Here is a 288,358-nt window from a genome sequence, read left to right as displayed (position 1 = left end):
TGGTTACCCGACTGACTGACCATATTTCAAACTGTATTCTGTACGAAAAGTGTGGTTCAATCCTGCTTGCTCTGGAGCTATAATGAGAGAAAGTTTGAGATGGCTAGGGCACGTTCTGTGGACGAAGGAGACAGATTGCCAAAGATTGTTATTTTCGGCCCACCGTCTAGGGCTAATGGGAAAGCAAGTCGACCGCGGTTGGAGTGGGAGGATGTCGTGAAGAAAGATTTAAAGGAAATGGGAACTTCTCGAGAGGGTATGAAGAGGGAGGCTTTGAATAGATTGGAATAGAGAAGGAGCGTACGTAGCTGTGTTGATCTCAGGCAGCTTGGTACTGCAGGGAGATATTAGTAGTAGTAATAGTAGTATTTGACCAGAGATTGGGCTGTTTTGATTGAAATATGGATTTGTAGGATGAAGCATCGTCATAAAATATCAGCACAAAATGTCACAACTTTACAAAATAGTGTGAATATTGAGACTCATGTGTCTAAACTTGGCAAATACAGATGCCTCTCTTAGAAATGGTCTGTCATTGGTGTCTGGAGATTAATATGTTATGCCCTTCTGGTCTTAATCAAACAACTTCAATTAAATCAAATATTTAACAATTTAATTAAAACACGTTTTAACAAACTTAATCGAAGTACCTGTAACCATTACAACTAACCGTAGTTTCAACTAACCCAATAATTTCCCTGTTAGTTACTGAATATTTTATCTCAATAGATTAGATAATATATATTGATATGATATTAGTAAACATTTGCTTAAAACATATTATTCACTTTTGTCAGAAAATACAATTTTAGGAGGCACGAATACAAAAATTGTTTGCAACTACTTTCAGCAGCTTATTTGTGAACATATTAAACATTGTCAATAATAGTTATTTTTTAATTCTAAATGCTGTTTTAATATTGTGTTTACAACTAAGAGCTCCATTTGAAATTTCTTGGCAAGTTCCGCATAAATTTTTTTTAATTATTGTTGAGAACATTTTTTGTTTTGTCATTTATATTGCCAACAATAATGATGACAATTGTTGCCCACATGATTTTTTTGGGTATCTACAAATAATTGTTGGTTATAATATTTTGCAAACAACGGTTACGGTGGAAAATACGCCTTAAGTTTTGTCCTTTTTTAAAAAATCATGTGAAATAGGCAACTGCAGTGGAAAACTTTTAAAATTATCTATACTTATGAAAAGTAGCCTTGTTTCTTGTCCTCCAACAAGAAGCTTTTGTTCTGTTTTCGAAAGTTTCATTTGAGACAATGAAATGGAAAATGGGTGATTAATTTTAAAGGGCAAAAAGTGAAGCTTAGACAAACCAGAAGTCGTTTTACGAGGAATTGCTTGACAACAGGACTGTTTCAAAAACGGATTTATTCTCAAAAGGAAAACGGAACATAAATATTGAAAGTACTATATTTGGAACTTTCATAAATCTAATTAAAAACAAAAATGGTATTTGGTAATTCCACGATAGGTTATATTTATTTCGGGAAATGTATTTTTCTAAGCAGATAGATTAGAAAGGAAAGGGTATATTGATTATTATAAAATTTTAAACTACGCTATATTTGAATCATTTAATTTATAACACTTACTATATCACATCATAATGTATTTATATATTTATATAGTATTATTTTAATTTTTATATTGTCGTGTTCTGTTAACATTTAGCGATTATTATATAATTAACCATTATCATACAGTTAACAGAGATTAAATATCAGTGTATCTACAATTTGTGTGCCATAATTGCTGTTGTTACAATCTGAATTATGTTATCAGGAGTCTATATCGAGGGGGGGGGGGAGGATTGCCTCTAAGTTTTTGGTTGGATGGTTTTCTAGACATACCATTGAAGTCCAGTGACGCTTACACCTATTATTGAGGACGTCGTTGGCACACATTTCACTCCTGGCATATATTTTAGAACAAACTTTCATTATTAGTATCTAATCTTTTAGCAGTTGCAATGGAAGCAGTTCAGTCGCACATTTCTGATACTAGTCTGCTCGGTGAACCGCCGGCTGAAGGGCTATGAAACGAAGGCCAGTGCCGCTGGTTTCGACTGTGAAGTCTGGTGTCGCGTCCTTTAATTTTTTTTTTTGCGTTCTGTCCGGGGAGTGGGATAAGCCCTGTGTTGAACTGCCCACTACTGCTCAAAGTTTGGTTAGCAAGTATTTATTTCCTTGCATTTACTACCAGTTCATAACCTTTTAGCTGAAGTTCCAGTAACAGCAGTTAAGTCACGAGGATATGATGCCAGTACTGCTCCAAGTAGCGGGATTCCCAAGGTCATAGTAATAGCAATCACTATAGTTGGAACTGCCTTACTCGTATTAAACGTAGTACTGATTGCCTGTTTTGTAAAGCGACGGAATAGACGAAGGCTTTTGAAAGGTATTCGCATAAAACGCATGAAATGTTTGTACTCTTGTGTTATTTTTCGTAGTGCATGTTGTGTTTGTTCTGGCTACACAAAGGGCATGAAATGCACGAACAATTTTATGCAATCGGGCACCCAAGCCTTCTGGAATCATATACCTTAGTTTTTTCCATTATTCAGTTTGGAAAAAACTGGCTAATCTTGTTTTACGGTTCTAAACTTTTTATATTATAGTTCCGCACAGGTCTAACACAAGGGGGATATGAGGGGGGGGGGGGGGGTTGAAGTGTTTTCATCTGTGAGGGATCCTTCGGGCCATTCTCAGGTAAGATATTGTGATCTGGTTTTGAGTGTTTGTACCCTTATGCATACTTCTTAGTGCGAGTTGTGTTTCTTCTGCCAAGTCAGAGGCAGTAAAATACATTAAAAATTATAAGTAATCAGAAACCCAAGCTGTTTGTTCCTATAGATCATGTATGTACAATTAGCTGTGTTCATAGGTACACATATGTCTGATCCTTATGGGGCGAGGAGGGGTGAGGACGGAAGAAAATCATGTCTGGGTAACACATTTTCATTTTTTCTTGTGAGTTTCTATTGGACCGTTATTAAGGGACCGTAATGACAATTTATTTGTCTTATATAAACATTCAAAAGAGGTTTAGTGGCCTTAAAGAATTGGTTATGACAATTTACTTGTCTTTATATAAAAAGGGGTTTAGGGGCCTATAAGACACTCTTAAATCTTTGAAAAATGAAAATTTTATGTATTTGCCATACTACAATGGCCCTAATCAAAATTATAAATAATATATTGACTTCTAAACGCCAAAAGATCTGGTAATTTTTTTTTATCATAATAAAATCCAACAAAAGGGGGCTAAGCACCTCAAATCTCTACTTAAGTTTTGAATAATAAAAATTAGGTATTTGCCATTTTTAATAGATTCTCATTGGACTCTTTTTTTTCATAAAGTTGTCATAGATCCATAGGATGACTTTTTCGTTCGGAACAAATTTATTTCACTATCAGGTTGGACTATCAAACCCTCTCTCTTCTCAAAGCTTAAAACATCCCCAGTCAAATTCATATACTCTGTATTGACTTATAACGGTCAGTCAGACAAGTTTTTAATTGAAATAACATTTGCACAAACTCTGATGGTAAATTTTGATAACGAACTTAAGATTGAAAAATCACCAATATTTCAGATTTCTTTTTTCAAAAAGTTTCACAGATGTATAGGATAGCTTTCCCGTCTTGAGCAAATTCATTTCACTAATCAAAGAACAAACTTTCTTAATAGACATATTTCGAAACAAAGTTACCCTACTCCCAAATATTCATGAAGAGTAGTAGATATTCATGAGGTCAAGGATAATCAGAATTAGTTTTCCCATACTTCAACGACTAGAAAGCCAGTGATTGCTTTGGGATTTCCTGACATAAACAGCTCTCGATTCAGCTGGATGGCTTTCTAAGCACAAACAATATCATAAGTTAAAGACCTTATTTATATGTATAGTTTTTGAAAGACCATCATTTCTTCCACAAATGGATCCTCATAGAAATTAATGCAAAACTTTCAATAATACCGGTTAACCTTCAATCTTTTGTCATGAAATGATATAAGACATCACGCATATATCTCATGGGCTATAAATGCGTGACCCTGTGACCTGTGGTGAATCTCCAGCATTTTTTTTTGGGGGGGGAGGGGTCCACATCTGGATAGTCAAAGGGCATATGATGTATAATATTTTTTTTCTCCACATTATTGGGGGGACAACTGCCCCCCCCCCTTGCCACCCCCAAAACGACGCCCCTGCCTGTGACCCTGTAGGCTTCCGGACCCTGCTTTTTCGACGTCTCCGTGATTTTTTAAGTAATTTTAAAGCGCCTTTCATTAACTTTTTTCATGAACGTGGCCTCTTCTCCCGAAATATGCCCCCACTAAAAAAAAATCTGCATATTGGCGTCGTTGGCATCTTGAATTCATGATTGATATTGGAACACTAAAATTGCAATAAAAACGAATTTATACCCAATTTAAAGAATTGAAATTCCTGTAGTTACTTATCGTTTTGAGTTTAAGTAGTATGAGGGTTAAAGATGAACCCCATACCAATGATGGTCAAACCATTTGGGAAATTTATAATTTTAGCAACACCTTAAGCAGGACTGTATCCAGTTTTTTCGGGGGGAAGGGGGCTACAAAAAGTATTTTCCCGTTTTTTACCAAAAAAACTTAAAAAAAACACCAAAAATATGCTAATATTCATTTTTGTTCCGTTAAGTAGAAAAGGCTGACTATTCACACACAACCTTACACATTCAAAACAGAAACACGATTCATTCAATAATGCACAGAACCTCGGGGGTAAATTCTCGCGCCGAGGTTAGTGCCTAGTTCTGACCCTCTGGCTATGAATATCCGAATCAAATCGAAATTACCCAGTATCCTTTGCGGATTTTGGACTCTGCCTGTGTGAGTCAACGCTTGTCTGTATTTTCAAGCTTAGGTTAAATAACAAATTCTTTTAAGACGTCTCGTGGTAGCAGCTAGGTCCAGGGTTTAAACATTATAATTCGAAATAAATGAAGTTAAATTTACAAAAAGGGTATTTTTCTCATAAAAGGGCCATTGGTCCCAACACTATTGTTTGAACCGCCAGAGACAGTAAAAATGTAATCTGATCAATTGAATTGGTTAACGTCTATACCACTTATACATCTATACCACTGTATATAAATTACATACAGGATAATTACGGCTCAGTAATATTTGGCTACTACAGTCTTGGCACGTATTAAAGCTCCGCCCATATCCTTGTCCATCAACAATTCAGTGTATATTACCCTGAAACACCTACTTTGGCAGAAAATTTCTCAAAATGCCTTTGAAATCAACTCGAGACTTTGAAACCTAATTTTAGTTTCTATAAACATCTAATAATAACATTACACTGCTAATTACCGATTTTTATACATGTATTGGAATAAATTAATTTAAAATTAGATTCTTTAAAATTTAGTGTTACAAAGGTGAAGCCAAGTTTCGTATTCAAGAGAAATCTGACTTGTCTACCCGTGAAAAAAAAAATCTATGGTTGATTATGTTTCTACTTTCTCCGGAGCACTTGCATCTCGGTCCGGCTTAGTATAATGGTTGAGATAGGGAATGATTGTACTGTATAAATGTATATACAGTGATCTATACATATCTTGAACAGTTAGGAAAAATTGAGGGTCCAATTTTTAATGAAAAAAAAAACTGAATACGCAGCTGTTGATAGCAGTGGGCACCAAAAAAAAAAAAAAAAAAAAAAAAAAAAAAAAAAATCTGAATGGAAAATCAACAATAAAATGATCTAAAAAGAGAGGGCATCAAACAGCTTAAAAAAAGTAGTTTCCTTTTGAAGGTTTTGGAGTCAACACATTGCTAACGTTTGAAATTTTAAGGACGAAAAGTGCTGTTAAATTTAACTAACCAGTTTCGCCCATTTATTTTCACGTTTTGACGTGGCAACACTGGCGAAAATAAGACACTGCTCTAAAATTACAATTTGAAACAATCTAAAGACAAACCTTAAAAAATAGCAATTTTCAGGCATTTGTATAGGAGGATTGTAATGTCCTTTGTGCTTCAACTAAAAAGAGCTACTACTCAAGAGAAAAAGATAATTTCAAGAGAAAAGAGAAAGAGAGAAAAGATAATCTATTTCAAATTTCTTAGGAACACACTGTGCTGTAATAGTCCTCTCCTATTTTTCCTTAGTTTAAAATATGTTTACTGTTTTAAAAATATTAATCAAAAGATTAAATTTTTTTCAATAATGATGCTATTAATAATAATGCCATTAATAATAATAGCAAATAATGATTTCTCCTTAATTTGTATATATTTCCTGTTTTAAAAATACTGTATAATTTAAATAAATTTATGGCTATTTTCATCCTAAAAGTATATATATTTACATAAAAAAGCAAATGCTGGTATGCAATAGTGTAATATGGAAACACGGAATTTTACCTGAATCTGAAACAGAATTATGCTTGTAAGGAAAATATGGTATCAGGCTGTGGCATATGGCCTTTTGTTGAGTCGCCCGTAAATGTGGGAGGTATTACGAAAATAACTAAGAATAGAATAGAACACAAAAAATCAAACTTTAAGGCCCATAAAGGAATACTATTTTATTTCATTTTTTTACTTTTTATAAAGGAATATCGTGTATTTTGCATAGCATGTTCCGTTAAAACAGAAAAAAAACTAAACAAGTTAAAACAAAAATAAAAAAAGAGTATTGCTTGTTATTAGTGTACAAGAAGTTTTTAATTCATTTACTCACCTTTTTTTTCTTACTTACAAATAATATCTTACTTACACATTAGAATTGTCTGTAAAAATGGGAGGTATTACGAAAAAAAACAAATACAATAACAAAAAGATAAAACAAAAACTTAATTGGCTCAATTTCATTATTTTTACTAACAAATTATTTAAAACAAACATTCAAAAGAAAAACGAGCAATTTGTATAAAACACTATTATAATAAAAAATATTATATGATATACCACGATTTTCTAGGGGGATAGTAGTGTATATCAGACTTGTTTCAGAGGGACCCCTCCTTCAACGTGTAGGTGCCCCATCGATCAGAATAGGAGTATGCTTATGCTAACTGAGCGTACGAAGTCACTGGCTCATACATGTCCGATCCTTGTGCCTGGGAGGGGTAGCGAATCAAAGATTTTTTTTTCATGAGGGAAGGGGTCAGAAAACAGAATAAATTTACTTTTATACCAACTTTTTGAGAGGGGGGGGGGTTGTCTATTGGACCTGTTTTGGGAGGAGGGTGATCCGCTTGTGGTGGTGGATATGGTTTTCTTTAGATTTCAATGCAACTTTTTCGTTTCAAATCAAAAATCATGGAGTAGCTACGGAAGTTTTCTTGTATATGTTGGGAAAATTGGAAACGTGTGAAAATTAGATGAAGAAACTTCATCTAAGCCTGTAACGAATACAGGGGTTGAGGGAGGCTCTTCTTTATGTTGGCACAGTGCTGTTGTGCCGTTTTTGCTTGCATGTGCCGTTTTTTACATACTTTTGTGCCGTTTTGTTTTTACAAATCTGTCAAGTAAAAAAAAAAAAAAAAAAAAAAAAAGAGGCGTTTTATAATTCAAGTCGCAGTTAATCAAATAAGATAATGGGACATTAAAAATAAGACATTCTCTTCTCTTCTTAGTTTAACCTCAGGGGAAGAATTGTAAATAATTCTAGTAATTATTGTTTAGTAAAATTCTTGTGACTTTTAGTTGAAATTTTGTTGAAACACTCTCTTGTCACCAAAATCCGCTGAATATGACTGTAAAATGGCCCAAGATAAATTACCTGTTGTTTTTCAGATTCAAGTCTTCATTGTATTTACTTTTAAAATATTTAAGCCATATATTTGAAAGGCACAATAATAATTCCTACAAAACATTATTATTTAATCTCCTGAGATTTTCATATACGCTTTTCACTTCTTTTGCAATGATTTCTCTACAAGAATCTTATATTTTCTATCATGGAGCAACAGGGAAAGTCTTTCTTGAATATGTTGGGGCAAGATTGGAAGAGACATATGAAAATTAGATTCAGGAGTTTAGTGCTTTCAGTTTATTGACACTTTTTGAATTATGCAAATGTATTAAAAGGAGCTAGTAATTTTCTTGGAAAGGTTGAACTTTTTCTGGAAAGTAGGAGATATAAAAAGTTTCGACTATGATGGATGTAACAGGAGAAAGCTTTCGTAATTATAATGCTTTCAAAAGTAAATGAATAACAAAAATAGAAGCACTAAAAATTGTCAACAATATTAACGATTTATAACATTTTGTATTGATAATATGATTTTCAGTTCAATTTAATATTTTATTTACAAACAAAAACATAACAACTAAATTACTCCTAACCGCCCCAAAAAAGATACTAAAAAGTACTTGCGAAGGGGCATGATTGGAATTTTTTTGGCAAGTGAAGTTTTGTATATATAATTGGTTGTAAGGTCTGAAAGAGCTATCATTAAGTTTCCCTGATGGTTGTTGAAAAACGTTATAAATACTTTTTTTTTTAAAAATTTAGGTTAGCTTTTTAAAATATTCCCTCATTATATGGTCTGTAATAGAATGAATATATGGGTGGTAATAAATGCTGGATCAAGGCTTAAAAAATGTATAATCGGCGTTTATTATAATTTGTATTATATATTTAATAACGAAAGAAATGAAATAAATGTATTAATTAATATTGAAAGAAAGGTTGAGGTAGTTAGGTCACGTTGTACAGCATCAATGGTGATATGCTGCAAAAAATGACGCTTTTCAGGATGCCAGGTGCAGGGCCTTACGAAATGGAGTGGGGCGGCAATTTTCGTGGGTGCAGTGGTTTATCGATTGGCGTGGAAAGGGGTCACGAGAAAAGGTTTACAGGAAATAGGAACTTCATAGGAGAGGCTAAATAGAGAACCTCTGAGTAGAGTTTGAGGAAGGTGGGGTGTGTGCAGCCGTGCTGGGCCTAGGTGGTTGGGTGGTACGACGGGTCATCAGCACTAGTGGTAATACGGGGAAATCGGCGATCGAGGATTTAATATTCATAATGGGTTGAAATTTTGGTCCCTGATAAAGCCTACTTTTCGTTGATGTTTTTAAGACCACACTCGACTGAAAGTAGTCATGGCAGCGTGACTGCAGAAATATTTTCCCGGGAGGGTAAATAAGGAAAAGATAATGAATAAAAGTTGAAATGTTGATAAATCCTTTTATTAGAGAGTGATAATTCACAAAAATACTGGGTATTTCGGTCACTGTACATGTAACCGGCATATCCAGTATTTTTTGTAAATTGTCACTGTCTAATAAAAGGATTTATCATTATTCGAACTTTTATTTATCGTCACAGAAAAGCAGTGTGGTCTTTGAAATTACCTACAACAAATACAAAAGTTGTATGATACTATGAGTAGAAAGGGGTCATGAGGTCCCACGATTACACCACCCCTTCGAATCCCGATCCGGACACTTTTTTTAAAACTCCCACGATCACCACGTGGTTTATGGTCCTAATAAGGGCATAGCCTCCCTAGGGAGAATGATTGCGTAATGGGTCAATGACCTCTTCCTTCAAGGTCGATTTATTTGATGTTTCTATGTGTAATAACTCCGGGACGAAGGTTGCACATGCGCATTGAATTCTAACGGGACCAATGTTATTGATCTAGGACTCGAGGGGGAAGTGAATTTCCGAGAACTTGATTGCGTAATCGCTAGGGGAAATTATTGATTCACGAAGGGTGAATTAAGAAACATTAAGGCTTCTTTAATCTGTGATTTACATAATCGCTAGGGGAAATTATTGATTCACGATGGGGGAATTATCAAACAAACATGGCTTCATTGTTGTTTGGTTAGCTTAACCTGAGAAATTGATTTACATAATCGGCGGGGAAATTGTTGATTCACGAAGAGGGAATTAAGAAATATTAAGGCTTCTTTAATCTTAGGTCTGTGGGATAAACGTTCATTAGGTCAGAGAGAAAAATTAATATTCTATTTTTATATAGGGCTTCGCGAAGGGGGAATTAAGAAACATTAAGGCTTCTTTAATCTTAGGTCTGAGGGATAAACGTTCTTTAGGTCAGAAAGAAAAATTAATATTCTATTTTTAAATAGGGCTTCATTGATCTATAGTGTTATGAATTATAAATGACATCACTTGTTATCTTGGAATTATGTGGGAGTCTAAAGAGATAGAAATTCTGTTTTTAAATACGGCTTCACGGAGCTTTAAGTCAGAGAGATAAATTGATATTCTAACGAAACCATAATAGTTTAGCTAGGAAAATTTATGAGATGAAGAGATTAACGTAGGAAAGGGTTTCCTAGAAATTTGAAATGTGAAAGCACTGAGATGCCAAAAACAAAAGGAACACGCTGAATTACGTTTGGGGATTATTTGGGCGAAACTGTTTTAGACAGGTTATGGAATTATTTCGGCGAAACAGATAGAGACATTTTAAAAGAAGATTTTAGGAAAGGTTTTAGAAGAGAATTTGAGGGTCAAACTCTGTGGTCGTTATAATGCACAAGTTCCATTTGAACAGTGTTGTGAGGTCCTCTACCCCAACCCAAAGGGTTGCGATCCCTCTACCTCAACCCCGAAGGAAGCCCCTGTCCTCAAAGGTCCCCCAAGCTTCCAAAGGGCCACCGGTGCCCCCAAAGGCCCACCCAGACTCCCAAAGGCCCTCCCCGGGCCCCCCAAAGGCCCATCGAGCTCCCTAAAGACCAACGGGGTCCCAAAGGCCCTCCACCAGTCCCCAATTGTCCCCCAGGCACCCAAAGGCCCACCCAGACCCCCAAAGGCCCTCCCCGGGCCCCCCAAAGGCCCATCGAGCTCCCAAAAGACCAACGGGGTCCCAAAGGCCCTCCACCAGTCCCCAAATGTCCCCCAGGCGCCCAAAGGCCCACCCAGGCCCCCAAAGGCCCTCCCCAGGCCCCCCAAAGGCCCATCGAGCTCCCAAAAGACCAACGGGGTCCCAAAGGTCCTCCACCAGTCCCCAAATGTCCCCCCAGGCTCCCAACTGCCCTCCCTGTGCCCCAAATGCCCTCCCTGTACCCCAAAGGCCCTCCCTGTGCCCCGAAGGAAGCCCACCGGTCCTCAAAGGCCCCCCCAGCTCACAAAGGGCCACCGGAGCCCCCCAAGGCCCACCCAGACCCCCAAGGCCATCCCCGGGCCCCCCAAAGGCCCATCGAGCTCCCGAAGGACCAACGGGATCCCAAAGGCCCTCCACCGGTCCCCAAATGTCCCACGGGGTCCCAAAGGCCCTCCACCAGTCCCCAAATGTCCCCCAGGCTCCCAAAGGTCCACCCAGACCCCCAAAGGCCCTCCCCGGGCCCCCCAAAGCCCCATCGAGCTCCCAAAAGACCAACGGGGTCCCAAAGGCCCTCCACCAGTCCCCAAATGTCCCCCAGGCTCCCAAAGGCCCACCCAGACCCCCAAAGGCCCTCCCCAGGCCCCCCAAAGGCCCATCGAGCTCCCAAACGACCAACGGGGTCCCAAAGGTCCTCCACCAGTCCCCAAATGTCCCCCCAGGCTCCCAACTGCCCTCCCTGTGCCCCAAAGGCCCTCCCGGTGCCCCGAAGGAAGCCCCCCGGTCCTCAAAGGCCCCCCAAGCTCTCAAAGGGCCACCGGAGCCCCCAAAGGCCCACCCAGACCCCAAAGGCCCTCCCCGGGCCCCCCAAAGGCCCATCGAGCGCCCCAAGGACCAACGGGTTCCCCAAGGCCCTCCACCGGTCCCCAAATGGCCCCCAAGCCCTCAACGGCCCTTCCCTGTGCCCCAAAGGCCCTCCCCCGGCCCCCCAAAGAGCCCCCTCTCCATTTTTTAATACTTTTTATGGCTTTATTATATCTTTTCAGAGCAAGTTCCTTTCTTAATGTCCCTCCTAAACCCATTTTGCAACTTGAAGTACTTATCTTTTTCACTCACAACAATACTTTACAGCTTTTTGGTTACCTCAACACCAAGAAATACATTTCAAAGACCATTTCAGAACAAGTTACTTTCTTAATGTCACTCCTAAACCCATTTTCTAGCTTAAAGTACTTATCTTTTTCACCCGAAACTATACTTTACAGATTTTTGGTTACCTCAACACAAAGAAACACTTTTCAAAAATCATTTCAGAGCAAGTTACTTTCTTAATGTCACTCCTAAACCCATTTTGTAACTTGAAGTACTTATATTTTTCACTCACAACAATACTTTACAGCTTTTTGGTTACCTCAACACCAAGAAATACATTTCAAAGACCATTTCAGATCAAGTTACTTTCTTAATGTCTCTCCTAAACCCATTTTCCAACTTGAAGTACTTATCTTTTTCACTCACAACGTTACTTTACAGCTTTTTGGATACCTCAACATCAAGAAATTCTTTTCAAAGACCATTTCAGAGCAAGTTACTTTCTTAATGTCACTCCTAAACCCAGTTCCAGCTTGAGGTACTTATATTTTTCACAACAACTAGACATTACAGCTTTTTGGATACTTCAACAACAAGAAATACTTGTCAAAGACCATTTCAGAGCAAGTTACTTTCTTAATGTCCATCCTAAACCCATTTTCCCACTTGAAGTACTTATTTTTTTCATCCACAACTAGACCATACAGCTTTTTGGATACCTCAAGATCAAGAAATTCTTTTCAAAGACCATTTCAGAGCAAGTTACTTTCTTATTGTCACTCCTAAACCCAGTTCCAGCTTGAAGTACTTATCTTTTTCACCACAACTAGACCATACAGCTTTTTGAATACCTCAACACCAAGAAATACTTTTCAAAGACCATTTCAGAGCAAGTTACTTTCTTAATGTCTCTCCTAAACCCATTTTCCAACTTGAAGTACTTATCTTTTTCACCACAACTAGACCATACAGCTTTTTGGATACATCAACACCAAGAAATTCTTTTCAAAGACCATTTCAGAGCAAGTTACTTTCTTAATGTCCCTCCTAAACCCATTTTCCGACTTGAAGTACTTATTTTTCATCCACAACTTTACTTTACAGCATTTTGGATACCTCAACACCAAGAAATACTTTTCAAAGACCATTTCAGAGCAAGTTACTTTCTTAATGTCCCTCCTAACCACATTTTGAAACTTGAAGTACTTATCTTTTTCACCCACATTCGCAATGAAAAAGAAATTAGTTTTTAATCAATTATATTTTTCCAAATAATATAAAAATTTTCCACTTCGGTTCAGATTTTTCTCAAAGGGATGAAAAAATTTAAAATAATGCTCCAAATTTTCTCAACAAAGTGAAGAAAAGTTTATGATCTCTTCTAAATTTTACCAAAGAACAAGCTCCAATTCTAATTTCTCCAGAGAAAACAAAAATCTTCCACTTCAGTTCTTTATGTCACAAAGACATAAAGAAATTTAAAGTTCAATTCTAATTTTTCGGTGTAAGATAGAAAAAGTAACACCATACTTGTGAATATTTTCACGGAAGATGAAAAGTTCTTGTTCAATTTTAAATTTTCCCAACGAAGTGAAGAAAAGTTCAAGTTCTCTTCTGAACTTTACCAAAGAACACACTTCAATGCTAATTTCTTCAGAGAAAACAAAAATCTTCCACTTAAGTTCTTTATTTCACAAAGACATAAAGAAATTTAAAGTTCAATTCTAATTTTTCGATGGAAGATGGAAAAAGTAATACCATACTTGTGAATATTTTCACGGAAAATAAAAAGTTCTAGTTCAATTTTAAATTTTCTCAATGAAGTGAAGAAAAATTCAAGTTCTCTACTGAATTTTACCAAAGAACACAATACAATTCTAATTTTTCCAGAGAAAATAAAAATCTTCCACTTAAGTTCTTTATTTCACATTGACATAAAGAAATCTAAAGTTCAATTCAAAATTTTTCGGAGGAAGATAGAAAAAGTAATACCATACTTGTGAATATTTTCCCGGAAGGTAAAAAGTTCTAGTTCAATTTACAATTTCCTCAACGAAGTGAAGAAAAGTTCAAGTTCTCTACTGAATTTTACCAAAGAACACAATACAATTCTAATTTTTCCAGAGAAAATTAAAATCTTCCACTTAAGTTCTTTATTTCACAATGACATAAAGAAAGTTAAAGTTCAATTCTAAATTTTTCGGTGGAAGATAAGAAAAAGTAATACCATTCTTGTGAATATTTTAATGGAAGATGAAAAGTTCTAGTTCAATTTAAAATTTTCTTAAATTCAGTTCCGACTTTTCACATAGAGATGAAAAAAATTTAAAGTTCTGTTCCAAATTTTTCTTAGAAGATAGAAAAGATCAAGTTCTCTTCTGAATTTTACCAAAGAACAAGCTTCAATTCTAATTTCTCCAGGGAAAATAAAAATCTTCCAATTAAGTTCTTTATTTCAGAATGACATAAAGAAATTTAAAGTTCAATTCTAAATTTTCCAGTGAAAGATAGAAAAAGTAAGACCATACTTTTGAATATTTTCACGGACGATAAAAATTTCTAGTTCAATTTACAAATTCCTCAAAGAAGTGAAGAAAAGTTCAAGTTCTCTTCTGAATTTTAGTAAGGAAAACAATTCAATTCTAATTTCACCAGAGAAAATAAAAATCTTCCACTTAAGTTCTTTATTTCACAATGACATAAAGAAAGTTAAAGTTCATTTCTAAATTTTTCGGTGGAAGATAGGAAAAAGTAATACCATTCTTGTGAATATTTTAATGGAAGATGAAAAGTTCTAGTTCAATTTAAAATTTTCTTAAATTCAGTTCCGACTTTTCATATAGAGATGAAAAAAATTTAAAGTTCTGTTCCAAATTTTTCTTAGAAGATAGAAAAGATCGAGTTCTTTTCTGAATTTTACCAAAGAACATAATACATATCTAATTTTTCCAGAGAAAATAAAAATCTTCCACTTAAGTTATTTATTTCACAATGACATAAATAAATTTAAAGTTCAATTCTAAATTTTGCGGTGGAAGTTAGAAAAAGTAATACAATACTTGTGAATATTTTCACGGAAGATAAAAAGTTCTAGTTCAATTTACAATTTCCTCAATGAACTGAAGAAAAGTTCAAGTTCTCTACTGAATTTTACCAAAGAACACAATACAATTCTAATTTTTCCAGAGAAAATAAAAATCTTCCACTTAAGTTCTTTATTTCACAATGACATAAAGAAAGCTAAAGTTCATTTCTAAATTTTTCGGTGGAAGATAAGAAAAAGTAATACCATTCTTGTGAATATTTTAATGGAAGATGAAAAGTTCTAGTTCAATTTAAAATTTTCTTAAATTCAGTTCCGACTTTTCACATAGAGATGAAAAAAATTTAAAGTTCTGTTCCAAATTTTTCTTAGAAGATAGAAAAGTTCAAGTTCTCTTCTGAATTTTACTAAAGAACAAACTTCAATTCTAATTTCTCCAGAGAAAATAAAAATCTTCCACTTCAATTCTCTATTTCACAAAGACATAAAGAAATTCAAAGTTCAATTCTAATTTTTCAGTGAGAGATTGAAAAAGCAATACCATACCTGTGAATATTTTCATGGAAAATAAAAAGTTCTAGTTCAATTTGCAGCTTCCTCAACGAAGTGAAGAAAGGTTCAAGTTCTCTTCTGAATTTTAGTAAAGAACACAATTCAATTCTAATTTCACCAGAGAAAATAAAAATCTTCAACTTAAGTTCTTTATTTCACAAAGACATAAAGAAATTTAAAGTTCATTTCTAAATTTTTCGGTGGAAGATAGGAAAAAGTAATACCATTCTTGTGAATATTTTAATGGAAGATGAAAAGTTCTAGTTCAATTTAAAATTTTCTTAAATTCAGTTCCGACTTTTCACATAGAGATGAAAAAAATTTAAAGTTCTGTTCCAAATTTTTCTTAGAAGATAGAAAAGATCGAGTTCTCTTCTGAATTTTACCAAAGAACAAACTTCAATTCTAATTTCTCCAGAGAAAATAAAAATCTTCCACTTAAATTCTTTATTTCACAAAAGACATAAAGACATTTAAAGTTCAATTCTAAATTTTCAGATGAAAGATAGAAAAAGTAATACCATACTTGTGAATATTTTCAAGGAAGATAAAAAGTTCTAGTTCAATTTAAAATTTTTTCAACGAAGTGAAGGACAGTTCAAGCTCTCTTCTGAATTTTCTCAATGAACAAACTTCAATTCTAATTTCTCCAGAGAAAATAAAAATCTTCCACTTCAGTTCTTTATTTCACAAAGACATAAAGAAATTTAAAGTTCAATTCTAAATTTTTCGGTGGAAGATAGAAAAAGTAATGCCATACTTGTGAATATTTTCACGGAAGATAAAAATTTCTAGTTCAATTTTAAATTTTCTCAACGAAGTCAAGAAAAGTTCAAGTTCTCTTCTGAACTTTACCAAAGAACACACTCCAATTCTAATTTCTCCAGAGAAAACAAAAATCTTCCACTTCAGTTCTTTATTTCAGAAAGACATAAAGAAATTTAAAGTTCAATTCTAATTTTTCGGTGGGAGATAGAAAAATTAATACCATACTTGTGATTATTTTCACGGCAGATAAAAAGTTCTAGTTCAATTTTAAATTTTCCCAGAAGATAAAAAGTTCTAGTTCAACTTGCTATTATCTTTGCGAAAACACACAAACTCAGAAAAAATGTTCAATGTTCCTTTAGCACCTACGCAATTAGACTAAAATTGAAGATATTTATGCAGAGTTTCAACTAGCTATGGCTAAGTTTGCTAAAAACAAGCTATTTTCGTGCGAAAACACACAAAATCAGAAAAAATGTTCAATTTTCCTTTAGTACCTACACAATTAGGCTTAAATGAAGATATTTATGCAGAGTTTCAACTCGCTATGGATAAGTTTACTAAAAACAAGCTATTTTCTTGCGAAAACACACACAATCAGAAAAAATATTGTTAGGTTAGGTTAAGTTAGATTAGGTCAGGTTAGCCTACGTACGCGCGCATATAGGTTAGGTAAGGTTGGATTAAGTTAGGTTAGGTTAAGTTAGGTTAGGTTAGATTAAGTTAGATTAGGTTAAGTTAGGCTAGGTTAGGTTAGATTAAGTTAGGTTAGGCTAGGTTAGCCTACGTACGCGCGCGTACGTAGGCTAACCTAGCCTAACCTAACTTAATCTAACCTAACCTAACCTAGCTTAACCTAATCTAACTTAATCTAACCTAGCCTAACTTAACCTAACCTAACTTATCTTCCGGGAAAATTTAAAATTGAACTAGAACTTTTTATCTTCCGTGAAAATAATCACAGGTATGGTATTAATTTTTCTATCTCCCACCGAAAAATTAGAATTGAACTTTAAATTTCTTTATGTCTTTCTGAAATAAAGAACTGAAGAGGAAGATTTTTTTTTTCACTGGAGAAATTAGAATTGAAGTGTGTTCTTTGGTAAAGCTCAGAAGAGAACTTGAACTTCCCTTGACTTCGTTGAGAAAATTTAAAATTGAACTAGAACTTTTTATCTTCCGTGAAAATATTCACAAGTATGGCATTACTTTTTCTATCTTCCACCGAAAAATTTAGAATTGAACTTTAAATTTCTTTATGTCTTTGTGAAATAAGGAACTGAAGTGGAAGATTTTTATTTTCTCTGGTGAAATTAGAATTGAAGTTTGTTCATTGAGAAAATTCAGAAGAGAACTTGAACTTTCCTTGACTTCGTTGAAAAAATTTTAAATTGAACTAGAACTTTTTATCTTCCGGGAAAATATTCACAAGCATGGCATTACTTTTTCTATCTTCCATCGAAAAATTTCGAATTGAACTCTAAATTTCTTTATGTCTTTGTGAAATAAAGAACTGAAGTGGAAGATTTTTATTTTCTCTGGAGAAATTAGAATTGAAGTGTGTTCTTTGGTAAAATTCAGAAGAGAACTCGATCTTTTCTATCTTCTAAGAAAAATTTGGAACAGAAATTTAAATTTTTTTCATCTCTATGTGAAAAGTCGGAACTGAATTTAAGAAAATTTTAAATTGAACTAGAACTTTTCATCTTCCATTAAAATATTCACAAGAATGGTATTACTTTTTCCTATCTTCCACCGAAAAATTTAGAAATGAACTTTAACTTTCTTTATGTCATTGTGAAATAAAGAACTTAAGTGGAAGATTTTTATTTTCTCTGGTGAATTTAGAATTGAATTGTGTTCTTTAGTAAAATTCAGAAGAGAACTTGAACTTTTCTTCACTTCGTTGAGGAAGTTGTAAATTGAACTAGAACTTTTTATCTTCCGTGAAAATATTCACAAGTATGGTATTACTTTTTCTATCTTCCACCTGAAAAATTTAGAATTGAACTTTAAATTTCTTTATGTCTTTGTGAAATAAAGAACTGAAGTGGAAGATTTTTATTTTCTCTGGAGAAATTAGAATTGAAGTGTGTTCTTTGGTAAAATTCAGAAGAGAACTTGAACTTTTCTATCTTCTATGAAAAATTTGGAACAGAACTTTAAATTTTTTTCATCTCTATGTGAAAAGTCGGAACTGAATTTAAGAAAATTTTAAATTGAACTAGAACTTTTCATCTTCCATTAAAATATTCACAGGAATGGTATTACTTTTCCTTATCTTCCACCGAAAAATTTAGAAATGAACTTTAACTTTCTTTATGTCATTGTGAAATAAAGAACTTAAGTGGAAGATTTTTATTTTCTCTGGAAAAATTAGAATTGTATTGTGTTCTTTGGTAAAATTCAGTAGAGAACTTGAACTTTTCTTCAGTTCGTTGAGGAAGTTGTAAATTGAACTAGAACTTTTTACCTTCCTGGAAAATATTCACAAGTATGTTATTAATTTTTCTATCTTCCACCGCAAAATTTAGAATTGAACCTTAGATTTCTTTATGTTATTGTGAAATAAAGAACTTAAGTGAAAGATTTTTATTTTCTCTGGAAAAATTAGATTTGTATTGTGTTCTTTGGTAAAATTCAGAAGAGAACTTGATCTTTTCTATCTTCCAAGAAAAATTTGGAACAGAACTTTAAATTTTTTTCATCTCTATGTGAAAAGTCGGAACTGAATTTAAGAAAATTTTAAATTGAACTAGAACTTTTCATCTTCCATTAAAATATTCACAAGAATGGTATTACTTTTTCCTATCTTCCACCGAAAAATTTAGAAATGAACTTTAACTTTCTTTATGTCATTGTGAAATAAAGAACTTAAGTGGAAGATTTTTATTTTCTCTGGTGAAATTAGAATTGAATTGTGTTCTTTACTAAAATTCAGAAGAGAACTTGAACTTTTCTTCACTTCGTTGAGGACGTTGTAAATTGAACTAGAACTTTTTATCTTCCATGAAAATATTCACAAGTATTGTATTACTTTTTCTATCTTCCACCTGAAAAATTTAGAATTGAACTTTAAATTTCTTTATGTCTTTGTGAAATAAAGAACTGAAGTGGAAGATTTTTATTTTCTCTGGAGAAATTAGAATTGAAGTGTGTTCTTTGGTAAAATTCAGAAGAGAACTTGATCTTTTCTATCTTCTAAGAAAAATTTGGAACAGAACTTTAAATTTTTTTCATCTCTATGTGAAAAGTCGGAACTGAATTTAAGAAAATTTTAAATTGAACTAGAACTTTTCATCTTCCATTAAAATATTCACAAGAATGGTATTACTTTTTCTTATCTTCCACCGAAAAATTTAGAAATGAACTTTAACTTTATTTATGTCATTGTGAAATAAAGAACTTAAGTGGAAGATTTTTATTTTCTCTGGAAAAATTAGAATTGTATTGTGTTCTTTGGTAAAATTCAGTAGAGAACTTGAACTTTTCTTCACTTCGTTGAGGAAATTGTAAATTGAACTAGAACTTTTTACCTTCCGGGAAAATATTCACAAGTATGGTATTACTTTTTCTATCTTCCACCGCAAAATTTTGAATTGAACTTTAAATTTCTTTATGTCATTGTGAAATAAAGAACTTAAGTGGAAGATTTTTATTTTCTCTGGAAAAATTAGAATTGTATTGTGTTCTTTGGTAAAATTCAGTAGAGAACTTGAATTTTTCTTCACTTTTTTGTGAAAATTAAAAATTGAACTAGAACTTTTTATTATCCGTGAAAATATTCACAAGTATGGTATTACTTTTTCCATCTTCCTTCGAAAAATTAGAATTGAACTTTAAATTTCTTTATGTCTTTGTGAAATAAGGAACTCAAGTGAAAGATTTTTGTTTTCTCTGAAGAAATTAGCATTGAAGTGTGTTCTTTGGTAAAGTTCAGAAGAGAACTTGAACTTTTCTTCACTTCGTTGGGAAAATTTAAAATTGAACAAGAACTTTTCATCTTCCGTGAAAATATTCACAAGTATGGTGTTACTTTTTCTATCTTCCACCGAAAAATTAGAATTGAACTTTAAATTTATTTATGTCTTTGTGACATAACGAACTGAAGTGGAAGATTTTTGTTTTCTCTGGAGAAATTAGAATTGGAGCGTGTTCTTTGGTAAAATTTAGAAGAGATCATAAACTTTTCTTCACTTCGTTGAGAAAATTTGGAACATTATTTTAAATTTTTTCATCCCTTTGAGAAAAATCTGAACCGAAGTGGAAAATTTTTATATTATTTGGAAAAATAGAATTGATTAAAAACTAATTTCTTTTTCATTGCGAAAGTGGGTGAAAAAGATAAGTACTTCAAGTTGCAAAATGGGGTTAGAAGGGACATTAAGAAAGTAACTTGCTCTGAAATGGTCTTTGAAAAGTATTTCTTAGTGTTGAGGTAGCCAAAATGCTGTAAAGTACAGTTGTGGATGAAAAATAAGTACTTCAAGTCGGAAAATGGGTTTAGGAGGGACATTAAGAAAGTAACTTGCTCTGAAATGGTCTTTGAAAAGTATTTCTTGGTGTTGAGGTATCCAAAAAGCTGTATGGTCTAGTTTTGGTGAAAAAGATAAGTACTTCAAGTTGGAAAATGGGTTTAGGAGAGACATTAAGAAAGTACCTTGCTCTGAAATGGTCTTTGAAAAGTATTTCTTGGTGTTGAGGTATTCAAAAAGCTGTATGGTCTAGTTGTGGTGAAAAAGATAAGTACTTCAAGCTGGAACTGGGTTTAGGAGTGACATTAAGAAAGTAACTTGCTCTGAAATGGTCTTTGAAAAGAATTTCTTGATGTTGAGGTATCCAAAAAGCTGTATGGTCTAGTTGTGGATGAAAAAAATAAGTACTTCAAGTCGGAAAATGGGTTTAGGATTGACATTAAGAAAGTAACTTGCTCTGAAATGGTCTTTGAAAAGTATTTCTTGGTGTTGAGGTATCCAAAAAGCTGTAAGGTCTAGTTGTGGTGAAAAAGATACCTCAAGCTGGAACTGGGTTTAGGAGTGACATTAAGAAAGTAACTTGCTCTGAAATGGTCTTTGAAAAGTATTTCTTGATGTTGAGGAATCCTAAAAGCTGTAAAGTAACGTTGTGAGTTAAAAAGACAAGTACTTCAAGATGGAAAATGGGTTTAGGAGTGACATTAAGAAAGTAACTTGCTCTGAAATGGTCTTTGAAAAGTATTTCTTTGTGTTGAGGTATCCAAAAAGCTGTAAAGTATTGTTGTGAGTGAAAAAGATAAGTACTTCAAGCTGGAAAATGGGTTTAGGAGAGACATTAAGAAAGTAACTTACTCTGAAATGGTCTTTGAAAAGTATTTCTTGATGTTGAGGTAACCAAAAATCTGTAAAGTATAGTTTCGGGTGAAAAAGATAAGTACTTTAAGTTAGAAAATGGGTTTAGGAGAGACATTAAGAAAGTAACTTGCTCTGATATGGTCCTTGAAAAGTATTTCTTGGTGTTGAGGTAACCAAAAAGCTGTAAAGTATTGTTGTGAGTGAAAAAGATAAGTACTTCAAGTTGCAAAATGGGTTTAGGAGGGACATTAAGAAAGGAACTTGCTCTGAAAAGATATAATAAAGCCATAAAAAGTATTAAAAAATGGAGAGGGGGCTCTTGGGGGGGCCGGGGGAGGGCCTGTGGGGCACCGGGAAGGGCAGTTGAGGGCTTGGGGGACATTTGGGGACCGGTGGAGGGCCTTTGGGAGCCCGTTGGGCCTTCGGGAGCGCGATGGGCCTTGGGGGGGCCCGGGGATGGCCTTTGGGGTCGGGGTGGGCCTTTGGGGGCTCCGGTGGCCCTTTGAGAGCTTGGGGGGCCTTTGAGGACCGGTGGGCTTCCTTCGGGGCACAGGGAGGGCCTTTGGGGCACAGGGAGGGCAGTTGGGAGCCTGGGGGGACATTTGGGGACTGGTGGAGGACCTTTGGGACCCCGTTGGTCTTTTGGGAGCTCGATGGGCCTTTGGGGGGCCTGGGGAGGGCCTTGGGGGGTCTGGGGGGGCCTTTGGGAGCCTGGGGGACATTTGGGGACTGGTGGAGGGCCTTTGGGACCCCGTTGGTCTTTTGGGAGCTCGATGGGCCTTTGGGGGGCCCGGGGCGGGCCTTGGGGGGGCGGGGTGGTCCTTTGGGAGCCTGGGGGACATTTGGGGACTGGTGGAGGGCCTTTGGGACCCCGTGGGACATTTGGGGACCGGTGGAGGGCCTTTGGGATCCCGTTGGTCCTTCGGGAGCTCGATGGGCCTTGGGGGGGCCCGGGGTTGGCCTGGGGGGTCAGGGTGGGCCTTGGGGGGCTCCGGTGGCCCTTTGTGAGCTGGGGGGGCCTTTGAGGACCGGTGGGCTTCCTTCGGGGCACAGGGAGGGCCTTTGGGGTACAGGGAGGGCATTTGGGGCACAGGGAGGGCAGTTGGGAGCCTGGGGGGACATTTGGGGACTGGTGGAGGACCTTTGGGACCCCGTTGGTCTTTTGGGAGCTCGATGGGCCTTTGGGGGGCCGGGGGAGGGCCTTTGGGGGTCTGGGTGGGCCTTTGGGAGCCTGGGGGACATTTGGGGACTGGTGGAGGGCCTTTGGGACCCCGTTGGTCCTTTGGGAGCTCGATGGGTCTTTGGGGGGCCCGGGGAGGGCCTTTGGGGGTCTGGGTGGACCTTTGGGAGCCTGGGGGACATTTGGGGACTGGTGGAGGGCCTTTGGGACCCCGTTGGTCTTTTGGGAGCTCGATGGGCCTTTGGGGGCCCGGGGAGGGCCTTTGGGAGTCGGGGTGGGCCTTTGGGGGCACCGGTGGCCCTTTGGAAGCTTGGGGGACCTTTGAGGACAGGGGGCTTCCTTCGGGGTTGAGGTAGAGGGATCGCAACCCTTTGGGTTGGGGTAGAGGACCTCACAACACTGTTCAAATGGAACTTGTGTATTATAACGACCACAGAGTTTGACCCTCAAATTCTCTTCTAAAACCTTTCCTAAAATCTTCTTTTAAAATGTCTCTATCTGTTTCGCCGAAATAATTCCATAACCTGTCTAAAACAGTTTCGCCCAAATAATCCCCAAACGTAATTCAGCGTGTTCCTTTTGTTTTTGGCATCTCAGTGCTTTCACATTTCAAATATCTAGGAAACCCTTTCCTACGTTAATCTCTTCATCTCATAAATTTTCCTAGCTAAACTATTATGGTCTCGTTAGAATATCAATTTATCTCTCCGACTTAAAGCTCCGTGAAGCCGTATTTAAAAACAGAATTTCTATCTCTTTAGACTCCCACATAATTCCAAGATAACAAGTGATGTCATTTATAATTCATGACACTATAGATCAATGAAGCCCTATTTAAAAATAGAATATTAATTTTTCTTTCTGACCTAAAGAACGTTTATCCCTCAGACCTAAGATTAAAGAAGCCTTAATGTTTCTTAATTCCCCCATCGCGAAGCACTTTATAAAAATATTATGTTAAGTTTTCTCTCTGACCTAATGAACGTTTATCCCAAAGACCTAAGATTAAAGAAGCCTTAATATTTCTGAATTCACTCTTCTTGAATCATGAAACTACCCGCTGATTATTTAAATCAAGTTCACAGGTTAGGCTAACCAAACAACAATGAAGCCATGTTTGTTTGATAATTCCCCCATCGTGAATCAATAATTTCCCCTAGCGATTATGTAAATCACAGATTAAAGAAGCCTTAATGTTTCTTAATTCACTCTTCGTGAATCAATAATTTCCCCTAGCGATTATGCAATCAAGTTCTCGGAAATTCACTTCCCCCTCGAGTCCTAGATCAATAAAAATGTTCCCGTTAGAATTCAATGCGCATGTGCAACCTTCGTCCCGGAGTTATTACACATAGAAACAGCAAATAAATCGACCTTGAAGGAAGAGGTCATTGACCCATTACGTAATCATTCTCCCTAGGGAGGCTATGCCCTTATTAGGACCATAAACCACGTGGTGATCGTGGGAGTTTTAAAAAAAAGTGTCCGGATCGGGATTCGAAGGGGTGGTGTAATCGTGGGACCTCATGACCCCTTTCTACTACTATGAAACAAAACTTGGAAATTTTCGAAATTTTGGGGGGACTTTGGTTGAGAATCCTCTCTGAGTTTGTGCCTATTTTATTTATACAAATCTTTATTGTTGTCTCTAATAATTTTTTCGAGTAAAATATATGTTAATTTTGTACTAAATATATGTTAATTTTTTACTCTTTCAATTTGTTTATATAGAATCACAAATGCTCGAAGTAATTTTAATTCATTCAGTTGTTATGATTTTTGTATGAAGTGTTGGTTGTTGACAATTTGAATTCTTTAAAATTTAGGGGGAAAAGGCAGTTGGTTTATTGACCTTCTCCAAGGAGAACCAAGAATCATTTCTAGTTATTGCTTTTGGTAGGGAGGAGGGGGCTGATGAAAATTCCTCAGAATATTTTGAATATACTAGTGAAAGTAACCTTTTAATAGCTAGGATGGTAAGTATTCATAATGCACAAAATATATGTGATTACGTTTTCTTTTCTGTTTTGGGCCAACTTTTGTTTGTTCGTTGCACTTTTATGTTTCATACACTAATTGAGTTTGTTCACTTTGTGCTTGTTTTGTGATTGCACTGCATGTTTTGTCTTCTGTTAGATTTATTTGATGAGAATATGACTGAACGTGAGCGCATGATGGCGGAAATATTGAAAGATCGAGCCGATGTATCAAAAATCGTAATTGTTGGTGTATCGATAGCTGTATCGTTACTGCTGATTTTGAACCTTGTTATTGCATTGGTTTGCTGTTTTCGTAGAAAAAAGAAATTGCTTGAAGAAGGTTTGTATATGCTTTTTTTTATTATGTCTAATATCAAATCAGTACGTACCACATACCTTTTTAAGACTGTGTTTTCGATTGTAACATGAAAACCGATGCTAAATTGAGTCGTGACCCATTTCAACAGGATATGAGCGTAATTTTTCGATCTCAAAGTCGGATCGTACCGCTACTCGGGGGGGGGGGGGGGCTTTTTTACCCACACCTGGCATTTTAAATTCTAGCAACCAATAGAAACCGAATTAGGTTAATGTGGGCTCCACCTTACTCTGGGGGAAGATGTAATGAATTGGCAGATGAAGCGATTATTGCGGGGGCATTCCCGATATACTACAGATCGGAACCTTTGCTCTCTCACAGCTGCTTGGAAAGCTGAAGTAAGGAGACGGGGCTATGAGAGAACGGAGCAAAGTTGGCATAGAAAGGTGAGATGCAAATTTTAAGGCGAAATATGTGGTGAAAAATGGGGAAACTAAATATTAGTCTTCCCTACACTAATAAGATTTTTTGGGGTCTCTAACCAATGCGCGTTTATTACCTGAGCCTCGACTCAATTTATTGAGTTGCCCATAATAATAACTATCATAATAAAGACAATTCCAAACTGATTTCCTCATACTCAAGACGAAATGACATGTACCCTATTAATTTTCTATTCCTAAACCTATATTTCTATTTTTATAATTCTAAATTTTTCACTATTTGTGATTACTAAGTTTTTCGAAGGAATAGTTTTTTTGTTGGATAATTTAAATGATTCTTTTTTTTTAATTCGTTAGTGTCGTTAAATAATATTGGGCTCGTTTTGTTATCGTATGCATGAAATTGTCATTAATTGCGTTGCGCAAGAAAAGGTTTCCTTTTCTTCTCTTCTCGTGAAAGGTTTTATTTTTTAGTTTTTTTTTACTAATTTTTAGGTTGAAATATTTTATTTTATTTTTCTTAATAAAGTTTAGTATTTTATAACATAATATACATATATATATATATATATATATATATATATATATATATATATATATATATATATATATATATATATATATATATATATATATATATATATATATATATATATATATATATATATATATATATATATATATATATATATATATATATATATATATATATATATATTGAAATAAAATGAAAGGTTAGTAATTGTAGTTTACTTTCATTGAAAGATATGCGGTTCTATTACTCGTCTCAAAATTAAATTTGAGATCACAATTTTTGTAAATTTGAAGTAAAAATCCGACGCAAACAAGTATTTTTATCGCAATCGTTTCTTTTTTTGTGAGAAGATAAATTTTGTGCCTGATGGAATTTCGCCTCGTCTCTCATACAATAAGTTTTGTAATTTTCATGTTCTCTTGGCTTTCTTTTCTCTCTAGCTCCTTTAATCCTGTTTCAAGAAATTATGTTTAATTTATTCATAATTCTTGTTTTCTTCGTTGATAAGTCTTTCGTATTTTATAAATATGGTCTCGGCGCTGTAAAATGACCGATCCTGAAGGAAGTCATATAAATGAAATTACCATGCCATTCTAGAAACTTTCTGCTGTCCCAATTTTACTATCTTGGTGGGAAAAAATTAGTTGTTTAAGAATGAAAACTTCTTTCAATTTTTCTTTTGTTTAGCAGATAAGATTAGATTTATGTCGTAAATTGTGACTGTCACAAGCTCTGACGGCCCAAATTTGCGCTTTTGAGTCAACGGACACAAAAAGGAGCATTTAAAAAATAGGCCTCGGACCTCTATAAGGCAACTTTAAGAGGTAGCAACGAAAATTTATGGGAAATATAAATAGGAAAATAATTCAGAACCTGGTAAAAAAAGGAAATCATATTAAAAAAGAATGGAAATAATATAAGTGAGCTTCTTTCTGTATAATTTTAAGTTGAAATTTTCGAATTCTGAATCATGGTTAAAGAAACTGAAAAAAATGCCCGGGTGAAATATCACTTTTTTGGTGACTTATTTTATTATCTTTTGTCAAAAAAAGAAGATTTGTGTCGTAATTTGTGGCTGGCGTGGCGGTCCAAATTTGCATTATTGAGTCAACAGACACAAAATGAAACATCTTAAAAATGGGCCTCAAACCCAAACCTAAAGAATAGAAATAAAATAAATGATATTCTATCTTTATGATTTAAGGGTGGCTTTTTATTAAATTTGACTCGTGGTTAAAGGAAAGGAAACGTTTGGCTGGGTCGAATACCATTTTGAGATTGTTTTTGGTACTGATAAAATTTGATTATCTTTTTTTTCTTTAGGAGATAAAATAAAAAGAATTTTCTCATGTTTAGGAGATAAAATAAGATTTGTGTTATAAAATGAATTTAATTCTTAATTTACATGTAGTCTGAATCAAGCCCGTATCCAGGGGGTAGGGGGTTTGAGCCTTCCTTCGAAATGTTTTTCTGACTCGTAAAAACATAACAAAAAATGCATATAAACAAATTTTTGATGCGTTTTTGAATTTTTGATGCTTATTTGAATTTTTTTAACACCACCCCCTCCTCTCCCCCCGAAAAATAACACCCCCCCCCAAAAAAAAAGAAAAGAAAAAAGAATTATGGATATGGCCCTCTTCCGAATATAGGGTAGAATGTAAAGCTGAATGAAATCATTCGGCTCATTGCTTATTCATCACTCGGTGTTCATTTAGCTCACTATATTTCTCTGTTTCCTTTAATCCTCTCTTTTATGTTTCTCTCTTTCCCATACTCAGTCATCCCTTCACAAACTCCTTCACTTAGTTCATCATTTGCTCATTCACTCGTTCATTGCCCATCATCTCACTCACATTTCTCTATTTCCTGTAACCCTCTTTCTCTCTTTTTTATTTTTTCTCTCTCTGTTTCTCTCATTTCTCTCTCTGTTTCTCACTCACTCCTCCAAACCTCGCTCTCAATTCCTCATTCGTTCTTGCCGTGGTTTAGCTTCAAAATATTCCATGGCAGTTTCCTCAACAGACAGTTAAGATTTCAAATTGGGTCCATTACTTACCAAAATTAATTTTTCCAGCAGCCTCAAGCGACGGCTGTAGTTCCAGTAAATCCGGTACAATTGAAATGTATGCCCCTAGCAGTTACAACGGCACTGTTACTGGAGAAACTTTGAGTTCAATCTCAGAGAAAAGTGAAACATATAGTCATAATGGAAGCCATGAAGATTATCAGGTAAGACTCCCATCTTGGTTATAATCCCTTCTTACGTAGGAATCATCTTAATGAAAGGATCTTGGCTTTAGAAACTTCTGACTCTTGACTACTAATGAAGTTCCGTGGCAATGCCGTAGATTCTTCTTCATGAATAATGGAAAATATAGGGCAAGATAGACTAGATTCCGCTGGGTCAGATGAAAAAACAAAGGATTGAAGTGATGTTAATAATATATTTTGGAATTTGAGCAAATAAGTATGGAATCTAGTCATAATTTACTCATATACAACTTAATTATCTGTTAAAACCTGAAAATACTGTGAGATGAGGAATACATAGTTAATTCATTTAATAGTTTAAATCATAAAAACTAAGTAATATTAATTGAAATATCAATTTAAAAACTTACTTAATTAAGAAATTTACTAAGATGAAGTTTCAAATTATTAGTGAATTTTAAACAATATTAATAAAAATAATATTATTCAAAAGTATTAAAACAATATTCTTATAATTATAATGCCAAATATTAAAATCATGACGCTTTAAACTACTGTAAATTCATTTAACACGTTTTTCGATTTAATGCAACATTGAATACATTTAATGCTTTAGACTCATACACAATGGAAGGGAATAATAATTAAAAAAAAAACTAAAGAGGCTATTCTATTATTAATCGTTACGAAAAAAGACACAACACCAAAAACCTAACCAATTTATAAAAATGAGACGACAAAGAAGGAAAAACTGTGTCGAAGATGGACAAATGCTAAAAATCAAAATAGGATTACGCGAAACCCTCATCAGCGGAATCATAGCTCAGGTAAATTTACTAAGCCCCTCAGACCTCTACTTCAAGTATCTATGGGTATCTGAAGTGTAGACGAATTAAGAGTTATCACCCGAGCGACTCGGTTCTTGGTTTCAGATCGAGATCGGTAGTTTCCTCTTACGCTGTCTTTCGAAATTTTCTGGTGACCTAGGTCATTGCCAAACAGTAAGACCCTTATCCTAATTTCAATAATTACTATTGCGATACAATTCATCCCCTCCCTGTTGCCAGGCGTTAAGGAGGGATTATTTTATTGATGATATTCTCTCTTTTTAGGTATTATCATACCATGGTTAAGTAAATGACAACATTTTACTCAATTCTGTTTTGCGTATTTTATTTAAGGAAAACGATAGTGAATGCAACAAAAGCAATAATTAATACCTGAGACACCATCAAATCCCCCCTTCCACGCCAATGTGGCTTAATATTCCAATTATGAACTATGAATGATTCAAGCTAGAAGATGCTTCGTTCTAGTTTTGCTTTGGGTGTTAACGTCGTTCTTCTGATGACGCTCGTTGGAAGTACAGCAACCTGGATAATCAAATGTCTATAATTCAATGGGACGGAATCTAGGACAATCAATATCAAATTCAGTGTGAATAACTGAATATACGAAATCCAATTGAAGAAATTTGTGTCCAAACACCTGAACCATCCAACGCGACAAGATGAATCCGAACAGCTAAAGCAAAAGGCATAAAAAAAAATGCCTGAGTTAATGATCATTCTTAATGAATCTCAATCCCAAGAATTGAAAACATGCGACAACGAGCATCACAACAAATTGCAAACGAAAATGAAATTGCGAAATTTATGATTAAAAGACATGTGCAACAAGCATTACAACGAATTACAAAGGAAAATGAAGCACAATGAAATCTGTGGTTAGAAAACATGCAACAACGAGCATCAAAACGAATCACTATCGTAAATGATCCACTATGAAATCTATGGTTAGAAGACAAGCCATAGTGAGAATTATGTTTACAAGCCAGCCACGTACCAGTGCCAAGGACCAAGCGAAGCACAGCATCCTGGTACTATATATATACTATTAAGTAAACATATATTAATATATATGCATTAAAATATATTCAATAAAACATGAATACCTAATACGAAATTTTGTATATTGGCAACTTCTAAAATGCACAATATTTTGAAAAACTTGCTAAATCATAAACTGAGACGATAATACTGATGTCAGCCTGTTGAAAAGTAGATTAGGACAATGAAAGCTTAATGTAATTTTAAATGAAAGCTTAATCAACCCGAGATGAAAGCTCGATGAAAGGATTTTCTTTAGAGGGAGGGAGAAAACGTCGATGATAGTCAGAACTAAGGCACTTGTGACCAAAGTTCATGGTAAGGATGCGACGTCGTGATTCCAGTGTAGTAAGTTCAAGTCTAGCCAAACCTTCATCGTATTTAGCATAGGACGTCCCCAGAATAATTTTTATTGCTCTTTTTTGAATACTTTCAATTTTAGAACATTGGTCTTTGGTCAACCCAGGGTGCTAGAAAGGGCAAGCATATTCCAGATAGGGTCATATATAAGAACAAAAAATTATTTTAAGGTTTTGGATTGATATGGAGAACCGTTTGAGAAGGGAGAAAGATTTAAGGAAGAACTACCAGATTTAAATAAGTGGGAAATGTGGGAGTTCCATTTAAGGTCATTGTCCAACTGCAAACCAAGCAGTTTAACAGTATTTAAATTTGGTATGCAAAGGTAATTATTGATAGGGGTATATTTTTTAAAAAGAAGAATAGCATGAAACTGCTTTTGGGTATGCTTAAATTGAGTTTGACATTGTCAAGATCATTCTTTAAATTGTTAATGAGTGAATCGAGTGTAACGTCCAAAATATTAGATGTTTACAAAGTTCAGTAATGTCAAACCATCCGCAAATTTAAAAAAGTTGACAAAACTTGATAAAGAACTATTAAAAACAATTAAAAATGCTAAAGGACCTAATTTAGTCCCTGGAGGTGCTCCACAGGAAATCAAGGAAGCACCTGATGAATCCCCGTTAGGGAGGACTACACATTGCTCACGGCCTGACAAAAACTAGCTACCATACTTGAAACAAAATCTCTTGCACCTACAGCCCTTGCATTACCTGTAACTGTCTGATGATCCAAATTGTTGAAGGCTTTGCTAATATCAACAAAAACAGCCTCAACGTAGGAACTATTCAACTCAACATGTTCGAAAATAGTGTCAAGTATATAAATTAAGCAATGCGTGGTGCTATGATTCGGCCTAAAGCTAAACTGATTTGGGTTGATTTTATCGTGAGTAATGTCAAAAAGGAAATTGTAAATAAAACTTTCAAAGATTTTAGAGAAAAATTGAGATTTTTGATATCGGTTTTAAGTCAGAGGGAAGTTTTGGGGTCTTTGTTTTCGGTATAGGAGATATAATAGCTCGTTTAAAACACACTGGAAAAATACTATCTGCAAAACATTGGCTAAAAATAGCAGTTAGAGGTGCACTTAAATACTGGGCACATTCCACAATCAATTTGGTAGGGATATCACCTAGGTATACTGACTTATTCGCGTCAAGAGTTTCGAGTTTAAGTTGGGTCTGACGAATTTCAATCCCAGGGATATCACACTCACTGCACTGTTGGCCGGCACATGTTAGAGTGGCGGGTGTTTTACAAATTGACGCAAAATGATCATTTGTGACATCCGCACCCACTGGGTCACCATTACTGTCCAGTAAGAAAAACTTTGAAGATACCTTTCCTATGAGATCTTGGACACTTTTGTGAACCTTCTTAGGGTCAGAATGCAATAACTTATTGCGCACGTTAGCACCATGCCCCTTTCTTGCTTTACGGATTTCGCTAACAACGATGTTTCGAAGTTTTCGAGATTCTTGGAAAAATCCTTCCTTAAAGAGTTTATCTCGTTCATTTACTACGCACAAACTTTTTTTTATTTATCCACGGTTTGCAGTTAGATTTTCGAGTGACTTTTTTCACTGGAAAGGTGTCACAACATAACTGGAAAAGTTCTGCTGAAAACTTAGAAGCCATTTCATTTCCGTTGGTTAGACATATGATATTAGCCCAAAATTTGGAACTGGGTTTTAATTTGAAATGGGCGACCTTCTCGTCAGTAATGGGTCTAATAGAATAACTGATCAATCATTTTGGGGGAAAGGATGATAAAGGGGTCCAAAACATGCATAGATGGTCACTTGCCCCTAATGGAGGGGCTATTTTGAGAGTACTGTAGTAATCTTCAATGTTGATAAAAATTAAGTGTAGGGTTTTATCACCGCGTGTAAGCGACTTGACCACTTCATCAAGGCTAAGAGCAGAGCTAAGCCATTTTTGGTCTAGCTCATTAAAATCACAACATAATGTAATTGCAGCTTAAGGATAGTTGCAGCGAATTCTGTCAGTATGAAGTTGCAGATATGCCGCCAGCTCCTTCTTGAATCCACTACGAGGAGGGTAATAAATAATACAAAAAATCATGCAAGATACTTCTTTTGGGAGGTTTTTGGGTCTGGTCGAGAGCCATAGAACTTCGGTTTTGGAGTTGTTCTTTATTCCAGAAAATGAAAAAATTCGATTAGGGAGGGTATACCGACAAAAAAGCTACTCCTCCGCCATGAGATAGAGGGATACCATCCTTGTGCAATCCGGGATTAAAATGGGAGTCATATTTTAGAATCAAGCAAAAATCTTTAGTGGAAGACTATGTTTCTGTAAGGCAAGCAATATCAATCTGGTTTTTGTCAAGACTAATTTGTAGTTCATCCATTTTATTTAGTGACCTTACATTCGCAAGACGGATTCTGGGAAATGAGTAGGAGGGGGAGCGATGTATCATACCAGGGTTTCTTGATTTGCTATTGGATACTTGTTGTATATTCTTGGGTTCATTTGATGCAAATAACGGGACTGAGGAGAAGGACTGATTCGGCAATTGCAATGAGAGGGAGCTGGAACGTAACAAGGAGTTCTTCTGAATGTGTTTGTTCTGAGGGGGGCTGGTATGAAGGAGGAGGGATGTACGCTGGCTGATTTAAGACAAGCGGCATGGGATTCAAACTCATAAGATGGGCTGGATATGGCTGTCTTTGGCCGCCCTGCATCAACAGAGGTGCATTTTTTCGCTCCCCGGTTTTTTGACTTCGCAATCCAGTCTTGGCACCTATCTTTCTCCTTCTACGGAAAGTGAGATGCACATTAGTACAACAATTCATGAAACAAAAGCCATGAGCAAACTTTTTACACTGAGATTTGTGAGGAAGAAGACAACACTCACCATGGCAGCTGCCTTTAAAAAAACCCGCGCAAACATGAAGAAAAGTGCAATTCTCATTATTATTATAGTTATTTCATTGCAAAGAACTTCAATTTTCAATTATGCTTATTTTTTTAACAACTTTGTACAGTAATAAAAAAAGAGTTAGAAATTATGTTTTGTTTTCGGTCACTTGGAGTAAATACACCACGAGCAAGTTCATTTTTCACTTTCAGATCATTAATACATCCGAAGAGACAACAAAGTTGAGGAAAAAAAAGTGACTAGGAGATTAATGAATCCAGTAAAACAGCAGACTTTCTAATTGTACTTTTTCCTCTTGTTTTATTGGCAAGACTTACAAGGCTTTCTCTTCTAATTTCTATTGCTCAATTGTCCGGATGAAGCTCAAGGAGACAGTAAAGAAATTTCTTTTTGTGGAACCTACTTTCCATTGTAGATAGAAAACGCTACTATTTTAAGTAATGGCCGGGGCGTCAGTTCATAAAAATGTAGGGATAGGGGTAAACATATTTGTCAAAATATGGAGGACGGGCAATTTATTGTTATTTCAATTTGTTCAATGGAAATACAGAAAAAAAATCAATGAGAATTTCAAAATTGGAGTTTTCAAAATCAATGGGGGGGCGGGTAGGGGCAAAAAATCTACAACTGTTTTTATAGCTTTAGCTTTTAGACTAGCTATTGGTGGCTATATCTCATCAACATTGTCAATTATATATAGTAGATATTAAAAGCATTTAATTCTCTTTAGATCTTTCCACTAATTTGTTATTAAGATAGTCGGGAAACTTCAAGAGGAAACAGAAACTACCTCTTAAATAGTTTTTAGTTAAGTGACGTAATTCTCTCCCTTATTATTTATTCCTCAGCCAGTGCTGTACGAAAATTATTAATATTCTACATTAAATGCATTTAATTCTCAGTTGATGCTTAAATCAATTTATAATTGAAGCTGACTGAAACCTTCAAAAAGAAGCAAAAAATGACCTTAAATCCCTTTTAGAAAAGCGATGTAATTTCTTCTCTTCTTCCTTAGTCCTTAAGAGATGGCTTGGTGCTGCAGTGAGTCATTAGTAGTAGTAATATTAAATATACTCAATTCTGGATTCCTGTTTTCACTAATTTGTAATTAAAAGTGACAGGAACCTTTAGGAAGAAGCAAAGAAGGTCTCTTAAATTGTTATAATGAAGTGACGCAATTCTTTTCCTTTTTCTTTTAGTCCTTGAACAGGGTTGGTTGCTCGTAATATTCATGAGATTTTATATTAAATGCATTTAATTCTCAGTTGACATTTAAATTAATTTATAATTGAAACTGTCTTAAGCCTTCAAAAAGAAGCAGAAAATGGGTTTAAATCCCGTTTAGAAAAGCGATGTAATTTTTTATCTTCTTCCTTAGTCCTTAAGAGACAGCTTGGTGCTGCAGTGAGTTGTTAGTAGTAGTTAGTTGTAGCAAAATTAAATCCACTCAATTCTAGATACAGGTTTTCGCTAATTTGTAATTGGAAGTGACAGAAACCTTCAGGAAGAAGGAGAAAAGACCTTTTAAATTGTTTATAAGGAAGCGACGCAACTATTTTGCTTCTTCTTTTAATCCTCGAGCGGGGTTGTACGTAATTTTCATGTGGTCAATACATTCTGTTGACCTTTGCCTCAATTTATAATGAGCAAAAAACAGAGACCTTCAAAAAGAAGCTGAAAATGACCTTAAATCGCTTACAGAACAATGACGTAATTTTTTCTCGTTTTCTCTAAGTACTTAAGCAGGGTTGCACTGAATATCAATGCCATCTTACATCAAGTACATTCAATTCTTAATAGAACTTTCCACTATTTTGTAATTAGACGCAGAATATTAAAGAAGCAGAAAAAACAAAAAGAAGCAGAAAATTATAAGTTCCTTATTAAATTTAGAATTTGAAACTGGAAAATTAGGTTAAAGAGAAAAATAATGTGAACCAGAACTTCTACAAAGATAAAAATTGAGGCTGAGAGTAGAGTTTTTCTAGATTTTTATAGCCACTCTGAATGGGGTTGTTTTTGTGCGATTTTCGGAGTTGCCTAATTTGTATTTTTTATAAATCTAGTGGGAAGGGAGCAAAACTAACATCGCCCCTGCACCCTGAAAAACCTATCTACCCCTCTGCTTATGTTGTTTATCTTCCAAAAATTTGTAGTAGATAAATATACGATCGGCTTTTCCCCTCTGCGTGTAATGGCGACTGAGCTAGCAGCTTCACACCATTGATTCCCATCCCAAACAAAAAATTACAACACCGGGACTCGAACCCTCGTCCCAGAGCACATAAGATTACAATTACAGCGTTTCACCCACCTGGTTGGGGTGGCATATTTCCTAAATGTTTGCCGTGAAACTGAATTTAAGACGTTGGTATTCAAGTGGTTAAATTTGGACAACATCTATAATGACGTCACACTTTTGGCAGCAATTTTGGGATTTCAAATTTGGCTGTTTTTTGGCTTTTTACTGCAGTTAAAGATAATTTTTTAAAATATTACAGGCCAAATTGTAAAAGATGAAAAAAACTGAAACCAAAGGTACAAGTTGTTTTATGTACCCTAAGCATCTTTGTTACTGGCAGGATTGAACTACGCTGAACTTTGAGTGCATAAAACATTGCTGTCCGGGTTTTCGGGTATTCTTTTTTTTCGGGTTTAGCCAAATCTCCTTTTCCGCATCAAAATTTATTTGTATACAGTTTTGTCACTTTTCTAAGAGTCGTACAAGAATTTCGAGTGGAGGAGGGGTTAAACTTAGTATCCCCCCTTTAGTTTCGACCTTGGACCTAGGTGTTGAAGTTAATACTTATTTTCCTATTTTAGAATGATGTTCATCATGGCAAACCAGCCCTTAGTACTTACTTGGTCGACCCCATTGAGCCGCCGAAAGAATACAATCACAGAAATCTTAATCTGGGCACGGGTGGTACATTACCCAGAATTAATAAGCTATCAAATTACATTGATCAAGATAATGAAGATAATTATATTGATACAATGCGAAGGAACGCATATAATCAATCTATTGGTAAGTCAATTTAATATGAATTTATATTCATGATGAGCTCAAAAGCGTTGCTAAATTTAGCTAATTAGGTTTTTTTTAGCTTATTTATTTTCACAGTTGGTAACACTGACAAAAATTTGTAATGGCCAAATTATAGCTGATCTTTCTTTCCCCAGGTTTTTATCCATTTGCAGTGTTTTTTTCTCGAAAAAAAAATTTTGATTATAAAAATAAAGAACAAATATATGGCATTTTTGTTGTAAACTATCAAAGGGCATTAAAAATCACTCCTGGAATGCAGGGTGATTCTTCTATTAGAAAAACCATTCTTATTTCTCAGGCTGAGTAACCGTTTACCATTGTGTGTTAACTTTACCATTAACCTCATCATCTAATAATTTACTGTATAGCTTAGTATCAACTTACCATTCTTGTATTGGAACAGTCCTTATTATTCCCAGTAAGAAATTTGTCTTTGACAGCTTTTATTTATAGCTAATTTGTGACTGAAATTGTATACTATGCTCGATATCCTTAGCAAAATTGGATTTTGGGGTCATCTTTTAAGTTTTTTTTTTTATCATAAATCCCTTTACTGTTCTAGTCAAAATTCAAGAGGGTATGTGTTCCCTAAAATTTTTTGGAAAAGATTCTCGAAAAGTTAAAATGTGGAATGTTTAAAAGATAAACTAAATTTGTCCATCTGGAAATTGATTAATGGGTGGTATAACCATAATTTTACTGTAAATCTAATTATGAATTGGTCCTTTTGTATGTATCTGATAGAAAACAAATGCTGAATTTTTATATTTTGCGATTATTACAGTAACTTAAAATTGTATTTCATATATTTTACAATTAAATATTACAATTTTTTATATTTTAGGGGAAAGCCTGAATTAGTTCTTTATTTTTATTCTGGAAAATTATTAGATACCATAAAGAAGTCTCTCCCAGCTTACACGTCACATATTTAACATGCGCTCCTAAAAAACACATTACAATTTCACAAATTAACAACCCTGTTAATTTGAATTAAAAGTTGATTTGAGCTCTGAAAGTTTACTAGCATTTATACCTTTCTGATTTTAAGCGTGAAATTGATGGCGTTAAGCTAAGTAAATGTAAATTCTATGGTAAAGTTTGATGATGATGAAGTATTTTGGGACAGCAATCAAGTATAAGTCTCCCTATACCCAAGGGAGGACACCTTACTGATTTTAAGTGTGAAATTGATGGCATTAAGCTAAGTAAATGTAAATTCTATGGTATAATTTGATGATGATGAAGCATTTTGGGACAGCAATCAAGTATAAGCCTCCCTACACCCAAGGGAGGATACGAGAAAATCCTCCTTCTGATTTTCGTTCGAAAGATCTCTTTAGAAATCGGACAATTTTGGCCTAAGAAAACCACTCTGTGTTTTAACCCGGGGAGAGTAACACCACTCTCTCCTCCATCCCCTCTCACCTAAGGGCCGAATTCACATACTCCTATGCCGTCATCATGCGTCCATGGGGACAGCAATCAGGTATCAACGTTCCTACACACATGGGTGGATACGGGGAATTCCGCCTTTTCAGAGATTCGTCCGAAAGATCTCTTTAGAAACTGAAAAATGCCCTAAGAAAACAACTCCTCGGGTTTTAACCCGGGAAGAGTAACACCCCATCCCCCCACCTAAGGGAAGAATTTAAATACACCAATGGCGTCATTCTTTTTTATCCCTCCGATGTATTTTTTCATCATCCTACTGTCTTTTTATAAGAATTTTTTCCCAAATTTCCCCCAATAAAAAAAAAAAATTGAATTTATTCAAATTATTGTCCTTTAATCCTTTCTGTAGTTTTTGTTTTTTTCATTAAGCAATAACAGTTTCTGCAAAGACGGGTAAATAAGTCTATATTCCTCTGAATGAGATTTATTACATATTTCTGATATTGAGTGCCATTGAACATCTGAAATTTCATATTTTACTTTTGGCTTAAAGTGTATTTTTTCATCCACTTCATAAATCACAAATAATTTCATGCGACGATTATGTTTATCAAAACATTCAACGTATTCATTTGTGTTAATATATTCCTTACATTTGTATCCCACCTCTTCGTAGACTTCGCGGGCTGCACAATCAACTTCACTTTCATTTTCTTCAATTTTTCCTTTTGGAAAACTCCATATTAACCCTGATCCAAAGGGTTTTACAAGAAGTATTTTTTCGAAGCTACCATTAATCAAAGCACATCCATACCTGGGTATTTTCCTACAATGCCTTTTCCATTGATTATAAATACGATTTACTTGTTGGATTTCCGTATTTAAAAATTTAACGCGATAAAATATGCATTTCATAAACTCCTTAATTCTTAGTCTTTCAAATAGCCCTCTATTGCATTCATACAGAGACCAGTGCGCGGCTTGGATATTGTTACAAACCTTAAACATATTTTTTCTATCTTGGGTGGACATACTTTGAATATATTTGCCACATAAATAGCGTAAGAGCGCGTCATATCTGTAATTCGTTTGCCATTGGCTATAGCTTGACCACATTTCATAGTGATTATACCCGTTATTGAAGTTGTTATAGAAAGGCCAATTTGTTATGTGATATTGATTAGTGGCGTCAAACCTATTCTTTTTGTTTTGGGTTAAAAGATAACCTTTGTTGTATGTGTAGTCTATTGACCACTCTTCGTATTTCAGGTCTCTTGACCACCTTGCATGTACATCACCGTTGTAATAGTAATTATAAAGAGGCCAACCGGTCTTCGTTGGTTGAAATTTGTTTCTGGCTTTAGGATTATTCCTTCTATTTCCAGTGGCCACACTTGATGTATTCCCCCCGCGTATATTATTTGAGACTTTGTTAATTAACATTTTGTGACGCTTGTTCTATATCACAATGTCGTTACCAAAGCATTGCCTTTATTTGAAAATGAAAATATAATTTACCCAAATTTGTTCTTTATTTTTTTTTTTAGTTTTGCCTAAAATATTTTAGTTTCAACATCAACTGTTTTCAGTAAGTTTTAAAAATTTTATGCAATTTTTAGTATTTAGTCAAAATTTAATAATTTAATTTATAAATGATAAAATCTTCGATGCTAAATAATCTAATGGTTATTAGATCTTAATGATTCTTATTAATTGTTCAAAAAACAGAGCAATTTCGTGAACAAATTACGTCGCAAAGCTATGGCCGAATATTATGATAGAAAGTTTTCAAATAGTAAAGGAAATATGAAAGAAACATGGAAAGTGATAAATGAAGTGACCGATGGGAATGCTGAAATTGGAGGGGATGAAGTGCAACTTGAAGGGTTCTCCCGTAATGATAAGTCTGGAATTGTAAATAAGTTTGACAGTTTTTTCTCTAATATTGGTATTAAAGTGTAAAATGGTGCAAAAAATACTTGTCAACAGGTTCAAAAGAACACGACATATGTGATAATAGAGGTGAGAGTTTTGAATTAGCCTTTGATCCGTGTACAAGTGATGAACTTGTACATTAAAATAGTACTTAAAATACTTAACTGTACTTAACTATATACTTAACTGTACTTAAAATAGTAAAATCTCTGAAGTCAAATTCTGCGGAGTGGACGGCTTATCTCTTTGAGCGTTTAAGACAATAATGTATTATATTCTACCGTGTCTGCTTTTAATTTCCCTGATCAGCTAAAAGTTGTGAAAGTGATACCACTTCATAAGGGGGGCCCTAAAAAAAAAAAATCGAGAATTGGAGACCGATTTCGACCCCGACCCCTCTATTATTTTGAAATTATTAAAAAAGTTGTTCATAAGCGTCCATATAGTTTCATACAGGCTAATGGTTTGTTGAGTGAGACCCAATTCGGATTTTGCAAAGGACATTCGAAGACAATTGCTTTCCAACAACTTATAGTTGATTTTCAAACGATACTAAGTTGGATGGAGTCGTTAGGTGGCCACGGAAAATGCATAAAGTGGTTGTAAACTTATCTCACAGTGAGGTCCCTCAAAGTAGTGTTGAATGATGTGAGTTCAGCAGCATTTCCAGTGACGTGTGGAGTACCACAAGGGTCAGTGTTAGGTCTGCTGCTTTACCTCATCTGTGTCGATCTCATGCGTCATTATTTGGAAGATGTGTGCCTTACCTCGTTTTCTGATCATCCCGTTTTTACTGTGTTTGCCTCATCTGTGAAATAGCTAGTGAGAAAAGCGAGTCACGCAATGCAAATGCTGGATATTTTAACTTCATTAAGTCTATTGTGTGTAAATATTCGCAAGACATCTTTAATGACGTTCTGTAAAGTTGGTACACCACTGAATGTGTCTTGCCAGGGAACTTTGTGTGGTAATCCAGTTCAACAAGTTGATCATCTCCGCTACCTTGGTTTGATCTTGATTGCCATCTTGCAAGGAAATGCCACAGTGACGCAATTTCATCAAAATTGCCCGTGAGGTTGACCTACTTCGAAGTCTGCAGCACTTTCTCCCTCAAAGAATTTTTCTAACTATATATTATTCGTTGGTTTATCCATACATCTCCTACGGTTGCCTCCTATGGAGCAGTAACTTCTTATGCAACTATAGAACAGTGCAAGTTCTACAAAATAAAGCTGTTAGAACAATCGGTAGGTATGTCGAGGATGTACATGGCACCTGTGCTTGTTTTAGATCCCTGAAGCTCCTTGATGTCGGTCAGATAAGAGATTACCAAGCTGCAGTACTTGTTTTTCAGTGTAGGAATGGTTTAACCCCTGATGTTTTTAAGAGTTTTTGCAAAATTACTAGTGACCTGCATAATTATGGAACGAGGCAAAGTGATAACAAAGTTTTTGATTTGCGTCGTGGAACCAGTTCTTCATTTTCAATGAAACACCTGGGTCCAACTCTTAGAAATGACCTGCCATTGAACATTGGGGCTGCGGAACACGTACCTCAGTTTAAAAAGAATTTAAGGAAGTATTTTTGGGGGGACATTTTTTTAATTTTAATATGGCTGGTAGGGTCGTTAGGGGAGGAAGAGGAGCTGGAGAGGTGAGGGTGGGCTGGGAAGGTAAGGGTGGGCCGGGCTAAGGTTGGGCTGGGAGGGCAGTTTGGGGGAGGGGGAGTTGAGGATTGAAGGATGATTGAGACTGGATTTGTTACTGTTATTTTTCTTTTATATTTTTATTTATCTATTATTATTTCTAACTCAGTTATTTATTTATTTAGCTATTTTTTTCATATATAGGCTATAGGTTATAGTTTATTAATTTTTGGTTTATTTATAATAGATTTAATTGAATAGTTGAGGCTTAATTAAATAGTCGAGTTAATAGGTAAGTAGTTACGTGGATTTTCGCGTGACCGCAAACCATCATAGGTTTTCTCCAGCGTGAAAGTGCTGTTTAATGTATTTTGTGGATATGAAATAATAAAACTAAAGAAATAAACTAATAAAGATGATAAAGGACATTCATTGGGGATGGGAGTTGGATCAAACATTGAAGAAATTTTTGACGGATCATCCTTTTTAGTGAAAATTGTCATTTTCATCCTGGATGACATCATTTATGACTTGTGTTATCGTCAAAACAATGCAATGTTCTCAATTATTAACAAAATATCAATATAAAAAATATTAATACAAATCTTAGTGCCATCGACTATTATAAACCAGCCAAATAGGCTGTAGGACGACTGAAAAACCATAGCGCATCTTTCGGGAGGATCGGAGAAAAAATTGTTTGCCCCCTTCCCCCAACCACAGAATTCTATGTCATAAAATAAACGAGGGAAATAACTTCAACCGACATTTGTTATGTCGGCTGTAGCAATCAAAGTCAATGTCACTTTGTCACTAGGGTTCAGTGTCACTCGGATTCACTATCTACTGAAAACACTAAAAAATAAAAATAAAAAAGAAATAACGAATAAATTACGAAATTTTGAGACACTCACACTGCTTTCCTGCTTACCACATCAGTCTTTTTTAAAAAGAGGAAGCGAGTTTTAAAGTTTTAACAAGGCATACAAATTATTTTGTAGACTAGTAACAATGTGAAACTTGTAAATACATGAAAAAACAAAAGTAAAAAAAAAGAAAAAAACGTATACATCATAATAAAATATGAAATATACTTTGTGTGGAGTCTATCTATGATGTCCTATATCCCTCATGTATTTTCACCTTTTGGTTCTAGGTAATAAATATACATAGAATAAAACTTTCCAGGAAATAATTTGCATGGGCGGGGGGCAATTCATCAAATTTGATGAAAGAGATGATTGGTTAGATATTTTGTAAAAAGGGGCTTGCTCAAAAGAAACTGTCAAAATCTTTGCCTATATTTCACGTTTTTCATTTACTGTTAAAATCAATATGGAATGCTACCAATTTTTCTCCATCAATATTGAATTGGAAGTATATAAGTGATAAACTAATAAGAGCTTAAGGAGCTGCGTCGATTTGAATTTTTTAGAGGAGGGGAAATGAGGGGTGCATTATTCTCTTTTTTTCATGTTTTGGTATGGGCGTCATTCTTTCATTTTTGATTTTTATACATTTTAAAATACGTCTATATACATTCTATACATCATTAACGTTCTATTCATATTTTTCTACATCGTAAAATAGTATAATCAAGCCATCTGGTACTGTAAATTCTAAGTTGAAATGAATTGAAAATTAAATAATAGGTATTTTTGGGATAGGGGGAGGGGAATTCATAATAACCCCAATTTTTTCTTTAATATTTCTGTCGTTATCTTTATTCTTCGTATTTTTTTGGCATGGGAGCTATTCTTTCATGATTTTGGTTTTTATGCATCGTAAAAATAGTATCAATTAGTATCAAATATTAGTAGCAATTAGCATTCTTTATATACGTACACACAGTGTAAAGGGTAAAAAAAAGTAAAAATATGGCAATTGAACTTTACAGTCCCTACCGACGGTGCCGATCTCCGTTTCATGGCACTTCAGATAGGAAGTGTAATAGGGAGGGGTGAGGCAGCCATCCTGTGTTTTCGCACTCCCGTCCTATTTACATTTTCTAGATTTTTCCATGTATCCATTTGGAGCTGGATCGATTTTGGCTGAGCTTACAGAGTCAAGCCACTAACCCCTGTTCCAAAAGAAACTACCAGCGACAACCTGACTCAAACTCAATGACCTGTTGCCGTATTACGTATACGACAACAGGTCATATACGTAATACGTGTAATTTTACATATTTGATACATTTTAAAATAGTAATCTACCATTAAGGCAGCTGGTACGCTCAGTTTTACGATGGAATGAATTGAAAATTAAATAATAAGTAAATTTTTTCATTGAAAATTGTCCCTGTTCTAAATGGAAATTTTGCTTTTACTGTTTCCATTCTGAATGTAAATGAAAAGGGAGTGGTTTCAAAAATTATTTGCTAAATTTACTTGTAAGTTTAAAAAAAATCTGCAATGGAAGATTCAATTAATTAATAATTGATAAATAAAGATATGTGGTTGGTTAATATGGAATATAAAAACAGACCTAGAAAATGTTAAGAAAAAGAAGTCATCCAATGAAAGCAACAATGATTTACCAAATACATAAGGAATAGGTTCATGCAACAAATATATGAATAATTTTTTTTTTTAATGTTTCTTTTGAATAAGCTAAATGAGTGGCACCCTTGAAAAAATTCAGACATTATACTACACGCAGTATGACTTGTCGTTACAGCATTAGATGCTGACCTTACGAATGGAGTATATATGTTACCGTAAAAGTCTGAAACTGGTGAATGTCGATATTCACCGGTTAATATCCGAAAAACCTTTTTTTCTCCTTAGATTTAGTCAGCGTTGCCAGTCAACTTTTTTAGTTTTATGCAAGGTTTGATGGTGACAGATTAGGTTGGGTTAGGTTAGGTTTTAACCCGTTTCTGCGATTTATAACGCAATTTAATCTAATCTAAGCTAACTTTAACTTTTATCGTCAAAGCTTTCATAAGACTGAAAAAGCTGATTCGCAAAGCTAAATGAAAGCATACAGAGAAAAAGGAATTTCGGATAATCGCTGGTGAATGTCGACATTAACTAGATTTTGGACATTCACAGTAACATATAGACTTCGAATATTATTTATGTTACGAATTATTTTTTGTTATTTTATTAAGAAACTATTAAAATTATTTTTTGAATTGTTCTTTTAAAGCTAAAAGAGTGCGGAATACTTTTGACGACAGAAAGTGTTGACGACATCTCCAGTTGATGACAAAAACTGTTGACCATTTTGTCCTTCCGATTGGCTGCTTTTGTTTCCTAGAACTTTATTGACCTAGAATTTCTAACTTTTTTGCTTCAACTAACCCATTGTCATCACAAATACAAGTCTTGAGTTGAAACAATTCAAAAGTTGCCATTAACCTGTTTGTGAGAAAGCTTCGAATTTTCGAAAAAAAGAAAGCCCTGAAAACATTGCTCGTGATCTTTCTTCTGTTTTTTCACTTTCTTTTATATTCCTTGAAATTGAACCCACTTTGTAAACTCCTTGTCGGGAAATATTTTTTATTCTGCTGATTCCAAATAGTTATAAATATAAGTAAAATAATTATCTTTTTGTTCAAAATTTGTTGGTTTATAGCCGTGATTCCCAACGTGGGGCTATGTTATGTTCACCGTGGAAAAGTGGGGCAAGGGCCTCGCCACTGGGGCATAGCGGTATTTTGGTGGGTCATGTGCAGGACGTGCAGCTTTCGGCTGACCATACTCTAGAGCCCTAATTTTGAAAAAAAAAATCATGTGAATGACGTCATAATCATAATGATGTTATACATTGTATAAAAGGTGTTGTATACAGACAAAATTTAGTATAATTAGTATATTATCATACTAAAAAAATTAGTATAAAATATACCTAGAGCAAGGGCGAATCCAGGTTTTTTTTTCGGGGGGGGGGGGTAGTAATTTTTGACTCAGTTTTCGACTAATTTTACTGATTTTTACCTAGGGTTTACTAATTTTCGACTTGGTCAAAAATTTCGGGGGGGGGGAGGGGGTTCAAAACCGGTACCCCCCCCCCCCTGGATACGGCCTTGACCTAGAGGACCAATCGATAAAAGATAGTTAATGGTGTAAGTTAATGGCGATTTAAGCTTCCTTCAGGTTAATACGCGTCAAATTTTGAGTAGTAAAATTTAAATTTCACGAGGGGCATCGGGGTCTTAGACATGCCTAGATGGAGCATGGCCCAAGCACTGGTTTATAGTCTCTCTCAGCCCCAAATCATATTTGGGGTTGAGCCTGGAATATACATCTTGAATGTTTTGTGTGTGTGTGTGTGTGTGTTCCTCAATGTAAAAGCCGCACTTCATTCTAAAACGTCTAAAACCAATAAGGAAATTTAAAGTTTTCCTGGAATATGCTGTGTAGCTTCTTCTTATTTGGTTAGAAAGCCGGTTATTCCACTTGTATTTTTTGTTCCATATTTAATTTTGTTAGTATTTCAATTTCTAGAGATTTAAATTTCTAGAGAGTCACAGAAGATTACCCTTTAAAACGACTTTCGTTTAAATAATGTTTTCCTTTTTTAGCAACCCTTAGGCCAAGTCGTTCAAGGTAAGAAATAGATGTTTTCATTATGATAACAATAATTCGATGCGTACGTTGTAATTTGTTTCAGGGGCGGGGATAAAATTAAAAATGAGCTATAACCCTTCCTAACAAAAATGTGAGGTCCCCTTTGCCCAAAGAACAATTTCTGATGAAAGTTTTAAGTTGGTTTGAAAATGATAGTTTTTGGCCGATTTGGCCCCTTTTGAGCTACTCGGAGGAGAGGGGTTTTCGGTCCTTTTCTGGACCCCATCTTCAAGCGAACTAGTTTTCGTTTTGTATTGGGGTAAAAAAAAAACAAATTAGATGCAAAATAATATTGGCAAATATCTACATGAATGTTAGATTTTCCTAGGTTGGCCATTCTCTTTGTGTACATCCCTAATAAAAATAATAATAAAGCAACCCATTTAAAAAACATTTAGCTTTTATTTAACGAAATTATTTAATTCTGTCCAGTCTTTCAAATTCAATGTATCAGTAATTGTGATTTTTCGCTTTTCGCGTCAGCTTAGTAGGAATTTCTGACAGTGTAGATGTAGGAATGCTTGAGACAATGGGCCTTTGTGGCCTGAGCCTTCACTCAGTTTGGCGAGTCCAGGCAATAATCAGGAATGTAAATTGTATATCTGGTGTGTTTGAGAAACTATATTGGGCGAATGTTTCCATTTTGGTGTCCTTAACTTTCAGTCGTAGAAATCACTATACGTCTCCTTGTCTATGCGTCTTCATTTGGATAAAAAACTGTACGTCTTCGTCTATACGTCTTCATTTGATAAAAAACTAGGTCATACGTCAACCCACTATACCTCTTCATTTGGATAAAAAAAACTTGGATTGTACCATCCATTTCCATATTACCTTGAATTTCAATCTACGATATTTTGTGTGTGTGTGTGTGTTTAAGCTTCGTTCATTCATTACCATGAATTTCAAACTATGGTTGTTTCTTTTTTTGCAATAAATATATTTTAGTTCTGAGAAATTACCACAGTAACATTATTTTATGATTTCTAAAAACCGATGGTCCAATATAATATAAGCAATATAAGCTTTGATGTTTTGTTACCCCTTTTTAAGCTTACCGCAGTTAAATCGCCTGATTAACTAAAAATGTCTTATTGTCTGAGACATTGGTAATGTCGTTGGATATTCATAAAGGAAATATTAACCCCTCAATATTAACTATAAATATTAAATAAAATATTAACCATATTATATATATATATATATATATATATATATATATATATATATATATATATATATATATATATATATATATATATATATATATATATATATATATATATATATATATATATATATATATATATATATATATATATATATATATATATATATATGAATGAGTAGGGGTTGAGGGGGGAGGGGTTTAAGTGGTACAAAACTCGCTTAAGTTCCGATAGAAGTCGAATTCCGCATTTGTAGTGTAGCCAGATTTCACGTCGTCATCGTTTGTGAAACCATAGACGTATTAAATATACTAAAGCCTCTATGGTTATCATAAAACATTTTGAATCATGTATAATAACCGTATATGGTTAAAAGTAAGCCGATATTGTAGTTCAAATTTAATAACAGATAAAATATTGAAGTCTGCTATGTCTTATTGCAAAAATTTTCGGTCTTTAACTGAATTTCTTGTTTTTGATTGGAAATGTCTAAGTTTCGCCACTAAGTCTTCGATTGTAGATTCAGCGTTACTTTGCAGATTTTTTTTACATTGCAATATTATACCGACAATTTTATTTTTATTTTGAAAATATTTAGAAAATTAAAATGACTAACACTGATTTGGCTTGAATGACTGTAATTTCCCGTATCTAGTATACTTTTCTAGCATTGACCTCTTCCCTTCTTTATCTGGTAGATTATTGTGTTTTATCATATTATTTTACTAAGCTCTAATAGCTCTCATGTTTGTAGTTCAGGAAGAAACTATCTTTTTGTCGCTTGATTGTATTTTGTTATTTATTTTTATACCATTTATTGTTTTTTTTTGTTGTATTCAGGGCGGATCGGGGGAGGGGGGAGGGGGATGTCAACGTAGAACGCGCCTCTCTCAAAGCTTGAAAGTTTCACTAGCTACAGGGCATTAAATACCAGTGATAGAGCCTAAGTTTTGTTGCCCCACCAACGTAATCCTATCTATTTTATTTAACTATATTTTTGTTATTTATTTTGTACTATTTTTTTTTCTCGGGTCTAATAGCTCTCATGTTTGTAGTTATTAAACAAGTTACATTTTTCAGGCGACAATGTCAATTATACCACGTCGGCCGGACGTCCACCTAGTCGGAATCAAATCATGCCATCTAGTGATGCCTATTTTAATATCGCTATGGGTGACAGATATCCACCCTATCCAACACCTTCGCCAAGTATCTCAGGGGTACCTCCTCCAATGCCAAATATTAGCACTGGATCTTTAAGATTCAATTCATTAGACTCAGATAGAAATGTATATACACCCATGGGTAGCCTGAATATACCCTCAAAAAATGGATGGATACCCCCGATAACAGTACCATCTAATGGGCTTTATGACCATGAGAGGTCACCAACGATGCTCGAGCCACCTATAACCGTTCAATATCCAGCCACAGCCACTGTAAGAAACATTGAAACAGAAGGACATTTAGTTTAGAAGGAAAGTTCAGCTTGTCTACTGATCTCGAGTTGTGGTGCCTTTTTTGTATTAGTAGATGGCATTTGTGCAGATTAAGGGAACTGGAAAGGACTTGAACCTCAAAAGTGGTTTTAATACTATGTAAAACTATGAGAACCGCAATTCAAAAAGTGTGGTAGTGTTGCTTTGGTGTAATGTTACGGTACTTAGAAATGACACTACAAAACTCTAGATCTACAATCATCGATTCGATGTGACGATCCATGAGGGTCAAAACGCGTCCTTGACCAACCTCCGTAATGGCTACCAGAAGGCCACAATTGAAAAAGTATGGTAAACTATGCTGTAATGTTGTCTCTTGTAGTATGGTGCCTGGAAAAGACGCCACAAAACTTTAAATTTAAGGCCACCGATTTGATGACCCGCGAGAAAAAGTAAAAATAAAACCCATCCTTAACCAAAGTCAATAGTCGCTGAACAGAACTTAAAGTCTACAGCCATCGATTCGATGGCTGTAGACCTAACCTTTCAAAACCGGGTACCCGTTTGAGGTTCAAGTTATCTTAGTTTCTTTATAATATCTGTATAAGTTCTCAAATGAAAGTAAATTTCTGAGACTTCACAATTGTCTGTTAAAAGGCTTTTTGACAATCATAAATGATCTGAAGTATGTACTTTTGTCCGTGTGTATCGTGCCTTGTTGACTAGTGTACATTAATGTGTATAAATGCTATAGCCTGATTAGATATATATTAAATAGCCTTTATCTTACATGTGGTTTTTCAAAAAATCGAGGAGAAGCATAGTCATGATTTTGCCTCTGTTTATTAGTCAAAGGTTATCCGGAGGGAAATATATGCAAGGAGGCGCACGTCTGAGGGCAAGGGAGTTTCAGCCCTTGGAAAGATTAAAATCAAAAATAGACGATACGTGTAAAACATGGTCATATTTTGGAAAATGTGAAGCTTTTCTGGGTAAAAAAGCAAACTTTTTTTCAAATTTAGCTCCCTCTGAAAAGTCTGTTCAAAAACTTTCCCCCTCCTCCTTTCTGGAAAATTTTTCCAAGGGCACTTTTTGCGAATACTGGAAAAATTTTTGAATACGGTCCCTACGTTGAGATGACAAACATATTGAAGACTAAAATCCTTCAAAGTAAAAAGGTCAAAGAGTTCAAGGTTCAACAAACATAAAGTTTTGCAAAATTGCTTTAACAGTAAAGAAAGAAATGATAAAATTTATTGCAGTTTTATTACCTAAAGAAGGGACATCAATCTGGGGGGCGAGGGAGGGAAAAAATGGCACGGACCTCCTATTGTTTTCCAGAATTGAGAGTAATCTTGAGAAGAGGTTAATGCCATCTTCCTAGATATCTTTCAAAAAAGGTTTATCAGCGAAAGGTAGCAGTACATATACAGATAAATCTGAACAAACATATTTCATTGCGTTGATGACTAAATTTAAGTTTTTACATGGTATTGGCCAAATAAAAAGTTGATGCTGTTTTTATCCGAACACATTTCTCGTATCTAAGATACAAATCTAGAACACGTGTCTGTACAGTGTTCAAATCATATTCAAGTATCTGAGATATTATCTATTTAGATAATCGGAAATAATCTGCTGAAATAAAATTCGATAATAAATATTGTAGTTTGACTAGGGATTGGGTAAATTTGCTTGTAAATTACTTTTTGTTATTCAAAAACTTGACTATCTTTAATTTTATAATTATTTTTGTGAGATAAATACCAATTTGTTTTTTTATGATCAAAGCTAAAATTCAAAGACTCACGTGCTAAAATAAAATAAGATTGTCTATATGCATAAAACATAATCTTAATTATAAAGCTTAGTAATAATAAGCTTAACAATAAAAAATAAGCTTCGATGAGTAAATAAAAAAGATAAAAAAATAACAAATTAGGAATCGTATTCAATCCGATTCACATCTGAACTACTTAAATATTCTCTCAGACTTTTTGCTCGTTTTGATGTTTGCCCGACGACATCTGGCGTCTTTCGCGTTTTGTCAGATATTTTGAGCCTTTTGCTTACACCTTCACCCAGGTCTAGGTCTCAGCCATGTTTCCAGAGATTATTTGAATAGCCAATAGAAACGTAACAGGGTGTAAACATGGATTTCAGAGAAAATCGCAAACGTAACAATTGTCCTAAAGAAAAGCGATTTGAAATATCGGAAGCAAACAGAAAACTATAAGACAAAAATGGTGTGCGAAAATAAAAAATTGTAGGAAACATTTAAGTAAATGTAAATATTAGCGAATATAAAATTTTTATAAACCTATGTATTTCCAGAGATTATATCTCTATTCCAAAAAGTCTAATCATAAATTTGTTGTAATCATATCATAAAAAAATAGTCATAAGAGTTATTTAAATGTAGGGAGTTGTGGGGGTTGAGCCGATCCTAAGCAAAATTTTTTCATATTTTTTAAATCAATCTATTCGTGGGCTGCCGCTCTAAGCATTATACAGACTATCAGCGGCGTTGTTTGGGGGTGGCAAGGGGGGGGGGGGGGCAACTGCCTTGTTTGCCCCCTCAATAAAAACGCTGGAGGTACGCCCCTGCAGACTATGCTTTTACTTCTTAGTTGCTCATGACCTTGAACAGTGTTAATAATAATTAAGAAGCTATATAAGAATGATGTTGATAATAATGATGATTTATAAAGCTCGTTAGTGGTGGATTGAAAGAGTTGTGACTGTCCTTGTGTTTTTTTTTTTTTTTGTCCAATATATAATAGCTACATTTCACTTCTACTAATTTGAATGACGAATGTTTGCTTACTCAGAACTCGCAGTGTAATTCCTGTAGTATGAACGTTTGAACTAGTATTGGGTTATAATTTGAAACTTACTGCGTATGTCAATGCATCATCCTTCTTCCATCCTTCCTCCTTCCATCATCCTCCTACCACTTCTTCATCAATTTCACTATTAATGGTGCTATGTGACTACTTGCTATTATTTGAAGTTACAATCAATGGGTTTATCAACTTATGTATTAGTTGTAATAAGTTTTTTTTTCTTAAAATGTTATTTAAAGGGAGAGGGGGGCTTAAAACAAAAAGAATCTCATTTTTAGGCCTCTTTTCAATTTTCAAAGGGGAGGAGGCTTTGGGACAATATTAAGGAGAATTTTTCGAATGGGTTAGACCAATATTTAGCGGACTGAACTTGGGTATATGTGAACAACTACATAAATCAAACAAGGTGAAAGTTCAAACGAACCCCCCAAAAATTGTGTTTTATGAAAAGTATTAGAATTTTCACTGTAGCATTGTCAGTTCAAACTGCTGTTACCAAAGGCTTAGAGATAGAAAAGATGATTGAGATCGGATTCCCCCTAACTTCCCTACTTATTCCACTCTTCGAATTTAGCCAATATTTTCGAATTTTCCATTCTCAGAATTTGGCATAGCTCCAACTTAACAGCGAAATTTGACTACAAAAGTTTACAAACTTTGACCGCTATTCTTATTTTTACTTCGATGCATGGTCTTATCCAGGATTTTCACTAGGCAGGGGGGTTTATAAAAAAAAATTACAAAAAACCCATCAAAAATTTGCCTAGGTGCTTTTTTTATTACGTTTTTACGAGTAGGACAAACATTTCGGGGGATGTGGGGTCCAAACCCCCTAGACCCCCCCCCTGCATACGGCCTTCCTTCTGTGACTAAAGGCTTGTTTTCGGTGCTCAGTTTGAGTGATTCTTAGTGATGAAGCCAGTTCTAATTCTCTCATATTAATTTCTTACTTTGATAGGAACTAAACTAATCGTCTTTCATTGTACACTTTTGTATACAATGTATACTTTGTATACATTGTATACTTTGTCTAACTGCCACTAGGACTATTATACTTAAGTTGCATAAATTGTATTTATTTTTAATTTATATTTGTGATCTAATCAAATCCAGTACAGATATAAAAAGAGGGGGAGTGTCTGGTTCCTTGTAATAAATGAACATTGTTACGAATCTTATCATAATTAGCATCTTTTACGTTTTGACCTATCTCCTTTACCTCTGAAATAAGATTTTAATACGTGCTTTGATTAGCAATTTTTAGACTCCGTAAATATTACAAGGTCAATAGGATAGGACAAGGACAAGTTACAAGGTCAGAAAAATTTATTGTACGAGAATGACAAGCTGTGCTGCATTTTATCCCAGGAAGAATTCGATCTAAAAATAAAAATCTATTGAGCAAGATATATTCATGTGTGTCATGCTTATAAGTAAGGTAAAAGATAAAAAAAGGTAAAGAATATGGCATTGGACTTTACAGTTCCTACCGGCGGTACTAATCTCCGTTTCTTGGCCCTTCAGTCGGGGAGTGCAATGGGGGGTTGGGGGCCAACCTTCTTGTGCTTTCGCACACCCTTCCCATTTACCTTGCCCAGGTTTCTCCAGGTACCCATTTAAAGCTGAGTCGACTTTGGCTGAGCTTACAGGGTCACGCCACTGATCCCCGCCCCAAACCAAATAATTGAATATTGCTAAAAAGTAAGGCTGAAATTTTCTCCTAGGTCCGTCCAATGACCTCGCGATACGAATTTACAGGAAAAATGTTTAGATTCATTTATATCTGAATGTTAGAACTTAAAAACTTTCTTCCTTTTTCTACTTCTTTTTTTCTTTTTCTTCCTTTTTCTTTTTTCCTTTTTCTTCTATTTTTTCTTCCTTTTTCTAAACATCTTGGATACCATGAAAAACAATTCAAAACTCCTTCGAAATTCGTAAAGACGAATTTCGAATTTACCAAGAATTTACCAAGGAATTTAGTTTTTAATTTAAGTTGATAAGCTGATAAGAGGGGATATTTGTGTAATTGATGCGTCATTTGTAGTTATAATTAATTTATAATTGATTTAAGGAATTTTACAAGTGATAGGCTTTTATAACGCTATTAAGCTATACTCTACATAACTAAACATTTTCAAAATAAGCTTGTTTTTAATTTAAAAAATATAATTTTAATTAAATAACCCACCTTTTTTTGGATCCTGAAACTCCTGAAAATAAGAAAATTCTTTTATTTGTAAACTATTTTTCCTGGATTGTAAAATTATTAGTAACGGCTTTGTATACAGATTATACGAAAATGTCAACAAATATACGTCCTTTCGGCAAAATTGGTTCTTATACTACCTCGTGTAGTGAACAAAAAAAAGAAAAAAATACTATTAAAATAAAAACTACTCATGTATTATTTGGATTTTATAATTAAAGTGCCAAGGACTAATTAAGTCTTAATTTCGCTGGTTATTTAGTTTGTGACGGGGGTCAAAGGTGTGGTGTGACTGTAAGCTCAGTCAGAGTTGACCCAGCTCTAAATGGGTACTTGGAGAAATCCGGGGGAAAAACACGGGAAGCGTCATATGATTTGACCCCAACCACGCATTGCATCCCTGACCGAGGGCAGTGAATCAGGAGATCAGTACCTGCGCAAATTAGACCATTGCTCAGAATGCCAAATAGTTTTTTTTAAGTTTTCAAGACTATGGTTAACTGTGAATTTACACAAACATGTATATCTTAAAACTAATAAAAATTCAAGAATTCAATTTTAATTAAAAAGATCTCCATCTGGATCTATGCGGTCTTTTGTAGCAGTGATAGCCAAACTGAAGTTAAAGAAACGTGCGTTAAAACCAGCAAAAAACAAGCTAAAAATATTTTGTCCAATTTTGAAACAGCCGAAAGAAGAATTTTGTCAAATCGTAATTTTCAGGTATGAATTAAGCGAAGATGGGTCCAGGAGAGGGGTAAAAAGATTAGTGTTCATTTCCTTGGTATTTTACCTTTGTGATTTGGGAGGTGATGGCAGTTTTCTCTCAGAGACGATCTTCAGCTTCCTGATTTATCTTCTTTTGCCTCTTTCCTCTTCAGTTTTCTTTTGTTCTCCTTAACCTTTGGATTAACTTTATTTTTTCAATTTATAACATTCTTAACTCAATTTTATCAATTAAACAAATCAAAATATTGAAAAAAAGGGTATTGAAAATCTCCATTTACGGGAATTTGTAAATGAAAAAGTAGTGCGGTCTAAGAAATTATTTATTAAATTGTATCACTTTAATCAAATGAACATAACTACAACTTAATATTTAATTATAATTCAATTATTTATTAAAGATTTATTAATTATAAGGTAAAAAGTTAAACAATTGAAAGTTTTGGGAAGGGCTTAAAATGGTATACAGCAAATCGTAACACTTACGATATTATTGTAGTTGCTAAATTTGTGATTCATTTAGTGTAGATAGGTTGCAAACTCCATTCAATAATAATTTGGATTCCATTAAATTATTCGCCCTTCATTAGCGCTCTTAATTAGCTTCTTTAATTAGCGCCCCTTTTGGGTGTTTACATTGTATACAACAAATTGTAACGCTTACGATGTTTTCATAGTTGCTAAATTTGTGATTCATTTAGCATAGATAGGTTGCAAACTCCATTCGATAATAATTTGGATTCCTTTAAATTATACGCCCTTCATTAGCGCTCTTAATTAGCTTCTTTAATTAGAGCCCCTTTTAGGTGTATACATTGTATACAACAAATTGTAACACTTACAATGTTTTCATAGTTGCTAAAATTGTAATTCACTAAGCGTAGATAGGTTGCAAACTCCATTCGATAATAATTTGGATTCCTTTAAATTATTCGCCCTTCATTAGCGCTCTTAATTAGCTTCTTTAATTAGCGCCCCTTTTGGGTGTATACATTGTATACAACAAATTGTAACACTTACAATGTTTTCATAGTTGCTAAAATTGTAATTCACTAAGCGTAGATAGGTTGCAAACTCCATTCGATAATAATTTGGATTCCTTTAAATTATTCGCCCTTCATTAGCGCTCTTAATTAGCTTCTTTAATTAGCGCCCCTTTTAGGTGTTTACATTGTATACAACAAATTGTAACGCTTACAATGTTTTCATAGTTGCTAAATTTGTGATTCATTTAGCATAGATAGGTTGCAAACTCCATTCGATAATAATTTGGATTCCATTAAATTATCCGCCCTTCATTAGCGCTCTTAATTAGCGCCCCTTTTAGGTGTATACATTGTATACAACAAATTGTAACACTTACAATGTTTTTATAGTTGCTAAAATTGTAATTCACAAAACGTAGATAGGTTGCAAACTCCATTTGATTATAAATAGGCTTCCACTAAATTATTCGCCCTTCATTAGCGCCCTTATTTAAAGTATGGTTTGTTAGGAGAACTGTGCTATTATATTAATGTCGTTAACAAGATCCGACGTCTAAATCTTTGTGTATCAACTTCTAAAAATATACAGTGTAACATAAGACAATGATTATTTAGAAAAATACATTCGATTTTAAATAATTGGGAAAGGATTTGTCCAACAAATCTAGCTATAATTGGCGTTTATGACAATTATTCAAATCATTGTCGCATTGGGATCATTAATTTAAAACTATCGAAAATTTACCATTATTAACGTTGAACTGTTACAACCGTGTAATGAAAAAAAGTATATAAACGAAATTGATTTTATTTTTCTTTTTCGTATTGTTTTATGATCGAAAAATATATTGAGCAGAATTGATTTGCATTAAACCAATTACAATTTAAATAAATTTAACTAAATAAAATTGGATGTTAAATTATAGCGTGCTCATTAGTTTACTATTAGTAAAACTTGATATTACTACCGCTAACCATAAGCTTACCATCATTAACCATGCAAAGAAAAAAAGTAGATAGATGATATTAATTTTATTTTCTTGTCGTATTTGCTTATGATCCAAAAAAATATGCTACAGCATAATTGATTTACATTAAAATTAAATTACTTGAAACTGAAGGTTAAAATTAAAGCGGATAAAAAAAGTGGATAAAAAAACTGTATAAAAAATTGCGTAAAAAGGGGACAAAGAAAATCGACTTTACCTTTCTTGTCGTGTTGTCGCACAACAAAAAAAAAAAAGTATTTTAGCAGTATTGAACTATATTACATAACTGAATTGAATTTGATTCAATCGAATTAAACTGAACTCGATTTCAATTGCTATCAGGTAACAATAATCAAGACTTTTCTAAATAAAAGACTTTCACCACATTAAAGAAGATCAGTTAAAATTGATGTTTTGCTATTTGGAAGACAAATTGTGTGGATCAATGAAATGTAGTAGAAAGAGTATTGGTATTCTAAGAGTAGAAACTGGCACGAGTGTCGAGAAAAAACTCAACGCCATCTAATTAGTGTTAACATTTGGCGTTTTTGAGCTTTGTAATTTTTTTCTGTCATGAACTGAGATAAGACACTTGCTGTTCCCCTACTTTTACAAATTACAGTAATTAAATTGATTCTTCCTATTACAACATATAAAAATGTAGTGTTGCCAAACGCTAGATGGTGTTGATATTTTTTGTGTCGACACTAATGCCAACTCCCACTCTCATAAGCTACCCATACTCATGGATGTAGTATCTAGATGGATACATTAGTTGTATTGTATAAGGTACAATTTGTTTGTTAAACCTTTGTATTGAAATGTCTGGTTATTTTTAGTATTTGATTTTGTAAATATATATATTTATCTCTAGTCATGCCATGATAGTTCATTTTCCTTTTCTTTCTTTTATAATGCCAGTATGTAATGGTTCAGTTTTGATAAACCACCGCTGAAAGTACTTGTTCCATTTTAGTGTCTGTATAAAGGTATCTGAAAATAATGTTTATATTGTGAAAACCGTTATTATTCGAATAAATTCAAAATGATTCTGTAATTAAAAGTTTTATATATGTGAAATAAGTGTAGGGAAGTCAACCTTTTAAGGCTAATAAAATGGGGGAAATTCTATGCACAAGGCTTCTGCTTTAAGTAGTGCTGTCTTAAAAGAACTTGTTGATTTGTAGAATTTTGCATTCCAATCAACTGAGCCAAGGGGTGAGCCAAGTTCATTTGGTGTTTTTACGTTCTGTTTTGTATGTAGTCTTTTGTTCGCCTTTTTTTTAATCTACTGGGTTTCTCAGCATCATCCCCTAATTGAAATTCAGCCATATCCATCAACCGAATTAGGTTTTCTTAAAATTCGAAATTTTTTGTCTCTGTGAACTCCTTTTTCCTCTGGCTACTTTGTTTAGAAGAGTTGGTCTCGGAAACTTGGAAGTAAGATCATTTGATTAAAAATTGGAATTCCTGAGGTCCTTTTTGTACGCGCCAGGGCGCTGCTTTAACCAGAGCAGCTTCAAAGAAATTGTAGATTGGTAGAATTTGAAAATCAAATGAGCTCATGTTATTTTCGTCGACCCAAGCTAGTGAGGGGTAAACTAGGATAGTTTAAATTAGTTGAAGATTCTGCTGTCTCTTGAACGAGAAAAATATAGGTTAGCTCTTGATTACATATATTGCTCCAAGAGTACAATAAGAACATGGCTCTAATAAGATTGGTAGACTATCACTCAAATAAATAACACTTACAACCGAAGCAAATTGATCCGTCCTGAAAGTACCGTGTGATAGCGAGCTTGAAAAAAGTAAAGCACAACTTCTCTATTTTCTCAATCTTGTATAATGTATTAAAGGTAATTATTCGGAGAGAAAAAAAAACCGTTTTCCTACTAGAGCAATTAAGACAGATAAGCACTTGAACGAGGCCCTGACCTTACTGACCTATATAGATTTAGGTATATTAATTCCCTACCCAGGCAAATTGGCGCGCCTACTATAAGCTCTTTTTGGTATTAAATAAAACAAAAAATCACAAAATAAGTTCGCAAAGAAAAGTAGAGGTCCATTAAGCCAAAAATGGGCAGAAATAAAGTCAAATAATTTTCCAAGCGTAAACTACAACAAATCACCATCAATAAATAAATGAAACCCAAAACGAACAGAAATTACAATTGATAACTGAGTTAAACTAAAAACGGACAGAAGTTAACATGAGTAGAGCTGCCAGTCCCCATACCTTCTCAAAATCAGAGCATAATTTGCGCTTTACTTGAAAGAAATACATTTTAAATGTTTTACTTTTTTAACTTTAAAAAATAAAAATATTGAGACTGTAAGGAATAAATACCAAGATATGTATATTAAACTGTCAATCCACATTCATTTGTTTATTTTTGTTTTTTTTTTCTCAGTAAATTACAAATTATGTTCTGTTCTTGAGAAGGCGTCGTGGCTGTCAGCCCTAACCATGCTAATTTCAACTCGTTTTGAGTTTAACTCGGTTGTTTGTTGTAATTTCTGTTTATTTCAGGTTTCATTTATTTCTTGATGACGATTTGTGTCGTTTTACGTCTGGAAGATTATTAGACTTTTTTTCTGTTAATTTTTGGTTTAATGGAGCTCTACTTTTCTTTGAAAAGCTCTTTTTGTGGAAATTTTGTTTTTAGATTAATTTGAAATAATACATTAGAAGATAGGCAATGTACTATTAAAATAATGGGAAAAGGGAGCTCTTGGACCCACTTTCTTTCTGAAATCCTAAGCTAAAAATACACTCTTAAATTCAAAGATGTTATTGTCAATATGTATACAGGATACCGTTGTTTGTTTTGTTGAAGAATATTTCACAATCTATTTGAAAATTGTTTGGCCAAATAGGTCTGTTAAAATTACTACTGCGCTGTTTTCAGCAAGTGTTTTTCTCAACATTTGACTTTTACCAGGTTTTTCTAGTCTCTTCAAGTCTAAGCGTTTAGCTCTCCCCCCCCCCCCTGTCCTAACTTAATGCTTGGATATAGTTGAAGGTCATAAGTAAAAGTAAACAGCAAGGGACGAGGAAGGAGAAGCCTCCCGCAAATGCAGAATAACCTCAGTTAGTTTTAAGATTTTACGTTGAGACGTTAAGCTTTACGTTAAGTTTAGCGTCAAGCTTTTAATTTTCGTTTTAAGTTCTTACTTTCGGTTGAGAAAACTAGTTTTTTATTTCATTTGCGACATATTTTTAAATAAAGCCAGGAAATCCTTCCCTTGAATGTAACACTTCCTCTTAAAAAACCTCCCCTAAAATTCTCTCCGTGGAAAATCCCCCCTCTCTAAAAATTCCCTAAAAAATTATCGAATGATTCTCAATAACAAATCCTATACGTAAACAATCGGCAAATTGCATAACTTACAGTTATTTTTCCTGTGGCTATGGACAAAATTTGTGGTCACTTAAAGAGGGCACTAGAACTTTTAATCTGCTTTTGAATGAATCCTCTTCTCATATCCTAGGAATATTGGTTCAATGCGAATATCCATTGCAAGAAAAAAAAACACAACAACAAAAACAAACAAATACGCATTCGTGATTTTTCTTCTTGTAAAAATTCAGAATTCCACATTTTAGTAGATGGAAACTTGAAAATTTCTATCTGATGGCGTGATTTTTATTGAGATCACATGATTTTTTTCTGGTTTTACCCCTTTATAGAAAATCACGCAAATTTTAACACGCTTGTAGCGTTTGATAGGTATGATTATTTTCATCAATGAAGTTTGTATATTTTGAATCAGCATCAAAAACCGATTTTGGGGAAATATTAAGTATCAGTAAAATTCCTTTTTTTTAGAGATTTGGGAGCTATTGGGCCGCTTCAATCATGACGTGCACTTCGTTGCCATGAACTGTTTGGCTTCATTGAATCAGTTAATCTGTGGGGAAATTAAAGTAAAGTGGGTAATTAAATTCTTAAGAGGTGAAATATATTAGGAATCGGTTAAACCACAACAACATTACGGTGCTTTGCTACGAGAATTTGTTCGATGTCAATTTTCTTGTGACTCGCAAAACCGTTGGTTAGGGTGCCTCAATATATAGTATCTTTTCCTACCCTAAATTTAAATAAAGAAAGTCTATGATTAAAAAAAAACAAAAAACCCTGTAAGCATCAAAATGGGACCTGAAATTACGAACTTGTCTTAGTGGGCAAAGATGTGCATCTGATCGTACAGGGGATCATGCCAAAAAAAAATATTAATATAACTCCTATCAGACATGTATATACAAATTTTTTCAGGGAAAAGGGAGGGGGGTGATAATAAAAAAATCTTGAAAAATTGATTTAGAAGTTGCCCAGATTCAGAAAAACTATGATTTTTGGGAGAGCCTGGGATAGACCTTCAACCTCCCTGCGCACTTCCCTTATTATTATTATGATAGATTTGCATGTGTTTTCCAATATTTATGGCACTGGTCATAATGTCGTTAGAAACAATCAGAATTTTTTCAACAGCTACAGTTTTGCTGATTATTTTTAAAAAATTGGCGGTTCGACTTTTTCAAAATGTAAAAACTATTGTTCAGAGAAGTTTTATTAGCGTGACTGGTCATACTTTGTTCAAAAATGTAGCACTATCGTTTTTCACGTAATAGTTTGCTAAAAATTTCTGGTGAGTTTTGATATTTTAAGGCAAATCTATTGTGCAGAAATCTAGATTATGGACAAATATTCTTTTAGTTTGGGATTTAGTGTAAAAATTTGGATTAAGGAACTTTCGCTAAATAATGACGTCTTGTTTTCTGAAAAAAAAATGTTTTTTTAACTGAAAGTAAGGAGCAACATTAAAACTTAAAACGAACAGAAATTATTACGTATATGAAGGGCATTGCCCCTCCACTACACCTCGCTCCTTACGCTAAAGTATTTTTAGTACTTTGAAAAGACCTTCTTATTGTTCTAATTAAACGATTCTTGCGTTTCAGGAGTCGCTCTTAAAGAATTGGGACAAAATTCGAACTTTAGCGTAAAGAGCGAGGTGTTGAGGAGGGGCAATGCCCTTCATATATGTAATAATTTCTGTACTTTTTAAGTTTTGGTGTTGCTCCTTACTTTCAGTTGAAAGGAATACTTTTTTTTTATTTCTGATCGTTTTTTTAAATAACACCAGGAAATATGGCTCAACATCCACAGAAAAAATCCCCACCCCCACGGAAATATCCTCTGGACAATTCAATTCTGGTGAAAATTTACCCAGGACAATTACCCTTAACACCTCCACGAGTAAAATTGAGTCAGTGAAGAGAAAGTAAGACATATTAAGAAATTTCGTATAGGATTCTGGCAAATTCCCCCAGTTTACATTTTCCCCTGAAAATTTCACCCACTGGCATTTTCCCTCTCCATGAAAAATTATCCCCGTGCAAAGTCCCCCAGAAAAAAATTTGTCCTCCCCACTCGAAAATGTATGCATACTTCCAACAGTGGGCTAATTTTATAACTTAAGGACCTATCCCAAGGGAATCTGGGGGTGGGAGGGGTCAAGTTATCTCCAGAAACATAGTTATTAGGCTTTTCAACTTTGCTGAACAAAATAGCAAGCTCTGAATTTTGTTCGGACGTTTTTGGGAAAAAAGTGGCACTGGAGGGGGCCTAGTTGCCCTCCAATTTTTTGGTCACTTAAAAAGGGTGCTAGAACTTTTAATTTCTGTTAGAATGAGCCCTCTCCCGATGTTCTAGGCAAACTGGATCGATATGACCACCACTGTAAAAATAAAGAACAAAAACATACATCCGTGATTTTTCTTCGAGCAAAAAGTGCAAAATTCAACATTTTTGCAGATAGGAAGTTGAAAACTCTACAGTTAGGTTTTCTAGTACACTGACTCTGATGGTGTGATTTTCATTAAGATTGTATGATTTTTATGGGGTCTTTCCCCCTTTCTTCGAAAATCAGGCAAATTTTCTCAGGCTTGTAACCTTTGATTGGTACAACTAAACTTAATAAAATATATATATTTAAAATCAGCTTAAAAGTCTAATTCTTTTGACATACCTATTGGTATCAATTTTTTTTAGGGTTTCGGTTACCATTGAGCCGGGTCGCTCCTTACCTACCGTTCGTTACCACGAACTGTTTGAAAATACTGAAATATTTAGTTGTTATTAAAATTTCAAAATTACTGCCCGAGTTCTATTAGTAATTGGAAAGTGACAGTGTTTCATAGAAATGACGACTTTAATTACGCCACTTATGCAGTGCTTTTAGCTGCAAAATGTGTCCAGATGGGTGCAGTTGCTCCATTTGGGTACTTTCTTGAGGTGACTGCTAAATGCATTTTTCATAATTATTTTGCAGTAAAGCCAAACACTTTAATTGAGAGGAAAAATACATTGAGGGAACATTAAAGATACATTTTAATAAAAAAAATAGCTTTTTCAGTTTAAAGGAAGGGGATCTCTTAACAAGTTTATTGAAGTTTCAACTCCATATAAATGGTATACAGCAATAACCAGAGGTAGACCGCGTGGTCCACTTTCTTGGACCGCGTGTTCAGTGTCAAGAATTGTGTCAAAACAAAAGCTAAAAACACAATAGGTTTTCGTTCTTCTTAGTTATATTTAAATAAAAAAAAACAAGTTTTTTAAACTGAAATAAGGAGCGACATTAAAACTTAAAACGAACAGAAATTATTCCGTATATGAAAGGGGCTGTCCCCTCCTCAACACCTCGCTCTTTACGCTAAAGTTTTTTATTGTTTTAAAAAATAAAGTTTTGAGACAGAGTCAAACTTTAGCGTAAAGAGCGAGGCGTTGAGGAGGGGACAGCCCCTTTCATATACAGAATAATTTCTTTTCGTTTTAAGTTTTAATGTAGCTCCTTATTTTCAGTTTAAAAAACTTGTTTTTTTTTATTTAATTTCTGATCGTTTTTTAGTTAATGCAGCTTTTATTTGCATAAAAATTTTACTTTTCTTTTGCTAAATGGATGTCTTTACAAATTAACTTACGTAACTAACTTCTATATTCGTATATTTTTCTTCTGGCAAAAAATACAAAGTTGCAGATTTTTGCATATATGAGCTTGAAACCTATATAATAGGGTTTTCTGATACGCTGAATCTGACGGTGTGATTTTCATTAAAATTCTTTAACTTGTAGGGGATATTTCCCCCCTCTTTAAAAAATCGAGTAAATTTTCTCAGGTTCGTAGCCTTTGATGAGTAATACTAAACTTAATAAAATTTATATATTTAGAATCAGCATTATAAACACATTCTTTTGATACATTTATTGACATCAAAATTCCGTTTTTAAAAGTTTCGATTACTATTGAGCCGTATCGCTTGTTTTTTATTGTTTTTTTTTTTGTTACGTATATGTTATTACGTATATGAGGGGGTTCTCCCCTTAGTCAATACCAAGCTCTTTACGTTAAAAGTTAAAAAAAAGTTTTGATTCACAAACCCCTGAATCACAAAAGCCGTTTAATTAGAATAGATAGCTCTTTTGAAAGCACTAAAAAAAACTGTAGCGTAAAGAGCGAGGTATTGACTTGGGGGAGAACCCCCTCACTTACGTTATAATTTCTGTTCGTTTTAAGTTCTAATATTCCTTCTTACATTTTAGTTGAAAAAACTAGATTTTTTTATTTAATTTCTGATCGTTTTTTAAATAATGCTTGGAAATCCGGCGCCCCCTTCATAGAAATGTCCCTTACCCCAAAGAAACATCCTCCACGGAAATATTCTTCAGAGTAACCCCTCCTCTAGCCCCCCCCTCCAGAAAAAATCCTTCCTGAAAATGGTTGTATACTTCCCAATAACCAATAAATAATGCTGGCAAGTCTGGCGCCCCCTTCATGGCAATTTCCCTTCCCCCATGAAAACTTCCTTCATGAACAGATCCTCCAACATAACCACCGACCCCCCCATACCTACCCCAACCACAAAAAAAAACAACAGAAAACATATTTATAAATACCAAAAAACAAAAAGAAATTTTAACAATTGGTAAAGTTAATAACATTTATCCCACCCTCTGGGAACTTCGGGGGATTAAGTTATCCTAAAAGACATTTTTATCATATTTTCGACCATGCTGAACAAAATGGCTATCTCAAAATTTTGATCGGGTGACTTTGGGAAAAAAAATAAGCGTGGGAGGGGGACTAGATGCCCTCCATTTTTTTTGGTCACTTAAAAAGGGCACTAGAACTTTTAATTTCTGTTCCAATGAGCCCTCCCACGATATTCTAGGACCACTGGGTCGATACGATTACCCCTGGGGAAAAAAAAACAACAAAAAAACAAATAAACACGCATCCGTGATCTTTCTTCTGGCAACAAATGTAAAATTCCATATTTTTGTAGATAGGAGCTTGAAACCTCTACAGTGGGGTTCTCTTATACGTTGAATACCATAGTGTTATTTTTATCAAGGCTCTATAGTTTTTTGGGGGTATTACCCCTATTTTTCGAAAATCAGCCAAATTTTCTTAGGCGCTTAACTTTTGATGAGTAGGACTAAACTCGATGAAACTCATATATTTGAAATCAGCATTGAAATCTGATTCTTTTGATATATCTATTGGTATCAAAAACCCGTTTTCTAGAGTTTCGGTTACCATTGAGCCGGGTCGCTCCTTACTTACAGTTCGTTACCACGAACTGTTTGATAAGAGGATTTTTTTTCTGGGGACAGAATATGTTGTCAAATCCTTGTCCCATCAAAATCAATGTTTAAGAGGCTTAACTGTTCGATCTATAGGTTTGAGGAAAGAAGCAAATCAAGTTACGTCGAAGAAACGGGAGTTTCTGAGGTAGAACTTGCCAGAATCCCTGTAGGAAATTCTTTGTATTTGTCTTACTTTCTCTCTACATTTGTTCTACATTTGGAGGACTCAGTTCTACATTTGGAGATATTAGGAGGAATTTTCCAGAGGAAATTTAGAATTGTCTAGAGTATCTTTCCGTATGGGGAGGGATTTTTCAAAGGAGAAATTCTCCATGGTGGAATTTTCCACGGGATAATTCTTCAAAGGTAATTTTTTTCCTTGAGCAACATTCTACTAGCGGACGGTGGTATTTGCGGGAATATTTTTCAACAGAGGGGAGGGGTATTTCCTGCGGTATTTTTAAAACAATAAGAAATAAAAGTATAATTTTCAAGCGAAAGCGTTCAAAGAAAAATGATACACATGTATTATAGTGACCCCACTTAAGAAGTGAAATTAGGTTAACAGTAATAAAATATACCTAAACATAATGAAAATATAATACTTTAGTAAAATAATTATGCAAACTACAAGAAAGAATTGTGGAAAGCAGGCCATCCAGAACGCGTTACATTAAATACCTAATCTATATAAAATAGAAACTCTATATATTAAATGTTTAATTAAAACATCCCTATATAGTAGTTTAATTTCTTAAACCACATTGGCCTGACATAACATAAAGAAAGAAAAACGAGCAAAAATGGGGTTTTTATAGGCCAAATGAAAATATTGAAAAAACACAACAAAGCGAATATTTCGAGAGAACAAACGCCTTTCTTCTTCAGTGCCAAACAAAATAATGTATCCAAGGAAAGTGCCAAAGAAAAAAAAAAAAAAAAAAAAACGCGGAAAGTCAATGTGAAAGGAACCAAAAAAAAAAAAAAAACCTAAAAGAAGAATAAAATTCAATAAAAGTCAAAAATTATAAGAATTAAAACCAAATACCTAACAACCATAAAAGCGAGTTATTCGCCAATATGTGCGATTTGCACAAAATCCAAAAAATTCTGAACTGCCATACTAGCGAACAACTGAGAAATAAAAGAAAACAATTCATTCACTCAAAAACAAAAACGAACCAGCAACTAAATAAGTTGGAGAACTATGTCATCTGATTTCGGATTTTAATTATTGTATTTCTTGCAGACACCCTTTGAGACCTAAGGGGTTGCTCACGTATTTCATTACGTAACTGGGAAAGTGGTTCAAGGGTTATTTCAAGGATTACTAAAGTATCGGCTTCTCTTTTGAGAAAACCGAAATATGACTCGTTTATTCTTAAATCAACGGAATCTCTGTTTAAAGCTAGACCTAAATGCTGGTATTTATAAATTTCAACAGCTTCTCAGTAGTGCTGGACAATACTTTTGTCATGCGAAATTAGGCTAGCTTGATTAAACAAAATAGCATGGTCTGGTTTTTCAAAAATATGCTCTGCAAGGGCAGAGTCCAAATTTTCAGTTTTTTTCCGTTTTTTAAGTGTATTATTAACTGAACTAGAGTGCTGAGTTAATCTCTCCGTTAGTCGCTGATCAGTTCTTCCGGTATACCAAAGACCACACGAGCAAGGAATTCTGTAGACACCGGAGTTTTCACCTATTGAGATAGGGTCTTTACCTTGATAAATTTGGGACCTGATAGCTTTTCTGGGTTTATAATAAGCGTAAATGTTGTTTTTTCTTAGATTTTTTTAGATGTGGTCTGAAACCCCTTTAACGTGTGGGAGACCAAGATAAACTAAATTTTCCCTTTGATTTGTGTTTTCTGTGTAACTATCTGATAATCTTTTAATGCGTTTTGCAATTTAGAGCTCGACCACCTTAGAGATATTTTATTTGGGAATGGTTATCCAATTAGTTTAATAAACTCTGTATTATTATCTATATATGTATATATATATATATATATATATATATATATATATATATATATATATATATATATATATATATATATATATATATATATATATATATATATATATATATATATATATATATATATATATATATATATATATATATATATATATATATATATATATATATATATATATATATATATATATATATATATATATATATATATATATATATATATATATATATATATATATATATATATATATATATATATATATATATATATATATATAGATGATGTGATGTTTTATTTCTAAGATGAGTTTGAAAAAAGAAAAAATAGAGTTATTAATTGAAATGAATGCAGATAGTTTGTCACTGTGCCAAAGACTCTTAGAAAGGACCCTAAAACTTTTAATTTTGTTTTAACAGTTTTATCTTTTAATTGGAACGCTCCCTAAACGTTTCCTAGAAAACTAAAGTGGCGCAAACCAGGACACATTTTTCAGCAAAAATATCAAAACACGCAAAGGAAGGGAAATTCTATTTCAAGAAATTCTTGCCCCCCCACCCCACCCCACGTGATGTGGGGGAGTTTGGTCAGGGTTGTCTCATTCCACGGACGTAATTCGAACATCCCAACGTGACTCAGGGGGGTTTGCTCAATTTTGAATAGTTCTGAGGAGATGTAATCCGAGCTTCGGCTAGGTGATAAAAGAGGCTAAAAACGGTCACGCTCGAGATAATTTAAAGGTAGTAATACTAAGAAAATTATCTTTGAGTTTCTACAGCAACCCTCTAACGTCAGAACATCCCTCTGCGAGAAGAGTAGATGTCCAAACCGATAAAAAAGTATACATATGGTCCAGAGCGAAATGGTGCTACGACACAGTTTTCACAATAAAACCAGCTCTCCACACGGACACCCCCACCCCCCTTTGAAAACAGAGAAGCCCCCATATTTTTCTTTACTATTGTTAGATACTCTAAGAATTTCACCTCACAATGTTACACTATAAATACTCTAAGACATCCCCTTCTCATCACCCCTTCTCCCCAAAAACACTTTTCCAACATTTCTCGCTAAAAATTTTATTTTCAAGTCATTCACTCGGGCTTTGGCAATTAATTCAGCCCACAGTATAGCACTATAACTACACAAAGACACCCCTCTGCCATCACCACATCCCCCCAACCACAGACACTTTATTAGAAGTAGCTTTTTTCGTTATGATGACAACTAATCTGTTAGAAGTAACAAACTTTCTATCATGCATATACAATTTTCCTTAAAAGTAACAATTTTTTTGATATTATAACAAGTTTTCGGACAGAAGTAACAAGTTTTCTTTAACACTAACAAATTGTCTCTTCGATGTAACAACATTCTTCCTTAATACTAACATACTTTTACTTAACACGCCCAAATGTCTCTTAGAAATAATATTTTTCGTCAGTGATAACACGTTTTCTGTTCGAACTAGCAAGTTTTCTGTCAAAGATACTAAATTTTTCTTAGAAGTCGCTTTTCTTTGATTATGATAACAACTTTTCTGTCAGAAGTAGCAAGTTCTGCTTAACACTAACAAATCTTCTCTTCAAAGTAACAACATTCTTCCTTAATACTACCAAACGTTTACTTAACACTAACAGATTTTCTCTTCAAAGCATCAACTTTTTACCTTAATACTAACATACTTTTACTTAACACACTCAAATTTCTCTTAGAAATGTCACTTTTCGTCAGTGATAACACGTTTTCTGCTTGAAGTAGCAAGTTTGCTGTCAAAGATAACCAATTTTTCTTAGAAGTAACAATTTATTCGTTATGAGAACAACTTATCAGCTAGAAGTAACAAACTATCTGTCAAAGATACCAAATTTTTCTTAGAAGTAACAATTTTCTTCGTTATGATAACATCTTCTTTGCCAGAAGTAGCAAGTATTGCTTAACAAAAACGAATCTTTTCATCAAAGTAACAACATTTTTCCATAAAACTAACATACTTTTCCTTAACACACGCAAATTTCTCTGAGAAACAATATTTTTCGTGAATGATAACACGATTTTTGATCGAACTAGAAGTTTTCTACCAAAGATACCAAATTATTTCTTAGAAGTAACAATTTTTGATTGTGATAACAACTTTTCTGTCAGAAGTAGCAAGTTTTCCTTAATACTAATAAATTGTCGAAACGAAGTAACAACATTTTTCCTTAATACTAACACAATTTTATTTAACATTAAATTTCTCCCAGAAATAGCAAGTATTTTCTCAAGAAAAGAAAATTTTTTTAATAGCTCCAATTTATACGTTAAAGACAACAGTTTTTCTTAAAAATCAAAATTTTTCGCCACTTATGACAAGATTTCCGCTAGAACTAGTAATTTGTCTACCGAAGATAACAAATTTTTCATAGAAGCGACAATTTGTTGTTTGTGATAATATCTTTTCTGTCATAAGTAGCAAGTTTTCATTTGCACTAACAATTTGTCTCATCGAAGTAACAGTATTTTTCCTTAATACTAACAAACTTTTACCTAACACTATCAAATTATGTTAGAAGTAACAGTTTTTTTTCTTAACAGTAACAAATTTTTCTAATAGCACCAACTTTTCCATCAAAGATAAAAAGAATTTCTTAAAAGTAACAATTTTTCGTCACTGATAACACGATTTCTGCTAGAACTAGCAAGTTTTCCAGCAAAGATAGCAAATTTTTCTTAGAAGTAACAATATTTTGTTTGTGATAACATCTTTTCTGCCAGAAGTAGCAAGTTTTCCTTAGCACTAACAAATTTTCTCATCAAAGTAACAGCACTCTTCCTTAATATTATTACCAAACTTTTACTTAACACTAACAGATTTTCTCTTCAAAGTATCAACTTTTTTCCTTAACACTAGCAAACTTTAATGTAACACAAACACATTGCTCTTATAAGTAACACTTTTCGATACTAATAACATGATTTAAGTTTGAACTAGCAAGTTTTCTGTGAAGGATACCAAATTTTTTCTGAGAAGTAACAATTTTTAGCTTGCGATAACAACTTTTCTGACATAAGTAGCAAGTTTTCCGAAATATGACTCGTTTATTCCGAAATATGACTCGTTTATTCTTAAATCACCGGAATCTCTGTTTAAAGCTAGACCTAAATGCTGGTATTTATAAATTTCAACAGCTTCTCAGTAGTGCTGGACAATACTTTTGTCATGCTAAATTAGGCTAGCTTGATTAAACAAAATAGTATGGTCTGGTTTTTCAAAAATGTGCTCTTCAAGGGCAGATTCTAAATTTTCTGTTTTTTTCCGCTTTTTAAGTGTATTATTAATTGAACTAGAGTGCTGAGTTAATCTATTTGTTAGTCGCTGATCAGTTCTTCCGGTATACCAAAGACCACACGAACAAGGAATTCTGTAGACACCGGAGTTTTCACCTATTGGGATAGGGTCTTTACCTTGACAAATTTGGGACCTGATAGCTTTTCTGGGTTTATATTAAGTTTAAATATTGTTTTTTCTTAGTTTTTTTTTAGATGTGGTCTGAAACCCCTTTAACGTATGGGAGACCAAGATAAACTAAATTTTCCCTTTGATTTGTGTTTTCTATGTAACTATCTGATAATATTTTAATGCGTTTTGCAATTTAGAGCTCGACCATCTTAGAGATATTTTATTTGGGAATGGTTATCCAATTAGTTTAATAAATTCTGTAATTGCAAAACGCATTAAAAGATTATCAGATAGTTACACAGAAAACACAAATCAAAGGGAAAATTAAGTTTATCTTGATCTCCCATACGTTAAAGGGGTTTCAGACATAGGGGTTAAAGGGGTTTAAACATAGATTCCGGTGATTCAAGAATAAACGAGTCATATTTCGGTTTTCTCAAAAGAGAAGCCGTTACTTTAGTAATCACTGAAATAAACCTTGAACCATCTTCCCAGTCATATAATCAAACACGTGAACAACCCCTTAGGTCTCAAAGGGTTTCTGCAAGAAATGTATTAATTAAAATCCGAAATCAGATGGCATAGTTCTCCAGCTTATTTAATTGCTGATTCGTTTTGTTTTTGAGTAAATGAATTATTTTCTTTTCTTTCTCAGTTGTTCGCTAGTATCCGTCGATGACAGTTCACAATTTATTGGATTTTGTGCAAATCGTGGATATTGGCGAATAACTCGCTTTTATGGTTGTTAGGTATTTGGTTTTAATTCTTATAACTTTTGGCTTTTATTGAATTTTATTCTTCTTTTAAGTTTTTTGGTTTTTTCTTTGGTTTTTTGGTTCCTTTCACATTGAGTTTCCGCGTTTGTTTTTTGTTGTTTTTTTTTTTCTTTGGCACTTTCCTTGGATACATTATTTCGTTTCGCGCTGAAAAAGAGAGGCGTTTGTCCTCTCGAAATATTCGCTTTGTTGTGTTTTTTCACTGTTTTCATTTGGCCTATAAAAATCCCATTTTTGCTCGTTTTCCTTTCTTTATGTAATATAGTAGTTTATCTCTCTTTTCCTAAGCTAATCGTCTCCGCATGCAGACAGACAAAGTGGTTTACGCAGACAGATCAGCTCAAACTTCTTGAGTGGGGTCGCCATAATACATAAGTACCAGAAACACTTTTAACGCCTTTTTATGTGAGCGGCCTGGGCTAAGAAATAATAGTAGCTCTCCAGACTATACTGCTGCCACCACAGTCAGTCCCTAAAGTGCTAAAATTGCCCAAATTTGCATAGTTTTCAACAATTTTCGGTACCAGAGTCAAACAATATTTTATATTTTTATGCCTGGTTATTTCAAACTTAGCACCAATCTTTCGAAGCGAACACGGCAAAAAGACGGTCGTCATATTAACTTTGCGCCAATCTTTTGAAACAAATAAGGGGAAATGGTGCTCAGCGCTTTTGTTACTTCCTCTGCCATTTTTTTAAATCTTTATTATTTCGTCAAACACAAGAAGAAAAAATAGTTGTACGAAAGTTGTACTATTTGATCGTTCAATGCAGAAGGCACTACAATGCTACTCATGACGGAATAGTGTTAAAATAGCACTTTCGTGCTAGACGAGTAGGGATGCATTAATTACCAGGGTACGTACAAGATCAATGACCCCCAACGAGGTTGAATCCGAACAGGAGTTTAAATCATTGCTAAATAAGAGCGAGTCTAACAGGGCAGTATCAAGTGTCTTTTTCTAGGTCAATCAGAGGCTCAGAAGGTACAAACGGGAGTTTACATCATTGCCAGATAAGAGCGAGTCTAACGGGACAGGATCACATGTCTCTTTCTAGGTCAATGGATTTACGTAAGGTTTCTTCTACATCGCAATTCAGCCTTGGGATTTTGTTTATAATGATAACGCTAACAAAGGAATATTCAGAAATCACTTCTAGGGGATTATTTGGGCGAAACAATTCAATCGACATTTTAGGGATTTTTTGGGTGAAACAGTTTGAGGCATTTTAGAGGATGATTTGGGGTGAAACTCTGTGGTCTCTATAATAGACAAGTACACAATATTGAATTAGTGAGAGAATTATGAGTATAAACCATCAATGACTCTAACCATAATGGACCTCAACCTCCAAAGACTACGTCTTCTCAATCCCACAAACCCATTCCCACCATTCCAACTTTTTTTGAGGCCACCTCCCAATTCTTAAAATAAAAGCTCAAGATAATAGTCACTAATCTGCGAGAAAAAATTTATCATAGCGATAACATTGACCTTATTTTTCAAGATTTAGACAAGCGAATACTTTGAACATCCAATTCTGTTATTTTTTACCTAACATTTTCAAATATGGCATTTAGAATGTTACCCCTTTTTTTTAAGTCCCCCAATGACCTAAAATTTTTCCTCATTATGACTTTTGTATTTACAAACCTTAGCGCATCAGCTATTCATGCAAACATCCACCAACAAAATCGCTTTTAAAAGAAATTACCAGCACTTTTACACAAATTATACACTTCAAAACCTATATTTTCAAAGCACATTTTGACCGACTAATTTAAACGGTTAGAAATGCGATATATATATATATATATATATATATATATATATATATATATATATATATATATATATATATATATATATATATATATATATATATATATATATGTGTGTGTTTTTTTTTTTTTGTGTTTGTGTGTGTGTGTATATATATATATATATATATATATATATATATATATATATATATATATATATATATATATATATATATATATATATATATATATATATATATATATATATATATATATATATATATATATATATATATATATATATATATATATATATATATATATATATATATATATATATATATATATATATATATATATATATATATATATATATATATATATATATATATATATATATATATATATATATATATATATATATATATATATATATATATATATATATATATATATATATATATATATATATATATATATATATATATATATATATATATATATATATATATATATATATATATATATATATATATATATATATATATATATATATATATATATATATATAGATTGTATATGTACATAGGAAGGGAAATTCTATTTCAAGAAATTCTTGCCCCCCGCCCACCCCGCGCGATGTGGGGGAGTTTGGTCAGCGCTGTCTCATTCCAGGGACGGAATCCGATCTTCCCAACGCGACTCAGGGGGGTTTGCTTACTGTTGAATCTTATGGTCCAGAGCGAAATGGCTCTACGACACAGTTTTCACAATAGAACCAGCTCTCCACACGGAAACCCCACACCCGCCCTTTGAAAACATAGAAGCCTCCATTTTCCTTTACTATTGTTAGATAATCTAAGCATTTCCCCTCACAATGTTACACTATAATTACTCTAAGACATCGCCTTTCATCACCCCGTCTCTCCAAAAACATATTTCCAACATTTCTCGCTAAAAATTTTATTTTCAAGTCATTCGCTCGGGCTTTCGCAAGCAATTCAGCCCACAGTGCAGCATTAAAACTACCCTAAGACACCCCTATGCCATCATCACATCCCTCCAACCCCAGACACTTTCTTAGAAGTAACATTTTTTCCTTATAATGACAACTAATATGTTGGAAGTAACAAAGTTTCTATCAAACATATACAATTTTCCTTAGAAATAACAATTTTCTCGATATGATGACAAGTTTTCTGTCGGAAGTAACAAGTTTTCATTAGCACTAACAAATTGTCTCTTCGATGCAATAACATTCTTCCTTAATACTAACATACTTTTACTTAACACGCCCAAATTTCTCTTAGAAATAATGTTTTTCGTCAGTGATGACACGTTTTCTGTTCGAACTAGCAAGTTTTCTGTCAAAGATACCAAATTTTTCTTAGAAGTAACTTTTCTTTAATTGTGATAACAATTTTTCTGTCAGAAGTAGCAAGTTTTCCTTAACACTAAGAAATCTTCTCTATTAAATAACAACATTCTTCATTTATAATAAAGAACTTTTACTTACCAGTAAAAGTTTCTTACTTCAAAGCATTAACTTTTTCTCCTTAAGATTAACTCACTTTTTCTTAAGACACTCTAAATTCTCTTAGAAAAAATATTTTTCGTCCATGGAACCATTTTTTCTTTTTGAAGTAGCAAGTTTGCTGTCAAAGATAACCAATTTTTCTTAGAAGTAACAATTTATTCGTTATGAGAACAACTTATCAGCTAGAAGTAACAAACTATCTGTCAAAGATACCAAATTTTTCTTAGAAGTAACAATTTTCTTCGTTATGATAACATCTTCTCTGCCAGAAGTAGCAAGTTTTTCTTAACACTAACAAATGTTTTCATCAAAGTAACAACATTTTACCTTAAAACTAACATACTTTTACTTAACACACTCAAATTTCTCTTAGAAATAATATTTTTCGTCAGTGATAACACGTTTTCTGTTTGAACTATCTATTTGTCTGCCAAAGATACAAAATTTTTTCTTAGAAGTAATAATTATTTGATTTTGATAACAACTTTTCTTTCAGAAGTAGCAAATTTTTCTTAATACTAATAAATTTTCTCATCGAAGTAAAAAGATTCTTCCTTAATACTAACCCACTTTTACTTAACACCAAATTGCTCCCTGAAATGACAAGTATTTTCTTAACAGTAACAAATTTTTTTTAATAGCTCCAACTTATCTCTCGAAGATAAAAATTTTTTCTTAAAATTAACAATATTTCGTCACTGATAGCACGATTTTCGCTAGAACTAGCAAGTTATCCACCAAGGATAACACATTTTTCTTAGAAGTAACAATTTTTGTTTGTGATAACATCTTTTCTGTCATAAGTAGTAATTTTTCCTTAGCACTAAAAAATTTTCTCGTCGAAGTAACATCATTTTTACTTAATACTAACAAACTTTTACCTAACACTATCAAATTATGTTAGAAGTAATGTGGTTTTTCTTAACAGTAACAAATTGTTCTGATAGCACGAACTTTTCCATTAAAGATAACAAGAATTTTACTTAAAAGCAACAATTTTTCAACACTGATATCACGATTTCTGCTGGAACTAACAAGCTTTCCAGCAAACATACCAAATTATTTCTAGGAGTAACAATTTTTCTTTTGTGATAACATCTTTTCTGCCAGAAGTAGCGAGTTTTCCTTAACACTAGCAAAGTTTCCCATCAAAGTAACAACATTCTTCCTTAGTATTGTTATCAAACTTTTACTTAACACTAAGAGATTTTCCCTTCGAAGCATCAACTTTTTTCCTTAATACTAACATACTTTTATTTAACACACTCAAATTTCGCTTAGAAATAATACTTTTCGTCAGTGATAACACGTTTTCTGCTTGAACTAGCAAGTTTTCTGTCAAAGATGCCAAATTTTTTTGTTAGAAGCAAAAATTTTTAGATTGTGATAACATCTTTTCTGTCATAAGTAGCAAGTTTTCCTTAGCACTAGCAAATTTTCTCATCGAAGTAACAGCATATTTCCTTAATACTAACAAAATTTTACTTAACACTATCAGATTATCTTAGAAGTAACAGGTTTTTCTTTAACAGTAACAAATTTTTCCAATAGCACCGACTTTTCCATCAAAGATAAAAAAAATTTCTTAAAAGAAGCAATTTTTTGTCACTGATAAAACGATTTCTTCTAGAACTAGGAAGTTGTCGAGCAAAGATAGCAAATTTTTCTTAGAAGTAAAAATTTTTTCGTTTGTGATAACATATTTTCTGTCAGAAGTAGCAAGTTTTCCTAAACAGTAACAAATTCCCTCATCAAAGTAACAACATTCTTCGTTAATTCTACCAAACTTTTATTTAACACTAACAGATTTGCTCTTCAAAGCATCAAATTTTTTCCTTAATACCAGAACACTTTTACTTGACAAACTCAAATTTCTATTTGAAATGACACTTTTACGTTAGTGCTAACACGTTTACAGCTTTAAGTAACAGGTTTTCTGTCAAAGATATCAAATTTTTCCTTAGAACTAACAGTTTTTAGTTGTGATGACAACTTATCCGCTAGAAGTAAAAAGCTTTCTTAGAAGTAAAAATTTTTTTTTCGTTATGATAACACGTTTTCTGCCCAAAGTAGCAAGTTTTCCTTAACACTAGCAAATTTTTCCTTCGAAGTATCAACTGTCTCCTTTAAAATTAACACATTTTTACCTAACACGCTCAAATTTCTCTTAGAAATAATATTTTCGTCAGTGATAACACGTTTTCTCTTCAAACTAGCAAGTTTTCTGCCAGAGATACCAAATTTTTCTTAGAAGTAAAAATTTTGTGATTGTGATAACAACTTTTCTGACAAAAGTAGCAAGTTTTCCTTAACACTAAAAAATACTTTCATCAAAGTAACAACATTCTTCCTTAATACTAACAAACTTTTACTTAACATTAAATTTCTCCTAGAAATAACAAGTATTTTCTTAACAGTAACAAATTTTTCTAATAACTCCAACTTATCCGTCAAAGATAACAAATTTTATCTTAAAAGTAACAATTTATAGTCACGGATAACATGATTTCTGCTAAAAACTAGCAAGTTTTCCAGCAAAGATAACAAATTTTTCTTATAAACAACGAATTTTTTCCAACAGCACCAAGTTTTCCGTCTAAGATAACAAATCTTCTCTTCGAAGTAACAACTTTTTTCCTTAATACTGACAAACTTTTACTTAACACACCCAAATTTCTCTTGGAAGTCACACTTTTGCGTCAGTTCTAACACGTTTTTTGCTTGAACTAGCCAGTTTTCTTTCAAAGATACCAAATTTTTTCTTAAAAGTAACAAATTTCGTTTATGAACAGTTATCTGTCAGAAATAACATCTTTTCAGTCAAAGATGCAAAATTTTTCTTGGAGTTAACAATTTTTTCATTGATGATAGCAGTTTTTCTGTCAGAAGTAGCAAGCTATCCCTAACACTAACAAATCTTCTCATTGAAGTAATAACTTTTTCTTAATACTAACAAACTTAATAGTACTGAATCAAACTCATGGCTGATTATTGATGATTTAGCTGAATCAATTGAACAGTTCTCCCAGGAAATGCTACAACTCTTTATCGTTCGCTCTCATTATGAACATATTTCCATTACCCTAGTTCTAAACAATCTGTAACCTAGCCTAAATTAACCTTAAAAATGAATAAAACCCAACTTTATTAGAAAAATATATAAAAAACACTTCTCACAGGAAATGCTACAACTGTTTACCGTTCGCTCTCATCATGAACACATTTCCATAACCCTAGTTCTACACAATCTGTTTCTTCAGAGCAAGTATGGTAATTGCCCGGGGTAACTTTTTGACAGCATTGAATTGCACAGAGGTTATTACTATGGGAAGAGGTATTTTTTCGTGGAGGAGGAGCCAGGTATCCTGGTGTTATTTCAAAAACGAGCAGAAGTTCAGCCATTTTTGCATATGTTTTAATAAAGTTGGATTTTATTCATTTTTAAGGTGAATTTTTTAAATATTTTTCTAATAAAGTTGGGTTTTATTCATTTTTAAGGTTAATTTAGTCTAGGTTACAGATTGTGTAGAACTAGGGTTATGGAAACGTGTTCATGAGAGCGAACGATAAAGAGTTGTAGCATTTCCTTTGAGAAGTGTTTTTTATATATTTTTCTAATAAAGTTGGGTTTTATTCATTTTTAAGGTTAATTTAGGCTAGGTTACAGATTGTGTAGAACTAGGGTTATGGAAACGTGTTCATAATGAGAGCGAACGATAAAGAGTTGTAGTATTTCCTGGGAGAACTGTTCAATTGATTCAGCTAAATCATAAATAATCAGCCATGAGTTTGATTCAGTACTATTAAGTTTGTTAGTATTAAGAAAAAGTTATTACTTCAATGAGAAGATTTGTTAGTGTTAGGGATAGCTTGCTTCTTCTGACAGAAAAACTGCTATCATCAATGAAAAAATTGTTAATTCCAAGAAAAATTTGGTATGTTTGACTGAAAACTTGTTACTTCTAATAGATAACTTGTCATCATAACGAAAATTGCTACTTTTAAGAAAAATTTGGTATCTTTGAGAGAAAACTTGCAAGCTTAAGCAGAAAACGTGTTACTCAAAAAGTTTGATCTGTTTGGTCAGTTTAAAACCGGTTTTTCTCTGTGCACTCCCAGATAATCAATTTAGCCTTAGGGAGATAAACAACTATGCAGGTATATTTTAATTAAATATTTAATATATACAGTTGGTTAGGTTAGGTTATAATAGGTAGTTAATATAATACGTTCTAGGCGGCCTGCTTTGAATAATTCTCTGTCGTAGTTTCCATAATTTTGTTACTGAAGTAATATTTTTTGATCATATTTAGGTATATTTCATAACGATTAACCTAACTTTACTTCTCGAGTGCGGTCGGGATAATACTTAAGTACCATAATATCAACTAAAACACAAAAAAAAGATCATTTAACAAGTCTATTCAAGGTTTGCAAGCATGAGTCGTGCTACACACAACTCCTCCCTCTCAATCCTTTTGCAGCGTGTATGTCATCAATAATTTATTTGTCTGATTGATTTGTTTTCTATTATAATTGGTACGAGTCGTTTATCTGAGCTACAAAGAGAATTCCTAATACTATGGGGTCTACATTAGAAAAAAAATAATAGCCGCAACAAGGTTTTGGGTAAGGATAAAATAACGTTTTATTGTAGCCTTTGCCTCCTTGAGAAGTTCAGCCCCAGGTCAAGTATTTAGTCCACATAATTATTTCAATACACAATTCATTAAATTTACGAAGTTATAAAGATTGAGCGTGGTTCCTTTTTACAGGAGACACTCTGGTCTTGTTACAACTATTGCTACTACAACAACTCACAATAACACAAAGCCACCTGAAGTCAACAGCTAAAAATGCTTCCTTTCCATCCCAATCTATTCAATCTCCCTTTTTAACCGTCTCAGGGAGTTCTAATTTCCCTTAAATCTTTCCTTATAACTTATTCCAAGCCTATTTGGGGAGGACCAGCTTTTCTTTTGGCCCTAGGTGGTTGGCATTCTCTGAAAGTTCCAACTTAATATCCAAATCAATTCTTGAGATACCCTTTTTTTACAATATATATGTACACAACATCTTTTGATCTAGTTCAAGTTTTCCCTTAATATTGTAAACGGAGCAGTGTGGTAGTAGTTGTAGTAGTATTGGTAGCATGCAAATATTGTCTTTTTGATCGTCTCCCGTATTATTTTCTGAAAGTTCCGAATTTCTATACTCAGTTAATCCTGAGTTACGCCTTTTTGACAATCTGTAAGCACATAACATTTATTGATTTAGTTCAGAACTTCCCCCAACACTCTCTGAAAGGCTCACCTGAAACTCTTCGTCTTTTTTGAAAGTAAAGTTCAAACATGCATACCATTCTCAATAACATATAATATATGTAGACAATGAACGAATTGCCTAACTTACATCCCTTGTCCTGAAGACTGTGAAAAGATGAGATCCCCAAAGACATAATCACTGGACCTTTCAGCAATTCTAAGCAAAATAGCTCTCATAAAATTATGATCAGATGTGTTTTGGGGAGTGATAGATTTGGGGGGTGGGGCTGGTTGCCCTCAATTCACTTTTAACTCCTAAAAAGGGCACTAGAACTTCCAAATTTCATTCCTCCCACCCAATCTAAAGTCTATACTACCACCAATTCCATAAAAACCTTTCATACCTCAGAGTACAACTTACAACCCTTGCCCCTGGGCTCTGGACGCCTCTGCCCACCCCAAAGACATTGTTATATACTCTTTGGAATATTGTCAATAAAATGGTTGTCTTATAATTTCGACCGGATGCGTTTGGGGTACAGATTGTATCATTGAGGGAGGGGTAGTTTCCCTCCATCACTTTTGACTCTTAAAAACTAGAACTTAAAGTTTTCAATCAAATGAGCCTCCTCCTAAGTGCACACGACCGCTCCTTGCTTAAGAGCCTTATATGGCTCCGGGACATAACTTACAACCCTTTCTCGCAGGACCTAGGGGTTGTGTCAACTCCGAAGGCCTTTTTATTTGATCTTTGAACAAATGGCAGTCTCAAAATTTCAAGCGGATGCATTTGGAGAAAATAGAACGTGATCGGGGGGGGGGGTAATTGCCCTCCAATCACTTTGACTCTTAGAAGGGGCACTAAAATTTCTGATTTCTGATCAACTGAGCCCACTCCAAAGTCTATAGATAACCCATAAAAACCTTAAAAGACCCCGCAGCATAACTTACTATCCTTGTTCCAAGGGCTATGGGGGGAGGGTGTTATCATCAAAGATATAGTTACCAGACCTTTCAACTACACTGAACAAAATGGTTATCTCAAAATTTTGATTGGATGTATTTGGGGAAATGTTGGACAAGGAGGGGGTGGTTGCCCTCCAATCACTTTTGACAGTTAAAAAGGGCAATAGAAATTTCAATTTTCAATCGAATGAGCCCGTTTCGTTTTCGTTTCTACGGCAACTCCTTCTATACGAAGTGCCCTGGTCTAAAAAAAAAAGGAAAAAAAAAAAATCGTTTTGCCCACATCAGTCTTTACTTAGGCAGCATTATTGCACTGCTTATGATCCCTGTGATCCACAATTCTGGGCTCTTTCGTCAATTTCTTATCCCACATACCATAAGATGTCTGGCAAGTTTCAAAATACCTGAGCTTCTGGTATTTTTGGCTATCTGATCTACATGCTCTGTTTAATCAAATTTCTAGATTAAATTATTTTTACTTTATTATACTATTTAATTTAGTTGATCCTACTTATTACACTTACCCAAAGAGTACGAGTAACTTTTAAGAGTGGAAACTGGCGCTAGCGTCGACAAAAAAAAAACTATCAATACCATCTAGTTGCTGGCGATACTTGACTTTTTTTTCAGTGCAATAATAAGAGTGATTAATTTAATTAGTATAATTGGTTAAACCAGGGTAGTAACAAGTGTATGACCTCAGCTCCTGATAGGAAAATGATTAAGAAGCTTGAAAAAATGTCATGTGTCACCATACGTTAGATTGTGTTGATAGATTCAATTGTTGACGATAGAGCCAGTTACCACGCTTATGAGTTACTCATAATTTTTTCACTTACCCAAAACACATATCTATTGTTTATGTTCCGTGTGCAATTTTTGGTATTTCTGGTGGCCAATTAACGTATAACCGAAAGACGAATATTTTGTTATAATTCCACAACTGAGATTCAGCTTTATCCATCTACCATATTAAGTTTTTGGAATTTGGTGCACAGGGTTCTTAGATGAAAAATACGTTGAAGAAGGGTACTTGTTTACTTTTTTTGTAATTAAGTTTAAATTCTTTTCTAAGAGAATGTTAAGTAATATTGTAGTTCTGGCTCTGTAAATGGAAAAAACTTAAATAAAAACTTAAAAACAAATAAAAGCTTAAATTAAGAATCTTGTCATTAAAAAAACAACAAAAAACGTAGTTGCAGGCTTGTTGCAAAATCGTTTGTTTCAGAGGGAATATATACCTTAGGTTCCCCCAAATTAGCATTTGATAGAGGTTGTAGTTTAGATAGGTCGTAAGAACTTGGGTTGTGGCTCATTCGATTGGAAATTGAAAACTCTAGAGCCCTTTAAGAGTAAAACTGATCGGCATGCAACCAGCCCTCCTCCCATGCTTTTTTTCTTAGCTAACATCTCCCAAAGACATATAATCAAAATTTACAACCATTCTGTTGAAAATAGTCTAAAGGTCAAATAGCTATATCTCCAGGGACTCCTGGCCCCCAAAGTCACTGGGGCAAAGACAATAAGATTTGTAAATTGCCCTTTGTGTACATAAAGGGTTTGTATTTGGGAAATGAAGGCACTTTTGATCTTGGGTCTTCTTAAAGGCTAAGACAACCGTCCCGATCCTTCTTAACCGTTTTTTGATGTCCCCCTCCCTAAAAACTAATGAAGACTGGTCGAGACTGGTGATAGTTCATCCGTCTAAAAACAACATATTTTATAGCTTTGGGACAATAAATGAAAATTTTGAAAAATTTGGGACGAAGATTTGAAAAAGACTGAAGCAAGTTAAAACACATTTGGACTCCTATTGACGTCCTACTGTGATTAAAGAGACTATATGCATCCAGTTTGTCAAAACGGTATACATTCAATATGGCAAGAACAGTGAAGGAATATATTAAGTTTAAAAAACTCAGAGAATGTTAGAGGGTTTTGTTGAATTTAAAGACATTATGCGTATCGTGGTTGTAAAAAAGTGTAAATACAATATCCCAGGGAGCTTAAGGTTATTAAGTTGATAAATTTAAAAAAATTAGATTGGGATACTGAACTAAACCGGAAGACATCATATGTATTGATGTTGTCTTCATAGTGTGTCTCCAATGTCTCAGGAACAGCTAAGATTGTTAAGTTAAAACTTGCAGTGTTAAAAGGGATGTTAAATTTAATCAAAAGATACTGTGAACATAACGGTTGTCAAAAAGGTCCGCAATATATCAGGAACATCTTATGGTATTTTGTTGAAACTTTCAAGGAATGTTGAGGGCCATATTAAACCAAATCAAACGATACTAGGCTATATGCATCCAGGTTGTAAAAATGAGGTTTTTTATATCTCAGAAACAGCAAAAGCATTAAGTCAAAATTCCCAGATAATGTTGAGGGGATGTTGAAATAAATCGAAAGACACTGTTTGTATCAACGTTGTCAAAAGGGTGTATTGGAGGTACCTCTGTTTTAAACGTTCCATAAGACTGTCAAAAGCATTAAAATAATCGGTTTCCAGCGTTTACCCCCCCCCCCGGCGAATACCCCATCCCTTGAAAAATACCACCCGAAAAATACCCCCCCACGGAAAATACCCCCTTCCCCCGCGGAAAATATCTCCCTGGAGAATACCCCCTGAAAAATACCCCCCGCTTAAAATAGCCCCCTGCGTAAAATAGCCCCACCCCTGGAAAATACCCCCCCGTAAAATATCCCCGCGGGAAATACCCCCCCCCCCCAAAAAAAAAAAAAATACCCCCCATGGAAAATAAGGCTTTCCAAGTTTGACAATTTTATTTGAGTTTTATTTTTTTAATTTCCGTAGGGGGGTGGAATTTTGGTGCTTGTGTATTATGCGCCACTGACTCAAGTTTACGCTGTGTAAAATTCGAGAAAACACCTGTTTTTGTTAGTTTCTTCATTACTTTAGAAATAAATTTGGGCTATAGATTTGAATATTAGAGGGGGGGGGGGTAAGCAGAGCGGGTCTGTATGCAATATGTGTTTGGTACAATTATTCTGCATATTAGATAGATAGACAAATAAGTGTAATTTCAAGCCAAATATACGGCCATGAACAAAGTAAAATAACATAAATGAATATACTGAATGGGTGAGGGGGGGGGGTTATTCACCCAAAAAAGGTCCTCCCCCACGAAAAATCCCCCCTCCTCCGGTAATACGCGTGGGGATGTTAAGGATAATTGTCCGGGGTAAATCTTCGCCAAGATTGAATTGCCCAGAGGATATTTCTGTGGGGAGGGGTATTTTTCGTGGGGGAGGGCATTTCTTGGGAGGTTAAACATACCCCCCCCCCCCATTCCCTACATTCATTTATTTCATTTTACTGTGTTCATTGCTATATATTTGGCATTAAAATACACTTATTTATCTATCTATCTACCACGCAGAATAATTGTACCAAACCAATTTTGCAATCAGACCCGTTATGCTTACCCCCCCCCCCTAATGTGCGAATCTATAGCAAAAATTTATTTCTAAAGTAACGAATAAACTAACAAAAAAAAAAAAAAACCGGTGGGATATCAAATTTTACACAGCGTAAACTTGAGTGAGTGGCGCATAATACACAAGTACCTAAATTCCACCCCCTACGGGAATTAAAAAAATAAAACTCAAATAAAATTCTCAAATTTTGAAAGCCTTATTTTCCAAGGGGGTTATTTTTTTTTGGGGGGGGGGGTATTTTACGGGGGGCATTTTCCGGTGGGGGGGTATTTTCCACGGGTGGGTATTTTTCGTGGGGGGGGGGGTATTTTTCTTCTTATGTACTTCATTAGAAGTACAAATTTCAACTTCCTCCACACCTGTGCAAAGCTTTGTCACTACCCTTACATTGAAGGTAAATTATTTTAACAAACTTTACTTTGTAATAGGAAGTTTTTTAGAAACTTCAAAAAGGACTCATTCGATTGGAAATTGAAATGGCTAGTGCCCTTTTTAATAGTCAAAAGTGAGTGGATATATGTGAGTCGATATATAAATGAAACCCAAAACGAACAGAAATTACAATAAGTAACCGAGTCAAACTCAAAACGAGCAGAAATTAACATGAGTAGGGTTCAAAACCCCTATGCCTTCCCAGGGCCAGAACATAATTTGCACTTTACTGAAAAAAATACAAATGAATGTGTATTGTCAGTTTAATATACATATACTGATATTTAGTAATCAAAATCTTAATATTATTGTATTTATAAAAGGTATAAAAGTAAAAACATTTACATTTTATTCAGTTAAGTGCAAATTATGTTCTGGCCTTGGGAAGGCATAGGGGTTTTGAGCCCAACTTATGTTGATTTCTGCTCGTTTTGAGTTTGACTCGGTTACTTATTGTAATTTCTGTTCGTTTTGGGTTTCATTTACTTATCGATGCTGATTTGTGGTAGTTTCACGCTTGGTAGATAATTTGATTTTATTTTTGCTCATTTTTTTGTTTAATAGAGTTCTTTACTTTTCTTTGAAAAACTTATTTTGTGGAAAAATTATTTTTAATTAATATATTTAAACACTGTGTTAAGTTCATAACTTTCAGCCCTCCCCCTGGGGACTTGGGGGATTAAGTTATCCTAAAAGACATAGTTATTATATTTTCGACCATGCTGAACAAAATGGCTATCCCAAAATTTTGATCGGGTTATTTTGGGAAAAAATGAGCATAGGAGGGGGCTTTGTTGCCCTCCAATTTTTGGGCACTTAAAAGGGGAATTATACATTTTAATTTCCGTTCAAATAGGCCCTCCCACGATATTCTAGGACCACTGGGTTGATATGATCACCCCTGGAAAAAAAGACAAATAAACACGCATCCGTGATCTTTCTTCTGGCAAAAAATACAATTCCATATTTTTGCAGATAGGAGCTTGAAACCTCAATAGTAAGGTTCTCTTATACATTGAATCTAATGGTGTGATTTTCATTACGGTTCTATAACTTTTAAGGGGTGTTTTCTCCATTTTTCGAAAATCAGGCAAATTTTCTCAGGCGCATCACTTTTGATGGGTAGCAAAAAACTTGATGAAACTTGTATATTTGAAATCAGCAATAAAATCTGATTCTTTTGATGCATCTACTGGTGTCAAAATTCCGTTTTTTAGAGTTTAGGTTACTATTGAGCCGAGTCGCTCCTTACTTACAGTTCGTTACCACGAACTGTTTGATATAAGCTAAAGGTGAACATCTTTAAGGGACACATAGTGGCAAGTTAACGAGAACACAATCTCAGCTATGTTGAACACAATTAATGATTATTTTGGAATAAAAAAAAACAGCAGAAATTACCCTTACGTAAATTGATAAGAATTAATAAAACAAGCAGACCATTAATGATAAGAAAAAATACAGAGCCCTCACAGTTGAAGAAGTAAATAAAATTAAAAGAGGAATTCTTACGATTAGACAATAGGATGACTACGCTTAGTATTCTTAATATTCTTAGTATGTTTAGTATGTTTAGGATTCTGTCCGCATCTTCCGCAATATCTTTTCATTGTAAGACAATTTAAGAAAATCTATTTCACGCAAAGTTCTAATCTGGAAAATTGCAAACTTAATTATTTCAATCACAAACCATATCATTTATTGAAACCATTTCTTCCATTGAGTTATTTAGAAGAAATGGAGTTTAGGAAGAAAAGATAACAGGTTAAAATTCCAAGGGGCTGACAACCCTTCTAATCCTCCAGATTGCATAGGTGTAACGCAAAAGGCTACCTAATTTTTAATATAGCTTCAAATTATAGGCAGGTACCAATAGTTTCACTGATTGGAATACTGGTACCAGTACCTGCATTACCAGAGACACTGCAAATATTTCGTATTGGAGGCAGGGGTGTAGGTAAGAAGAGAGGTGAGAGGTGACTCCCCCAAATAAAGTTCAGAGATGTTGGTGCGCAGCACCGACACCTTGGAATATAGCTTACGTTTTTAGTTCAATTTAGCTTATTTGTCAGCATTTGTCGGCACACTAGACAACTTTGTATTCATAGTCTTTATACCCCCCCCCCCCCTAAAATCAAAACCAAGCTGCGCGCCGGATTGCAGGTATTGGTGTACTAGTGGCCACATTATCAATATTGGTATCAATGGTGTCAAATCACCAAAAGTTAAGAGTGGAAAAATGCATTTTTACAAGATCCACGGGGGGGGGGGTATTTTTTTTCAGGAAATACAAAAATCAGACATTTTAGAGGCAAAAAGTAGCAGATGTGTATTAATAAATTTGTTTTTCGAAAGATTTTGCACCCAGGACTCCTGGAAATGTTTTTGGAACAACTACTACCGCTGTGCAATTTTGGAGCTGCTGTGGTTTTCCAAGCTATTAAATTTAATTCGGTAGAAGGTGAGATGACTGTGTACCCAAATGCCAATACAACCATGGATGCACAGTTTGATCCATATTTCTGAATCAAGCAAAAAGATAAACAAGTGATCGTTGTTCCATTGATAACTCTACTAACAAAAAATGGCAGTCATCGAAAGATAAAATAATATTAACCTTTACTCACTCCAATATCATTCCAGTAATTTATACAATGGCAGAAACAATAGCTGCAACCTAGTAGAGTGTGAGTTAGCGCCCATAGTAACCGAAAGTCTAAAAAGTTGTTCTAAGAAAACTGTGTAGTGGGGATAAATTATCATTTAGAGTTAATTCAGGTATGGTAGCTATTCTTTGGCCTATCTTAATGATTAGCGCCCTATTCTTTTGGTTTATCCTAGTTGTGGTGGATCGAAATGTGAAGGGTTGTTGAAACCCTGGTTGGTCATCTTAACCAGATGATTTCAGTACCCGATTTTTAAAATCCAAGAAAATAAATTCTATTCCAGGAACAAGAACTTCGGGGGGAAGTGGGTAATTGGATGTATATTTTTCCTTCTTAAAGAAAAAAAAAAAATGCTGGGATTTTAAAATAAAGCGCAGATCTGAAAATACGGACATTCTTACTCACATTCATAGATTAACAAGTTAAAGACCCTGTCAGATGAAAGACAAAAACAGGAAAAGATCCCAGTAAAAATAGCTAAAAAAAAGGCCCAACCTCAAACAAATTGCAACAAAAATGATTTTTACACAAAAAAATGCAGAAAAATCAGAGAATAACATACTAAAAGCCCACCAAAATCCACCCATGGGAAATATTCGTGGCAGGGAAAAAACGGGAGAACCAGGGGAAATTTCGCGAAATGCAGAAATATTCTGATTCATTCTAGTCAAGGGGATTTACGATGTACCTTTTAATGTAGAAGTCAAACCTTGCATCGGAATTTCGATTACTCTATCCTCTGGACATTTATGAGGGGGAAAAGAGGGGAAGAAGGGGAGATTTTGGTTTTCAGGTCATTGTGATGTTAAGATGCGACCTTCCTGCTAGCAGGATATAGGCCTGGCATCAACAAGTTAGCCTTCGGCATGACACCTAGTGACGAGTTCTCTGGACTGACATCTAGTGTCTCTTCAGTGACTGAATTACCCAAAAATGTAACGTGCTGAATATACAAAATAGGTAAGTTTTCTTGTGAATATTTGGTCATTTTTGTTCTGAATCTTCAAAAATGTTAGTCATTTTTTGTTTATCTTCTACCATTGAGAATTATTTCGCTTTTAAGTGACTACTATGCTCAGTTTCGTGACATTTTATCTCTATTTTTACCAACGCCATCTTGTAGCTCCTGGAACCGAATCTTAGTGCTTGGAATTACCAATCCGTGAAAACTGTGTTAGGTCCGTCACTGACAACAGTTCAATGTGTACGTTCAGTTTTTGCTTCAATTTCAGTTTTCTACAAGAAGATGATAAATCTCGTGAATTTCTTTGCTCCATATCTCCCTAAATATCCAACTAAAAAATTTCACAAACAGGGAGTGCTGACAACATCGTATCAGTCGTGTAAAGTGTTCAGTTTTGTTCTTGCGTCGGGGATTGGTACTTTTAATTGGTTTTACCGTTTTCTTGTCATATTTATTCTAGTTGATATGATTATCTACTGTATATCTTTTTTTATTCACTGATGATTATTTGGGTTATTTTTTTTTACCAATTGCGGCTTGATGCACTGATGTTCATATTATTTGTGTTTGTTCAGTATTTAGGAGCCTAAAAAAAAAGAAACATGTTGCATCTACAGAGCAGTGTATAATTGAGTTTTTCTTTCTCGTTTTGTGTAATTTGTTCTAAGAGCTGATTTAGATCTTAGCTCCAGCGTTCGTCACTAAAACCCACATGTATAACTCCTAAGTTTATGTGTATTGCTTTTTTTTGCTTATTGCTCCGTCTTTTACTTTTATGTATGACGGGTTTTCCAATAAATAATAATATTAATAATTATAATAAAGGAGATTCACAGCTTCAGTCCTCTTTCCAGATCAAGTTCTCTGTTACTGAATTAAGTTTTCTGTTATTCTAATATTATTCTAATATTCTAATTAAGTTATATTCTAATATTAAATTATAATATCCTATTATTATATTCTAATTATATAAATATTCTAATTATATAATATTCTAATATTAATATTAATATTCTAATTAAGTTATTCATCACGTTCTCTGTTAGCCTACTGAATCTTTCGTATCTTCATTTCAGACGAGTATGGCTTCACAATATGCAATCTGTCTTCAGAGCGAAGGAGATGATAACAGTCTCTCTACGCTTGGAAGCAAAGGTGCTGTGACAATTAATACTGCCAGTAAAGAAAGAGGTGATTCTGTCGAAGTTAACCCCTGTGACAAGGTTCATGCTCACTGCCGAAGAGACTTCAGTAACCAGAAAAGAATTTCTAGTCTTAAACGTTGCAATGAAAGTGATTCAGCAAGTAATCAAGAAAGTAACAGTAGATCCTTACGTTCTGCAAGTTCTTTATTCTCATTCGACAAAGACTGTCGGTTTTGTGCGACCCCTGTCATTGCTGATCCGCGTCATTCAGGCTATTCGCCATCCCAGACTGTTAGAACAGACACATTTCAAGCCAGTGTTAGACTTCAGTGTTCACAAAGACAAGACGAATGGTCGACCAGCATTTTGGGAATGTTAAATGCAGCTACTGCTGATCTCCACGCAGCTGATGCTATCTATCACACAGTTTGTTCAGTGAACTTCTGGACTGGAAAAAACTTGCCTCAGCGCTATTCGAAATTAAGTGGTGAACCTGAAGCAAAGAAGTGTAAAAATGGCAGACCTTCCAACGAGGTTCGAAAAGAAGCGTTTTACAAAGCTGCGAACTTCTTTGTCGGTCTGGACGATGTGCAGGTTACACTGATCGATATTTCGAAAAAAAGGAGGATTTTTTAGCCGAAACGGATCTGAAGCTATACAGCAACGTTTACCTGAAGAAAGTGCTAGTTGATTACTTCGGTAACAAGGTGATCATTTCTGATGTTCCTGGGAAGCAAAGTATAGTGACGCTTAGGGAGACGACTGCAAGTGTTCTTCGGGATTATTACCAATTGCCAGAAGACGTAAATCTGGAGAAAGAAAAAGTCAAGATTGTGAAAGCTTTCGCAAGAATAGTGGAGAGTGAAATAAAGACTGTGATATTGTTCATAGAAGAATATGACCAAGTACATACCTTAGTTTCGGCAGAGGTCAATCTAGAGTTCCTTGGTCCATCCCTACGGCTTTTTCTGTCAATTTTGATCAGACATAACAACTCGAAATAAGTAATCAGAGTATTAGGATCAGCAATAATGCGAAGCACCAGGACTTGAAGTATTATTATAACTACGCAGCTGGGGTTCGCTGTTTCTATGTGATATTAGCACGGCTCACGCGACGCTATTAATACATTCAGCAGCCTAGGCTTTTTTGTTTTCTATGCAGAAGCCCTCCGATTTGAAAGATGTGCGGCAATGGCTGAAAGCCCCAACCAAGAACTCAAAATACCAGGAGGCACTCTTGCACAGTACATTGCAGACAATTACGATCATAGCGCTAACATTCTGGATGGGCACGGTACTTGATATGGTATGGCTATTCTTGAGGTTAAGTCGCCGGGCGGCAAAGAAGAGTTACGCGTATTTCCCAGAAAAGATTTTGACTTGAAAGAAATTATAGAAAAAGCTGCTGTACCGATCTACCCTTACGTGAAGCATACTGCCTGGAAGTTGGTACTTCCAGAGTTCAGAGACAATGGCAGACATCTCGAGATTATGTGGATAAATTCTCAGCTAGCTCTGCGAGGTTCTCCAGTCGGCTGGTCAGGTGCAATGCAGTCAGCTCATGCTGGACAAACCCAGAAGTGATCATCGATAGTTTTCCAGCCTAAGATTGATTTAAACCCAACCAATCTCACGTGCATCAACACAACGTTGATGTTTTTTGCAGAGAAGGCAAAGAAACTGAACCAGATTCCTGTCGTAACCTTCGACCAACCACTGTATTGGAAAACAAGAATGATGGTTGAATCGTCACCTTTCAGTAGCCCCTTGAAAGAGATCGTAGTGATGATTGGGTCCTTTCATGGAAGAATGAGTTTTCTTGGGTGTATGGGCTATTTTATGGAAGAAGCAGGTTTGGTCGAAGTCCTTGAACAGATCTACGCACCGAACATTGTAGAACACATCATCTCTGGCAAAGCAGTTTCTAGAGCAATGAGGGCACATTCTCTTCTTGACTTAGCTCTGCATATCTTACTTTTTGCCTGTGCTTTTGAAGATACTGCCGACGGTCTACGAAGTGAAACCGCACCCCAATCGTGAGAGCAGCCAGTGTCTATACAGAGCTGACATCCGAAAATATTTCAATTGAAGACCTTTCTACGTCTCCAGCGGCGGTTTCACTTTTAGAAGAAATTGAGCAGGCAAAGAAGGAGCTAGTTAGCGAATCTAGGACTGCGAAGCTGTGGCTTGAACAGTATTCTGAAATGAATAGAATTCTTAGGATGTCAGTTCGCTCTGAACAGACTGGAGATTTCGACCTGTTACTTCAGAGCTGGTTTAGTATGCTTCCTTATTTCGTTGTATTTGGTCAAACTACATATGCTAGATCAACCCGTATTCATTTACAAACCCTTGTCGGCTTGAAAGAACCGCAGCTAGAACTATACGAGAAGTACCAAAGGTCACTCTTCTGTTAACAGAACCGAACATTCGTGGTCAGGACTGGAAGCAGACCTTGTTATAGAACAAGTCTTCATGAAAACTCTGAAGACCGCAGGCGGTCTCAATAGAGGGAGAGGTATGAATGAAGCGCAGCGGTAGATCTGAACACTATCTATGCCAGTGCGAGCTCAAATAAATGCAATCATGCAAGACCTAACCGGATCTGTTTACCACACAAGCGACCAGCATGTTGATACATCGGGGTCCAGGATATTGAGACACAGCGAAGATTTGCAGAAGTTGCTCAAGTTCCTTGAGCCTTTGCAGCCGTTCAACAGGGGTCAGGAGCTAATGAATATTGTTACTGGAGTGAATGCTTCGCCAGAAGTCAACTTCGACGAAGCAAAAGACGTTGGGTTGCACATACTGCAAGGGATGGTTGGAAAGCCAGTAGAGACTTTTGTACTCAAAAGGAAAGATAAAGTCGTAACTATGGCTGCAAAGTCAGCTCTGAAGCTTGATGGTGAGCCGGTCGAGATTGACCAAACGTTATTCTTCCAGCGGCTAGCGGCTGGAGCCACTGCCGACGGTCAGAATCTCTCGGATACTCTTGGTTATGAACTTTGCTCTTTTCCTCCTGCAATTTTCGGGTCATACCAACTACTACGCACAGCTGACAAGGCTTCCCTCTCAAATGCCCCCTGGAAAATGATCAAAGGCTCTTCTGTGAATCTTTCAACGAGTTGCAAATATGTTGTAGATGGAGGATGGCTCCAACATAAATTGCCTTGGACAACCGGCGCTACTTTTGGACAAATACGTCTGGCTTACGCTAGCTATGTCAAAGCTCCTTTTTAAGATTCTACGGTTGTGTTCGACGGATACGAAGATTCACCGTCAACAAAAGACCAGACTCACTTGAAAAGATCGAAAGGCATAAGATCTCCTGATATCGACTTTACTGGGACAACAACGGTAACCCTCAAAAAAGACTTTTTCCTGAACAACCTGAAGAACAAGGGAAAATTCCTTCCCCTGCTGGCTGGCGTGCTAAGCTCATCAGGATGTCACGTCGTGTATGCCTCAGGTGGTTCATATTTCATGATTGTGACATCCGCAGTAACCAGTTGTTCTTAAGTAGAAACCTGTCTTGTTGGCAATGACACAGACCTGCTCGTCTTGCTTCTTCACCATTGCCAGCCAGGAAGATACCCACTTTTCTTTCGAGCGGAGACCAAGCCAGGAACATTGAAACTTTACAACATAAGAGAACTAAAAAGCAAGCTTGGGGAAGTCGCAGAGGTCATACTGCCCATCCATGCTTTCCTGGGATGCAATACGACCTCTAGGTTCTACGGCGTAGGAAAGCCAGTGTCACTTTTATTGGCTAAGGTCAATGAAGAATTTCGAAAAAAATGCGGCGGTTTTTTGCCGGAAGAACTCGGAAAAACATCAGATCATCAGCGCAGGCGAAAAGCTCACGCTGCTTGTTTATCGGGCTAAAGCTGATGCCAACCTTCAGGATTTATGTCACACCATGTTTGTCATAAAAGTGGCTTCTTCGACCTCGTTCGTCCGCCCAGAAAGCTTGCCTCCGACATTATCAGCTGCGAAGTTTCACTTCTTCAGAGTTTTCCTACAGGTCATGGAATGGATGGGTTGCTCAGCTGATCTGGACCCATGTGACTGGGGCTGGTGGCTAGACAGAACCAAGTACGTACCAGTAACGATGGACTCGAAGCCATCACCCGAAGCACTACTGAGAATGGTACGATTTGCTTGCAAGTCAGGTTGTGAAACAAAGCGTTGCAGGTGCAAAAGAAACGGACTTCACTGCACAAAAGCATATGCCGAGTGTCATGGTACCGACTGCCAAAATTCAGAAAGCATTGACCTTGATGATGATTTTAACAACTAAATTCCTGTTTTAAGTTTTTTATTATTTGATTTGTTTTAAGTCTGTGATTTGCCGAAGTACAATCAATCTGTACGAATGTTATACACCGTGATGATTTTTAATATACTGTGATCGAATCCTTGTTGAAATAGGCTCCGCAGCCAAAAAAAAAGAAGAAAGAGAATTCAATTTCCCTACTTTTCACCCTCTGCCAGTTTTTTCTGATGAGTTAAAACTAGTATTCTGAAGGAAGATTTGGATTCTGCGTCTCAAATAATATCAGAAATAGTCTTTACAGCGATGAAATCGAGCGAATCTGAGTCTTCCTCATTTTCCCCTGTTTCCCCGCTAACCCTATCAGATACCCCCGGTGGTGTGATATAATAATTCTGATGCAGAATTCGAGTTCTGCGACTTGAACTACGTAGGACTGGGTATTTAGTCGGCTAATATTAGAGGTCCTGGCATTTTTTCAGAATTTTCTCTCTTTCCCCTCTTTTTTCCCCTGTCAAACTTTTTCCCATCAGTGGATTTTGGTGGGCTTTTAGTATGTTGTTCTCCTGATTTTTCTGCATTTTTTGGTGCAAAAATCATTTTTGTTGCAATTTGTTTGATTTCAAACGCTATTTTTACTGGGCTAAATACTGTTTTGTGAGAATCGGAGAGAAAGGTAACCTTTCTCTCCAAAAACCTTTACCCAAACAACAAGAAATCTCCCTCCCCCTCTACTATAGAGTAAAGTTTTCCTGAAAGTTTCAAGACTATCCTCCAGTTATGGGACAAAACAAAGTATATTTACCGAGCCACATACAAAATTTATCGCCTATTAACGAAAATAAATGACTATACGCAAACTCTTTGTTGAGATATTCTCGCTTGCCTTTAGGTTTCTGACATAAAAAAAGAGAAGAAAAAACCTCCACTCTCTCGTGAGGATTCAAAAACCAGTATACTTTTAAAACCACTCTAGATAAAAATTAACCCGTTGCATAGTATCCTGTAAAATTTTTAAGATTAGTGACTTGCTGGGTTTACACATAGCCGCAAATTATATAAAGTAAGACTTAGAACAAATTTTTTGATCAAAAATATTTGGACTGTAGTCTTTGGACAAAACACTATCCCCACCCTGACATGTGACCCTAGTCTTAGCTTAACCTAAAGCAAATTGCAGTAATTTAAGTGGTATCTATTATTATTTCTATTTTTCATGTGACAGAATAATGAAACAACCTTATTGGGATTGTTGTGTTGCATCACTAAAAAGTTGTTTGCCCTTAGATGTTAGAAAGGCGATGCTTTTTCCTTTCGTTTTCAAGCTGAGTCGTAACTGAAGTCAGTCTTCTGGCGAGTTCGCCAATTTTTGTGGCCAAATAAAAGTTTTCGTCGATTGCTTTCCTGGATTTTTCTGTTAAGCGATTTAACGCTTGTTGTTCCATTGTGACTGCAAGTTCCTTCAGCTTTTCCTTATATTCTGTCTTCGCCCTGGAAAAGTTGATAATGATGAGGAAGATCTCATATGTGGAAGTCATTGGTACACTCTATTTAGGCACTTAGAAAACGGTGGAGGGGTAAGCATAAAAATATTATATTTTTAGGCCATTTTCTTCAACAGGGAAAGATAAAATTAAAATTCCAGATTTGACAGCACACCCATTTTTCAGTAAAATTTTTGTAAATAATCTGCAAATTTCCAGTAATATTTTATTTTACGCGTTACTGCTTTCTTTAGACATTGATTAAAAAATCTTTTTCCATAAAATAAGTTTTTCAAAGAAAAGTAAAGAACTCCATTAAACAAAAAATGAGCAAAATAAAATCAAATAATCTACCAAGCGTGAAACTAAATGTTTTTATTTTTATAACTTTAATAATTCAAATAATATTATCATTTTCATTACTAAATATCGGTATATATATATATATATATATATATATATATATATATATATATATATATATATATATATATATATATATATATATATATATATATATATATATATATATATATATATATATATATATATATATATATATATATATATATATATATATATATATATATATATATATATATATATATATATATATATATATATATATATATATATATATATATATATATATATATATATATATATATATATATATATATATATATATATATATATATATATATATATATATATTAAACTGACAAGGTACATTCATTTGTATTTTTCAGTAAAGTGCAAATGTCGTTCTGGCCTTGGGAAGGCAGAGGGGTTTTGCGCCCAACTTATGTTAATTTCTGCTCGTTTTGAGTTTGACTTTGTTATTTATTGTAATTTCTGTTCGTTTTGGGTTTCATTTATTTATCGATGCTGATTTGTGGTAGTTTCACGCTTAGTAGATTATTTGATTTTATTTTTGCTCATTTTTTGTTTAATGGAATTCTTTACTTTTCTTTGGAAAACTTATTTTGTGGAAAAAGTTTTTTTAATTAATTTTTATTCGTTTTATATTGACATAGTCTTTTCAGGGAAAAAGAAAATAATACTTTAAATCTTTTTGTTTTTTAAGACTTTATAGTTTGGCCTGCTATTTGTATGCTGAAGAAAAATTTTCAGCTATTTTTAACAACATACACCCTTTTAAAAATCTTGACACAAATAGTACTGTTTAATTTAGTTTCATACCTCCTCTAGTTGACCTGAAATGGAAAACTTGATACCATTCGCAAAAAAATCTGTTTACTTTCTTTGATAGCTTGGATACACTTACGCTATTTTGATTTGGTTAAATGTTAAGAGCAGAAGAAGCCTTGTAAGTTTGAGCATAATACCCCCACTTGTTTTTGGTAAACTGCCGAGATACGTTATCAGAGATTAGCGTTAAACACAGTATAATTTGATTTGATCTTAAGGCAACATATAGTTTTTAAACAAAATGGAAAAATGGGAGGGTGGGAGTGGAAGGGGGGTTAATTGCCCTCCAATCACTTTCGACTATTAAAAAGGGCATCAGCCCTTTCTATGTTCAATCGAATGAGCCTTTTCGAAGTTCTCACGACATCTCCTTCGATAAAAAGTGTCCTGGTCTAAACAACAACAACAACAAAAAGTATCAATAATCACTTTCAACTATTAAAAAGGGTACTAGCCCTTTGAATTTCAAATCAAATGAGCCCTTTTTCAAGTTTCTGTGACAAAGATTTCAATAAAAACCTTATATGTCCCCAGGGAATAACTTATAACCCTTGCCTTGGGGGCTGTGGGGGAGTGCCCTCCTCAAAAACATATTTTCTGTATGGAAATCAAATACACTGAACAAAATGGCTATATCAACATTTTTATTGCATGTTTTTGGGGGAATGATGGGCGGGGGGGGGGGCTAGTTGCCCTCCAATCCCTTTAGACTATTAAAAAGGGCAATAGCCCTTTAAATTTCCAATCAAATGAGACTTTTTTGAAGCTTCTACGACAACGCTTTCTATAAAAACCTTATATGCCCCCAGGGCATAACTTAAACCCCTGTCCTGAGGGCCGTGGGGGAGTATCCTCTTCAAAAACATATTTTCTATCTGGAAATCAGCTTCTCTGAACAAAATGGCTATCTCAAAATTTTGATTGGATGTGTTTGGGGGAATGATTGGCGTGGGGGGGGGGCTGGTGGCCCTCCAATTCCTTTCGACTATAAAAAACGACGCTAGATTTTTGAATTTCTAATCGAATGAGCCTGTTTTGGAAACGAGAACGCTTTCTATAAGCACCTTATATGCCCCCAGGACATAAATTACAACCCTTACCCTAAGGTCTGTTAGGGTGGTTGTCATCCTCTAAGACCTAATTTCCAGGAGTTTCAACTACGTTAAACAAAATGGCTATCTGTAAATTTTGGTGGGATACGTTTGGGAAATTGTGAGCTTGATAGGGGAGTTAATCGCTATCCAATCACTTTCAACTATAAAAATTTGCCCTCGGAATTTCAATTTCCAATCAAATGAGCCCTTTTGAAGTTTCAAAAACAAAACTTTCAATAAAAACCTTCTATGCCCCCAGGGCATAACTTAAAACCCTTGCCCTGAGGATTGTGGGGGAGTGTCCTCCTCAAAAACATATTTTCTATTCGGAAATCAACTACGCTGAACAAAATGACTATCTCAAAATTTTGATTGGATGTGTTTGGGGAAATGATGGGCGTGGGTGGGGGCTATATTTGCCCTTCAATCACTTTCAACTATTATCCACTCCAATTGCCAATCGAATGAACCATTTTCGAAGTTTCTACGACAACTCCTTCGATACGAAGTGCCCTGGTATGGAGGAAAAAAAATAATACATTGTGCCCACTTTACTTCTTTACTTAGGCAGCGCTATCCCGCTGCCTATGATTTTACATAGAAACAGAGAAGGAGAGAGAGTATTATGCAAAAGTGCATCCATAACAATCCAAACCAGCAGAAGAGAAAAACAAGTAAAATTTTTAAGCCGCAACCATCCATATGCGTTATTAGTCTTTGAATAGCCAATAGCCAAAATAGCCATAACCATTCAAATACGTTAACGTTATCATCAAACAGTTCGTGGTAACGAACTGTAAGTAAGGAGCGACCCGGCTCAATAGTAACCGAAACTCCAAAAGACGAAATAGTAACCAAAACTCTAAAAAAAATTTGATGCCAATAGATACATCAGAAGAATCATATTTTTGTGCTGATTTCAAATATATAAGTTTCATCAAGTTTAGTCTCACCCATCAAAAGTTACGTGCCTGAGAAAATTATCCTTATTTCGAAAAAAGGAGGAAACACTCTCTAAACTTTACGAAACCTTAATGAGAATCACGCTATCATTTTAAGTTGAGACGAAAAACTTACTGTAACGGTTTCGGGCTTATATGTACATAAATGTGGAATTCTGTATTTTTTGCGGAAAGGAAGATAATAGCTTCATGTTTATTTTTTTTTTCAGGGGTGATTGTATCCATCCAGTAAAAAAAATTTCCGAAAAAAATTTTCAATAGTCTGCTATTTTGGAAATAAAGAGTTGGCTCAATCTATGGTCAATGTCTAACTGTGGCTACAAATCAGCCATAACTGATTTGTAATTGCTGTCTAATTTTACGAAACTATGACGAATACATCGCTAGTTCAAACTATTATAATCTAAATAAAGTTTTAAAAGGACTGTTGGAATATGTATATATTAGAGGAGGGGGTGACAAAACCCATTTTACTGCAGACCATTGTTTTCTGTGCAGCACGTAGCTAGGAATATCATCTCTTATCATGCGTTTTCGGTTTTGGTCAAAAATCACATTTTATTTTAATATTTTAGATACTATAGGCTAGACTTCGTTCTATACTATAAATGACACAATCACGAATTTCCGACTTAAATTGCTAAGTCGACATGACCTGACACCCTTTTATATGCTGGCGGTATGAAGGAATCATATAGCCTACTGGGGGTACTGACGTCATTATAGCTAACGTTGTCATATAGTTTGTACTTTTAACGTTATGGCATCATTATGGCATCATTTATCGTCTTGTGTGCAAAAATGCAGTAAAAAATTCTGTTTTAAATAATGTCTTTTTGAATTACAAAAGCATGTAGATGTAGAAATTTAGTTTAAAATAAGCCTTTAAACTCTGCCCTTAAACTCTTAACCCCTTAAGCTTTCTGTGATGTTCTGGTGACCCTCTAGCAGAGGAGGAAAAAAATGAGGACACATCGATGCTTCTCAATGAAAAAAAGTAACTTTCTTTGTTGTTTAAACCAAAGGACTGTAAGTGTGACGTATAAGGGTTTTGGCCATTTTGATCCGATTTGTTTTAAAAATGATTAATTTTTAATTACTATTGGCCGTATTTCGTTCCTTACTAAGTTGCAGCGGTTTCTTCCTACACACACGTGCCAAGTGGCTTGATTGACCATAGTTTTATCCTTTTTTTTGTAGGGCAATTACGGTCGTCACTGTACAGACCCCACAGAATTAGTGATCTATGTTCGGTCTGTTGTTTGTTGCTTTCATACCAAATGTATCAGCCTCGAGTTTGATAATCTGTTTTGCTATAGAATGCACAGTTCTGAGTTGTACTTGAGTTTCCATTAATGTTATACACAACAATTCAGCTCTGTCCATAGTTAGATTCTTACCTTCAGCAAGAAATCTTTCTCTGAGTTTATTGTCTATAAGCCCAAAAATAAGCTAATCGCTTGCCAATTTATCCAGCTGACTAAAGCAGCAATTTCAAATAACTGTTACTTTCGGGTCCAACACCCCTTGAAATTTTCAAATAGACTCCCTTAGCCGTTCCTGAGATGGTGCAGATATACTATTTTGTTAAGTTGTGTAAATGTAGCGGCGTTGAAAAAATTGTGGCGCAAAGTGCACGATTTTTCCAACGCCGCTAAAATTCTTTGTTCGATTCAATAAAGACCGCGACAATACTGACATGTCATCTACAGAAATTTTGAACTTGATCTGTAGACACAGCAGTTTTACCGACTCCTGTCGTGATTTTACAGATGGCGCTACAACTTTCTATTTGGTTGAATAATCAGCATTAAAATAGTGACATGATATGTACCAAAATCTAAATCTCGGTTGGTAAATGCAGCGCTTTTATCGACTCTTGCAGTGATTTTGCATATTGAATTCAAAACGGACATTATGCTAATTATATTGACAAAAACAGTCGGTAAAAATGGCCAGCCAGTCGGTAAAATCTCTTCCCCCCCCCAAAGCATTTTGGCTAGTAACGCCACTGTTTAGAGGGACGTACATTTTCCAATCTTATGAGGCAAAGCTAACATCAAGAGCTTATAGACGTCTTTTCCATTAAATGACTCGAAACTCTCTAACTCTGGCCATCTAACAGTGCAGCCAACGTTTCCATTGCATTCGTTATGTCCAGTCTTTCTTTTAGAAAACCGAATGAAATTATCAGATACGTACGTATTTTGAACCTTATTTCATAGACTGCTACATTCACCTTACTTTTCACTACTAAAGTATCAATAAGCCAGAAAGAGATTTTCAGGGTATACGAGTATATACCCAATTACCTTTGAAAGGATGGGTTTTTTATTTTTCATTCTAATGAACCAAAGCAACCACTAAAGAATTATGGACATTTTTCCCACTAAATGTATCTCGTAATAAAACCTTTATCAATTATGGATATTATTTTTTCTGTTGTTCATTGTATGGACCTGTCAATATGAGCGACTTGATTGTAATATAAGCCATCAAATTTTCTTGTATATGCCATTGAATATTAGCCTACTCATACAACTTGAATGTGTTTGACTTCTAAAATAAATTTGGACCAAGTTAACTGACTTCATTTTTGAAATACTGAATGATCCAGACCGCGGTTGAATCACTGAGAAACAGAGAGGTTACCTGTAGAAAAGGTTTCCACTGAAAAGTTTTGTTCGTTTTACTTCTTTAAATTTTCATAAAATCATATTTCGGGCTCTGTATGGCTTCACAAAAATAACCTAACGGAACTAAAATCTAAATTTTAACATGGAAGCCTGTGATAATATTCTCGCTTTGTCTCTTCCCTTGAATTAAACCTGCAATATATAGTAGCCCATACCAGGCGTGTACTTAATTTTTTTCGGGGGGGGGGGGGGTTGTACAATTAAAAAAAAAATTAACGATGGCCAATAATATGAAGTCAAACTTTAAAAACATCCTGAATACAATATGGCCAGAAATTCAAGGAAATTCCAGATTTCAAGGGAGCCGGGCCGTGGGCACCCTTGTATTTGCAAGGAAGGTTTTTTGCAAACTTTTGTAATTCTAACTCCATTATTATCTGTAAGAAGTAAAACTTGTAAATACAAAGATATAAATAACCAAAGTAATAAGAAAATAAGTAAAATAATAACATAAGAAAAGAATAACAAGACGAATATACAAAGAAGAAATATGATATATAAGATAATATAATTGCAGCTAATATAGATTTCCCCCTTGATATTTTTTCATATTAGAGGAGAAGAAGGGGAGGGGTAAAATATAATGGAAGTGCTTTCAAGATATTTTATTTTCAATTATAAAATACAAATTTTTTTCTTCGCAAGTTTTCTTCTCAGTAGCCCCGATACCGAATTCAGTTATTATAAATGTAAGTGTAAAGAGTGGCGATTTAGTTCCAGTGACAGTAGATCCTCTAGAATATGGCGTCATTTTCGCTCAGGGACCAGCTCCATTTCATACGCATTATGAATATTAAAATTTAACACCTTGTAATAGCATAGTGGATAAAGCCACGCCTGGAAACTTTTGGCTTAGGTTCAATCTCGGCTCTTCCAAGGAAGTCAGCAAGGAAAGGAAATAATAATTTTTATTAATAATTCACAATTCTTTGTTATTATACTTTACACTATAAGTTACATTATTATGAACATTTTATAATTTTTCGTTATTTTAGTCACTTGACTTTTGTATGTTAAGTTTTGTTTGAGAAATATTGTCTTGATTTACAAGATATTTGACATATTTGTAATCAAACGCGGATTGGACAGAGACTTGAGAAAGAAAAGGTATTTGGGAAAATTCAAGCCTAAAAAAGTTAAAAAAGAAGTCATGGAGATTTTTTTTCGAGAATAATTTTAGTTGTCTGGGAATATTAAAGATATCGGATTTGTGACATGTTAGGATTTATGTTCCTTTTGTAATTGTTTCGATTACAAAACTCCATCTTTACAAGAGATTAAATAAAAAAAAACAAGTTTTTTTTAACTGAAAGTAAAGAGCGACATTAAAACTTAAAAATAACAGAAATTATTCCATATATTAATGGGACTATCCCCTCCACAACGCCGCGCTCTTTTCGATAAAGTTTTTTATTGTTTTAAAAAAAATAAAGTTTTGAGAAAGTCAAACTTTAGCTTAAAGAGCAAAGCGTTGAGGAGGGGAAAGCCCCTTTCATATACGGAATAATTTCTGTTCGTTTTAAGTTTTAATGTCGCTCCGTACTTTCAGTTAAAAAAACTTGTTTTTTTATTTAATTTTTGAACGTTTTTGAATAAATGCAGGTTTTGATCTTGGCTCACAGTACATGAATAATTAAAACAAAATTTTCATATTGATTTACTTTCATTTGGTTAAATGGTTTCTCGAAACTTGTTTCATTTTATTTACGAACGTTTTTATTAGTAACAAATATACGTAACTTACGAATTAACTTACGTAACAAACTTCTATATTCATATATTATTAATACATATATTAGGGGGTTCACCCCCTAGTCAATACCTTGCTCTTTAAGCGAAAGTTCGAATTTTGTTCCAATTCTTTAAAAATGACCGCTTAATTACAAAGGCCGTTAATTAGAAAAAATAGCTCTTATGGAAGAACTAAAAAATCTCTGGCTTAAAAAGTGAGGTATTGACTAGGGGGTGAATCGGGGGGGGCCAAATCCTTCAAACCCATTATTCTGTGAGAAAAATCAGAAAATTATGGGAATATGAAAAAAATCGTGAGATTTCAGGGGGGGGGGGGGGCGGGCCCGAAGGCCCCCCTGCGTCCGTCCCTGGCCGACCCCCCCCCCACTACCAGGAAAAATCTCCCCTGAAAACGTCTGTACTGTGTACTTCCCAATAACCAATACTATATGTTAACATTGGGTAAAGTTCATAACTTTCAGCCCTCCTCCCGGGAACTTCGGGGGATTAAGTCATCCTAAAAGACATACTTATAATATTTTCGAACATGTTTAACAAAATGGCTATCTCAAAATTTTGATCAGGTGACTTTGAGAAAAAAATGAGCGTGGGAGGGAGCCTAGTTGCCCTCTATTTTTTTGGTAACTTAAAAAGGGCACTAGAACTTTTAATTTCCATTCAAATGAGCTCTCTCACGAAAGTCTACGACTACTGGGTTGATACGATCACCCCTGGAAAAAAAAAATAAATAAACACGCATCCGTGATGTATTTTCTTGTGAAAATTACACAATTCCACATTTTTGTAGATAGGAGCTTGAAACATGTGCAGTAGGGTTCTGATACGCTGAATCGGATGGTGTGATTTTCATTAAGGTTCTACAACTGTTAGGGAGTGTCTCCCCCTTTTTTCAAAAATCGCGTAACTTTTGATGGGTAGAATTAAACTTGATGAAACTTATATATTTGAAATCAGCATTAAAATCTGATTCTTTTGATGTATCTATTTGTATCAAAATACCGTTTTCTAGAGTTTCGGTTACCATTGAGCCGAGTCCCAATAACCAATACTATATGTTAACATTGGGTAAAGTTCATAACTTTGAGCCCTCCTCCTGGGGGCTTCGAGGCGTTAAGTCATCCTAAAAGACATAGTTATAATATTTTCAACCATGTTGAACAAAATGGCTATCTCAAAATTTTGATCAGATGACTTGGGAAAAAAATGAGCGTGGGAGGGGGCCTAGTTGCCCTTCATTTTTTTGGTCACTGAAAAAGGACACTAGAACTTTTAATTCCCGTTCCAATGAGGCATCCTACAATATTCTAGGACCACTGGGTCGATACAATCACCCCTGGAAAAGAAAAAGAAAAGAAAAAAAAAAAAAAAAAAAAAAAACACGCATCCGGGATCTTTGTTCTGGCAAAAATTTGAAAATTCTACATTTTTGTAGATAGGAGCTTGAAACCTCTACAGTAGGGTTCTCTGTTATGTAGAATATAACGGTGTTATTTTTATTAAGACTTTATGGTATTTAAGGGGTCTTTTTTCCTTTTTTAAAAAATCCGCAAAATTTTCTCAGGCGCTTAACTTTTGATAGGTAAGATTAAACTTGATGAAACTTATATATTTGAAATTAGAATTAAAATATGATTCTTTTGATGTATCTATTGGTATCAAAATTCTGTTTTTTAGAGTTTCGGTTACCATTGAGCCGGGTCGCTCCTTACTTACAGTTTGTTACCACGAACTGTTTGAAATTCATTACGGATTGTTTGGCACCCGTGGGCACCTTTGTATTTGCAAGGAAGCTCTTATGCAATTTTTTGTAATTTCAAGTCCGTGAATATTTGTAAGAACTACAACTTATGAACACTAAGATATAAATAACCGAAGTAAAAAAAAAACAAAAGAATAATATAAAAAAGAGGATAACAAGAAAAACATATGGTTTTCTGCATTAGATTTTGTTAGATTTTAGAATTTGTAGCGATCTTAAAGAAACCCGCGATTGCCTTGTTTCGTTGTTCGCTGTAAAGACACGCAGAGCTTATGGAACTCTCGTTTCAATGAAGTGCCACTTTAACCGTTTTCTACTTGCAAGGGTGTATAATGCTTTTGTTTTGCCACATGTGATAGCCCTATCTCCGTTTTGGAAAATATTTACTTCGTCTGATCGCCGCAATATTCGGTCTATTTTCTACAGATATGGCAAGTATCTGCTTCGTCTTCCAGTTTGGATGAGGAATTCGAATATATCTCTGAAGTATTGTATATCCGACTCTCCTATATCTGTACTGAATCGCCGTGTTCGATTTGCAAAGGCGTTTGAACCAAGCCTCTCTTCATTATGTGTCGCAATAACTTAAATTTGTCTTTTTTTGTTTGTCGTAGGAATGATCTTAATCTTGTTTTTCTGTAGTTGAGTTTTCTTCGGATATTTTGTTGTTATTTGATGTTACTTTTTTTTTCGTTTCTTGTACTCCATTTACAACATTTTGTATGTTTAATAATGGGTAATAAAATAATAATAATAATTTCCCACGCAAAGGGCCGCTGAAAATTTGATCGGCATGCTTAAAAACCCTCGTACGGGCATCTTTCAAATTAGGCTGGTTCCATTCAATGAGTTGGATTAGAGACGGGTCCAAATTATTTTCTAAATTTCAAATATCCCCTAAAATGCTTTATATCACTAAAATACAAAGCACACAGTTCTAATTGCTAATGTGAAAAATCCTTCACTCGGCGGGGAGGGTTTATACCCGCCTTGAGGAAGGAGGAAAATTCCATTTCACACGGGAAGCACTGTTTTTTGCTAGTAAGTCCTCTTAAGGGCTGGGCACACGTAGCTGATTTCGGGAACCGATTTCAGCATCAGTGGACAAATGATAGCGGTAAGAAAAATTGGTCAAAAGAAAAATTTATTACGCATTTTCAAAACAAAAAATCATGGGCATATATAGTCAACTGGAGTTTGTTAATAGTTGCATGATTGATCTCAGCTTAATTCTCAGCTCAGTAGCGGGATGTTTCACCACAGACATCTCTGGCTCACTGTTTATTTGTATCCCTATTTTTTTGTGATGATCATGATGAAAATCAGCGCTGATTTTTTAAATCGGCGCTGAAAACTAGAAAATTTTTCAAGCTCAAATCAACACGGATTTCTTTTAAAATCGGCACTGATTTGGAAATCAGTTCCCGAAATCAGCTACGTGTGCCCAGCCCTTTAGGGCTGATGTCCTTTTCTCTTTTGTGAATAACATCATTAAGTAGTTAAAGAGTATGCGTCATAGTTAGTGTAAAGAACTCTCTGGGAATTCTAGCCCAGTTCTAAAAGCCTGAACACCAAAAATTCCAATTCCTTACTTGGTTTTCTCCATAATTATTCTTTTAATTATTTCTTCATCTTTCTCTTTACTTGCGGCTTTTTCTTTCATCAGCTCTTCCTCTAGCTTCAGAAATCTCAATAGTAAATCTTCGCGCTGTAGTCGAAATTCTTCCAAAGTCATTAATTTCCCTTCTAGATGCAAAATCAAATTAATCACTATGATCAGTAAATTAAATTTTGAGTTTTGAAAAGGTAAGAGCACCCCTTCTTGAAAGAAAACCAAACAGTACGAGAAATGTGGCCAAGTAATGATACACCTTGCAGATGACATAATGATTTTCAGACCATAGAAAATAACATGACCTGATCTGCACCTTCAAGGGTTTAACTCCCATCGGTACACCAATTTTTAATGAGAGAGCAGTCCCCAAAAAAGTTACTTGGGTGAAAATGAGCAAAAAAAGAACTAAAAACCTATAACGCCAAACACCTAGGAAGGTTTCTTTTGAAGATGGAAGGTTTCTTTTCTTTCCAAATTGTATTTGAAATTCAACACGTTGTTTACATTTGATTATTACGGATGATAAAAACCGTAAAATTTACCAATTAGCTGGCTTACTTCACTACACTACTAAACGTGGCAAAAATGAAAAAAATCTTTTGGGTCGAAGTATTTTTTTCGCAGCAAAATGACATAATGGCTTTACTACCCCACAATTTTTTGTACCATTTAAAATTGGCACTATAACATTGAATTGCTGTTCAAATGAGCCTTCTTCTGATATTCCCGGACCATTAGCTCGATATGACCCCCTTAGGAATCATATCGAGGGAAAGGCGTTAAACCTTTCAGGTTTAACACAAAAATATTTGTCCAATAAGAGAGTCATACTTACTCCCGCCATTTACCCATGCCATTTAAACATTTGCCTCATAATTACTTAGACTATCTGTCTTGGCTTTTTCTGCAATTAGCCATGTCTCGATACCAACTGCAAAATACTTGATTTTCAATTTATACTTACTCCCGCCATTTACACGGGTTATTTAAACCTTTGCCTCTCAGTTACTCGGACTTTCTGTCTTGGCTTTTTTCTAAAATTAATTTAAAAAAAACTTTCCGAAAAATGCTTTTTCAAAGAAAAGTAAAGGTATTTTTAAACTTAAGATCAGCAGATACAAATACCTTTTAAAATTCAAACTCAAAACGACCAGAAATTACTATGAAAGAATAAATGAAACCAAAATCGAACAGAAACTAAAAATGCAATCATAGCAAAAACATTCAACAAGTAATAATATAAATGAATAAATAGATTTTAAAGCGAGTAATGCTTAGATTGAATATGAATATCAAGCTTAAAATGGAAAAAGAATATTTTCCTATTGAAGTATAAATGAAACTTAAAACGAACAGAAATTAAAGAAACAATCAATGCAAACAAACATACAATAGATATTAATGTAAATTAATAATAAATCTTAAAACGAGTGAAACTTAATTGTACATGCAAATCAAGCCTGAAACGAACAAAAATCACCACAAACAAGAGTTTGGGTATGACATCCTTCTCTCACTGTAAAAATCTAACACCTACAGGGTCATTGGCGTTTTACTGAAAAGAACTATATATGCCTCTAGAGCATTAATCATAACGCCTGCCTCCGGGCCCTGGCGGGTTCCGTCGACACAGGAATTTTTCTTATCTGACCTTTGAACTATTTTTAATGAAATGGCTATTATAAAATTTTTATCAGATGGGCTTGGGGAAAAACTGGTATGTGGGGGGGGGGGCTAGTTGCCCTCGTATATCTTTTGACTCTTAAAAATTGAACCATAACTTTCAATTTCCAATCAAATGAACCCTCTCTGAAGTTTATACGAACATCCCTTTCATAAGAACCATATACGCCCCAAGGACAACACTTACAACCTCTATCCCCCGTGCTCTGGGGAGTGTTTTTGTTATATAATTTTTGAACAACTTCCAAAACACTGGCAATCTCAAAATTTTTAGGGGACGAGTTTGGGGAAAAAAGAGCGTGGGGGGGCAAGTTTAACTCTCTTGACTCTTAAAAAGTGAACTAGAACTTTCAATTTCCAATCAAATGAGCCCTCTATGAAGTTTATAAGAGCATCCCTTTCATAAGAACCATACATGCCCTTAGGGCATAACTTAGAACGCCTTCCCCTGTGCCCTGGGGGGGGTTCTATTGACACCGGATTTTTCTTATCCGACCTCTGAACTATTTTTAACAAGATGTCTATCTCAAATTTTTCCTCAGATGGGTTGGGGGATAGCTGCCCTCGGATCTCTTTTGACTATTAAAAAGTGAGCTCGAACTTTCAATTTCCAATCAAATGAGCCCTCTCTGAAGTTTATACGAGCATCCCTTTCATATGAACAATATGTGCCCCAGGTCATAAGTTACAACGTCTGCCCTCAGGCCCTGGGGGGTTGTGACGACACTTGATTTTTTGTTAACTGACTTTTGAGAAATTTGTATCTTAATGCCTATCTCAAAATGTTTATTGGATACATTTGGGGAAAAATGGGCGTGGGGGGCTAGTTGCCCTCCAATCTCTTTTGACTCTAAAATACTTAACTAGAACTTTCAATTTCCAATCAAATGAGCCATATCTGAATTTTTTACGAGCCTCCCTTCAATAAGAACAATATATTCCCCTAGGGCATAACTTACAACACCTGCCCTTGGGCCCTGGGGGGCTGTGTTGACCCATGATTTTTCGTTATATGGTCTTTGAACCATCATAGGCAGCGCGCTAGCGCTGCCTAAGTAAACAACGATGTGGGCACAATGTGTTGTTGTTTTTTTTTCTCCATACCCGGGGACTTCATATCGAAGGAAACTTCGAAAATGGCTCATTCGATTGGAAATTGGAGTGGCTAGTGTCCTTTATAATAGTCGAAAGTGATTGGAGGGCAATAAGCCCCCCCACGCCCGTCAGTCCCCCAAACACATCCAATCAAAATTTTAAGATAGCCATTTTGTTCAGCATAGTTGATTTCCACACAGAAAATATCTTTTTGAGGAGGTCACTCCTACAAAACCCTCAGGGAAAGGGTTTAAACTTATGCCCCGAGGGCAAATAAGATCAATGTTGACAATGTACAGTTTATTTTTTTTTTTCTTTAAAGCTGGGCACTTCATATAGAAGGGGTCGTCGTAGAGACTTCAAAAGGGGCTCATTCGATTAGAAATCGAGAGTTCTAGTGCCCTTTTTAGTAGTCGAAAGTGATTGGAGGGCCCCCCCCTCACGCCAATGATTCACCCAAACATATCCAATCGAAATTTTGAGATAGGCATTTTGTTCAGCGTAGTTGATTTCTACATAGAAAATGTGTTTTTGAGGAGGACACTCCCCCACAACCCTCAGGGCAAGGGTTTTAAGTTATGCCCTGGGGGCTCATAAGGTTTTTATAGAAGGCGTTCTCGTAGAAACTTCAAAACAGGCTCATTTGATTGGAAAATCAAAGGGCTAATGCCCTTTTTAATAGTTGAAAGTGATTGGAGGGCAACTAGCCCTCCCCCCACGCCCATCATTCCCCCAACTACATCCAATCAAAATTTTGAGATAGCCATTTTGTTCAGCGTAGTTGATTTCAAGATAGAAAATGTGTTTTTGAGGAGGACAGTCCCCCACAACCCTCAGGGCAAGGGTTTTAAGTTATGCCCTGAGGGCATATAAGATCAGTGTTGACAATGTACAGTTTGTTTTTTTTCTTTAAAGCAGGGCACTTCACATAGAAGGGGTCGTCAGAGCCTTCAAAAGGGGCTCATTCGATTAGAAATCGAGAGTTCTAGTGCTCTTTTTAATAGTCGAAAGTGATTGGAGGGCAAGAAATGTGTGAGAAAATGTGTTTTTGAGGAGGACACCCCCCCCCACAACCCTCAGGGCAAGGGTTTTAAGTTATGCCCTGGGGGCATACGAGGCTTTTGTAGAAGGCGTTGTCGTAGAAACTTCAAAACAAGCTCATTCGATAGGATATTCAAAGGAATACGACTCCTTTTATTTCCTGAAAGAGATTGGAGGGCAACTAGCCCCCCCCCCCCATGCCCATCGTTCCCCCAAACACATCCAATAAAAGTTTTGAGATAGCCATTTTGTTTAGCGTAGCTGATTTCCAAATGGGAAATATGTTTTTGAGGAGGACACTGCCCCAGAACTCTCAGAGCAAGGATTGTAAATTCTGCCCTTGGAGCATAGAAGGTTTTTATTGAAAGCTTTGTTGTAGAAACTTCAAAACATACTCTTTTGGTTGAAAATTCAAGAAGCTATTGTCCTTTTTAATAGTCGAAAGTGATTTGAGGGCAACTAGCCCCCCCCACCCACGCCCATCCTTCCCCCAAGCACATCCAATCAAAATATTGAAATAGCCATTTTGTTCAGCGTAGTTGATTTCCAGATAGAATATACGTTTTTGAGGAGGACACTCCCCAAAAACCCTCAGGGCAAGGGTTTTAAGTTATGCCCTGGGGGCATATCAGGTTTTTATTGAAGGCGTTGTCGTAGAAACTTCAAAACAGGGTCATTCGATTGGGAATTCAAAGGGCTAGTGCACTTTTTAATAGTCGAAAGTGATTGGAGTGCAACTAGCCCCCCTCCCCCTCCTCACGCCCATTATTCCCTCAAACACATCCAATCAAAATTTTGAGATAGCCATTTTGTTCAGCGTAGTTGATTTCCAGATAGAAAATATGCTTTCAATTTATACTTACTCCCGCCATTTACACGGGTCATTTAAACCTTTGCCTCTCAATTACTCAGACTTTCTGTCTTGGCTTTTTTCTACAATTAATTAAAAAAAAACTTTCCGAAAAATTTGTTTTAAATCTAAATTTAATGGCATAATTAAAAATTAGAAATCCTTAAAAAATTGAACTTTTTATTACAACATAAAAACGACCAGAAATTAATACTAAAGAATAAAAGAAACCCAAAACAAAAATACAGTAAATAAGCAATCATAGCAAAAACATTCAACAAGTAATAATATAAGTGAATATATAGATTTTAAAGCGAGTAATGCTTAGATTGAACATGAATATCAAGCTTAAAATGAAAAAAAAAATTCCTACTGAAGTATAAATAAAACTTAAAACGAACAGAAATTAAAGAAACAATCAATGCAAACAAACATGCAATATATATTAATGTAAATTAATAATAAATCTTAAAACGAGTTAAACTTAATTGAATATGCAAATCAAGCCTGAAACGGACAAAAATCACCACAAACAAGAGTTTGGGTATGACATCCTTCTCTCACTGTAAAAGTCTAACACCTACAGGGTCATTGGCGTTTTACTGAAAACCAATTTTATGACAAATGCTTTCTTTTGTACTTAATATTGAAAATAAACATTAAAATTATAGGAAAATTTTGAACTGGTGAGCTTTCAGCAATTAATATCATTATACATAAAATATTCGATTTAATTTGTTAGCTCTTTTTAAAGTTGTTAAAGACGAATGTAGTTTCCCTACAGACAAGTGTTTGAATACTGCCTCCTTTCATAACTGTAAATAAAAACCAAAAGCCTACTGCGTCATTGGCGCTTAACTGAAAATGGATTATATTACATATATTTTCTTTTCCAGTTCTTACAGAATTGAAAATAAAAATACAATTACAGTGAAATAAATTCTTGAACTGATGGATCTTTCAACAATTAATATCATTATTCATCCAATATTCAATTTGATGTTGTTTATACTTTCCAATACTGTTCAAGACGCATACAGTTTTCAGTAAAGCGCCAATGACGTATTAGGTTTTAGACTTTTACAGTGAGAGAAGGAGGTCATACCCAAACTCTTGTTTATAGTGATTTTTGTTCGTTTCAACCTTGATTTACATATAAAATTTAAGTTTCACTCGTTTTAAGATTTGTTTGTTTATTTACATCAATTTCTATTGTATGTTTGTTTGCATTGATTGTTTATTTAATTTCTGTTCGTTTTAAGTTTCATTTATACTTCAAAAGGAAAATATTTTTTTTAATTTTAAGCTTGATATTCATATTCAATCTAAGCATTACTCGCTTTAAGATCTATTTATTCATTTATATTATTACTTGTTGTATGTTTTTGCTATGATTGCTTATCTAATTTCTGTTCGTTTTGGGTTTCATTTATTCTTTAATAGTAATTTCTGGTCGTTTTGAGTTTGAATTTTAAAATGTATTTGTATATGCTGAGCATAAGTTTAAAACGGTCTTTACTTTTCTTTTAAAAACTTATTTTTAGGAAAGTTTTTTTAATTAATTTTTGTTAGTTTTTGATTTCAAAAAATTTCAAGTTTTTGAAAATTCCTTATTTCAAAATCAAAAAAAAAAAAAATCAAATATTCATCAAAGTATCAGAACTGATATCAAAGTAACAATATCAAAGTGAAAAAAGGGGTTTTTGTCAACCTCGGAGTTTTTATTATCTGATGTTTGAACCATTTTTAAAAAAATCGTTATCTCAAAATTTTTATCGGATGGGTTTGGGGAAAAAGGGCGTGGGGGACTAGATTAAGCTTTGGTCTCTTTTGACTCTTTAAAAGTGAACTAGAGCTTTCTATTTTCAATCAAATGAGCCCTCTCTGAAGTTTATACAAGTATCCATTATATAAGAACCACATATATCCCCAGAGTATAACTTACAACGCCTATCCCTGGGCCCTTGGGGGTTGTGTCGACCCTGGAGTTTTAATATCCGATGGTTGAACTATTTTTAGCCAAATGGTCACCTGAAATTTTTATTATATGGGTTTATTCATACGATACGCCCAAAGTCGTGGAGGGCGGGAGGGGCTATTTTCCCTATGATCTTTTTTTACACTGAGAAAATGAACTACAACTTTTAATTTTCATTCAAATGAACCCTCTCTGAAGTTTATACGAGCACACCTTCTATAAGAGCCATATTTGCCCCCGGAACAATACTTACAACGCCTTCCCCGGCCCTAGGGGGGGGTTGTGTGGACACATGAGTTTCTTATCTGTTCTTTGAACTATTTTTAACGAAATGATCTTACGTAAAGGTGTTTTTGTTATATTATCTTTCAACTATTTATAACAAAATGGCTACCTCAAATTTTTTATCAGATGTATTTGGGGAAAAAGGGCTTGGGGGGCCAGTTGCCCTCCGATCACTTTTGACTCTTAAAAAGGGCACAAAAAGGGTACTCTTTTGACTCTTAAAAAGGTTACTCTCAATTTCCAATCGAAAGAGCCCCCTTTGAAGTTTATATGACGACCCCTTCTTAATTAAGCGTCTCAGGGAAAAAAATGGAATGTGGGGGGGAGGCTATCTACCCTTCGATCACTTTTAACTCTTAAAAAGTGAATTACAACTTTCAATTTCCGATCAAATGGGCCCTCTAGGAATTTTATACGAGCATCCCTTCCATAGCAACCATATATGCCCCCAGGGCATAACTTACAACACCTAACCCCGGGGCCTTGAAGGCTGCGTCGACACCGGAGTTTTTTGTTATCAGAACTTTGAACTATTTTTAACAAAATGCCTATCTCAAAATTTTCATCTGATGGATGTAGGGCGTAGAGCATGGGGGGTGGCCTAGTTGCCTTCCGATCTCTTTTGACTCTTAAAAAGTGAACATAACTTTCAATTTCAAATCAAATGAACCCTCTCCAAAGTTTATGTGACCATCCCTTCTATAAGAACTATATATGCCCCTAGAGCATTAATCAAAACTCCTGCCTCCGGGCCCTGGCAGGTTCCGTCGACAAAGGAATTTTTCTTATCTGACCTTTGAACTATTTTTAATGAAATGGCTATTTTAAACATTTTATGAGATGTGTTTGGGGAAAAACTGGTATGTGGGGGGGGGCTAGTTGCCCTCGGATATCTTTTGACTCTTAAAAATTGAACCAAAACTTTCAATTTCCAATCAAATGAGCCCTCTCTAAAGTTTATACGAGCATCCCTTTCATAAGAACCATATACGCCCCAAGGACAACACTTACAACCTCTATCCCCCGTGCTCTGGGGTGTGTTTTTGTTATCTAATTTTTGAACAACTTCCAAAACACTGGCAATCTCAAAATTTGTAGGGGGCGAGTTTTGGGAAAAAAGAGCGTAGGGGGGCTAGTTTAACTCTCTTGACTCTTAAAAAGTGAACTAGAACTTTAAATTTTAAATCAAATGAGCCCTCTATGAAGTTTATAAGAGCATTCCTTTCATAAGAACCATATATGCCCTTAGGGCATAACTAAGAACGCCTTCCCCCGTGCCCTGGGCGGTTCTATTGATATTGGATTTTTCTTATCCGACCTTTGAACTATTTTTAACAAGATGTCTATCTCAAATTTTCATCAGATGGGTAGGGGGCTAGTTGCCCTAGGATCTCTTTGGACCATTAAAATTTTAGGTCAAACATTCAATACCCAGTCAAATAAGCCCTCTCGGAAGTATGTACGAGCATCTGTTTCATATGATCCATATATGCCCCAGATCATAAGTTAAAACGTCTGCTTCAAGACCTTGGGGGCATGTGACGACATCTGAGTTTTTGTTATCTGACTTTTGAAAAATTTGAACTGAATGCCTATCTCAAAATTTTATTGGATGCATTTGGGGAAAAATAGGCATGGGGGGCTAGTTGCCCTCCAATCTCTTTTGACTCGAAAATCCTTAACTAGAACTTTCAATTTCCAATCAAATGAGCCATCTCTGAAGTTTTTACGAGCCTCCCTTCAATAAGAACCATATATTCCCCTAGGGCATAACTTACAACACCTGCCCTTGGGTCCTGGGGTGCTGTTTTGACCCTTAAGTTTTCGTTATATCGTCTTTCAACCATCATAGGCAGCGCACTAGCGTTGCCTTAGTAAAGAACAATATGGGCATAACGTGTTGTTTTTTTGTTTTTTCTCCATACCCGAGCACTTCATATGGAAGGAAACTTCGAAAAGGGCTCATTCAATTGGAAATTGGAGTGGCTAGTGCCCTTTTTAATAGTCGAAAGTGATTGGAGGGAATAATCCCCCCCCCCACCCGTCAGTCCCCCAAACACATCCAATCAAAATTTTGAGATAGCCATTTTGTTCAGCGTAGTTGATTTCCAGATAGAAAATATCTTTTTGAGGAGGACACTCCCCCAAAACCCTCAGGGCATGGGTTTTAAGTTATGCCCTGAGGGCATAAAAGAGTAGAGATGCCTCATGAGGTCCGACCGGGAGTCCATATATGGGCATAGAACCACGTGGTTTATGGTTTTTGTCAGTGAGAATGAAAAAACTGGATCTTTCTCACTTTTATGGATGTTTTTATGGTTTTTGTCAGTGAGAATTTGAAAAAACAGGAACTATCTCACAATTATGGATGTTTTTATGGATTTTGTCAGTGAGAATTTGAAAAAACAGGAACTTTGTCACATTTATGTCTGTTTCTTATGGTCTTTTTCAGTGAAAATTTGAAAAAACAGGAATTTTCTCAAATTTATTTATGTTTTTATGGTTTTTGTCAGTGAGAATTTGAAAAACAGGAATTTTGTCACTTTCATGAATTATTGAGTCATTAGGGAGAACACGTGGTTAATGGGGTCAATGTTGTTGTTGTTGTTTTGGGCACGCGATAGAGTCATTAGGGAGAACACGTGGTAAATGGGGTCAATGTTGTTGTTGTTGTTTTGAGCACGCGATAGAGTCATTAGGGAGAACACGTGGTTAATGGGGTCAATATTATTGTTGTTGTTTTGGGCACACGATAGAGACATTAGGGAGAACACATGGTTAATGGGATCAATGATGTTGTTGTTGTTTTGGGCACGCTCTCAGCGAATGCCAAGGTCAATGTTGTTGTTGTTTCCGAGGCAAAGTTAATGACACTTCCTTCCTGTTGTTGTTCGAGGCAGATGTTATGATCCAGAAATAGTATTTGTTGCTGTTGTTTGAGCCAAATGTTATGAGTTTCCGGGAAACAGTTAATTAATGTCTGACAGATGACGTAAAGTTAATTAATGTCTTTGGATTTCGAACAGAAATGTTTCCAAGGCAAAGTTTAGATCACACATAACAGATGATGTCACGATTGATTGAATTGTCTCCGGCGCGAAGTTTATTAATGTCTGGAGTTCTTCCAGAAGAATCGTTTCCGAGGCAAAGTTTAGATCTTAGCGCGCGAAAAGGTTTCTTTGTAATTTCAAATGTGAAAGCACAGGGATGCTAAACAAAAGGAACATGCTGAAATTCCGTTTAGGGATTATTTGGGCGAAACCGTTTTAGCCATTTTAGGGAATTATTTCGGCGAAACAGTTAGAGACATTTTAAAATATGATTTTTGAAGAGATTTTAGAAGAGGATTTGAGGGTCAAACTCCGTGGTCGTTATAATGCACAAGTTCCATTTGAACAGTGTTGTGAGGTCCTCTACCACAACCCCAAAGGGTTCCAATCCCCCTACCTCAACCCGAAGGAAGCCCCCGGTCCTCAAGGGCCCCCAAGCTCCCAAAGAGCCCCCAGACCCAAAAGACTCCCCGGGCTCCCAAAGGCCCTTCCCCAGTCCCCAAAGGTCCATCGGGCTCCCAAAGGACCAATCGGCGCTCAAGGGCCCCCCAGACCCCAAAAGGCCCTACCCGAGCCCCAAAGGCCCTCCCCAATCCTAAAGGGTCCCCCAAGCTCCCAAAGGGCCCCGGATCCCCAAACGCCCTCCCTGGGCCCCAAAGGTCCTCCCCCGGTCCCCAAAGGTCCCCCTGGGCTCCCAAAAGACCACCCAATCCCAAAGGGCCCCCGGACCCCCAAAGACTCCTGAGCCCCACATTATAATACTTTTTTATGGCTTTATTATATCTTTTCTGAACAAGTTCCATTCATAATGTCATTCCTAAACCCATTTTCCAACCTCAAAGAGTCCCCTCCCCAATTCGTAAATACTTTCTTGAATTTTTTAACATGGTATTTTTTTAACTTTTTTACGTATCTTAAAATGACATGAAATATGCTTACGGCTCTACCAATCATACTCTGTGCTTGTTCATGGACACGACGAGGCTTTCCCACTGGTACTCTATGGCAGGTTATCGACACTACCTAGTTTATTGCATGCATTAAATCAGTATTTTTTACGCAATGGAAGGATAAACACACAATTCATATCTGTAAACAAGTGAAAATGAGTTATTCGACGAAAGTATGTGCACATGAAAAAATTATCGTCATGTTGAATGCAGACAAGGAGAAATACCTAAACTATGAAACGAGTGCAAGCGGTAACACTATTGGAAATGTATGCATGCGTTGTCATGACAGTGAGAAGTTAGATTTCTTTGGAGTACCCAAGAATTTCAATCGTGTAAACGGTGGATATGCAAGAGTAACATTACCAGAGAAATTAGTGCTCAAAGAGAATGCAAACTTAAAAATAATTGTCGATGATCGGGGACAAGTCTTTGCTAGAGTTTCTGGTAACACATTACCTGTTGATAAATCCTATCGTCATCTTTCCGGTATTAGCATTTTAAAGAGAACAAGAAGGAGAAGACAAGCATACTCCTGCAATAATGTCATTAATCATATCTTGTCAATATGCCAAAACTGCCATCTATGTAAAAATAATGTGACAGTAGACAGTGAAATCACAGCAGAATAAAAAGGACATTAGCAGACAATATCATCAATGAATATAAAGATGAATTGACGGAAAGTGAAGCGCAAGTGTACTAATAATGTGTAATAATGTATTTAACGTATTTTTATATTAATATTTTACATCTCATTATTTCATTAAAAATATTTTATGCTTTATTTTGTTAAGTGTTCATTATTTTAGGGCATGCTAGAACGTCAAACGTTCAGAATATCTATTAAAAAGGTCAGAGATGAAAGAAAAAGAATTTTTAGAGATAAAGATACTACTAGCAGGCTCAATGTTTCATAGAAGATAGAAAATTTCAAGATTTTTTCTGAATTTTACAAAAGAACACAATTCAATTCTAATTTCACCAGAGAAAATAAAAAGCTTCCACGTCAGTTTTAAGTGCACCAAGACATGAAAAATTTAAAGTTCACTTCTAATTTTTCCGTAGAAGATAGGAAAAGTTATGCTATGATTGTGATTATTTTCCATGGAGATAAAAAGTTTCACTTTAATTCTAAAATTTTTTTTTAAATTCAATTCTGACCTTTCTCAAAGAGTCAAATTTAAAGTTCTGTTCCAAATATTTTCCCGGAAGACGAAAAGTTCAACTTCGATTCTGAAATTTCTCAATGAAAATGAAATAAATTATTGATCATTTCTATTTTCCCAAATAATATAAAAATTTTTCACTTCAGTTCAGATTTTTCTCAAACAGACGAAAAAATTTAAAATACTGTTCCAAATCTTTAATAGAATATAGAAAAGTTCAAGATCTCTTCCTAATTTTACCAAAGAACACAATTCAATTCTAATTTCACCAGAGAAAATAAATAGCTTCCATGTCAGTTTTAAGTTCACCAAGACATAAAAAATTTAAAGTTCACTTCTAAATTTTTCTGTAGAAGATAGGAAAAGTTATCCTATGATTATGATTATTTTCCATGGAGATAAAAAGTTTCACTTTAATTCTAAATTATCTTCAATTCAGTTCCGACCTTAGGTTAGGCTAGGTTAGCCTACGTACGCGCGCGGACGTAGGCTAACCTAGCCTAACCTAACTTAACCTAACCTAACTTAATCTAACCTAACCTAATCATACACCTAACTTTTTGCCTGTCTCTCACCTAACCTAAGCTAACCTAAGTGAAGCGTACGTGGGCTAACCTAACCTAACTTAACCTAGCCTAATCTAACCTAACTTAATCTAGCCTAACCTAACCTAACCATACTCGCCGGAAAAGGTTAGGTTAACTTATCATGAGTGCTCATGACAGGTTAACCTAACCTAACTTAAACATGTAGAAATGTTTCTATTTATTTATTAATATTTATTTATACCTAACCTAACCTATTGTTTTGGAGGTTAGATGAACAAGTTTGAACGATTGTCTTTAATAATAGAACGAGTCCCTCATTTTCTAATTTAAAAATTTGAGGGGTAAATCCGTAAGACAAAGGAGCTAAAATTTAATTTAAAATTAGAATAGAACTTTAAATTTTTCATCTCTTTGAGAAAAAACCTGAACTGAAATGGAACCTTTTTATTTTCTTGGAAAAATTAGTAGAAAACTTTGAATGTTTTGTGTCTTTGAGAAATTAAGAACTGAAGTGGGAGCTTTTTCATTTTCATTGGTAAAATTCAGAATTGAGCTAACTTTTTTCACTTCTTTAAGAAAATTCAGAAGAGAACTTGAACTTTTCTTCACTTCATTGTGAAAATTTTAATTTGAACTAGAACTTTTTTTCTTCCGGGAAAATATTCACTTGTATGGTATTTATCTTCTGTGAAAATATTCACAAGTATGGTATTAATTTTTCTATCTCTCACCGAAAAATTTAGAATTGAACTTTAAATTTCTTTATGTCTTTGTGAAATAAAGAACTGTTAATAATCTTCAGTTAATAATCTTCTATGAAAAATTTGGAACAGTATTTTAAATTTTTTCATCTGTTTGAGAAAAATCTGAACTGAAGTGGAAATTTTTATATTATTTTGTGAGAATAGAAATGATCAATAACTTATTTCATTTTTATTGAGAAAATTCAGAATCGAAGTTGAACTTTTCTTCTTCCGGGAAAATATTTGGAACAGAACTTTAAATTTGACTCTTTGAGAAAGGTCGGAATTGAATTTAAGGAAATTTAGAATTAAAGTGAAACTGAATTTTATTAACTGAAAGTAAGGAGCGATATTAAAACTTAAACGAACAGAGATTATTCTATTTATGAAAGGGGCTGTCCCCTCGTCATCCCCTTGCTCCTTACGCAAAAGTTTGACTGTGTCTCACAGCTTTTCTTTTTAAAACAATTTCTATTGTTGACAGAGAATAATTCAGTATATTAGTCAGAAAGTAATGTAAAATACCACTTTATATGTTGGCAAGTATTTTATTTTTGTTAGATCTTCTTTAATTCAATTTTTTATTTGATTCTCTTATATGCCAGAAAACAAAGGAAAATATCTTTCTTGTCAAGCAAGAGACTGAGAATAAAAAATTTCGACTACAGAAGTGTATGTAACCATTCAGAATTGCTTCACTGTTCCAGATTTCAGAACATGGAGTCGAAATCTGTCAATGAAGACTGAATCCTATCAATTTTGAGTTTTTGTACTCTGAAAAGTGAAATTCATACTATCTGATAGCATTGTCTTTGAATTTTTTTTTTTTTGCACTCATCATTACAAGATCTAATTTACCCTGAATTTTGAACTCCACCCAAAAAATATATAGTGAAAATCACAGGTGAAAATGTACCGATGACGTATTTTCGCTTCCCTTTGTGCCCCATCTAAAGTCAGGCATCTGGCATCACTGTCCCCAATATTTCTTCATTTTAATCGAATAATTAACTCAACACACGGGAGCAGTGTGGCCAGATTGGCTTATTTTACGCCAAACTGGCTTATTTTGTTGGCGACTGGCGTGAAAATTTTTGGGACTGGCTTGTGGCTTAAAACTTGGCTATTTTTATTTTGAGCTGGCTTATTTCTTGGCGTGATTTACTTTTTCGGGAAGAATTTATATTTTTTGGCAATTCATTCGATTTTCGAACGAACGAATGCTCACGAAACGTCAAAATCACGTTTTAACTCTATGGTCAAAATACGAATCTAACCGCGGTACTGCGGTGAAGTTTGCATATCCTCAGAGACATGTGACTTCGTAACAACAGCATAAAAAGCATTAGCCACTAAGTCATGGGGTTGAACTGCAGCTTAAGGTACAGTATATAAGCTATTACTTATTAGTATAGAATAACGCCAGGAATCAAACTCATAACTGACATGTCTGTCACATCTACAGATCCTGTTTAACTGTTTAGTTCATAAGAGTCGTCCAGGAGTCGTCATGCTGTCGTCATGTACACTCTAGCTATTTTCTGTGGTTTTTATCTCTGTACAAACAGATTGGGTACACGGCCTAGCCGACTGGGTACACACCCCGATGCATTGGGTACTGCCCCCAATATATTGGGTACCCCCTCACCCGTTTTCACTTTTTGTCTAGGCCTATTCTGAGAAAATACATTTATTTATATTTGAGGTTTTCTTTGCATCACGTCAGTTTAAATATGCTCAAAGGAAGAAGCAAACTGGTCATTGGTTGTCTCAGAATATATGCAAAAGTGAAAATCATTATGGGTCCTATGGGGAATTGTTTTATGTACTACCATCTACATAATGTAATACTTCACCACTGCAGTCGTAAACCATAGGATCTGTACATAAGAATTTGAGTGATACACCCCACAATCAGTACTACATTAAACATGGCATAGGTCCTACTACGCTATATATGGAGTAGGTCCTGCTATGCTATATATGGAGTAGTACATTTGGTTAGATGTAGGTATCAAATTCTGAGGTACAGATCCTGTGGTATACTACTACAGTGGTGAAGGAGTACATTATATGTTGATGGTTGTACATAAAACAATTAATCCCTAACTGGTATGGGGGGTACCCAATGCATTGAGGTGTGTACCTCAGTTTAAAAAACTTTTTTATTTTATTTAAAGGCTGCGAAAGTGGGGGGTTTGGGAGGCGGCAGCCCCCCAACTGTATCTCCTAATCCCTGTACGTTTTAAGGTTCGAACTTTTGACTCAGCCTCTTTAACTCTTTAGAAAACGTAGTTTTTTTCAAATAATAGCAATAAGGCCCAATGTCCAGTGTGTGTTTCGTTGGGAAGTCTTAACCCCATCTTGAGTTCTGTGTGTATTTTAGAGAGGCCCTCAAATACGTCATTCAACCAAGAATATCTACCATTGCGTCTCAACAGAATTTGATAACGATTAATAGCCAGTGGCCCGTTATTTTGCGTATGGGGGACCCAATCGGACCAGTCATTGAAATCAACCAAGGAAGAACACTTGTGCTTCTTTAAAGAGGCATACCACAACAGTGTTAATCGATCTTTGGTCCCAGAGAGGTGGGGAGGGCTGCGTTTTGTAGGTCATGTCCTAACCAAGGAAAATGCAACATTTCATCCACCTGTTACTTTTCATTCATGGGTAAAATCCGGACGGAAGTTTCCCCCCCTTCCAACCACATTCTCTTTCAGAGTCACGTTATAAAACATTGCCAAAATAATCGGTTATGAAACATAGCTGAAATCATCACGCATAATTTATGCTAATTTTCTCGGAGTCACGTCGACAAACTTGGCTTCGTGGAAAGCGGAGCTGGTCTTGGCTGCTCATGTAGCCTGTCACTCGTCGGTGAGAACAATCGACCATCTTTCTACTATCATCAAAGACTTATTTCCTGGGCTTATTGGTGAATCGGCGAGGCTAAAAAAAAACTAAATGTTCCGCTCTCATTAAGAATGTGCTTGGACCTGAAACCCTGAAGGAGATAGTGGCTGACATTGGAGATGGTAAGTACTCTCTAATACTGGATGAGTCAACTGATGTCTCTACAATGAAGTTCATGTGTATTTGCATTCGATATTACAGCCCGAAGTTGAAAAAGATAGTGTGTTCTGCGTTAGGAATGGTTGAAGTACCATCAACTACAGCTATTATACTCCACGCAGAACTCACAAAATTTCTTGCAGAGTGCAAAGTACCTCTCAAAAACCTGATTGGTATTGGTACTGATGGGGCAAATAACATGTGTGGCGCAAATCACTCTCTATTTACATTGCTGAAAGCAGATGGGTTACCCCACCTTCAGCTTTTCAAATGTGTTTGCCACTTTCTGCACTTGTGCGCCTCCGAGGCGATGGAAGAGTTGCCGAGCAACCTAGAATTTATGCTCTCGGAAACGTACAAGTGGTTTAGCGTAAGCCCGTTGCGAAGGGAAGCGTACAGCCAGATATATAGGCTGATAAATCATGGAAATTCGCCTCTTAAAATTGTGGCCCCTTCAAGTTCACGCTGGTTGTCGCGATACACCGCAGTGTGTATAGTTGGTGAGCACTACCTCGAACTGACAACACATTTCCGCATTGCCAAGGAAAAAGAGCGGTGCTATACTGCAAGAACTTTACACGAAATGTACAGTGATAAGCGCAACCGTCTATACATTGTCTTTCTGAAACCGCTATTGGCTGACTTTCAGAGGTTGAACATACTATTTCAACATTTGAATGCAGACCAATTTCGTCTGTTTCAAGAGCTGAAAGATTTGGTCATGTGCATCCTGCGCAGGATCCTTCGACCGTCTGCAGTTAACGTCAACCTTGAGTTTCTAATTTACTACCTTCCTGTCGACCAGGTAGACTTTGGGCATTTGTTTCTTTCTGAACTCAGCGAAGCTGATCTTCCAAGCGAGATGAAAGAGGAAATAAAGCTTCACTGTCACGGCTTTCTCAAGACGGCTGCGAGGTCAGTTCTGAAACGTTTACCTCTTGCCATTGATTCCCTTCTGAAATTGAGAATTCTCTCTCCGACAATATGTTTATCTCAGACTAGACCCAGATTCGCCGACCTACCTCTTAGTGTTATTCCAGTGACAGAATTTGGAGACATGGAAAACCAGTGGAGACGCCTGTTTGAGGTTGACTGGAATGAACATTGTGGCGGACAACTTCCAAAAGACTCCTCTGAGTTCTGGGTCCACGTGCTTCAGTTTCGCGACCCTATTAGAGAGCCAGTCTTTCAGGATTTGGCAAAGTGGGCATTGTCGTTGCTGAGTTTGCCTATCAACAACGCAGTCGTTGAGAGAGCGTTTTCTATGATGAACTGTGTAAAGTCAAAGCTTCGGAATAGAATGCTTTTTTCCAATCCTAAACGCAATTTTGATTTTTCGACTGTGGATGTCTGTCAGTGGCCACTGCTGTTCGTCATTCTTACCATCGGCCAAAATGACTTCGTTCAACAGTTCCATATATTCGAAAAATGGAGCCGAAAATGCGTCCGACAGTGGACGATGTAGCAGAGCTGATGGGCCTGACGCTGACAGGGAAGAAGATGAACTCAGTGACATCTTAGAGGCATTTGGTCAATCTTAAAGGGTTATGAAAGACGGATATTCTTAATCACCGAAAATTCCACCCTGGAGCATTTTTTTCCAAACTGTCACTATTTTTAAGTTTTTCCGTCATAAAGTGCCTTAAAAGGTACGCACTCACTCAACGACTGGCAGCGAGAGTTCGGACAGCTATCTTGCGCTAAAGGTCAATATAATTATGATAAGTTGTAAACTTCTGAAATCGATGAGTGAGTTGGCTCTCGCAGCACAGCAACAAAATTCAATTCTTAGTTTGTCTTACGTAAAACTATCGAAATTTATAACGCCTGTCATTCCCAATCTGGCCCACGATACTTCCCATCCATGTTTAAAGTGGTGGAATGTTCGGACTTCGCTAAAATGTGGCTCATCAAACAGGAAACTGGAGATCGATCCCAGCAAGAACAAATGATGACTAAGAACCCTCGTCTCCCTGTCTCGATACTACAACCATGCGGAGTCGAAAAAAATACGGCTGATACCTGGCGAATTTGAGCGGAGGCGGAGCTGGCGCGGAACACTACAATTCGTGATCTGACCAACTAGCTCTTCGCATTGCAGTCCCGGAGAAGATAAATTTAGGGAGAACAAGTGATAGTTTTTGATTACACTTATTATGCCCTCCTAGAGGTCTGCTTTGGTGCGGGCTTCGTAAATACACGGCGACGAAGAGGGACAGTTGATGGATGTTTACTCAGTGCTCAGCCGGTTCTCAAATCGGCTCCAACTTCACTCAGATTTTACGGGTTATCCAATAGTCAGTGCATAGACCAAAGACTGAGGTTCTACTCAGTCTTATTTGTTCTTGGTCCCAGGGACGTATTGTGGTTCGTGATAGCCAATTATGACCCTGGAAAGAACTTGTGATAAAGACAAAAGTACGATTGTGTTCCTTGTGTACCTTTCGTAGCCCTTTAAGGGCGTTTTAGCATCGCATTTAGCATTGGGAAAATGATATTATTCCAAAGCTTTGACTTTACACAAAGTGATTTCCATAATTTTATGAATCTATATATGATAATATCCAATGATCTGATTTTTGTTTGTGTATCTATGTGATAATAAACCAATGAAATAATGATTTTTTTTTTGTTTTTGTCTGTGGGTTACGGTCGTTATTTAGTAATGCATAATTATTTACAACCAAAAAAAAATGGCTGGGACACAAATTTAAGAATTTTTTATGGCAATAAAACTATTAGGCCAAAAAGAACCTCTGACTGAATCGAAATGTTGACATTAAAACGCATTGGGTCACAGAGTATCATTATAGTAATCGGAAGTCCGACTCAGTGAAATTATGGGATACAGAAATTGCAGCACACACACGGACAGTGCTCGAACTAACACAGGAGAAATCGAGCCGGTGGGCGTCCTCGTCAATAATTTTCCCCGAACTGTTGGACAGGAAAGTAAGCACGGTCGAGCATTTTCTGAACATAGCGCGCGGGAATTTCGGTAAAGTCTCTAGGGTTCCACATGGGGTAGCGGTTTATCGCAATTCTACTAAATGCAGCCTCAAAATAAATTCTACACTGGAACTGAACTTCCGCAAACCAGGGAACGAATTGAAAGGTGGATAATGCCAGTAGGATCAAAGCACCTGAATAGTGGTGAGTATTTCTATAAAACGGACGTAAAAACTTGGACACCATTAAAAGTAAAGTTAGATTTTGGGCAAAAAATTGTCTGGCTTATTTTTGGCTTGTTTTTCAAAGGCTGCGGCTTACTTTTTTGTTCACGATCTGGCCACACTGCACAGGAGCTGGGTGGGGTGGGGAAACTGCATTTATCACTATTAATCTTTTATGGTAGGTATTATATATTTGACTTATATTAGAAGTTTGTCACAAAATTCTCCTTGACAGATCCAGTTTCAATATCTGTTTGAATGGATTTCTGGGACTTCAGTACATCAGTAGCCTTTAATAATCATTTTTGTTGCGAATTAATTTTACCCCCACCCCTGTATATACCTATTCAGGTTTTATTTGCACATTAGGGGGGGGGGGGTTAAGCTAACCTCACTTTTATACTAGAATTAAAATTTATCTTCATCCCCATAATGTGCAAATGTAGGTTAAATAGGCTCTTTGTTACCAAAGAGGAATTGAGAAGAATTGTGTATATCAATGAACAGCTAAGAATCTAAGCTATGTATCAACAAAGTTATTACTAAAATTATTCTAGATTAAATGCTTGAAATTATTAGTCTAGCGACTTACTTCCAATAACCTCTTTTTGGAAATACCAATTATTCTTTGATGTATATATCCTTTCAGTGTTTTAGGTTTTTTACATCAGAATTCTGGTAAATTCTTTTAAATATAGTTTCCCTTTGAAAGTTCATCAGTGTCAGCTTCCCTCCCCCCGTTACATTCTCCTTTTAGAACCCCCCCCCCCCCTGCAGAAAATTTTTCCCACAGAAAAATCACCCCTATAACTTGCTATAACTTGTATCATTTGCAGCTTTCATAATTGTTTCATTGTTCAAGGGCAGGGAGTAGTTAAACAAAGATAACAATGAATTGGGTCATGAATATATTGGAAAGATGGGTCAACTTAGTATGTGCTTTTTGTGCATTTGAAATAGTTGCCTCCTAACAGATGTAAATATCCAAGTGTTGGGCCCACATGGTTGACCCAACAATTTGGCTTGTTTTAGACCCAGGTGGCATAAATTTCACTTTGGCTGAAACCGTAATGCTTCCAGTACTGATGTTGGTCAATATCTATGAAATCATATTATTGAGTTAGGGTAAGACACCCAGTAGTCGGACACTTTAATCACTTTGAAAACTTTTTGACATTTAAACTACTCTAATTACTGTATTATACCACCTAGAAACTTAATTTTTGTATCAAAAAATCTCTTAAGAATTTCTGAACAAGTAGGTTACTAATTCAAATAGTTTCACTTGTACAGCACCTCCTATTTTTGAATTTACTAACAAGTGACAATTCTGCCTAAACTCGGACATACAAACAGGTCATTGTAAATTGGTCATTAAAATAGTATAAAAGATTCTGTCCAAGAATAGGCAGGTGGCCGACTACTGGGTGTCTTACCCTAGGACAAAAGTGAATACACCATTCAATGCCTCTTTTTATGCTGATTACGAATATAATAAGCATTTCTGATGGAAATGAGTTTCAGCCCCCCCCCTATATAGGCCAATTCAGGGTTGGGTTAGGTATAGCCTATATAGGGGGGGGGGGACTGAAATTCATTTCCGATAGAAATGCTTATTATATTCATAATCAGCATAAAAAAAGGTCAATATATACCAAATCATTATTGAGTTTCAAATAAAGTGAGTACACCATTCAATGCCTTTTTTTATGCTGATTACGAATATAATAAGCATTTCTATCAGAAATGAATTTGAGCCCCCCCTATATAGGCTATACCTAACCTGACCCTGAATTAGGACATATAGGGGGGGGGGGCTGAAAATAATATCCGATAGAAATGCTTATTATATTTGTAATCAGCATAAAAAAAGGCATCAAATGGTGTATTCACTTTAGTCCTAACTCAATAATATGATTTGGAATATATTGACCTAAAAAAAGGCATCGAATGGTGTATTCACTTTATTCCTAACTCAATAATATGATTTCATAGGTATTGACCCTGATGTTTGTTCAAGAGCACTTAAATGAAAGATTACATTTACCTTGTACTAGGATTTTTTATTTTTTTTTTATAACATTTCCAGTTACCTTCTGTAATTTTTTAGTGGCCCTATACCTAGAGAGAATTATTTTCTGACTTAAAACTGTCCAAATACTTTACCCCCCAGGAAAATCCCCCCCCCCCACATGGAAAAGAAAGCTAGAATTTTACAAAATTTTATGTTTGGGGGAAGGAGGATTTCAAGAACATCTTCTCATAGCATAATTTGCTCTATAAAGTTGATTCTGATGTTTGTAGCGCTCTGTCTTAGTGTCTTAGGAATATTCAAAAAAGCTTTTAAAGTAAAATTTTGAGTTTGGGGGGGAAGGGTATATCAAAAACTTCTTCCCATAGCATAATTTGTCCTCTGAAATCAATTCTGATATTTGTAGTGCTCTAGCTATTAATGCTTTAGAAATATTTAAAAAGCTTCTTAAGTAGAATTTTTGAGTTTGGTGGAGGGAGGATTTCAAAAACATCTTCCCATGACTTGTCTTCTATAGTCAATTCTGATGTTTTTAGTGCTCTATCAATTAGTGCTTTAGAAATATTTAAAAACTTCAAGATTAGAATTTTCCAAACATCTTCCCATGACATAATGTTTCCTTTAAAGTCTATTCTGATGTTTGTAGCGCTCTTATTTCTTAGTGGTTTATAAATATTTAAAAAAGCTTTTAAAGTAGAATTTTTGAAGTATTTGAGTTTGGGGGGAAGGGGGATTTCAAAAACATCCTACCATGACATAAATTGTCCTCTAAAGTTGATTCTGATGTTGGTAGCGCTCTATGTCCTAGTGCTTCAGAAATATTTAAAAAGGCCTCTAAAGAAGAATTTTGGAAAATTTTGAGTTTGGGGCAAAGGGGGATTTCAAAAACATCTTTCCATGACATAAATTGGCCTCTAAAGTCGATTCAGATGTTATAGCGCTCTATTAGTGCTTTTGTTGGGAATTTTTTGTTATTCATATTATTGACTCATGAATAACAGAAACATACCACTTCATGCCTTTTGTAAGATTCCTCTTTCCATATGTAATAATCATTTTTGTTGGAAATGAATTTTACCCCCCCCCCTACATATACCAATTCAGGGTATATATTTGCACATTAGGGGGTGAGGGAAAGTTTAAACTTACCTCTCATTTACAAAAGAAATAAAATTTACCCCCATCCCCCTAATGTGCAAATATATACCCTGAATTGGTATATAGGGGTGGGGGTAAAATTCATTCCCAACAAAAATGATTATATATTTGGAAAGAGCATAAAAAATGCATTGAGTGGCATGTTTACTTTATTTACAAGTCAAATATGTGAATAACAAAAAATTTAACCAATATTTCTGACAAATCAGAATAGTTGCTTTCTGAACTTGATGAGGTCATATTTATTCACAATATACATTTTCACTAATATATAGCAGCAGCAGGATTTCAGACCTTTCTTGACACTAGATGTCACTTAGGTCCTCACAGTTGAAAAAGGTAAGGAAGGGCAGAACTGTCACTATAATTTTACACTCCACTAATATTCAAGATGCACCAAACTTAAATAATAAACTAAACTATATCTTCTTATCTGCTCCTATGTCTTGTAAAAACTGCACTACAATTCGACAAATTTGCATATTATGTTTTTTTTTTCAATACCTCCCAAAAGTAGTTCTAAATTGGGGCATGTAGAATTCTGTGCAAATAAATTTGCTAAATATTGTCTCTGATGTTGATAATTATCACAATCTAGTAGAACATATGTAATTGTCTCTTCATTGTTGCAATGTTCATCTTCAAAGAATCTTGCACTATAGGATTGAACCCCTGCATGTGGAGATCTTAAACAAAAGATGATAACTCCTTCTTTTCTTGTTAGTTTCTCATATATTTTTAGTCTGTGGCATCTTGTGGTTTTGCAAGTGACAAAGTAATTACCTGACAAGGTTCTGTTTTCTTCAAAAGATAACTTATCTCCTTATCACTGTTTCAATCACCTTAACTTCCTTAGGGGAGTCACACTCGCTAAAGGGCCCTGTCATTTTGGTGGCCTGCTTTGCAGCTTTGTCTGCTCTTTCATTACCATCAATCCCAAAATGAGCTGGCACCCATTGTAGAATAACTTTACGGTTTTTACATATGGATGTAAATGCAGAATAAGAGGCAGTTACTTCCCCAATTGACATTCTGTCTCTAATTACACTGTTGATGGTATCTATGGAGGCTTTAGAATCTGAAAATATAGCAATATTAGAATAGCTCTGCTGAATGGTTCCTATATATTGATTATTTTAAAAAAACTACGTTTTCTAAAGAGTTAAAGAGGCTGAGTTACAAGGTCGAACCTTAAAACGTACAGGGATTAGGAGGCACAGTTGGGGGGCTGCCGCCCCCAAACCCCGCTTTCGCAGCCTTTAAATAAAAAAAAAAGTTTTTTAAACTGAAAGTAAGGAGCGACATTAAATCTTAAAACGAACAGAAATTATTCCGTATATGAAAGGGGCAGTGCCCTCCTCAACGCCTCGCTCTTTACGCTAAAGTTTGACTTTCTCACAACTCTTTTTTTTAAACAATAAAAACTTTAGCGTAAAGAGCGAGGCGTTGAGGAGGGCACAGCCCCTTTCATATACGGAATAATTTCTGTTCGTTTTAAGATTTAATATCGCTCCTTACTTTCAGTTTAAAAAACTTTTTTTTTTTTATTTAAAGGCTGCGAAAGCGGGGGGTTTGGGGCGGCAGCCCCCCAACTGTGCCTCCTAATCCCTGTACGTTTTAAGGTTCGACCTTAACTCAGCCTCTTTAACTCTTTAGAAAACGTAGTTTTTTTAAATAGTTTCTGCACGTTTTTGTACAGTTTATCACTTATTATTGCTTGACTAACTGTTTGCTGATCGTGTCAGGAGTTATTTAAAAAAGAAACTGAGTTTCTTTTTTAAACTGTAAATTCAGTATATAAAACATTTCCTCTGACGGTGAATCGAACCGGGTTTTCCGCCTGACAGTCAGGAGTCTTGACCGCTGGACTAAAGACACACAATTATAAGTGTTTTTTTGTAAAGGGAATCTATTTTTTAAAGCAAGCAAATCCCAATAAAACTTGATATTTGGTTTTTGGAAAACAGGGAAGGAGTGATCAGATTGAGCTGAAATTTCGAGGATAAGCTCCCAGGCCCCAGGAAAAGTTATCCTCTAAATTTCAGCCCGATCAGACAACATTAAAGGTGGGTTGTGGTGGGAAAAATTAACATGGGCTATTATAGGAAAACGAGGTTTTTCGTAAATGTAAATTCAGGGGATAATTTTTTCGGTCTGAAAATATCAAAAGGCACTAAAAGGTCAAATTCTGCATCAAATGAGTCCTCAGTCACCTGGATCCGTGGCCAACTGTGGCCAATAGACGTGGATAAAATAAAAAAAGAGAAATGAATTTTAAGTGGCTATATTTGGTTTTTTGAAAACAAGAAAGAAGTGATTAGATTGAGCTGAAATTGCGAAAACAAGCTTTTAGGCTCGAGTAAAGCTTAAACTTGTAATTTCAGCCCAATCGGACAACGTCAAAGGGGGGCTGTGGTGGGAGGGTCGAAACTTCCGGCCCAGTTTACCCCATGAAGATAAAGTCGGAGGAGGATGAAATTTTGCACGTTTCTTAGTTTGAGCTTGGGCTACAAAATGCGATCACCGCCGTCTCTCTGCGGCCTCTAGGACCTGAAATCACTTAACATTGTGGTGGGTTGCCTCTTTATAGAGGCACAAGTGTGCCTCCTTGATAAAGTCGGAGGGGGGTGAAATTTTGCACGTTTCTTGGTTTGAGCTTGGGCTACAAAATGCGAATACCGCTGTTTCTCTGCAACCGCTATGACCGGAAGTTGCTTGCGGGCTCTTATGGGAAAACGAGCCTGCGTTTTCGCGGGCTAGCCCGCTCATAGCGGGTTCTTATAGGAAAACGAGGTTTTTCGTAAATGTAAATTCGGGGAATAATTTTTTCGGTCTGAAAATATCAAAAGGCCCTCACAGGTTGAATTCTGCTTCGAATGAGTCCTCATTCACTCAGATCGGTTGCCAACTGTGGCCTGTAGGCGTGGATAAGAAAAAAAAAGAAATGATGAATTTTAAGTGGCTATATTTGGTTTTTTGAAAACAGGGAAGGAGTGATTGGATTGAGCTGAAATTACGAGGATGAGTTTCCGGACCCTAGGCAAGCTTAACCTCCAAATTTCAGCCCATTCGGACAGAATTAAAGGGGGGCTGTGGTGGGAGGGTCGAAACTTCCGGCCCAGTTTACCCCATGAAGATAAAGTCAGAGGAGGATGAAATTTTGCAAGTTTCTTAGTTTGAGCTTGGGCTACAAAATACGATTACCACTGTCTCTCTGCGACCGCTAGGACCGGAAATCGCTTGCGGGCTCTTATAGGAAAACGAGCCCACGTTTTCCCGGGCTAGCCCGCTTATAGCGGGTTCTTCTAGGAAAACGAGGTGTTTCGTAAATGTAAATTCGGGGGATAATTTTTTCGGTCTGAAAATATCAAAAGGCCCTAACAGGTTGAATTTTGCTTCGAATGAGTCCTCATTCACTCGGATCAGTTGCCAACTGTGGCCTGTAGGCGTGGATAAGAAAAAAAAGAAATGATGAATTTTAAGTGGCTATATTTGTTTTTTTGAAAACAGGGAAAGAGTAATCGGATTGAGCTTAATTTTTGAGAATACTCTCCAGGACCCGAGGAAAACTTACCTTCTAAATTTCAGCTCAATCGAACAACGTTAAAGGGGGGCTGTTGTGGGAAGGTCGAAACTTCCGGCCCAGTTTACCCCATGAAGATAAAGTCAGAGGAGGATGAAATTTTTCAAGTTTCTTAGTTTGAGCTTGGGCTACAAAATGCGATTACCGCTGTCTCTCTGCGACCGCTAGGACCGGAAATCGCTTGCGGGCTTTTATAGGAAAACGAGCCCGCGTTTTCGCGGGCTAGCCCGCTTATAGCGGGTTCTTATAGGAAAACGAGGTTTTTCGTAAATGTAAATTCGGGGAATAATTTTTTCGGTCTGAAAATATCAAAAGGCCCTAACAGGTTGAATTTTGCTTCGAATGAGTCCTCATTCACTCGGATCAGTTGCCAACTGTGGCCTGTAGGCGTGGATAAGAAAAAAAAAAAGAAATGATGAATTTTAAGTGGCTATATTTGGTTTTTTGAAAACAGGGAAGGAGTGATCGGATTGAGCTGAAATTTCGAGGATAAGCTCCCAGGCTCTAGGAAAGCTTAACCTCTAAATTTCAGCCCAATCGGACAACGTTAAAGGGGGCTGTGGTGGGAGGGTCGAAAATTCCGGCCCAGTTTACCCCATGAAGATAAAGTCAGAGGAGGATTAAATTTTGCAAGTTTCTTAGTTTGAGCTTGGGCTACAAAATGCGATTACCGCCGTCTCTCTGCGACCTCTAGGACCTGAAATCGCTTAACATTGTGGTGGGTCGCCTCTTTATAGAGGCACAAGTGTGCCTCCTTGAAAAGCCTTTTTATAGCAATAATTTCTGCTTGGAATACTGACTGTTGGCTATGTAAAGGCACCTGGTTTTACTATTCTTGATTTTACTGGGTGTGTTTTGTCAGCAGTCCACAGTTTCTTGATATATTTCAATACTGCTATACCTCTTCTTGTTTCCAAGTCCTTGAGGTCACTCTCTGATAACAGGAATGGTATTGGTGTTGTATCCAGAGGAAATCCTCAGAGCTGAATTCTGTATTGTATCCAGTCTTTTAAGGGTTGATTGTGAAGCTGATTGGTATATTGCTGCAGCATATTCAAGCTTTGGTGTAATGTATTTTTGAAAATCTATCTGGAATTTGGCTCTACTGCCCTAAGTGATCCTTGTTAGTGATTTCATAACATTTAGTCTTCTGATACATGCTGATTTAGTGTAATCTATGTGGGGATTCCAATTTAGATTCCTATCAATAATACAGCCTAGAAACTTCATTTGATTAGCATATTCGATTTTCCTGCCACCTAAAGTCATGCTGGAGCAATGATACAAAGTTTTTCTGGTTATAATCATCCCTTTTGTTTTATGCAAGAAGTTGATGTCAACACTGGCAACCCAATTCTCTAATTGTTGCAATACAGCCTTTATGGTTTTTTTTTTTTACTTAACTGATGTTTCTTCCTGTGACCCAGAAAACTTAATCATCTGCAAATATGCTTGCTCTGATATTCCATCATCAATTGGTATACCATAAACTCCAATATTATAGAAATCACGTTCCAATGCTGATCCCTGTGGTACTCCCCTTTTTACTTTCAAGGTGTCAGTAGAGGTGGTGTTGCCTACTCTAATACAGATTTCACGGTCTTCAAGTTAACTTCACAAATTTAAAGTCTTCTGTACATACCACTTTCAATAATACCATTCAAAATTTTTCGATTCATCAAGGAATCAAAGGCACTGTCAACATTTAAGAACATGGCAATCATAATGAGTTGATTCTGAATCACGTATGTGGAATTGCGTTGAAAACATAGTCAACGTTGATAGCGGTCAAAAGCAAACAAAACATCCATATAATAACGAGACACTGCGTTTTTAGGTGGTTTAGCCCCCCTTCCTAATTTTGTTTTTGCATTTAAAAGAAAGTGGCAGAAAGCCAAAAAATATATCCATAGAATAATCCAGACTGACAGCTATTAGATAATTGCAAACATTGAACCAAAAAATTAACATAGAACACGTACAAAACAATTAAAAAAATGTCTAGTTGTTTTATTTTTAGGCTTGAAACACGTGATCTTTTCATAGTAAGTAATGATTTACTATGGAATAAATAACGATTACTAAATACTGATAGTGATAATTATGTGACTAATGGTACACAATAAAAAAAGTAAATAATAATAACCAATTATATACAGTTATTGGTACTTGCATGATCTATGCCCTACCTATTATTTTTCTAATTTTGTTCTTCTGACGCTCATACCTAATGCAATAAATGTATGTCAAAAATATTCAGCGCGAACTGGGCTCATTTTACTTTAAAAAAAAAAAAAATAACAAATCTGTAAATTCTAGTCTTTATTTACAACATACATTGCCAGATTCAGGAACACGTCAATGAAGACAGATGGAATTTTCCCAAATCTTTTATTATCGTTAATGTCAAAAACTAGATATGGGAACGTGGGCTTATTAAAAAAAAAACACAGGTAAGCGTGGAAAAAGCAAAATGAACTAAAAGACTGGCTGAAACTTATTGATAATGACGCTAATTCAACATACTGCCCAGTAAGAGAGCCGGATGTTTTGTTAGTTACTTTTAGCTTAGTGTGAGACAAGACAAAGTGAAGTTACATAATAGATGGAAAATATATAATTTGGGCAATATTTTTGCATATTAAGGGGTTGGGGGTAAAGTATTAGACAATGTGAAGTTAGAAAATGGTTCTTACTACATAACATGCAGAATAATTGCATCAAACATATTAGGCATCTAGACCCACTATACTTTATCTCCCATCCGCCTTTAATGTACCAATATATTGCCCAAATTTATTTCTAAAGTATCATATTTTTGTCATACTTTGTTATTTGTTGAGTTATTTAAACAACAATATGCTTGGCACCCTAATCATTTACCATATTGATCATTTAACAAATACTAACCCTGTTTGCACTGCTGTTTCTAAGTGAAAGAATTATGTTTTTCTAGATTACGCCAGACTTAAGCAGATGTATAATTGTGCAAGTCTTAATGATGAATACATCACCTACACAAGCCCTATCTGTATAGTCATAAATAGGTAGTTTCATTTATTTTTTTTTTATCTAATGCAAACTTGAGACGCGTTAGTCGTTTACCCAGTACTGTTTTTCGGTTGGTCAACAAGGATAACTTTTGGTAATCTGGCCTACTTCATCTCCTGAACAAGTCCTAAGCATATTATAGATTCTTTCATTACAACCCTAGAAAGCAGTATTGAACCACATTTTACCTGTAAGGGATAATTGTTACCATAATAAATATTTGCACAATTCTAATATACAATATAGTAGCAGATGCAAACATTCATTTTCAGATATGTGGGCCGAAGCCAACAGCTATTCTACGCCTAATAGCCATATCATGGTTCACCAGCCGTGGGGGAATTTTGGCGTAAGTATAGATCGACAACAATTTATTTTTTTGCGTGTCTTAATTTGGGTTTCTTTTCTAATTTCCCTTTTTTACTTTCTTCTGTTCTCCTTGATTCTTTTCTTTGGTGCATTAATTTGCTTTTAATTTACATTTTCCATTTGACTTCCAGCTTTTCTCCTTTTTTACTTTTTTTCTCATTTCCATCATGAAAATTATAGATATAGATATACCGGTCCCCAGGGGGGGGGGGAATGGGGTATGAGGAGAAATCCCTTTACATATGGAGTTTTTTTTTTAATTTGGGTTTACTTTTTAATGTTGTCTTAATCTGGGTTTCCTTTTTTACTTTCTTTTTTTCTCCTTTCCTCTTTTCTTTTTTCCTTCCTATTTTGGTCTTTTTTAATTTTTTCTCCTTTTCATTATACACATGGTAGATGTAGATATACCTGTACGCAGGGGGAGGAGGTATGGGTTTGAGGAGAAATCCTTCCTGATTTTTGCACGGAGGACCTCTACCGATAAAAAAAATATAATTAAATGGTGTCTAATATATAATATAAAATGTAGTAGCCACTGGGGTGTTGGACCTTTTTTTTTTATTTTTCATGTTGTGATGGCTTTTAATTAAAACGACCCTCTGTATTTAGGTTTGAAGTAATAAGGAAAAAAAAAACCGTAAATAGTCAAGACTTTAGGTATTTTTTCGCCGCTAAAAAAAAATATTTGAAGAAAATGAATATAAGGGTGTTGGACCTATTTTATTTAGTTTTCATGTTGTGATGGCTTTGTATTAAAACGACCCTCTGTATTCAGGTTCGTCATAATAATAACACACACACACACACAAAAAAAAAAAAAAAAAAAAATGTAAATAGTCAAGACTGTAGGTATTTTTCGTAAATATAAGTCAAAAAATCATCCCTTTTTATGTATCAAAAGATTCAGATTTTTATGCTTATTTGAAATATACAAGTTTCATCAAGTTTAGTATTACCCATCAAAAATTACGAGCCTGAGAAATTTTCTCTTATTTTCGAGAAAAGGGGGAATATCTCTTAAAAGTCATAGAATCATAATGATAATCACGGCATCATATTCAGCATATCAGAGGACGCTTTCATAGAAATTTCAAACTCCTTTCTGCGAAAATGTGTACTTTTGTATTTTAATTACCCAGCCCTGACAAAGAACAACAAACAGAGAAAAAAAAAAACGAGACTGCGGCCCTTAGATACAAAAGATAAAAAAAAAAACGACGCGGATATTTCTCCTGTATGGAAACGAGGCGTCTTCAGCACAAAAGAGGAAGGATTAAAGCTAAAAATAAACCTAAAATAAATAAAACTACTACCAATATTGATAAAATACAATTGTTGCAATTGTTAGTTTTATTGTTTTGCAGGTTTTTATGAAATTCTAATCCTGTTAAAATTATATAGTAATCTTTCGTTTCCCATTTATATGGGGTCGCCAGGAAACTAGGAATCATAAATGGGATCCTGAATGAAACGAAGCCCTTGTTTAGAAGAAGGATTTAAGACTAAAAGCTGTTTCTCAGTTAATCTTTTTTTTTATTTTCAAGTGATGGGGGTTGTGTCGAATCAGCTCTCCAGATGTATGATTTCATTACGAGCTGCCAATGCACAATAAAGACTGTGGTCTCCGGAAACGCTCTGAGCATGGGGAGCTTAATTGCAATGGCGGGTGAGAGAGGCTACCGCTATATCACGCCCCATAGCCAAATGATGGTCCACCCGCCATGGGGCGATTTTAGGGTAAGTATAGATCGACGACAATTTATTTTTTTGCGTGTCTTAATTTGGGTTTCTTTTCTAATTTCCCTTTTTTACTTTCTTCTTTTCTCCTTTATTCTTTTCTTGGGTGTATTAATTTGGGTTTACTTTCTATTTTTCTTTTTACTTCCTATTTTTCTCCTTTTTACTTTTTTTATCATTCCCATTATGCACATGATAGATGTAGATGTACCTGTACACAGGGGGGGGGTATGAGGTATGAGGAGAAATCCCTTCACGTATGGAAAGTTTTTTTTTTTTTTTTTTTTATGTTGTGTTAATCTGGGTATCCTTTATACTTTCCTTTTTTACTTTCTTCTTTTCTCCTTTTCATTATACACATGGTAGATGTAGATATACCTATGCACAGGGGGGGGGGTATGGGTTAGAGGAGAAATCCTTCCTGATTTTGGCAAGGAGGCCCTGTGCCGATAAAAAAAATATAATGAAATAGAGGTCAAAAGTCACTCTTAATGTTTTGACACACCCTCCACCATCCAGGAGTGTATCTATGCACACCTGAGTATGCAACTCGTAAATGGGGTTTCTCTTGTCTTTTAGGTTATAAACGATTCTCGTAGACGGCGTAGTAATTGTCGTCTGAATTGGTAAAGATCAAGGGAAAATTGGCAACTACCAAGTCTTACAACAGAGTGGACGGAGGTGGTTATTTTTGACTTAAGCCATCTTCTCACCACGGTGACCAGCGTTTACCCCCCTCCCCCCAGATAATACCCCCCCCCCCGCTGAAAACACCCTCTCCTTGGAAAATACCCTCCCCCCTGTGGAAAATAAGGTTTCTAAATTTGAAACTTTAATTTTAGTTTTTTTTATAGTTTAAGTCAGAAAATAATTCTTTCAAGGTATATGGCCTCTAAAAAATGACAGAAATTTAGTGAGGCATCTGGAAATTTTGTTAACTTAAGAAAAAAAAATCCTAGTATAAAGTAAATGTAATGTTTCATTTAAGTGTTTTTTGAAAAAACATCAGTGCCGACCCGGGAGCATTACGGTTTCTGCCTAAATGAAATTTATGCAACCTGGGACTAAACAAGCCGAATCGTTGGGTCAAACAGGTCGGCCCAATACTAGGATATTTGCATCTGTTAGGAAGCGACCATTTCAAAAGCACGATAATGTAGGTCGCTAGTATTGCTGCAATCAGGATGTAATACACTCACTGGGATATGTCATAGATCCATCGGGAATCCCCTCCTCTGACCCCCCACCATAAAATCCCTCCTGAAAACGTCTGTATATTTCATTTATTTGTTAATGGTGATTTGTGGTAGTTTTGCTCAAAATTTTCCCCGATGGTATTTTCCGCGGGGGTTACTTTCCGAAGGAGGAGGAGGAACATTTTTTGGTGTGATAAGGGTATTTTTGGAGGGGTTTAGCCCCCCTCCCCATTCAGTATATTCATGTATGTTACTTTACTGTGTTCATGGCCGTATGTTTGACTTTTAAATACACTTATTTGTTTATCTATCCAATATGCAGAATAATTGTACCAAACACATTTTGCATGCAGACCCGTTATTCTTCCTCCGCCCCACCCCCACCTAATGTGCAAATCTATAGCGTAAATTTATTTCTAAAGTAACGAAGAAACTAAAGTAACGAAGTTACTGTGTTCATGGCCGTATATTTGACTTTTAAATACACTTATTTGTTTATCTATCTAATATGCAGAATATTTGTACCAAACACATTTTGCACCCAGACCCGTTATTCTTACTCCCCCTCCCCCACCTAGTGTGCAAATCTATAGCGTAAATTTATTTCTAAAGTAACAAAGAAACTACCAGAAACAACGAGTTTTACACAGGGTAAATTTGAGTGAGTGGCGCATAATACACAAGTACCAAAATTCCTACGGAAATTAAAAAAATAAAACTCAAACAAAATTCCCAAATTTGGAAAGCCTTATTTTCCACGGGGGTTATTTTCCGTGGGGGGGGGGGGGGTGTTCACCTAGAACCTCTGACTACAAACGGTTTTGCTACATTTGCGGCAATTTAAAAGCTTTTAATATACTAAGATGTTTTTCTGTCAAAATGAATTTAAAAATCATTTACTATATTTTAGGGAAATCTCCAGCAGCTGCATAGTTATGGTAACCGTCTGGCTAAAAAAGAGGCATACTTAAAGGAATTATACGTAAAACATACAAGACAACTACCTGCAACAGTCGGTTAGTTTCTCCTTTTCTCTCTCTCTTCCCTTCCCTCTCCTCTTCTCTCTTTCCTCTCTCTTCTCCTCTTCTCTGCTCTGCTCCCCTCTTTCCTGTCTCCTCTCCTCTTTCCTTTCTCCTCTCATCTCTTTCCTTTTGCCTCTCATCTCTTTCCTTTCTCCTTTCATCTCTTTTCTTTCTCCTCTCATCTCTTTCCTTTCTCCTCTCATCTCTTTCCTTTCTCCTCCCTCATTTTCTTCTCCTCCCTCTCTCCCGTCTCTCTTTCTCTCTCCCGTCTCTTTCTCCCTTCTCTCCCGTCTCTCTCACTCCCTTCTCTCCCCTGTCTCTTTCTCTCTTCCCTCTCTCTTTTTCTCTATGAAAGATCTTAAGCCGAACTGGCCCGTCATGACAAAAAACCAACAAAGAGAAAAATCTCTAAAAAAAACAAACAAACGAGACTGTGGCCAGTGGAGGGAAAATAAAACAACAGAAACAAAACAACGCGGATATTTCGCCTGTATACAAACAAGGCGTCTTCAGCACGAAAGACACACAAGAAGAACAAGATAAAAAAAAACAAGATAAAACTAAAAACCAATAAACCCACCACCACAAAAAAAAAAGACAAAAAAACAAAAATGTACAATTGGCGCAAACTCATCCACGTAGGGAAAAGATGCTAATATAGAGTTACTTCAGTGAGGACACCAGAGTAACTGAGGAAAAATAAAAAAAACTGTAAATTACTTTAATTATTCAATTGCTAAATAATCATTTTGTTAGATATTACTGAAGCAAATCGTTTTGGTCTAGCAGGTAAAATAGTCCCCTGGCGATTATTTAAAATCTTTACTCCCTTATTGACTGTTGATTCACTCTTTAGAAGGTTATCATAAATTGGGTCAATATTTAAATTACACGTGTCCCTATTTATGGAAAGGTTAGCAAACATATGTTTTTTAGTTTCTATGGCTTCCCTCGCCCATTGGGTGTAACCCTTATCATTAGAAATAGCCAAGGCTTCATCAAATTTTATCTGGTTGAAGCCAAATATGCTCTGCTAAAGCTGAAACGAAAGTTTCTGGAGGCTTGCTTAATTGTAGGGTTTTTTCTATTGAGTTTTGGTGTTCAATAAACCTTTCAACAAATTGTTGGTGAGTCCTACCAATATAGAACTTCCCCCAAGAACACGGAATTTTATACACCCCACTTTATATAAGACTGAATTTTATAAGACTGAGAAACCTCAATAACCCTACTATTATGTTTAACCCGTCTATTTTCAATTATTTTATCAATGAACTTCATTGGATATTTATTACAAAACAAAATATCCCTCAAGAATAACAATTCCGAATCCAGAAATTCCTGGGAACAAATTCTAAAGGCTCTATCCACTAGTGAAATTACAACCCCCTTTTCACCGACATAGGGTAGCAAGAATGAAACTTTAAATACCTATCATTGTTCGTTGGTTTTCTGTAAATCGAGAAAAGTAAATGGAGTCCCTCTTTTAATTAATAAAATATCCAGAAAAGGTAATTTATTATTATCCTCAAACTCAACTGTAAATATAATATAATTATCAAAACTATTTAAATGCTTACAAAAGAGGTCTAAGAAGCCCAATTCATTTTTCCAAACTCACACCAAATCCTTCATTAAACGATCACAAACGAACGGGGCTATTTTAAACTATTTATAGCGGAGGTTTTAATGGCATCTATGAATAGATTTGCCAATAAAGGAGAAAGAGAAGCCCCCATAGGTAACCCAAAAATCTGTCTATAAAACTTGCCTCGAAAACCAAAATTAAAAGAAAATTCATTTACCAGAATAATTAGTCTCATAATGACATCAATATCCAAACTGGCTAACGTCACATCCTGCCTTAAATCAAAGTGTTTTTCTAATTTACTTTTTAAAATATCCTCGCACCTTTTTAAATCACAATTTGAATGCATGGACACAACATCAAAACTGCAAAGAATTGAACTCTCCTCCAGCGTGAAATTTCGCAATTTATTAGTAAGATCAGTCGAATTTTTTAAATATGATTTTTGTGTTCCCAAAAATGGACGCAAAGCTAACGACAACCATTTTCCTAATTTTGAAACAGTTGAAAGAAAAGTTGAAACAAAGGGGCGGAGGGGGGATCCAGTCTTATGAATCTTAGGTAGACCATAGATCTTAGGTGCCGAACAACCCCTAGGATAATATTTGTTATAAAACTGTGGGGTAATGTGAAAATTATTTTTCATTGACTCTAATTCCCTTCTTGTTGATTTTACATATTTATCTGTAGGATCAAAATCAAGTTTTTTGTATGTACTAGTGTCCGAAATAATGGATTTCATTTGATTATTATAATCTTCAGTGTTCATTATTCAGATCGTGTTTCCCTTATCAGCTCTGGTGATAGTAAGTAATTTATCCTTTTTCAAATCAGAAAGGATTTTAATGCCTTTTTTTTGGGAAATTTCTTTACCTATTAAGTTCATATTAAAGGTGTTTAGTTTTCCTAAGATCTCGGATCCAAGTTCTTGAGGAATATCAACCTTATCTATAGCAACCATAATTCCTGACTCCACCTTTGAAATTATTTTTGAATAGGGGACTGGTGTTGGAAAACCAAACTTATAGCCCTTCAACAAAACAGCCTCCTGTTGAATATTAAGAAGCTTAGAAGACAAATTCTTAATTGCTGGACCCAGACGATGACGAGGATAAAAAAAACATCTGAATCTTGGAAATTCTCAAACAAAAGTTTATTAAACTTGTCAACCAAACGAACCTTGGACAAATGAAAATCATTTCCTTAATCCTTATAAAAATGTTAGATGTAAGGTTATTTCTTAAAAAGTTTTCAACAGAATTTAATTCCTTAGACAGTTGAAAACGTCTCTGTTTTTGTTCATAAATTACGTGATTTAAAGCTATTAGGCTTAATTGATTTTTTAATTTTGTTTCGTTTTCAGTTCCAAAATGGGTACATATTTTAAAAGATAAAATAATAATCAAATGAAATTCATTAGTTCTGACACTATTACAAACAAAAAAATTGATTTTGATCCTACAGATAAATATGTAAAATCAACAAGAATGGAATTAGAGTCAATGAAAAATAATCTTTACATTGTTCAACATTTTTATAATAAAAATTATCCTAGGGGTTGTTCGGCACCCAAGATCTATGGTCTACTTAAGATTCATAAGACTGGATCCCCCCTCCTTCCCATTATGTCAACTTTTCTGTCAACTGTGTAAAAAATAGGAAAATGGTTGTCGGTAGCTTTGCGTACACTGTTGGGAACACGAAAATCATATTTAAACAATTCGACTGATCTTACTAATAAATTGCGAAATTTCACGCTGGAGAAAAGTTCAATTCTTTGCAGTTTTGATGTTTTGTCCATGTATTCAAATTGTAATTTAAAAAGGTGCGATGATATTATAAAAAGTAAATTAGAAAAACACTTTGAGTTAATACAGGATGTGACGTCAGCCAGTTTGGATATTGATGTCACTATGAGACTAATTATTCTGGTAAATGAATTTTCTTTTTATTTTGGTTTTCGAGGGGAGTTTTATAGACAAATTTATGGGTTACCTATGGGGGCTTCTCGTTCTCTTTTATTGGTAAATCTATTCATAGATGTCATTAAAACCTCCAGTATACATAGATTTAAAGTCTCCACTTGCCTCTGTAGTAGTTTCATGGATAATATAATTAAAATTAGGACGCAAGAGTGGGGATAATTAGACATATTTCACAAACACTTAGATATTTTCGATTGTAATATTAAATTTACAGTTGAGTTTTAGGAAAAAATCAAATTGCCTTTTCTGGATATCTTAATAATTAAAAGAGGGACTCCATTTACTTTTCTCGATTTACAGAAAACCAAAGAACAATGATAGGTATTTAAATTTTCATTCTTGCCACCCTATGTTGGTGAAAAGGGGGGTTGTAATTTCACTAGTAGATAGAGCCTTTAGAATTTGTTCCCAGGAATTTCTGGATTCGGAATTGTTATACTTGAGGGATATTTTGTTTTGTAATAGTTATCCAATTAAGTTCACTGATAAAATAATTAAAAATAGACGGGTTAAACATAAAGGTATGGTTATTGAGGTTTCTCAGTCTTTAGATTTAGTTGTATCAAAAAGCTTCATTTCATTACCATATGTACCTGGTTTGGGTGAGAAACTTTCACGGGTTTTACGTAAATTTGGTATTGATACGTTCCCAATCGCTGAGGCCAATGGGTAGTTTTTTTAGTTCTGGTAAGGATTTAACTCAGGGAAATTTAGTAAGTGGGATGTATAAAATTCCGTGTTCTTGTGGGAAGTTCTATATTGGTAGGACTCACCAACAATTTGTTGAAAGGTTTATTGAACACCAAAACTCAATAGAAAAAACCCCTCCAGAAACTTTCGTTTCAGCTTTAGCAGAGCATATTTGGCTTCAACCAGATCATTTTGTAAAATTTGATGAAGCCTTGGCTATTTCTAATGATAAGGGTTACACCCAATGGGCCAGGGAAGCCATAGAAATTATAAAACATATGTTTGCTAACCTTCCCATAAATAGGGACACGGGTAATTTACATATTGACCTAATTTATAATAACCTTCTAAAGAGTGAATCAACAGTCAATAAGGGAGTAAAGATTTTACTCAAAAGGATTATTTCGCAACTGAATAATTAAAGTAATTTACAGTTTTTTTATTTTTCCTCAGTTACTCTGGTGTCCTCACTGAAGTAACTCTATATTAGCATCTTTTCCCTATGTGGATCAGTTTGCGCCGATTGTACATTTTTTTTTTTTTTTTTTATTTTTTTTTTTTGTGGTGGGGGTTTTATTGGTTTTTAGTTTTATCTTGTCTTTTTTTTTATCTTTTTCTTCTTGTGTGTCTTTCGTGCTGAAGACGCCTTGTTTGTATACAGGCGAAATATCCGCGTTGTTTTGTTTCTGTTGTTTTCTTTTCTCTCCACTGGCCACAGTCTCGTTTGTTTGTTTTTTTTTGAGATTTTTCTCTTTGTTGTTTTTTTCTCTCCCCTCTCTCTTTCTCTCTCCTCTCTCTTTCTCTCTCCCTCTCTTTCTCTCTCCCCACTCTCGTTCTCTCTCCCGTCTCTTTCTCTCTCCCCTCTCTCTTTCTCTCTCCCTCTCTCTTTATCTTTCCCCCTCTTTATCTTTCTCTTTATCTTTCTCTCTTTATCTTTATTTCTTTATATTTCTCTCTCTTTATATTTCTCTCTATATATATATCTCTCTCTATATATATCTCTCTTTACATATATATCTCTAGATATTTCTATCTATAGATATATATCTCTCTATATATTTATCTATCTTTATCTATATATTTACCTTTATCTATCTTTATCTTTATCTCCCTTTATCTTCCTATCTCTATCTCTTTCAATCTCTTTCTCTCTATCTTACTATCTCTCTTTCTCTCTCTCTCTTTCTCTTTATCTTTCTCTTTCTTTCTATATCTTTCTCTTTCTTTCTCTCTCTTTCTCTTTCTTTCTCTCTCTTTATCTTTCTCTCTTTATCTTTATCTCCCTTTATCTTTCTATCTCTATCTCTTTCCCTCTCTTTCTCTTTATCTTCCTCTCTCTCTCTCTCTCTCTCTTTCACTCTCTCTCTCTCTCTCTCTCTCTCTCCCTCTCCTTCCTTTCTCTCTCTCTCTCTCTCTCTCTCTCTCTCTCTCTCTCTCTCTCTCTCTCTCTCTCTCTCTCTCTCTCTCTCTCTCTCTCTCTCTCCCTCCTTTCTCTCTCTCCTCTCTCTCTCTCTCTCCTTTCTCTCTCTCTCCCTCCTTTCTCCCTCTCTCTCCCTCTCTCTCTCTCTCTCTCCCTCCTCTCTCTCTCTCTCTCTCTCTCTCTCTCTCTCTCTCTCTCTCTCTCTTTCTCTCTCCTATCTCTCCTCTATTTTATTTCTCTCTCTTTTTCTCTCTTCTTTTCTCTTCTTTTCTCTCTTTCCTCTCTTGTTCTCTATGTCTTTCTCTCTCCTCTCTTTTTCCGTGTCTGTCCCTCCCTCTCTTCTCTCTCTATCCTTTCTCATTCTCTTTTCACTTTCTCTTCTCTCTCTGATTAAATATATCAATTTTTTTTTCATCGAAGAGACAAGTTGAGATTTTTACTTTTGCATATTTTCTTCTTGTAAAAATTTTTTGCGATGTCGTCCTTTAATTACAATAATCTTCCTATCCTCTTGACCTCTAATTTGACCTCTTGACAAGTATCTTACTTCTGCATGTAACAATATAGTTTTTTTGGGCAAGCGGCTGTTTAGGGCAATGCTCTTATGAAAATTTAAAAAAATCATCCGCATCTTGAAGCATCAATTCTAAATCTTCATTAAAAAAAAAAAAAAAAAAAAAAAAAAAAAGATTGTCAATTCTATAATTTGCGTCTTTCCCTGTAGTATTGTCTTTCATATGACAAAAAATAATAATTCTCCCTTCACGCTTTATTCATAAATGAATGTGATATCAAACAGTTCACGGTAAGGAGCTGTAAGTAAGGTTAGAGTACCTATCGAAAGCTACGAGCTTCAGAAAAAATAGATTTCTGATTTATGTTTACTGTGAATTTATCCTTGTTTTTTGTCTCTTTTTTTAGATCAATGGTTCCAGCGAGAAACATGGTTTTCTCCAGATGAGGCCATTCAAAATGGACTCATAGACTCCATAAGTCCCAAATTTTGTAAGGGCTCTTTCTTTTTGTCTTTCTTTTTTTTTTTCGTCTTCTTAACAATAGGTTGGTGATACTTCACGTCAAATTGGTTATTGTTTCCTTTTAGTATTCCTAAAAAGAAATCAATCCTTTTTCTTTCTTCTTTTTTTATCTAAGACTCCTTGCTTCTTTGTAATCTAATTTTTCCCTGTTTCTCTATTATTCCTTCACTTTACTACCTATCTATCTTACATCTTACTCGACGTTCCATAGCTTTCCGCTTTTATTGTTCCTCATATACATAATTCTTTCTCTCCTAGTACATTTTATCTATCTTTTTCCTAAAAAAATTTTTTTTCCTTCATACGATTCTCCATCCATTAATTTACCATACAGCAATTTCAAAATTCTCATTCTAGCTACCCACGGTGGCAAGGGGCTGCTCCCATTTATTAGGCCTATTACATATAACATTAAAACACAAATTTACAATGCATATACGTTTTTTTACTTTAAAATACATTGACTTTTCTTAAAACAGTTTAAAATACTTTTCACTATATTTACATAAATAAAAGAAAAGATTAAAAATATAACACCATTTTTTTAATGCATCACCTTTCAACACACTACTCTCGCTGGGCCTTGCGTATATTGGTAGGACTCACCAACAATTTGTTGAAAGGTTTATTGAACACCGAAACTCAATAGAAAAACCCTACAATTAAGCAAGCCTCCAGAAACTTTCGTTTCAGCTTTAGCAGAGCATATTCGGCTTCAAGTAGATCATTTTGTAAAATTTGATGAAGCCTTGGCTATTTCTAATGATAAGGGTTACACCCAATGGGCCAGGGAAGCCATAGAAATTACAAAAAATATGTTTGCGAAGCATTCCATAACTAGGGATATGTTGGAGTTATATACTGACAAAGTTTATGAAAACATTCGAAAGCTTAACTCCTCAAGTACAGAGGGAGTATAGACTTTAAATAATCACCAGGGGACGATTCTACCTGCTAGACCAAAACGATTTGCTTCAGTAATAGCTAACAAAAGGATTATTTTGCAACTGAATAATTAAAGTAATTTACAGTTTTTTTTATTTTTCCTCAGTTACTCTGGTGTCCTCACTGAATTAAATAATTTATCGCATCTTTTCCCAACGTGTTTATTTTTGCGCCGATTTTAAATTTTTTTGTGTTTTTGTGTGGTTTTTTTTTTGGGGTTTCGTTTTTTTTTTTTTTTTTTTTCTTGTGTTTTTTTTTTTTTTTTATCTTGTTCTTATTGTGCTTATTTCGTGGTTAAGACGCCTTGTTTTTATAAAGGCAAAATATCCACGTTGTTTTGTTTCTGTTGTTTTATTTTCTCTCCACTGGCCACAGTCTCGTTTGTTTGTTTTTTTTAGAGATTTTTAACTTTGTTGGTTTTTTTTCATGGCTGGCCAGTTCGACTTAATATATTTCATAAGTTTAATAATTTGGGGGTTCGTAGCAAAAGCATTCGATTTAGTACACTCTTATATTTCTGAGAGAACACAAGTTTCTGTAATTAATGATTCTACTTCTTCTTTCCTTCCACTGTCGTCATCGGTTGGTGTCCCTCAGGGTCCAATTATGGGCCCTCTTTTCTTTCTTATTTATGTTGACGATCTATGTTTTGCTACAACCTCAGTTTCTCTAGATACCCAGTTTGCTGATGATACGGCTGCTTCTATGGGTATTAAATCTTTAAATGATCTTCAAATAGATGTATCACAGACATGCAGTCTTCCTTCAAAATGTATTGGTGACAATATATTTGAACTTAATAATAAAAAAACTGACCTGACTATTATTTTTAGAATCAGGTAGAATTTTAAAAAACCACCTAACATTTGCTCTATTCTTGAAAACTGTTTATTGACTAGTGAATGAGTGATAAATTTTATTTATTTAGGTTTGTCTTTTTACTATAATATTTAAATTTTAACTCATTAATTTAATTTAAAAAAAAACTTTTTTTTAATTTAATAACTCTTAAGATTAAAAATCGAAACGACCAGATTACTATTAAAGAATAAATTAAGCCCAAAACGAACAAAAATTAAACAATTAAATGTACAACAAGCCTTAATATCACTTGTACTCTTAAATGGTATATAACATGGATAGTTACTGTAGTACCTTTGGGATGGTATTATACGTTATTTTATACCTTATCTATGCCTAGGGTCTTGATTGGAACTATTAGTAGACATATTTGACTCGGATAATAAATAGTTGAACTTGAAAAACTGCTCAGTGGCCGTTTTATGGGGAAAGGTGTATTTGCCCTGGGTTCCAAAATTTAAGAAGCATAAATTATAAATAATTAATCTAAAAGTTTTAATCACTTGGTAATTTGGAATATTTTTTTTTAATAGAGTTGAGGATGCAGTTAATAAATGAAAATAATTAATGAATTATTAATAAATCAATAAAATTAAATTAGATAATAATATTTTAAGAAAGATAATAATAATTAAAAAATGAATTATCAACTGATTAGTAAAACAAAAATTTATTACAAGAAATATTACATAATGGTAACAATTAAACTAAGATAGAAATTGAAATTGAAAATAAGTTTGAGATTAAAGGAAAATTTTATTAAAATCTGGCCGGAAAATTTAGGGTACAAGGGAGGGGGGCTAATCAACATTTTTCCTTGCTACACGATAGGGCAGGACTATCACTGACTCTAGTTCGGTTGTAGCATCGCACGTTACGTAAAACTGACATTATTTTTCGCAAAAAGCCTCCCACAAATGGTTTCAATGAAATTTTTATAGATATAAGAATTGTTTTGAAGCACTCACTAGAATATAGTCCTCACATTCCACCTTAGATTGTTTTGAAAACGAACCTTTGAAAATCAGGTTAAAATTTTTTGCAAAAGTTTTTGAAAAAAATAATAAAGCTTTTAAGTACCAGAGTAACTCTAGGGTCAAATTATAATCAAAAGTGTAAAACTCGGTATGCTCAAGCCGCAAGAGACACACTTTGGAATTAGAAATACAACTAAGACGTGTAAACATATGTGTTGTATGGCAATTATAAATTTAAACCTGTGAAGTTATTATGTTTGAATTCCAGTGGCATAATTTCATCAAAGTCGTTGGTAGGCAGGCTAAGTTGAAGGCAAATTTCCCAAATCACGTGAAAATGAAAGCAAACGCTAAAAAATAAGATATTGGGTATCATAAAGGTAGTATTTGATGCTATAAAGGCACTTTATAGTGCTGTAAAGATAAATAAAATTGTAAAAAATCTGATGTGCTTTTTGTTGAGGTTTGAATTATGCAGATTTATCTTAGTTTTGAAATAAACTAAATTTTAGCTGGGTGGACAAAGCGGGGTCTTGGTAGGGGAAAAACTGAGGTCTGACTGGGGTAGTTGCCCCCCTGCCCCATGGCAAATTACGCCCGTGTAGAATGCTACAATATTTTTGAAGAATTATATCTTTATTCCACCCTACTTTGAATTAAAGCTTAGGTTGAAAGATTAGTAGAAAATCGGTGTTAGAAATCGGTCTTGCTTCAATAATCAAATATCTTTGATGAACCTGCACCATGAAAAGGTATTTAATTGTCTAAAGAGCAAAAAAATGGCAATTTCAAAGATAATTTTATGTTTTCTAATAAGTTATTACAGCTATGTGATACCTGTATAAAGAGATAAAAAATCTTGAAACTTATTAGATCTCGTTATTAGAAATCAGATTTGTAGTATTATCAAATATCTTTGAATAGAAAACAGCATAAAAATACATTAAATTGCGAAAAAAACCAAAAAAAACTGGTAATTGCAAAAATATTTGTATATTTTAACAAGGGATTACAACAATTCAAAAACCTAAAAAAAGTTTGAAGCCTATTCATACAAATCGTTGTTAGAAATTGGAGTAGTTTCAACAATCAAATATATTTGAACACAATTAGTATGAAAAGACATTAAATTGTGTAAACAGGAAAAGTTTTTTAATTTAAAAAATGCTTCCGTATATTTTGATAAAAGATAGCAAGACAGTATTGAAAGATATTAAATTGCGTAGTAAAGAGCCACTCACTGGTAATTTCAAAAATATTACAAAAGAAAATTAAAAATTTTAAGCTTAGTAGAAAGTTGTTTGTTAGAAAAACACCTTATTTCTTTTCTTATAACCCCAATGGCTTTTTCAGAAAAAAAAAAAAACTTGAAAATTGTTCAAGTTCAGTTCCGAAGCGCTAAAGCTATTATATAAAAAGAAAAAATATTAACGGTGCCTGAGAAATAACTTTATTTTTTAATTAAAACTATAGAAATGTCGGAAAATTTTAGAAATAGCTTTTTTTTGTAAGAGACCATCAACTCGATATTTCATTAATCTTATTTAAGTTATTAAGTTATTTAATTTCACCAGCAAGGCCCAAAAAATGTAAACTTTTCAATTATTATTAACAATTATTCGCTGTTTTGTAAGGGATTGGAACAATTTAAAAACCTTAAAAAAGAAAACCCAAAGTTTCAAGCTGAGTACATATATATACATAATAATAATAAGTACACAATAATCAAATAACTGTGCCTGTTCTTTGAACAGGCACAGTATGAAGACATTATATTGTGTAAGAAACAAAAAACGGGTAATTGCAAAAAAACAGGTAATTACAAGAACCAGCTCAAAATTATCAAGTTATTAATGAACTGGAACTCCCGGTATTAAAAAAAGAAACTAGGTCTTGCCAATATTTTTAAGACTTGAATTTTACCATGGGCACCCCAACATGAAATCGAATGTTAATGTTAATCGAATTTCTCAGGCCTTCGTCTCACATCTCTTTTGAAAATCTTTGAACTTGGTGAATTTATATAGCATTTATATAAATTTTTATTTTCTTTGTTTCTATTTCAGATGCCACCAGCCCACCTGCCATCCTGAACTATCCTGAACATCCTGTAGTCTATTTGCTGTTATTTTCATGATTTGAGTTATAGAAGACGTCAGTTAAACACAATCACTGGAAATAATAGCATAGACTACTTGAAACTACTAAAATTGACTGAACACACCAACTGTATAAAATAGCATAGATTACCTAGAATTACCGAAATTTACTTCAAAGTTTTTAAAATACACTTCACAAAAACAAGAATCAGCTTCGCTCCTAATTTTTGTAGAAGCCTTTTTAGTAAACGTATCGACATTTTGGAAATTTGTGTTTTCGTGAACTTATTGGATGTAAAGACAATTCATAAATTTAAAGGTTGTTCTGGCTGACGTTTTTGTGTGATGTTTTCTCTAATATGTTTTTTTATCGAAGATTTATGTACATGCCACCTCATTCGAGATAGTTGATGATTGCAAGTGTCCAAGCAATGTGTCTTATTTGTGTGATCCTGCAATAGTTATTAGTTAAAAAACATCTGTTCCATCAATAAAAGCAAAATTTTTCGTCACCATGGATTGTAGCAACTTATCCAACTAAGTTCTCGGAGCAAGGGGGCCATAGAGTATAAAAAAATGATTCAACGACAAGGTTCAACTAAAATCTTAGTTTGGACTGGTTGAGACCTGTTATTGAAAATCATTGCTACGGAGATTATTTTGAAACTTTGAATCGATTTATCAATAAAGTTATTACATCTTCATGAACCTGTATTTTAACAGAGTTATTTATGGGAAGCTTTTGGACAAAATCAAATACCAACGAAACTTGTAATTCTACCCAAGACAAAAAAAAAACTGAATCAACAATTTTAATTAAATCAAACAGTTTAAGCACACCGATATAAACTTTTTCATATTCAATTCAGCATTCCATTTGTTTGTATAATTCAATATTAAGTCTCTCAACTTACTGACTCATCGACGTCAGTTTAAGGACATTTGAATAGTTAAATGATGTATGTGTAAATACGTATGTTTAAAATGCATTTTTACAGTCCTATACAAATGAGGAGCTATTGCTAGACTCAAGCTCTTTTATTTACATTTTACTAAACTGAGTTCGAACACCTCTTAGTTTCACTAAGGTCGGAAACTGCCGCTCTTAGGGATTGTAGGTGTTGACTCTTGTGAAGCAGAACATATCCGTTCGCTTTGACAGGTAAAAGTAAGAATGTACCGAGTTATATTTCTACAGTTCATCGCTGTTCGGTCCATTCGGTGTTTTACCACTTAATAAATTACTGGGACAAGGTACTTTGGTTGAGCAGGATTGTTCAACTGTGTTAGCTCAACAGGTACTATGAAAGTCACCTAAACAATACTCGCCCCCTTCCTTTTAATGCATACCCTGAACTATGAGTTAGAAACTTTACCATTGACAAGCATAGTCAACCTAGTTTAAACCATTCAAGGACTCACAGTTTTAAGCTTCAACTTTACTAAACTTTGATTTAAGCTCCTCCTCCTAGATTGAATCAGATCCACCGAGTGACCATCTCCCTCTCCAAGTGGCGTCTCACACAAGTCATAGGTTTTTAGACTTTTCTAAAACGTGCTGTTCTCTCTTTCTTCCTTCTAAGAAGCAGTAGAAATCCAAGCTTCTTTATGTCAAAATTATTGTGCTTATCAGGACAGGTGTTTGTTGGGTTATTACGTTGCTGTTGGGACCATTTGGACCTCTTCAGAAAATCAAACAAACTGTTCAATGTTCCTATAGCCACCATACATTTTTTTTTTTAACATTTGGGTTAGCCTTCTTTTAGATGACAAGATAACCATCTTGTTTTTCAGTGCGGTAATAGTATTTGGAAATGCCATAAGATACTGTGCGTAAGACCAAACACGTGTGCAAAAATTCATTACAAAGAGGTCCTATATATCGAAAGGGAGAAGGGGGAGACAATGCACAGATCCAAAAACTATACAACAAGAAATAACTTGTAGGATTAATAAAATCGAAATACTAAAAGTCAAAGAGTGGGCCACTAGGAGTGGCAGTGATAGTGCCGCATATTCTGAAAGAGTTATTAAATTACTTAGAATTTATCATATGCCAACGCTTTAAAATGAAATCGCAAAGATTTTATTAGTATTGTATTTAAAACGAGGATTTTCACAATTCGACTATAATTACTATGTAAAAATGATATATTTTTTCCCAAAGATTATTCAGTATGGGCAATCGACTAATTTAAAACAATTCTCCGAAAATAAGATGTCCCTTCGAACATTCTAACCAAGATTGATAACAGAAAGATCTTAACAGGTAGGTAAACACAAGACTCAAAATGGTGACAAAATAATACGCTCGTTTTTTAGCACAAAGATCTTGCATTTTTTGCAAATATTATCGTTTTTTAACTCATCTTTGGTCTAAGATCTTACTGCTTAATGATGTTGAAAAAAGTGGGAAAGCCACAACATCTCTGACATATAGAACAAAGATAGAGAACTTTTATTATCTACTCATCATTCTTCTCAGACTACTTATCAGAGCATTATTATTAAAGACTTTATCAAAAAAATGACCAAAGATGTAAGATCTTAGTTCAAAGATTTCACTTTTAAGCGTTTTCTGACAAAATATTTTATTTATTATTACTTTTAGTTGTTAAAAAATTCCCCCAATACTGAACAACCTGTAAAGCGTCATACTGTACCCGGGCAGAAATTTTGTGCTTTATATAATTATTGCTTAAAAGATTCCAGTGAACGTTTTTTTTATTTAATACTTTAGATAAACCAAATTTGTTATTTTTAAATTTTTGTTCTGTTAACTGTTATTTTATTTTTGTTTTTTTTTTTTGGTTACTCAAAAAAAATTGTAATTCGAAACATTAAAATTCATTTTTACATTTTGTTTTAAAAGCATAAAAAAAAAATAATTTATATTTAATATTAATTAGACAGTCTAAATTTATATCAATATTTTGCCAATAACCTCACGAAGTAAGATACCTCTAAGCATATTGAGATTACCTCTACACATGTTCAAAATTTTCCATTTATTTTTGTTAGTAATATTTTCCCAACAACCGAAGAATAATAATGGCACAACGATAGTGCTATATTAAGCCATCTTTATTCGTCCTTATTTACAGTAAAGGGTTGGACACAAGTAGCTGATTTCGGGAACTGATTTCCAAATCAGCGACGATTTTAAAAGAAATCGGCGTCGATTTGAGCTTGAAAAATTTTCTAGTTTTTGGTACCGATGGGTGCCGATTTTTAAAAATTTTAGCATGATCATCACAAAAAAATAGAGATATAAATAAATATTCAGCCAGAGCCGTCTATGGTGAAAGATGCCGCTACTGAGCTGAGAACTAAGCTGAAATCAATCATTTAACTATTAATAAACTCCAGTTGAATATTTGTGTCCATGATATTTTGTTTTGAAAATCTCACGCCATAAATTTTTCTTTCAACAAATTTTTCTTGCCACTATCGTTTGTCCACTGATGCTGCAATTGGGTCTCCAAATCAGCTACATTTGCCCTGCCCTTAAGAGCCCATTTACACGAGGATGAGAACTAGATGGACTTTATAACATCCAAGCAAACCTGAGGATTCAGGCTGGATTCGTTCGACGAAAGTACATTTTTTCTTCCGTCCTCCTTCATCAGTCTCTTGTTGAATCTTACAAAGAGCCCTAGTTCAAATTGACCCCAAAGTAGTCAATTACAAAACATTTATTTCATTTTGATACTTTTTTTTAGGTAGCTACTCATTTACTTATTTAGATCTGCACATTTTTTTTACGGTAAATATCGTTTATTAGTCTTATTTGTGCTAGAAAAATTCAACAGTTTATTGTTAATCTAAATAAAAGCAGTAAAGGCCAGGCTGCTCTACGGGTGTAGTTGGTTTAGTAAAGTTAGGCTGAAGTGGGTGCTATTTAACCTAATCTAATTTGTTCAATGATTACCATGATCTTGTTTCACATTTAAACATAGGCATTTACTCAGGACTTTGCTTGAATGGGGGTCGGCCCTTTTTGGGGGTCAGAGTTAACATTTTCAAAAAGAACGCACGTTTGTTAAACAGATTGCGTAGAGCGCACAAGAACTCAAGATGTCAGAAAGAGGGATATTGGTTCAAACCTATTTTACAAAGACTATGGTTCAACAAATTCGTAGTAGATCTAAGAATCAACTTGGATATCTCAATCTATGTTTGAACGTGCTTGTCAACTTGTATAACAAAGAGACGCAGGTAATTTCAAAAATACATATTACGCTTGAAAATTTCATTATTTCTTTTAGCACTGGGGAAAACAAAACAAGGATTTTGTAAAATATCAAACATATGATTAAATGATTACAATTGTTTATCAAGTTAGTTCCCATTAAAAACATATCCTAGCAAATAAGGAGAAGTTTAGTAAATTGCACAAATCGCTAAAGGCGAGTTGAGAGGTCTTATATCATATATAATTAGCGGACATTTAAAAAATTAGTGCTTAATCCAAATTTTGGCAACATTAATTGGGGGAACAACTTAGCTTGGGAAATTTATATTATATATACCTGAAGGAATAGAATTTCAATGCCAGTGTATGAGCTAGGGAGGAAGGAGACGATAACTTATCCCTTGTGTTTTAAAAATACTTTTTTTGTATCAAACAGTTTGAAGCAGTGAACTGTAAGTAAGGAGCAACCAGGCTCAATAATAACCGTAACTCTAAAAAATGAAATTTTCATACCAATAAATATATCAAAAGAATTAGATTTTTATCTTAGTTTCAGATATATAAGTCTTATTAAGTCTAGTTGAATCCTTATTAAGTTTAGCTCCTATCTACAAACATGCAGAATTTTGCGCTCTTTGCCAGAAGAAAGATGACGGATGCGTATTTTTTTCCCCCCAAGCTTCATCTTTGGACACCACCCACCCCCTCCCAGGTCTCTTTTCCCCAAGTGCATCCAATCAAATTTTTGAGACGGCAATTATGTCCAGAATAGTCAAAAGGTGAAGAAATTAAAAAAGTATTTCTCGAGTGTTGATAAAACCTCACACTACCCCCAGAAGGGGCTGTAAGTTTGGCAAACTGGCCATTGTTCATATATAAGGTTTTTATTGAATGGGATAATCATATAAACTGTGGAAAAGGCTCATTCTATTTAAATTTAAATTTCTAGATCCATTTTTAAAATTCAAGTTTAATCATCCGTTCAGCCGCCCCCCCCCCCCGCCCTTTTATTAGAAATGCTTCCGTTCAAAATTTTGTGCTAACCATTTTGTTCAAAATGGTCCAAATGTCACATAGCTAGTGGTCTAATCTAGAACCCCCCAAGCCGTTTTGTAAGGTCTGGACGGGCGAAGAGCTTTACATCTTGTCTATTGCCGCATGTTTCTGTCGTTTTTATGCTCCTTAGTTCAACGCATCTGGTAATATTACATTTCAAGCCAGACTTGCAATTTTAATATTTTTTTTGCGCTATCCAAACTTGCGTTTAATAATTTTCTATAATTTGGTTTTGGAACCTCAGATCAATTTATCTTTATTATGGAAACAAAACGGATTCACAGCATCATTCGACGAACAGTCAAAATACTTTTTGATATTGAACCAAAAGTTTGCTTCGAGGTCAGAAAAACTAAGACCAGGGCTTGGGAACAGCCGTGAATAATACACTGATGGATTTTCTGAAATTGGACAGCATGATTTCCGATCAAAAACTGAGCCTGGCTAATTTTGGTAACATAAATATCCAGGCTAAGTCTCTCGTTATATTTTGACAGTTCAATTGATCTTCTCAAAAGATGAACGGCTGCCCAAAATATACTCAGAATACAACACATATAAGAGGAAAACATATCAAAATGGAACTAGAATACTACGCCAGTCTAGAAACAATGCAGCATTGATATTCTACTCTGCAAATATGTGCAATTTAAAGAACTGATTTTAGCCAAAAAACAGCAGGTATTTACCTTAAGAGGAATTACATAATTATTTTGCTCTTTAAAACCGTGGAGGTTTGAAGAACATTAATTCGGAGATGGTCAGAAATAGTCCCCACCAATTCAGCAGCAAGATTGAGGGATATAGCGGCATGATTTAGATGAGAAGTTCAAGCAAAATTTGATGCTAAGGTTTATTTCTCCGTGTCTGCATTCAACACGACGATAATTTTTTCATGTGCACAGACTTTCGTCGAATAATTCATTTTCACTTTTTTACAGATATGAATTGTGTGTGTTTATACTTCCATTGCTTAAAAAATACTTATTGGATGAATTGTATAAAATGTATAACGCCATTGGACAGTCCGTGATTCCAATGGTAATCGACTAGTCAGGTCTACGATCCAGCGAAGAGAGTGAGGGGCATAGCTCGCCCCATATTCCATACAATTTCGGTATACATAAAAAGTTCAAAAAATACCATGTTAAAAAATTCAAGAAAGTATTTACGAATTGGGGAGGGGACTCTTTGAGGTTGGAAAATGGGTTTAGGAATGACATTATGAATGGAACTTGTTCAGAAAAGATATAATAAAGCCATAAAAAAGTATTATAATGTGGGGCTCAGGAGTCTTTGGAGGTCCGGGGGCCCTTTGGGATTGGGTGGTCTTTTGGGAGCCCAGGGGGACCTTTGGGGACCGGGGGAGGGCCTTTGGGGCCCAGGGAGGGCGTTTGGGGATCCGGGGCCCTTTGGGAGCTTGGGGGACCCTTGAGGACTGGGGAGGGCCTTTGGGGCTCGGGTAGGGCCTTTTGGGGTCTGGGGGGCCCTTGTGCGCCGATTGGTCCTTTGGGAGCCCGGTGGACCTTTGGGGACAGGGGAAGGGCCTTTGGGAGCCCGTGGAGTCTTTGAGGTCTGGGGGCTCTTTGGGAGCTTGGGAGGGGCCCTTGAGGACCGGGGGCTTCCTTCGGGTTGAGGTAGGGGGATTGGAACCCTTTGGGGTTGTGGTAGAGGACCTCACAACACTGTTCAAATGGAACTTGTGCATTATAACGACCATGGAGTTTGACCCTCAAATCCTCTTCTAAAATCTCTTCAAAAATCATATTTTAAAATGTCTCTAACTGTTTCGCCGAAATAATTCCCTAAAATGGCTAAAACGGTTTCGCCCAAATAATCCCTAAACGGAATTTCAGCATGTTCCTTTTGTTTAGCATCCCTGTGCTTTCACATTTGAAATTACAAAGAAACCTTTTCGCGCGCTAAGATCTAAACTTTGCCTCGGAAACGATTCTTCTGGAAGAACTCCAGACATTAATAAACTTCGCACCGGAGACAATTCAATCAATCGTGACATCATCTGTCATGTGTGATCTAAACTTTGCCTCGGAAACATTTCTGTTCGAAATCCAAAGACATTAATTAACTTTACGTCATCTGTCAGACATTAATTAACTGTTTCCCGGAAACTCATAACATTTGGCTCAAACAACAACAACAAATACTATTTCTGGATCATAACATCTGCCTTGAACAACAACAGGAAGGAAGTGTCATTAACTTTGCCTCGTAAACAACAACAACATTGACCTTGGCATTTGCTGAGAGCGTGCCCAAAACAACAACAACAACATTGATCCCATTAACCACGTGTTCTCCCTAATGACTCTATCGCGTGCCCAAAACAACAACAACAACATTGACCCCATTAACCACGTGTTCTCCCTAATGACTCTATCGCGTGCACAAATCAACAACGACACCAGTGATCCCATTTACCACACGTTCTCCCTAATGACTTAATCGAGTGCCCAAAACAAAAACAACAACATTGACCCCATTAACCACGTGTTCTCCCTAATGACTCTATAATCCATGAAAGTGACAAAATTCCTGTTTTTCAAATTCTCACTGACAAAATCCATAAAACAGACATAACCATCCATAAAAACAGACATAAATGTGACAAAGTTCCTGTTTTTTTCAAATTCTCACTGACAAAAACCATAAAAACATCCATAAATGTGACAAAATTCCTGTTTTTTCAAATTCTCACTGACAAAAACCATAAAAACATACAAAAATGTGACAAAATTCCTGTTTTTTCATTCTCACTGACAAAAACCATAAACCACGTGGTTCTATGCCCATATATGGACTCCCGGTCGGACCTCCTGAGGCATCTCTACTTAAAAGATCAATGTTGACAATGTACAGTTTATTATTTTTTTCTTTAAAGCAGGGCACTTCATATAGAAGGGGTCGCTATAGAGACTTCAAAAGGGGCTCATTCGATTAGAAATCAAGAGTTCTAGTGCTCTTTTTAATAGTCGAAAGTGATTGGAGGGCAACTAGCCCCCCCCCTCACGGCAATCATTCCCCTAAACAAATCCAATCAAAATTTGGAGATGGCCATTTTGGTCAGCGTAGTTGATTTCCATATAGAAAATATATTTTTGATGATGATACTCCCCCGCAACCCTCAGGGCAAGGGTTTTAAGTTATCCCCTGGGGGCATATAAGGTATTTATTGAAGGTGTTGTCGTAGAAACTTCAAAACAGGCTCATTTGATTGGAAATTCAAAGGGCTAGTGCCCTTTTTAATAGTCGAAAGTGATTGGAGAGCAACTAGCCCCCCCCCCCCCACACCCATCATTCCCCCAAACACATCCAATCAAAGTTTTGAGATAGCCATTTTGTTCAGCGTAGTTGATTTCCAGATAGAAAATATGTTTTGAGGATGACACTCCCCTGCAACCCTGAGGGCAAGGGTTTTAAGTTATGCCCTGGGGGCATGTAAGGTTTTTATTCTAGGCGTTGTCGTAGAAACTTCAAAAATGGCTCATTCGATTGGAAATTCAAAGGGCTAGTACCCTTTTTAATAGTCGAAAGTGATTGGAGGGCAACTAGCCCCCCCCTCCCACGACCAACATTTCCCCAATCACATCCAATCAAAATTTTGAGATATCCTTTTAGTTCAGCGTAGATGATTCCAAGATAGAAAATATGTTTTTGAGGAGGACACTCCCCCACAGCCCTCAGGGCAATGGTTTTAAGTTATGCCCTTGGGGCATATAAGGTTTTTATTGAAGGCGTTGTCGTAGAAACTTCAAAACAGGCTCATTCGATTGGAATTTCAAAGGGCTAGTGCACTTTTTAATAGTCGAAAGTGATTGGAGTGTAACTAGCCCCCCCCCCTCCCCAAGCCCATTATTCCCCCTAACACATCCAATCAAAATTTTGAAATATCCATTTTGTTCAGCGTAGTTGATTTCAAGATAGAAAATGTGTTTTTGAGGAGGCCACTCCCCCACAACCCTCAGGGCAAGGGTTTTAAGTTATGCCCTGGGGGTATTTAAGGTCTTTATAGAAGGTGTTGTCTTAGAAACTTCAAAAGAGGCTCATTCGATTGAAATTCAAAGGGTTAGTGCCCTTTTTGATAGTCCAAAGGGATTGAAGGGCAACTAGCCTCTACCCACGCCCATCTTTCCCCCAAAAACATCCAATAAAAATTGTGAGATGGCCATTTTGTTCAACGTAGTTGATTTCCAGGTAGAAAATAGGTTTTTGGGGAGGACAATCCCCAACAACCCTCAGGGCAAGGGTTTTAAGTTATGCTACCACAAATCAGCATCGATAAATAAATGAAACCCAAAACGAACAGAAATTGCAATAAATGACCGAGTCAAACTCAAAACAAACAGAAATTAACATAAGTTGGGCGCAAAACCCCTATGCCTTCCCATGGCCAGAACAAAATTTGCACTTTACTGAAAAAATACAAATGAATGTGCATTGTCAGTTTAATATACATATACTGATATTTAGTAATCAAAATGGTAATATTCTTTGATTTATTAAATTTATAAAACATTTATATTTTTTTTAGTAAAGCGCAAATTTTGTTCTGGCCGTGGGAAGGCATAGGGATTTTGCGCCCAACTTAAGTTAATTTCTGCTCGTTTTGAGTTTTACTCGGTTATTTATTGTAATTTCTGTTCGTTTTGGGTTTCATTTATTTATCGATGCTGATTTGTGGTAGTTTCGAGCTAGGTAGACTATTTGATTATATTTTTGCTCATTTTTTGTTTTTGGAGTTCTTTACTTATCTTTGAAAAACTTATTTTGCGGAAAAAGTTTTTTTCAATTAAATTTGAAAAAAAAGCTATCTCAAAGTTCATATCGGATGGTTTTGAGGAAAAAAAGGGCGTGGAGGGGGGGGGGGGTAGCTGCCCTCCAAACACTTTTTACTATTAAAAAGTGAAATAGAACTTTAAGTTTACAATCAGATGAGCCCTTTTTTAAGTTAACACTAGCATCCCTTCCATAATACCCATATATGCCCCAAGGGCATAACTTACAACGCCTGCCCCCGGGCCCTGGTGGGTTGTGTCAAAACTTTTTTGGATGCATTTGGGAAGAAAGGGTTTAGGGGGGAGCTGGCTACCCTCCAATATCTTTTGACGCTTAAAAAGTGAACTAGAACTTTCGAATTCCAATCCACCCTCTCTGAAGTTTATATGAACATTCCTTCCATAAGAACCATTTTTGCTCCCAGGGCATAACTTATAACCCTTGCCCCTGAAGACTGTGGGGAGAGTGTCCTGTTCAAACACATATTTTCCAGAACTTTCAACTACGTTGAACAAAATGGTTATACCAAAATTGTGATTGGATGTGTTTGGGGAAATGGTGAGCGTGGGAGGGGTGTCAGTTGCCTTAGAATCCCTTTCGACTATTAAAAAGGGAACTAACAATTTAAATTTCCAATCGAATTAGCCCTTTCTGAAGTTTCTACTACAATGTTGTCTATAAGAAACCCTATATGCCCCAAGGGCATAACTTACAACCCTCGCCCTGAGGGCTGTGGGAGAGTTGTCATCCTCAAAGACCTAATAAAGACTGAAAAAAGAACTTAAAACTACGTTCAATAAAGTGGCTGTCTCAAAATTTTGATTGGATGTGGTCTGGGGCGTGAAAGGGGGGTTAGTTGCCCTCAAATCACATTCGACTATTAAAAAGGGCACTAGCCCTTTAAATTTGTAATCGAATGAGCCGTTTTTAAAGTTTCTACGACAACGCCTTCTATAAAAGCCTTATTTGCCCCCAGGGTATAACTTAAAACCCTTGCTTTGAGGGTTGTGAGGGAGTGTCCTCCTCAAGAACATGTTTTTTATCCGGAAATCAACTACGCTGAACAAAATGGGTATCTAAAAATTTTGATTGGATGTATTTGGGGGAATGATGGGCGTATGGGGGGATAGTTGCCCTCCAATCACTTACGACTATTAAAAAGGGCACTAGCCCTTTGAATTTCCAATTAAATGAGCCTTTTTTGAAGTTTCTACGACAACGCTTTCTATAAAAACCTTATGCCCCCAGGGCATAACTTACAACCCTTGCCGTGAGGGTTGTGGGGGGGTTGTCATCCTTAAAGAGCTAATAAAGACTTTTTAAAGAACTTAAAACTACGTTTAATAAATTGCCCGTCTCAAAATTTTGATTGGATATGTTTGGGGAAACGGTGGGCGTGAAAGGGGGGTTAGTTGTCCTCAAATCACATTCGACTATTAAAAAGGGCACTAGCCCTTTAAATTTTTAATCGAAAGAGCCTTTTTTAAAGTTTCTACGACAACGCCTTCTATAAAAACCTTATATGCCCCCAGGGTATAACTTAAAACCCTTTCTTTGAGGGTTGTAGAGGAGTGTCCTCCTCAAAAAATATTTTTTATCCGGAAATCAACTACGCTGAACAAAATGGGTATCTAAAAATTTTGATTGGATGTATTTGGGGGAATGATGGGTGTATGGGGGGCTAGTTTCCCTCCAATAACTTTCAACTATTAAAAAGGGCACTAGCCCTTTGAATTTCCAATGGAACGAGTCCTTTTTGAAGTATCTATGACAACGCCTTTTATAAAAACCTTATATGCCCCCAGGGCATAACTTATAACCCTTGCCCTGAGGGCTGTGGGGGAGTGTCCTCCTCAAAAACATATTTTCTATCTGGAAATCAACTATGCTGAACAAAATTTATATCTCAAAATTTTGATTAGATATGTTTGGGGAAATGAGTTATGCCCCAAGGGTATAGCTTACAACCCTCGCCCTGAGGGCTGTGGGAGAGTTGTCATCCTCAAAGACCTAATAAAGACTTATTAACGAACTTAAAACCACGTTGAATAAAGTGCCTGTCTCAAAATTTTGATTGGATATGTTTGGGAAAACGGTGGGCGTGAGAGGGGGGTTAGTTGCCCTCAAATCACTTTCAACTATTAAAAACGGCCCTAGCCCTTTGAGTTTGCAATCGAATGAGCCTTTTTTGAAGTTTCTACGACAAAGCCTTCTATAAAAACCTTATATACCCCCAGGGTATAACTTAAAACCCTTGCTTTGGGGGTTGTGGGGGAATGTCCTCCTCAAAAACATATTTTCTATCTTAAAATTAACTACGCTGAACAAAATGGCTATCGCAAAATTTTGATTGGATATGTTTGGGGGAATTATTCGCGCAAGGCGGGGGGGGGGGGTAGTTGCCCTCCAATCCCTTTCTAATATCAAAAAGGACACTATCCCTTTGATTTTTCAATCGAATGAGCCTGTTTTGAAGTTTCTACGGCAACGCCTTCTATAAAAACCTTATATGCCCCCAGGGCATAACTTAACACCTTTGCCCTGAGGGTTGTGGGGGAGTGTCTTCCTCAAAAACATATTTTCTATTTTGAAATCAACTACGCTGAACAAAATGTCTATCTCAAAATTTTGATTGGATGTGTTTGGGAGAAGGATTGGCGCGGGGGGGGGGGATAGTTGCCCTCCAATCACTCTCGACTATTAAAAAGGGCATTATCCCTTTGAATTTCCAATCGAATGAGCCTTTTTTGAAGTTTCTATGACAACGCCTTCTATAAAAACCTTATATGCCCCCAGGGCATAACTTAAAACCCTTGCCCTGAGGGTTGTGGGGGAGTGTCCTCCTCAAAAACATATTTTCTATCTGGAAATCAACTATGCTGAACAAAATTTATATCTCAAAATTTTGATTGGATGTGTTTGGGGAAATGATGGGCGTGGGAGGGGGCTTGTTGCCCTCCAATCACTTTCGACTATGAAAAATGGCGCTAGAACTCTCAATTTTCAATCGAATGAGCCCTCTTTGAAGTTTCTACGACGATCCCTTCTATATGAAGTGCCTCTTGCAAAAAAATAATAAATAATAAAAGATTGGAGGCAACGCTACAGCGTTGCCTCTGATTAGCCATTTCTTGATGCCTACTGCAAAATACTTGATCAAACAGTTCGTGGTAACGAACTGTAAGTAAGGAGCGACCCGGCTCAATGGTAACCGAAACTCTAAAAAACGGGATTTTGATACCAATAGATACATCAAAAGAATTAGATTTTAATGCTGACTTCAAATATATAAGTTTCATCAGGTTTAGTCTTACCCATCAAAAGCTACGTGCCTAAGAAAATTTGCCTTATTTTAGAAAAAAGGGGGAAAGACCCCATAAAAGTTATAGAACCTTAATGAAAATCACAACATCATATTCAGCGTATCAGAGAACCCTACTGTAGAGGTTTAAAGCTACTATCTAAAAAAATGTGGAATTTTCCATTTTTTGCCAGAAGAAAGATCACGGATGCGTTTTTATTTGTTTGTTTGTTTGTTTGTTTGTTTTTTTTTCCCAGGGGTGATCGTATCGACCCAGGAGTCCTAGAAGATTGTGGGAGGACTCAGTGGAACGGAAATTATAAGTTGTAATGCCCTTTTCAAGTGACCAAAAAAAATGGAGGGCAACTAGGCCCCTTCCCACGCTCATTTTTTCCCAAAGTCACCTGATCAAAATTTTGAGATAGCCATTTTGTTCAGCATGGTCGAAAATATGATAAAAATGTCTTTTAGGATGACTTGATCCCCCAAAGTCCCCAGGGGGAGGGCTGAAAGTTATGAACTTTACTCAATGTTAACATATAGTATTGGTTATTGGGAAGTATACAGACTTTTTCAGAGGAGATTTTTTCTGGTAGGTGGGGGAAGGAGAGGGTCGGGGGCGATAGGGAAGGAGCTTTCCATGAAGGACGTTTCCATGGGGGAAGGGATATTGCTATGAAGGGGGCGCCGGATTTCCCAGCATTATTAAAGAAAAAGATCAGGAATTAAATAAAAAAAAACAAGTTTTTCAACTGATCAACTGATTGTGATTAAGAGGTCATTTTTAAAGAACTGGAAAAAAAATTCGAACTATAGTTTAAAGAGCAGGGTATTGACTAGGGGGCGAACCCCCTAATATACGTGTTAAAAATTTATGAATATAGAAGTTCGTTACGTAAGTTAATTCTAAGTTACGTATATTTATTACTAATAAACACGTTCGTAAATAAAATTAAAACAAGTTTTGAGAAAGCCATTTAACCAAATATAATATGCAAATTTTGTTTTAATTATTCATGTACGGTGAGCCAAAATCAAAACCTGCATTAATTCAAAAACGTTCAAAACAAGTTTTTTTTAACTGAAAGTAAGGAACGACGTTAAAACTTGAAGCGAACAGAAATTATTCCGTATATGAAGGGGGGTGTCCTCTCTTCAACGCCTCGCTCTTTACGCTAAAGTTTGACTTTCTCACAACTCTATTTTTTTAAACAATAAAAAAACTTTAGCGTAAAGAGCGAGGCGTTGAGGAGGGGACAGCCCCCTTCATATACGGAATAATTTCTGTTCGTTTTAAGTTTTAACGTCGTTCCTTACTTTCAGTTAAAAAAACTTGTTTTTTTTATTTAATTTTCAATTCAAAATCAACGGAAAGTCCGTTGAATTGAAAATCAAGTATTTTGCAGTAGGTTTCAAGACATGGGTAATTGTAAAAAAAAGCCGAGACAAAAAGTCTGAGTAATTGGGAGGCAAGTGTTTAAATGGCACGGGTAAATGGCAGGAGTAAGTATGACTCTCTTATTGGACAAAATACTTGTGTGTTAGTTTTTAGAAAGGCACGCCTGCCTTGAGTCTCTTCTTTCTTTCCCTGGGGATCATATCACAACGAGGTCGAGGCCGAAAGCCTCGACCGAGTGTGTTATCAAACAGTTCGATGTAACGAACTGTGAGTAAGGATCGACCCGGCTTAATAGTAACCGAAACTCTAAAAAACGGAATTTTGATACCAATAGATGTATCAGAAGAATCAGATTTTTATGCTGATTTCAAATATATCTCAAATAAATATCAAATACAAATAAAATATATATAGATTTCAAATATATATAAGTTTCATCAAGTTTAGTCTTACCCGTCAAAAGTTACGCGCCTGAGAAAATTTGCTTTATTTTCGAAAAAAGGGGAAACAACCCGTAAAATTCATAGAACTTTAATGAAAATCATACAATCAGATTCAGCGTATCAGAGAACTCTACTATAGAGGTTTCAAGCTCTATCTGCAAAAATGTAGAATATTTTATTTTTTTCCGGAATAAACACGCATCAGATCACGGATGAGTGTTTATTTATTTATTTTTTTTTATTTTTTTTAATTTTATTTTTTTTTACTCTGTCTCACAACTTTATTTTCTAAAACAATAACAATCTTTAGCGTAAAGAACAAGGCATTGAGGAGGGGACAGCCCCTTTCATATACGGAATAATTTCTGTTTGTTTTAAGTTTTATGTTGCTCCTTACTTTCAGTTAAAAAAAAAACTTGTTTTTCTTAATCAATATTGTAGTAGGAATCAAGACATGGCTAATTGTAGAAAAAAGCAAAGACAGAAAGTCCGAGTAATTGAGATCCAAATGTTTAAATTGCACGGGTATATGGCGGGAGTAAGTATGACTCTCTTATTGGACAAATACTTGTGTGTTAGTTTTTGGAAAGGTACGCCCATCTAGAGTCTCAGGCAGGTTGACCAAGAATTTAAAATTGACATAGGACCGTTAGATTGCCGGGAATGAGAGGCAAACAAGGCACACCGGCCTATGGTCTTAGGTAGGTTGACCAAAAATTTAGAATTGACACAGGACCGTTGATTTGCTTGGAATAACAGGCAAACAATCGTTTAAAGCCATCTTCATCTTCCAAATAGTACCTACTCATTGCCTAGGCTTTGCCCCACATTCTGAGCAAATTTCAATTTTTCACATTTTTTTTAATTTTCGGGTCACTTGCCCAAGACTCTTGGCGGGTGGGCGCCTCCAAATATTGTTCCAAATTCCTCTTTCAATTTAGCACTTGTTCACGGATGCCCACCGTCTCCAGTCACTTTCAAAATAATATCTATTGATTGCCTCAGCTCAGTCCAGCATTCTGGGCAAATTTCAACTTTTCATAAATTCTTCAAGTTTTGGGTCACTTGTCTTAGACTCTGGGAAGGTGGGCGCCTCCAAAAATTGTCCCAAATTCCTCTCTCGCCTTAGAACTTATTCACAGATGCCTAAAGCCGTGAATGGTTAGACCGTTTCTCTAGCGGTAGCCATGCGCTACACACATACCAACAATATTTTTTTTTATTTTCACATGGGGTCCCAATCTACCCCATGTAGGGAAAGAAATTTTGATCCCCAGGGGGATTTTATCATAATCCTGAAAGGGAAAGAAATAATAATCAAACTAATAAATGCGTATCCGCGGTCATTCTTTTTGGAAAAAAACATATTTTATCGATAGGAGATTGAAACTTCTGTATTAAGACTTTCGGAAACACTGAATTCGATGTTCTTTTGCAATTTTTATTAAGATCACTTAGCCTTTAAGGGGCGAAAAATTAGCAAAATTCTATGATGCCCAAGCGTTTTAGTAGGCAACTTCAAACACAATGAATTATTGTTTGAAAAAAATAATTACTTTAAATTTGAATACGAAGCTTTTTCAAATAAGAGCACTCCATAATTACGGAATGTTTTGTGGTTCTTCTTTGCTTCCAAAATCAAGTCAGCTAAGATATTTGTTGGTTTCCTTCGATTTGCTTTTAATCTACACCAAAAACATAAAAAAAAGAATATACTTAAATAAATGAAGAAATAAGAAAATTAATCTAGAAACCCGGTTCTCACTAAAGATCGGGTTTTCAGTATAAATTGAATTTCAGTTCTAACAGTATTAATGATTCTATCATGACTACCGAATGCACTATTATTATATCTACGTTATATTTTATTTATTTTACTAAGTAGCGAAATCTGCGATGGCCATACCCAATTTTATACATCTTCAAATTTCAAACCAAAATTAGCAAGCTACGTTGTTACTGCCCCGACTTTATATAATACTAATAATGGTAATAATCTATGTTAAGCCCCACTTACAGGCAGAGAGAGAGAGAGAGAGAGAGAGAGAGAGAGAGAGAGAGAGAGAGAGAGAGAGAGAGAGAGAGAGAGAGAGAGAGAGAGAGAGAGAGAGAGAGAGAGAGAGAGACACAGAGAGAGAGAGAGAGAGAGAGAGAGAGAGAGAGAGAGAGAGAGAGAGAGAGAGAGAGAGAGAAAGAGAGAGAGAGAGAGAAAGACAGACAGACAGACAGACAGACAGACATACAGACAGACAGACAGAAACACCAACTTAAAGCACATTTGCCTTTGGGGATTACATGAACCAGTCAGCACCGTGGGGAAGGGCAATAAGCTATGTAAATCGCGTATTGCTCATTAATAGGACTCGGAGCGGGAAAATAGTGAATATGCTTGATTGTGGGTGTTTAATCAGCTTGAAACTTTCAAAGATCTATTTTTAGACCAAATTGAATTTGAATTTTTTCGTAGCAGTCGAAGCAGGGTATTTTAGAGAAAAAAAAATGTGCCAGCAATTTAATCTGGTCCTTTTGAAAAGGATTTTTATAGCGAGGTAGACTAATGTATGTGTTTATTAATATAAACTAGTTAGGCTGTTCATGAGCAAGAAGGTCCCACATCCTTAAAGCAGTTGATAATCCTCAATTAATTAGATAATTCTCACATTGCTTATCCTTAAGGTCAGTTCAGAATAAAGGTCAATGTTTTGCTTTTCTCAATTTCCTTGTGACCACTTTCCACTGAGTAGCTATAAAGTAATGCTTTTCTAATTGCTAGTTTGAAACACCTGTAAAAAAAATCCTTACTTCGAAACCAGAGTTTATATAATTATCCAGTAAGCTTATCGCAGATCATTACTGGTCTTCGTTCTCGGTGCGAACAAAAAGCTCCTCCCACTTCTTTCTTCACTTATGGATCAGTGTGTTTGCGTCTATCAATGAGAAATGGTTACAAAGTGCATTATTCGTAATAGCGGGTTTCCACTTGTTTCCGATTGTTTAGCGTCTGACTTGTCTACCCATGAAAAGATTTGATGCCGCTTATGTTTATATCTGCAAAAACGTTCTCCGGAGCACTCGCACCCCGGTCCGGGTTTTCATAATGGGTGAGATAGGGAGTGATCATACTGGATAATTATATAAACTGTGTTCGAAACAAAAAGTATCCAATATGACTGCTTGATGAAACTGAAGTAAGTGCTTTGATACCCGAGTTGGGCTACAATGACGCTAAAATCGTGCAGCACCTAGCTAACATTGGTACCCAAGAAATCTCCAGCTATCTAAAACCACTTCGTATCCGGGGGAGGAGTAAGGGTATTTAACTCCCCAAAATACTGGCCTGACTCTTAAAATCGCAACAAAAATATATAAAAAGAAATTTTTATACCTTTTTTATATTTTTTTTTTTTGCAAACTACCCTCTTTCCGAAAAATACCCCCCCCCTCCCGACCAAAAATACGTGATATGGCCCTGAGTATGCTATTTATTAATGTGACTGTTCATGCGATTCAATAAAGCAATGTAAATAACGCAATAATATATATGAGGAGTACCGAAGGTATCCTTGCTTGCGAAACCCATTTTGGTTGGGAAAATAAAGGAAAATATTTATTGTTTCTCCAGATCCGAGTGTGCCAACCTGAACAGAGTGAGAACCATGACTACTTACTCAATAGCTTTACTTCAGTGGAGAGTTGGTCTTCCATCAACAGAAACTTAGCCTCCCGAGATTCAATCGCCTTTTTGTAAGTTTGTTCTTCATTTGATTGAACCTTCGAAATAATAAAATAAAAAAAAATTTTTATTTTCAAACATAAATCACGAATAGCATTCAATTGCAGGAAAACCAAAGATTGGGGAGCCCCTAAAATAGAGGAAGTGACGCCAAATGAACCCAAGGATAAAGAGAGGTGACGCTCCTCTCAACTCCTCAATGTTGAAACTGAAACTCTGCTTTTCAGTGCTTTGAGAACATTGACACAGATGAGTGTATATTTGCTTCAAACGGTACAATAAGATTTTCCTTATGTGTGAGGGAGGTAATTGCCCCCCCACCATCCATTGAGTACTACCAAAGCTAAACATGCCTGTTTAAGTATCTTGGTTAAAATACCTCTGAAACAGCCAAATTTATGCGTGCGTGGTGCGCCATCTTTTGGTTCACTTAATTTCGTCTTTTTAAATTTTTAGTCCCAAGTTTTCACAGTTTTTCTTTTTTTCCATGTAATTTCGTTTTTCAACTTTTGTTAATGTAATTTTTGTCATATTAGGTTTCTTTAATATATTGTTGTGTGTTTCTGGTTTTATGGGTTTTGAATAAGTTGAGATATTTGTGGTGTAATAGTTCCCTGAGTATATGGTGCTTTCATATATGCATGTTGACTTTTTCGTTGTTGAGTTTCCTGTATTGACTCGAAGGGGTTGAATTTTGCCATGTATAGTTTTCAGATGTGTATGTTACGTTTCCTCTTGATGAGTCTCCCGTATTGGTTCAAGGAGTAAAATTTCACTATAATCGATTTCCTTAATTGATTCTTGTGTGTTAGTTTCTGGTTTTATGATTTTTGAAATAGTTTAGATATGTATTTTGGGATAAACTGTTGTGCATAGTGAATTTTGTATATGTAGGCTACGCTAACTTATCGAGCTTCATGTATTGACTCGAGAGAGTTGAAATTTGCCATAATAGTTTTCAAATGTGTATGTTGAGTTTTCGTTGCTATTTAAAATCTTACTCAACATTCCCGGAAAGTTTCAAATTAATACCACCAGTTGTTCCTTAGATATAGCTGATACACCTTTTTGACAACCAGCATGCAAAGTGAGTTTTGATTGTGTTCAATGTTTACGGTTTAATATTTCCTTACGGTTTCACCTTAATACCCTAGCCCCTTTTGGAGACCCAGGACGAAAAAAACACTATTCCCAATATAAAAAACTTATACGTTAACAACGAACAACTTACATGACTTACAGCCCTTGCCCTGGGGACTGCGGTTTTTTTTCCAACCCTAGAGTCATAGTTATTTGACCTTTGGACCATATTGGACAAAATGCCAATCTCACAATTCTGATCAGATGTCTTTCGGGAAAAAAGAGCGCAGGGAGGGGGGGGGCCTGGCTGCCCCCGATAACTTGCGAAAGGATGCTATAACTTTTAATTTAAAATCAAATGAGCCCCATCCGAAGATTACACAATCACTTGTTTCATATGAAGTGGCTCTGAGGAAAAAATAATTAGAATGCATCAAAGCCTTATGAATCCTTACTATAGGGAATGCCACTGATATGTCCTCAGAATTATAATAATGAATGGAACAGGTCATGCAACTGACAACAATTTCTCTTTCCTGAAATCAGTATACGGAAACTCTTTTGGACAAAATTTGGCCAAACCATTGATGGACTCCAAATTGTTTAATGTTAATGACAGTGTTGTAATTTTGTCTAAATCCTGTGAGGGGGGGGGGGCCAAATCAAGTGAAAATGACAGTGAAAACTAAAATATAAGTAATATAGTATCATGAAAGCAAAGATATACTAAAGAAAGCTGACCCGTTTCTGTGCATGCTTCAATTATGCAGGCTGGTCTTAGTTTTGACAAGAGTTTTGAAGAAACTAAATTTCAGCTGGGGGGTAACTTGGGGTCTTGGGGACAGTCAACCCCCCCCCCCCCCCTCCTGTCCCATAGCAAATTACTCCCCTGGTTAATAAAATCTGCTGTGTCCACAAAGTAACAGTGGTGAGTAGCTTGGATTATGCAATCCACGACAACTCCTCTCTCCTGAAGCCAGCATACTAATGGATAAAGTTAGTTGGAATAAATGGAAAATAGCCAAGAAAGCACCTTCAGGATAACAAAGCTATTTACGTTAAGGCCTAGATCCTTAAAAAATAACTTAATCTTATTTATAGAAACCTTAGATTACCTAAGACTAAGTTTCTGTAAAAATTAAAAGATGGCACAGCTGGTTAAATTCGGCTTTTCTTGATAAAGTCAAAAGGTTTAAAAAATTGTCCAACAATGTTGAAAAACCCCTTGCTAGGAAAATCATTAGTTCAACAAATGCTTCTTACAGCATAACAATAGAAGAACCGACTTTTTTCTAGGCAATAAGATATGAAAGAAATGTACATTGTGTTAATTACTGGTTTAATGGAATAAGCCGGTAAAAATGATCAGCAAGTTGACCATCCCTATATGTGTTTTTGAACTACATCTCTCCTACTCTGAGCTAGAATGTCATCAGCATAGAGTCTATTGCCAACAGTGAGGTTCGTTACTATGTTTGTCCCCCATTGCACCTTATTCGGATGACGATAGTATCCACCCACAACGCCATCACAGACATCAATAAGCACGCTAGTGCCCAGAAATTCAATGAAAATTAGGACTTTGGGGCAGGCCCATGCCCCGAGGCTCCTTTCTCTGCTATTTTTAGAAAAAAAACACCTTAGGCTTTTCTAAGAGCCTAGATAATGAAAATGACACCGTTGCCACCTTTTGCTTTTGGTGGGTGGCAACGTTTCCACCGTTACCAACTACCAAAACTAGTCATTGATATTTGCTAACAACTATTTTGTTGCTGCTATATATATATGTATATATATGTATATATATATATATATATATATATATATATATATATATATATATATATATATATATATATATATATATATATATATATATATATATATATATATATATATATATATATATATATATATATATATATATATATATATATATATATTATATATATATATATATATAACTGGTTGTGTGTGTGTGTATGTATATAAAAGGAACTGGATGAAAGTCTTCATTTTCTTTAGTATCTTTGTTTCCTCTTTGTACTCCCCCTTAATAAATAATAAAGGTCTTAACATTCAAACATTGATTTTTGTCAGAAAATACATGTGGCTTCTCTGCCTTAGATATAGAAAGATACCGTCGAATTAATTCGTTTTATTCGTTGGCTTTCGCAGGGTACTGAAATTATTAAAGTGTTATCCCGACCTTGGATGCTTTGGTTCTTAAAATTAAACTTCGGGTCGAAGCCCAAATTTAGATTCAAAAGAGCCCTGATTCAGGTGCCGAAAAACGATTGTAGTGAGAGCCTGTGTCAACAACATCCAACTCAATGAGAGCTACCAGTCGCAGCAGTTATTCCGAGACCTATCCAGTAATTTTCTTAAAGTGAAGGAAACTGAGCTTACCATCTGTAGTCCATGAAGACGTTCTTGAATTTCAGTTATTTGGTCATCTTTATGCTGTAGTCTTTTGTTTAAAAAGGTTGAAATGTCATTTTTAGTCTGTATGCTATTTTCAAGCTGTCTCTTCAAATCGTCAATCTGAACTTTGAGACTTACATTCTCATCTTTTGTGCTGAAAATTTTGTAGGTGCTATTAATTTTTGGTTCAGATAGAATTGTAGCCTTTTCAATAGTAATTTTCCCATTTTTTATTGTATGCAGAGCCTGCACTGAGTGCTTAACAATATTAATTAATAACACATTAATAATAATAAACATAAATATTGTGCCCTCTCATTATAAAAATGAGAAAAAAGCGGAGTACCAAATAAAAAAAGAAAAGAAAAAAACATAGGTAACGCTAAAAATTAATTAACATAATCAAATAAACACAATCACATAAATAGTTGAGTCAGCAGTGAATCGCATAGCTTGTTGAGACATCGCACGGAAGCTCTAAGCTCTATGTCGATTTCTTTAGTTATTGGATGGACGATTCCGTATATCGATGAGATCTCCGTGCTAGAGAGCCTGAGCGGAAGTCCCAGCAAAAATTTTGCGTACCGGTAATAAGTGCCCCGTATTTTTCGACGCTCCCTGAGAGACAACATTTCCCACAAGGGTGATATATACCAGATTATGGGAGACACAACGGCATTGAAAAGTCTTGAAATAATAAAACGATTGAATGACCTTTTGCATTTGACTGTTTTTCCATAAGCTAATTGAATAGATGTACAGACTGAATCGGTCAACTGGCCTCTATTGGATCTGAGTGTCAGACCGTAAGTGATACCAAGGTATTTCAGAGACTGAGACTAATGGATTTTAATACTATCGATGACAAGATTAATAAACAAAAGTGTTGTAATATTAATGTTATTTTAATAAATAATATTAATTAATAATAATTTAGATAACAAATATAATATATATGCTTTTTACACTTTTGAGGGAAATACTTAATACATAAACTTTTCTCAAGATCCTAAGCTCTGGACTATGATTTCGGCAAATTGGGAAAAATACAATCAAATGGTAGCCATAATCATTTAGAGTATAAGATCTGCAGCCTCTGAATAAAGGTTGTTGGCCATCTCTCTTGTTTCTTGCACTTAATTACACATGGGTGTGCAAAAAAGTATTTGTTAAATGGTTGGTTAATGAAAAATAACTCCGTTTATGTTTTCGATAGCAGCAAGTACAAAAAAAAAAAATAAATAAACATGCTGTTTTAAGACAAAACTACAGCTGTAAATTGCGCCGAAAAGACATAATATTTACACTGGTGGGTTTATCAAATAATTTGTGGTAACGAACTGTAACTAAGGAACAACTTGGCCTATTCGTAACTGAAACTCTAAAAATATAGTTTTTGATAACAATTTATACATAGAAAAGAGTCTGCTTTTAATACTGCTTCCAAATATATCAAATTAATTAAGTTGAATTTTACCCATCAAAGGCAACGAGCCTGATTAAAAATGCCTGATTTTCAATAAAGGAGTGTAGATATCCCTAAAAATTCAAGCAATCAAACGACTTTTTCTTAAAATATGATCTAAACTTTCTTGAAGATTGAAAAATTAACCTACATTTGCAAGTTTCCAGTAAATTTTTTATGGAAAAAGAGGGTGAAGCACTTGGCTCTTAATTCTTACCAATTAAGTTTTTCCTCAAGATCATCAATTTTCAACTGATAAAATTCTTTGTCCAAATTTGATATTTGCTTTTGCACTTCATCAGATTCCTCAAAATTTGAATTTCTCGATATGCGGCTGGCCTGGAACCATAAAGCATTAAAATATCAAGGATATTAAAATAAAAATATTTTTTTTTGCACCCAGGGCCTGTCTTGGGCTTATACCCTGCGTTTGAAAACTGCGATTTACAAAACTGATCTTCAGTTATCTAAAAAATATGAAATCTTCGGCAGCCACATATCTTTTCAGTGTTGCCATGTTGAATAGTAAATTTGAATAAGCACTTAGCACTGAAAAAAGCGAAAAATGAAAAAGACATGTACTTAAAAAGATCGAAATAAATATAGTGAAAAACAATAAAAACTTATGTGATTCTTAGAAATTTTGTTTTCACACATAGAAGACACAAAACAGTTATATTTTTGTAAAATTACTGTAGTATGATCATAACGAATCAGGGTTGTAGTGATAGCTGTAACCTAGCAAATTGCAAATCATGGTTCATAGTATCACCAAACGTCTACAAATGTATTTTTAAAAAAAGTCTAGTGGGAAAAGATGAACGTCAACCGATTCAGGAATGGTATTAGTTATTTTAACTAATTCTAATAGTAAAGTATTATTCTAAAAACAATTTAATTGGAATTTCAAAATGAGGTTCAAACCCCTTAAAAGTGGTAGAGGATTGAACTGAAAAATGCACTATTGAAACTGTCATTGCTGAAAACCCGATAACGGAAACCTTCAGACCCTCAGCTTTCGTACCCACCTTGAACAACAATGAAATTACATTTGGGATGGAAAGCACTGATGTGTCTTTTTTCACCACTTCTAACGGAGCACTTGAACATCGTTAAGATCTCTTTAAGGACTCACTTGAAAGCTAATTTGTATACCTAATTTTGAACAAGGTTGCAGCTTTCGCTGCATCCAAGATTACTTTGTTTTTTTAAATTTCTATTGATGACACCATCAGAAAGTATTACATGACCCCCACAAAGTGTGTTTTAGGTTCCATTTCTGGAATTGAAAGGCTGAAAAGAGTGAAAATTCATACCGAAATTGTCTCAATGTTGAAAACCCTAAAAATTGGGTTTACAATCCACTCTCATGTATTTTACCCCTCTTACCACCATTGATATTTTTCCTAAATTACCTACTGAGTAACAAACTAGGCTAGTTGTAATGGCTTGGCTAATTTTAGCTTAATTATAATCGATTGCTGTAAATTCAGGAAAATTTAAGGGGGGGGGGGGAGCAAAATTACAAATCTTAACGTTTAAATATCGACAAAGATGTTTTTTCTCAGATTTTTTTTAACGATAATACCAACAAGAGGCATTTTACAATAAAAAAAAAAAAAAAATTTAAACTTTTTTCAAAATGTTAAGGAACAAGAACTTAGGGAATACAAACATACTTGCTGCACCTTTCTAAATTGACGCCACTGAAACTAACAGACAACTGTCTAAAAATATTTTACCAAAATACCTTACCAGTTGAATTCGGTGAGTGTTTAGCGACTTATATTAAGTATAAAATTAATTGAGTAGATTATATATGTCTATAATTAAGTATATAATTGAGTAAATAAAGCGTATAAACGAAGTTGTAATTACTGTGTCATTTTCCCAGACCTATTTTGTGGAAGTTTTCCATGCTCTTTTAATTTTTTCCTCTTTTCTGTTTTCATACTTTTTAGTTTGATCATTTTTTATTTTTTCCTACTTCCTGTTTTAGTTTCAGTTGTTTGCTCTCTCAGTTCTAGTTCTGAGTTGTTTCTATTTTTTTTTTAAAAATATCTTAAATTTAATGTATTATATTATAATCTTTATTTTGTGATAAGTACATTTCGTTTTGTTGATACACAGCTTCTTTCGTGTTCCCAGACTATATATTTTATTTGTTAGTAGTCGCTTCAAATTACCATTCAGCAGCTTAAGCTACATACGGCAAATTATATAAATAGTTTATAGTTACTCATCCGTTAAATTTTTTCCCAATTTTTAGTTCCTTGTTTTTTTTCATTTATGAGCCAGTTTACAACTGTAAATTAACTTTTTGTATTTAGCTGTAGCTCAAAATCTGAATTATATTTATACCTGTTTTTGAAGCTTCGCACTTTGCCGATTTGATGATTTAGCTGATGCAATAGGCATCTTCCCACTAGAATCCCTTTTTGTGTTTCCTTTCATTGCCATTTCCCCTCCAAGGGAAAATAGAGTTAAACTCAAGTTTATAATTTACCATGGAAACTAACGAACTTGCGATAATTCGTTTTTTTTTCTTGCATGTTTTGAATATAAAACCGAACTATTCACGATCAGCTCAAACATTTTGAAATGCAATACATAATTTTTAAATATTATAAGAGGATATGGAATTTTTAGAATATTTATACCCTGTATATAACACTTACATTCCAATTAAAATTCAAGGCATTTTTATGAGCTGGTATTTCTACTTCATAACCCTTGTTTACAAAATTTCCGATTTCATTCTATTTGTAGAAGAAATAAAAGAGATTCGCCGTGTCTCTGCTTTGTAGCCTGTAGGCCTAAGAAATTTTTTAATAACCAATGTAGGCCTAATACTTATTTAAAGTAGTAATTGAACAATTGAATATTTGTTCCAAAAATACAAGGGTGAATATCGAAATGATCCGTGAGCTCTTCGATTCATCTAGGTGGAATGGTTCACCTAGGACAAGGTGAAAACATTCAGTAGGCTACATGATTTTTTCATGTTCCTTCTAGCCTAAATACAAGCTAATAATTCTTTCATTTGCATGTACGGTAAAATTCTACTTTAGCTACTATTGGCTATCTTGGAAAGAGGTTAAGTTAGGAAAATGAAACTTTCAGGGATGAGTCTACAGGCAAAAGTATGCCCTGGGAAGATATTTTGAAGTATTTACCTCCACTCCTCCCTTTAGAGGGTCTTAACCTTTGATGACCTTTAAAAACCTGTGTGTTATAAAAGTGAAACCTTGTAAAATAGATCTTCTGCTTAAATGAAGTAGGCTACAACAAAATTGGGTCAATATATACCAAATCATATTAGGCCTATTGAGTTTCAAATAAAGTGAATACACCATTTGATGCCTTTTTTATGCTGATTACGAATATAATAAGCATTTCTATTGAAAATGAATACCCTGAATTGGCATATATAGGGGGGGGGGGGCTGAAATTCATTTCAGATAGAAATGCTTATTATATTCTTAATCAGCATTAAAAAAAATGCATTGAATGGTGTATTCACTTTAGTCCTAACTCAATAATATGATTTGGTATATATTGACCCAAAATTGTTTTCAGCTTTGCGACTTTGCTAAATCCCAATTTATAAGGTTTTAAAGATATGTAAATATATTTCCTAAATTTGAAAACAAAACCATTGGTATGGCTTAAAATTTCACTAAAAAAACAGGAATTGCATTTTCAAAACTAAAGCCAGAGAAAAAGAAACTGATAATTAAGGTTAAAACTTGTTTTGTCAAAATTACAATAGGTATGGACCTGTCATGTAGGAAAATTTCAGGACCCTCTAGAAGCAGAAGGAGTGGAGTAAGGTACTTCAAAATACCTTCCCAGGACATATTTAAGACCAACGATACTTTAAAGCCCAACGCCCGCTAGCACCCAAAGAACCCAAATTCATTAATACTTTAGTGCCCAGCGCCTAGAACCCACAGCTCCCAACTTGAAAAATAAATACTAGCATTACCTTTAGCACAGCAAATTTATAGTCCATTTCTTCTTTAAATAGTGGTTTAAAAAAGTAACATATCTAAAGTTAGCAAATCACAGATGGTGCAGGCATACACAAAAGAATTCCACAACTCACAAAGATATATTCAATTTATGTCAGCAAGTGCATTGTGTTGGCAAGGTGAATATGGCAAAGAGAGATCATTATCAATTACAAGAGGGGATATTTAACTTCTGTCGGCAAACACATTTCGCAAAGAGGCAATTTGCGTGTTATAAATATTCGAGATATGTCATTCAGTGTTCGCTCCTTACAAATTAAATGTTTGCATTACATACACGTAGGCTTTGGCCTCGCTTGGCCCCGCTCGGGCTTATTATGCCATAACAATGTTTTTATTAAGTGAAAAACAGTTTCCCAGGAATTTACCATAAAATGTAATAGGTGCCCCACTGTTAAAAGACTTTGTGACTTTTTTATTTAACAAAACCAGTTGCCCAATGCCTAAGAACCCAAACAAATATAAATCATATCAAGTTACAGGAGGGGATATTTGACTTCTGTCTGCAAACACATTTCACAGAGACGTATCAAGTTACAGGAAAGATCAACTTTGGGTGTTACAAATATTAAAAATATTTCATTCAGTGTTGAGTCTTATAGACATATTATTAAATAGACACCAGATCGCATGGGATTTTGCGAGTTTGCAAGGTCCTTGCGCTTTTTCTTCGTTGCCTCCAGTAAAAATCGTTATTTAAAGAAGAAAGAAGAATATGCTGTACCAAAGGTAAAATAACTTAATATTTGGTTTTATGAATTTATACTTGGGTGTGCTTTATGAGGGGGGTTGCTCCTGTCTCAATACCTCTTTCTTTACGCTAAATTTTGACTTTTCTATAATATTTTTAAAGGGTTATTATTCCAATTAAACGGCCCTTGTGTTTTATGAGTAGTTTTAAAGAACTGGGGCAAAAACGCAAACTTCATTGCAAACAGCGAGGTATTAAGGAGGGCGCTACCCCCCTCCCCCCCCTCATATACGTAATAATTTCTGTTCGTTTTAAGTTTTGATGTTCCTCCTTACTTTAAATTGAAAAAGAAAATGTTTTTTTATTTGATTTCTGATTGTTACAAAATAATGGTGGGAAATCCGGCTCCCCCTCAGTAGAATTCTTTTGTGTATACCTGCACCATCTGTGATTTGTTAATTTTAGAAATGATATTTGGCTATTGTCGGCAAACACATTTCGCAGAGACATATCAAGTTAGAGGAGATATTAACTTTGGGTTCCTTCTGGGCGTTCATAAATTTTTCAAATATGTCTTTCATTTTTGGGTTCTGATAAATTAAAAATGCTTGTATGATATACATGCATGTGTTGGCCTTGCTTGGGCTTATTATGCCCTATATAGTGTATTTATCAAGTGAAAAATAATTCATACTTATATTTTCGGTCAAATAAGTATTCAACTAATCAATTTATTGTCAGTATAATTTTATTTTTAACTTGGGCGCCAGATTCAAAGGTAAATATAAACCTTTGCTGAAACCGGATCTAGCTTCCAGGATCAAAGCTTTGATACTTTAGCTCCTCAGCTTCCAATGTCCAAGCGCCCAGGATCAAAAAAGAGCTTTAGACTTTGGGCCTGGGAGCTTATCCTCAAAATTTCAGCTCAATCCAATCCTTCCTTCCCTATTTTCCAAAAAACAAATATCAAGTTTTGTGGGGATTTGCTTGCGTCAAAAATAGATACTGGACGCTAAAATAATAATTCCGTAAGTGTCTCTGTGGTACAATGGTTGCTGTTCCTGACTGTCAGGTGGGAGATCCAGGTTTGATTCTCTGTCCAAGAAAATTTTTTATATACTGAATTTAAAGTTTAAAAAAGAAACTCAGTTTCTTTTTTAAATCCAATCTATTACATGGATTTAAAAAAGATGGAAAGATGGAAAAAAATGTTGTTTTTTTTTTATTTCTGATTGTTACGAAATAATGGCAGGAAATCCAGGTCCCCCTCAGTAGAATTATTTTGTATTTACCTACACCATCTGTGATTTCTTCACTTTAGATATTATATTTGGCTTCTGTTAGCAAACACATTTCGCAGAGACATATCAAGTTACTGGAGATATCAACTTTGGGTTCTTTCTGGGCGTTCAGAAATATTTCAAATATGTCATTCATTTTTGGGTTCTGATAAATTAAAAATGCTAATGCATGCAGGTGTTGGCCTTGCTTGGGCTTATGATGCCCTATACAGTGTTTTTATCAAGTGAAAAATAATTCATACTTATATTTTCGGCCAAATAAGTATTCAAATTATCAATTTATTGTCAGTATAATTTTATTTTTAACTTTGGCGCCAGATTCAAAGGTAAATAAACACCAGATTGCATGGGATTTTGCGAGTTCGCAAGTTCCTTGCGCTTTTTCTTCTTTGCCTCCAGTAAAAATCGCTATTCAAAGAAGAAAGAAGAATTTGTAGTACCAAAGGTAAAATAACTGAATACTCGGTCTTATGATTTGATGCTTGGATATGCTTGTATTTATCTTCCAAGTTGAAAGATGTGGGCGCTATGGGTTCGTGGGTGCTAAAGTAAATGTATTGGATTCTTGGGTGCTAGTGGGGGTTGGGCTTTAAAGTATTATTGGTTCCGGGGACATACTTTAGCCTGTAGACCCATCCCTTAAAGTTTCATTTTCCTAACTTAAACCCTTTCAAAGATAGCCAAAAATAGCTAAAGTAGTATTTTACCGCAAGTACTCCTCCTGTGATGTCCTGGATATTTCTGATAAATATTTTTCTATGTTGGGTAAAATTATACTATAGCTACTTTTGGCTATCTTGGAAAGGGGTTAGGTTAGGAAAATTGGTCAATATCTACGAAATCATATTATTGAGTTAGGACAAAAGTGAATACACCATTCGATGCCTTTTTTATGCTGATTACAAATATAATAAGCATTTCTATCGGCAATGAGTTTTAGCCCCCCCCCTATATAGGCCAATTCAAGGTTAGGTTAGGTGGTCAATACCTACCAAATAAAATTATTGAGTTAGGACAAAAGTGAATGCACCATTCGAAGCCTTTTTTTATGCTGATTAAACATATATTAATCATTTCTCTTAGACATGACTATAAGCCCCCCCCCCCTATAAAGGCCAATTCAGGGTTAGTTGGGTTAGGTATAGCCTATATAGGGGGGGGCTGAAATTCATCTCCGATAGAAATGCTTATTATATTTGTAATCAGCATAAAAAAAGGCATCGAATGGTGTATTCACTTTATTTGAAACTCAATAATATGATTTGGTATATATTGACCAGTTAGGTTAGGTATAGCCTATATAGGGGGGGGGGGCTGAAATTCATTTCCGATAGAAATGCTTAGTATATTAGTATGTATAACTTTAAAATATGTATAACAATCCTAGTTAACATATTATCCAAGGGGAGAACCTTTATCATCAAGTCTATCCTCTTTTTTCCTTCTTTTTCCAACTTGAATGAAAAAAAATAAAATTTTTGCCACACCCTGAATGCAATGCATAAATCTTTTGAAGTTGCTGCTATAAATTGTTCTTATAGATAGCAATCATCCCAACCATCAGTCAAGCCTGAGTCTGGACCATGGGCGCCCATAAGCTGAATTCCAGGGGGGGGGGCAAACTTTGTCTAATTGCTACTTTTAATGCTATACAATAGAAATCTCAGAACAAAAATATAAAAATAAGGCAGCATCATTCAGCAAGGGGGCTGAATGATGCACCCCCCGCCCCCCCCCCCCATATGGGTGCCCATGGTCTGGACTCAAACCAAGTGTGTTGATTTTGAATTGAAGTTAGGTTAGGTTAGTTTGTATTAATATTTTGTATTTTTGCCACTACTCATTAAAAAAAAAACAAATTAACAATGACCAGGATGAACTCTATCTATAAGAACAATTCATAGCAGCATCAAAAGATTTATGCATTGCATTCAGAGCATGGCTAAAATTGTAATTTTTTTCTTTTAAGTGGGAAAAAGAAGGAAAAAAGAGGAAAGACTTGATGATGAAGGTTGTCCCCTTGGATAATATGTTAGCTAGGATCATTATATATATATTTAAAGTAAGAATTGTTCTTTAATATGTCTCTTTTATCAGGGTCTACAATTCTAAACTTTTACCAAGGTATTTTGAAGTACCTACATCCCCTCCTTCTCCCTCTAGATGATCCTAACCTTTGATCACCTTTAAAAATCTGTGTGTTGTAAAAGTGAAACCTTGCAAATTTCTACTTCAATGAAGTACAATGCAATTGTTTTCAGCTTCACAATTTTGCTCAATCCCAATTTATAAGGATTTAAAGATATACAAATACATTTCCTAAATTTTGAAAAAAAAGCATAGATATGGCTTAAAATTCTACTTAAATAACAGGAGTTGAATTTTCAGAACTAAAAACTAAGAAAAAGAGGTAGACTAAATTTTTTGCAGTTCATATTTTTGACTTATGAATAAAGTGAACATACCAGTCAATGCCTTTTTTTATGCTCTTTCCAAATATAATAATCATTTTTGGCATAAATGAATTTACTCCCACCCCTATATATACCAATTCAGGCATATATTTGCACATTAGACCGGGGGGGGGGGGGGGGGGTTAGGGGTAAAGTTTAAACTTCCCTCACATTTGCATCAGAAATAAAATTTACCCCCACCCCCTAATGTGCAAATATATACCCTGAATTGGTATATATAGGGGTGAGGGTAAAGTTCATTTGTGACAAAGATGATTATTATATTTGGAAACACCACAAAAAAAGGTATTGAGTGGTATGTTTACTTTATCTCTAAGTCAATAATATGAACTGCAAAAAATTTACCAAAAAAGAAACTGATAACTGAAAATTAAGGTAAAATTTTGTTTTGTTAAATAGGCAAATTTCAGAACCCTCTAGAGGGAGAAGGATTGGAGGTAGGCTAGGTACTTCAAAATACCTTCCCAGGACATACTTTAGCCTATAGACCCATCCCTAACAGTTTCGTTTCCCTAGCCTAACCCCTTTCCAAGATAGCCAAAAGTAGCTAAAGTAGAATTTTACCCTATGTTGTTTTCTTCTTTCAATGTTTTTTTCTCTTTGCTCAATGATCTGTTAAAACTGGTAAAATTTTGGTTTTTCTTATAATTTTGTTAGGAAGAAAGTTAATACGTCACTTAATGTGTCTGTATGCTCTTTTGAAATAGAATAGTTGTTTGTTGGGGAAGTTCGTGAGATATTGTATATGTGCTGCTTTGACAACCTGAATGAACTTAAACTCTTTTGATTTAGTTCAATGCTGGTATTAGCAGTATAAAAAACAGTTGTAATAGAATTAGTAGTTGCAGTTACAGTCACAAGTGGTCATAACTGCAAATAGTTGCAGTTGCTGCCACAAGTAGTTACAGTTATAGGCCTAGTCATAAATATTTGCAGTGGCAATTGCAAGCAGTCTTTTGATTTAGTTCAAGATCTTCAAAATCATGTCCTGAAGTTCCAATGTATTACCCTTAGATGTCCTTGAATATTGCAGAGACAGCTTTTTGACAATCTAATTTCACATAGTGTCTTTGATTTAGTTTTACATCTCCCTTATCTTTTAGTAAAAGCATCAACTTTATACTTGGGTCTGTTCCTTGGATATTGCATCTGGGCAATTTTGACACCCTGACTACATTAATACTCTCTTGATTTAACTCAATAGTAACAGTAGCAGTCACAGCTGTAATCACAGTAGTAGTTCTGGCACATATTGACAGCTGCAGTTGCAAGAAGTCACAGTAGCAAGTAATTGCCATTTCTGTCAAAGTTAAAAGTATTCACAGTTCCTTTTGCAAGTCATCACAGTTGCAAATAATCATAGTTGTAGTCAAAGGTAGATGTAATTGCAGATGCAAGTAGTCACTATCCCAGTCAGAAGTAGTCTGTAATGAGTAGTTGCCATTGTAAGTAGTTGTAATTAGTCACAGTCTGTGCTGCAAGTTGTTGCAGTTAAAGGTACTCATATTTTTAACAAGTCACAGTAACCTGGATCTACATAGTGTCTTTTGACTTAGTTTGACACCCTCTCAACACTCCTGGAAGGTTTCAGCTTAATTTTTTTTTGTCTTTTTGGGCACACCCAGGATCAAACATTCCCCCTTTTCAAGTAATTAACCCTATATGTAAACAATGGTAAAATTACATAATTTACCACCCTTTCCCTTGGGGCTGAGGGGTCATGCTGTCCTGAAGGCATAGTTATTAGACCTTTTGACCATCATGAACAAAATAGCTATTGAAAAAAGGGACATCTAAAAAGGACAAGGGGATCCTGGTTGTCCACCATTAACTTTTTTCTCTTAAAAACAGCACTATTACTTTTAATATCAAATTAATTGACAATCCCTTGCACACAAAGTAGTCTAGAAAAAACCCAACAATTATACATATAGCCCAGTTTGCTCTTTATTGAGGTAATGCTATTGGGCTGCCTATGACAGCAAGAAGAAAAAAAGTTTTAAGTGCAGCACATCTCCTTAGGTCTGAAATGAGCTTAATAACAAGGGTTTATTCAAACTTACACTGACAAAAATGAACTAAGATATTGAGTGTGATGTAAATGAAAAATGGCTGCTATTTAGTAGGGATGGAAAGAAAAAAATAGCACACTGTTAGGCCACAGTTCCCCCCAGAGGCGGGGGCCTTCAGATCAATCTCATTATTTTATAGAGGATCCCTCCTTCCCTCTGCTACATTAAAAAAAAAATGCTTTTAATTTGCAAAATAAATACAGGCTGGATGTATTCTTGTTTCAGGTTTTGACAACTAATTGTTGTTATGTTATATTATATTACTATACATTATACGATCTAAATAAGAATTTAGTTATCTTTGCAAATGTTACTTTTTTTCCTTTTTTCAGATTTTCTAGTCTCTAGCAATGGTCTTGAGATGCTAAAACAATAACATTATTGCACTTTATAGCTGTGATAGCTAGGAAACCACTGTCCTGTTCAAGTTAAGAAACTGAAAGATTACACTGTAAAATGTTGAGAAAGGAAGGAAATAATACACTGAATAATATTGATGTGAATAAGGTAATTTTTGTCTATGCAGTAAAAATTATTCACAGAGCTGCAATAGGGTTCTGTGGAATCCTCAGGTTTTATGGACTATCTCTAGAGGTTTTATGAGGAAGAGCAAGATAATATTTTTCATGCTAACTCTTTCATGCAAAAATTCAAATTTTAATAAAAAACAGTGGGCATGCAACTACCCCTCTACATGTCCCTCCCTCTGTTAAGAAAAATATTTCTTTGGGTATTTTCATTATAATACCTTTTTTATGGATATATCTATTGAAAAAACACAAAACAAAATTGGCCCCCTAGATTTTGGAATGAACATTTTGCCCTCCCAATTACATTTTGTGAATTTGAGACTCTTTAATTCACTTAATTGTTTAGTGATTCTATTATAAATATATTGTCAGTTCAGTTAATGATGGGATGGTGCCAAATTTTCCCTGATTTGTACCTTAATTCCTCCAATTCTAATTTAAGAAAATCAGATTTTGCTTTAATAATCCAGTAAAAAAGTGGTTTAACATCAAACAAATTGCTATACAAATGATTCTTTCACTATCCAACTGGAAAATACATGGTGATTTTAAATCCAAAAATTCTGCTGCTCTAGCTCTTTTACAAACTTGAGTTTTTTTTAGGTTGAGGGTGAATTTGTAAAAAATGCCATCCTGAAAAGACAATTCTGAATTAGGAAGTGGTTTAGGGGTTTCATTTAACATCCATACATACATCAAAACATTACACCAACTTGGATTGAGGTTGGAGAGAGTGAGGTAGTCTCTGAGACTAATTTGAGGTCCATAAAAGTCTGGCTTTTATAAAAATTGTTATTGTCCACAAGTTTAGAAGGTTTTTGTGTCTCTGATTCCTTTTCTGAAAATTCTGCTTTCTAATTGATGCTGGTAGAGATTATGGCAGACACAGAGGTAGATTTGAGGCACAAGAATGTATACATCAATATAATTGTTATATAGATGTGTGAAATCTATAAGGATGAATCAATAGGAAGTCCTTTGAATTGCATAGTCTTACTCTTGGGACAGTTTCACGCTAGACTGAGCTTCTTAGCTGACATTGAGCATCTGATGCAAGCTTCTGTTTTGCAGGAAATCTTGGAGCGGATATATGAATCAAATGCCATTCAGCAGATGCTCAGCAGAAAAGTATATTCTCAGGCTATCAGAGCTCACAACTTTGTTGATTGGGCCCTGAATAACATACTAGCAGCAGAAACGTGCAATGATGGATTTCGATCAGGTTGATTTTTGCAACAGTTTAGACAAGCCTCAAGTTTTTCACTCTGCATTTGTTAGTGTCTTAGAAGGATGCATTGAAGTTAAGGAGCTAGAGCATGAGCCATCCACTATAAAGTTTTAGTAATAATTACAAGATTTCAGGTGACAAACAATACCTAACCAACATAACAATTATGGAACATATTACAACATGACATAGCAACCTAACATCTACAACACAATATATCAATTACCAGATTTTAGGTGACAACATTGCCTAATTAAGTAGATGTTAGAAATATTTTTGATGGAACAGTTGACTATCTCTAATTTATTATTTCCAAATTTTTGCTGAAAAACTAACACTATTAAACTTTAAACATTAACTTAAAAACAAAAACTAAATAATAGCAAGAATTATGCTCAAAAGTGTTTATAATAATTAACAACTTTAATATATGTTGTTGTTGTAGTTTGGGGTTTGACCAATCAGTCATATGCGTTTTTATCACTTGATTATTCTGTGCCTTCTGTAATCACTAGCTTGCTTGGGCGTCACTTCAGTCAATATTCACTAAGCCAGATCATGCATCACTTATTGTGCTATTGGTTGGGGGTTATTCACCTGCAGTAAATGTCTGTGTTGAAAAACGGGAACCAGTGTAATTCAGCTGTGCTTTATCATAAAACAATTAAAATACATATACAACACAATTAAAATCAGTAATGCAAATATGCATCATTCCTGTCACATACACCAAATATAAAAAACAAAGCAGACAAAATATAGACAAAAAAAAAAAACTAATTGTGATGACTAAAATGAGCTAGTATAGGGATAATAAATAGATAATAACAAAACAAAAAAATATTTTATAGGCAATGAACCAAACCAGTAGTAACAAATCTACCTAAAAGGTTTGTGGTTAGTCATCAAACCCCAAGAAGGAGGTGTGTGATGTTCCAGAACAGAATGCCTTAAATGTCTTCTCACAGCAGTTCCTTAGTACTTCTCTCTCTTTTTCATATTTTCTATAGTTGAAGATGATGTGATGTATGTCTTCATATGCTCCACATGTGTTACAGTTGGGGGATGGGTCCATTTTTCAATGGAATAGTGTTGACTTTCTCTTTGCATTGCCGCATCTAAGACAAAAGAGGCAAGTTGAAAGGATGCAAGATGTGAAGTACATTTCTTTTGATGGCTGCTTACAGTCATAGAGATCTAGGAGCTGGGTATGGGAGGAATGGAGCCAAGCCCCTTCTTCCTCCAAAATTTTTCAGCTGACAAAAGACAGGAATTCAGGACCAGTAATAGGGGTTTGAGTAATAAGACCCAGATGTGACACTTGTTTTGCAACCTGGTCTGCTTATTCATTTCCTGTTATACTACAGTGTGCTGGAACTCATATAAATAGAACTGATATACCCTTTCTTGCTAGTTTTGTAACCAAAAATTTCAATCTCAATGGCAACATTTATCGCTTGGTGCTGCTCGTGTGAAAGGTAATCCAGAGCTGACAGTGAATCACTGCAGACAATATACTTCTGGTGTTTGATCTCTGTTTGGCTTGAAGAGAAAATTTAATTGCCGTAAGCTCTGCAGAGAAAATTGTCAGGTTGGGGGATAAATGGTAGGAAAGAGACAGGCTCTGGGAGGGTATAACTACTGCACAACTGGTTTTTTTTCTGTCTTCGAGCCATCTGTGTAGACTTGGATGTAGTCGTGATATTCTGCCAACTTTCCCAAGAATATAATTTTTATCAGTGCTTGGGGAAGGCCCGCTTTTTTTGCAATGTTGATCTTAGGAATAATTGATTCCCCAATTCCTTTGAAGGCACTAGGAGAATCATCATCCAAATTCACAGTCAGCCTGCCATTCTCCATGAATTCTTTGATACCAGGAAGATATTTAATATATTGTCTTTATTAAACAACCTGAAAATAATGGAAAATTTAAATTCCAGTAATAATTGTGAAGACGCAAAAGAAAAATTTGCTTTCATCAGTGGTATAGCTTGGAAGATCACAAGCAAAGGACTGCCACTCCTCTGAAGGGCTGTATTTTTGGTATTTTTTTCAGTGAACTTGGGTAAAATACATTTTGGCCAACCCCACCCAAAATTGTCATGAATTGATGCTTCTGGCTAAGAAACAAAAGCAGTTTATTAATCCCAAATTTCAAAATAAAACAAGCTAGCGCTTTTGACTCAGTTCTTGAATCTATGTTATCTAAACAAGTTCTCTACTACAAATAGTGATGTCCAAGTTTACTACCCAAATTGGATTAAAATACATGAAAAAAAAAAATGAACGCAGTATGAGAGATATTACTGCAAAACTAAATAAAGATATTCCCAAAATTTTATTGAGGAATTAAGGAAATGGAACTTTCTTAACTAAGCAAAGGATAAGAAGCTCACCTTTTAAAAATCCAGTTCAAATTAACATCGGGGTTAACAATATTGTTGAGCAATCACTCTCTTATGTCATTCAATTGAGCTGTTGCATATAACAAAGCTGATTAAACACTACCTCCTAATTCGTAATATAATGCTTATATAATAGAAGCATTAGAGACCTATTGCAGCATTATTGTCCCCAAAGTGTACCTACCCTTAAAGGGCTGTAAAAAATCAATACAGCTTGTTTTTTTTTAATATTTTTGTTCCTTTAGGCTTGTTTTACCTAGGAAATTTCAATTGTATTGAAAATAAAACCACTTTGGGCCTATTTTGGTTAATAGGCCCAAAGTTTATTGAAAGTACTTATATAATAATAGTATACTCCATTACAGTACTGTAGAGTCAGTGCATGCAAGTTATGGTGCAATACAATAGTGCATGTAGCAACAGTGTTCTAAGCCCTGCATAAAGATGTAATGATCCAGATTCAGAAAGTTGAAGTAAGAGCCAAAGAGTATGGGGGCAACTTGTAAGAGTAGAAAACTCTAGACGAACTATGGCCCATAGTAACCAAAATCAAGGGAATAATAAGAAAAAATCACTAGCATCATCTACCATTTTGTGTTTCTTGGAATTTGTTTGAGCTTCTTAATTGTATTTCTCCCAGAAACTGAAATCAGACACTAATAGCTACTGTATTTTTTTTACCAGTTATACTGATTTTGCTTTATTATTACACAGAATAAAAAATCCAAGAAGTGCCAAAGGTCAGATGGTGTTGTTTTTTAGTCTCTACTTTAGCGCGAGTTCCCCACTACCAAGTTGCCCATGCTCTTTGGTAAGAACTTTATGTGAAAAATACATGCTACTTGATTTTTGGGAAAAGCTGAATTTCACAATGGAATCTTTTCAAGCATCTGGAAAATTTCCTCGATTCGTCATTCAAATCTAATCCTTTAAAGACTACAATTTTTGGTTATGATTAACATCTCAGCACTAATTTAAATTTGATAATGTTTAATTACTAAATTAAATTCATTCGATTAATTTAATTAAATTAGTTCATTTACTTGTAGTATATTTATTTCTAAACTAGCCTATTAAATCTAATAAGCTAATTAGGCCTATAGTAAAATTTATATTGCTATTTGTTATAGCTGTATGGCTATGTTTATAATACATTATTATTTTTACTCATTCATGTCATGTCCAGGTCTGTTACTGGCTCAAGTTAACAAAAGAAAACTCTTAACATAAAATGGGAGAATTGAAATTATATAAAATAGACTTTAGTAACAATAACATTAATGTTTTTTCTCCGTCATGTCTTGTCCAACTTGGTGATAGCTATGTTTGTTCCCCTGGGAAATACCCCTCCCCTCCCATTTCCCCCAAGAAAATTCCCCTCCTTGGCTAATCTCCCTGGAAAATTCCTCCCTTATGCAAATCTGGGCAGCCACAGAGAAAAGTATGACAAACATAAAGATTGAAGGAATTTTGGAAAATTCTACCTATATTTCAAAATATAGGCAGAATATGTGGTGCTAAATGTCCTATGGTATTTATTTTTACGTTTCATTTTTATTTTAATTATTTTTTTGTGTTTTGGGGGGTTGAGTTATTGTAGAAGGGAAAACATATGTGCCTATCCATCACATATTCTTTCAGGTGAAATCTCACATTGTGCATCTTCGACAAGCACTGCAAGAAGAACAAGATCTTAGTAAAAGTCTAAAGGTATCTCTTTCCTTTTTTTACTTTTTGTCATGTTTACCTGTCAAAGAATGATGAGTGCTAGTTGTAGTATTAACAACTTATTATCGAACACCATAAACAAAATGGATCAATATTTTCTGCTGCTAGGCAACCATAATTAAACTTGGAGAAATGGAGACTAAAACATTGTAACAACAATTAGATTAACTATAACAGCAATATATACAGTTGTAAAGTGGGTTTCATTCCTTCAGCAACTATATGTATGTTCAGTCTCACTATATTTTTCCAATCGAGGTGCGATTAGAGGTTAGTTTGATTGCTCTATGTCTATCTGACGCACGCTCCATTTGAAAACGTGGGTCTAAAGATTATTTTTGAGGCTAAATATAATGTATGGCTGTTAATATAACTTTCTGTTATTTTGCAACAATAAATATACTTGGAGAAATCAAGCCTAAACAATTGCATTAAGAATTAGAATAACTATTGAAAGAATTGTAACAGCAGTATATATAGCAGTACTTACTTACTTAGTTATTTAGGTCCTCCTGAGCCATCTGGGGCGCATAGGGCATCGATGAAGCCTCGGTAAACGTTACGTATTGGCGCTGCGGCAAGTACATCCTCCCACTGGGGTTGTAGTGATGTGTGAGCACTGCGTAGATCACGATCGCACGTGCGTCTGAGCGTGTTTCTCGGTCTTCCCCTCTTTCGACGCCCAGTAGCTGCCATCGTTGAACCTGGTACGAGATTCTGGATTTCTTCATCCGAAGAACATGGCCAAAATAGCCCCATCTCTTCTTCTTAATCACTTCAGTAATAAGCGGCTGGCCAGTTCTTCTGCGGACCTCAATGTTGCTGACTCTTTGACGCCAACCGATATTCAGCACGCGCCTCAAGCACATATTTTCGAAAGCTGTGAGTCTTTTCTCTGTCCTAACATCTAGTTTCCAGCACTCACTGGCATAATATAGCAGTACAGTGGATTTCATTCCTTCATCAACTGTATGCGTCTTCAGTCTCACTATATTTTTCCAAATGATGTGAGAGTAGAGATTAGTTTGATTGCTCTATGTTTATCTGATGATCCTTTCAATTGAAAACGTGGGCCTAAAAATACGTTTTTCAAGGCTTGATATAATGTATGGCTATTAATATAACTTCAATATTTTGTGCTATTTTGCAACAATAATAATGGTTAGAGTAACAATGGCTAAAGCAGTGTAACAGCAATAGTCTAATATTTGTCAATAATATGTTTTTTTTTTTTTCTCTGAAACTATTAATAGGGGCATTAGAATCATCAAAGTGTTTTTCATATTAGGAAAATAAGAAACTGGTTTTTGGAATATTGTTTTTTTTTTTATTTTTACTTGTGTTATATTAATTGAAAAGAAAATATCCCCATTTAGCATCTTTTTTGTTCGCTGGTCTTACATAGCTGTCTACAAAGGGTGGCTACAACCCCTCTTCCCCTCAGTGACGTTACCATTATCTCAATCCCTCTATTTAACCTCGCATACACGATTTATATCTTTCGCTTTCCATTTCAATAAACCAATTTACAGAAAAATAATCAATTAAAATAAATGATGGAAAACAGAACAAAAATAGAGCAACTGATCTCGTTGCAATTGATCAATCCTTCTAACATGGTCAGTTTAGGGATGCAGATTATGAAATTCAGTTTAAGAATAGGTGTAATCTAAACATCTTTGCTTTGGGACAACATTCGATTTTGAGCTTTGGGGTAAAATTGGGACAAAATTTTTTTGGGGCGAAATTGGATCTTTCTCCTTATCATTGTTTTGAAAGCAAGCCTACAATTAAGTCCAAAACAGGAATTACGAGGATCTTTGGTAAGATTAAAATAAAAAATGCTGGAACGTTTTATTCTAAAATCTAAGCCTGTTCAGATTTTAAATGTTGTTTATTTTCTGTTACTACAGAAATTTTACAGTATTGCAGCTTATTGTGTGATGCGTATGTGAAATGTTAGTGGAAGTATTTCATTGAAATGAAATGACACCGTTTTATTTAAATGATTTTTTTTCAAAAAAAGGAAATTCGTTCCATCTATCCTTGGCATCTCCTTTCTCTTGTTCCTCTATGAACCTGCTGTAGTTCTCCCTGGGCCGCATCCAGGGGATAAGGACTACTTAGTTTGAACCCTCCCCCCCCCCCCCCAAATTTTTATTTGTCCGACTCATAAAAACGTAACAAAATGCATAAACAAAATTTTTGATGTGTTTTTAATTTAATTTTTTTAAAACCATAAATCATATTGTTTTATGTATCTATGATTAATGGAACATAAATCAGAGACACGCCCGTGCCTGTCTCTGTGACCATTGATATTTACTTGTAGGAAAGTGTGGAAGAGAAAAATCAGATGATTCGAAGAATTCAGCAAGAGATGGATAGCTTGCATTTTAGAAACCAACAGCTTACCAAAAGGGTTGAATTCCTTCAAGCAGAGCTGTTTAAGGTATGCTTTCCTTTTTAAGTAGATCTTTGATTTACGTTTAAGGTAGATCTTTGATGATAGGAAATAAACTTGATTCACTGGGAATAATTAGTGACAAAGGGTAGAGTGGTACCTGCATAGTTAGCGGAAGGCCATCCGTTCGACTCCCAGTAATGTTGAGTTTTCTGTAGCCAATTTCCATTATTAGTTGTTTTAATGTAGGTTTAGATGAGAAAAAGATGTTAGTAAAGTAGAAAAAACGAAGGTATATCCAACCGAAAAATGTAGCTCTATCCCAGTTTCTAGGGCTATAATGTAAGAAAGGTTTACATGGCTAGGAAACGTTTTGCAGACGAAGGATGATAGATTGCCAAAGATTGTTCTTTTTCGCTGCCCCCCAAAATTACTGCATTTTATATAACTATATCTATATGTTTTTTATAATGTTAAAATCCTATTTTGATCTTTGTATGCATGAAGATGTTGTTAATAACATTTGTACTACAGGGTTATAGGATAATGCAGTTTTTCGTAAAAAGTTGATTATATTTTTAAGATTAATTTTGTTAATTACGAATGGTTTTCAAGCACATCAGTTTCAGCTCTCTATCATTTTCCTGGTCTCCACTAGCTGCAGAGAAAAAAAAAAATAGGATGAAAAAAAGATGGCGTCGATGCAGAATATTGTGCTTGCAGCCACTTTTCTTGTTTTTCAAGCCAGTGGATTTTCCTCGTTGTTCAAGCCAAGGAACTGTAAGTTTGATATATGAGAATTTTAGACAAGGATATTCTAATAGGGTACTTTGTGTTTCGATCTGACTATTTTTAGCAGCCATGAGCTGTTTTATTTTTTACTATGGGACGTGATCATCTCTTACTAGTTTTCTAGCTACCGCTGCAACCTGGATCCATATTTACATTGAACTATTAAGATCCTTTATATAATCTAGCAACTTAACACAGCATCCAGATGCCTGAGGCTAACACAGCTACGCAAACTCCTCAATCCCAATCAATCCAAAATCTCTCTCTTTACACCCTCCCATGAAGTTCCCATTTCTCTTAAATATTTTCTTAAGTTCCCATTTCTCTTAAATATTTTCTTAAGGTATCCCCCCTACCAAACCGACGACAATCTGATTTCTGTTTATTCTAGATGTTTGGCCGAAAATAGCAATCTTTGGAAATCAATCATCCTTCTACTTAGATCCTTTATGTATTGTCTCTTACTAGGTTGCCGGTGCCGCAGCCACCACCATTTCAAAGATAATTACAAACAGGAAAAAGCCTACGGCTTTTTCATAGCTGAAATAGTAAGAGACGGACCTCAGGGAATCAAGCAGCTAAGTACGTCAAGTATGACATATTACCCAAGAACATCAACTTTTTAAAATATGCCTGTATTATATTAACTGTCAGTTACTATATGCCGTGGTTTTTTCTCTACTAGTTTTCGATACGTTTGCAACCATGATACCGATATTTATATTTATATTCAACTATACCAATCCCTTGTATATCCTATTTATATGTGTTGCATCATCTTGCATATGATGATTTATTTTAATGTTTCTGTTACTATGGGCAAGAGTTCTTCTTTATTGTAAACAGCTTATATAAAGGATCGATGTAATTCATCATATGTAAGATAATGTCTATAAAATTTGTTACTCATATATACTGCAGTACACATGAGTGATGAAACGCAAGGAAAATGCAGTTTTTCGTAAAAATCGATTTTGTTTTCAAAACTTTTTAAATTACAAGAGGTACTAGATGAAGCAATTTCATTTAAAAATTAGCTATAAAACTGCTCTCTATGATGTTCCAGTGCCCCGCTAGCAGCGCAGAAAAAAGCGAAAAAGATGGCTTCGATGCGGAATATCATGGTTGTAGCTGCTTTTCTTGTTTTTCAAGCCAATAGGTATTCCTTGTTGTTCAAGCCAAGGGACGGTTTGCTACCTATATAGGGGCTTCGGGCAAGGTGGTTCTAATAGTATACCCATTGTTTAATCTTTTGTACAAGTGTAATCATTCATAATATAGTATAGATTTGGAAGAGTTAGTATTTTACTAAACATGATTACAAACAGGAAAAAGCTTATGACTTTTTCTTATTTGGAATAGTCAGAGACAAACTCAGAGACTCAGGCATCTAAGCAACTCCCTTATATGCTTTGGTTTGTTCTTTACTATGCCTTTGATATCTCTACAGCCTTGATAGCTATAAAACTTAATATTCCCATTTATGAATAACTGTACCAATCCTTTATATAAAAATTTCAGCTATCTCTACAACTATGATACAAAAGAAACTTACACGATCCATATTTATAATGAATTATATTGATCCTTTAGGTAATTCTTATCAAAAACTAAAATAATTACTATGGTTTAGAGTTCTTTATTTACCATAAACTAGCTACCGCTGCAACCCGGATCTACACTAGAAAATTTATAATTTACTATAGGGAACAGTTCGTTCTTTAATATGATGTTGCAACCGTGATGTGTGTTGCATCATCATGCATATAATGTCGTTCTTTAATATAAATTATTGTAAAATTATAAAGAAACCTGATTAAAAACAGGATAAAGCCTACGACTTTTCCTTCTTTGAAATAGTAAGAGACGATCCTCAAAGAACTGATATCTAACTAAGTCCATAATTTGTTCTTTACTTATGAAATTTTTACTTATGACGATTTCTTAACGAATGTAATTAAAATAATCACCTATATAATGAATCCTTTTATTACTTTAGTTACTATTGGATGCAGTTTGTTCCTTAATGTAACATCCAAGTCTCTCCCAGGACTAAAATATACAATTTTTTAGCATTGTTTTGTCTCCTTTCTGTATTAGTTAATATTTGATTTTTTTAAGCATTTATCTTGCTTTTCATTGCTCATTAAAGTAGACTGCATAAACCAGTGATGCCTCTTTTCTCCTGTTGCTTCTGTTTTGTTTTGCCTATTTCAGTGTTTTGTTTTATTTACTGACAGCACTAACGTCATTATTACTGACAGCATAATATGGGGTTTACTTTTTACGTCATAATTCCTTTTGTTACTTCAGTTACTATGGGCTACATTTCGTTCCTTAATGTAAAAAAATTATATATTGAAAAATTAGTTCATCCAATATGATGAACTATATTGTTCCTTTATGTAAGTAATTCTCGGTCTGATCTGATCTGTTATCGGTCTGATCAGATCTGTTCTCGGTCTGATCTGATCTGTTCTTTGTTTGATCTGAAATTACAAACAGGAAAAAGCCTATGGATTTTTCTTAATTGGAATAGTAAGAGAAGATCTGGCAACAACCTATGATTTTGATGTCATCGATCAGTCTTTAACATAAAATATGCAGTTTGTCGTTAAAAAAAATTGATTCTATTTTAAATGCAAAAAAATGTTTTTAACCCCATTAATTTCCTTTAAAATGAGCCATTGAACAACTCTACGATGTTCCAGTGCCAATCTATCTGTGGAAAAAAAAGATGTCATTTAGGCAGAATGCCTTTATATAATCTAGCAACTTAACACAGCATCCAGATGCCTGAGGCTAATACAGTTACGCAAACTCCTCAATCTCAATCAATCCAAAATCTCTCTCTTTACACCCTCCCATGAACTTCCCATTTCTGTTAAATATTTTCTTAAGGTATCCCCCCTACCAAACCGACGACAATCTGATTTCTGTTTAACCCTAGATGGTTGGCCGAAAATAGCAATCTTTGGAAATCAATCATCCTTCTACTTAGATCCTTTATGTATTGTCTCTTACTAGGTTGCCGGTGCCGTAGCCACCACCATTTCAAAGATAATTACAAACAGGAAAAAGCCTACGGCTTTTTTATAGCTGAAATAGTAAAAGACGGACCTCAGGGAATAAAGCAGCTAAGTACGTCAAGTATGACATATTACCCAAGAACATCAGCTTTTTAAAATATGCCTGTATTATATTAACTGTCAGTTACTATATGCCGTGGTTGTTTCTCTACTAGTTTTCGATATTTTTGCAACCATGATACCAATATTTATATTTATATTCAACTATACCAATCCCTTGTAAATCTTATTTATATGTGTTGCATCATCTTGCATATGATGGTTTATTTTAATGTTTCTGTTACTATGGGCAATAGTTCTTCTTTATTGTAAACAGCTTATATAAAGCATCGATGTAATTCATCATATGTAAGATGATGTCTATAACATTTGTTACTCATATATACTGCAGTAGGCCTACACATGATTGATGAAACGCAAGGAAAATGCAATTTTTCGTAAAAATTGATTTCGTTTTCAAAACTTTTTAAATTACAAGAGGTACTAGATGAAGCAATTTCCTTTAAAAATTAGCCATAAAACAGTTCTCTTTGATGTTCCAGTGCCCCGCTAGCAGCGGAGAAAAAAGCGAAAAAGATGCTTTCGATGCGGAATATCATGGCTGTAGCTGCTTTTCTTGTTTTTCAAGCCAATAGGTTTTCCTTGTTGTTCAAGCCAAGGGACGGTTTGCTACCTATATAGGGGCTTCGGGCAAGGTGGTTCTAATAGTATACTTATTGTTTAATCTTTTGTACAAGTGTAATCATTCATAATATAGTTTAGATTTGGAAAGAGTTAGTATTTTACTAAACATGATTACAAGCAGGAAAAAGCTTATGACTTTTTCTTATTTGGAATAGTCAGAGACAAACTCAGATACTCAGGTATCTAAGCAACTCCCTTTGGTCTTTACTATGCTTTTGATATCTCTACTGCCTTGATAGCTATAAAACTTAATATTCCCATTTATGAATAACTGTACCAATCCTTTATATAAAAATTTCAGCTATCTCTACAACTATGATACAAAAGAAACTTACACGATCCGTATTTATAATGAATTATATTGATCCTTTAGGTAATTCTTATCAAAAACTAAAATAATACTATGGTCTAGAGTTCTTTATTTACCATAAACTAGCTACCGCTGTAACCCGGATCTACACTAGAAAATTTATAATTTACTATGGGCAACAGTTCGTTCTTTAATATGATGTTGCAACCGTGATGTGTGTTGCATCATCATGCATATAATGTCGGTCTTTAATATAAATTAATGTAAAATTATATAGAAACCTGATTAAAAACAGGATAAAGCCTACGACTTTTCCTTCTTTGGAATAGTAAGAGACGATCCTCAAAGAACTGGTATCTAACTAAGTCCATAATTTGTTCTTTAACATAAACTTCATTAATCAGATATTTAATATATCCTACTTGGTTTAATAGTTGGCATAGCTAGCTCTCTTCCAGCTAGCTCAATTTCGATTCCTGGTTGGGGAAATTTTTACTTATGACGATTTTTTAACTTATGTAATTAAAATAATCACCTATATAATGATTCCTTTTATTACTTTAGTTACTATGGAATGCAGTTTGTTCCTTAATGTAACATCCAAGTCTCTCCCAGGACTAAAATATACAATTTTTTAGCATTGTTTTGTCTCCTTTTTGTATTACTTAATATTTGATTTTTTTAAGCATTTATCTTGCTTTTCATTGCTCATTAAAGTAGACTGCATAAACCAATGATGCCTCTTTTTTCCTGTTGCTTCTGTTTTGTTTTGCCTATTTCAGTGTTTTGTTTTATTTACTGCCAGCACTAACGTCATTATTACTGACAGCATAATATGGGGTTTACTTTTTACGTCATAATTCCTTTTGTTACTTCAGTTACTATGGGCTACAGTTCGTTCCTTAATGTAAAAAAATTATATATTGAAAAATTAGTTCATCCAATATGATCAACTATATTGTTCCTTTATGTAAGTAATTCTCGGTATGATCTGATCTGTTATCGGCCTGATCTGATATGTTCTCAGTCTGATCTGAGCTGTTCTTCTTTTTAATCTGAAATTAAAAACAGGAAAAAGCCTATGAATTTTTCTAAATTGGAATAGTAAGAGACGACCTGGCTACAACCTAAGATTATGATGTCATCGATCAGTCTTTAACATAAAATATGCAGTTTGTCGTTAAAAAAAATTGATTCTATTTTAAATGCAAAAAAATGTTTTTAACCCCATTAATTTCCTTTAAAATGAGCCATTGAACAACTCTCTACGATGTTCCAGTGCCAATCTATCTGTGGAAAAAAAAGATGTCATTTAGGCAGAATGCTGTAGTAGCTGCCACATTTCTTTATTTTCAAGCCAATATATTTCCCTTGCTGTTCAACCTAGGCACATAAAATTTCCTGTACAGAGGTTTCGGACAAGGCGGTTCTAATGGTGTAATTTTTGTTTTGATCTGACTCTATTTTTAGGAGTTATGGGTTATTATATTTGTTAACATTGGACGTGGTCGTCTCTTACTAGGTCGCTAGCTACCGCTGCAACCCTGAAAAATGATTTTTCCAAATGAAGATATCGGTTCTGTAATCGAAAAATTAAGATTGGCAGAAAACCGTGTTGGATTAGATGATATACGTTATAACGTTACTACTAACTTCATGATAGAAAGCAAGATCGTTACCACACAGTGCATTAAACTCAAATCCTTCAGAGCCGATGTAGAGTCCTCTCTCCACTGCACTGTGGCAACTTATAATATCAATATGTCATTCAGTAAATGGTGCCTGTGACGTGACATATCTACAGTCATAATACCAATGAGAGTTACATAATCCCCATTTATCATAGGCAGTGCTATAAAGAATGATGTTGGCACAATGTATTTAATTTTTTTTTTTTTTTAGACCTGGGTACTTCCTATAGAAGGAGTTGTCGTAGAAACTTGAAAAATAACACAACTCGATTGGAGATTGTTAGAACTAGTGCGCTTTTTAATAGTCGAAAATGACCGGATGGCCACAGCCCCCCCCCCTCCCACACCAATTATTTACTTAAACACATCAATTCGAAATTTCGATATAGGTATTTTCTTCAGCATAGTTGAATATTTTAATTACTATTGGTTATAGCTCGTTCCTTAATATAATTCCCCAATCAGAATCAACTACACAAATCTTTTGTAATATCGTTCTTTACTATGGGGCTACCGCTGCAACCCTGATTATAAACAAGAAAATGCCTATAGCTTTTTTTAGTTGGAATAGTAAGAGACTATCCGCAGTATGGCACTACCCAGACAAGTAACTTTTCAAAAGAGGTTTGTATTATTTTAACTTTTAGTTACTACATAGTAACTAAAAGACACATAGACATGTACAGCCTCGCATATGTCTTAACCTTTTTATTATAGCTTTCGTCACCCCAGTATCAACTCACTTTTCTGGTAGTGACAATTTCTTTTATTTTTGTTTCGATAATCATGATCATTATGATAACGCTCCTTGATCTTGTGTTTGGCTCTCTCAATTTTCAGTTCTCGATATCCATGATTTGTAGAATACCGTTGTTTTTCATTTATGTCTGGTCGAACCCTGTTCCTTTTAGCAGCGTTTTTATCTCTTTTCAAATTGCATTGCTTATATTGTAGAACACTATCTCTATTTTTTCTGTAGTGCTTTTTTCTTGAAGTAGATATTTCGGTTGGTCGACTCTGATACTTCTCTCGGTATTTCTTTCGTTTAACTCGCTCTGCGGATACTATGACCAATTATAAGATAATATTAACTATGTACTGAAATGTAACATCTATCCTGGTATAACGTCATAATATACTGACGTCATCGTAATATAGCATTTATATTTTATATCATATATGGTTGTAACCTACGGTTATGACGACATTCATCATCTAGTATATAAAAATGTAGTTTTTCTGTAAAAAATTATTTTATTTGATTTTTTAATTACAAAAGGCACTAGATTTGGCAGTTTCCTTTAAAATGAGTCATTAAACAGCTCTCTACGATGTTCCAGTGCCCAGCTATCTCTGGAGAAGGAAAAGGAAAAAAAAACCTGCCGTTCTTGCACAATACTGTGGTTTCAACCACTTTTCTTGTTTTTCAAGCCAATATATTTTCCTGGTTATTCAAGCCAAGGGACGGTAAGTTTCCTGTATAGATGTTTCGGACAAGGCGGTTCTAACAGTGTTAATAGTGTATTTTTAGGAGTTATGGGCTTTTATGGGACATGATCATCTCGTGCTAGGTTGCTAGCTACCGTTGCAACCCTGATAAATTCAAATCTAATTATTTGTTGAAAAAGAAGAAAAATACAACTTCCTTAGGCCTGGCCCAAACAGTATATTTTACTTAAAAAAAAACTAGAAAAAGTATGAAAAAAGTTCCAACTACAAGTTTTAGTCAAAACTATTCAAGATACTATAATAATTAAAATAGGTAAAAACATGAACAAAACTCGGCACAGAGCTTCGAGAATAGTGCTATGACCTGGAGGAAACTGGTGTCAATTTTGGAACTTTCACAGCCGCTTTTCTGTGGAGTCGGGATCTAAGACGGACAAAGGGAGGTGGGACGGAGTTCTTGTAGATAAGATGGAAGAGGAGGATTGAGCCTGATTTCATGCAGTTTCTCACGATGGATATAAAGGAGGCTAAGTTTAAATTCTTCCAGATAAATAGAGTAATGCAACGGGATACTTTTGTATGTGATTTTTAGTGATCTCCTCTGGACCTTTCTTTTATTCAATTTCTTCATTTTCTTTTATTGGAACAAAAAGTGAAACACGACATTTATATTCTACAAGTGGTCGGATAAACATGCGCAAAACCAATTATTTGGGGCCAAACGAACAGCAGGTTGTTCTCGAATTGGATAGGAAGTGACCATAAGGAAGGATTTAAAGGGAATTGAAACTTTTTGGGAAGGGGTAAAGGGTGAAGCTTTGAATAGATCTGAGAGAAGCGTCTGCAACTATGTAGACCTCAGGCGTTTTGGTGCTGAAGCGAGTTGTTAGTGGTAGCAGTAGTAGCAACAGTAGTATATGATAAAGCGTATTACAGGAAGTAATCTTTGATCTTGTCTGAAATATGGTTATTTTAAGTGTCAATAGACGCTCCAAAAGAGGTTGTCTGATAATTTCTCGTCGAGTTGATATTTGTACGCTTCGCCCGCTTAATCGGAATGCGCTTTATTGATTAATGCCCCATGTACTCCATCATCTTACATGTTTCTGAAGGTATGACAAAAATTTAGCGTGTCCTGAGGTAAGGAATTAAGGTAAAGCTTTAAATGAATAAAACTATACTAAATCCAAGATGGGTGGCTGCCACCCTCAACTCCTTAATTTTTGACTGGCCGTTGTCAGTCTTGAGCCGATCTACCACTTAGAATTTAACCAAGACGTGGCTGCCTCAGTGACAGCAGGACTGCCACTGAGATTTTGATTGAGATCCCAGTTTCATTAAAAACTATTCATAATATTAAACAATAAAATTACGGTACATGTGCTTAAACAAGTCACTTTAAAAGGTTTACTCCCTATACTTTAAGGCTACACCCTAAGCCACCCCCAACTCTTTACTTTTGCTATAAACTTGGACTTTAAAGGAAACAATGAATGCTTTCAAATTCTTCCATTTTTCAAAGCAATTCGAGAGGGTATGTTTACGTTCTAAATAGCATAAAAGTCTTTGAAAAAATGGAAGAACGTGACAAAGAACAATTTCAATTCAAGCCCCAAGATTATTTCAATACATTTAGTTGGTTGAAACCTGAGTTTGTGAATTAATCTTCCTTTATTTTTATTCTAGCTTTGTAGGTACTTGGCGTCACTGTGCTTGTGCTTTTGCTGGTGTGTGTAGGCCATCGTACAAAATAGTTGGACAATGAAACTCCGGAATGAATTCAGAGTCTAGATTCGCTTATATAGCAAGAAGGAATAATGTTTATTTTAGGATAAAAATTTTATCTTTATTTTATTTATAAATTTATGGACTATTAATAATATGATAATTAATTATATAAAATGGCTTGAAAACATTTAGAAATAAAGTCAAGAAAAAAATGTATCCTATTATTGAATTCTAAGCTTTTATTCTTCATTTTTTGTTCTTCTTCTTCATTTGTTGTTTGAGATGAGCGAATGAATAAAGCATATAATTTGGATAGTTTTTTTTTTGGTCGTTACTGTGACTCCAGTAGTAATTCAGCAAGGAATTATGCATTTTTATTTATATACATATATTTTTTTATATTATCAGTATTTCTGGTATATTTAATTTGTGGTATAAACCAGAACTGAAGTTTTCTCCTCTTTTTTTTCTATTCCTGACACGCCATTAAAATAATTTGGCTTGGCAGGTTCATGGGCAGGCTATGAAATTTAGTGGAACGACTTTGTTTTTTCATGTATTATATATATATATATATATATATATATATATATATATATATATATATATATATATATATATATATATATATATATATATATATATATATATATATATATATATATATATATATATATATATATATGTATATATGTATATATGTATGCATTTTCTCAAGTTCTATTTTTTATTAATAAACTAATAAACCATATAACTTGTCATTTTGTGGGAATTGAGTAGCACCGAAAGAACCATAAAAAGGTTAAGACATATAAGGTGGCCCGATGTTACCGAGGATGAACTTCCGAGTTCGTTTCTCTGACAGTATTTTTACATTAAAAAAATTTTGAATTCTGAGAAAAAAAACAGATACATTCTTAAATGTTGCTATTGCATTTCAAATTTCCAAAAAAGAAAAAAAAAGGGAATTTAGTTTTCACACGTTTGTTTTCGAACACAACCTCATAGAATATGCCTATTATTGTGCTATAAGCTTCTGTACGTTTACAATCAATTTTAGATATAATAAATAGCTCTTATAATTTCGTAGGATGCAAGCAGTAGTGGAAGTACCAAAAAAACTCAAACCCTTGAATTTCCTGATGTGATAGAGGATGAACTTCGGAGTAAAATTGAAGAAAACGCTCGGCTAGCTAGTCAGGTAAATTGCCCCTTTGTGGCACTTAAAGGGACGGTAAATATAGCCAAGTTACAAATTCCATTCGTGCAACAAAATTTACCTAAATTAAAGGACAAAGGCTGGAATTTTAATTTGAGTGCTCTGGGATAAAAAAAAGTTTAATGGGAGGGTTTAAAGCACTTCTTCTAAAAATGTCCATTGCGATCCTTAGAATTTATAGTTTGGCTTATTTTTAAAAGAAAAGCGATAAGAGTCAAAGAAGTTGCGATGAGATAATATTTGACTTGCTCGTATATAGTTTGCCTATGTTTATTGTTTGAATAAATTAATTTTGAACAATTTAAAAGAGGTAACCGCCTCGAAGCACAAAGATTTTAGCGAAGACACATCAAAACAACTCAATGAAAAAAAATGTCCCTCCAATATATATATATATATATATATATATATATATATATATATATATATATATATATATATATATATATATATATATATATATATATATATATATATATATATATATATATAAATCTGTAAAAAAGACGTAAAAAAATATTGCAAAAATGACCTTAAATAAGTCCCGTGGTTTGTTATAAAAGCACACGCATAATCTAATAGCTCGTTGCGTGTGCTAAAATTTTTGCACTTTCTTTATTTCACAAGTCGCTGTCAAATAGCCTAAAATCATGGTTGAAAATTTTATCAACATAGTAAAGAGCGAGCCATGGTTCATAGTAGCTGAACTTTAAATAATGTTTTTTTCAGTAAACTGTAGTTCGACTATCACGAACTTCCATGAGCTAAATCCGTATTTCAAAAAAAAAAAAAGAAACGCAAAAAAAAAACTATACATATATCGCATAGGCCTATATGTATGTTTATATATTTATATATATATATATTTATATATATATTTATATTTATATATATATATATATATATATATATATATATATATATATATATATATATATATATATATATATATATATATATATATATATATATATATATATATATATATATATATATATATATATATATATATATATATATATATATATATATATATATATATATATATATATATATATATATATATATATATATATATTATATATATATATATATATTTTATATATTTATATATATATATTTTATATATTAATTTGAAATGCTTCAAAATTAATTTATTCAAACAATAAACATAGGCAAACTATATACGAGCAAAGATATCTGAGAAATTGCAAGCATTTTGAGATTTCTAGGGAGGGGGCTATGTGCAGGCCCGAAGGCCTCCCTCCGTATACGTGTCAAGTTTTTCAGTTAAAGCATATATCGTAGTCTCTAAAAGTTTTAACGCTCTTTGATTTGTATTTATTCTTGTTAGATGTGTATATAATTAATACTTGAAGTTATATTTAATTTTACTATATTCAGACATTATGTGGAGGTGAAAGTGGGGCTTTGATGGCTTAAATGTTTCTTCTCTCTGTACAATTGAACTCGTACATTGCATCTCCAAATGGAAAAAAGAAAGCCGTACCTATTTGTAGCTGGATTAGATTGAAAATTAAAACTATAAATTATTATTCTTGTAAATTTTGTTGGAAATAAATCCCGTCTTAATTGGTGAATAAGGATTCTTCTTTTTTGGGTATTAACATGAATAAGACGAATAACCATATTAATACTAAAGTAGAAGACTACACCTTTTTTGTCTCTATCTTATTTATCTTAGTATTGAAGTAATGCCCCGGTCACAGTCACGGAATGGCTATTGGTCCTATACCTTTTAATTGTCATATACATGAATTTAGACAAGGCGAATTCTGATCTCTATGACTTGTGAATAAGCCTCCTAAGGTGTAGAATCCCTATAACGCTTATTACGCCAATTACGACGGAGATATGGCCCCAGCAAAATTCTTTAAGGTGTACGACGGAGATGCAAAGTTTGCCGATATCAGTGCTTTCGTTTAACGCTTTGATGAGTTTTTAGTTGTAGGAATGGGACAGGATTTTCTATAATCGACTATTGCTTTAAAGATATCTTTTGTATGAAATAGCCAAGTGTTCTTTGAAAGCAGAAAAATTAAAATAATTAAGGCGAATTAACAATAAATTTAAGTCGTGTGGGAGGTGTTTGAGTTCTAAGTTTCTCACGTGTTCCATTAGAATAGACGAAAGGCATGCGCAGAAATTCCTAAATATCTTGAAAAAATCCCTTTGTCTAGATTCGTATTAACTCCTGTTTCTAGATATCTTCCTTTTGACGCTAGGAAAACGAAAGCTAAGTTAAATCCTTAAGTGGCTTTTCAGTTAAGTCAAAGAAAGCTTTGTCTTCGTCTATAGTTAATTTTTTTTCTACCTAGACTATTAGACTAGACTACCTATATTTTTTGCCTAGAAAATATAGGTAGTCTAGATTCTTTTGATTTTGAGTTAGACACTCTACTTATGCTAACTGGTCTTATTATATCGATTGGTTATTAGCCACTGTCACTTTCATGAAAACTTCGCAACTGAGAAATTTCGGACAACATTTGCTAAAAATAGGTTTTCTTCATTTAAAATTTTTTTCAGGATGGTAGAAATTAGCAGTTAAAAATCTACTACCTGTGAAGCTCAATCACCTGACGTCATGTATACTACGCAGGCGTCCAGCCGCTGGACTATGATAACATGTTAGGGGGAACTTCCAGTCAGTCAATTACAGCCCCAGTAAAAAAAAAAAATGCTACCCATTGCTAATTAATTTTCAATCACCAAGGACATAAAAAAAACCTTCTGGGCCCATGATATCTGAAACCAGAATTTTCTATTCCTTTTGTTGTTTCAAAATGCTGAAGTTTTAGGGTTGCATCACAATTTGTCAGTGTTGCCAAGTTGAAACGTGAAAATAAATAAGGAAAACTAATTAGTAAAATTTGATGAAGCTTTTTTGTAAAAATTCAAACATTAACGATCTATTGGATCCCAAAGACAACAACACCTCCAAAGGAAAGCTACACATTCTTAAACTGCTTGGTGCCTTATGTTTATAGGGTATTTTTTGTTGGTTTTTCGTCCACATTTCTTCTTTTTATTTTGGCATCTACTAACAGAGGCGTCACTAGCCAATATGTTCATGGGGGGGGGGGCAATGGAATTTGCCGTTTAAAAAAATTAATTTTTATATTTATTTTTTTTTACATTGGAGATATAATTTATTCACCAAAAAATCAACAAAAAAGCATGAAGCCCAGTAACATAGGCTTGTATTGCCATTCCAAAAAAAAACTTACATCCACTTACATCAGTGCATTCGGGTTTCTATTTCACAACAAAACAAAAAAATTATATATAAAACATATTAAACATATATAACTCCATGAAAAAAAAAAATCATAAACCTGCAGGCAATGGTGCTTCAACTGCTCACGGAAGCCAGACCTTTCAGCAATATCACTAATAGAAGATGGCGTCTGAGACCACAGCACCGGAAGAATATAACGAGCAGAGAAAGCAGACCTCGCAAACACTAATCGGCCTGCTATACATACCAACCTGTCTCGTTAATTGCCAATGGACATCAGCAGCTGTCTCAAACATATGATGAAGACACATTGGAGTAGTATTATTAATAATATCATACATTAGTTTAAGCTTATAAAATAAGCACAACCCTGAAAACGGTAAAATACGGACTCGTGGAAAAATATTTCTAACTGAGGCAAGTCTATCGATTTCATTAATAGCACGCACAGCTGAGTCCTGGAGAACACGCAAAGGTTTCAGGTGAACATAAAATGTTCCAGACCAAACAGAACAACAGTATAGTAAATAAGGATGGACTAATGAGAAATATAAAAGACGCAAAACTTTCTGTGGAAACTGGTGCTTTAGCTTCCTTATTATACCTATATTCCTTGCTACTTTCGACGATATACACTGTAAATGCTCTGAAAAACTTAGTCTTTCATCAATTATTACACCTAGGTATTTCACTGACTTCTGACGGCTTATTGTCGAGTCTCCTAATGTAATTTTTTGCAACCAGGGATAATATGAAGGCGATTTACCCCAGACAACGAACCCCGATTTGCTTTGATTTACTTTCAGCTTATTTAGCCTTAGTCATTTCTCCACTTTTTCCGTATCATTACTCAGTGTCCCTAAAGCTGAGCTTCGGTGCGCTCCGCAACTGAAAAATTCATATCATCACCAAACAGGACAAGAGATTTCCTAGGTTTATACGTTTCGTCTCCATTTCCAACATTTGTTGTCAAATCACAGAATGATTGATGGATGTCACTAATATATATTGAGAAGAAAAGAGGGCCGAGAGGGGACCCCTGGGGAACACCGCAACTATCATGGTTATCACATAATTTCATATCATTCAGTTGCACATATATAGATCTGTGGCTCAAATATTATGAAATAATTTTAAGAGCATTTCCTCTAATACCACAGTAGGGTGTAATACCACAATTACACCCTACGTATTTTTTTGAATTTAGTACCTGCTGCCACCAAACAATATCTAACTGCATATGGAAGTCTTTTTCATTAGGAACTATTTTTCCATTTTTTACTAATTTTTCCCGTATATAGTTGCGTAAGTCTACACTTAACCTATTCATAATCAGGTTTCATCTTCACTGTAATTGGTACTTACTATTAGCAGAGCCTATCGGACGAACTGTATCAAGAAAATTAAATATATTCTCTCATGTGAGGGTCATAAACCAGCTGAATCTTATCTTACAATGGAGTAATACCCACTTCAGGGACCCGTCGCGTAACGTCATATGGTTATTTTCAGATTAATGATTGGCTGGGATTTACCGACATTACCAATTATAAAGGCAGATGTAAATTTGTTACACGTTACACCTTGTCACAATTTAAGCATATAGAATTGCTCTTGTGTGGTTTCAAGTTCTAAAAATCGCAGATAAAAAACCACATATCATTTGATGGAAATATTTGTACATATTAAGAGTATTGTTTCCCAAGACTGGTCCAAAAGTTATGGTTATAAATACCTCATTTCATGCTCTAAAAATTGGAAAAACATGAATGAATAAAAAAAAAATGGAAAAAATATAAAAAACATCAATAAATAAAATATAAATGATATACTATAAAAAATACATAAATAAAAAAATATATAAAAATATATATAATAAAAAAATGTACATAATAAAGATTAATAAACATAAAAAAATGAAATGTATATAGTGAAACATGAACTATGGAATATAGTGAAACCTGTTGAATGACTGACAAAAAAAAAGAAAAAAACACAACTTGTTCTTTTTTATAAGCATCAGAGAAAACTATTCTACCTTCCTATTTCAAAATTCGAAATTGCCTTATCCTCCCCCCCCCCCCTACAAAACTGTTCCCGAAGATTTAAAATTCATCTTTAGCAATGACTCAAAACAGTAGACTTACCGAAGCTGTATCTTTGGAAATACTCATTGACGAAGAGAAAAGATCCCCCCCCGTCGTCGAATTCTCTATCCATCCAAACGCGTTAAGAGTCTAGCTTCTATTTTTCTCTATAACAGCAGCTTTTATTGAAAAAAGGAATATATTCTCGGTATTTAGTTTTTAAGGAAGTAAAAGAAGCCCAATGTTGGGCTCCAGCATGTTACTGAACGAAAGATCGGTATGGACCCAAATTTGTTGCTATTGGTCTAAAATAATACTCTTCATATTTACCTTAGATCTGTCAATGAATAAGCACCAGTTGATCGGAGAATAATTTAGAATGCCAATTTTTTTCTAGAATACCTTTAACATCGTGATAGAATACGAGATTTCATCCTTGATTGAAAAAGGGTACGGAATTCTTTTGTCTTTTACGGTAAAGTGTGATTGTGGTTCCTTGCTCCAGTAAATTTCAGTGTTGAAATCTGGAGGGGAGTAATTCTGACCTTCTTTAGACACATTGATTTCCCTGACGAGGGTGTTCAATTCGACTTGGTTAAAACGTTGAGGAAATGATGAAACTCCCTGATAATCACAGTCGCTGCCTTCACCATTATCAGAATGATCATTAAAGAAGCCGTATCCGTCTCACTGAGCTCTGGTAGCTGAAATGCTGGTATTGGTACCTTGTCATAGTGAGCAACTGGTCATTTCGGATGTTTTTTCCGTTAAATTTACGACATAGAAATAGCAGTCATCAGTATGGTTTCTCGGTGCCCTCTGAACCATCGGCACACCGAACTTGAAACTTTTTCTTTTTACCGTAGTCCACTGTCACATAGTTTTGCAGACGGTATGTGGTGCCATGTCTTATCCTTGTCTCCAAGTTTGATACCATAATAGCCAAGGTATGCTTTCTTCACAAAGTTAGTAATCAGTTTCCTGTTTCTTTGAAAAGTATACTTCAGGCACAAATAGCAAAACACATCGGGAGTATTCATACATATTTTTCTATTTGAATCGAAATTCATTTATGTCATTCTAAACCAGCAATAATGAAAGTAAATCAGCCTTGGACACAGCTTTAAAGCTTTTATAAAAAAGCTATAATCTAATCAAAAATATTGCTTACACATCCACCTAATCGGCACGGCGAGAACTCTCCACCTAACTGATGTCAGTGTGACTTCCCTCTATTACCCCCCAGACAGATTCTAAATTCTCTTCTGAATCTTTTCGGAACAAACTGAACTTAGTTGCAAGTGATGCCGTTAGGTAGCAGCTCTAGATAGAAATTCCTAATAGTAACAAATTTCTGCTAATAGTACCAAGATTTCTATTAAAAACGAGAAGTTTCTTTTGAAAATAACAATTTTCTGGTAATTAAGACACGCTACCGGTCCGAAGTAATGGGTTTTCTAGCAGAGATTCCCAATTTTTCCTAGACGCAGCTACTTTTTCATCTAAATCATACGTTTTCGATCAAAAGTACCAAGTACTCCGTGACAGCAAAAATTTGTCTCTTCGAAGTATCAACTTGTTTCCTTAATACTATCAAACTTTTCCCTAACACTATCAAACTTCTCTTATAAGTAACATTTTTTTTGTTAGTAATAGCAAGTTTTCTTCTTGAACTAGTAAGTTGTCCAGCAAAGATAACAAATTTTTCTTGGAAGTAACAATTTTTTCGCTCAAGATAACAAGTTTTCTGTCAGAAGTAGCAAATTATCCCTAACACCAACAAAGTTAGAGTTTCAACAATTTCCGAATGCAGTTTTATGCCTTAGGTCTTCAAATAGGTCGAAAAAACCTTCGTACGGTTAAATCTGTACCTTCAACACATCTCTACCTTAAATATGGTAGGGCAGGGGGGGGGGGGGGGGTCAATCATAACCATCAAATATGTATAGTAAACCTTTACGGTCAATCATAAACATCAAATCTGATAAAACAGCCGATGAGAAATGGTTAATCATTATCGGCCCTTAGGTCGTTTTCCCTTATTAAATTGTCACCAAACTATAGGGTAAGGTTAAATCTGTACCTTGCCTTAATCAAACCTTCAAAATGCAACACCAATGTGAACCATATTAATTTGTTAATGTTAAATATTAAAATTTACACTGCTGAGTTTAATCAACAGAAGACTTGCATAAAGGAAAAGTAAAAGTTAAAACCTCAAAGGTAAGAAACCAGTGTGACATAAATCAAATAATAGCATTTGGGGTAGCATTCGTGCTAATCTTCGTAAGAAATAATCTACTTAGCTATTTTTATTGTTACAAAGTGCTTTGGTTTGTCCTTTATTAGGTTGCAGCTTGCCCTTCTACCATGATGGTTGTAACCTTTGATTATGACGTCACCCATCATTTTGTTTGCAAAATCATGATGTGTTTGATAATATCTTGTAAACTGACAGTTGCCGTAGCGCAATGGTAACGAGACGATCCCTAAGACATAAAGGATTTGATTCCAAGCCTGTCTACGGTAACGATTCTAATACAAATATCGTTACATTATGAATTGTGTTTGCCTCTCATCAGACAATGAAGCTATTTTGTTTTTCCAAAGGGGGATACTGACTTTATCCGACAGATAGGATACTAAAGGGGAATAGCAGTGCATATGGGAGGCTTAGGGAAAGTCACATTTGATTTTGGGAGTGAAGAACATCCTTCCCCTCTGAAAATGGTTTTGAACAGGAAATAGGTGGTAAATTGAGAGGTGAATTTCAAACCTATGCAGGAGAGACAAACGATTATGATTTTGAAGGAAATATTATGCATTATCTATATGACAAGAGAATGAGTCGAAAAATCATGCAAGAGGTCTCACTAAAATACCATTATTATACCAGCGATCTCGGTCTCAGTAAACCCTATGTCTATGTAAGAGCTCATAAGAAAAAAGAAGGGGAGCCTTTTTTCACTGCAGAGAATACTGCAGATAAGATTTCAGGAAATTCTGGAACTTATCTTTATACCTCAAAGTTCGTGACAATCAGTACCTTGACAATCAGTATTGTTTCCAGATTCAAATAAAAAGCTGAATCCTACAGTAACAATTGAATCCTGATTATAACTTGTCGAGATATAAACGTGTATAAATATTGCATTCACTTATTACGTCATATATGGTTATAACCTATATACGATTATAATGTCATTCATGATGTAAAAAGAGATACGAATATAATGTCATATAGAGGTTTTGGACTAGGCGGCTCCAATAGTGTACTTCTTATTTTGATCTGAATCTTTTTTCAGGAGTTATGGGTTACTATAATTTTTACTAAGGGGCGTGATCGTCTCTTACTAGGTTGCGAGATACCACTGCCACCCGGATAAAATGGCTAGCTACCGCTGCAACCCAGATTACAAACAGGAAAAAGCCTTTGGCTTTTTCTTATTTGGGATAGTAAGAGACGAACTTTAAAGAATGAGGCAGCTGACTAAATCCAAAATGTGCCATGGTTTATTCTTTACCAGGTTTCAGCCATCTCGACAGCCTTGATTCCAATTTAACGTACATAATTCCCATCTATCCGGGTTGCAGCGGTAGCTAGCAACCTAGTAAGTAATTGACTAGACCCATCCTTCATAGTAATCTAATGGTGTGCTTTAGAGTTCAATTACTACAGGTTATAGTTTGTTTTTTAATATAACTATCAATAAATCCTATTTCCAGTATCGATCCTATATGTATGCTGCAACCCGGATTCACATATATAGTTATGAGAGGCAGCTTGGCCGAGTGGTCCAAGGGGCTGTTGTTAGCCACCAGTCTCTTTGGAGGCGTAGGTTCAAATCTTACCGCTGGTATACGATTATGATTTATTTACAAAAATCCAATATCTTTGAAAAGACTGTAGTATCAAAAGATATCAAAAATGCAGTTTTTAGTGAAAAATTTATTCTCTTTTAGAAATAATTTATTTTAGTTACAAAAGATTTTTTAACCCAATTCATATCCTTTAAAATGAGACATTGAACAACTCTCTACGATGTTCCAGTGCCAAGCTATCTGTTGAAAAGAAAGAAAGAAAAAAAAATATGCCGTTTAGGCAGAATGTTGTAGTAGCTGTCACTTTTCTTGATTTTCACGCCAATATATTTCCCTTGTTGTACAAGTCAATGGACAGAAAGTTTCCTATACTGGGGTTTCGGACAAGGCGGTTCTAATGGTGTACTTTTTGTTTTGATCTGACTCTTTTTTTTAGGAGTAATGGTTTTTATATTTCTTAACATTGGACGTGATCGTCTCTTACTAGGTTGCTAGCTACCGCTAGCAACCTATATATATATATATATATATATATATATATATATATATATATATATATATATATATATATATATATATATATTGCGTTTCTATTTTTTTTATTTGAAATACGAATCTGTAAAAAAGACGTAAAAAAATATTGCAAAAATGACCTCAAATAATTCCCGTGGTTTGTTATAAAAGGACACGCATAATCTAATAGCTCGTTGCGTGTGCTAAAATTTTGCACTTTCTTTATTTCACAAGTCGCTGTCAAATAGCCTAAAATCATGGTTGAAAATTTTAGCAACATAGTAAAGAGCGAGCCATGGTTCATAGTAGCTGAACTTTAAATAATGTTTTTTTCAGTAAACTGTAGTTCGACTATCACGAACTTCCATGAGCTAAATCCGTATTTCAAAAAAAAAAGAAAAAAGAAACGCAAAAAAAACTATACATATATCGCATAGGCCTATATGTATGTTTACATATTTATATATATATTTATATATATATATATAAATTTATATATATATATATTTTATATATTTATATATATATATATTTTATATATTAATTTGAAATGCTTCAAAATTAATTTATTAAAACAATAAACATAGGCAAACTATATACGAGCAAAGATATCTGAGAAATTGCAAGCATTTTGAGATTTCTAGGGAGGGGGCTATGTGCAGGCCCGAAGGCCTCCCTCCGTATACGTGTCTAGTTTTTCAGTTAAAGCATATATCGTAGTCTCTAAAAGTTTTAACGCTCTTTGATTTGTATTTATTCTTGTTAGATGTGTATGTTTAATATAATTAATACTTGAAGTTATATTTAATTTTACTATATTCAGACATTATGTGGAGGTGGGAGTGGGGCTTTGATGGCTTAAATGTTTCTTCTCTCTGTACAATTGAACTCGTACATTGCATCTCCAAATGGAAAAAAGAAAGCCGTACCTATTTGTAGCTGGATTAGATTGAAAATTAAAACTATAAATTATTATTCTTGTAAATTTTGTTGGAAATAAATCCCGTCTTAATTGGTGAATAAGGATTCTTCTTTTTTGGGTATTAACATGAATAAGACGAATAACCATATTAATACTAAAGTAGAAGACTACACCTTTTTTGTCTCTATCTTATTTATCTTAGTATTGAAGTAATGCCCCGGTCACAGTCACGGAATGGCTATTGGTCCTATACCTTTTAATTGTCATATACATTATTTTAGACAAGGTGAATTCTGATCTCTATGACTTGTGAATAAGCCTCCTAAGGTGTAGAATCCCTATAACGCTTATTACGCCAATTACGACGGAGATATGGCCCCAGCAAAATTCTTTAAGGTGTACGACGGAGATGCAAAGTTTGCCGATATCAGTGCTTTCGTTTAACGCTTTGATGAGTTTTTAGTTGCAGGAATGGGACAGGATTTTCTATAATCGACTATTGCTTTAAAGATATCTTTTGTATGAAATAGCAAAGTATTCTTTGAAAGCAGAAAAATCAAAATAATTAAGGCGAATTAACATTAAATTTAAGTCGTGTGGGAGGTGTTTGAGTTCTAAGTTTCTCACGTGTTCCATTAGAATAGACGAAAGGCATGCGCAGAAATTCCTAAATATCTTGAAAAAATCCCTTTGTCTAGATTCGTATTTAACTCCTGTTTTTAGATATCTTCCTTTTGACGCTAGGAAAACGAAAGTTAAGTTAAATCCTTAAGTGGCTTTTCAGTTAAGTCAAAGAAAGCTTTGTCTTCGTCTATAGTTAATTTTTTTTCTACCTAGACTATTAGACTAGACTACCTAGATTTTTTGCCTAGAAAATCTAGGTAGTCTAGATTTTTTTTTATTTTGAGTTAGACACTCTACTTATGCTAACTGGTCTTATTATATCGATTGGTTATTAGCCACTGTCACTTTCATGAAAACTTCGCAACTGAGAAATTTCGGACAACATTTGCTAAAAATAGGTTTTCTTCATTTAAAATTTTTTTCAGGATGGTAGAAATTAGCAGTTAAAAATCTACTACCTGTGAAGCTCAATCACCTGACGTCATGTATACTACGCAGGCGTCCAGCCGCTGGACTATGATAACATGTTAGAGGGAACTTCCAGTCAGTCAATTACAGCCCCAGTAAAAAAAAAAAAAATGCTATCCATTGCTAATTAATTTTCAATCACCAAGGACATAAAAAAACCTTCTGGGCCCATGATATCTGAAACCAGAATTTTCTATTCTTTTTGTTGTTTCAAAATGCTGAAGTTTTGGGGTTGCATCACAATTTGTCAGTGTTGCCAAGTTGAAACGTGAAAATAAATAAGGAAAACTAATTAGTAAAATTTGATGAAGCTTTTTTGTAAAAATTCAAACATTAACGATCTATTGGATCCCAAAGACAACAACACCTCCAAAGGAAAGCTACACATTCTTAAGCTGCATGGCGCCTTATGTTTATAGGGTATTTTTTGTTGGTTTTTCGTCCACATTTCTTCTTTTTATTTTGGCATCTACTAACAGAGGCGTCACTAGCCAATATGTTCATGGGGGGGGGGGCAATGGAATTTGCCGTTTAAAAAAAATTAATTTTTATATTTAATTTTTTTTCCATTGGAGATATAATTTATTCACCAAAAAATCAACAAAAAAGCATGAAGCCCAGTAACATAGGCTTGTATTGCCATTCCAAAAAAAACTTACATCCACTTACATCAGTGCATTCGGGTTTCTATTTCACAACAAAACAAAAAATTATATATAAAACATATTAAACATATAGAACTCCATGAAAAAAAAAAAAATCATAAACCTGCAGGCAATGGTGCTTCAACTGCTCACGGAAGCCAGACCTTTCAGCAATATCCCTAATAGAAGATGGCGTCTGAGACCACAGCACCGGAAGAATATAACGAGCAGAGAAAGCAGACCTCGCAAACACTAATCGGCCTTCTACACATACCAACCTGTCTCGTTAATTGCCCATGGACATCAGCAGCTGTCTCAAACATATGATGAAGACACATTGGAGCAATATTATTAATAATATCATACATTAGTTGTAGCTTATAAAATCAGCACAACCCTGAAAACGGTAAAATACAGACTCGCGAATAAATGTCTGTATGTATGGCAGGTTTAACAATTTCATAATAGCCCGTACAGCTAAGCTCTGGAAAATACGCAAAGGTTTCAGGTGAACATAAAATGCTCCAGACCAAACAGAAAATCAGTATAGTAGATAAGGATGGACTAATGAAAAATATAAAAGACGCAAAACTTTCTGCGGAAACTGATGCCTTAGCTTCCTTATTATACTTATATTCCTTGCTACTTTCGACGATATACACTGTACATGCTCTGAAAAACTTAGTGTTTCATCAATTATTACGCCCAGGTATTTCACAGACTTCTGGAGTCTTATTGTCGAGTTTCCTACTGTGAGTTCTTGCACCTAGGGGTAATATGAAGGTGATCTGCCCCAAACACTGAGCTCTAATTGTCTTTGATTTATTGTCAGCTTGGTTCGCTTTAGCCATTTCCGCCATTTTTCTGTATCAGTATTCAGTGTCCCTAAAGCTGAGCTTCGGTGCGCTCCGCAACTGAAAAATTCATATCATCACCAAACAGGACAAGAGATTTCCTAGGTTTATACGTTTCGTCTCCATTTCCAACATTTGTTGTCAAATCACAGAATGATTGATGGATGTCACTAATATATATTGAGAAGAAAAGAGGGCCGAGAGGGGACCCCTGGGGAACACTGCAACTATCATGGTTATCACATAATTTCATATCATTCAGTTGCACATATATAGATCAGTGGCTCAAATATTATGAAAAAATTTTAAGAGCATTTCCTCTAATACCACAGTAGGGTGTAATACCACAATTACACCCTACGTTTTTTTTGAATTTAGTACCTGCTGCCACCAAAAAATATCTAACTGTATATGGAAGTCTTTTTCATTAGGAACTATTTTTCCATTTTTACTAATTTTTCCCGTATATAGTTGCGTAAGTCTACACTTAACCTATTCATAATCAGGTTTCATCTTCACTGTAATTGGTACTTACTATTAGCAGAGCCTATCGGACGAACTGTATCAAGAAAATTAAATATATACTCTCATGTGAGGATCATAAACCAGCTGAATCTTATCTTACAATGGAGTAATACCCACTTCAGGGACCCGTCGCGTAACGTCATATGGTTATTTTCAGATTAATGATTGGCTGGGATTTACCGACATTACCAATTATAAAGGCAGATGTAAATTTGTTACACGTTACACCTTGTCACAATTTAAGCATATAGAATTGCTCTTGTGTGGTTTCAAGTTCTAAAAATCGCAGATAAAAAACCACATATCATTTGATGGAAATATTTGTACATATTAAGAGTATTGTTTCCTAAGACTGGTCCAAAAGTTATGGTTATAAATACCTCATTTCATGCTCTAAAAATTGGAAAAACATGAAAGAATAAAAAAAAAAATGGAAAAAATATAAAAAACATAAATAAATAAAATATAAATGATATACTATAAAAAATACATAAATAAAAAAATATATAAAAATATATATAATAAAAAAATGTACATAATAAAGATTAATAAACATAAAAAAATGAAATGTATATAGTGAAACATGAACTATGGAATATAGTGAAACCTGTTGAATGACTGACAAAAAAAGAAAAAAACACAACTTGTTCTTTTTTATAAGCATCAGAGAAAACTATTCTACCTTCCTGTTTCAAAATTCGAAATTGCCTTATCCTCCTCCCCCCCCTACAAAACTGTTCCCGAAGATTTAAAATTCATCTTTAGCAATGACTCAAAACAGTAGACTTACCGAAGCTGTATCTTTGGAAATACTCATTGACGAAGAGAAAAGATCCCCCCCCCCGTCGTCGAATTCTCTATCCATCCAAACGCGTTAAGAGTCTAGCTTCTATTTTTCTCTATAACAGCAGCTTTTATTGAAAAAAGGAATATATTCTCGGTATTTAGTTTTTAAGGAAGTAAAAGAAGCCCAATGTTGGGCTCCAGCATGTTACTGAACGAAAGATCGGTATGGACCCAAATTTGTTGCTATTGGTCTAAAATAATACTCTTCATATTTACCTTAGATCTGTCAATGAATAAGCACCAGTTGATCAGAGAATAATTTAGAATGCCAATTTTTTTCTAGAATACCTTTAACATCGTGATAGAATACGAGATTTCATCCTTGATTGAAAAAGGGTACGAAATTCTTTTGTCTTTTACGGTAAAGTGTGATTGTGGTTCCTTGCTCCAGTAAATTTCAGTGTTGAAATCTGGAGGCGAGTAATTCTGACCTTCTTTAGACACATTGATTTCCATGACGAGGGTGTTCAATTCGACTTGGTTAAAACATTGAGGAGATGATGAAACTCCCTGATAATCACAGTCGCTGCCTTCACCATTATCAGAATGATCATTAAAGAAGCAGTATCCCCCTCACTGAGCTCTGGTAGCTGAAATGCTGGTATTGGTACCTTGTCATAGTGAGCAACTGGTCATTTCGGATGTTTTTTCCGTTAAATTTACGACATAGAAATAGCAGTCATCAGTATGGTTTCTCGGTGCCCTCTAAGAGGTCTCACTAAAATACCATTATTATACCAGCGATCTCGGTCTCAGTAAACCCTATGTCTATGTAAGAGCTCATAAGAAAAAAGAAGGGGAGCCTTTTTTCACTGCAGAGAATACTGCAGATAAGATTTCAGGAAATTCTGGAACTTATCTTTATACCTCAAAGTTCGTGACAATCAGTACCTTGACAATCAGTATTGTTTCCAGATTCAAATAAAAAGCTGAATCCTACAGTAACAATTGAATCCTGATTATAACTTGTCGAGATATAAACGTGTATAAATATTGCATTCACTTATTGCGTCATATATGTTTATAACCTATTTACGATTATAATGTCATTCATGATGTAAACAGAGATACGAATATAATGTCATATAGAGGTTTTGGACTAGGCGGCTCCAATAGTGTACTTCTTATTTTGATCTGAATCTTTTTTCAGGAGTTATGGGTTACTATAATTTTTACTAAGGGGCGTGATCGTCTCTTACTAGGTTGCTAGCTACCACTTCAACCCGGATAAAATGGCTAGCTACCGCTGCAACCCAGATTACAAACAGGAAAAAGCCTTTGGCTTTTTCTTATTTGGGATAGTAAGAGACGAACTTTAAAGAATGAAGCAGCTGACTAAATCCAAAATGTGCCATGGTTTATTCTTTACCAGGTTTCAGCCATCTCGACAGCCTTGATTCCAATTTAACGTACATAATTCCCATCTATCCGGGTTGCAGCGGTAGCTAGCAACCTAGTAAGTAATTGACTAGACCCATCCTTCATAGTAATCTAATGGTGTGCTTTAGAGTTCAATTACTACAGGTTATAGTTTGTTTTTTAATATAACTATCAATAAATCCTATTTCTAGTATCGATCCTATATGTATGCTGCAACCCGGATTCACATATATAGTTATGAGAGGCAGCTTGGCCGAGTGGTCCAAGGGGCTGGTGTTAGCCACCAGTCTCTTCGGAGGCGTAGGTTCAAATCTTACCGCTGGTATACGATTATGATTTATGTACAAAAATCCAATATCTTTGAAAAGACTGTAGTATGAAAAGATATCAAAAATTCAGTTTTTAGTGAAAAATTTGTTCTCTTTTAGAAATAATTTATTTTAGTTACAAAAGATTTTTTAACCCAATTCATATCCTTTAAAATGAGACATTGAACAACTCTCTACGATGTTCCAGTGCCAAGCTATCTGTTGAAAAGAAAGAAAGAAAAAAAAAATATGCCGTTTAGGCAGAATGTTGTAGTAGCTGCCACTTTTCTTGATTTTCACGCCAATATATTTCCCTTGTTGTACAAGTCAATGGACAGAAAGTTTCCTATACTGGGGTTTCGGACAAGGCGGTTCTAATGGTGTACTTTTTGTTTTGATCTGACTCTTTTTTTTAGGAGTTATGGTTTTTATATTTCTTAACATTGGACGTGATCGTCTCTTACTAGGTTGCTAGCTACCGCTGCAAACCGGATTGCTAGCTACTGCTGCAACCCGGATTGCTAGCTACCGCTGCAACCCGGATTCCTAGCTACCGCGGCAAACCGGATGTGGTGTCATTTCTATGAACACGAAAAGGCTGGTTGCTGACCAGCCTATTGAAAAGAAAGTTGCTGACCCAGCCTATTGCGGAGTGTTATGAACGTATAACCTGAGAAAATAGCCTTAAAAGGCAAAATCTGTTTGCCAATTAATTTTGCCTTCCCTTCGTACACAGCTTTGTGTACGAAGACATACTCTGGACACGTGATTTTACATAAAACTACTATTGTATGGCGGATTAATGGCGTTGTTAAGTACTCGGTGGGATTCAAATTTTATTTTATCTTGAGTGCCAAACATTTTGATTTCAACATGTGTTTCAATTTTGTTTCTCGAGAGGGTCTGTCCAGATATTAAGTGTATGAAAAGGCATTGAGCGTTATTTTGTTCTATTCTTAGTAAGTCTGGTTTCAGCAGGTGTGCAGTCCTTAGATTTTGTTCGAAAACAGAATTATTGATTTCCATGGCAGTAGCTTTAGTCTGGAAATTTAGTGTTGCATTTGAACACCACATTTCCAAAAGTTCAGAGTCATAAAATTGGATGATAATATTCTATATGTACCAGATTACAAACAGGAAAAAGCCTAAGGCTCTTTCTTATTTGGAATAGTAAGAAACGATCTTTAGAGAATCAGGCATCAAGCTAAGCCCAGTATGTGCCATGATTTGTTATATACTAGGTTTCAGCCATTTCTACAGCTATGATACCGATGAAACCTACGTAGTCGCCATTTATAATGAACCAGACCGATTCCTTATATAATTTTTTTTAGTTTATTAGCGAATTTATTATCATTTTTTACATGTAACTTGTATATTACAAGTTTCTGATGGTGCAATGTAAGCATACATACTTGTCTTGCAGGAGAACGGGGTTCGGTTCCCCGTCGGGGAGAACTTTAAAAAAAATTGAATTTAAAGAATTTAAGGCAATGTCTTTTAAATTTCAAATTTAAAAAAGAAACTTGTTTAGTTATTTCCTAGCTAAAATAATGAAGAATATATGAATAAACCACAGGGTTCTGTTCCTTTGGACTAGAGTTCATTCTTTACTATAAAATGTTTATATAATATTTAAGCTACTATTGGCTTGAGTTTGTTCTTTATGATAAAATACTTACATATTTATGTGAGGCAGCGTGGCCGAGTGGTTTAAGGCGCTGGTGTTAGCCACCCGTCACTTCAGACGCATGGGTTCGAATCCCAACGGTGACGGTATTTTAGACCAAAGCAAAAAATTTACTTATTTGAGTCATAAATTATAATCTTATTTTATTTACTTTGGGCTGAAGTTCGTTCTTTAATGTATTTTAATCTGAATCTATTTTTAGGAGTTTTGGGTTACTTTAATTTTACTATAGGCGTAATTGTCTCTTACTAGGTTGCTAGCTACCGCGTCAACCTGAAAAAGAGGGGAAAAAAGTTACCATGATGTGCCTTTATTCACGTTCATTCTAGTTATGAAAAGTTTGAAACTATATACATTAGCCATTAAATTATTAGTGATTAAAGTAAATTAATAAAGTTATAGAAGGAGTATTGTCAATAATACCCTGCGATGACGTGTGGATAAGGCTGCACCTGTTTACTTGTTTAAGTTTTAAATTATAATCTTATTTTAGTTACTATGGGCTGGAAGTTTGTTCTTTACTGTAATTCGTTCCTTATTGTAAATGATTTCAAACAGGAAAAAGCCTAGTGATTTTTCTTCTTTGAAATAGAAAGCGACGAACTTCAAACAATCGAGTAGATAACTAAATCGAATGTATAAAATGATTTGTTATTCCAATGATCGTCTTTTAATATAAGATCTACGACCACGATACAGATGAAACTTACATAATCTTTATTTATAGTGCACTATTTCGATGCTTTCTATAGCTTTAATACAATTTATCAATCTCTGAAGTTGCTCTTTATGTTAAAAATTTCAATTCGTATAGGCTACAGTTCGTTCTTGATTATAAAATTTTACAACTTTAATTATCCTTAACACAAGTTATCCTTAACACTAACAAAGTTAAAGTTTCAACAATTTCCGAATGCAGTTTTATGTCTTAGGTCATCAAATAGGTCGAAAAAACCTTCGTAAGGTTAAATCTGTACCTTCAACACATTTCTACCTTAAATATAATAGGGCAGGGGGGGGGGGGGTACAGGTCAATCATAAACATCAAATGTGTATAGTAAACCTCTACGGTCAATCATAAACATCAAATCTGATAAAACAGCCAATGAGAAATGGTTAATCATTATCGGTCCTTATTTCGTTTTCCCGTATTAAATTGTCACTAAACTCTAGGGTAAGGTTAAATCTGTACCTTGCCTTAATCAAGCCTACAAAATTCAACACCAAAGGGAACCATATTAATTTGTTAATGTTAAATATTAAAATTTACACTGCTGAGCTTAATCAACAGAAGACTTCCATAAGGGAAAAATAAAAGTTAAATCCTCAAAGGTAAGAAACCAGTGTGACATAAATCAAATAATGTCATTTGGGGTCGCGTCCGTGTTAATCTTTGTAAGAAATAATGTAACTAGCAATTTTTATTGTTACTAAGGGCTTTGGTTTGTCCTTTATTAGGTTGCAGCTAGCCCTTCAACCATGATGGTTGTAACCTTTGATTATGACGTCACCTATCATTTTTTTTGCAAAATCATGATGTGTTTGATAATATCTTGTTCACTAATAGTTGCCGTAGCGCAATGGTAACGTCACGATCCCTAAGACATAAAGGATTTGATTTCAAGTGTGTCTACGGTAACAATTTTAATACAAATTTGGTGTTATTTCTATGAACACAAAAAGGCTGGTTAAAGAAAGTTGCTGACCCAGCCTATTGCGGAGTGTTATGAACATATAACCTGAGAAAATGGCCTTAAAAGGCAAAATCTGTTTGCCAATTAATGTTGCCTTCCCTTCGTACACAGCTATGTGTACGAAGACAAACTCTGGACACGTGACTTTGGAAAACATAAAACTGCTATTGTATGGCAGATTAATTGCGTTGTTAAGTACTCAATGGGATTCAAATTTTATTTTATCTTGAGTGTCAAACATTTTGATTTCAACATGTGTTCCAATTTTGTTTCTGGAGAGGGTCTGTCCAGATATTAAGTGTATGAAAAGGCATTGAGCGTTATTTTGTTCTATTCTTAGTAAGTCTGGTTTCAGCAGGTGTCCAGTCCTTAGATTTCGTTCGAAAAAAGAATTATTGATTTCCATGGCAGTAGCTTTAGTCTGGAAATTTAGTGCCGCCATTTGAACACCACATTTCCAAAAGTTCAGAGTCATAAAATTGGTTGATAATATTCTATATATACCAGATTACAAACAGGAAAAAGCCTATGGCTTTTTCTTATTTGGAATAGTAAGAAACGATCTTCAGAGAATCAGGCATCAAGCTAGGCCCAATTTTAGCCATGATTTGTTCTATACTAGGTTTCGGCCATTTCTATAGCATGATACTGATGAATCCTACGTAGTCGCCATTTATAATTAACCAGACCGATTACTTATATAATTTGTTTTTAGTTTATTAGCGAATTTATTATCATGTTTTATATGTAACTTGTATATTATAAGTCTCTGATGGTGCAATGTAAGCATACACGCTTGTCGTGCAGGAGAACGGGGTTCGATTCCCCGTCGGGGAGAACTTTAAAAAAAATTGAATTTAAAGAATTTAAAGCAATGTCTTTTAAATTTTGAATTTAAAAAAGAAACTTGTTTAGTTACCTCCTAGCTAAAATAATGAAGAATATATGAATAAACCACAGGGTTCTGTTCCTTTGGACTTGAGTTCATTCTTTACTGTAAAATCTTTATATAAAATATTTAAGCTACTATTGGCTAGAGTTTGTTCTTTATTATAAAATATTTACATAGTTATGTGAGGCAGCGTGGCCGAGTTGTGGCAACGGGGCAACGGTGACAGTATTTTAGACCAAAGCAAACAGATTACTTGTTTGAGTCATAAATTATAATGTTATTTTATTTACTATAGGCTGAAGTTTGTTCTTTACTTTTATTTTAATCTGAATCTATTTTTAGGAGTTTTGGGTTACTTTAATTTTACTTTAGGGCGTAATCGTCTCTTGCTAGGTTGCTAGCTACCGCTGCAACCCGAAAAAGAGGGGAAAAAGGTGCCATGTTGTGCCTTTATTCACGTTTTTTTTTTTTTTTAAATAAATAAGGGTTTATTCATCAACCAAAAATAACAAAATCCAGAAGCTAAGCTTGTAAAGGAGATCACTACCCCAACTAGGCCTAAAAAAAAAAGAAAAAAAAGAAAAAAAAAGAACAAAAAAAAAATAATGAAAATAAAAAAACAACAAACAAACCTATCACATAAAAATAACTAATAAGCGACTATACCACCCCTACTCAATAAAATCTCATCAATACTCAATATTCAACATATTTAACCTTTTCCTTCGCAATCCATCAACCAAACACAAAAAAAAAAAAAAAAATATTAGCAAACTAAAGGCAAAAGATACCGGAGAACTGACTCACTCACTCCCATATACCCTATAACAATGTTCTTTTAACATACTTCTAAATTCAGAAACATCCGTCACCTTCTTTATCCCTTCTGGCAGACTATTCCAAGCACGAGGGCTAACATGGCGGATACAAAACATTGACCTAGTTGTCACAGGCTTAGGTAGTCTGAATTCATTCGAAAGTCTTAAACTATAAGAATGAAAACTAGAAACAGGCAGAAAAAAAAATCTTGAAAGCAAATTGGTAGCATTTTATTCTGACGTTTAAACATAAAAAGAGCATTATAAAACTTAATCAATCCAAATAGTGGAACAATATGTAGTTCAGCATACCTTGCTCTAACCGAGGAACGCTTATCATCTCCAGTAAGTACTCTTACAGCTTTATTCTGTAATGCTCTAATCTGCGATAAATGACCCACAAACGTTGAAGGCCAATATACAATAAATCAAATACGGATGAATAAGGGAGAAATAAAGAATTCTGAGAACCGGTCTAGGGAAAGTACGCTTTAGCTTCCTTATAATTCGCAAATTTCGGGAAACTCTAGCTGAAATTTGATTAATATGGTCTTTGAAACTCAAGCACTCATCAACTATCACTCCAAGAAACTTCACTGATCTGACACGTTCTATAGCATTCCCATCAAGTTCTAGTTTCTCTATCCAGGGATAGTAATTTACTCTTCTCCCGTAAATCACAAATTGACTTTTCTTATGGTTTAATTTAAGTTTATTAACTCTCATCCATTTCTCTATTTGTTCCATTCCCTTTTTCAGAACTAGTAGAAGTTCTCTTTCTGTCCTCGCAGCAACTGTAAAATGTGTATCGTCAGCAAAACTAGGAATTATAATTCTGTTACCGCGATCCCCTTTATCCGAACTATTTATATCTTCAATGCACCGGTAAATATCATTTATATAAATCAAAAATAAAAGAGGTCCCAAAACTGACCCTTGAGGAACGCCAGCCTTGACTCTCTGCGGGCTAGAGGTCTCACTTTCGATTTGAACCATCTGCATACGTTCACTCAGAAATTATCTAATAAGTTCCAAAAATTTTCCAGGGACACCACAACTATCTAACTTCTTTACTGAAATTTCATAATCCACACAATTAAATGCTTTCATTATGTCAAGGAAAACGGATGCCACTTTAAGACCACGATCTAAATGATCATTAACAAATGTCGTCAAGAAGATCACTGCTTGCTCAGTTGTCATTCTTTTCCTAAATCCGAACTGGCTAGACCGAAAAAAAGACTTAGATTCTATGAATTTAACCATTCTTACACTTATTAGTCTCTCTATTATTCTAGAAATAACAGGAAGAAGCGAAATAGACCTATAATTATCTAAATCCCCACTATCACCTTTAAAAAGTGGTTTCACTTTCGCAATCTTCAGACAATCAGGGAAAATACCTGACTTAAAACACTCATTTATTAGCATTACCAATTGACTAGAAACAATAGGATAAATGACACGGAAAACTTTCATAGTCATGAGATCCAATCCTGCTGCACTGTTTTTCATACTTTTAATCACTTCAGACAACTCACTTAATTTAACCGGCTTTTAATAAGCAGACACTTCGCTCTTATCAGGCAGGAATTGTGTAAAATCGCCATCCTCAGCCAGGACTGGGATACTGGATCCTACATTAAGACCCACATTAGAGAAATGCTCACAAACTGAATTGCAACTCACACTGTCCGGAAGCTCCGAGGGAGACCGACTAGGGTTCGTTACAGACTTTATAAGTTTCCAAGTCTTGCCTGGATTTCCCTCAGCTTCTTTAAACTTAAAAGCAAAATAATCCGTTTTAGCTTTCCGAAGGAGACAATTTAGCATGTTATTATATGCTTTATAATCATCCCTAGTAGTTGTCCCTTTATTTTGGATCAATTCCTTATATAAATGGTTTCGTCTTTTCATACTTAAGAGTAGACTTTTAGTAATCCATGGTTTCTTTGCTGATTCATATCTGTAAACTCTTTTAGGTTTAACACATTTCTGAAGTAAACCTGTTAATGTCCCGTACCATTTTTCAAATTTCCGATTGATATCATATTCCTCTTGTAAAAAATTGAATTCAGTCTTATCAACTTCTAATTTAAAACGGGCAACAACCTCAGAATCAATAATAGGCCGAATGACATTACAACGATGTCCCTTATTCAACTGTAGGACTTGCGGTACTGTTATCATTACTCCAAAATGATCTGAAACACTATTAACCACAACAGCAGGTGACTTATATTCGGTATTTACAAATATGTTATCCAATATTGACGTAGAATTCTCAGTAATTCTTGTACAGAAATTTATAGTAGGCTTCAGCCCGTAGCTAAGCATCATATCCAGAAACTCCTTAACTCTCTGACTAGAATGTAGACTTTTCAAATCAATATTGAAGTCACCACACACAAAACACGGCTGTCTTGTTCCACTCAACAGGTCTAGTTGCTCTTCTAACAGACTCAGAAATTCAACGAGGCTACTAGACGGAGGTTGATAAATAATAGCAAGAACACATTTAAAATTTTGCTTAGATACTTTCACAACCATCGACTCAAACACCATTTCCTTATGTTTAGTAAGGGAAGACATCGGCAAGACATTAAAATCACTCTTGATATATGCCGCTAAACCTCCATTCTAGTTATGTTCATTCTAGTTATGAAAAGTTTGAAACTATATACATTAGCCATTTAATTATTAGTGATTAAAGTAAATTAATAAAGTTATAGAAGGAGTATTGTCAATAATACCCTGCGATGACGGTAGGATAAGGCTGCACTTGTTTGCTTGTTTGAGTCTTAAATTATAATCTTGTTTTAGTTACTATGGGCTGGAAGTTTGTTCTTTACTGTAATTCGTTCCTTATTGGAAATGATTACAAACAGGAAAAAGTCTAAGGATTTTTCTTCTTTGAAATAGAAAGAGACGAACTTCAAACAATCAAGTAGATAACTAAATCGAATGTATAAAATGATTTGTTATTCCAGTAATCGTCCTTTAATTTTACAGCTTTAATTAATAAAGTCATGGTGCAAGTGGCTAGCACGATTGTCTATTAAAGGTTGGTTGTTCAAGGCCACCTGGGGTCGATTGCTTTTAGTTTGTTATTCAGCTATCAATAAAACCATGATACCGATACTAATTACAAAATTCCTATATACAGTATCGACCTTTTGTGTAAGAAAATCAAATATCTTTGAAAAGATTGCAGTATGAAAAGACATCAATCATGCAGTTTTTAGTAGAAAAAATTATTCTGTTTTAAAAATAATTTGTTTTATTTACAAAAAGTTTTAACCCCATTAATTCCCTTTAAAATGAGCCATTGAACAACTCTCTACGATGTTCCAGTGCCAAGCTATCTGCGGAAAAAAAAAGATACCGTTTAGGCAGAATGCTGTAGTAGCTGCCACTTTTCTTGATTTTCAAGCCAATTTGTTTCCCTTGCTGTTCAAGCCAAGGGACAGAAAGTTTCCTATATAGGGGTCTCGGACAACGCGGTTCTAATGGTGTACTTTTTGTTTTGATCTGACTCTTTTTTTGGTAGTTATGGGTTTATATATTTCTTAACATTGGAAGTGATTGTCTCTTACTAGGTTGCTAGCTACCGCTGCAACCTGGACTATGACGACATTCATTATTTATCTAGTAGGGTTTCAGACAAGGTGGTTCTAATGATGTACTTTTGTTTTGATCTGACTCTATTTTCTTAATTTTCTTAGCATTGGACTGATCGTCTCACTGAAACTAGAATAATTCCTGAAAATTTTAAATAAAATAATTTTATTTAGCTGCAAAGTGCAAAAATATTTATGGTGTCTGAACAATAATTTCCATTTTTTCATTCAAACCAGAAAAGAACTTGAAATTTTAAAATTAGTTTGGTTTTCCTTTTGCTTCAATTGACTCGCTACGCCATTTTTTTACGCCATTAATTTATATCATTTTAGTTCAAAGTTTTTTGGCTTAACCCGTAAAGTACGTATTTCTATATTGCTGTCCTATATTTCCAATGAGAAATACTCAATTTTTTTATTTCAGTTTTCCGGGTCGCAGCAGTATCTAGCAACCTAGTAAGAGACGATCACGCCCCATAGTAAAAACTAAAGTAACCCAGAACTTCTGAAAAAAGATTCAGATAAAAAAAAAGAAGTATTAGAACCGCCTTGTCCTGTCCAAAACTTCTATATAGCAAACTTACCGTCCTTTGGCTTGAATAACAAAGAAAATATATTGGCTTGAAAATCAAGAAAATTTACTTTAACCACGATATTCCCCACAAACGGCATCTTTTTTTCTTTCCGCTTTTTTTCTCCTCAGCTAGCTGGGCACTGGAAAATCATAGAGAGCTGTACAATAGATCGTGATAAAAAAAATATCACTCAACATAAAAGGAGACAAAGGGGAAAGAGTGACGAAAATAAAAGATGAAAATAAAAGGATTGACGCAGTCAAAACAAGTGAATCGGTCAAAATAGAAGAACCCCAAAGTGAAGGAGTATAACAACCAGGATGACGTCAGTTACAACTTGGGTTTCGTTTTATGCAATATCATTACAAACAGGAAAAAGCCTACGGCGTTTTCCTCTTTGAAATAGTAAGAGACAAACCTCAAGCAATCAAGTAGCTAACTAAGTCTAATGTATGCAGTGGTATGTTTTTCCACTGGTCGTATTTTAATGTAACCTAATGATGTACTTTTGTTTTGATCTGACTCTATTTTTAGGAGTTATGGGTTTTTATATTTCTTAGCATTGGACTGATTGTCTCTTACTAGGTTGCTAGCTACTGCTGCAACCCGGATTCACATATATAGTTATGAGAGGCAACGTGGCCGAGTGTCCCAAGGCGCTGGTATTAGCCACCAGTCTCTTCGGATGCATTGGTTCAAATATTATTACTGGTATACGCCTATGATTTATGTACAAAAATCAAATATCTTTGAAAATACCGCAGTATGAATAGACATCGAAAATGCAGTTTTTAGTGGAAAAATTTATTCTCTTTTCTAAATAATTTATTTTAGTTACAAAAGATTTTTAACCCCATTAATTTCCTTTAAAATGAGCCATTGAACCACTTTCTATGATGTTCCAGTGCCAAGCTTTCTTTGGAAAAGAAAAAAAAATGCCGTATAGGCAGAATGCTGTAGTAGCTGCCACTTTTCTTGATTTTCAAGCCAATATATTTCCCTTGCTGTTCAAGCCAAGGGACAGAAAGTTTCCTTTATAGGGGTTTCGGACAAGGCGGTTCGAATGGTGTACTTTTTGTTTTTATCTGACTCTTTTTTTTAGGAGCTGTGGGTTTTTATATTTCTTAACACTGGACGCGATCATCTCTTACTAGGTTGCTAGCTACCGCTGCAACCCGGATAAAAATTCTTTTTTATATGAACATTTCTTGGTGTAGTGGTTAGCACTTAGCACTTCGAATCCTGCGATCTGAGTTCAAATATCGGTGGACGGTTTTTATGAAATATAGCTTACTTATACTAACATTTAGGTTTCTGCCGTAATTCCTTCTTTTCAAAATTAAATTAGTTACTATGGCCTAGAGTTAGTTCTTTACCATATCGTAACAATTTATATTATTATAATAGCTATTTTTGTTAATTACAAAAGGTTTCTATATACAGCCGTTTTCTTTAAAATGAGCCATTACAGAGCTCTTTATTATGACCATGAACTGTTTGATTTAATACTTCAGTTGCTATGGGTTACCGTTCGTTCCTTATTATAAACAAAAATCAAATATCTTTGAAAAGACTGCTGTATGAAAAGACATCAAAAATGCAGTTTTTAGTGGAAAAATTTATTCTCTTTTAAAAATAATTTGTTTTAGTTACAAAGGTTTTTAACTCAATTAATATCCTTTAAAATGAGCCATTGAACAACTCTCTACGGTGTACCAGTGCCAAGCAATCTGTGGAAAAGAAGAAAAAAAAGATGCCGTTTAGGCAGAATACTGTAGTAGCTGCCATATATTTTCCTTGCTGTTCAAGCCAAGAGAAAGAAAGTTTCCTATACAAGGGTTGCAGACATGGCGGTTCTAATGGTGTACTTTTTGTTTTGATCTGACTCTTTTTTTTTAGGAGTTATGGGTTATTATATTTCTTAACATTGGACGTGATCGCTTCTTACTAGGTTGCTAGCTACCGCTGCAACCCGGATTGTTAGCTACCGCTGCCACCCGGATAGGCATTAGTATTGGGTTTATGCTATAATTAAACTATTAATATCTGGAAATTTCATGGTACATTTATTACGTGTAACACTGCTATTTTTTTTTAGTACAATTATTTTATTTGAATCGGCGTATAATTTATTGCAAAACATATTACAAATAGATACCAATACATGAACTAGTTATTATATCATGTTAAGTCACTGATATGTAGATTGATTTAACAGTAAACTTAATATGAATGATAGTGCTATATTTCAAAAAGTATAGCTGATACATAAAAGCTGATCTTATATTTGGATTCAGCTTCTCAAAAACAACATGAATCAGTTTAAAACAACGTTGGTACCAAAACTTTTTTCCTGTTAACCTGTGATGGCTCATTTTTAGATGTCAATTAGTATAATATAAATATTATTTCTTAAACTTTGTTCAATACTTTCTCGAATTTACTTTCTCGAAATTATAAAGTTCTTTTTTTTAACACAAGGTTGCCGACCTTCATCGGAGTCATGGAGAAGAAGCTAACAGGTTGAGACAGCGAATAATTCAATTAGAACATCAGGTCAAAGAAGCACACCTCCGGAGCAAGTCGATTGAGAGTATAAGCAGTAAGAAAGGTAAAATTTTTTCAAGCAAAGTTGTAGCCTTCAGTCGAAAGTTAAATGGATGCATAAATATTAATATGGACAGTAACTCATGTTCTGATGGTAATTTCAGACACTACTACTAATACTACTAACAACTCACCGCAGCACCAAACCGCCTAAGACCAACACTGTTGTGTATACTCATTCTTTATCCAATCTATTCAAAGCCTCCCTCTTTACACCCTCCAGGAAGTTTCCATTTCTCTTAAGTCTTTCTTTACGGCATTTTCCCACTTCAACCGTGGACGACCTGCTTTCTGTTTGGCCCTAGGTGGTTGGCCGATAAGAACGCCCTTTGGCAGTCTGTCATCCTTCATCCGCAGAACGTGTCCTAGCCATCTCAGTCTTTTTCTCATTATAGCCCTAGAAAGCTGGATTGAACCGCACTTTCCGTACTGCGTACTGTTTGAAATACGGCCAGTCAGTCGGGTACATTTTATTAAAGGCACTAGGGAAAAAACGACATGAATGAATTGCTAAACAGGTTAGTTCTGCAAGATACTGGCATTAATTTGTTCTTCTTCTTTTTGCTAGGTACCGAGTTGAGAGGAGGAGGTAGAAGATGTCAGTGCTCAGGGCTAACAAGAAGAAATTTCCCCAAACGTGTTATAAACAGAAAGTGGCTATGTTTAATTTTTCAACTCTTGAAGACTCAAGAGCAGATGTAAATGAATATATTTGTCTCTAAAGATAGTTTTAACCGCTCTTTTCTTGCCTTCTTCCACATCATCACTTAGGTTAGGGGTGCCAATTCACGAAAATAGAAAGAACTACGGGGGGGGGGCTTTTTTTGTTTTTTTTTTATTTTAAATGAAAACACCAAAAAAGGTATGTGATGCCGCTGGTGCCCTCTATTTGATGCCCCTGACTTAAATATTCAGTATCCTAATTTGAAGCCCGCAGACAAGACGTTTGTATTCTAATGGGGGACATCTAGGTTCTACACAGCTGTTTTCAGCTGAAAAGGCCTTTAAAAACGGTCACTTAGCCTGGAAAATCGACTGAGAGCATAAGCTGGAAAGATAATGATTATATTTCTTCATTAGTCAATTATTCACTGAATATTTTTTGTTCAAATGCTTATAAATTTATGTAACAATGGCTATGGCTGTGATTGTTAGGCTATATGTTTTGTGCCGTATCTTTTTGTATAACAAGAACTGCCACTGATCGGCATGACCGTGTAAGGCGTTTGATAATAAAATCATTTGAGTATTTTTTTATAAGTGAAACTGCCTAGACCTAGAGTTCCCAAACTATGGTACATCTTTCGCTGGTGGTACATCCAAACTATGGTACATCAATTCGCGAGATTGGGAAGGGGGTCAAAAAAGTTTTTTTTTTAAGATCTAGGGCCGTAATTTATGCCCCACGTGTGGAGCTTCGCAATATTTTGGTGGGTCACTGGCAGGACATGCACCCTTCAGCTGACTATACTTTAGAGCCTTAATTTTGAAAAAAAAGACCTTTTTCATGTGACTGACATCAAATTCAAATACATTTCAAAAGCAAAAAAAAAATGCATGATAGCATTGCAATGACGTTTTACATTGTGTAAAAGGTTTTGTATTCAGGCAATATTTTTCATTAGTATTAAATATGCCTAGAGAAAGACCCTAAAAAAAGATTCCAAGTTGGTGGTCTATTAGTGGCGCCAATTCACGCAAATGTAGCGGGGGGGGGGCAAAATTTATTTTTGGCATTTTTGAATGAAGATACGAAAAACAGAACAAGGTTGAGCAAGCATACTTAAAATAGCGGTGTAGAGGCGACTTCTCTGTGTGGATAAATCATTGACTAATCTATCCGAATCCAGTTTCTTTTCGTTTTCAACGGCCATGATCATAAGATTACTGAGTCTGTCATTTCCCATTGTCTTGGATTATGTGTTAAAACAAAAAACAGAATCCAAGTTTTATGAGTACTCAATCCATTCGTAAGTCTTTAAGTAATGCGCACTGAATTTCCTTCCGTCAGAAGTGGAATCTGGATATCTCTCAAGAGTAGGTTTAGCTGGCTGGTCGGGAAGCGTCGTAGAGATACTTAAGAGAGATTCTCGACTGCTACTGGAACTTGCAACGGGTTCGCGGATGCAGACCATTCTTTCACCTTGACCTGAGTCATTTATTGTTCCGGATGTTTCTGAAAGATTGTCACAGTTAGGGGAAATCATGTGCAGTAACCCGACACTTCTTACGCTGAAGTATCTTCATTTTTCTTCCGGATTTTCACCACAAAAAAGTCCAGAGTTTTTGTCATTTTTTACGCGTTGTTTGATTACGGATTCACAGCACCGAGAAAGATAAGCTGACGCCTAGTTTTTGACTGAACATTAATCAGCGATCATGAAAACGGGTAAGACAGTGGAAAGGAATCGTTTTATACGCCTCAAAAGAAGGTTGTCCACTATCGGTAAATTTAGGATTCTCCAGGACGAGGACAGAAGTAACATTTCAAAGCAAAGTCATTGAAATACAACTGTAAAAGTAACAGTAATTAAAGTAAAAGTGCTTTTTAATGGCTCAGAAAAACAAAAGTACCGGACTGAACAATGCAAGCGACCGGTCAGTCAGTCTCGCTAGTTCAATATAGCACATAGCTAAAATAAAAAATAGCTATTAAATAGAAGTAATAAGGTCTTTCTCCAAATCTAAGGGCCGTGACCCCCTGCCCCTCCCCCTAATTGGAAACACTGTGGCCTTTTAAGCTTCCTTCAGGTGAATACACGTAAAAATTTGAATAACAAAATTACAAAAATTACGGGGGGGCATGAGGATTTTAGAAATGCGTAGGTGGGGAATGGCCCAAAATTAGTTGGGAACCACTTCTAGGGGTAGGCAATTTTGTCATTTTTCAATAGAAATGCCAAAATATGATATTTTTCAAAATCTAGGAGGATCGGGGGGGGGACTCTAGGAAGCCATTGACTTCCAACCCCCCCCCCCCCCGCTTCCAGTCCATTCCATCTGTTGATTCGCCCATTCCATTGATCTGCTCATAAAAGAAGTAAGTAAATATGATGGAACTAGGCCCATCAGGTCTAAACCGACGGTGCTAATCTCTTTTTCGCAGCCCTTCGGCCAGGAAGTGCAATGGGGGGGGGGGGCTGGGGGACAGCCATCGTGTGCTCTCAGAAAATTGATTAAAGTCAAATGATTCTTGCCATAATCTGACTGTTAAGCTTGCCGTCATTGGCTGACTAATAATCCTGAGCGGAATAGACTATCAGTTTCTGGGTGTGCTTTACAGCAATTGATCATTAATTTGATCTGAATACAACTTAAGTATTTATGAGAAAATATGTTAATTCCTAGTGAAATATGTTATTTTATTTATAAAAAAAAACACATTTAAAACTGTTTGTAATATTTTTGAATACTTTTTGTATTCGTTATCGAATGTTATCTTTACCTAACGATACTCTTACTTTTGGATTTCTGCCTTAATTTTTAATAATTTCTTTATCAAAAAACGGTTTTCTCTCAAACAATTCATTATTTTTGTCTGATTGTCAAAAAATGCACACAAATACGCCTTTTTAAATACAAAAAATTATAACTAATTTGGTTTTATAGATTGTTTATATTTTATCAAGAAACATTTTGGAAAAAAATATTTCAAACAAATTTAATTCTATTTTAATAATATATTTTCTGTATTTCGAATCATCAGCGGCGTTGAAGGTTTTTAGATTTATTTGCCTTTTTTCTTTCAGAATCCGATACCGAAAATGATATCATCTGACCAGAATCTGTATCTCTACCAAATGATTATACTCATTTCCAGTCCCAATTAAATGTCTTCCAAAATCAGATTAATTTTCCAAATTCCAAAATCTAATCAAAAACCAAAATTCTCAAGTCAAATTTTGTATTGTAAAATATTATACGAAACAAGTAGAAACGTTTGGAAGCAACCTCAGAATCCAGACATTTAGCAACTATTTCGCCAAAGTGGTGCCTGTCTTAGGAAATTGGTGTTTATATTTCATAAGCATAAATATGAATTTTATGCTAGTAATTTACCTGAGCAAACAGTAAGTTGGTCTCGACCATCCTGTGCTTGCTGCCTTGTTGGCCCATCAATATTAACGGGTTCTGTGGCTCCAAGCTCCAGGTGTTTGTCATATATAAGAGGTGCTTGCCTCGTTGTGACTTGCAATGGACGTAGCAAAAAAGACTTGTGTAACGCTCACAGGCTACCCAAGAATATGTATTTTCGTGGCTAAATTCTTTATTCAGGAATTCTAAGAAAAGGAAAAATATGAAACACAGTCCGAAGAAAAAAGATTTAAAGAGTCGCAAGACAACTTAAGTATTTATGAGAAAATATGTTAATTCCTAGTGAAATATGTTATTTTATTTATAAAAAAAAACACATTTAAAACTGTTTGTAATATTTTTGAATACTTTTTGTATTCGTTATACATAGATTGTATATTTAAAAACAATTGAAAAACATTCGCCCTAAAATCTAATTTTGCTCCACCTCCCCGTTAAACTCCTCCCCTTTAGGATTGGTCCTAGTTCATTATAATCACAGTGATACTATTTTAGAAGCAAATTTTACTACTTTTGAATATATTAGAAAATTTTCTGTAGAACAAGTTATAATCGTACAAATTTGTAATATAAATTTATAACCGTATTAACTTTGAACCATTAGCGGTGATAAAATTTTTTAGATTAACTTACTTTTTTTTTCAGAATCTGATACTGAAAGTGCTATCGTCCGACCAGAAACTTTGTCTGTTCCCAATGAAACTCACTTCAATTCCCAATTTGATATCTTCCAAAATCAAATTGTTCAGTTGGAGAAAGAAAAGGAAATGTGGAAACTTAATTATCAACTTCAAAGTGCCAAGCAACAACGTTCACAAGAGGTCAGTTAATGAATAGAACAAGGAATATGGGAATCTGATAAGAGAAAAATTAAGTTCTTACCAGAAAAATGAAAAATTGAGTTATGAATGTTTCAGCATGTATCTATCTCCCTTTGTTTGCACATAAATGGCTGTTTCGGTGGCTTTTGAAGATATGTCAAATTTATATTTGAAGATATATCAAAAGCTGTATTCTTCAATGCTTTTTGTTGTAAGCGACACTAATGCAATTTAGAAAAATACCTAAATTAAGGTCTAAAAATTTAAGCTTTGTCTTTTTATTAATTTTGTCGTATTTATATACGAGTGCCAAACAGCAATTTTTAGACGAGGTCAATCAACAAATAGAACCAAAAGTATGGGAGACTGGTTAGAGAAAAAACCAAATTAATCTCCAGGAGAAAACAACAAAGGCCATCCAGTGTTGCCCAGCAAAACTGTAATCAAACAGTTCGCGGTAACGAACTATAAGTAAGGAGCGACTCGGCTCAATAGTAACCGAAACTCTAGAAAACTAAATTTTGGTATTAGTAAATACATCTAAAGGATTACTTTTTTATGCTGATTCTAAATATATAAGATGCATTAACTTGAGTGTTACCCATCAAAAACCACGGGCCTGAGAAAAGTTGCCTTATTTTCGAATAAGGGGGGAAACATCCCAGAAAAGCCAAGAAACCTTAATGAAAATCACACAGTCAAATCCAGCGTATCAGAAAATTCTTCTGTAGAGGTTTCAAGCTCCCATCTGCAAAAATCTTCGAATTTTGTGTTTCTTGCCAGAAGAAAGGTCACGGGTACGTCTTTATTATTTTTTTTTTTACCAGGGGTAATCGTGTGAATCAATGGTCCTAGAATATTGGGGTTGGTCTCATTCGAATGGAAGCCAAAATTTCTAGTGCCCTTTTTCAGTGACCTAAAAGATTCAAGGGTAACTAGCCCCCTTCCCATGCTCCCTTTTCCCCAATGTCGTCCAATCAAAATTTTGCGATAACTATTTTGTTCAGAAAAGTTGAAAGTCAACATGAAACGTGAAACATGACCTCCCATAGCCCCTAGGGAAAGGGCTGTAAGCTGTGAAATTTACCCATTGTTTACATAGTATTTGTTGTTGGGAAGTATACAGACGTTTTTTTTTGTGAGGGGGATTTTCTTCTCGGAAGATTTTGCACGGGGAGAATCTTCCGTTGGGATGGGATTTCCCGCGTCTGACCTTTCCAAGGGAGACTTTTGCCAGAATTCCTATACGAAATTCTTTTTATTTGTCTTACTCTCTTTTTTCTGACTCAGTTTTACATGTGGAGTTGCTCCGGGGGAATTGTCCTAGGAAAATTTTCCGCGGGGTTGGAATTATCTGGAGGATTTTTGGGTGGGTGAGAATATCCGTGGGAGAAATTCTCCGTGGGGTAATCTTCCTTGGGACAATTTTTCCACTTGGGAAGGGGGATTCCGGGGAAAATTTTCCACAAAGGGGGGAATTTCCGGGATGATTTGAAAACGATCAAAAATTAAAGTATTTTTCAAATGAGATTATGCTAACGAGAATTCTGCTTTGAAAGGAATTTGAGGTTAGATCTGGCATCTGAACTTTAATTAATTAAAAAAAACAAAAAAAAAACAAGTTTTTTCAATTGAAAGTAAGGAGCAACATTAAAACTTAAAAAGAACAGAAATTATTACGTGTATAAAGGGGGTTGCCCCCTCCTCAACACCTTGTTCTTTACGCTAAAGTTTTTTTGTACTTTTAAAAAAGCGTCTTATTGTTCTTATTGGCCCTTGTGTTTCAGGAGTCATTATAAAAGAATTCGTACAAAATTCAAACTTTAAAATAAAGAGCGAGGTGTTGAGGAGGGGGCAACTCCCTTTATATACGTAATAATTTCTGTCCGTTTTAAGCTTTAATGTTGCTCCTTACTTTCAGTTGAAAAACTTGTTTTTTTATTTAATTTCTGATCATTTTTAAATAATGCCAGGAAATCGCGCCCCACTTCCACGGAAAAACCCCCTCCCCACGGAAATATTCTCTAGACAATTCAATCCCGGTGAAAATTTACTCCGGAAAATTACTCTTAACCACTCTGCGCGTAAAATTGAGACGGAAAAGACAAAGCAAGACATATAAAAATGATTTTGTACGAGAATTCTGGCATATTCCCCAAGTGTATAATTTCCCCTGACAAGTTCACTCCCATGAAACTTCCATCTCCATGAAAAATCCCCCGTGGAAAAACCCCCAGCAGAAAATTTGTCCCCCTCCAACCGAATATGTATGCCTGCATTCCAATAACAAATACTATGCGCAAACAATGGGCAAATTTTATACCTTTTACCTTGGGCTGTGGGGGGGGGTCACATTTTACCAAAGGCATAATTTTGGGACGTTTCAATTACGATAAACAAACGTAGTATCTCAAAATTTCTATCGAACAAATTTGGTAAATAAGGGGCGGGGAGGGGGACTAGTTGCACTCAATTAGTGGGTCACTTAAAAAGGGCAATATAACTTTTAATTTCCGTTTGGACGAGCCCTCTCCTGAAATTCTAGGACCACCGGGTCGATACGATCACCCCTGAAAAAAAAAAAAAAAAAAAAACAGACAAATAAACACGCAACCGTGATCTTTCTTCTGGCCAAAAATAAAAGATTTCCCATTTTTGCAGAAATGAGCTTGAAATCCATTCAGTATGGTTCTCTGATACGCTGAATCTGATGGTGGGATTTTCATTGAGAGTGCTTAACTTCTATGGGCTGTTCCCCCTTTCTTAGAAAATCAGGAAAATTTTCTCAGGCTCGTAATTTTTGATGGGTAAGATTAAACTTAATGAGCCGGGTTGCTCCTTACTGACACTTCGTTACCACGAACTATTTGATATCCAAATTTAAAAAATACTCCATTGTATCAAATCCAAATTGTTTGATGGACTACCTCTCAAGTAAGTAGAAAAAACTGGCCTAAAGAAATTACCCCAGGATATGTCATGCGAATTTAAACTATGGAACGGAAAAATTTTTTAAACAAAACTAAACTTTTTCGTTTCTAACAAATCCTACGTGAAACTTAGCTAAGAGAAATACACATACTTTTATGTGTTGGAGGTCATGTATCTTACGAGGAATACTTCTTGAAAATGCTAAACTATATATGTAATTATTTTTACAATATACTTTTATAAAATATAAATTATTCATTAATATTTTTATCAATGTTCTGTTAAAAATATTATTACAAAATTGTATTAAAAATTTGCACTAAGATTTATTAATAGATTATGTATAAACTGTTATTACTGTAAACTATTTTTATTTATAGATAATGTTCAAAATTTTGTCAAATCTGACCTATTGAATTTTAAGGTTTTTACTGGTATGCTTACCCACCCTCCCCTTTAGGGAGAACACCTTAATGCGCAGAAGAAACATCGGGGGGGGGGGGCGAGCCCAGTCTTCTAAGAAGTGTGTTTCTGACAATTTGGCATCAGTCCTTGCATGGGAGGGATTAAAGATTTGAACAAGTTCTTTCTTCGTCTGTTTCAGCTTCTTAATATTATTTGTTCTTGGCTTTCCAGAGCAATAACAACTTCAAAGGACCGTCGCTACTTGACAACCTGACAAGATTGTCAGCAATGTCAAGGAATTGTACCATTAAACGACATGGACAAGTATCATGGGCCGCTTGCACTCAAAACCCGGGAAAATGGAAAACCCAGAGGATAAGACAGAAATAACTCACTTCATGTTGTTTTTCTAACGCTATGTATGTTGGAATGTTCTATAATGTTGTTATGTTGCAAGACCATACAATGCTACTATATGCTATTTTTCCTAGGTATCAGAAGCATTTCAGTGACTGGATAAATGTTTATTGTTATCCATCATATTACACCCAAGAAAGCTCTGGTTAGTCACATAAGCAAACCTTTTGATCCTGAAAAACATCTCTGTTGCGCTGGCTTGTGAAAGTGAACTTATCACTTTGTAATCATGGCCTCGCCTGTCCTCTGTTGTTTCATGACTAGGTTTGTTTAGACTGTTTATAAACGAAACTAATCAATCATGTAATAATTTGTCGGTACAATTTATTGTAATACGAATAAAGGAAAACTTTTTTTCTTTTAATTTCTGGAAATTCCTTCCGATTTTTTTTCTCTGTAAACTTCGTTTTTGTCATGAAAATCACGTTATAATTCTCATAAGTTTTAAATAGTAATATGTGAAGTAAAATTCCTTGCAAGGGAAACTAATTATTTCAAGGGATTCTCGAACCTCATACCATCTGCTTCAAGTCTTTATTGTGAGCGGACTTGTCAAACTGAGCTGAGGTGCAGGCGGTAGTATGGTTTTAGGGGGGGGGGCCTATTAGATGCTTCTGGTGAAATGTGGTAAGCCTTCTAGCAACTAATTTTCATTAATTATTTGCTATTACCTTCTTCCCGTAATTGTGAATATGAAAAATTCAGCCATTACTTTTTTTCGAATCTGATACTATTCGGCTTTAGAACATAAAATGTGCGTGGATACATGTTCAATTATTTACGCAGGATTTTTTTTTGGGGGGGGGGGGAGGGGCTCATAAAAAAAGTAAATTTCATTACATATTTCAATAGGAATGGCCCTGAACCTGACATTCAGGAAAGTTTAAGAATTGAAGGGGGGAGGGCTTATATTTCTTGAATCATTTCTTCTTATAGGCTGAGGGATCCCCATCTACGCCATCTTCAGTTGCTAAAACATTGTCACCCGAAATACATGGAACATCAGATGGCGATGATGTCAGAAAGTTTTTCCTAGACCGACTTGGTCAGTTAGTCAAGTCGGCACAGATTGCAGACAGTAAAGCATTCTTTTTCCATTCCGAGTGTATTGCCCTTCAAGAACGATTGGAATTATTGATTCAACAAAAGGAAACAACTGAAATGAATTTATCAAAAAGTCACAATGAAGTTCAAAATTTACGGTCGGAATTACAGACCACACTGCTTAATTATGAAACACAAATCAACACGATGTCAGAACACCTTGCTTCCATTATTGATCAGTTGGCAGCTAAACAAGAAGAGAATGATGCCTTGAAGTCTCAGTTGAATTCTAAAAGGTAAATTTGTGTTCTGTTTAAATGCTACTACTACTAACAACTCAGTGCAACAGCAAGTTTGCTTGAGATCAACATAGCTGCACAAGCTCCTCTTCCTTTACAACCTACTCTTTCTCCCACCCTTGAACTATGGCTCCCTTCAGATCTTCTCATATGACCTCTTCTGACTCCATTCGGGGACGACTTGCTTTTCGTTTGGTAGAATTTTCACTGTCTTAAAATATTTCTCATTGTTTTAAGTTTTGTTATTTTTACTTTTGTTGTGTCTACGCCCGAAATCTTCATATTGTTCTTCTATTTATAAGTTGTTGTTTTTTTGTTCCTTGTAATAAATGTGTGCCTGCTTCCCTGTGCCATATCTGTATAGTGTGCGTATGCCGCTATACAACATAAAAATGTTTCCCGGGTCACACTGCCTGTGTTGCATATAAAGGTCTACGAGCTTGCCTGTTAGAGCCGTACGAAGAACGTTCTAACGAAGAGCAAGATGTTGCAGCGTCTCGCCTGAACTAAATAAAATGAGACATCCTGTATCTTTGTAATTAACCAAAAAAAAAAAAAAAAAAAAATTGATTTGTGCCATATGGGGATTTGTCTTCCCTTTTCTTGCCAACACCACTCGGTGCTAAAGGTTCATTAGTTCGTATTATGATATTAATTAACAGATGATATTCACTATTTGATAGTGTTATGATATTTATGTGATGTTTATTATATTATTATTATATTTGTTAACACTGAAAGCCTTTATGGGCCGTGGCTAATACAAAAATTCACAACAACGTAAAATATAAAAGAAAAATACATTGTTAAGTCCAAATTAAGTAAATATATTTAAGAAATGGCTCCTGCGTCCCATACTTATAACAACCAATCTCCCCAAATTCTTTATCCCTATCCTGTCACTTAAAAAAAAAGATCCTATCACTTAATATAATATCCACCCATTCATCTCTTTCAAACCATCTCTTTGGCATATTATGGAGTGGTAACTGTTTCTTAACACGTATATATATATATATATATATATATATATATATATATATATATATATATATATATATATATATATATATATATATATATATATATATATATATATATATATATATATATTTATATTTTTTTTATATATATATATATATATATATATATATATATATATATATATATATATATATATATATATATATATATATATATATATATATATATATATATATATATATATATATATATATATATATATATATATATATATATATATATATATATATATATATATATATATATATATATATATATATATATATATATATATATATATATATATATATATATATATATATATATATATATATATATATATATATATATATATATATATATATATATATATATATATATATATATATATATATATATATATATATATATATATATATATATATATATATATATATATATATATATATATATATATATATATATATATATATATATAATGTTACTTTTCTACTTACTTTTAATTTCTCTCAGCATGCTCCTTATTCCTCAATAAAAACTTTCAGACCGAGCAGATTCTCTCTATTATCGGGTGATCTTTCTTTGTTTTGACTCTATTCAGCCTTTGTGTAAGTAAAGAAACTGCATTTTATTGTTATACTTGCTTCTATCCTGATTATTTCTTCTTCGTTGCATTAATTCTTAAAAAATGAAATAAATGATCCTTCCCACCTCCGCGCATAGGGCAAAAATAAAAACATACCTTTAATATCTCCCTTCCCAAAAGTTTTTCTTACCACCAAGTGGTGAAAGATTTCATCTTACAAATATATTCACTTTACGAAAATACAAAAATCGACTTTATCCCTTTTAATTCCTCTTTACTGAGCTTTGCCTAAAAATAAAATCCCATCCTCTCATGATTACTGCGACTGATTTATAAGCATTTAATAGTTAATTCTTTCTAACTTAGTAATTACGGAGCAAATCTAAGAGGCTTTGCTGCTCATTGGTACTTTTTACTATTGCATCATCATCATCATAAAAAAAATTGTTTACCTGATATTTCTACAATAGGTTCTGCTATCCTCCATGTGACGGATCGGAGACGGACAATTTTTCATAATTAATACAATATCCTGTGTGTTTCTATGTTAGTCTGCGCATATTAGGCTTATTTTATACAAACGCCAAATAAGGAGATGATCATCTATTTTTCAAACTATCCATATGTGGAATATTGAGTTTTATTTTCATTCAATTAGTTGTAAGAAATGGTCCTAAAATAGGGTGCAAAATAGGGTGCAAAAAAAAAGGAAAGAAAGGATTGGGTGAACAACTTGAAATTCTCTTTTAATTGGCGTCACGTCATATTGAATTTTAAGAATTTTAATTTTAATTCTTGAATTATTCAATATTATTATGCTGAATTAATCAATAATTTTAATTCTTTGATCATCTCTTATCATACCCCTCTTTTACCTCCGTCACAATGTTGGAATCAAATGGTTGTGACGGTCCAGTATTCTATCACCGAGTGCCTGCAAGTAAACCCGTTTCGTTGGAAATATCCCTCTCTAGTAAGAAATCAAAACAAAGAATCAATACCAAATTTACTGTGAAACTTAAGAAGTTTGCTACACAAATACTCAAAAGCTAAGGCCTGCGGGGATTGTTTTTTTTTCTAAACAGTGTGCAAGGAGTAAGAGAAATAAGTAAGTCCGCAGAGTAAGGAGAAGTAAGAGTAAGTCCACATTTTCAAGCCACTGCTTCGTCCACAGGATCCCGTTTCTTGTGAGTCTTCACATAGGCTTATATACAGCACCCACAATACTAAGAACAGGGTCGTAAGGATGTGTATTTAGAGACGTTGGACATACCAGGAATAAGCCGTGTGTTAGATTTGATTGTTGAGCGTAATAAAACAAGAGCTGTTACCCGTGGCGCTGAAGGTAAACGCCAATCAATACAGTGGAAGTGTCCAAGACCCTTAAGACACCGATTTCTTCCATAAAAATTGTTCGAGTTCCTCGGTGAAATTTCCCCTGGATGCAACTACTGCCAGGAGGTTTGAAGGCAGAATGCATGCTAGTCTTTTAGAGGGGGGAGGGGGGTTGTAAAAATTTGTTTGGGAGGGAGGGGCAATAAAAAATAAAATTTTATCTGTTGCTTTCAATAAAAAAATTGCAAGAAATATAAGAAAACTTTAGATTTCGGGGGAGAATGAGGTAATTTAACGTCCAGTTTGCCTGTTTTTATTGTTTATTTCCAAATCCAGTCAAAGCTGAAATTCCTGTCAATAGTGTTTATCATCTTTTGCGTCGATGGACTCAAAATAGTTGACAAGATTTCCTAAGGGTCAAACAGCTCATCAACAAATCTACATTGAGGCACTGGAAATATTTCGCGAAAATTTAAGCAAAAATGGTTTTGCAGTTATTATGGATTATTGCAGCTGAATAAAGCACCTGGTGACGAGGCACTGTCAGTAAAGCAGTTGTGTACTGCCAGCAACATTGTGCTGGACCGTCTTGCTTATCCACCTACAAGACCGTATCCAGAGGGGAGGAGGTTAGGGAGTTTGAACCCCCCCCCCCTGAAATTTTTATCTGACTCGTAAAAACATTACAAAAATGCATAAAAATGGTGGATTTCTTTAAGTTTTTTGTATACCCCCCTTCCCCCGAAAAATAACCCCCCTCCCCTGAAAAAAATCTTGGCTACGGTATTGTTTACCTGATTTGGCTTCCCATGACTTTTTTCCCTAGAAATAGATCTTGTATTATGGGATCCCTTTTTACTCAATTAAAGAAGTTCAAGAAAAGCCGGAGGACCTCCCTAAGTACTAAAGGCAGCGTCGAATGAGAAAGTCTGTCAATACTGAATCAAATTGCTTTGTCGGTGGTAACATAGTGAAGGGCTAATTCTGTAAGTAGATTGTGTTATAGAAAAGGTTCTTTTTGTGAGTGTCAAATTTCGTATCGGAGTTTTTTTTTAAGTATTTGAGTTTTTCTTAAATTATTTCTTCAAGATCATTAATAAAGAGTTTCTGTTATTAAGAAAATATTGTTTATATATTGAATGTGGAAATACAATATGGTATAGAAATTATTAACATGGTATTTGTAATCTAAGAATCAAGGTTCTAGCGAAGAAGGCATTCTTCAGACTTGAATTTTAGCTTAGATCCGTGTTTTAGCTTATTATATAGATATATGTTTTTTTTCAGGCGAATTTCGTGACAAACAGACGATTTTATGCTTCAAGTTTAATTCCATTTTGATGTTTGACAGTGTAGTTTACAATTTTTTTTTCTTGCCTGTGATCAAAATTTTTGTTTGTTGATTGATACTGATTTATTAAAATTACACAATACCGTATATCAAGTACATTTATTTAAATTTATATCAACTTTGTGTATTCTTTTCTTGTTATTTGGTCGAATCTTTCAAGATTTATCCTTAGATTTTTTCCGAGGACCTTTTCAAATCTGCCTATCTCGAAGTAACAACAAAATAATAATAATAAAACATTTTTTGCCCTGTGTACTCATCTTAGCTCTATTTATGCATGAAAACTGCTATTTTTATTAAAAAGTTTTGAGTTTTTAAGGTAGTACCACATTTTCTTCATTGATGCCGCATTAAACCATGGAAATAATTAAGCAAAACGAATTAAGTGAATTTAACAATGTTTTTTATTTTAATTCAAACATTAACCAAAATCATAATCAAAATCTTTTGATTCCTAAAGACAATTATACCTTCAAAGGAAAGTTGCACCTTATTAAGGTATTTGTTGCCATCTGTTTTTTTTTATTATTGATTTTTCACACTCATTTCTTTTTTGAAAAAAAAGAAAAAAGAAATGAGTGTGAAAGAAAGTGGTGCCCACTACTACTAAAACTGCATAGGAACATATAGAGGTTTTTTTTCGTTTAAAATTGAATTCCTGATTTTTGCTAATTTTTAAGATATATGTGGTTGTGTAAATTTTGACTCAACCAATGCAGACAAACAGTTTTTTTTTTTTTTTTTTTTTTTTTTTTTTTTTTTTTTTTTTATATATATATATATACTGATCTTGAAACTTCAAAGGACTTGGGAAATACAGTACTAGTTTTTAAGTTTCTGATCATTTTGTGCCCATCACTGCTAATAATAGATTTATGATTTTGACGGTAATACCAAATTGTAGCTATTTTGCGAAAAATTAATTTTAAATCTTTTCGGCTAAACGTCACAGATGTGGGTTCTGTTTGCACCTAGTACAAGTTTTAAGTATTAAAAAGTGTTCAAGTATTTAAGTTTTGAGTATCATTTAAGTACTGACCCAAGGCCGTATCCAGGGGGGGGGTACCCGGTTTGAACCCCCCCCCCCTCTCCCTGAAATTTTTGACCGAATCGAAAATTAGTCTAAAAAATACCTGTAAAGACAAAACCTTACCAGAAAAAAATATGCTCCCGCACTAAATCCTATTGCATTTTTTGGGTAAGCGGTTCTGATCAACTTACGCAATTAGGTAACCGTAGGTAACCCCATGTCCACCTGACCTTGCGTAGTAAATTAGGGTTAATATCCACTACTATCCTATTGCATTTTGTGGCATACAAAAATCCTATTGCAATTTTGTGGGTAAACGGTTGTGATCAGCTTACGCAATTAGGTAACCCCATGTTCGCCTTATTATTCAAGGTCAGACCTTGCATAGTAAATTAGGATTAATGGGGGCTCGAGGTAAATGTTATAAGAGAGTGTAAGATTGTCAGTTCAGTTCAGTTCAATTTCGGACTTGGATAAGAGAAGAGCGATTTTCAACATGAAGAGGAAGTGTGACATTACGTCGTTTTTCGCGCCCAAGCGGACCAGGGATGTTTCTGACAGTGGCGTTAGCGGGACGTCTGCGGACTATTCATCTACACCTATGGATCTGAAGGGCACTGGAGCCATCGTTGAAGCTTCCGAATCACGCATAGTGAAACCAACCACGATGCAACAAGGACCTACACCTACCCAGTCTCTGTCGTTGTTTGCAAATGATGACAGTTGCTTTGTCAACAAATCATCCAGTCTCGATGCAAATTCTAAACTTCGTTTGCTGAAGAGCCCTTGGACTCCAGATATCTCCTACATTTTTCTAGTATCCGAAAAACGGAAATTGAAGTTTCAGTTAACTTGGCTCGCTCTTTTCAGTTAGTTGTCCTACTCTCCGTCTGAGGACGCTGCTTTTTGCAGATTTTGCGTTCTGTTCTCGTCAGAGACAGCTGGCGAAGGCTGCCACCAGCGCTTGGGGAATCTAGTCACCAAACCATTCAGGAACTGGAAGGATGTGATAGAGTGCTTCACAGCTCACCAACAAGCAGAGTTTCATAGAAACTGCATCGTATCGGCTGAAAACTTCATTTCTGTCTCGGAGAAAAGGCAGGACAATATCGTGCACCAACTAGACGCGCCGAGGAAAGCGCAGGTTCAAGAAAAATGCCAGAAGTTGCGACCAATTGTTGAGACGGTGATATTTTGTGGGTGGCAACAGCTTGCCCTTCGTGGTACCAACGATTCCAGCCCCATTTCGGTCTCGGATCCAGAACCTTCTCACAATGATGGCAACTTCCGAGCACTACTGCGGCTGAGGGTGAGACATGGTAACGATGTTCTGAAGAACCATCTTCTTTTTGCGGCCGGAAATGTCACATATCTTTCTCCCATCATCCAGAATGGTATTATCGCCGCATCCGGGGAGCTTCTTCAGCAGTCTATTGTGGAAAGAGTAAACGCAAGTCCATGCTTTTCGGTGTTTGCCGTTGAAACGGAGGACGTTTCAAATACCGAGCAGCTGTCTGATTGCGTCCGCTACACTTTCATAGGGAACCTGCATGAGGACTTCCTTGGTTTTACCCCTGTTTTTGATTTGACTGGGCAAGGTGTGGCTTCATCAATCCTGCGATTTCTTGAAAGCCTTGGTCTTACTCTGAACAAGATGGTCGGTCAGGGATATGACGGTGCAGCAGCGATGAGTGGGCATCTTAGGGTTGTCTAGGCTGTTATACGTGAAAAGTATCCGAAGGCACTTTACGTCCATTGTAGTGCGCACAGTCTCAACTTGGTCATCTCTTCTGTATGCTCTATTCCGGGGTTTAAGCAATTCTTCGGTGTCTTGTCACAAATCTGCGGTTTTTACCATGCTTCCCCACTCAGGACATAGAATTTAAAAGAGAAGATCAACGAAATACTACCGGATTCAATTTTTATGCTACCAATTTTTTGGCCCTACAAAAAAGCTCTTTAACATATTTTGAACAAATCTAAGTTAGTAACTAATAGCTTCCCTGAGAGAGGCCATGGAAAACCAGTCAAGTGTTTGCCTTTGGGTATGACTGGACGAAACAGGACTTCGACTTTGTCTATGCCTCAAATGCAAAGTAAAAAAATACTTTCAGCAGATGGAAGCCAATTTGGATTTTTTTTTTTTCATAAAGTCTTTCATATTGACACATCGATATGATGTGCTGTGTCGGCGATACTTATTTACCCGTCCCTAAGGCTGGTGGTGCCCGGTGTAAGATTAAATACAGTGCCCCCTCCTGTCTCAAATATAAGTAAAGAGCCGAATAAAATTGAAAACTTGATAAAAAAAAAGGGCAACCCCCCGCCGCAGTGAACCCGGCCACAGTGCCTGGGGTAGTTTCCCAGGTATCTCCCCCCCCCCCGCCGTGAACGGCTCTGATACTATCACAGTTTGACCTCATTAGACCAGGTCGCTCTTGCACATATTTTACTTCCAAAACTTCCATTATGAATGATCCAAATAACACGATCTTGATCTCTACATGCTAACGCAATGCATATGTAAGACTTTATGTTTTACTTCTCCTGCTTTACGTTTTGCTGTTGTAAGCGGGACGCAGATTTTACATAGATCTGTATGACACGTTAACGCGTCCATATGAAGGAGGCTTAAGACTCACAATACCAATTTCGAAACGTCTGTTCAACATTTTTCATTGCAAAGTCACCGTGATTAGCAACGTGTCTCTATGTGACATCACTAGGAAAAGTGTTCTGCAAATTGATACTGGATCTCTTTTGCTCTTTTATTTACATATAGTTTTTTATTCCATTTCATATTTGTTCCATTTTTACTTCCTTATTTTATTCCATATAATATTTGTGCTGGGTTACCACTGTTAATAACGGTGAACGTCTGATGCAGTGTATTTTCCAAAGAGACCCAGGAATGCTATTCCAGATACTTTATAAAACCTATTCCAGATTGGAATATTAAGCAAGGACATACGCTCGTCACCAAGAATCGTTTCAGTTGTCTTTAGAAAATAATTAAAATCAACAATGGGGAATTTTTCGAAGGCAGTGAAATTTTTTAAACGTTAAATGAATATTTCGGCTCCATATACAAGGGCTGTCCTCAGTAAAGCACAAATAAAATAAGACTTACAATAAAAACCAATCGTTAAAACTTAATTGAAAAATCAAAACAGTTTCAAAATTATTACTTCAAAGAAGATCAATCAGCCCTGGAGAAACACGAAACGTGGCAATTCATTCAGGTTTACAGAATTTCATATATTCTAATGCGATTCTTGGTTTTTTAGCTGCTAGCCTAAAAGGTCTTTTTGTTACAGGCTCGTGGGTATTGGCTTTTGGTTTTGGAATAGAATTTGTTGAATCATTTTTGGTTAAATTTCCGTACAAAGCATCCAGTGAGTGCTCCCTCAATTCCCTATTCAAAAAAATATTATTGTTTGCTTAAGTTGAATTTTTATTACCTCCCGAGCCACTTGTTTAATACCCAAATCATTCCTAATGAGGGAGTTGTTTCCACGAAGTATTATACATCTTAAACCAAAGTAAAGAAAAGAAACGAAGGAGTCCATATCTCTCCCTCGCCGTCATCCGCCAGCTATTCGTCATGGTGTTGCAGCAACATCATCTCTCACCTGTCTAGGCTACTCGCTTAGGCGGGCTTGCCAGTCCTGAGCTTTATTTATACGACAGGGTTGAAATATAGTGATGCTAACATACTGTTTGAAGAAGATATAACTCAAGCAAAGTTGTTTCCTAACATTCGGTTAAGCCTTAAGTGAAACCAAAGGAAAAGGAATAAATAGTCCTACTCCAATTGACTAAATGGGTTGTTCCGATTTCCAATCATTTAACCCTGCTTTTTGAAGTGTTTGAGGCTTTAACGTCAAAAGTTGACTGACTGGTGCTGAGCTTTCTCCATTTTTAAGCAATTTCGCTAAAAAAAGACTGAAATTCAAAAATCAAAATTTTTATTCATTGAATACTAATTATTTGTTAAGCCCAAATTGACTAAGTCTGTACTAAAAAATATTTAGGCACACCTTGCGTGGCCAAAGCATCAAACACATGGATTCTTTAAAACCATAACAACAATATATACCATTGCTTTCCCCTTTTTTCAGAGATTTAACTAATTTGGCCTCTGAATGGCTCATATAATTTTCTTAATTTTGCCTAAGAACTGCAAATACCAACCGGTAAATCGAACTTGAAGTCCATATATTTTAAGACCTATTTTCGGTAAAAAAAATGGAAATTATTTTAGTTAATTTACCTTTTTTGCATATCATTTGTATAAGTTTTTCATTTGATCGATAAAAAAAAAAAGAAAAAAATTGTGACGGGAAGTAATTGTGGAAACATGTCCCTGATTTGGCGTTTTGTGGTTTTTTTTTATGATAAGAAACTTTAGATGAATTATGGTCATAGGATTGTTTTCTTCAGTTATTCTTTCAAATACTGGAATAAGTCATGAAGCTTTAAAATTTATAAGAAGATATTCAACTAAAATTCTCATTTTTATTCTATGAAGTCACTGAGATATTAATTTAAAATGCAAACTTTTTAATTGTGCTGTGAATTGAAATTTGACTGTTATATATTGACAGTATATTTGCAGGTAATTTTGATGATTTTTTCTTTATTCCCGTGCTGAGCCAGAAATTTATTCGTCCTGGATTACTCTGAATCCTCATCAATAATCGTCAAAGGACCCCTTAATAATCATGTTTTGGGTAGAGATAAAACTTTATCGTATGATCTCATGACTTGGGACCTTTATTAGGTGAGGGTGGCGCTTTTGCGTGGACCTTCAAGCTGGGAGCTTAATTGAGCCAGAGTTGTGGAAGTAGCCTTAGCCCTATGGAAACTCAAGTTAGGATCTTTAGTTAGGTGTGGAGCTACAAAAGGCCTTTACCGAATTGAGATTGAATTTTGACATGTCTGTGGCGTTTTTGCAAAAAGGGTATAAACAATTTTTTTTTTCCCGAATATGAGTTAAGCATATGGTTCGAAAGAGCTCTCGGGCCGAGTTATAAGTTGCTCCAAAAGGCTGTAAAAAGAGTTTGAGTCCTTTATCTTCTAATTGATGAACAATTCAGCAATTTGGACATTTTCGGTGAATTTCGATTGAAAAGTTAACCAGAAATCAGTCTTTAAAGCTTCAAGTTTCTTAAATTCTGATTTGTGAGAAAGATTTTTTCATTGTGTGTTTCATTTTCATTCTGGCCTTTTGTAAAATTAGGAAAAGTGGACCTAGGCCAAAATTCCACGGATGTATTATGTAAGAGTGCCGCTAGTAGCCATAACAGCGTTGACGCTTAATTTTGATCCATGGCGGCCCCTCCTTATGATTTCCCCCAAGGTGCTAATTTTGGGACTTCCGATTTCCTGCTTGGAATATCGGAATAATTATAAACATAAAAATCGCCCTCGGGATCGTCATTCATTATTTATATGTATTATTACTATTTTGCACGTTAGGATATTTTCAAACCTTAGGAATTTTGGCTAGTGAATCCTGGTACATTTTATAATTCTCAGTGGTAGGCTTGGTTGAGACCTTTGTTCAGCGAGTATACCCAAGTAGTCTTAGTCGTATAACGCTCAAATTGGGACTTTTGGTAAGTGAAAGTGCTGCAAGTAGCCGTACCTGTCGGGCTGGTGAAAGGGAATGTTAATAACGAGAATGTGACAAGCAGCTTCAGCCATGTGGACCATCAAGTTAGGACCTTAATCAAGCAAGAGTGCCACAAATAGCCACAGCATTCTTTAAGAGGATTCGTTACCTTAAAGATCATTCTGCAGGTGTCAGCGTCGACTTGCCGTCTCAAAGACAAAGGGAGCATTAGTAAATTTTCCCTGCACCACCCAACGTGATTTCCGTAAAAGTTGACAGGGGATCTTCAAACTATTATGTTTTTAAACTAGCAAGCCGATGTATATTCTTGTTGGGTAACTCTCTTGCCTTAAATGTTTCTAAAACTAGTTTTTTAGTTTTTTCTCGTATATCCCAGGCTTGCCCTCAATTATCTGAAATTCATATATCCAAAGGCTTTATTAGTAGACCAAAGGATGGCCATGTCCGTTTCCTAGGTATCCTCCTAGATGAAAATTTATCTTTCAAACACCATATTGATTTGATTAAAATGAAGGTATGCAGAAACCTCGGTATTCTAAGAAAACTAAAACATATCTTTCCAGGACCAATTCTAAGAATCCTATTTCATAGCTTAATTCATTCTTATGTTTCCTATTGTTCAGTCATATGGATGTCTACTTTCCCTTCTTTTCTCAAACCGCTTTCGAATACTTATGATAAAGCTGTGAATCTTATGCAGGATGTAAATCGCTCGGCAACTAAACCGTTACTTGATATTAAAAAACTTTATATTCTTTCCTGTGCGTCTTTCGCTTTTCTTCAGCTCAATGGTGATATTCCTAGGTCCCTTAGGTTTACGTCTTCTTTTGTATCTGAGAGAGACGGACTGATTGCCCTCCAATCTCTTTTTATTCTTAGAAAGGACACTAGAACTTTTAATTGTGAATCGAATTAGCTTCTTAAAATGTTTCAACGATTCTTCGATGTGTTTCAAAGAATAAGTTTTCAGAGAAAAGTAAAGAGCTCTATTAAGCCAAAAATGGGCAGATATAAAGTCAAATAAATAGAAGAAATTTAATACTCTAAGGAATAAATATCAATATAGGTATATTAACCTGACAATCCACGGTCATTTGTTTTTTGTTTGTTTTTTTCAGTAAAGCCTAAATTATGTTCTGGTCTTGAGAAGGCTGGGGGTTGTCAGCCCTAGTAATGTTAATGTTTGCTCATTTTGAGTTTGACTCGGCTAATTATTATAATATCTGTTCGTTTTGAGTTTCATTTATTTGTTGATAGTGATTTATGGTAGTTTTATGCTTGGAAGACTATTTTACTTTATTTCTGCCCATTTTTCACTTAATGGAGCTCTTTACTTTTCTTTGGAAAATGTAGTTCATGCAATTTTTTTTTAAATTAATACGAATATAAGGCAGCGTTATTCAGCCCGGGGGGGGGGCTGCTCCTCCCTTATGGGTGCCAATGAACGGTAATTGTCACAGACTTTTGCAATTTTGTAGGTATAACAATCTAGTTGTAACCAATACAGTATTTGGTCTTAAAGTGAACCATAAGTTAACACAGTATTCACATGATGGTAAGACAGTTAAACTTATTGATTATGTTATTGTAAACCAAAGACTGGAAGGATCAATACAAGATATTAGGATATATAGGAGTTATGCTATTGATGTTAAAAGAAAAGATCACCATCCAGTTTCTGAAGGGTAAACCTAAGATTTTGGAAGGGTAACTACCTTCCAGGAATCTATGACGTTGGTAGACCCCAGGATGGGAATTTGAGAGAAACTTTCCAGGAACAGTCAAATAATAAGCTGTAGAACTTAAAATATGACAATGTAGAAGTTGAATGAAATAATTTTACGAAAATAGTTTGTGAGTGGCTGATGTCTTAGCGAAGAAAGTTAGGAATGCAGCTAGGAATATTAGTGAAAATGTTTTATGTTTAATAGAGAGAAGGAGGGGCTTGTAAAAGAATTATTTGAGTGATCGATCAAATGAAAATAAGAAGAATGAAAGGAAGTAGAGAAATCATTAAAATATGGACTAAGGAGATGTGAAGTGGAGGCCGTGGAGAAAATTGTCGAAGATCTGGAAGATGCAGCCAGACGGCATAATAGTAAAGTATTGTACTGGCATGTTAATAAATTGAGAGGGAATAGTCAATCTGGACTTGTCCCAGTTAAAAATAGAAACGGGACCACAATTAGTGATAAGGAAGATGGAAGTTATAAGGAAGATGATAAGTGATAAGGAAGATGGAAGATAAGGAAGATGGAAGTGATAAGAAAGTTAAAAGAAAGATGGATGGAGTATTTTGAGAATTTGTTAAACCATGATAAAGTTACAGGAAAAGATATAGAGGAGAATGAAAAAGTGTTTGACACTTTGGGTGGGAAGGAAGATTGATTTTGTGACGAAAAATTAGTTACAGTACTGATAGGATTAAACAATAATAAAGCCCCAGGCGAGAATACGAAAACAGAAAAGAATACGGTGGGTACAGTGAAGATATTAACAGTAGAATAGTCAAGGCCTAGGGTGTTTTTCGCAGCTGAAAAAAAGTATAGAAGAATAGGAAGATAAGTATGAGAACCACGATTAAAATATTGGAAGCTATAGTAATGACAGTAGTCAAATATGGTTCTAAGCATGGGTGGTTCGGAAAAAGTTGGGAGATTTGCTAGATTTGCAGCCTACGGATTTTTTTTGGTTACCCGACTGACTGACCGTATCTCAAACAATAGGCTGTCTGAAAAGTGTGGATCAATCCCGTTTTCTAGGGCAATAGTGACAGAAAGGTTGAGATTGCTAGGGCATGTTCCGCGGATGACGGATTGTCAAAAATCCACTCCGTAGATACTGAAAAATCAATTTACCATTCTCCCCTTCTGTGGCGTCAATAAATAAAAGTGTGAAGAATGGGGGAATGGTAAATTGATTTTTCAGCATATACGGAGTGACATTTTTTCAACTAAAATACAATAATGCATTTGTTCAATGAAAAAACAAAAAAAAAGTATTTTTCAAGAACTATAGCGAGTCAAAAAAATTGGGGAGGGGGGGGCAAATGCCTCCACAGTTAACCCAGCACACCAATGAACATTTACATTTAGTTTGACAACCTTGCCAACCTTTTGCTACTGGACAGTCATATAAGAGTAAACCCTTTGTTGAAGTATCAATAAATGAAGTAACTCTTTCCATTTTGGGTTTTCTGAAGAATTAAACTTTATTGTTTTTTGCTGTTTTACTATTAGATTTCCCCCTCTTTCTCATCTTTTGCTATTACGTTACTTCCTGTATATAATAATTTTTATATAAATTAATTTTTTCTTGACGTAGGCTATTAGGATAATATTTTAAAATTTAGAGGTAGTTTCTATTATGTGGAAGACAATAAGAATAAAAGGGCCAATACCTTTCAGGGTAGGACCAACATGTAGTTTCTAAAGAAAAGCAGTTGCAGAATTAAGAAGGATACAATACTGTTTTAAATGTTACTCGTATATAATACTCACCGGGCCTTGATATATTGTGTAGAATCCTGTCCCTGGTACAAACTGGGGCCAATTGCTTCTAGCTTGTAGTGTCGAAGGGTTTCATCTCCCTAGCTACGGTGCTGTAAGCTAGGTCTTTTAACCAAGGCCGTGTCCGGGATTTTTCGGGGAGAATTCGGTTCAAGGGGACGATGTTTGCAAAAAAAAACTTTACAAAACACATCCAGAATTTATTTATATGCATTTTTGTTACTTTTTTTTTTAGTCGGACAATAATTTTTTCTAGGGGGTGGGAGTAGGATAAAAACAGGTTACACCCCTTTGATCGGACTTGCTTTTACCATCTCTGGAGACTTTTATTTTCCTTACTTGTTTTATAACATTTATCACTCCGTTTTGAGGATGTTAGGGGGTTGCTTCTCCCTCAAAGACTTGAAATCCTCTTAACTGTTGAATACGCTGCATCCAGTTTGTGTTCCAGTGCCCTATCTAAATATGTTGATACCGAACAACAGAACTGATTCTCTCATATTTTAAAAGTGAATATCAGGCCCGCATTTTGTATACTTTTGGTAATTAATGTACTTTCACCATCTGGAAATATTACTAACGGGACACAGATGGTTTATAATTTTAGTATTATAACAAACTCACAAAGGAAAAATAGAACCAGGTGTAATGTTCTAAGGAGTTACTTATTTTTGTTGTGATAATTATTGTGAGTATGTCTAATACTATCTTTATAGGCTATACAAAATATTTAGAAGGTATACTTATTTAATCTTTCTTTATCTGACTGAATGTTTTGAATATTTTTCAGTCAACTGTCACAACGGGGGATATAGTGTTTTTAATTTTATATACAACCCAGGGCCCTATACAGGATCTTTTTCGGGAGATGGGGGGGGCTACAAAAAAGGTTTGAAACACGCATCAACGATTTGTCTATATTCATTTTGGTATGTTTTTGAGTCGAATGAACATTTCGGAGGGCGAGGGGTTCGAACCCCTAACCTCCCTGGATACGGCTTTGAGACGATCAAAATCATAGCTGCACTTTAGGAAAACTTCTAAACTGGGAAGAATATCTAAGGCAAATGTATTTGGAATATAGTGGTAGAGTATCAATATATTCATTATAACGCAATAATAGCAATTTTTTGTCTGAAAAAAATCAATAATTCATATTTTAGACTAAGCAAACATAAAATTGTTCTTAGAACTGTCTAAACAAGTGTTTATAATGAAAATTTCCCCTCTGTTGGTGATTCCTTTTAGGTATTTCCTTGGCACTTTATTAAAAGAAAGACTTTTTTTTACTGCTCTTTCGAAAACATTGTGTATTAATTATCTCGCATTTGTAAGGCAAGGGGATAATACATTTTCATTAGTTTATTAGACACCCCCTAGGTACATTTATGAAAAAAAGAAGAATTTTCAGGATTCTATCTTCTGTTCTGGAAATATGTATAAAGTGGAAAGGGTTATTTTGTCGCTATTTCCAACAAGGAAATAATAAATACATGGACAGTCTATGGGGGAAAAAATATGTTTGTTTGTTGATTTTTGGAAATTTTTTGGACTAAGTACTCCATAGACCCTATACTGGCGATAATTTATTTTTCGTAGTCCATTCGACTTCTCTAGATTAATCTATAGGGGGAAAATGAATAACTCTCAGCATTTTTTTCTTAGATAAAAAAAAGTTCTGGGATTTTTTCTTTCTGAATGAAAAGAATACGAGTAAGCTAATAAGTAATTTCGACCAAGAATAGTAAATCGGACAATTGTAACCAACTATAGAAAGGAACGACACGGCTCAATAGCAAAACTCTAAAAAACGGCATTTCGATATCAATAGATATATCAAAAGAAGTAAATTGTTATGCTAATTCCAAATATATAAAATTCATTAAGTTTAGTGTGACCCATTAAAAGCTATGAGCCTTTGAAAATTTGCCTGATTTTCGAAAAAGGAGGGAAACGCCCTCCATAAGTCAAAGAAATTTAACGAAAATCACACCATCCGATTCAAAGCATTAGAGAAGCTATAGAGGTTTCAAGTTCCTATCTGCAAAAATGTGGAATTTGTATTTTTTGCCAGAAGAAAGATCACAGATGTGTGTTTATTTTTTTTCCCAGAAGGTGATCATGTCGCACCAATAGTCCTAGAACATCGGGAGATGGCTCTGTCGAACGAAAATGAAAAGCTCTAGAGCCCTTTTTAAGTGAACAAAAATATTGGAGCGGAATTAGCCTCTCTCCTTGCCCCCTTTCCCTTCAAAAGCGTCGAATCAAAATTTTGAGATAGCCATTGTTTTCAACATAGTTGAACAAAATGTCTATTAACCATGTCTTTGGAGATATACAGGGACTTAGCTCCAGAATTTTTATTAGGGGGGGGGGGTCAAGAGTGGCTCACATCCGGAGAATCAAGGGGCATGGGTTATATAATATTTGTTCTCTCCAAATTATTGGGGGTCAAATACTCCCCCTCCCTCAGCGATGCCACTTGAGATAACAAGACCCCCCCTCCACAGCCCCTGGGGAAAAGTCTCTAAGTTATAAAATTTTCCCATTGTGTACGTATAGTGTTTGTTTTTGGAAGTGTGTATACATTGTTCGGGCGGGGGGGGGGATTATCTGCAAGTGGATATTTTCCATGGGGAGAAAAGTATCCGAGGGAGGGGACTTTTCATAGGAAATTTTGCTTGGGGAAATCTGCCACAATTCCTATTCGAAATTCTTATTATTTGTCTTGCTTTCTCTTTGCAGAAACAATTTTGCGTGTGGAGATGTTAAGGGTAATTGTTTGGGGTAAATTTTTCCCGGGATTGAATTGTATAGATAATCTTCCCATGGGGGGGGGGTATTTTTCTGTGGAGGTGAAGCTGAATTCCCTGGCATTATTTAAAAACGATCGGAAGTTAAATATAAATAACAAAATTTTTTCAACTCAAAGCAAGGAGAAACACTAAAACTTAAAACGAACAGAAATTATTACGTATATTAGGGGGATGGTCCCCCTCCCCTCCTTACGCTAAATTTTGAACGTTGTCTCCATTCTTAATAACGGCTCCTGAAATACAAGATTTGTTTAAATAGAACAATAAGAAGTTGTTTTTTTTAAGTACCAAAAAGCTTTAGCGTAAAGAGCAAGGTGTTGAGGATGGTGCAACCCCGCTGACATACGTAATAATTTCTATTCGTGTTATTGTTGCTCCTTACTTGGAGTTGAATTTTTTGTATATAATACTTGAAGAACCCTTAAAATTAAAGCTTTTATGGTTCATTACTCAAACATTATTACATAGCTGTCATACAGTTTGATTATATAGAACGAATTATAATATGAATAGTAATACTTAACTGTGTGGGCTAATCAACAAAACTTTGGTTTGATTGAGATAAAATTCACAGATTTACAAATTAATTTGGAAAACTTCTTATGTTTCTTAATTAATGGGCTAATTAGGGTATTGCCATAATTGGCTAGCATAAGTGCAGAGATGAAATGGTAGATAAGCATAATGTGTTCTACTTGCTATTAATTCAAAATAGTATTTAGGTTACCTTGTATGCTTACAGGAAAAAAGTGAATTTGAACAACTTCTGTAATACATATAATTATTTGTAGCATCCTGTATTTTTTTCTGTATTTGGCTTTCTTGCATTCTGGATTGGGGGATAAACAATCCTGGGTAAGTTTTATGAATTTTCGTTAAAATGGTCTGAAAACTTCTTTAAATTAAGTAAAGTTATAACTAGACGTTTTTTTCTCAGCATCAGATTCTGGATGGAGGAGAAATCATTTTTAAATACTCCACTTTAATTAGAGTAATTTAAGTGGATAATATCTTGTTTGCTGCTCCAAACTCTAAAGTAAGCAGCTGCTTGCCGCGGCAGAGATACTAGCCACAAATCCACAGGGATTTGTTGTAAGACAAATCCCCATCCTTGGAGAAAAGTATATAATTGAGACACAATCCTTAAACATTATATTAAGCATTATTATTGTACGTCCTGGATTTTCTAAACAATAGTGTTTTTTGCAGGTGAATATTGGGATGTTGTTAAATCCTCATTGAACATTGAAAAAATAATAGCTTCTTAACAACACAAAACAATATATATACATATAACACAAAACATAGGCAATACGTATCTATAAAACTAGATCAAATAAACTGACCCCATATAGTAAAACATTCAAAAAATAATAGCTTGTTGATAATACAAAACAGTGTATATATAACACAAAACATAGGTAATATGTATCTAGACAAAGCACAATAACACAACACATAGGCAATATATATCTATAAAACTAGGTCAAATAAACCGACTTCATATTCGTAGAACATTGAAAAAGTAATAGCTTGTCAATTGCACAAAACAGTGTATATATAACACAAAACATAGGTAATATGTATCTAGACAAAGCACAATAACACAACACATAGGCAATATATATCTATAAAACTAGGTCAAATAAACCGACTTCATATTCGTAGAACATTGAAAAAGTAATAGCTTGTCAATTGCACAAAACAGTGCATATATAACACAAAATAAGGGCAATATGTACCTATAAAACTAGGTCAAATAAACCGACCCCGTATTCGTAGAACTTTGAAAAAATAACACCAATAACTTATACCAATTATAAGTAAGTAGCGACTCGGCCCAAGACTAAAAATACTCTTAAAATATAGGGAAACTGCTAAGTTTAGGAAACCAAAATGTCACTAAATATAGGAGAATAAGATATGACTAAAATATAGCATAATCACTAAATATAGGAGACCAGTGGCTTCGTTGAGGGGGAGGGGGTAGTTTCCCCCCCAATAACTTGGAAAAAAAAATATAATTTATTAAATAGCCTTAGAACTATTGCTCGATGTAATTGCCAAATTTGTTATATTTTATTTGAGCAGACAATTTTTTTTATAATCCATGCTCGTTTTTAACATAAGAAAAACGAGAAAAATAACTGTCCGTTACACTTCATAATATGTTTCACATAATTTTTTTTTTACCAAATATACTGTCTTTGGAACCTCATCACCAAGTAAAATGTGAGCCTACTACTACTACTACAACTACAACTGAGTCACTCGTATCTACGTCAGTCGGTTCAACAGGGACATATACTGCTATAACTGATACCCTGAACTTACTCCCTGTCTATGTACCTCATCCTTCCTGCCAGAGTAAACAAAATCTATATCACCTAATTTCATGCTTCCTACCCTTGGGATGTGAGTTTCTGAAACTTCCAATAATTCCGTTTTGAATCGTCTGAATTCGTCAGTCAAAATGTCGATACGATAGTCATTTGAAAGTCGTAACATTCCAAGTTCCATTTTTCATGTTCTTTAAATAATTGAAATTATTTTGGCCTCAGTAAAGCAATGATCCGGGATACCAGTGCATGACGGGGATCAACATATCTTCTCAATTCTACACCGAAGCACTTAAGCCGGCTTAGAACCGGACGGCAAGAAGTCCCTGGGATCTCCAGTATGAATCAAGGCTTTGTGCAATCATGGGTCCATCTTGGCCACACCATGGTTTTCAGCACTTGGCGATGCTCAACAAGAGTCATAATCATGCACAGACAGTCCCAAGCCTATTACCTCCGACTCATTATATATTCATGCCTACAAATATTATGCTACTACGGGGAGGCAACCCATAGTAGATAAATTAGCTAGGAAGTGGCTTTTCAGCCCGAAAACGCCTGTCAAAAACAGATCGAGCCCAGAAGAATTATCCGTTGATCAGAATCCCGTGCGAATGCTGTGTAGTTTACTAGGCCATAATTTCCTCGAGGGGCGCCACTCCTCAAGTGGGAATAGAGTTGACCGCAAGGTCCCCATTCTTGTAGGTACCCCAAAATAGTCGAGGCAGCCAATGGCCATAGATCTGGATCTTACACCCTGTCACAGTTGTCCTCCTATAGAGGATCCTCCCCCGATAGTGTTCTGCGTCACCATGCAATTTAACTCATTACTGAGAGAAGGTTTGTAGCTCATGAGGCGTGTGGATACGCCGGTGGGCCTTGTTGAGTGTACATTTGAGGGGTTTTCTTCCTCCTCCACCTGTATTTTTGGCCCCGGGCGAGGGTGCCCCAATTTCTATTATGGACCCCCCAGGGACAAAGTCCCCCCTTGGTCCGTGCCTCCTAGGAGGTACCCTACATATCTATAGGGCGTTCCCCTATCGCCACCTTAGGACACGTTGAGTGGCCTGGGGAAGGCCGCTAAAGAGCAGTAGACTCAGAAACCTTTTTTTTCCTTCTTTTTTGAGCCTAATTAATTGCAAAATTGAAAAAATGTTCTATACTTCTGGTTTCGCCACATTTCCTCAGGCCAGTGTTTTCCCCTGACATTTAAGGGTCTTTTACTTCCTAAAATCTATCAGTTCAACATTAGATTCTCTTGTTTTAAAAACTTCAAAAATTTAAATTAATACACTCTACATCTGCAAATAGGATAGAAATGGAATCATTGAAGAACAAGAAGGTAGATATGCAGTGAATATAATTTCCTGAATTAAAAAAAATCACTGAAAAGGAAAATAAGATTTAGTGTTTTTTATAATGATATTCCTACCATAACTAGATAGGTCAAATTGGTTGTAGTTTGGTCATGGAAGTTTATAGAAGGAGATTGACTCCAGAAATCATTTAATTGTCTTAATTTTTATTTCCAGTATTTAAATAAAACTCCGATTCTCTTATTTATCATTGAAATGCCTAATAAGCGCTGGTAACGTCCTATTCCTTACGTTTTGCATTCACATATTCGCCCATAAATGCAGAAATGTCTCTATGTATAATACCGTGCTGACTTCTTGCTATTTTCGAATTTTTTAAACATTTCTTTCAATTTTCCCGAAGGTTTCAAATGTTTTCCATATGATTCTCCTATTTTTGTTGCCCTCTTTAGTACTAGAAGCATTGGTTCGAACTAACCCACGGGAGGGGGGAAGAGTTTTTTTTTTACCTTTTTGTAATGAAAACAAGGAAAATAGTGTTTTTGCTAAGTATAGGAGGGGGGGATTTTTTTATTCTACCTTCTTAATGGAAATGAAAAACAAAATTCTTGGAATCTAGAATGTCATCTAGCGATATGTGGAGCGAACCATTTATTTTCCAACTTAACACTTTTTGCGTTCAGACTAAAACCCTATTTTATGAGGCTTAAACTTAAAATAAAGAAAAAGGCAATTAGAAACCTCTCAGCACGTCTGAAACCTCTCCGCCAAAACAAACTCCTAGGTACATGTTTTGTTTCAATACCAGAATTAATTAGCTCAACATAAGAGCCTTCACGATTGGATGAAGTCCAAGACAGTTTAGCGTGTTTGTTGTATTTGCGTTCATTGGCTTGCGCATCCACTGTTTTATTTGGAGCTGGGGGAATGGAGTTTGAGAAGGAAAAACTAAGCGCGTACTAAAAACTAGAATAGTAGCTCCATTTGTGGCAAAGTGAAGCATCGTCAATCTATCCACACGTTGTTTTACTATCCTTGCCAAACAGTGCCAAAAGTTGCCAAAAATGTGGAATTTTCAATTTTTTGCCAGAAGAAAGATCACGGATGCGTGTTCATTTGTTTATTTGTTGTTTTTTTTCATTGGCTTGCGCATCCACTGTTTTATTTGGAGCTGGGGGAATGGAGTTTGAGAAGGAAAAACTAAGCGCGCACTAAAAACTAGAATATTAGCTCCATTTGTGGCAAAGTGAAGCATCATGTGTCTATCCACACGTTGTTTTACTATTCTTGCCAAACAGTACATCGTAACGAGCTGCAAGTAGGGAACGACGGGTGCTAATAATAACGAAAACTCTAAGAAAATTATTTTTGATTTAAAAATACATATATCAAAAGAATCATAATTTTAGACATATAAATTCATAACGGTATATTAAATGATATCCACAAAAATTAAAAATTCTCAGGAGTTTGCCGGATAATCAAACAGTTCGTGGTAACGAACTGTAAGTAAGGAGCGACCCGGCTCAATGGTAACCGAAAGTCTAAAAAACGGAATTTTGATACCACTAGATACATCAAAAGAAAAAGATTTTAGTTGTGATTTTAAATATATAAGTTTCATCAAGTTTAATCTTACCCATCAAAATTTACGCGCCTGAAAAAATTTACATAATTTTTGAAAAAAGGGGAAAAGCCCCCCTAAAAGTAATAGAACCTTAATGAAAATCACAGCATCAGATTCAGCGTATCAGAGAACCTTACTGTAGAGGGTTCAAGCTCCTTATGTGGGAGGATCTTTCCATGAAGGAAGTTTTCATGGGGGAAGGGATATTGCTATGAAGGGGGCGCCGGACTCCCCAGCATTATTTTGATACCATTATTTAAAAAAAAAATCAGAAATTAAATATAAAAAAAAGTTTTTCAACTGAAAGTAAGGAGCAACATCAAAACTTAAAACAAACAGAAAATATTAGCTATATGATTGGGTTCCGAGGCCGTATCCATGGGGGGGATTACCCGGTTTGAACCCCCCCCCCCTCCGAAATTTTTGACCGAGCCGAAAATAAGTCGAAAATTAGTAAAACCTAGGTAAAAATCAGTAAAATTAGTCGAAAACTGAGTCAAAAATTAGTAACCCCCCCCCCCCCGAAAAAAATTCTGGATCTGCCCTTGTTGGGTTCACCCCCTAGTCAATACCTCACTCTTTAAGCCAAAGATTTTTTAGTACTTTCATAAGAGCTATTTATTCTAAATAACGGCCTTTTGTGATTAGGGGGTCATTTTTAAAGAATTGGAACAAAATTCGAACTTTAGCTTAAAGAGCAAGGTATTGACTGGGTGGCAAACCCCCTAATATACGTATTAAAAATATATAAATATAGAAGTTCGTTACGTAAGTTAATTCGTAAGTTACGTATATTTATTAATAATAAAAGCGTTCGTTAAACGTTCAACAAGTTTCGAGAAAGCCATTTAACCAAATAAAAGTAAAATTAATATGCAAATTTTGTTTTAATTATTCATGTACGGTGAGCCAAAATCAAAACCTGCATTAATTCAAAAATGTTCAAAAATTAAATAAAAAAAACACGTTTTATTAACTGAAAGTAAGGAGCGACATTAAAACTTAAAACGAACAGAAATTATTCCGTATATGAAAGGGGCTGTCCCTTCGTAAACGCTTCGCTCTTTACGCTAAAGTTTGACTTTCTCACAATTCTGTTTTTTTTAAACGATAAAAACTTTAGTGTAAATAGCTAGGCGCTGGGGAGGGGACAGCCCCTTTCATATACGGAATAATCTCTGTTCGTTTTAAGTTTTAATGTCGGTCCTTACTTTTAGTTAAAAAAACTTGTTTTTTTTATTTAATCGTAAAAACGGGCAAGATATCCCCCAATAGAACGAGTAAACTCGAGGGAAATTGCAACATAAAATTCATTATATCATAAAATTCGGTACTGGTGCATTATGTGGACATTAGGGGGGGGGGTAAAGCATAGCATATATTAAATACGTAACCTAACCTAATCTAGGTACCTTTCCCCCTTAAACCCCAAGAAAAAATTGTTTAAATATTGTAACTCATTGAGAAACCACGGCTTTGCAGTCATTTATGTATAGCGGTCTCTTGAGAATAGCCTGTTTGACGGGTTTTTCGTGAATGGTTTCCTTGTACAATATATAGCTGAGTCCACATAATGCACCAGTACCTAAATTTCTTCTGCAGAAATTCGAAGCCACTGTTTACAAGACTGCGAAGTTTTGTGTTTTTCAGAGAAGAGTAATCGTTTGAGGTTTACTTGTTAGTTTTTGTTGTTGTTTTTTTGTTTTTTCAGCTAAATCCTGACTAAAAATACAACCGAGGCTCAATTTAAATGGAATATTTTACTACTGACTGTAATTGCTTTTAACATATTACTTCTCTTCTGCAGAGATACTTTTGAATTGATTTGGTTTTTATTTAGCAATGGCGAATAATAAGCGAGTATGTAGGCGGATGAAATTACGTCGCTCAAGATTTTCCGAGGCTGTTGGTGACGTCAAACCTTTTTTCTAACCTTCATAGTGACTTGTTCAAGGTTTAAAATTGAAATAGATAAATACCCCTCCCCCCCTCAAATGGTGGTTGTATCATGTGCGCCCATATGGGGGGGGGGGCAGAAGGGGGCTCTTGCCCCCCTGGCTGAATGATGCTGCCTTATTTTTATATTTTTGTTCTGAGATTTCTATTATATAGCATTAAAAGTAGCAATTAGACGAAGTTTGCCCTCCCCCCTGGAATTCAGCTTATGGGCGCCCATGGGTTGTATGGATGCAGAGGGGATACTTCCCTACGCCGCAGAAATTTTAGGGACGCAAAATTTTGAATAAGTAATCTAGCATATATATATATATATTAATTGCGTAATATTTAGAATTTTATTTTTAATAAAATAAACTAGAGGGTGCAGTTGGCATTAAGTATAAGCAAAATGAATTCGAACTTATAATTTTTTCCATATCTTTTCCCCATATAAAGTAAGCAAAGTCATATTTAAATAAATGAAAAATTTGGTAATAAATGAAAATTTTGTTAAGACTTGGCCTCAAAATTTTGAAGAGACATTGGGAAGAGGGGCCTAATCAAGATTTTATATGAGGGCAAGAGAGGCCAGAACCGTCACTGCCCCCTGCCCTATTTTTACGGTGTTTGATTTAATTTCGTATTGTTGGCATTATATGGAACATTTTCTTTTATAAATTATTTGTTTCTTTGCAGAAGCCTGTATAATTATGCCGAAAAATAAGCCCGAATCTCGCCTTAAAGAATACAAACTCGTCTCTCAGAATGCTGACGAAGACTCCAAAAATCTATTGAAAGGTCTTGGAAAGCCTGTCAAACCGCGTAAAAAGTCATGTGCCACTAAAACTCTCATTTGCCTTTTGGTCACGTGCTTCATCACTTTAATCATTGGCTTAGGCATGCTCGTAACCCTAATAATCCTTTATCCAGACGATGCTCTGAGCATCAGTGGATTACGAGAGATTTATCAAGAAATGATGAAACGAAATGGATCCTGGTATAGAAATTCTAGTCAACTACATACGACAGACCAGAATCACCTTTCTGATATTCCAGATAGTAGAAATTGGAGCGTAATGCATAATCAAAGTATGAGGAGTAATGGTACTTTGTTTAAGACGCCAGCATTGTTTAATGGAAGTGAGTTTGATAACGTGACAATTGGTCCCATGGATGAAAATGAACCACGTTTTGAATTAGTGGTACTGGAAGGAGTTTTGGCAACTTTACATTGGACGGTATTTCCTTCATCTTAGTCTTTTTTTTCAATGCAACTATTTTTTTCTAGAGAAAAATGTTTTTTCTTTTAACAAATTAATATACCAAATGTTTAATATTATTATTCGATTTATAATATGAGCATTTCTATGAAGATATAACTCGTTTATAATTTTTTCCCCTAAGAAAGAGGCTTGTCTGATTTGCATTCCTTTTTATTACTTAATTAAAAGAATAAGGTTTTTTTTGTAAATTAAAACTTAAAACGGATGTGAATAAAATGTATCAGGAGTTCTCCCCTCCCCCCATACTACTCATTTCGATCTTGCAAGAAGTTAAATGAATAAACCGGAATATTACTGGCACATATAAATTGTTTGTTGGATTGTTATGACATACCCCTTTTCTCAACTTTCTAGATTTATTTGTTATAAAGATATCAAGTCTTAGTTCCACGTGGCGTTGATCCTCCATGAAATCTATGTTACTAACAAAGGTTAGTAACATAAGGAAGATATAAATGTTAGTTCCTAAATATTAAGCTAGAACATTAATATTCTAGCAATTCAATTTATAAATAGCTATCTTAAGAGGGACTAATCTGTTTTCGAATCTACTCCATTCTGGAAAAGTCACGCAATGGTGGCAATTTTCAATATAATATGGCACTCTAACTTAGGCACTATTAGTAATGATTTACGGAAACGACACAGAAATCATTACTATCCTTAACCCTTAACTGGTAGGGTGTTTTTTATAACACTCATGGTAGGGTGGGGTCAAAATGACCCCAATCTTCTGAAGGGTACCAGTCAATAAAATATTTAGATGGAAACATGAACTTTTATTTTCAAATATATTGAAATAACTACCACTGAAACCAATAAAAAGTTTGTTTCTAGATGCAGCTTGAGCAAACAGTCCCTGCATGTTCCTTACAGACACTATTTTTACAGATGGCACAGTATAGGGTAGTCTTGCGGTCCTTTTCCCTGGGACAGATACCACATCGAGCTCGTTTGGCTACAGAATGTTGTTCCCCAGTGTTCTGGCTTTCTGCAAAGGGAATCTCAGCAACCTGGCATGTAAGTCGACAAAGTTCTCGTGGCAGAACTTTGTTTGAAGATCTGATGGTGCAAAATGGTTGGACCAAAGCCATACCTAACCTTATGAGGACCTCATGGCGGGAAATGCTCTACTCTTTATTGCTAGTTTTATTTACAAGCACAGAAACGTTCACACCAGCAACGTCTAATAGAGCAAAAAACACTGCCATTTGCCAACGGCGTGTTCTACGGTTTGTGGTATAGTTTGCGCATTTCTGGTCCAAACTGTCAACTCCACTCTTTGTTCAGTTGTAAAATTCAATAATTTCCGGTTTTCCCATATATTCGTCAACTTTAGGAGTGTGATGCATCGATGATATCAACACGACGGCCTTGATTATGTTTGGCACATATAAAACCACTGTTTTATCACTTTTAAAGCCAAAGAGTGAACTCCCTTCCTGGCGAGTTTTGTTTGGCAGGAAACTGTCAGGTATTTCACGCTTGTTTTTCTTTACAGTCCCTACATAGGTCAGCTTCTGTTTTAGAAGCTCATCTACAAGCTGAACGGAACTATACCAATTGTCGGCCGTGATATTTCTGCCTGAGCCAGAAATGGTCCTCAAAGTAAGAGCTGTCATAGTTGGTACCAAAAGATACTCGGATCCAAGCAGCTTGGCCTCCTTTCCACAGTAAATGAACGCATCGCAGAGATAGAAAGTATGGGTGTCTGCTAGGCACTGCATTTTGATGCTGTATTTGTTGGGTTTTGTAAGAATGTATATAGAAAAATTATATCTGTGTCTAAACCCGATAAGCATCTCGTTGATAGTGGCGATTTCTGAAGGAGAGTAAAGTTTGCTGCAGTTTCGAACAAACTGTTCGTAAATATCGAACATCGGTGCAAGCGGCATTTTTCTTTCTAGACGGGTCCATGGATCGCCAAAGCGAAGGCAGGCCTCAGTGTAGAGGAATTTTTTCAGGCTCATGGTCGCTCGAAAAATATCTCTCCCAGTCCCATCGCTGGCAAACAGGCCAGTTGCATCTTCGTTTCCTGACTTGAAAACTCCGGCAAGGTATATGAGACCAAATAATGCCCGAAGTTCTACCTGATCAATTTGCTTCGTAAATGTCTACTTATCCAGTAGATCGGCTGCAAAATTCGCACGACAGAGATCCATTTTTGGGTTGATATGCTCCACCACTGCATCAATAATATTTTCAGGGAAATGAAAACCCCAAACAGTTTCTAGTTGCAAAGGTTGAACTGTTCTTGCTGGTCCCTTGGGGCCAGCTCCTTCATTCACGATGTTTATAGCTCTGGTTCGGCTCAGGGGTGGTGTACTTTTTGACCACTTTTTTGTTCTGTCACGTCCTAGTAGCACATCCTTGCGGGTCCATCTTTTGATTCTCTGAGAAAGAGGCACATCATCGAGGTCTGGCTGACCTGGAGCTGGTGATGGCTGTTCTCCGAATTGACTTGAAGGAGCGGTAGCTTCATTGGATTCTTCTGCGCTTTCTTCTGATGATGAAATTTCATCTGGAACAAGGTTTTCCGGCTCGTCATTCGATGGTCTGTAGTCATCGTCGTTCTGGGAGTCGGATCCACTTGATAAATCGTCATCTTCTTCAAGTATCTGAATGATATCTTCCTCTGTAAGGCGCTTCTTAGCTTGGGTATCCATTCTTTCTCTAAGGGCAAAAGAAAATGTTAAAGTTTTCCATACGAATAACTTTTCGACACTGAAATCCGGAAAGAAAGGGTGAAAAAGGCCAAAACAGAGAAATTAAAAAGTGAAATCCAACTAGAATTTACAAAAAGACAATTAAGTCATTCTTGGCAATGACATAAATGTGTAATACTAGCAACAAATATCATATTTCTTCAAAAAACCAAATCTTCATTTTCATTTTTTTTGTAACGTTAATGGTAGAGTGGGGTCAAAACGACCCCATGTCACTTTTACCTCCTCTACCTTTGGTGCCAGCTACTCGACTGATTTTATGCTTCAGCACTACTAAGTTTCTAGTGAATACACGAGAAAGAAACGCTGTGCTCCTAACGGCATAGGAGGAATACACTCCTAAAGGGTCCTTGGGGTCAAAAAGACCCCACCCTACCAGTTAAGGGTTAATATAAGCCCTTGTTGGCTTCTCTGACCATTTCTTCTATTTAATGACCATAGGAAAAAGAAACAGAAAAATGGAAACACTTCTGATGCAATGGTACCCATCCAAAAATGCTATTTCCCTAAAAAGAAATCTAATTCTGGTACTTTTTTTTTATGTATTTTCAGTATACCTGGTATCCTTAAAGTGATTAATGAAGGGCTTAATATCAGCCTTAAAGGGCTGCTATCCATTCGGCTTCCTGGCGTTAAATCTAAAATTTAACATTTGTAAAAAAATCCACCCTGAAAAGTAGCTGTTTTAGGTGTATTTGCTGTTCAAAATAGAATAAAAAGTTTCTAAATAAAGAGGGCCATAACAAATTCTTGCTCTTTACACCTGAGATCAACTTTTTACCACCGCGACAATATATCTAAAAACAGGCGTTTCTCTTTCCAAACTGCCCTTACGCAAGCATAGGGTACCTGTTATCACCTAAGTACCCACATTGCCGACTCATTTCAAGTTTTCTTCCTCCAAGTGAAGAGAGGTCAGGGATCAAATACCCGCAGAATATTTGTTGAATCTTCTCTCAAGGAGAGTCTGAAATGTAGTAAACCTGAAAAAATTCGTTTCTTATTTATGATGGTGAGTTGTTATACTTTCTTACCTAAATTTACCATTTTTTTTTATAGACCTTGCAATCAGGCACGCAAACTAAAATTCTCGTTAATTTGAATAAAAAAACACCCATAAATACCGAAAAATGTGAGATTATAAAAGTCTCAAGCAGGGTTGCCGCCCGGTGAAAAAAATGAATCACTAAACTTTAGTGATTTTTTGGTTGATTTAGTTATTTTCTTCGATAATTTAGTAATTTATGCGCTAATTTAGTGATTTTGTTGTTTAGGTAATATAAAAATCACCAGTGATAAATCACTAGGGGTGGAAACCCTGTTCTCAAGGCCCCCCCATCTACATACTTCTCTGCTTGAAATGGTGTTTTGTTCTATGCGAAAAGAGTGACAATCCTTAAAGGAGATCAAGCATAGCTTTTGGCGGATTGTTTCCGACGTAAAAGCATTTAATAGTGATCTCTTTAGCACTATTACATATAAATAAGCTAAACGAAAATAGTCCATTCTGTTCAGGATATAATGAGATGCTCTTTTCAGTTATGTTATATCCTAAATCCTCTGACAAAATCCCTCGGAGGAGATTGGGAGGAATAAAAGGTAAACTATAGAATAATAGAGGATTTGCACTTCAAAATGCGTCTGAAGCAATTGGGGGGGGGGGCTTATAAGACTCATCAGATATTGATCTCTTTGTGGGCAGAAATTAAAACGTTAGAGAAATTGGAAAATTTTGTATTCAGACATAATTCTAAGGTTTCTTTTTTAAGGAGGTGTCAAGAGTGGGTATGCAGTTGTATTGTTGCTGATCTACGCCCCCTTTTTTTATATTCAACCGCCTGTCTTAATAGTCTGTTTTTGTAGATTTGTTTAAAATTACCAGTTACTGTGTTGACTTGTTGGTAGGATTAGAAATAGAAATTGTCAATTCCGAAAACTAAGGAATTGATATATCATTTTTTTCTTCAAAATTCTTAATGCAAAAACTCTTGATGCACAGTGTTCAGGGTGAAAATCAAATTTAAATATGGATAATAAGCTTACACCAAACTAACTGAAATAGGGCAAGGAAGAAACTCTTAAAAAGAAAGATAGTGAAATAAAATTGTTTGAATGGATTATGTGAAAACTTAGGCAACCGTATATAAAGGTAATAAGATAGGAAAATTGGGAATAAGATAATAAGGTAATAAGATAGGAAAATTTGGTGTTGATCTAATTTTTTTCTAGTTTTGAAATAAACAAAGTATTGCATTTTGTCATTTAATATGTCAGTTTAACTAGGCAACATTCACAAAAATGTGGTAGTGTAATAAAAACTTCTTGACTTGACTTAGATCTCCTATCCGGCGCTGCTCGACGTAGAGAATCCATCCGCTTCGGTCCGGCGCGAGTGTTTTTTTTCGCTCGGGGCGATGTTTGCCATCGCCAAGAACTCGGACAGGCTATCGAATCATCGTTTCTTCGTCACAAGGTCACTTCCAACCGCTTTTCATTGGGTTAAGTCAAAGAACGTCTTTGCGTGTGACTACAGGGGCATTCGAAGTAAGTGTCAAACCATCGTAAGGTACACTCAGCTGCTTGGGTAGAAAACCGAGACTGCTTGGTGAGCTACATCAGCTTCTCATTACTCACGAAATCAAACCACCTTAGATCTTCGATCCTTCTTAGGCTCTTCGTCTGGAATTTATCGAAGACCTTTATTGCATTGTGGTTTTCTGGCATGGCGACCTTAAATGGAGCCAGGGGGTTAAAAATTTTTTTTTTTCATGTCTGGTACTTTAAGGCAAAACGTATCAACTGTTTTCAAAACCAAACTGAGACAGTTTATTTCAGTCTTTTTGAAATGTGTTCCCATACATTTATAATTTGATTTCAGTTAAAAATAATAATTATTTTGGATTTTTATCCAGGAGAACTATTTGAACACAATGCCACTGGCAGTCCTGATCTGCATATGCACTGCTATTGCACTTATGATATTCATTCCGTGCGTTATTTGCTGTCGAAGAAAAATGAGACAACGTCGTAGAAGGAGACTCCTTGGGGTAAGACGCTTTACTTGACACGAAAGGCTTGAGATATTTGAAAATACATATCGTCTTATTTAGAAAAACAAATCGTATTTAAAGAAAAGACACTATGTAATATTTCTATGAAATGGTATTTATATAAAAAATATGTCAAGTCTGTTTATTGGGGAATGTGGCTTTACTGAAAGCCAAAGGTTTTAATGTCTGAGAACAGATACTGTATATTATAATGAAAAGCTTGTAAAATATTATATAACATACTTTTACACAACATGTTGCGCACCAACAAGTTGCTCCAAAGGTGTTTCTTTGGAGTAAGACGTGTGACTTGAAACAAAAGACCAGATATCAGAAAACACATGTTGAATCATTTATAAAAACAAATCAAAATTTAAAAAATATTAGATAATAAGGTCATTTATAAAATACCGAGAAAAATGTATTTATATAAAAAAAGTTAAATATGTCCATTTAGGTAGATAGCTTTACTGAAAGCACAGTAGACAGAATATACAGTATCGACAAAGGTTATACTCTCCATTAAAAATAAGTGACACAAATTTAAAACCACATAAGATTCATACTCCGTCTCGGCGCACGTGCTATTGGAGTAAGACGTGTTACTTGAAACAAAAGGCAAGATATCAGAAAACACATGTTGAATCATTTATAAAAACAAATCAAAACTAAAAAAAAATATTATATAATAAGGTCATTTATAAAATACCGAGAAAAATGTATTTATATAAAAAAAAGTCGACTATTTTCATTTAGGCATATAGCTTTACTGAAAGCACAGTAGACAGAATATACAGTATCGACAAAGGCTATACTCTCCATTAAAAATAAGTGACACAGATTTAAAACCACACAAGACTTATACTCCACCTCAGCGCACGTGCTATTCCGATGTACACGTAACGAGAAGCCTATGGAAAAACCTGTTTTTTTTTGTCCGACCAATAGCAACTAAACAAAGGTTCTGACGTATATTCCCAGAGTCAGTACTCGTGGTATCAAATGTGTTTCATGTTTGGAAAAATAAGACGCTACAGTCTACAGGGACTGGAAGCCAAATGTTTTAAATGTTTACGACAAATATTGAAACTTAAAATAAATAGGTAGTAAAATGTTATCTAAACTATTTTTACACAAAAAATTACACAGCAAAATGAAAAAAAATTAAAAATTTATATAAAATGTTTATGAGACATAGAAAATAAAATTAACTTCTGGAAAAATGTGTTTCTTTGGAGTAAGACGTGTTACTTGAAACAAAAGATCAGATATCAGAAAATACATGTTGAATCATTTATAAAAACAAATCAAATTTAGGTAGATAGCTTTACTGAAAGTACAGTAGACAGAATATACAGTATCGACGAAGGTTATACTCTCCATTAAAAATAAGTGACACAGATTTAAAACCACATAAGATCCATACTCCGCCTCGGCGCACGTGCTATTGGAGTAAAACGTGTTACTTGAAACAAAAGGCCAGATATCAGAAAATACATGTTGAATCATTTATAAAAACAAATCAAAATTAAAAAAAAATTTATATAATAAGGGCATTTATAAAATACCGAGAAAAATGCATTTATATATAAAAAAAGTCAAATTTGTTCATTTAGGTAGATAGCTTTACTGAAAGCACAGTAGACAGAATATACAGTACCGACAAAGGTTATACTCTTCATCAAAAATAAGTGACACAGATTTAAAACCACACAAGACTCGTACTCCACCTCGGCGCACGTGCTATTCCGATGTACACATAACGAGAAGTCTATGGAAAAACCTGTTTTTTTTGTCCGACCACTAGCAACTAAACAAAGGTTCTGACGTATATGTTTTCGTTTTGTATTTCTATGCATGTTATTTTTTTAAAAGACTAGGTTTTTTTTGTTATTTTTTTTTCGTTGAGAAAAGCTCCCGGACGTGGGGCTGAAATCTTCGGAGTATTTTTTTATTAAGTGTGAATTTTTTTGTTATTTATTCACTGCTTTATTGAAATTAAAATCCGTTTTTTCTTGCTTAATTTTTCGTAAATGGAAAAACAGTGTGGTCTAAGAAATTATTGACCTTTTTTAATAGGCTACTATTATTCTACTTTTTTACCTTTGTGTTTAAGGATCAATCCTTAAACATAATGAACCATATTTTTCTTCCAAACCGTAATAAGCCCCTCACATTTACCGTTACAGTTGATCATATTTATTATCCTTGTATATACATTCCTAATATACATTTCTGACCTTGTATATACATTGCTTGATCTTGCATAAATGTATATACATTTATCCGTATATACATTGCTGACCATCATTATATGCATCCGTATACAAACGCTGTTAACTAACAGGAATGGGAATTGTAAAACTTTTTAAAAAAAATTCACAGTCGTTAAGCTGCTCATAATAATTTAATTTTGATTTTAAATTTGATTTTGTTTTAATTTCAACGCTTAATGACTTTAGGTAAATTATTTTTGCTCCAATTATAAATTTCTGTATAATTTCTTTGAATGTCTTTTCTTTTCTTTCAGGCATAAGACATCAACAAACAATCTGCAATAGTCATGAATAGTCATTCTGACATACACGAGAAAAAACTTCTCCTTTGAATCAAAATGAATAAACATCACATAATTTCTGACTTTAGAAAACATAACGAATGTAAAATATACAAAAAGAGACTCTGTAATAAAAATCATTTGACAAAGCATATGGGAATTCACGCTTGGGATCAACCACGTGATTGCAAGATATGCCAATCAAAATGCTTGAATTATAATTTGACTAGTCATATGAGAATTCGTGCTAGGGATAAGCCCTATGATTGCGATATATGCAAAACAAATTACTGCAAGGCTTCTGATCCAAATCTGGTCCAAAGGTTTCTGATGTATTTGTGAGAATGTTCTTAAAGAAACTAAATATTTCAGGAATGTAGCAATGACCTTTTTAAAAGGCTAATATTATTAGATCTATCCTTAAATCCTTTAAACTATACTTTTTCTGCTAAACTATACTATTGAGCCCCACAGATTAACTGTTACAGTTCAATATATTTATTATCCTCGAATAAAACTATTCCAATAAGCAGCATATATCTCCCGTTTTTGCCATCATAAAGTCCCTGGAGGGAGTCAAATGATTTTCGCTAGATGATCAAAACGCAATAAAGTGCATTGAAAACCATTTTTTTTTTATTTTTCAAGGAGGGAGGGAGTTGGGGGTATTAGAAATATTGCGTCACTTCAATAAACCTTTTTAGTAGCATATTTTTGATAAATTCATCCTAAAGTGCATTAAAACATATTTACTACTGAACCCTCACACTACATTTGTCACAGATAAAACAAAAGTAATCTTTGAACGAAAACTATTACCATAAGGTAAGCAGCTTATAATCCATAGTTTTGTTATTATGAGCAACAAACAAGATTTAACGAGATTTGATCACAACTATTGAGTTTTCTACGTTTTATTAGAGCTTTAATGCCATCTTTTATAATTCACCTTTTGAAATTTTCTTATTTGATGGTTTACATTTTATAGGAGTCGAAAAATCTTTATAGGAGTCGAAAGTCGAAAAGCATTTAAAAATATAAACAAGATAAGTTTTATGTAAAAAAAAAAATTAGTAATTTATTAGCCTCCACATCAAAGAGTATGGGTAACTTAAAAAAGTGGAAACTGGCGTTAGTGTAGACGGAAAAAAACCTCAGCGCCATCTAGTCTCCGGCAGCACTTGGCATTTTTCACTATAATAATAAAAATAACTAATTTAATTTCAATAAAGCAGTGAATAAATAACAAAAAAATTCACACTTAATAAAAAAATACTCCGAAGATTTCGGCCCCACGTCCGGGAGCTTTTCTCAACGAAAAAAAAACAAAAAAAAACTAGTCTTTTAAAAAAATAACATACATAGAAATACAACACGAAGACACACTAAACATAGACTAGACACACTAATAACAACTAAAGACACGAAGAGAGAGAGAGAGAAAAAAAATCAATAAATAAGTAGGAGATAAAGTTTTGTTTAATATGTGAGTTTGTCTCCTACTTATTTATTGATTTTTTTTTCTCTCTCTTCGTGTGTTTTGTTGTTGTATTTCTATGTATGCTACTTTCTTTAAGAATTTTTTTGTTTCTTTCCGCTGAGAAAGGCTCCCGGACGTGAGGCCGAAATATTCGGAGTATTTTTTAATTATGTGTGTATTTTGTTGTTATTTATTCACTGCTCTATTAAAATTAAAACCCGTTTTTTCTTGCTTAATTTTTCGTAAACTAAAAAAGGTCATTGTTAAATTCCTGAAATATTTCATTTTCTTAAGTAACATCATCAGAAATACATGTAAATATTTGAATCAGTTATTTTAACCGAAAAAAGTGGGAATGAAAATTTAACTTGGCATGGCTTACAATACTGGGCTGTAGATTATGCAGATTTTGTTGATGAGATTATGTTCTATCTTATGTAAGAACTGTCTAGTATCTACTGCCATTTGCTCGGCCAATTCTATTGCAAAGACACAGAAAAATGGCACAGCCAGATTACCTACTAAGAATAGTCTAAGTCATGTTTTGATTATATATTTAAATAGTAAAACGTAATTAATACCGTCATTAATAGTAATAGTAAAATACCGTCATTTAATTCAGAAGAATTTAACCATGAAATTTAGCGATAATAAAGTCTCAAGTTTACACAGGTTACGAACAAAAGTTTAGAGCTAGGATGAAGCCTCAAAATTAAACTATACTTATTTGTCACCTTAAGAACATTTCAGCATCGACATTGACAGAATAGAAAAATATTACGGTGATGCACTGTTGGCGTAAAATGAGACAATTGTACATAGTAATTTCAAAAAATGATTTGAAAAAAAACGAAAAGAAAGAGTGAGTATAAAGAAAATTTTGTTTTCATTAAGCCTTAGCAAAACTTGAAAACACACATGCTTAATTTATGTTAGCTCCTTAACTCTGATCCCTTTGCATTTTACTCCTGAGCAATATAAAGTTGCAGTTCAAATCCGTCTGAAAGGATAACCGTGGCCCCCCCCCCCCTCAGCAAAATTTTTTTTTTTGTCAAAAAACTAAAGTTTTCAAAAAATAAGGATTTTGACAATATTTAGCCGCTGTATATGATCAGTTAAGCTTTCTGAAGTATCTTTATAAATTAACACAATATACTCTTTTTAGGTTCTAGTATCGGATTTAAGATCAGAGGAAAAAAAGTTTTCGATCTCCGACAGCTCAGATGACGAGGAAGCATAAAGTTTTCTCTTTTGTTCTTATATATATATTCACTTGTTGTCAATAAACGTTTTCTAGCATCTTGATTATATAGCGCTACCTTACATATAATAATTTTTTTTAGAGAGCAGCACTAGATAGCTGAAGCATTTTCCGTTTTGCAATTTATCATAAGAAAATTCATCTAAAGGGCCAGACACACGTAGCTTTTTTCGGTACCGATTTCCTTGTCAGCACCAAATTTTAAGGAAAACGGTAGCAATTCGAGCTTAAAAATTTTCTAGTTTTCAGTGCCAATTTATAAAAACGGCACTGAATTTCATCGTGATCATCAACAGGAAAAAAAACATGTTAAAAACGTTCTTCCTTAGTTTTTTGAATCCTGAACTGTTTCCTTCTCTTCAGCGGAAAAATCAAAAGACCTAAATTGAGGTCAATCATGCAACTGTTGAAAAAAGCGGTTGGAAATTGGTGTCCATGGTGTTTAGTTTTGAAAATCTCACGCAAAGGCCCCGTTTTTGTACCGCTTTCGTTTGTCCACTTATCTGCTAAAAAAAGTTCTATGTTTTCGGCCCTTAATATAAAAAGAACATAATTAATGAACAGCTTACTGAAATATACTTAAACAGCATGGGCAAAGGTAATGTCGGGTCGATTTTCTTTTTACCAGTGTTTAATCACATTATTTCATCCTTGTCGAATTCATGAAATTCACGCAAAGGCCCCGTTTTTGTACCGCTTTCGTTTGTCCACTTATCTGCTAAAAAAAGTTCTATGTTTTCGGCCCTTAATATAAAAAGAACATAATTATTGAACAGCTTACTGAAATATACTTAAACAGCATGGGCAAAGGTGATGTCGGGTCGATTCTCTTTTTACCAGTGTTTAATCACATTATTTCATCCTTGTCGAACTATTTAATTGATTTCAGAATATTTGAATAATTCAAGAAGTTGAACTAATTATTATTTTTTTTTATGGCAGAGGCTAAATAAGGGGAGGGAGTGGCCCTGCCATTTTTTCCTGCAAGGAGGATGCCGGCAAGGCTATTCTACTACTAACTATGTTTAACACTGCGGTACAAGAAAAATTGAGTCATTCAAGTCGCGGTATTGGTTCATTATTTAACTTTAATAAGGGAGAAGAATAAATTTCACGAGATAATAAGTTGACTCAAATAAGATGAAAATACGAATAGTAGTCATTCTAATCTTGAAAACTGGATCAAAGATTACGGGTAACTTTTATGAGTAGAAACTCGCACTAGTGTCGGCAAAAAACTAATGCCATCTAGTACCTGGGAACAGTAGGCATTTTTCCTGCTTTATAATCGTTTTCTGTCAGGAACTGAGATCAAACACTTATTACTACACTAATTTTATCGGTTAGATAAATTAAATTAATTGTTCTTATTTATGAAACTGATAAAAATGCGAAGCATCGTCAGACGCTAGATGATATTGATATATTTTTGCCAACACTATCGCCAGTTTCTGCTCATACAAGCTACCCATACTCTTTGAGCTGGATTATAGATTCATAATTCTATTGCAAAGCCTGTCACTATTCATGGAGAGCAGTCATCTTCAGGCAGTTTAGGAAGAATACAGTCTCTTTTGCTTGAAAGCTCTGTGGCTTAATCCTGATTGTTGCAATGGACTGTTGTTACATGAACCTTAACCTTGTACGTAACAGGTGTGAATTGAAGGAGGCAGTAGTATTTTCCTTACATTTAAGACAGTCTTGGATCAAACAGCCCCTTTCAGGTACCGACTGTAAGTATAGAGCAACCCTTGTCAGCAGCAATTAAACTCTAGAAATCCAAGTTTTGCTTGAAATATGTGTGTAAACAAATTCTAGTATCATGGCTGATACAAAATTAATCTCAAATTAATTTTAAATTTGCTGCTCAAACAATTAGCACAGAAAACTTCGCGCTGTCTTAGGAATAGTAATTAACCCCCCTCCCCCTAAAAAAGAAGGTCTGGTCTTAATGGAAGCTATGTAATGAAATTGATAACGCAATAGGAAATTGTCGCACTTTAAAATTTTAGCCTTTAACAATTATTAAATAAAAAAAACAAGTTTTTTTTAAGTGAAAGTAAGGAACGACGTTAAAACTTAAAGCGAACAGAAATTATTCCGTATATGAAAGGGGCTGTCCCCTCTTCAACGCCTCGCCCTTTACGCTAGTATTTTATTGTTTAAAAAACTAGAGTTGTGAGGAAGTCAAACTTTAGCGTAAAGAGCGAGGCCTTGAGGAGGGGACAGCCCCTTTCATATACGGAATAATTTCTGTTCGTTTTAAGTTTTAACGTCGTTCCTCACTTTCAGTTAAAAAAAATTGTTTTTTTTATTTAATTTTTTAACGTTTTTGAATTAATGCAGGTTTTGATTTTGGCTCACCGTACATGAATAAATAAAACAAAATTTGAATATTAGTCTTAATTTTATTTAGTTAAATGGCTTTCTCGAAACTTGTTTAATTTTATTTACGAACGTTTTTATTAGTAATAAATATACGTAACTTACGAATTAACTTACGTAACGAAATTCTATATTCATAGTTTTTTGATAAATATGCTTTTTTGATATTTTTTTATGTTTTTTTTTGTTTTGATAAATTAACAAAAATATGTTTTTTGATATTTTGATAAATATATTAGTAGTTTCTTGATAAATATGCCGTTTACAAAAACGGCACTGAATTTCGCCCCCTATTCAATACCTTGCTCTTCAAGCTAAAGTTCGGATTTTGTTCCAATTCTTTAAAAATGACCCTTAATCACAAAGGCCGTTAATTAGAATAAATAGCTCTTATGAAAGTACTAAAAAAATTTTGGCTTAAAGAGCGATGTATTGACTTAAGGGGCGAACCCAATCATATACGTAATATTTTCTGTTCGTTTTAAGTTTTGATTTTGCTCCTTACTTTCAGTTGAAAAACTTTTTTTTTAACTTAATTCCTGATCTTTTTCTTCAAAAATACTGGGAAATCCGGCGCCCCCTTCATAGCAATGTCCCTTCCCCCATGAAAAATTCCGTCATGGAAAGATCCTCCCATATACCCCCCCCCCCCATCTACCAGAAAAAAATCTACCCTGAAAACGTCTGTATACTTCCCAGTAACCAATGCTATATGTTAACATTGGGTAAAGTTCATAATTTTCAGCCCTCCCCCCGGGGAGTTCGGGGGATTAAGTCATCCTAAAAGACATAGTTATCATATTTTCGACCATGCTGAACAAAATGGCTACCTCAAAATTTTGATCGGGTGACTTTGAGAAAAAAATGAGCGTGGGAGGGGGCCTAGTTGCCCTCCATGTTTTTGGTCCCTTGAAAGGCCACTAGAACTTTTAATTCCCGTTCCAATGAGTCCTCCCACGATATTCTAGGACCACTGGGTCGATACGATCACCCGTGTAAAAAAAAAAAACAAAACAAAAAACAAATAAAAACGCATCCGTGATCTTTCTTCAGGCAAAAAATGCAAAATTCTACATTTTTGTAGATTGATACTTGAAACCTCTACAGTAGAGTTCTCTGATACGCTGAATATGATGGTGTGATTTTCATTAAGGTTCTATAACTTTTAAGGGGTCTTTCCCCCTTTTTTCTAAAATCAGCCAAATTTTCTCAGGCGCGTAACTTGCTGGGTAAGAATAAACTTGATGAAACTTGTATATTTGAAATCAAAATTAAAATCTGATTCTTTTGATGTATCTATTGTTATCAAAATTCCGTTTTTTAGAGTTTCGTTTACCATTGAGCCGGGTCGCTCCTTGCTTACAGTTCGTTACCACGAACTGTTTGATTGGTCTGGTCTTCTGAATTTAGTCTGTTTAGTGGGCTTATTTTGTGCTGAAAAACCCCTCCTAGCTAAGTTATCTATTGTGGGTTGCCTTCTCAAATATTATGGATAGCATAATATTTGAAGGCATGAATATATAATGTTTTGGAGATAATATGCTTGAGACTGTCTCTGCAGGATTTCAAACCCTGTTGACAGAAGAACACATATAAAAACAAATCAAAACTAAAAGAATGTTATATAATAAGGTCATTTATAAAATACCGAGAAAAATGTATTTATATAAAAAAAGTCAAATATGTTCATTTAGGTATATAGCTTTACTGAAAGCACAGTAGACAGAATATTCAGTATCGACAAAGGCTATACTCTCCATTAAAAATAAGTGACACAGATTTAAAACAACACAAGAATCATACTCCACTTCGGCGCACGTGCTATTCCGATGTACACATAACGAGAACCCTATGAAAAACCTATTTTTTTTTGTCCGACCAATAGCAACTAAACAAAGGTTCTGACGTATATTCCCAGATTCAGTACTTGTGGCATCAAATGTGTGTCATGTTTGGAAAAATAAGACGCTACATTAAATTATAAATTAAGTTTTGTTCAACATTTCCTGATAGTAGTTGCAAGTGGACATAGTCGCAGTCGCCTTTAGTTCCAGCCAAGATCAGAAGTAGCGCCAGTCATAATTGGTTGTGTCTAAGCCGCAAGTAGTCACAGTTGCAATGAATCGCAGTCAAAAGTAGTAATAGTCAGAGTAAAAGCCTTTTCTGTAGCAGTGACAAGAAGGCGTAGTTTCAGTTAAAGGATTAGCATTAGTAGCAGCCATAAAAGTTTTAAGCTATTACTCTTAGGCATTCCCGAGATATTGCAGATGCACCCTTTTGATGACCTACATGCCTATAATATCTTTTGATTTAGTTCAACATCTCTATCAGTATTTTCTGAAGTTTCATCTTAGTGTCCTGAGCCTTTTTGAAAACACCTAGGATTGAACACCCCTCCTTGCCCAATAAGAGATCCTGCATGTAAATAATGGACAGATTGAAAAATATACAAACCTTATCCTGAAGGCTGAGGTAACGCAGCTTTTTTTTTCAAGATTTCAGCCAGTGTTGAAAGGAGGGTAGCTAAGAAGGAAAAGGGGAGCTGATTGCCCTACAATGCATTTTCAACAATCTTCTCGATATACCCAGAAATTTCATACTTACCTCAGCTGTTCCTAAGATATTGATGATACGCCCTCTTTAAAACTGTGCTTAGGGGGGCTGGAAGGAGGACTGTGTTTTTGCTAGTCCCCATGGAAGGAGGGCTACTTCTTCTTTAATGACTTTTGACTCTTGAGGAGGGGAATAAAACTTTCAATATTCAATTGAATGAGTCCTCTCTGCAATTTTTAGAACCACTCCCTTCCATATCAAAGCTCCAAGAAAGAAAAAAAAACAGATAAATATTGTGTTTAAGCCTTATGGCTCGTTTTTGTGAGCAATAAATAAAAAAAACATGTTTTTTCAAATTAAAATAATGAGAAACTTCAAAAAGGGCTCATCTGAATGGAAATTGAAATGGCTAGTGCCCTTTTTAATAGTCGAAAGTGATTGGAAGGCAACAAACACCCCTTCCTCACCCACCATTTATCCAAACACATCCAATCAAAATTGTGAGATAGCCATTTTGTTCAAAGTAGAGAAACATCAAAACCTAGAACGAACAAAAATTGTTGTGTATATGAGAGGGTATACCCCTTCCCCAATATCTCGCTCTTTATGCAAAAGTTATTTTTTAGAACATTCAAAAAACTTATTATTTTAATTAATCGTTTGTGTTTCAAATGTTTATGGGGAGTTTCAACTAAACCGAAAAAACTATATGCATGCAGGTTGCAAAAGGGCATACAAGCAATATCATAGGTAGCGCCACTCTATAATAGCTATCATTAGAATATCATAAGGAGCTAATTTGATTCGAAATTAAAAGCTCTAGTGCCCTTTTTAACGTTCGAAAGTGATTAGAGGCCAGCAGCCGTCCTTCTAAGTCCATTCATTTTTCAAACACATCCAATCAAAATTTTGGACCTTTCAGCATAGTAGAACGGTCCAGTAGCCTTGTCTCTAGGGGTATTGGGTAAATCAACTCACCACAGTTGGTTTATCCCCATTATGCAATTTTCCCATTGTGCAGTAAAACTAAATGTTGCTTTAAAACTAAATCAAAACGCACTGTGTGTATGATGGTTGCCACTAAGACCTCTCAGCAACATCTCAAAGAACGACTTAGGGTATTAAGTTGAAACTTTCAGGGATACTACTATTACTGCTTCTGCTCTAACAATTTAACTAAATCAGAGAGTTTATCCAGGTTGTCAAAGAGCATAGATATAATTTTTTTGAATTGTATTTCTATTTTTATGGTCAACTTAAGGAAGTATAAAACTAAATTAAACATTAGTATTCATGTCAGGATTAACAATCGTTGAAAAAATTTCTCTAACAAACAAATAGCAAGCCAAACTATGGGTTCTTATAGAAATAACCGAAAAGATATAAACTATTATGTTGTTTTTCCATGAAAAAGATTATGTCAATAAAAAACGAACAGAAATAAATTGAAAAAACCTTTTCCACAAAACAAGTTTTTCAGAGTAAAATAAACAACTCCATTAAACCAAAAATCAGCAGAAATATAGTCAAATAATTTCCCAAGCGTAAAACTACTACAAATCATCATCAATAAATAAATGAAATCCAAAACAAAAAGAAATTACAATAAATAACCGAGTCAAACTCAAAACGAGAAGAAATTAATATGTGTAGTCCTAATAACCCACACGCCTTCTCAAGATCAAAATATAATTTGCAGTTTATTGAAAAAAATAAATGTTTTCACTTTTTTTATATTAATAAATAAAAAATATTAAGGCTTTAAGGAATGAATATCAGTATAGGTATGTTAAACTGACGATCCACGTTCCTTTGTTTGTTTTTTTTTCAGTAAAGTACAAATTAAGTTCTGGTCTCAAGAAGCCATGGGGGTTGTCAGCTCTACCCATGTTAATTTCTGCTCGTTTTGAATTTGACTTGGTTATTTATTGCAATTTCTGTTTGTTTGGGATTCTATTTATTAATTGAAGGTGATTTCCGGTAGTTTTACACTTGGAAGATTATTTGACTTTATGTCTGCTCATTTTTGGTTTAATGGAGCACTTTACTTTTCTTTGAAAGTTATTTTGTGAACAAAATTATAAAATTGGTTTAGATAAGGACCAAAAAAATTTGCCCCATAATTAAGTTAAAGTTTGAAAATGTGAAAAAAATGTCTTGACCCCAATTTTGATAAAGAAGCGTCTATTCTCAATACATACGATAAAGATTGCCGTAGTATACCCATCAGAATGCAACGATAAACACTTGGCAGGGCCCTTATCTTGTGTATCCCAATGTTATCAGTATTAAAGGTATATCAGTATAAAATTTGACTTGAATTTGAATTTGTTTTGCATTGTCCCAAATATAACTGATTTGTATTTGAATGAAATTTTATTCACTTGGTATTTTCCCAGAGTTTTTGTTTAATTTTCATTTGCAAATGGGAACAGAAAGGGGAGTTTAAAAGAGGTGGATTGTAAATACCAGTCTAAAGGTTTCAAATCATGAAGGTAAATGTGAGCATTAGATTTCAAATGGTTTTAAACAACTGTCTAAAAGTCTGAGAATCATCAAAGGAGGTACCTTTGATGATTCCCAGCCTTCACGATCCAGAAATAATTCTAAACTCACATTTTGGTAACAGAAGACATTTTATGATGTTTTATCAAAACAAAATTATAAGAAGTGCTTAAATGTGAGCATTAGATTTCAAATTGTTTTAAACAACTGTCTAAAATGTTCATGTGTCTTATTAGTGCTGGAGAAATATAAAAACAAAAATCAAACTAATCCAGCTCTTCTTAAAAATCTCCATAAATTTGTTTTTTCAATAAACTTTTATTATTAAGACAAATGTAGAAAATTACTTTTATTCCTGAATCCGCATTAACGGCAAATTTTTCTTGTGAGATTGAGTTTTTAAATGTGCTTTTAAGCTTTTGGATACTATGGGCCATGGTTTTCTCTGAACTAGGTTGCAAATATTGCTTCAGCCATT

General features: G+C 34.8%; 5 protein-coding genes and 1 pseudogene across 10 annotated transcripts in view; 5 read left to right on the top strand and 1 right to left on the bottom strand.

Annotated features, from left to right (window-relative positions):
• Window positions 1-51,401, top strand: part of LOC148950044 (nephrin-like) — a 295,913-nt gene extending 244,512 nt beyond the window's left edge. Inside the window, exons 15-19 of the mRNA XM_089092085.1 lie at window positions 2,240-2,419; window positions 24,923-25,105; window positions 28,140-28,294; window positions 36,259-36,463; window positions 48,286-51,401. Coding sequence (XP_088948211.1) covers window positions 2,240-2,419; window positions 24,923-25,105; window positions 28,140-28,294; window positions 36,259-36,463; window positions 48,286-48,680 — 1,118 coding nt within the window. The 3' untranslated portion in view covers window positions 48,681-51,401. The remainder of the gene's footprint in view (window positions 1-2,239; window positions 2,420-24,922; window positions 25,106-28,139; window positions 28,295-36,258; window positions 36,464-48,285) is intronic.
• A 43,608-nt stretch (window positions 51,402-95,009) lies between these two features.
• LOC148950041 (cilia- and flagella-associated protein 157-like) lies at window positions 95,010-178,040 on the bottom strand. The gene is made up of 6 exons (XM_089091770.1): window positions 177,942-178,040; window positions 175,798-175,919; window positions 174,101-174,269; window positions 170,547-170,649; window positions 106,278-106,431; window positions 95,010-95,217 (listed from the first exon to the last, which is right to left on the bottom strand). Exons 1-6 carry the CDS (start codon window positions 178,038-178,040, stop codon window positions 95,010-95,012), a joined length of 855 nt encoding a protein of 284 aa, XP_088947896.1.
• LOC148950043 (uncharacterized) lies at window positions 122,532-124,308 on the top strand (annotated as a pseudogene).
• On the top strand, window positions 135,743-151,863 carry LOC148950042 (uncharacterized). The gene is made up of 5 exons (XM_089091425.1): window positions 135,743-135,760; window positions 137,678-137,870; window positions 139,977-140,082; window positions 146,693-146,776; window positions 151,658-151,863. The coding sequence occupies exons 2-5, from the start codon at window positions 137,709-137,711 to the stop codon at window positions 151,726-151,728; spliced, it is 423 nt and encodes a 140-aa protein (XP_088947551.1). The 5' UTR covers window positions 135,743-135,760; window positions 137,678-137,708; the 3' UTR covers window positions 151,729-151,863.
• A 327-nt stretch (window positions 178,041-178,367) lies between the features above and the next one.
• LOC148950040 (uncharacterized) lies at window positions 178,368-247,963 on the top strand. 3 transcript variants are annotated; one of them, XM_089091422.1, is made up of 9 exons: window positions 178,368-178,420; window positions 186,485-186,659; window positions 191,957-192,025; window positions 194,376-194,495; window positions 205,281-205,391; window positions 233,435-233,564; window positions 238,301-238,476; window positions 243,166-243,569; window positions 247,804-247,963. In XM_089091422.1, exons 2-9 carry the CDS (start codon window positions 186,609-186,611, stop codon window positions 247,814-247,816), a joined length of 1,074 nt encoding a protein of 357 aa, XP_088947548.1. In that variant the 5' UTR covers window positions 178,368-178,420; window positions 186,485-186,608; the 3' UTR covers window positions 247,817-247,963. The 3 variants fall into 3 exon arrangements, with proteins under 3 accessions (XP_088947548.1, XP_088947549.1, XP_088947550.1); XM_089091423.1 differs by having other exon boundaries at window positions 178,369-178,390; XM_089091424.1 differs by lacking the exon at window positions 178,368-178,420 and adding an exon at window positions 178,466-178,484.
• A 5,411-nt stretch (window positions 247,964-253,374) lies between these two features.
• Window positions 253,375-280,481, top strand: LOC148950039 (uncharacterized). 4 transcript variants are annotated; one of them, XM_089091420.1, is made up of 4 exons: window positions 253,375-253,515; window positions 268,777-269,318; window positions 275,002-275,136; window positions 280,342-280,481. In XM_089091420.1, exons 2-4 carry the CDS (start codon window positions 268,791-268,793, stop codon window positions 280,414-280,416), a joined length of 738 nt encoding a protein of 245 aa, XP_088947546.1. In that variant the 5' UTR covers window positions 253,375-253,515; window positions 268,777-268,790; the 3' UTR covers window positions 280,417-280,481. The 4 variants fall into 4 exon arrangements, with proteins under 4 accessions (XP_088947546.1, XP_088947544.1, XP_088947545.1 ...); XM_089091418.1 differs by lacking the exon at window positions 253,375-253,515 and adding an exon at window positions 258,654-258,732; XM_089091419.1 differs by lacking the exon at window positions 253,375-253,515 and adding an exon at window positions 258,674-258,736.
• Window positions 280,482-288,358: the final 7,877 nt, after the last annotated feature.

The sequence above is a fragment of the Artemia sp. Qi Xiang Cuo genome, chromosome 7 (assembly GCF_049724085.1).
Source record: "Artemia sp. Qi Xiang Cuo chromosome 7, ASM4972408v1, whole genome shotgun sequence".
Taxonomy (NCBI): Eukaryota; Metazoa; Arthropoda; class Branchiopoda; order Anostraca; family Artemiidae; genus Artemia; species Artemia sp. Qi Xiang Cuo.
Note: the sequence above shows the minus strand (reverse complement) of the source record. Positions and strands in the feature narration are given on the sequence as shown.

Excerpts from the sequence above, each read along its gene's own strand:
- LOC148950039 (XM_089091420.1), top strand. The coding sequence starts at position 268,791 with ATGCCGAAAAATAAGCCCGAATCTCGCCTTAAAGAATACAAACTCGTC. Across the intron at positions 269,319-275,001 it reads TGGCAACTTTACATTGGACG|GAGAACTATTTGAACACAAT; the intron begins GTATTTCCTTCA and ends ATTTTTATCCAG. Across the intron at positions 275,137-280,341 it reads GTAGAAGGAGACTCCTTGGG|GTTCTAGTATCGGATTTAAG; the intron begins GTAAGACGCTTT and ends TACTCTTTTTAG.
- LOC148950042 (XM_089091425.1), top strand. The coding sequence starts at position 137,709 with ATGTATGATTTCATTACGAGCTGCCAATGCACAATAAAGACTGTGGTC. Across the intron at positions 140,083-146,692 it reads ACAACTACCTGCAACAGTCG|ATCAATGGTTCCAGCGAGAA; the intron begins GTTAGTTTCTCC and ends CTCTTTTTTTAG. Across the intron at positions 146,777-151,657 it reads CTCCATAAGTCCCAAATTTT|ATGCCACCAGCCCACCTGCC; the intron begins GTAAGGGCTCTT and ends TTTCTATTTCAG.
- LOC148950040 (XM_089091422.1), top strand. The coding sequence starts at position 186,609 with ATGTTGAGAAAGGAAGGAAATAATACACTGAATAATATTGATGTGAAT. Across the intron at positions 233,565-238,300 it reads GAGTATAAGCAGTAAGAAAG|AATCTGATACTGAAAGTGCT; the intron begins GTAAAATTTTTT and ends TTTTTTTTTCAG. Across the intron at positions 238,477-243,165 it reads AGCAACAACGTTCACAAGAG|GCTGAGGGATCCCCATCTAC; the intron begins GTCAGTTAATGA and ends TTCTTCTTATAG.
- LOC148950041 (XM_089091770.1), bottom strand. The coding sequence starts at position 178,040 with ATGGCAATGAAAGGAAACACAAAAAGGGATTCTAGTGGGAAGATGCCT. Across the intron at positions 174,270-175,797 it reads CTTGAGGAAAAACTTAATTG|CACAAAAGATGAGAATGTAA; the intron begins GTAAGAATTAAG and ends CAAAATTTTCAG. Across the intron at positions 95,218-106,277 it reads ATAATTATGGAGAAAACCAA|GGCGAAGACAGAATATAAGG; the intron begins GTAAGGAATTGG and ends CAACTTTTCCAG.